General features: G+C 42.2%; 2 protein-coding genes and 1 long non-coding RNA gene across 10 annotated transcripts; all 3 read right to left on the reverse strand.

Annotated features, from left to right (window-relative positions):
• Positions 1 to 2204: 2204 nt before the first annotated feature.
• On the reverse strand, positions 2205 to 44913 carry LOC121071014. The gene is made up of 6 exons (XR_005820336.1): positions 44334 to 44913; positions 31586 to 31660; positions 29178 to 29250; positions 23210 to 23299; positions 3703 to 3770; positions 2205 to 2368 (listed from the first exon to the last, which is right to left on the reverse strand). It is a non-coding gene; the product is annotated as an uncharacterized LOC121071014 (long non-coding RNA).
• An 11781-nt stretch (positions 44914 to 56694) lies between these two features.
• FAM83F (family with sequence similarity 83 member F) lies at positions 56695 to 78860 on the reverse strand. The gene is made up of 5 exons (XM_040558938.1): positions 78265 to 78860; positions 74336 to 74503; positions 66731 to 66852; positions 65473 to 66185; positions 56695 to 60593 (listed from the first exon to the last, which is right to left on the reverse strand). The coding sequence occupies exons 1-5, from the start codon at positions 78718 to 78720 to the stop codon at positions 60529 to 60531; spliced, it is 1524 nt and encodes a 507-aa protein (XP_040414872.1). The 5' UTR covers positions 78721 to 78860; the 3' UTR covers positions 56695 to 60528.
• A 20762-nt stretch (positions 78861 to 99622) lies between these two features.
• Positions 99623 to 203879, reverse strand: GRAP2 (GRB2 related adaptor protein 2). Of its 8 annotated transcripts, none has more exons than XM_040558960.1 (10): positions 203606 to 203879; positions 203109 to 203172; positions 129842 to 129935; positions 112180 to 112282; positions 108897 to 108988; positions 106499 to 106618; positions 105173 to 105338; positions 103420 to 103551; positions 101262 to 101381; positions 99623 to 100880 (listed from the first exon to the last, which is right to left on the reverse strand). In XM_040558960.1, the coding sequence occupies exons 4-10, from the start codon at positions 112255 to 112257 to the stop codon at positions 100701 to 100703; spliced, it is 888 nt and encodes a 295-aa protein (XP_040414894.1). In that variant the 5' UTR covers positions 112258 to 112282; positions 129842 to 129935; positions 203109 to 203172; positions 203606 to 203879; the 3' UTR covers positions 99623 to 100700. The 8 variants fall into 8 exon arrangements, with proteins under 8 accessions (XP_040414894.1, XP_040414913.1, XP_040414904.1 ...); XM_040558979.1 differs by having other exon boundaries at positions 129804 to 129935; XM_040558970.1 differs by lacking the exon at positions 129842 to 129935.
• Between the last annotated feature and the right edge of the window lie 3909 nt (positions 203880 to 207788).

The raw sequence follows: 207788 nt of genomic DNA on the forward strand, positions 1-207788 counted from the left end.
CAGTGGTAATAGCTTGGCCTACCCTGCAAATAAATGTATAAACTTGGCTCCCTTTTTTGTCTGAATAGCTGTTGCCTCCAGCAGCCCTCTCCCATGTGTCAGTCAAACATTTATTTTTTTTGTTACAAAATGAGTTTGTTTGTTACTTCCCTTTCACTAATAGATCCAGGTGTGATCTATTACTTCAAATCTGCAAACTAACAATTTCTCAAATGCACTGCACAGTCCATGGTGGCCATCATCAGCCTCAGGCCTCTGCACGAGTCCATGCAGAGGTTTCAGAGTAAGGTGCAGCCCTCACTGCTGCACAACATGCCAGTCATATGACACTGGCACCGTGCATGAACTGCGAATCTTTCACAGGACTTGAGACAAGAATGCCCATTCCATATTTCATTTGTACAAAGGATTTTGAATGGGTAACTTCATAAATAGCTTCAAGTGAAATTACTTATATTTATGTTGTAAATGACCAGCTTGAAGACCTCATGTACCATCTAAAAGAAGAATTCCTCCTCACAAAGCTGACAGATACTAGCAGACAAGAGTTCAGTTATTATCCACATTTTAACCAAAAAATCTTGAAATGCTACAAGCCTACAATAGGTTTGCTTGAGAGAACCATTCCATACAGCAAAAGTTTTTGCAATTAAACCACTTTTTAAATACCAGAAGGTACACTTAAAATACCAAGTTTTTACCCAAGTCATACTGAGCTGAAATACTCTGTTGCATTTCAGAAACACAGTGCCAGAAGTTGTCAGTGGGTGCTGGCTCTTAGTAATCCATTATGCAGCTGTACTTTTGCAGATGACATTTCACATGAGACCAAGGCTAGGCAAGAGCTACTACTTCCACTGGAAGTCTCTCAGAAGTATTTATTTTTTTTTCATTGCACATTCAAACCTTATTTGAGTCCCCTGGAACGCAGTTACATATCAAGAAATTGCTGGGTTTGCCTAAGGTTAACACTTGCTGACTGCTCCAGCACTCTGGTGCAAGTTAGCTCCCTCACAGGTCAGTTGGTGAAACCTTATCTTCCAAATGCCATGGCAGTACACTTATCCAGATCAAGGTATGTATGAAAGGCAATTAAATTAACAAGGGCAACTTTTCAGAAAAGCAAATTAGAAGTACTCAAAAAAACAAAAAAAATCTGCATAGCTGCAGAGGGAGTAAACTCTAGGAAGTGCAATGAACAGCTGGAAAGGGAAGGACACATCTTCTGTATCGAACATCTGATTCTGCATGCAAACTTACTATCTTTTCATTAACAAGCTCTAATTTTAATTCAAATCAAACAGGAAGACAACAGTAAACACACACATACACCGAATCACAGAAATGTTGAGGATGGAAGGGATCTCTGGAGATCATTAATCCCACCCCCTTGCTCAAAGCAGGGTTAACTACAGCAGGTTGCTCAGGGTTGTGTCCAGGTGGGTTTTGAGTATCTTACAGCATGAAGAAGGCACAACCTCTTTGGGCAAACTGTTCCATTGCTTGACCACCCCCAACAGTTTAAAAAAAAGTTTTTTATTTTCCCTCTTACGTTTGAGTGGAATTTTCTGTATTTCAGTTTGTGCCGTTGCCCCGCTGACACTGCTTTGAAGAGTTTGGCTCAAGTCTTCCTTCCACCCCTCATCAGGTACCTACACGCATGGGTAAGTTTGCCCAGCCCCAACCCTTCTCATCTCTAAATTGAGCGCTCCCAGCTCTCTCAAATTCTCCTCATTTGCCAGATGTTCCAGCCAGTCTGTGGCCCTCTTCACTAGGCTTGCTCCACAATGCCCAGATAACGCCCAATGGAAGTAATACTACGAAGAGGCAATTTCAGATTTTTGTTTTCCTTTTGAGGTCTGTACAAAAAAAGATGTGAAGACAATGCAGCCTTTTTGAAATAAATTAAGGTTATAAGTTACTGGTCCTTTTTGTGATTATCATCTGTTTATCCTCGATGCCAGAACAATGTCACTTAAAACTTTTAAGCTCTACATAAGCAGACAATTTTGTTAGGTAGATGAAAATTTGAGATTATGCATAGTAAAAGATTCAAGTGACCAACTAAAACTGAAGAGCAATACCCACAATGGAATATTCCTGGCATTACACTACAATTGCACAAAATAATTATCTTAATCTCTTAGTTGCATTACTGAAATTGCACTTTCAGCTTTTTATCAAATTATTGTTTGATACACAAACCACAAATTTATTAGCTTTAAAAATAAAATAACTCCTGCCTATTGCTGATCTCATTCTCTTTCCAGTAACCATAGTTTTGGAGAAGAGGGAGATTGTAAGGCACTTGAAAAGCTCTAATTAGAAATCAGGTCAACTATAAACTAGCTGTAGCTTCCACTTGCACCTAAAATAAGACAGCAAACAAAAGGCCAGGATAAATCCAAGACGACATCCCCCATATATTCACTCTAATAACGTGTTTCATTATACTACTATAAACCAAAATAAGCAATTCAGAAGAACAGAAATCTAACTCCTATGTTTTATTTGGACTCTGATTTCCTTCTGGAACTTTCTGAAAGTTTCTACTTCAACAAGCTTTGTACCTCTTGGTACCACAGTAAGTTGGGCAGTCTGAATAGAAAGAAATAGCAGCAATTACTTTGAGAAGTTTGGCTCACTTCCATGATGGAAAAAATGTGCATGCTCAGCACTAGAACTTCCCTGAACTCATCTTGGCTACCTCAGAAACATTTTCTCACTGTCGCAGAGGCAGCGAACGTACAGTTGTTAGCTTATCTGAAAGGTAAGGAAGGCCACCACCTCAAGCTGAATCCCAACCTTTCTGCACCAAGTATACTGCTGATCGAAGAGACAACAGAATTCCTTTTCATGAAGAGGCATCCAGTTAGGCACAGGGGAGAAAAAAAAAACATTTGTGCTGTGGATTTCCCAAAGACCACTTTCTTGCTTGCTCCGTAAGGTAGGTCAGGTAAATCATTTAGCTGTGATACCATTGTATTACCATTGCATTAGCTCAAGAGAAGAATACAGAAGACAGCCATCGCTGCTACACACCTTTAGGACAGAGCTCTGCTCTTCTGCTACTGGATTTCAGTCTGAAGTCCTATTAGCAAAAGCTGTTTCCTCCATGCCTCTTACTGATGGAAATGTCTTTTTTTTTTTTCCTCTGATCAAGCTTTTCCCCCTAAAGCACTAAGTACTAGCATCTTAAATTGTTCATCCTTGAAAGACCATTTTGTTTACAATTTCAGTTCCTTTATTAAAACACATTTTAAAGAAGGCTCATATTTCAAAGAGGACTAATCTACCATATGCACACCAAGAAGGTGACCCTGGTTCTATCATATTTCAGATTACTTCACCGAAGAAGAAACGTATGAAAGTTTCACGTACAAATTTTCACTTTACAAATAAAAAATGGAACTCACTGCCTCAGCGCTAAGCTTCCAGAACGATTATCCCGTTCACAACAAATTCTGATTTATCTTCTGAAATCGCAAAGCGTACTTCTATGCTTTTAAATTTAAGGCAAGTCAACATCCTGATTTATTTCTATTTATTTTTAACAGCCACCATCCACTATTAAATAGGGATATTTAATGAACCAAAAGGGCGAGCACCAAACGAACAACCAATGTTTCCAGCACATTAAAACAAGAGTGCTTCACACCATTTACTATGGTAAGGCCCTTTTCAAATAAACGTGTGACTCACTGTTTGTTTTCTTCACCAGGAGGTGGAGTCTTGCCATGCCCCTCCATTACAAAATCCTCATGTTCCATCTGCAAAGGCAAGCATTGCAGGTCAGAAATTGGTGGAGCAAAACGCACATCACCTAAAGTGGCCCTTTTCCATATGCAACAACTTAAGGCAGCCACTTTATCAGAGCGACTGGTCCAGAACAGACCATGTAGTTTCTTAGCAACATATGTACATCTCCATCCCCATTGCTATGGTATCATTTTATAGCACAGTTCTCAGAAAATCTTAGAAGGGAAGAAGAATGATCTAATGGCTATTGCAGGAGACTTATCAGTCAGGGTATCTGTGTTCTAAATCTTGCTCTGTTATGGACTTCCTTCATTATTCTGAATAAGTATGACTTCTACCGCGCCTCCTCCTTATGTAGGTATAAAATAGGAATTTTAAAAAAAGTTGTATTTGTCTATGAAGATATCTCTCTCTCAAAAAAAAGATTTTTAAAAACTTTATTAACTAGAGATAGAAACTGCTGTAAAAGCTGTGTATTATTTGTGAAAAACAACTTTATTTGAAGGACTTTCACTGCACACGCACAGCTTAGTAGGGTTAAAAAAAAAAAAGAGGCCTAAGGGAACCTCAAATAAATGCTGTTCCAATGACAACATAAGGTAGGCATTTCCTTTGGCTCACATGATAAAAGATTCCAAGGGCACTAAGGAAGCTTTCTGCTTAATTGTTTGCTTTTTAAATACAGTTTTAGCATACATTTTCAGTAATTTCGTTGGCCAGAAAGGGGAATTATATTATATTTGATCATTAATTATGCACGCTTCATTTAATTACTTCATTCAGCCAGAAGTTTTTGCAAAGGTAGCAGAATATTCTCTTTCTACAAAAATTCAACACATGCACTTAGTATTTTACACGAACACCCAGGCATACAGTTAGCAATGCTCTACTTTGCATGAAGTCAGCAATCAGGCCACACTGCGATGTTCAACAAGCCATACAACAAATAGAGCAAATAAATCATCATCACACACAAATCCATTTAACCCATACATTTGGGAATGGAAAGTAGAGTACACTATTCTATCAGAAAAGATAACATTCTAGTTATTCATTTAAGGAGGGAAACAAAACCAAACAAAACCTACACAACAACACAAACCAACCAACCACTTCCTCAGCCTTTCCCTTGTGCCCCTTCCCAAAGAAGAGGCAACTTGACTCATTTCTACCTTGATCCCGTTGACAGGTCAAAAATACTGACAAAAAACGTTATGTGCACACTGACATCTAACAGGGCTAACAGAAATAATGTTATTTGCCTGTGCGGACACAGCCCTAAGCAAAATCACAAACATACTGAGAGGCTATAAGCTGGTAATGAGATCCAGAAGACAGAGTCAATCAAGTAAGTATATGAGGTAATTTCACATTTGTGAGCATGTACCCAATGTGATCCAGAGTCAAAACAGTATTTTATTTAAAAGCAAAAGTTTGAAAGCAAAAGAATTTTGCATTTCCATTCCCTGAGCAACTCGCACTTTTACGCATTTAGTCTCACCATATCAAACACATTAAAATCTGCTTGTACTTCAGTCTATGTCTGCTTCTCAGGAGCTCTAACATCTGCACTCAAACTGCCAGGTGGAAGGGAAAGGTATTCCACTAATTGTATTGTTGTAGATGATTAAAAAAAAAAAAGTAGGACAACTGGTAAAATAGCTACAGATTTGTGGCCACATCATAAAACAACATGGTTCTATTGAGTGAGAGTAAATGTTTAAGGGTTACTCCTATACAACCTAAATTTTAGCTTGTTTACTCTGTATTCAGGTGGGTTGAGGAAAGCCTCTTGCTGGTATGAGACGAGCACAATTCACATGAATGGTAAGCAAAGGAACAGTTTGTGGCTAGTACAAGGAAGAAAATATGAAATATAATGTTTGCGAGTAAAGAAGAATTGCATACAGCATGTATAATGCTAAACTAACAAGATTCCCATATAAAATAGAAATTCAGTTTAATGAAGCTGTAGAAGAGGAGAGATTGTAAAAGATCAAGTATAAAACTAGAAAGACTTTAAAACCAACAAAGATTTGGAAAGGAATGGGAATTTATTTTATTAGATCATAAACAAGAAATCTGGATGAGAACTGGAACATCTAGTAGGTCACCAAGACAAGGCAATTGCCAAGGTGTTGTCAATAAAACTGTTGCTTTACTATGAATTTTAAATGCTAGTGGCATAGCTCTTCAGGCACACTGTTATCTAGTATGCATATCTATCAAAATTACCATTATAAAGAGGAAAAGTAAGCAAACAAGAACTACAAATACCCTGGGTTAAAAATAACATTCTCGTAGGTCTAGACACAATCTGTTTCAAAGCAACTTTAAAAACATTAATCTACCATCTACCAAAATGTTAATCAGTTTAATTCACTTCAGACAGCAGGTAAAACTATCTGAAATGACTAAAGCCTACATTATTAAAAAAGAAAAGGAAGAAAAAGAAGAAAAAAGAGCTTAGCTTGTAACTTAGAGAAAGGCAATGGCAAAGTTTCTCAAGAAGTTCACAAAGAAAATTAGTCACAGAGCAAGAAAAAAAATCATGAATGTGGAAACCGTTGAATTCACAAAATAAAGATTAATTTGCAGGTTTTCACTGCGAAAAAAAACACAATGGAATGCCTCAAGACATGGTCACTTTAAGAACTGAGTGTCAGGGAACTAGAATGAACAACTGGGCTGGTAAGAAAACAGCTGGGTGGTCAGTCTCGGGGTAATAGTTAATGGTTGCACGCTACCTGGATGCTGTTAAAACGTGGGATGCTGCATGGGTCTGTCCTAGAACTTGTCCATTGAACATCTTCATCAATGGCTTGAAGGACCAATACGGTGTACTCTGCTTGAGTTTTTAAGATAATGCCAACTAGCGTGGACAGGTCCAGTCAACATTCCCAAGGGCAGGGCTGCCATTCAGAGGGACCTAGACAGGCTAGAGGAACGGACCTAGAGGACCTATGAATTCAGAAAGGACAACTGCAAAGCCCCAGACCTGAGAGGCCCTGCCAATGACACAGGCTGGGGAATGACTGGCTAGGAAGCAGCTCTGTGGAAAAGGCCTTGGCAGATGGCAACTGGATCACGAGCCGGCAGCATGCCCTGACAGGAGAAGCCAACAGTATCCCAGGCTTTACTGGTAAGAGCCTTGCCAGTAGATGAAGGAACTGATTATTCCCTCTACTCAGTGCTCAGTAGACCATATCTGGAATAATGCACCTAGTTTTGGGCCCCCCAAGAAAACACAAGAAACACATCCATGAAGTGGACCAGCGTCTGCAGCAGAGACCAGCAAGATGCTCAGGGGCTGCAGCATTTGCCCCGTGAGGAGAAGCTGAGGGACCTGGGCTTGCTCAGCTCAAGTACAGCTTCGGGGAGACCTAACAGCAACCTGCCTGCACCTACAAGGACGTCAGCAAGGAGCCAGGCTCACTGCAGTGGGCCTGGAGGAACAAGCAAAAGTTGGAACAAGAGAAGTCCAGACTGGATATGAGAAGACTTGTCTTCACCATAAAGACAGTCAAGAAGTGGAACAGGTTCTCCTGAGAAGTTCTGCAGTCTCCATGCTTCAAGGTTTTCAAGGACAGATTACATAAAATCCCTTGTAAACTGGTCTGACCTCACAGCTGACCCTGCTTTGATCAGGAGGTTAAACTAGAGCCCTCCTGAAGTCCCTTCCAATCTGAATTTCCTGGTGGATCTTACAAACACAAGAACAGTTTAATGTTGAGAGGTAACAGAGAGAAGAAAATACTACTAAGTTACCAACCCAGAAGGAGCTGGCACTCCAGTATGGAAAGGTCTAAGAAAAGTCTTAGGAAGTAGTTAAGTAATCAAAAAAAATCCAAAAACAAAACCACCAAAAAAGAGAAAAACTAAACTATTCCATATTTCTTCCCACATTACTCTTCAGCAATGACTGTAGCAGGTCCATAGTATGTCCTTTTTTAGATTACTGCTTACGGGTAGCAAGCAGCTACTGCAGGCTTAGAAACCTTCTACCACGCTGTAAGACTGAGAGCTCAGAATAAAGAAAGGTCTGAGGCAGAGAATAGATTTTACATGAATAAAGCTCAACATTTGGGCTTCAGATCTCCCGTAACACAAGACAACATATGACTGATGCATACACAAGAAAATAGTCTGACAATGTTGTAACATGTCCCTCCTTCACTACCACAACATAAATAAAACCTAACCTACTCAAAGAGCAACGTAAGACACACAATTAATTGTAAAATATACTAATTAATAAACTGACAAATGATTTGTTGTTGTACAAACATGGCTCGCAACACTGAATTTTGCAAGTCCTCGTAGAATGTATGCTTTTATATGTCTATCTATATAAAGATAATTATTTATTTGTGTACTAGAGCATTACAAAACATGAGCAACACAAGCTTTTCTGTTTCTGACAAGATCATTTTTACAAACTCAAAGGGACAGGGCTTTGAGCAACTGGATCTAGTGAAAGATGTCCCTGCCCACGGCAAAGGGGTTGGACTAGGTGATCTTTAAAGGCCCCTTCCAACCCAAACCATTCGATGATTCTCTATACAAGGCTATTCCATAGGTCTGATCCTGCACAGCCTCTTTTTGCAGAACCCTGCCTCTAATTTTCTCACTTATCTGCATATAGTAAATATTATTTCATGATCAGTGATATGCGGTTTTCACTTTCAAATTCTGATTATTTTTTTTGTCAGAAAAGGCTACATGATTTAGCATTCTAAAAATCCTAGAATAAGTTTAGAAAGTCAGATTATACATTTTCAGCTTTCCCTGACATTTGAGAGTGTAAAGTGCTTTACCAAGTAGTTCATCTTAATTTAAAGAGACGCCTCTGACAAACTGCCTTCTGAAAACAAAATTAATGAACAAACTGACCAAAGAACATTCCATGGACATTATTTACATATTTTTTAAATTACTTCTTAGGGCCTAGCTAATTTATTCACTAGATTTATTTTTGAAATTAAAAAGCATATAAAAATTTTTAGGTCTTATTTTCCCAATGACAACAGTAGCACCCCCTTGCAGAAAGGATGAGAATATGGTATTTAAAGTTTTGATTAAGTGACTACCTGTGGATGAACTGAAAAGAGGAACAGCGCTTAACAGCCAAAATTAGCTTGAAATATTTTTTTCTCCCCAACCACAGTTCTTAAAAAAATATCTATGGACATTTCTTCCCCCAAGAAGTCTCTCAGCTTCTCTTCAATCTATCATCATGAGATCATGTCCAGCAGTCTTTTCGCCTTCTTTTTAAGGAAACAGGAGTCCAGACTCCCCACTATGTTTCAGCAATACACAGCAACCACATCAGATCGAGTAAACCACAAGCATTCTGAAAAGGAGTATTCAAAGTCTTCAGTCTCTTGACTTACACAATAGACAGGAGATGAAGTTATCCTGAATATGTAGAAATAGCGTGGAAGGTTCAAGGTAAGACAAAACTCTTGTACCTAGTGCATTTCTCCCAAGGAAAGGAGAAAAGCTGGAATGGCTGAGGGTCTTAGGCACGTTAGTTTCTCTTAGAAGACTGCAGGGGGAGCCATGGGTTCCAAGAATCAGAGAAAGCACACTCCACACCTGTTTCTCCTGGCAAGAGGTGGTAAAGGCTTCAAGATTCTGGCAGCTGGAAGCAGGAACCAGAAATAGACCCTTAAACAGCAGAGGGGAAATCAACAGAAAACCTGCATCTATTAAAAAAGGAACCACAAGTTGTCAAATTCTTTTTTTTTTTTTTAATTTTTATTTCAAAGCTTTTTTTTCCCCCCTTTAAAATCCAAGCATCTGTATTTCCACATTTTGACAAAATATATTGACTGTTCTAAATACATAAAACAATTTGTATTTTTGTAAGTTTCAAAAGCTATTCACGATTAAATACCTCAACACTTAGTTTCTGAAGAATGCTAGAATACTAGAAGGATCTCAGACATAACAAAATTAGTACTCACACCCCCCCTCCAAGCAGTGCAGCAGCTGTTATCAGTTTTATATACAATTCTTTCTAAAAAGATCTTCAGTGAAACCCTAATGGATTTGATTAATGAGTGTACCTAATCTGGAGTTCCTAGATAAAGTCAAGCTTGACATATTTTGAAGGGTCATAAAGTTTCTACACCAAAACTTTCATCTTTTCTGAATGCTGATTTCAGAAAGCACACTTTCCTAACAAGATGCAACAACTTCATTAAATATCCTAGCCCACCAAAACTGAACTGAGCATAAGAGAAACCAAATACCTTCCCAAGAAATACGGAAGATTTCTTTGTAAGAAATCCTAGACTTGTTATGAAAAGCTACACATTTTAAACAGTATTTTGTCTTTTTCCTTCACCAGCCATAAAAACATACTAACGCAGCTTGATGCGACAGCTATTATCACTATCTTTTTCCACTCATTCAATAGGTCATTCTCATGACTTTTTTTTTTAATTATTATTAATAAAAAGACTAGTCAGCCACCTGAACGAACAGGAGATGAAGTCTCATAAGAATGTTCACTTATTAGCATCTCCAGCGGATGAACAGAAAACCTTATCCAGCATATAACTAGACTTCCTTCACTGAGGAACAGCCAAGGTCAAAAGCTGCTGTCTGCAGATTGTGGCATTTTACTTCCCATGCTTAAATTTAACTGTTAATTTCAACACAGCCTAGGGCAGGTCCAGTTTAAGAATGATACATTTGGTGCTTCATCACAACTACTTACTTTTAGACCAGTGCACCTTCCCACTCATCAGCTGCAACAGAGCAACCATAAGTAGGCCATCAGCTTTTCTTTTGTCTCGCTAATACTTCGTTAAAATCCAAGCAATTAGTCACCAGTCACTGCAGCTAGCAATTGAGGAAGCTCTACAAATGCTGAGCAGTTAGAACTTGTCGGAAATATCAAACAGAGACAATCCCAGGTGTAACAGAAATGTAATCACTACTACAAGTGAAAGCAGAGCTGACTCACCTCTCTGCCTAGCTTCATGTAAGCATTTCGGACAAACTCAATGAAGGTTAAATTTACTCGTTACCAACAGATAAAAATGTGTTTAATTAACCTTTAAATTTACCTTCCTTTATTAAAATCCGTGCAATTTAGCTGCAGACACTTTAATATTTTCCTTTAAGAATGAATTGCTGTTGAGCTAGCTAGCATCTCAAAACGTGCACAGAATAGCAACAATTAGTCCCAAAATTTACTTTTGAGATTAAACCTTAATTTCAGCACACAGATGTAAACATTCAAAAAAGTTTGAATCACTATATACAAGTTAAAAAAAAAAAATACACAGTCCCTAACCTTCCTTTTCCTGAAGTGAGAAAGCAAAGCATTTTCCTGAACTATGTACAGGAAAATCTTAGGGACAAGATACACAGGAAAAGTTACCTGAATTTTTGGACCCTCTGAGGTTTTTGCAGTATTGCACAGCATTGCAATGTCACTCAATTTTTACTCGAACCTATTTCTACCCCCACACTTCTTTTGTGGCAAAACACAGCCCCATTATTCAACGAAATACTGACACGATGTCAACTATCTCCTAGCCTACTCACTATTTTCTCGAAGTTTCTCATCAGCATCTAGATTGAGCCTTTCAATGTTATTACCATCACGCAGCCTTAACTGGTTTTCCTGTTAGTAAAAAGAGAAGTGAAAACTTAATAATGTCATTTTACTGATAAATAACAATCACATTCAGCACTCCTGCAAGGCACAGGCTATTCTTTTGAACACTAACACACTTAACACTCGTATAATTACTTTTTAAAAATCACTAATCTAACACCTATGTTTGGTATCTGCAGCCTAATGGTACTTTAATTCCTGACTCAGGGAAGTTTTACAATAACTATAAATGCCAGCATGGTAACATATACCAAGCATGTATCACCCTTACAGAGCAACGGGACAGATTATCAACAGCAGCTCAATAAATCATTAAGAATAGCAAAGTTATGTAACTCAGAATATGTAATTTATGTTTCACTTAAGCACCAAATCTGCAGTAGTGGTTAAAAGACTAGGAATGTTTCTTCTACCACCAACTCCAACTAATCATCTGTACTTCCAGAAATAAACTATGTCCTATTTTCTAAGTTAACTTTTGAGATGCTTTTATTATCTAATATCCTATGAAATACCCAGCAGCTTAACAAGAACTCCCTGCTAAGCTTAAAACAAACATTTATGACAAACATTTAAAACAAAAATTTATGAATATAATGACAAGAGACACACACATTGGAAAGGCTAAAAAGGTTGGAAGCCCAGCAACATTTCCTACTGTATAGACAAGATCAAATCATTATTTTTAATTAAATGAAGGTATTACTTAGCTGCAAAGTATTTGAAAAACAACAACTCCTCAATATATACAGTTATTCACTTGAATCTTGGTCTGGAGGCATTCTGAGCTACCCAACTGTTTGCAGCAAGAGATACTGTTCTGGTAATACTTTCAGCCCCCAAAGAGGTTCCTTTATGTCACCCAAGTTGTGGTATGACAGAATGACTTTTGAAATCTTCAACTTTGAAGCTTAGACAGCTTTGAATGATAGTTCAGTGATCTCAGGCTCAAAATGCATAGTTTTCTGAATATAAGCAGAAGTGCTCTCCGTGTCCTGTGCCACAGCTGACAATGGACTCCATCCCTTTACGTTTCTGTACATATGTAATATGGATCCCAGAAAAATCTGGATTTAATAAGACACAAGTAATTCATGTATTTTATTTAACTATCTGTATTATTCCTCAGATAAAGACTACTTGCATTTCACAAGACATGAATTCTAGCTAACTGCTGCAACTCTGGAAAAAATCTTTCATACTTCGCAAAGATTTAGGGGAAAGTCTGACTTCAAAGCCCTTGACCAATTCACTCTCCCCCACTACTTTGAACAGCCACTTGTAGGCTGCCTGATGACTGTATTTAGGCGACTCAGTTTATAGTTAATTTACTATTTATGGTGCGGACACACATGAACAAGTTATAGCAGTTTAAAGTGACATCTGTAAGTGGCTGATATTTTAATATACACATTGTTAACCGCCCTGACAGAGAAGAAAGAAAACAAGTTAACTGCTTTCTTCCCCTTAGATTTGGAAAGTTAGATGGCACCTTACCACAAAAGGACAATTGGCACAAAGGATTTTTAATGGATTGAGAAAGCAGGTGATAATCACAATTACTGGGAACTAAATTACACTTTTGCACCACGCATTAAGTCACCTTCCCCGTGGCACAAACACTGCTTTCTGCTGTTTGTTAGGACTGACCGAAAGTGACATAACCCAGGCAAAGAGGTGCTGAAGTCAGTCAGCCCCAAGAGATCTGATCTGACAGGAAAGAAAAGAAAGAACTGACTTTCTTTTCTGTATTCACAGGAGGCGAAGTCATTGTGTGGATTGTAAACACACAAACCGCTACTGGCCCAGAAAGTCCCTGAGTAACCAACAGGAGGCTGGGAGCCTTCTCTCAGTATACGCTCACCCTGCTTTCAGCCTCTTCACAGACGTTCACTTTTGACCACTGTCCAGAAAAAAAGGAAAAAAAATAAACAACCTCTAATAAAAACTCAAATGTTAATGGAGTTATTTGTGTAGGAATCACACATTGAAGCTCTGTATCTGCTGAAACCTACTGATATGATTTTATCGATATGAGTACTTCTATAAAATTTCTTAAAATGTAATTCCACATAGGCTTACTGCATCTGTAGACAGCTATCACATTCTCCCTTCTTCATAATACACTGTCTTGTCTACCATCCAAACGTCTGAGTGAGTTGACTTAAAACCAGTGACAGGAAATGTTGACATGCTTTTAATGTTGCTTTTACCCTCAGGGGAACTGACATTGCACAACGCCTTTGCAGAGTACACGTGTCTTTAGCTGTCCACACACTCTTCAGTCTACTGTAATGATGAAGACCATCACAACTATTTTTAGCTGCAAGAAGAAAAGAAAGGTCTTCTCCACAAACCACATCTCCATTTCTTCCACAGGCAATGAGAGGGGAAAAAAAAGTTCTAGGAACTGAAATAAATTTACACCATACAGTTCACCCAGTGAAAATGAAATTACCCATTTAGGATCTTGCAAATAGATGAGGTCAGCAAGACCACTCAGTTTTTACACTCTCTAATGAATCAACCCAAGACCAACCCAGGAGTTGGACTTGATGATCCTTATGGGTCCCTTCCAACTCGGGATATTCTATGATTCTAAGACTACCAACGATACAGATATTCCAAGGGTCAGCAAAAGCTTTTACTGTCCATGGCTCAAATTTCTCCTCAAACACCTGTTCCCCTCAGCTTGCCAGAACACAGTAGGATTGAAAACATTTATCAGTGCAAGACAAAGAGGTGATCTGGGACAGCCAACATGGATTCATCAAGCGTTAATCGTGCCTGACCAACCTGGTGGCTTTCTATGATGGAGTGACTGCATCAGTTGACAGAGGAAGACCAACCAATGTCAAATGTCATCTACTGGACTTCTGCAAGGCCTTTGACATGGTCCCACATGACATCCTGGTCTCCAAATTGGAGACATATGGATTTGATGGGTGGACCATTCAGTGGATAAGGAGTTGGCTAGAAGGTTGTACCCAGAGAGTGGTGGTCAATGGCTCCATGTCCAAGTGGAAGCCAGTGACGAGTGGTGTACCTCAGGGGTCTGTCCTGGGACCGGTACTGTTGAATATCTTTATAAATGACATAGACAGTGGGATTGAGTGCACCCTCAGCAAGTTTGCAGATGACTCCAAGCCGAGTGGTACAGTCGATACCCAGAAGGAAGGGATGCCATCCAAAGGAACCTGGAGAACCTTGAGGAGTGGGCCCACAGAAACCTAATGAGGTTTAACAAGTCCAACTGCAAGGTGCTGCACCTGGGCCAGATCAATACTGGACATGAGTACAGACTGGGTAAAGAACTCACTGAGAGCAGCCCTACAGAGAAGGACTCGGGGCTTCTGGTGGATGAAATGCTCAACATGAGCCAGCAGTGTAAGCTTGCAGCCCAGAAGGCCAACTGCATCCTGGGCTGCATCAAAAGAGGACTGACCAGCAGGTGGAGGGAGGTGATTGTCCCCCTCTCCTCTGCCCTTGTGAGGCCCTACCTGGAGCACTGCATCCAGGTATGGGGCCTCCAGCAAAAGAACAATGTGGAACTGTCAGAGCGAGTCCAAAGGAGGGCCACAAAGATGATCAGAGGGCTGGAGCACCTCTCCTAAGAAGAAATGCTGAGAGCTGGGGCTGTTCAGCCTACAGAAGAGAAAGCTTGAGGGGGAACTCATTGCAACCTTTCAGAACTTGAAGGGGACTTACAAAAAGGACGGGGAACAACTCTTTGCTCAATCAGATATTGACAGGATGAGGGGAATGATTTTAAACTAAAAGAGAGGGGATTTAGATTAGAAATTATGAGGAAATTCTTTGCTCAGAGGGTGGTGAGGCACCGGCACAGGTTGCCCAGAGAGGCTGTGGATGCCCTATCCCTGGAGGTGTTCAAGGCCAGGTTAGATGAGGCCCTGGGCAACCTGATCTGATGGGAGGTGTCCCTGCCCACGGCAGTGGGTTGGGATTAGATGATCTTTAAGGTCCCTTCCAACCCAAGCCATTCTACGATTCTATGATTTTGAAGTGGCTGATTATAAAGGATCTCTAACATGTCATATTGATAGGGACTGCAACCACTGCCAACGCCTTTGTAAAGCCAATACTGAAGGGAAAGAGATCAAAGGTCAGTATTCTGAAAAGGTGGTGGTCAGCCCTCAAATTGGGTGCCAATAGCGTACCTGCATGAAAAGAGACACTTTCCAAGCAAAGTTACAAAGCAATGACCCTGACCATCTCTGTCCCAAAAATCATAGAGGGACTATACCATGATAGCTCTCAAATGCAGAGCTGCCTTTTTTTCTTTCCTTTTTAAAGCATTTTTTTAAAGCTTTTTTGTCTGTTTTGCAAAGTATTACGTTCTGCTGTATTCATCTGAAGAGATGCTATTAGCCAAGCAAACTTTATTGAAAAAACATTTACGAAAAAGAAAGAACCTTTAGGATAAAGGAAATGGTGAGTTTAAACTGAATTTTATTTGAGACTGAAGTATCTTTTCGTCTAGAAATCAGATTTGCACCTGTTCGCTGCAATGACATTCCAGGCCATTACATATCCTCCACATGAACCTACATATGAAAAGGCTGCATCAAAGGACCGTCTAGCAGCAGTCCTTACGGATCGCAAAGTCAATTTGGCAGATGACGGTATTTGCCAAGAGAAAGGAAATATCTCGTCATATTAACCTTCCCTTTTGTACCTTGAAAAGGCTTCAGGGTATACAGAGGAAAGAAAATAGATGGAGTCATCTTTCAGTCTTGATATCTGTATTTTAGCAATCTTACTCTTCACTATGGGTAAATAGGTTTCAAACGAGTAATCCGTCTTGCCCTTGTAGAAAACAATAGAGCCAACTGACAAAATCTTGCACTTCATACTGAATTCCTTTAAGAATGCCCAAGCATTCAAGCTCTGAACAGCATTCCTAAAATAGTTCAAGTAGCGCTGTCTAATTACATGTTCTTTTTTGTAAATTCCTCAACAACTTTACCTTGTTTATAATTGCTGTTCTGTAATGCCAGTGGACCCTGATAATGCATTGTGATTGATAGTTCTTTGCTACAATGCCTTGAAATTTCAACAATCAAAATTATAAACTGACAAGCAGGTTTCCCCCCCCGCTGTAGAAAGGTCCACCTATGTAGTGTTTCCTATAAAAGCGTTATTAGGTTCATTTGTTGGCCACAGCGTTAAAGTTCAAGAGAAAAAGTGAAAAACAAATTTATACTCCCCTTAACAGATTATGTTAATTTCTCTTTAAAATAAGAGGAATCTGTTGTAACATTTTTACAAGTTTTAGGAATACATCACTAAATGAAAGGACAACTTTATTAACTTGAGATTTAAACCAACACCACTCTTCATTCAGAGATTAATAAAATTTTATTTTTAAGTCCACAATATGCAAAGATTTTGGTTTTGAAATTGCTCTACTAAGAAGTTTTACCATTTTCAGGCTAGAAAGATGAAGCTAGCAGAGCATGAAGAAGAGAACATTAGTTTATTTTGTGAAAAACTATCTTTGTGCTTAGAACTGTTCTTAAACTGCTGCCCTTCTGGAGAAGCTTAAGGTATGTGCTTGCTAGGCAGAACACCTCTCTACTTCCAAAAGACTTTAGAAGATATTTTATACAAAGACTTTAGACTCCTACAGCTCCAGAGTACACCTCCTGTAGGTTGAAAGTACAAAAAATAATAATGTAATAAAAATAATAATGTAATAAAAAATGTAATGTAATGTAAAAAAAAAAAAAAAAATAATGTAATAAAAGCCAAAATTTTCAAGAGTAGCAGGGATTCGTTCTGCAAGAGAAACCATCACGCCTTAAAGCAACATATATCACAGGGCAGTACTACACTGGAAAACAGAAACAGCCTTTTTTAATTACAATGACAAAGCATTTTGTTCGTTTCATCACTGTATAGGCCTTCAGCTTGAACGTTTTAAATTATTTAGTGCCATCTGAATAGAAACTCATTACTGTATCACTGAACAGTAGTACTATAAGGCCCAGAGATACAGGCATCGAGGTTTTGGACACAGTGTTAAGTTTAACTACCCAAATATGATTTTCTTCTTACTATGTTAACTGTAAATCCCAAGCAAAGACACCAGCCTAACTTTTGCACTACTGTCTACATCAAGTAGCATCGACTATCAAAAACTGAGCATAGGCTACTCATAAACACAGCTAGTGAAACATCTCTTTTTTTTTTTGAACTAACGGGTACCTCCTCCCAACTGGCATTTCTTCCTCCTAGCAACACTTCCATCTGAATTTTAAGCTTCTGCTTATAAATACCAAAACACGTAATTTATCAGATCAAATACAAACGCTATTCTGGCAGGCTTAAATTTCCTTAGTCTCAACAGCTTAAATCCTTGAGTAAGCGTTGTGTACTTTTTAACCTTTTCATCACCTCTGTGTGATTGCCTCTGGATAAAACAAGCAGAGCCACCCCCACCAGGGTACTGAAGTGATTTAAACAGAAGGAAAATGCTGGCTCACAATTAGAAACCAAGAGGCAAGGAAAATGAGAACAGGCAGGCCATAACGCAAGGGGAAGATTCACACTGACAGATACAAACAGGTGGGCACCTTGAAATAAAACAATGATTAACAGCCACCACAGAGTATTGAAATGTAGCCTAATTTCTAGACTAATGTTCAGTTCAACAATTGCTTCTATGCTTTTTTTTTTTATAAATACTGATGAAAATTTCAAATAAAAATGTACATACCGCATACAGTGCAAAATGTTTCTTTCCCCTTTCCCTGCACCTATCAGGACTAAAGCACATTATTATGGACACTGTTGAGTCGCATTTTTCAGCGAAGCTTTGAGTACCTAGATTTTCATCATATATAGGATCAGGTGGGCAGAATTAACTATTTTTTTCCTCTCTCGTACACAACACTGAATAAAAACCTCATAAATGAATTTATAAATACCTTTTTATCTATTATGTAGGTCAACGTCCTTTCTTCCCTGCAAATTCATAGGCTTTTGGTTTGCAAGATGAGGAACATCAAGGGTGGGAGGGGAGAAATTTTACGCCATTTGACATGAAAATTTCAATCCCATTTTTTGAGAAAGACATTTGCAACATATGCTCAAAACCTTGACCAATATTGAAAGAAATCTAGAAATATTCCCAAACAGGCATAAACTTTTAGCTGTCTCCTACAATATTTTACAGTAAAGGAACAACTAAGAAACGAAGTTGAAGTGTTGTCTGTGCAATAATCCTTAACAGAGGGATGAAAGCAGCTGGAAAGAAGTCAGCCACAAACAAGAAGCTCAGAGCTTGTTGACATCTTCAGAGTACCAATGCTGTTAATGGAAAAAGCTGAATAATAGAATATGGCAAATCAACTACCATAAAACATAATTAGAAAAAAATCATAACCCAAAGAGCATTAGAGGTTGTTGGGTTCTATATAAAAACTTTGTATTAAAAAAGTGAAAGGGGAGATAGGGGGGGAAGATCCTGAAAAGACGAAAACCAGACCCCCCCACACCACTTGTTATAAAGATAGATTGCTGTATGATATTTACCTGCAGATCACATAGATAAAACAGACCCAATATTCCCTGTCAAATGTGGCTTCTACATCTGCCAAAAATAACTACCTTTTTAAAAACTAAGCACATTAGAAAAAGCTTACATTTGTACACGTTCTTCTCCCTCTCTGTGGCACCAATATTATCTGATTATTGGGATCAGATGGGTGTTATTGACAGCTGCCTGCTGTCTTCACCATGTTGATGTCATGCTAACAGAAAGTGTGTTTTCTGACAGTCTGACAACAAGGAAGAAACTGTGAGATCAAACAATGGAGCCAGTTTAGACAAAAAAAAAAGGCAACAAAGCTACCAACACAGTAGGGTTCTCCAAAACAGGCCTACAGTGGTACAGTGGGGGTGGTGTGGAGGGAACCCACTCTTTGCTGGAAAGCAACTCTGGAAGGAATGAATGACAAAAGGATACACCCCAAAAAAAGGTGCAGAAACTTCCCAAGTATGCAAAATTGAAAAGGGAAACAGCACAACTCAACCAATTCAGTATCAATCACTGTACCACTAGAAACAACATGAGTAGTATAAATAGTAATATTTATATATATATAAATATATAGTATAAATATATAAATATATATAAATATATAGTATATATATAAATATATATAAATAAGTATATAAATATATAGTATAAATAGCAAAAAATTTAAAATGCATACACTAATACAGTGTGGAAAACAAACATTCAGAAAAAGTTTGGACTTAGCCCACCAACGACCTTCTTTATGCTTAACTGCTAATAAGTTGCTACTGGATTTCTGTCATTTATTTCAAGAAGAGCAAAGGCAAGTGTGAAGTTCAGCTCCTTCAGCAATACTGCCAGGCCAACTGGAATCAAGCAAGACCACCACTCCTCATGATGCCTGACAGCAGGGACTACATTTTCTAATCATATTTCATGTAATGTTAGCTTGAAGCACATATGTATTTAATCTTTAAAGTGACCTGCCCAGCTCTACACAAAGCACGTTCTTTTCTTTTTCAAAAGCAGAAGTAAATCTTCTCAGCTCAAGGCTTGATCTTGTTATCTCAGAGTACAACCAAACCAGTACACAAGGAATAAAGAGTAGGTTATCTTTCTGTCCCCGCTGTATGACACTGAGTCGCCACATAAAACGTTTAAAACTATTTTAAGACTGGCACCATAATTCTTGCAGTACACAGACCCCTGTGATGTTCATCTTACCTTAGTGAAGGAGAATTTTGTCAAGATGACCCTGACACCCCTGAATACTTCATTCAGGCTTACCTCTAATGACAATAGGACAGAAATTCTGAATAGTGGGGAAATACCTACCAGACCCCTGAGCATCTTGCATTCTGAAAAGAAAAGAGTGTCAAGCATAATCACAGCAAGACCATTTCTTACTTGAGAGAAACACTTTAAGCGTAGCTGACAGCAAGGCATTCCAACATGTAGGCCTTTGCCTTTTGAACACGAAGTGGCTTTTCATTTCGACCTTATGTAAAAATATAAGATCTTATGTGACAAGATATAAACAAAAAGGTGTAAAAACAAGTTCTATAGTCTTTTCTTCCATCTTTTGCAACAATAGCTTTACTACTGTTGCTGAAGCCCCCAAAAAAACGGAAGAAATAATTTCAAGAGAGAAATCTTGCCTGCTTTTTCATTATAATTATTCTGGTGGAGCCAATAAAAGATGCTATGAATCACCACAAACAGTAATTTCATTCTTTGTATCACTTGCGCAAATCTGTTTTTGGCTAGAAATGAATTATCCAGAACAAAGGCTAAGAATGGTGCCTTAACCTGACCTCATATATGATATCATCAAACGTATTGTCACTGAGGTAGCTTGAATGTGCTTAATCAGCAGCAAATAATCTCATAATACGACCTGTGAGCTGCAGGTTCAAATTCTACAATGTTTAAGAGAAAGCTTCAAAGGAGCTGCTAATACACTCAATGTTCCAAGTCCTCCTTGAATGCTCATAGGAAATAAAATGGTAGAAGATGATGACTTTTGTAGGTATCTTTTACAGGCTCAAAAAATGATTTTCTTGTGAAGGCAAAAGAATAGGTAAGTTAGGAGATTTTGAGAACAGAATGTAAGGATCCAAAAGGATCCCTACTACTTAAATACGGGTATAAACACCTGGAAAAAAACACAGAAGATCCACTGATCTGAACAATGAACGTAACAAAATAATCATATACTTGGGCTTTATTTGCAGCTTAATGTTTTGCAATGGATAAAAGAGGAAAAATGAAAGATCCAAATAAAATATGAATGATAGGTAATTATTGTCTTTGAAGCACAAAACTAATTCCTCCCAAAAATTCATGTCATCTGTCTGAAGAAGAGAAGAAAATAGTCCTAACACAAAGAAAGAAACTCAAATGCATTACTGAAGTTTTTAAAAATCTCTTAGAAAACTATCTTTATGAAAATGGCTCGTTAGATCATGTAAACATTTCTAAATGAAGTATATAATTTAATGATACAAGACAATATAGTGAAATAGACACTGCCTAAGTTTTTCTGGGACAAACCTTTCAACTGTTATAGCTATAGCACTCTCTCGAGACCAAGAAAGAGAAGATAATCATTTACAGACTAAAGAAACACTGGGCGATACACTTTGGTGAGTAGTCCTGTACATCACAGGATGAGGAGAAGAACTAGATGTAGTCATCAGAACGTTTTGCTTAAAATATACTGATTCTACATAGCTCTGATTCCAAGTCTCCTACCTTCTCTAAATGATCATCATTTCATGCAATACTACATATGCACTTAGTTTAAAAGATTTGGTTTGGAATTTAAGCTCTGTACATTTTTGGAACACCTGATGGTGGGATAAATATTATAAACTTTGCCATTACACCCAGAATTAAGCATGCCAGAGAAAAGCATGTTTTTAATTGAAGGAAAAGAGTAATTTTCACAAGAGAGTTACTTCAATCTATTTCCTGCCACACAAGAAGAAAAAAAAAGCTACGTATCCATATATACACACACAGACCTGGGTGTCTATACACGAATACATATGCCCACACACACACTAGTTCTGTTTGATGAAAAGCAAGCACCATTGTCCACGCTATTAATAGTGGTAATTAATTACACTATGATGTTTCCTCTCATCAATATCCTCCACTGATCTGTGTAATCACATCCTTGTTGAGAGAAGCATTCAATCATCTGGGTGGATGCAGGTACATCTACTGATATGTTTTCCTTTGTCAGTTCCTGATCTATTGAGCCCTCCTTCAAAGCCATTTAAAATTAACACAGTTCCTAAAGTACATATAGGACAACCACCAAATTGTTTCCATAATTAATTACCTCCTAGGATGATGACTAGAGCTCAAACAATCTTCCGTTCTATTAGAGCATAAAGCCATGAGAGCATCTCTCAGAAAACTACAGCCCAATAATGACAAATGTTAAGTCCTCCAGTTATTTCCTTTTTCAGCTGCTCAGTAGGTTAACAGAAAACTACAAGCAAGCTAACAATGATTTGGACCTTCATGAAATTTAGGAGCTGGATTTTACAACAGATTAGTGGCAAAGTTAACACTCACTTGTTGAGATAGGACCATAAAATACATTTATAAACCCATTGAAGAATAAGATAATCACTATGACATTATGCAAACCAAAGTAATTCATGATTCAATACCTGCATCTTCAGGAAGTAGCAAAAAGCAGAACACAACCAACACGATATTCAACAGCACACTTAACAGCCTCTTGTCTCTACAAGGTATGTCTAGTATCACAGATACCTTTACAAGCAACACCCTATCCAGTCTCACAACAAAACACATGCTGTCACGTGCAAGGAAATGAGAAGCAATCAGTCAGTAATCCACAAACACTGATACCTGCACCTAAGGGCTCACATGCCTAATTCTTTAAGTTAGTTGAAAGAGCAGGTGGGAAGGACAAAATCCTTGACAAGCTCTTCCAGTTCTAACAAACAGAACACAATCAAAGTTACTTTTCAAGAGTTTCCTCTTTTCTTCCTGGTAGTGCCCTAACTCAGACACACTTTTCAATCCTTATCAGGCTACAAAAAAGCCCATGTTCCTAAAAGCCTTTAAAATGTTATTTTTAAATGTCTCCAGGGTCATACAAATTATTTATTTGCATGCAGGTATTTATTAAAAATACCACCAGTAGTCAGTGTTCACTCCATGTATTCCCCGTTTCAGCCAAGCAAGCTCTCGTTCCTTCAAAATACAGCAGTGTTTACCTCACTGACCTTGGGACTGCCTTCCTCCAGTATTTCTCCCTCATCAGTTTGCATGGGAACAGGATCTGTGCAAAGCTCTGCAGAAATGCAAAATACTGCCTAAAAGATAAAAAGAAAGATATATTTTAAAAGAATGATTTTGCTGCCTTTAACAGTGTTATGCAAGATTGCAGTGCACATAAATAATGACTCTAGGCTATGACCTTTAATGTTCACGTTCTGCATGTATTCGCTGAATTTATGTTTTGCACAAACAAGTATGGCATCTGCTACTCAGGATAAAATATAATTCTACTTAATGAAGAGAAAAAAGCACCTAGCAGGAAACTGCTTTCTTTTTAATGTTCAAATATGTCATTGCTGAGTATTTTATGTACTCATCGTGTTTACTGAATAAAGCTATGGTCAGCAAGGAATAATCACAGAGACTAGAGCTGAGCAAATCTTTCTTACTAGAAAATAGCTTTTGTGCTAATATAAGCATCGCAGATTCAGCTTACAGATAATCTAAAGGTTATTAGTCTGAAAAACTGTTATGACTGCCAGCCATCCTCTGACTTCTTATTTTGGGAAATTTTTCTTTGACTTCATTTTAGAAACAAATATATTCTAGACTCTAAATGGTTCAGGGAACAGATAAAGCCATTCATCTTTAGCTCACTACTTCCAATTTAACCCAGGCCAACAGCTCCCAGAGTTTCTAGTATTCAGTACTACGTAGTAACTTTTTAAATTTGGTAGACACAGTGTGTGCAGTTCCAACTGAACAAAGTCAACATCGCAAATTCCAATCTTAAAAATTTAACTTATGGACACATGCAATACAGTTAGGGAGTCTACAAAGATTAGAATGTCTTTGACACCAGAGAATAAGCCATCTTTCAGGTATAAGAGAGCATAAATTCAGCAAGGAATCTCTGAGTCAAGAAGGCAAAACTTCTGCTATCAGCAGATCCATCATATTCCAGTTCTGTGCAAGGAAAGGGCTCACACCAAGTTTAAAACTATGAAGCAAATTGCCGTTGGCCTTTAACAACTGTCCCTCTCAAGATGCTCATCTCCCCAGCTGCGCCAGCATTTAAATGCCATTTGAAGTCTCTCCACATCATATCTGCACCTCAGACACAGAGCGACTGACTCTTCTGTCATCCTTTACTGCAGCAATTCCAAGCCTGGAAACTTTGGGAGTGCAAACTGAAATGAGGTCAAAAAGAGAAGGCTTGGAAATTTGTCATCTTCATTTGTACCTCTTCTGTTTCAAAGTTAGAGCCTGTTCATAAGGTAAGGCTGCCAATGCACTGCCAATGCCTTCTGTTACGTCATGCATAGGTAGACAACATCTTTCATGGCTATTAAGTTGCCACAAGGAATGAAGAATATTCTACAAACAAAGGGCCTGAAGCCACAAAATGTTGCATACAGCTTATCATGCCTTATAACCAACAAACTGCTGGTTATGTTCAGTAATATCAGACAGTCTCATGCAAAGCAGCAGCATTTTTCAGTCTTAACAGCAATTTCCTTCTCTGGGTTAAGAGGAAAGAGGATAAAGCAGAACTCTCACCCAATTCTCTGTGTGAGGTGTGGGTGTGAGGAACCTCAGAAAAACTTTACTACTACTACTACTATCATAGCTTTAGTCACAAAAACTTTATTTCCCTTTTCAGCGAATGTTGAACCTCTGAACTATTAAGCAAGAATATTCAGTATCTACAAAGAACCTAGCTCTTTTGTAGATGTAACCAAAAGGTTCAGACTTCTCTATAAAGAACGTTACCACTCAATAGCATAGTGTCACAGATTTTACCAGTGCAGACTTCATAGATACAAATGGGCATTACCTCACATGAAATTCCATTTTAGTAGCATTGTCACTGCATATGCAGTGCTCCATCTCATCCTTCATCTTCACATGCTAGCACAGGACATAATAGATATAATACTCACAATTAAGAAAACACTTGCTGAAGAGTTCATAAACTAGAGATTAACAGGCCATAGAATCAATACCATGACTTCGAGTGAATATACTGATCTTTCTCAAACCCAAGATTTGACCTAACAAATCAAATACATCATGTTTGTCAAAAACCACCTCAAATATTCAGACAAGACTTTCTGAAGTGTATGAAAGAAGCTGATTGAGACCTGACAGATGCTGAAAGAGTTATACTAGCTAGCAATATACGAAGATGTATTATTTTGTCTCTTTCACGTCCTACTCCATTGCATGGAAGTTAACTCCACAAACAGTGCGACAAAACAATTATTTCTAGCATAACACAAAATGATGCCCTTGAAACATGTTCAGCTTTCACCTCCTTTCTGGAATTTTGCTGTAAAATCGGAAAGGCCGCATGATCAATTCATACAGGATTAATTGGAGATGAACCTAAACTTCAACCCTGTCCCTACAGCATGGCACTTAAGAAGATTAACACACAAGACTGGAGTTTATCACGTTAACACAGAGACTAAGTAAACAAAAGGAGAAGCACCGCAAGTGAAATGCCATACGAAACACTCCTAAAGGAATTTGGGGTTACGCTCTATTAGTGGTGAACACCCTAAGCACAAAGTATGTATGTGATGAGCAAATTCCCTTCTAACATGAAACAAATGAAACTGATGAGGACACAATGTGGGGATGTTACAGTCGTGGGGGTGACAGAGGCAGGCTAACATACTCTGCTTGTTGCATATAAGCAAAATTCTTAAGTACCAAGAGGTAAGTGAGACGTGTATCAGGCACGGACACCAAGAGCTTCGTGCCCCAAAGGAGCGTCTCCCCGCAGGCGAGCTGCCTGTCCCGCCGCAGGGGCTCGGGCAGAGGCGCCGAGCAGGCCCTGTCCATGGTACTCGACCACGCTCTGCATCCAACCCAACCTCAGCGCCGCAGGGGCAGGGACTTTCTTAGCGTGACTTTGCAATGTCGGATTCGAGTAACTGGGAAGTGCCACAGGCCGGTAGGCAGACACGCTGTGGTCCAACAGCCAAAATGGTTTTGGTTTCTTTCATCCAGAAGCACAACAGAAAAGTTTGTAAAATCAAGCAAGGTCAGGTCAAAACAAGACCACTGTGAGGACTGGTCGCTGCATTAAGAGTGCTAGAAGAACTTAAATATGAACCTCTGAAAAAACTGCTGTGTTTATCTTCTGAGATCTCCCAAGAAATCAGCAGAACTAGGACATAAAGAATAAACAGAAAGTGCACAAGAACAAAGATAAGCAAACTCTCCCACTGAGGACAGACTAAATACACTAGAACAATTCGAAGCTCAGAGAATGGAGTGAGAAACAGAAAGGAGTGCAATGGAGAAGAAAGAGATGATTCACCCACTCTTCACTTGCCCCACAATTCACGTTTTACCAGCTTTGATGTTCAAAACAGACTGTATTATTTCATACCATGCTCAGTAAGTGTGAACTCACTCACATGGAATGGCAAGAAGCTGGAAGTTTAAAAAGGCCCCAATTTACTAGAAAAATTCACAAGGGGGGAAAAAAGTAAATCCACTTAAAAAAAAATAAACCCTCACAGCTGGTATAAGAAGACCTTAAGCCACAGACAGCAGGAGTTATTGCAAGAGGAAGCTTTTGCTAAGCACTATCCTTTTGTTGTAGTTTTAGTTTTCCCCATGACGCTTGCTTTTGGCTTTTTTCAGGAGACAAAGTATCAGGCAACAAACTCTGAGTCCAATTCAATACATTTTTACATACTTTCTTCAATTCCCTATGAAAGGAAGGATTCATATAGCCACTGGCACAAGAACGCTGCATTTCCATCTTTCTTATTGCCCAAAGCAGGCATTTGGGGATTCCTGAATCCATGAAAAAACATCTCTGACAGACTTTTGTAATAGTCATTAAACTAAGGATGACTCCTCAGCCAAGAAAGTGACTGCCTACTGCCAGCATATGAAGAACCAACGTAATTATTCCATGTTGTTGGCAGTGACAAGCCTCTTAAGCTTCCGAGCAGAGGGCTAAAGATCACGCACTGGGTAGCTTATTTTGTACAAAGAGGATAGACAGGCAATCAGAATTTGTACTAGGGTCCTACAGGATTGGAAAGGAGCCCAACTAAATGAGCCCAACAGCTTCCAAAGTCCCATGCATTAAATTAGTTATTTCCAACATTAGATGGACCACCCTCCCTGGAGATAAAATGACAAAGTTTATAGACAGTCTGTTCAGACTTTCAGATCTGACAACTATTAACAAAGTCAGTCTTGGAAAAGGTCAGAGTATGATAATCCTCTTCTTCCACTCTTGCATACATCCACCAAAACTACCTCAAATAGGACTGAGGCCCCCCCAGCTTCATCTGAGGTCTTCTGGTAAAATTAACCAACTGCAGCCTGAGTGAAAAGGACTCCAGGGGAAGTCTGACAAATGGTACAGGTACGCCAACATACAACCTAGCAGACGCACATCTGAAGTTAATTAGTTTTTACTTAACTCTTTAAAATTTAATCTAATATTCTCGAAGATAAAAATACTCACTAATAGAAGAACTGTAATTCTTATGAAATTTAATGCCTAAGACAGTATTTTCCTACCGTAATGTAATATGGCCAAATCAGTCTCATGTTTCATCCTGTTCGTGTTTCATCTCTCTCTGCAGCAAAGATGTGCAGAAATTTTTCAGTGGTATCAAGATGATGGATGCAGCCACCAGTCATAAATTCGGTGTAACCACAACAAAGTGCAGAGCACCTAGCTCCTCACTACTGCATTCTAGCATATTCCAGCGAATAAAACCTCAGCCAAACTTCCATATCCTCAAAAAGCCCTGACGAGTAATACCAGTGAACAAGGTACTTCTACTTCCTAAGGCTGATTGTTCCCCAAATAGAAATGTCTGCCATTCAGTAGCATAAAACCCTTATTAGCAGGAGAGCGCTGGAATCCATGCGTCTTCAAATTTGCTGGTCACCAAAAAGGCATTACTGGAAGTAAGCACTCTATCTAATAAATGGGTCTTTCAACACTTTTTCTTCCGATTGCCAGCAGACATCAAATACGGACTGAAGAGGAAAACAGTGCCCTTCATTTGATATAGAGGAAAGAATAATTTCAAGCTTCTGAAGGCAGCAGCTGCAAAAGAAGCACTTTTTGATGTAAAACCAATTGTGGTTCCTATGAATTGCTAAGTCTGAATCAGATATGGCCAACAGGAAAACCCTCAAAGAAGAGCAAAGCTGTGCAAACTGTCACCACTACAGAAAGTAAGCAGAAACTGAGGGTAGATCCTAAACTCTCTCAAGAGCACAAAGCAAAACAGACACACAAGTGCTCTTCAAAACATGGTGATCTTGTATACATGCCATACCTGAAAAAAGACAGTTCAAACAAGGCAGTACTGGAATGAATTATATCTTAAACGAGACTAACACCATCACCTTGATACATCATTGCAACCATTAGTCTTTACCTAGGTATGCAGACACAGAAGTGTTAATTTTTAATAGATGATCTAACCATATTAGATCAAACTGCTAGTTTCACACGTTACATGGGGTTTGTTATGACTGTACAAAAGCAATACAAAATTTAACATATGGAAAAAGAACAGAACAGTTTTTGTCATTTTAAATGAGAATTGAGAGGTACTGAGATGAAAGCAAGAGCAACCAGAAGAAAAACAAAGCTTCAATCTAACTTCATTGCTTATAGGAACTGATTACTTACAGAATCCAGTGACTTTAAAATCTCATCAGAAATTAATTCATTTTCAAAGAAAACCACCACACACATCAAATGTAGCTGACGAACACAAATCCCATCAGGCAGTTACAGAAAAACCTTCACATGCAAAGCCACAGGAAATAACACACTAGAAAATACACGACAATAGCAATATACTGTAAAAGTGGTTAAAAACTAGTATAGGAGAGTGTTCTTCTCACCTCCAACTTTCAAGGATGCAATATTGAACTTTGGATTTTTATTATTATTATTATTTCTTTTTTTACCTTTGACAGTTTCCAAGGGCTGCCAAAGCCCACAAGGATCCGTCCTGGCTACATTCAGTGCAAAAACGAAACCCTAGAAGTAGACAAAAATAAATAAATAAATACATTAGCCAACGGTGGTCATTACCAGATAAAAACATGTAGAAACGGAAGACAGTTAATTGCCTCTGAAGCTCAGCAACCCTTACTCACAAAGCATTTAGAAAACAAACTGTAAGATCACATAGGGTAAATAAAGAATTCTTACTGCAAAAGAAGCAACACAGGCTCCTCCTCTTCCCCAAAGTAACATATGCAGTACTGGGGAGATGGGGGAGAGGAGGAAGAGCTATGGCCAGGGTTAGAGTAAGAGGGAAATGTACTTTTCTCCTCACTATTCTTCCACCTCAACTGCCACTCTCATCAAGGCAATTCTTCTTCGAAGGCAAGGATTTTACATTTTGCAAAACCCATGTATTTGCTAAGTCTTAGGATCAAATTTAGGCTTAAGTTTTAGCAAATTTAGATTTCTACAGAATGAAATCGCACCACTGCTGAAAATGTATTTTAAAAATAGCTACCCTCCGAGAAAATGTCAAAACCACCATAATACTGTTTATTGCTTCCATGTAATTATTACTCACACGCCACCACACAATCCAACACCAACAATCACCAACAATCAGTTGTGAGAGAAAAAAACCTCTCATCCTGCGACCCAACAAACCGTTTAAGAGGTCAGACTGTTTAATGAAGATTGATGGCAAGCTAATCAGCCAGCAGAATAAATACTATATACTACAGCATGACATTGAAGTCTGATGAACAATACATCCCGCATACTGCTGCATGACAGAAACATCAAACTGGTATTGAACAGGAAATTCCTCTTCCAAGGATTTACTGGGGTTACCAGTTTGTAGAAACCTTGCCACTGGAACCACTGGGGGAATAGAGTGGAGAAGAGAATAATAAAAAAAAAAAGAAACAAAAAGCTAATGCTTTCTCATCATAATATAATGGTAATATAATGGAAATACCTCCTAATACAAATGTTATCATTTAAACTAAGCACTACAATTTTATAGCTGCTGAAAATGTTATTTTTGGCAGCACATTATAATTTTCTCATTATTATCATTTTATCCTTTTCCCAACAGTTTTGAACTGTTAGCTATCTGTAGGTACAGAACTGAAATGTTAGCTTTCCATCCAGAAATGTACATGCAAAGCACTATCGAAACACAAGCGCAACATGCTGTCTTCTCAACCACTCTGAAATGTACATTTTCACTTGGAAAACTATTAAGTACATTATCACCTTAATATCATGATGTCCAAAGCAGCCTCATGCCTAAAATAAGGATGTTTTTACCAGGCAAGGCATTTTAAATTATTCTTACAAAGTAAGGCTCTGGAGACAAGTCTAACAAAACTCAAACTCTTGATTAAGTTTGCAGTAAGTGATTGCATACCCTGGAATAAGTAAGAACCCATAACATTTACCTCTTCTTAACGTTTCCTTCAGTGAACAAACACTGCTTTCACCCCAGTTTGCTAAGTAAAGCAAGTTACATTTACCTGGCTTCACTGGACAGTAGGAGATCAAGGAAATACTCTTACTACTGACATACACTGAAAATAATACGCAGAGGTGAGAGCAGCCCACTCTGTTGCCTTTGAGTTTTCAGCTTTCCCTATTCATTTCCAAGAGCTATAGAAAAGAAGGGAAAACTGAATTCCTTGACTGAATGGGAAATTACCACCCATCTCTCTGAAACATCTCAGAAATATCCAGCAATGCCATGTAAAACACTGTTATTTATCCATGCAGTCAAGTACAAAATACCTTATAGGTGTAGCCAAAGGCTGCTTGCTGTTGACCTAGCAGTTTTATGAAATGTATCTGACATCCCCAACTGCTCAAGGGAAGCAAGAGGGGAGGGGAACCAAAAATGAAAGCAAACAAGAAACCCCACCTACAATTTAGGCACTGCTGACAGAATAAAGTGGGAAAGGGAACTCCCCCTGCCCTCCAAAAACTGGGCCAGGTCCTAACCAAGTCCTAACCACTTAACTACAACACTTGGTGATTCAATATCCATGTGCACTGAAAAATCTGATTCGGTATGTATTACCTCGCAATAACAGAAACAAATCATTCAACCTACCTGCTGATAACTTACATAAAGTAAGCCCTGCCCTGGCAGACCACAACTGCATCCACGCAGTGTAACCCCCAAACTGTTCTGTACGTAGTTCTGGTTCTAATCTAGCGTAGAGCAGCACTTTGCTTAGCCGGGTTAGGAAATCTATGAAGCAGCCGAATATCCTGCACAGTGTCAGGACTCCCAGGCTAGCCTTTTTCTCAAGTGTTTGTTTAGGGTGTTGCATTTTTCCCATGTTTGCATGCCAAGTACATTACCTACAGCAAGTACCTCCTTTCTGGTCACCTCACATAAGCTGCCTCTGTAGGAACACCGCAGTATTCCAGGTGCACAGAACTGAAAGGAGCAAGGTTACAATCAGAAATATGTTTTCTTCAAACTTTTCCCACAACCTCCCATCCAAATCCGGAGAACGCCGGTGACACGTGATAGAAGTTCCTACTGACTGAGAGATACCACAGAACGGGGAAATTCTAAAAATGGAATTTCTATTCACAACTGAGTAAAGGGAAGGGGTGAAACTGGTTTCTTGTGTAAGAACTGAGATAACGCACACAGGCGCACTCAAGGAAAGTGGTTATGTAATTCTACGAGGACTCCTGGGTAGCAATTACGTATAAAAATGAATCCCATTAGCAATTGTTGGGTATGTAATCCTATTTGGAAAGAATAATGACACACGAGCATCACTGAACTGGCTAACACTCAACGCATTCAAATCATTCAGAACCCACTATCCTGTGTTGACCACAGCTAGAAAAGCCTTCAATTTTGGTTTCGCAAAATATAACTGACTTCCAGGACTACGAAAGGGTCCAGAACTGCTGGTTTACCACTATCCATCCAAGTTAACAATAGGAAAATCTGAATTCCAGTTGCTATTACTTAGGCACCATTAAAAAAAAAGTTAATTGTGAAGATAACCAACAGGTGGCATGTTTCTGAATTCACTGCGTCATGTTGTTGGCGACCGCTCGTGTCTAATGTGCAGCGCTATGTAGTGACAAACTGTTCCCATCATTGGTCTAGCTGCCATACACTGAGGCATTTTTTCTGAGCTTCTGGCATTAACTAAGAACTTTCTGGGCAAGATTTACATTCACTCCATTTCTGACTGGCAACAACAGTACACTTGGAGACAAAAAGGGGGGCTTTGCTGCCACTGCAATTTAACTATCCCATTGCTAAATGGCTAGATGTTTGACAGCACTAAATTTTAGTTTAAAACTCGGTTCCAATTTACATAGTGCAACGATTCTGATAAAGCAACCAAAAGCACACTTTCTGCTCAAAAGGCCTCAAGCTGTCTAAAATCACCTCACAAAAGCGAGCTGACGTAAATGCCCCAAACCATCACATAGCCAAGCAGGTAATCGGCAAGTTGGCCTGAAGTCATTCACAACTTCAAAACAACAGAAAATATACTTTATTTTTCTCCCCCATGTACAGAATACTGTCATAATTTACTGTAAAAATTATTCAGGACAACCCACGTTTTGCTGTGATAGTCCTTTCTCCACTTTATAGGACTTTCCAAGACTGAACAGGGAAATGTCATCAGTGAGAAACAGCAAGGGAGAAGGAGAGAGATCACTGGTGCCTGAGAGACAGTTCACCACTGCACTGTTTCACGGTGTTTAGAACCGTCTCTCTGCCACAGGTGTAAGGAAACCCAAAAGACATACTTCAAGGAAAAAAGAACTAAAAACATGACTCTAAACAAAGCAGCCAGGAAGAAAGGGAAAAGGCAGAAATCCTCTGCTTCTTGTTAAGAAATCCAAAGAACAGTGTTCAGCAAGGGCAGTTGGGTGCTCCACAGAATCACCACGGTGTTCTACAGCAGAACAGGACGTGTTGCAAAATGTCCATTACTTTTAATTCAGTGTTGGCTGTACAACTTCGTATTTTGTTCATTATTAACTTACTTGTACTGAAGTTTTCTATACTGCATGGAAAATAGCTCACCTGTTCACATAGTTATCTTGTTGGAAGTGGCTGTGCATATCGAACTGCAACTTAGAATAGATATCATGTATATACTGCTCTACTAAGGGAACGTTAGAAAAACTATACAAAAATTGTCACTAACCTATACGTACAAAACACAAGCCTCAAATCATAGCATTTAAGTCCTTTTATATCAATAGCACAAACAAACTAGCAAAACCACTTCATAAAGCAGAACGCTGTTGATTTTTTTTTTTTGGTGAACGGACAACTACATAACATGAGTTGCTCAGGAAACCCTTTCTTTTCCAACTAAAGAACGCCTTCCTTTTTGAATCAACGTTAAGGAGGAGATGGGAAACAAGTGCAAAAGGATACTTCTTTCAAATCCTAGTTATTGGGCTTTTTCTGAGAAACTAGTAATATTTCTTAAACCGCACCTATGTAATTTAAAAAACAAACAAACAAAACTTTTGTTCACTCCATCACATGGATACCAGATCATCCACATCCATTTCAAAAGCACGATGATTGTAAAGAAAGGCAGACCCGGACTACACAAAAACGTTCTTAGGTCAGACTTCCTATTTAGAAATCCCGTTTCTAGTTCTCTAATCTGAAAACAACCTTGAAAAATGAACTGAAGACAGAACATTGCACTGCCACCTCCCCAGTGTCCCAAAACATTACACGTTGTTTATGTGAAGGTGTCAAATATTCCTCCTCCCACTAAGGGGAAAAAAAAATAAAAGTGAATTTTTAAAATTTTTTTTTTTTTTTACCTTTTTGCCACTTACTAATCCACAAGAAGCACAGAAGTTCACTTTTTTCCTGCTCATACTGATTTTGCTTGAGAATCCATAAAAAAGTTTTACAGCGAACGTGAGAGTTATTTGTTTCTAGTCTGCCTCAGCACCTATCTTACGCTACACATCACTTCTCAATTGTAACCCAGGTTAAATCCCAACTCTAAGCATCCTGAGGCTGCCCACTGGTTAAGTCATCCAAACTCCTCTGCTTTGTCCCACTGCCTCTTCAGTGTGGCTGAAGCACATGTACACACATTTTATGCATAACATATATACGTGCACATGTGTGACCACCCCAAAACTATTTCTAGTTTTTCCTCTTTGAGTCCTTCAACACTCTAACACAGCGCTTATGGAAAGTTATCAAAACTGAAGTTGTTGGGAGCACTCTTTGAGCATCTCAGCATCTTCTGGAATCACACCCCATGTTTATTTCTTTCTTGTCTTTGTAAGCTCTCTGGAGCAGGGAAACTCCCCTTTTCCCTATCCCCTTTGCAACACGCACTCGATAGTCAGCAGCACTGTAAATTTCAACGATGACTGAGGCACCTAGGAAATAAAAGGTGATGAGCTTTGAATACTGGCTGCTTTTTCTGCTCTACACCAAAGTTTTACTCAGCTAACACAATGAAAGAAAATTTTGAGTAAAGTCAGAAACAAACCATCACTATAAAAACTCATTCCTTTCAATTGTTCATCTTCTGTTCTCTTAGGTATTGCAAACTAATGCTTTACAGACACAAAAGACAGCTGTTTTACACTGCTAATACTGCTTTCTGCTTGATAATGGGAGCAATGCTCGGAATCCTAATGGCACACAAGCAGCCATTACCATGAGTATTACAACTATCATGTAATTTAATGGTGCTCTGGTGGCAAAAACGGGGATGCCATCAACGTGCTCCAAGTGCCAGCAATCCATTTACACCAGCATTCCCAAAGCTGCAGCGCCGTTGAAGCAAAACCAGTACAGCAGCAGCAAGGCTTTACTTCAGGATAGTTGCAAAATGAGTCTTCAGAATACAGAGGAATTCAATGTCAGACCAGGGAGGTGAAGGGAACGAGACGTGACATGCTAGACCAGGGACTTTAAACCCTTTTGTCCATCTTAAAGGAAATGTTATTATGAGAAACCTACTTCCTGAGAGCTCAACTTTAAACCTGAAAGCTATTAATAACTTCTTTACTGCTGATATTCCCAACAGAATCATTCCATCAGGTTATTTATACCATGAGAGACAGACAACACAGGATCGAAGGTTTCCTTTTCATCCAGAAGTAACAGCCATCAAGACCTACGCACCAGTATGTTTATCAAAAACAGCAGCAGAAACAACATTAAAACTGATAAGGCAGTAAGCAGGCACGCGCCCTGGGAAGAAGGGTGGCTTATCTATCCATTGGCACATTGAAATGGGAACTTCAGCGGTTACAGGGGTTATTTAAAGACAGAACTACTGAAATCATTCAAACACATCATGGGACTGGAAGATACTGCACCTAACTCTTTAGTTCTTACCATCTTCCTGTAATACCATTAGGAGAGTATTACAGTTTCCTCTGTTAATTTTTTTATATATATATTTTCACACTAAGAATCTGACACTAACACAGCTCTGGTGCTAACTCCAACAGCAGTCAGGATACACAAACACACAGAAAATGTATCTTTGCATATACTGTTGCGCACAGAAGGCGCTAGAGCTTAACACTCCACCCCGCAGCGCTGCTTTGGGCAGACGTTTATCACCACGTTGGGCTGAGGCAGGGCCAGGAGGAGGGCTGGGCTGTGTGCATGTGTTGAGAATGAATACTAACTCACAATTTGCTTTTATTTTACATTTATTTTAGTCTTTGCTTGTTTACACCTTGAAATTTTCCAAACGAACATGCCATACTTAAACACATTTCTAATCATTAGTAACTGAGATTTTGGTTTTACACAAAGGCATTTTGTTTGACTTCCTACTAACATGATTATTACATATGCAGAAAAGTTTCAGATCTTAACACTACTATTGACAAAGAAAAAAATAAATACTAAGTTGTAAAGCAAATAATTCTAAACTACAATTGTAAACACCAACTTGCAATGTAACCAGCTGCCAAGTTCAGCTTCATCAGTATTTACAGCTTGACATCAGCCTGAATTGTACTTTTCAGCTATTTAGGCACCTAAGAAAGGGACAGGAAGCTAATTTTCAAAAAATCTGCTGTATATTTAACAATGTTATTTCAAACTTCTTCAAAGAAATGAGGCAAAACTTCATTTTTTGTTTTTATTTTTATTACTGTTTTAAAAGAATATAATGTTATTAGTGATACAATCCTAGTCTTCCACAACGCAAGCTCAAATAAACGTGCTCAGTTAGAATTACTGAATGTGGAACTATTTGTACAAAGAGTTTTGGTCCTCCCGAGGCATGCGCAAGAGTACTAAATCTCCAGTCTTCTGGGGGTGGCACAAAGTAGTTCTTCAACATTCACATCTAATTTCCTCTAAAAGTGGCATTTAAAAGACAAGTAGCCAGTGTTCATTATTACTGTCAGAAAGATTCAAGCCTACTTTTGGCTACCTACTTGCAATACATGACAATTGATCTGCACAGTAGAGCTGCCCCATCGTATCTAAAAATGTAACTCTTTAAAAATTTGCTTCTAGGTTTGAATGCTTTTCACTTTTAGATACTGTTCTGTGTTCACCATTTATTTAATCTGAAAATGTAGTAATATGAATTCCCAGGTGGTTTTTTTTTGTTTGTTTGTTTGTTTTTGAGTTAAAGCTTTGTAAAACAGAAATAATGTTTAGTTTACACAGCTAGTCCCCTTCACACAGATGAGGCAGGGGCAAGTCAAGTTGACATACAGTATTCATGCACAAGACACTACCAGTTTGCCTCATCACCCAAACTGGTACAAGTAACACTACCCAGCACTGGGTAAGCATAGGGTTAGACCTGTGACAGAACAGACCAATTATGTTATCGTATTCTTGTCCCAAGGCCACCGTTACCTTATGCAGTCAGGAGCATTTTCCATTGTTTATTAGCCAACGGAAAAGTATTTGATATAATGGGACTTGCATCTTTTGTTTAAGACTTTTCTCCATGAGCTAAATTACCTTTTTCATCCAAGTAAGACTCTCTCAACTTGAACGTATTTTCTGCAATACATGAATTGCCAAGGATGGGGAAAAGAAAGAAGTCTGGCCTTGGGTTATTAAAGAACCAAAGGAGTTAGCTTCCAACAAGAGAGAAGGTTATTTGGTCACTTTGGCTTGTTTCTCTGGGTACTCCAAAAGTTAAAAAAGGTTGAACAAAGAAAGTTATGGAATGTTAATTTACTGGAACTACATAGTTTTAAAAGCAAGTGAAAAAGCTGAGCTGTGCAGTAAAGAATGTTTTTCCCCTTTCAAGTCTCACTCAGCAAAGTGGGTGCTATCAGAAATCTAAGTACCATTCTTCTAACCTTTTACTAAATATAATAAAACCTCCGACAAAGTGTAACTAAAATCTGTATGTGTTCTTCATGCTGTCACACCAGCCACATAAAGTAGATGAACAGCTCCCAAAGCAGCCAAACATTCATCCAAGCAAAAAACACGGCTGTATAAAAGCAAAACAACCCCACCAAAAGAAACCCCAACACCTCAAGATACGTTTCAGTATCCCACTTTGGTTTTAAGTGCTCAGGAAACACAGAGCATATAACTTCTGGTATTGTTATTGCAGGTAACAGCAACTGTGCTTATTTTAAACCACTACAATAAAGATGCTTCATCTGATGGGTGGTGCAATACTAATACAAAGACAGCATTCATCTTGAAAAAATTCTAATCTAAGAAAGTTTTCAGAAATGAAAAATGGTCTGTGACAAATGGATAAGCTAGTGCTGTGGCTTGATTCCCTTTCATTCTTATTCTCCTCACCAAAAGACTCATCTACGCTTTTAATTTCAAGTGTTCACATCTAGTACAATGCAATAAAAATCTCCTAAAGCAGAACCTTAGCCATTTAACATAAAAAGATAGAAAACTAGTTAGAAAACAAAGTTCTTCTGAGACCCCGATTACACACAGAAAGAATGTGAATTTGAATTACAATGACTGTAAAACTTACTGTGTGGACACACATTTGTGCAAAAGTTCTCTCTATTTAGCTTCTTTCTTAGGAGCAGCTTAAGTTCAACTTAAAAAATGAAACAAGAAACCCTAATACAAATTTCAGAATTTTCCATCTTCTAACCACAGTTAAACTGCTACATTCAGAGCAGTGCAACAATACCGTTACAATCACACACATATCCCAGAAAAACCTCAATGCTGAATAATCCTGGAGAGCGTCTCAAAAAGAGGTACTCAAGTCTGTAAAGTAGCTGACAATGTCCTAAAGCAACCGTTTCATGCAACTCTACGGGCTTACTTTCTTACAGTAATTTTCAGCTGCCTCAGGTTATGGATGGATCACAATTTGGAGTGAATTGTGTGTCTTTACCTGTAAGAAACTGGGGCAAACGGACACATAACATTCCTCTATCTCAGAAACAAAAATTTATCAACTACTTTATACCCTAAGTTTGTATTAAAGACACCAGTTCTCAAGCTAGCTTTTGCATCTACTAACATTAACTTAGAGTATTTTAAGACACTGCAAACAACAGAAACCTGTGACGTTTGACATAGCGTGTCCTCGTATTAGTAAAGGAAATGAATGCATAAGTGATTCAATCTCCCACATAACCTAACTTCTGGAAAAACTTCTAAGTTATGGTACTGCTGTGTGAAAAAGCAGATTCTACTGTCAGCTGCAGCAAGAAAATGAAATGTACTCTGTGGCATTTTAATTACCTCCAGAAAAAGTAAATCAGATTATTTTTAAGGATCTAAAAAAAGGAAGTAAAAGGTTTTCGAACAAACAGCAAAAAGCTGGATGACCCGTGTCTCCTCAGCCGCACACAGCTCCTAAGCGTGTGAGCAGCGCGTGCTGACACGGGGTTGCTGGGTAATTTACGTCCCTCAGCTGCAAGCAGCAGCAAGCGAAGACGGACTGCTGCTAACACTGGTGGATCGCCCAGGGCCAGAGCACGTTGCACGCACAGTGGGCCGGCAGGCCCCAGGAGGGTTAGGTCCCTCTCCTCAAGGTGAACCCAATTCCTACCATGAACGCACAAGAGCCGCCAGGCTTTTGCAGAGGTCACAGGGCCAGGGAGGTCGGTGAGGACTGCTGTAGAGCATCCCGGGGATCGTCTGTTCTGATAACGCACAGACTTCATAAACCAGTCTTAAAACAAGAATGCTGGCATAGGACTTTGCAAAACATTTAGCTTCTTGATTTAGAAATCGTACGTATAATTTCACTTGTGAAACCTGTCTATTTCTGCTACGTGACAAACGCAGCAAAGAACAGCAAGGCACAATCAATGTTTCCTGTAAGAAAAGAGAGACTTGAATAGGACAAAAATACTATGCCAGGATACAAGACGATGAGAGAAACAGGAAAAACCATTTTCAACTAGCATAAGAGAATCTGAAAACCTCCAAACCCACAGAAGTTATCAGTAGATGCAAAAACAATGTTCTTTGTAGACCGCTACCAAATCCAACAGCACAAAAGAAGCCATTTCTCCTACAGCAGGATGGTCTTGCTGCCAAAAAACTGAAGCTGACTGAAAAAAATGCTGTCAGGTAGTTTTTCACGATGGTATTTTTCATTGCACTGTCAAGAACTAAGATGACATTTTAGAAATTAAATGCAAGTAAAAAGATGTACTGGGTTATTTCTTTTGCCACTCATTTAATAGTTTAGAGGGTTTCCCCTCATGCAAAACAATATTATTGTATCACCTTTTGCCTAATCCTCTGACAGGCTATTTTAAATTATCAACCCCTTGGTTCTGCAACTTTGCTTCTTATCCTTTCATCCGCTAATTAGCTTTTCAGCCTTCAATGTTCTGTCTAGAGGGTCAAAACACCTTGACTATGAGTTTATACTTTACCCATGTATTTTGACCAGTGCCCTACAGCATGCAGCATGAACACTGCATTACCATACCTCCCATTTCTCTCGTCAAACGGTGTTCTCAGAAAACACGAAAGCTAAACTAAGAGCTACTTTTAGACCCATGTCAGCCTTTTAAACATATATATTTTTAATTAAACGCTGACAGTCCCAGATGAAACATTTTTCTTTTTGGATTTTTCATGGAACCGTTGTGCTTTTTTTCTAATCCACACACATTAAATCAGGAAATAGACGGAAGATATCTGATTTCAGAAGCTGGCAAGGCCCAGAAACGCAATCCGTACTGCCTAGCTGAAACTGGGAAAGGTCATCTCCATAGCTCACTACATGGTAAACACGGAGAACATCCAAACTCCAACCACAATCCTTACACCGATGAAAACTTGAAAACCTCAGAACGTTCCCCTACAACATGCAAACCGTAAATGCAAAAACACCCTCTCCTTCTTACCGCTACCTGAAGGACAAGGGAAAATTTATTCAATATACTTATTGCCTACTGCTCCACAGGAGTAAAAGAAATGTCAACTCTTTATAGTAAAACATACTTTTTCTTCAGAGAAGTAAGCAAGTAGAAGCTTTCGCTATTTTGTGCAAAGTGAAGAACTCATGAAGAGTAAAGCAAAGCAACCTGAGGAAGTGTAAGAGTTTTACTGTCCGCTGAAAGTGACAGGGAAGAGGAACCAGAATACCCTGATTACTATTACCCTGGTCAACTCAAGCAGAAATACCAACTGGCAGCTCCTTGTCTGACAGTGACAGCTGGCTCAAGGACCAAACAGCGCCCCTATTTTTACAAGCAGGCGGTAGCAGAAAGTTTACTTTGCATTAACAAGAAATTAGGAGCGATTCTTCAGTCCCTATTCCACACACTATGATCTGAAAGAACAAACAAATGTATTGTACATATTTTATTTGAAAAGGGAGAAAAGACAGTAAACGTTAAGCTAAGCAAGATTATCAGCAAGAATCCAGAAATCTTGTTCTACCACATCTGCTTAAACAGTCAGAAATATATGCTACTAATTGCTCCACATATCTGTGGTTAAGTTCTTACTAACAGAACACAAGACTGACATCTTCTTCCTATTCTTTCCCCAAGATAGACATAATACTTGTAAAATGTTGCACTAAAACAAAACAAACAACAACACGAAGATAATTAAAAGCATTTCCAAAGATAATTCAAGCACACGTATTATAAGCACTGAGGTGACAAAGTTCTTACGTTAAACAAAAATCAAGGTAAATATTTCCTAGTATCAGGTATTTCCTCTTTTATCTATGCACTAAATGCACTTAAATTTAGCATATGAAGACACAAAATGCCAGCTCCTCACAGTGACAGATTTACTGATCCCAAACTTACACGTAAAAAAAAGGCTGAGTGAAAAAATAACAACTAATAGCAATTTTGGTAACGGCAAGATGTAAGGTACATTCTAAGTAGAAGTACTGCAGAATTTGTAAATCTTTGGGACAGACAGAATTTGTGAACCTAACACTAGCATTAGAGCAATTACTGAGGAACATCACTGCAAAGAAGCGGGAGAATGACCGTTGATCGTTCCTAATGCACAAGCTAGACGATATCGATGCATAAAAAGACATTCTGAGGGAAATTAAGAAAGATAATGGCAATAAGTGACTAGGACAAAAGATTTTGCATCCAAGCATTCTGCAGAAAATGGTGTATAAAGTAACTGAACCATTAGGTATTAATAACTATTAATAAACTTTTTCAAATCAATAACTAAGCTCCAAATACTTTTTCTATGCTCCTCAGTTCATAAAGCTTAATTGTAAATCCAATCTCTTCTGTAAGCAGAAACACACAAGTCTTGCCGAAAAAATAAAATCAAAAGCCAGGAGAAGAAAACCCATTTGAACTTATTTTCAAATGACTTTTTCTACAGCAGTACTCTAATTCATTCCATCGTTCTGGATGCAGCTATCTCTATATATGATACATGTTATGCATTATTTCTACAAAACAATTTATTTCTATTTTCTAGTACCTGTAAGAGAAGGCAAATCTAAGGCACAATATAGTATTTTGTAACTCTGCAAAATTCTCTCCTGAAGATCCCTCCTCGTCAAGTTATTCCGCAACATGAATCAGCTCTATACTCTATCAAGTTTTAAATGATCAAACGCTCATCACCAAGAGAAGCCATGACACGCATTCTAACTCAAGTGTTTTATTGGAATATTCAGTCACATAATCTCTGGCAGACGACGCTTTTTTGATTCACGCTTTCAAGATTCTTCTTTCCTAATATTTTTGAGCTAGTAAAACCTTATTTTTTTTTAAGATGAAGGCTCAGATTTTCAGCTTAATTTGCAGCTACACAAAAGCTGCAGTAACACATCAATTCATACGCCCACCTAACCAGGAGATGCAGGCAGTTTTGTAAACTATAGTTACAGTTTTCCCCAGTACTTCCACACTACCGGAATGAAGAGAGTCCCTTTAGTAAGCAGCCTGATAACAACATTATAAGGAAACAAACCTTCAAGATCAAGTTGACAAGAGAAGCATGCATGTTAGAATCTTACCAATTAGCAATTCTGCGCTAATTGGTTATATACACACAGTTTTACGTAAACACTGTCAATATACAATTCCACGTGCAATATAGCTAGCCCAGATGAAAGTACAAGATATGACACCAACCTCACCTAGTTTCTACAGCATAAGATCTGCTTGCACCTTGCTGCCACTAGAACTTCAGAGCAGAAAAGCTAACGCGCACTTGCTTCTGCACAGGGTCCCACGCTCCCTTCTGCAGCCTCAGCTTTTCGCGAGGCGATTTATTTCGTCACTGCAGAATTGGCTAACTTTACCCATAACTGAGTTAGCTGCGAGCAGGTGAAAAGTCACCTTAAAGCACTCCCGAGGTACATCTACATGGCAGCCCCAACGATAATCATGGATCACGCACAGAAACCTTGACCTAACCGTTAAGTTCAAGACCTCAGATGCTGCAGCAGATCAGGACATTGACTTAGCTTCTCAACAACATGCATGCTCCAAGGAACCTGAGCCATTAGAGCCACGACAAGAGAGGTGAAATTGCTGAATAACTCCGGTACAGACGAGCTTTATACAAAGCTGTTTGAATTTGTTTAAGTGTTTAAAGACTCTGAGAATCAAAGCTGTTACACATACTATGCTTGTACCAAAAAACTAAACTCCGACTCATCTGACTAGCAGTATTACAGGAAACTAGTGAGTAAAACGTGTCTTTTAAATATGGAGCTATACAAACTGCAAAGGTCTACCTGCTACTTCTCACTAAGATTCATGGGTTTTACGGAGAATGAAACACTGAAACCTAACAAGTCGTGGTTAAAATAATAATAATGATGGAGTGTAAAAGAAAAGTATGAAACAAGTGAACTGTAAAGGCGCCCTGCAGGCTCTCTGAAGGGTTATCAAAACAAATATAAAGGTTAGTCTAACATGGAAAAAAACACGGGAAAAAACGAACTACGGCTTACAGTATTAGCCTTATCTACTTTAGGTAAGAAAACACTTTGTTGGAGCTGGGTTTTATCCCAAAACTTCCCGCTACATCCCGCAGCAGCAGCAACTCCTACACGCCTTTTCATAAAGCAGATTTCGCCTCGCAAGATACCAGGCTGCAAGCGGCGTTACCCACAGCCGGCGAGACACAACCATTCGCTTATTTTGCCACCAACAGCTCGGCGAAGTATTTTATTTTTTAACCTCCCTGCGCGTCTGGGACACACCTCTGAGCACAGCCCCTCCTCCCACCCCCCAAGCAGCAGCATCACGTCCCGCACAGCCACCGCCGGCCCCACGTCCCCCAGACCCTCGCTTCCCCCCGGCCCCAAAGAGCCCGCTGGGGGCTCACGGAGCCGTTTGCACGCCCCGCTCGCCCTCGGGAGCTCCCGCAAGCCCCGGGGGGGGGCGAGGCTGAGAAGGAAGGGGGGGAGGAGGCAGGCGGGGGGGCACCGCTGGCCGCGGCGGGGCGCAGCCGAGGCGGTTCTGCCCCGGGCCGGGCGCTGCGAAGGGATCGGGCCGTCCCCCCCCCCCCGCTCCCCGCCTCCCTCTGAGGGGCCCTGAGGGGAGATGGGGGGGGGGGGGGGGGGGGGAAGGGGCGCGCGCGCCGTTGGCGCCAACGGCCCCTCACGGGCGGGAAGGGCCCTGAGGGGAGGGGGGGAGGGGGTGGGGGAGGGGAGGGCCGGGTCCCGTCCCGCACTCACCGCTGAGGCGCGGAGCTGCGCGGAGCCCCCCCTTCTCCGCGGGGCCTCGGGGCGGGGGGGGAGGCGGCTCCGCCCGGGGAGCGCCGCCAAGCCGTGAGGGGGGGGGGATGGGGGGGGCGCGGAGGGGGAGAAGAGAAAGAGGAGAGCGAGCTGCGGAGAGCGGGCCGCCCCCTCCCCCCCGCCGCCGGGACACGGAAAAAAAAAAAAGGGAAAAAAAAAGAAAAAAAAAAAACTTTCCTCGCCGCCGTCTCCCTCCCCCGAGGAGCACGAACCCAAACACACCGGGACACGCCCCCGCGCCGCCCCTCGCGCCGCCCATTGGACGGCGCCCCGCCGACCCCCGCGCTGATTGGCCGCCCCGCCTGCCCGTCTTCCCCCTCCGCTCCCCTTTCCGCAATCGCACGCTCTCCATTGGGGAGAGCCCCGAGGATCTCCCCGCCCATTAGCCGCGGCACACGTCCATCAAGATGAACGCCCGCCCCCCTCCTCCTCTCATTGGCTAGCCTCATCACTACCACCTCCCTGATTGGCTGCCCTCGGTGCCTGTCACATATTGACATTGCGGGCTCCCGCCCCCTCTCGCACCTCGCCAGTTGGCCGCGAGATCGGCCCCTTAAACGGGGCTCCCGCCCGCCCGCCCCTGCTTGCCCCGCCCTCCCGCGCTTCCGATTGGCTCGCGGCCTGCGCCCTCGCACGCCATTGGCCGAGGGAGGTGCCCGTCACGCCGCAGCGGTGCGGAGGCCCGCCCACCGAGCTGCGGCCCGCGGTGGCGGTGCTGGGGCCTGCCCCAGCCGAGGCGGGGGGGAGAGGCCGCGCCAGCCTGCCCCCTCCCCTCGCCCGCGGTCGGAGGGGGTGGCCGTGATGGGCATATGCGATAACGAGCGCGTCCGCGGCAACAACGCCACACTGCGCGGTCCGCAAACGACGTTTACCCAATGCCCCGCCCCTCCCTGCGCGGGCACGCCCTCCCGGCCGCAGCTATTGGTCGGGGAAAGTGTCAATCGTGCGGCTCGCCACGCTATTGGTGGAAGGCCTACGCCCCCGCAGCCAACTGGCGACCGCCCCCACTGTCACCCGCCGGATGACACAGCAGCCGCGTGCGGGAGGGGGGCGGGGAGACCGCCTAGCCGCCCGCTGATTGGCCGATCCAGCTGTCAATCCGCTCCTGGCCGCGCAGCGGGCGGGGCCGGGCCGCGTGAGGGTGCGCGGGCGGCGGGAGGGGCCCCACGTGGCCCGGGCGGTCGCGCACGTGACGGAGCCGCGAGGCGTCGGTGGTGGCCGTTGGGAGGGGCGGGGGAGGGGAGCGCGAGGCGCTGCGTCAGGGCGCGACATGGCGGCGCCTCCCGGGGGCTGCGGTCGCCGAATAAAGAGAATCACAGAGCCATCAGGGTTGGAAAAGACTTCCAGGATCACCTGCTCCAACCATCCCCCTACCACCAATGTCACCTGTTAAACCATGTCCCCAAGCATCACGTCCAACCTGTCCTTGAACACCCCCCCCAGGGACGGTGACTCCGCCACCTCCCTGGGCAACCCGTTCCAGTGCCTGACTGCTCTTTCTGAGCAGAAATGTCTCCTCATTTCCAACCTGAACCTCCCCTGGAGCAACCTGAGGCCGTTCCCTCTAGTCCTATCTCTAGTTATCTATGAGAAGAGGCCGATCCCCAGCTCCCCACACCTTCCTTTCAGGTGGTTGTAGAGAACAATGAGGTTTCCCCTGAGCCTCCCCTTCTCCAGACTAAACACCCCCAGTTCCCTCAGCTGCTCCTCACAGGACTTGTGTTCCAGGCCCTTCACCAGCTGTGCAGCCCTTACACAAACGAGTGGCATCCTTCCCTGGACCAACGTCCGTGCCGATCGGCATGTCTCAGTCTCCGGTAGTTCTGCAGACTGCTGTTACCTTAATGGCTGTCACGTCCTGACCTCATCCAGGGCTGCGTGCCAGTGCAGTGTTTTCACTTGGTCCCCTCTGAGAATCCTGTTCAACAATCTGGTCAACAGAATATCGGAGCAGCCGAAAATACAGTTTTGGTGCTGAGCCGCCAACTAGAGAGAAGTGGTGAGCCCGTCATGTTACCGAACTGCTCTACGGATGTTGAGTGGAGAACACAGCCTGCCTTGGAAAACACGTAGAGCCCTTCACAGCCCAGTTAGTCCTCGCAGGAGGGACAGCGGCGAGCAAGCAAAGCAATGCGTACTGCTGGCATGGAGAGCAGACCAGGTCCACGTGAACTCTGGCCACGCAAGTCAGTAAACAGCGATGAATCTTTTGATGGCTTCCCCAGTCAGTAACGGCAGTTGGTTTTTTACATTGATGGATGGGGAAAAGAGACCCTTTTATACAAAGAAGCCTTTATACTGGCATCTTCTGTATGTTTATACTGTATATATAACTATGCTATATAACTGTGGTGCTTTAAGGAATGCAAAAGTCACTATATAAATCAATATGAAATAATGGTATAAATTGGGGGTGCAGATCTTGTCTGTTCCTCAGTGTTTAGTCACAGAGCAGGAACTGTCCGTATCCTGTGTTCCCACATTCATTTTTTTGGTGTGAGCAGAAGGCACTAAAACACCAAGGCTACAGGTTGCAGGTGTTGGAGAGGAGGATATGTCCAAGGTACTGACCTTGTTTTTGCCATAAGTGAAATATCATTTTACTGTTTAGATTCCCTTTCCTCTTATAGGTTTTCTTTTGCAGTTTTTTTTTTTTTTTTTTCCTATCACATGTTTTGCTCAGGGCTTTGTAGCGTGCACAGCAGGACGTGGAAAGCAACGTGAAGCGATGTGATTTATTTTGCACAAACCTAGGAAACCAGAAACTTTCATTTCAGTGGAGGAAAAGATACCCCGTTGCATTGCCCCTGTTGTTTCACATTACAGAACACATGTGAACTGTAGAAAGCAAGCAGATTTTGTTGGTTTCTCTGAGCATATAGTGGATGGCTCAGAAGGTCCCACCTAGGTTCACCTGTGGATTTGGGGGAATCACAGCTCCTGGGCTAGTTTCTGGCTCTCATAAAGTCCTAACACATAATCAACAAAATAGTTCTTGCTATTTTTTTCTCATCTACCCAATCACCACTTCTGTCCAAAAATGGGACCGAGTTGGCTAGTGAAACTGCATTTTTTCATCCACTGGATGTCAGTATTACACTACCACTGTGGTGCATTGCCAGGTGCTGGGAAAGCTTGGGCTGCTTTGGGGTGAGGACTTCTGGAAGAGCTTTCCTCTGTGGGGGGTGAGTGATGTGAAAGACCATGGAAGCACAGGGGAATGTGCTCACTGCAGTACGTGGACACGCTTCCTTCGGCTTCTGCAGAAGCAGGCTGGGACCCTGCCTGCAAACCTCGTAAGGTGTAAAACCTCATAGTGAGCGTGCCCCGAGGCAGATGTTGGGGTCAATTCCACAACATTTTGACTATTAAGACCTCTCCTCCTTATGCTGTGAAAAGGCCTTTTCTTTTTTTAAATTAAATTTACTTGTGATATCAGAGACAAATAATACTGCATCTGACAGAGATCCCCTATGGGAACAGGCTCTATGAAGGGATTCTCCAAACAAACAAGAACAAGAGTGCTGCCTGCTTGGGACAATTCTGAGTGCACGAAAGGGGACAAAACACTAAAAGTAACCTCGATATTTTGAGTTGGAAGTCTTTTTTTTTTTTTTTTTTTTTTTTTATCTGTCACTGATTTATTATTTCCAACCTCTTTTTTATAGGATTGCTAGCGTTTTTTAAATTAATGCACCGGAATGAACTCTGGCTAGTCAGTCTCTAAAAGCTATTGATACTGAAAAATACTCTTTGCTAACTGTGTTTTTCTTTTTCTGCTTCAGGTCTTTTAAGCAGCAGGTATTTAGTGGTCACAGAAAGTATCTGTTCAGTTACCTGTGTTGCGAGTAGAGGCAGGTTACCTTTAGGGAAGCCACAGTAAACCATATGCTGCTGCTCTTTATTGTACGTTACATTTAAGTGTTTTTGAATGAAATGCAGCATTTAACATACGATATAATGCTGTACTTTAGCCATGACTGAAATGCAGCCAGCACTGGAAAAGAAGATGGCTGTTGTTAAAAAGATGATTCGTGAAAAAGTAATAAAAGAATTTATGTTCTCTTGTTATATATGAAGACAGGCTGATTAGGTTATTCTCTTGCTTATTTTTTTCCTTGGAAGCTGCATTTTTCTCTATCCTTTTCCTAGAAGACTTTAGTGAAGATTCAGCAGGCATATGACATCAAAGTACCAAAGGAATAAAACAAATATTTGGAAACATTTGGATGCTGTTTAAAACACCGATTATCCTTATTTAAAAGTATTTATCCTAATAATTACTTTCAGAAGAGATATTTGCTAAGGATTCAGCATTTCCTTTTACTTCAACTGGATAGCGAGAGTATTTCTCAACCATTCTTGTGCATCCTTCACATAGATTTTCAGGGAGCAAGCAAGAGAGGGAGGAAGTAAGGCTTCGTATGCCTGGGAGCTATAAAAATGGGGATAGGAAAAAAGGATTTGTATTTAAAACAGAGAAGATTTCAACCCAATTATTTTTTTTTTCCTTTCTAGGTCAGCTATAAAAGCAAAGAACAAACATAAAGGAGCAATGTAAGGAAAAAGAGAAGTAATGAATACTAGAATTAAATGAAATAGTAGGAGGAAATTAGGGAGATAACGTCAAATATAATTTTCAAATTTGTACATTGGTCAGGTGATTACCACTAACATTCCTGCTTTGCAAAAATAGATTAAAAACGTATCTTTAATGACTGCTAGCATTCAAGATCTGAGCTTCAAGTCTCAGTCAGACATGTCTACATCTGTAACTGTTCTCAGCATAATAAGCTTATTTTGACATGACTTATTTTTACGTGCCATACCCACGAAAGAAACGCAGTTGCAATAGTAATGAGCAATTTATGTATGTCTTGGGCAAAACGCTTAGCAGAAGTTTTGACTTGTGCTGCTGTGCTCACATAACACTGTTGGAAGGAAAAAGGGAAAAGAGAAGGTCGTCAGCCCACAGCTAAAGGGAAAATGTTACCAATATGATGGCAGCTGTTCTTAAATGGAGAACAATTTATAATAGTATTTTGTTTTGTTTTTTCCTGGAGGCAAAATTAAAACAATGCTTCATTAACATTATTTGAAGCTATTTTAAATATTGCAATTTTTGGCAAGACAATGTTAACATGTGGGATTTTTTTAATGGAAAAAAGGCAATTAGGAAAATGTTTTGAATGATATTGTATTATTTTACCCCCCCTTTTTTTTTTACCCACTTTTTTACTGTGTTGGCAGAGGAAGATGCCTGCTTTGTGCTTTCAGTGCTGAAAACAAACCAGCGTGCATATATGAATTATTGGCTAGGACTGGAGCAGTTATGCTGAGGCTAGAGGTCAAGCAGCTCTTCAGGCGAGGTTTTATTTACCTTTTAACCTCCCCATTCCAGCAACTTGGTCAGAGGCACGATTCTCAACACCAGTAGAAGCCTGCGCACAACAGTTTTGAGTCACCTTTCACTGAACCTAAATAAAAACTAAAGCATAGGTATGCAAAAGCAATTACAGTATTTTATTGTCTCAGCTCCACCTTCATCATGAGGACAGCGTTAGAATTTTACATCGAGACACAGGGTAACTGCTACGGGCACTCTCTCCTTCCGTTTGCCAAGGTTGAAGTGTACACTGGAGTTTTCATTGCTCCCAGGGTAGCCACACTTTCATGTGCAATGTTCATTTATGTACGAATTTGTCACCCAGCCCCATCACAACAGAAGAATCGGGCTTGGAAGAAAGAAAAGGGCTGGGGCACAAACCTGCCAGCTTCTTCCCTATTGCACGAGAACTGTGGGTACGTGTGTACCCATGCACGAGGGGAATAAGGAAGCTGTGCACATCTGGTAACACCACACATGTAGGACCAATATTGATGCTGGGGAAAGCTCCTATCTGTCTTTCGATTTCAAGCTCTTACTAGGACAGCAGGAACACATGGTTGTTTTTTTGTTTGTTTGGTTTTGTTTTGTTTATTAATTATTATTTTTTGCTGGAAGTTTTGGCTCTATAGTAATTTAATACGGTTGGTTTCTACAGCTTTGCTGTGGTTCTAATTAATTGGGTACGCTGTTTAATTTTTTATTTTAGCTCAAGCTTTTCCCCTCATATTCAAAAGGGCTCCCTTTGTGCTTTATTACTAATGAGATCAAAGCAAGCAGAATGGCTGCCATTTCTCCTTAGTCTGGGGAAGTGAGGCTGTCCTTAGTAAAAAGGCACGCCACTGTCCGCACTTGTCAGCGGGACTGAAAGCAGTCCCACAGGCAAAGCAGCTGCTCTTCTTTGGTCTGGTGAGCTGGACACAGGCAGCGAGCAGGAAGAATGCTCTGCGAGAAGAACATGTGAGAAAACAAGGAGTGGGGTCTGGCAAACGGGGTGAAGAGTGACTGGTGGATGGAGACGGGAGCGGGCAGACTGAAGGGCAGAAAATCTGGGCTGGGGGGGGGGAAATCCAGTTTCCTTTTCTGATATGGAAAATCCCCCAGCCCAAGAGAAAAAGGAAGAAAAACAAACAACAGTTGCCATCAGTTTTGATCAGGGAGTTAGAGCTATGGTTTGACTGTTTAAACTCTCCACGCTTTGGATGGTGGCTGTATTATTCTCCCTTCACAGACTTCCTTTCCTCCCCAGTGTTTCCAAAACTGGTGTTTGATGGGGAAAGCATAACACATTTTTATTTAAAACCAACCGACTTGAGTGTATAACAGGACTGCTAACTGCCCCTTGCAAAGAGGCCAAAGTCAATCATGGCAGAACCTGAGGACAAAGTGAAAATTATTCAGGAAGGGAGTGCTCTAAGTAAGAAAGCTGGAGTAGGAAAACAGCTGAAAGACAGTATAAAACTGGGATCAATAATAATAAAGGTTACTGAAAATCTCCGTACAAGGAAGGAGGATGATGGTGAGAAAAACGTGGGGAAGATGTTATGTGCCAAGGAGTGGGAAGCTACATGGGAGGTTTCTTGGATCCAGGGCTGCACGCAGAGGGGTGTAATTTGTCCCTCACATGCAAGTGCACGTGTGCACACAAGCACACGCAGCCTTATTCCTTGGCTCTCATCAGCCACAGTCTCCTCCTCGCTCTTGCATCACCCCTGATCAGCTGCAGGGAGTCCCTAGCAAAGCTCCTGCAGAGAGCTGTGGAGCGGGGCTGGACGGTGACAATGGGCTGAGAGTACCAGCAGGAAGAGCTGCGAGGGAAGACGGACCAGCAGCAGCCGTTCCCATGACTTTGCCTCCAGCAGTTGCTGGAACAAAGAGCAGTGAAGCTGGGTGGGCCAAGCTGTTTCTTCTTTACTGCTCGAATCTGAATGCTTGCAAACCCCATGACTCACTCGCTGTCCCAGCTCGTCTTCTGCAATGGTTGGCAGCAAAGTCAAACCCAGGTTCACGAGCATAGCTTTGTGTGTCACCTTCCCAAGGCAAACCTGCCAGAAGCTTCCCTGTGGCTGATCTGCTGCTGGGAGCTCAGGGTGGGGCTGTGTGGGCAAAGCCCTCAGGCCAGCTCCTGGGAACAATTATAAGACCTCTTGGTAGCAGAGAAGATCTCTTCGGAGCCACCGATTAATCTCATGCAGGCAGAAACGGAGGAAGACTCATTTGCTCAGGGCTCAAGAAGCATTTGAGCTACTACTTTTTGCATGGGGAAGGAAGGATGGTCAGGATTCTAGTGGATTTCATCACGTACAGACAGCCCTTCTCAAAACGTCAGGTTCTTTCCCTCTCACTTGGGAAAAAGCAAGCAAAAACCCCAGAGCTTTCCCACTAATCCTGCACTAAAGCTACTCCCAGATAGCTAGGAGAAAGTCAACAGTTTGATGGGGTTTTCTTTTTCCCCCTGAAAGAAGAGAGCAAGATGTTCTTCCATTATTGTTGTTCTGGATTCAAGGACCTTGCTAAAGGAAATGTGTTCCCTCTGAAAAGCCCTCAGCAGCTCAGTTCTGGTCTGTTTGCTTCCACTGCTTGGACCGCACTGGCTTGCTGCTGGGTTGCTTATTGTCACTCAGACCCTTACAGAGTCCGAACCAGCCCTGGCAGCTCTCCTAACTTATGGTCCTGCTTCCACCAGCTATCCAGAGCACAAAGAGCAAAGAAAATACATATTTAAGCTGCTCTTCCAAGACATTCCAGACCAGGGCTGTGTTCAGGAAGAAAGCTGTGTTTATCAAGAGAGCCCAACTCCTCCAGAGGACCTTCTGTCGCGGCAAGAGCTTTTGCAGCAACATTCAATGCCAAGATGCTGCGGCGTTTGCAAGGGTTTCCTCAAGTTAGCAGCACTGCTGTGCAGGGGTGAATTCCCCCTTACTTATACCAAGCGCTACTTACACGGAAAGTTTTGAAACAAGATGGAGCCTGCCTGAAACAACGCCCTCCTTTTGGCTGCAGGGTACAGCATCTGTAGCTGGCGCCTGTGCTCGTCTGTCTCTGCCTTTGTTCTCGTGAGCCTGTCTCCTTGGATGCAAAAAGGAAGCTGTTGGTCATACTGTGCTGTCAGTAACTCCAGCGTAAATCCAGCATAACCCCACTGGGCGAAGTAAAATTAATCTGGATTTGCAAAGTATAACTTTGGCTCTGTAGCTGAATTTAACATGCTTAAAAGTGGTTTGGAAATTGGTGAGAAACCAGTAGAGACTGCCCCAACTTTTCCTTCCAGAAAAGTTTTGATTTATTGAAATGCTGTAGTCATAAATACAGAACAAAGGAAGTGAATATATTACAGTGTCCTCATTGTGAAAGGGCAATGGCAGATGCTTTGATAAACCAGCAGGCAGGTCATTATTTCAGCGCAGTGCCTGTCAGGACTTTTTACCTATCGTACCTCTCCAAAAAGTTATTTTTCTTTAAAAAACTTCCTTCCTCTGAGATTTATTAGACTGTGAAGGAGAACCTCAAACAAGTAGTAGAATAATTTACCAAGGAAAGGTATGCTGGTGAGCTGCTCATTGTGCTGGGGCAATGGCCCAGACGACCTAATGGCCTTTTCCATTTCTAATGTCTATGATTACCACAGTTATACCTCAGGATACTAAACAGAGCCATTTTCTTCCTTTCAGTGGCAGCAAAATGTCACTAATGGCCATGCTAAATCAGAGCAACTGATCCTTCTGCAGATGTGTTGTGCACTTAGCGAGACAGCTATAAATGATCCCACTTTGTTTAGATTTGCTATTTTCCGTTTCTGTAGTGCAAGTGCTCTGCACAAGAAGACTGCCAGCCAAGGGAAAGAATTTCTGGTAGGAGATTAAGGATAACTAAGGAAATGGTTGCGTGACCTATAAAGAGAGGATCATAAATATTGCAACAATAAAACCAATAGCTCTTTCAAAGTTTAAATAGCTTTTCTTTTCAAACACTTGAAGTAAATGCCCTTTTCCCAAGGTTGTGTAGCATCTGCACCTTGGGATTTCACATGGTTTCACCAAATATATTGTAATTTCTCAGGGAGCTAGCTTTTCCTTTTAATTATTTTTCTTTGTACAAGCGTCCTCTCCAGAGAAGTTGGAGCCCAGCTACCTGGAAGCGCCTTACTGCTTTCTTTACTGCTGAAGTTTCAGAGAAGCCAGAGCATAATAAGATAAAATAGCCCCTGCATTTCTTAGGCACAACACCCACCAAACAATGCAAGAAGAGGCAAGTACAAGTATGGTTCTGCCTTTTATCACCAAGCAGCAGCGCTTACGCTTTTTCTTATGTCCTAGGAGAAACCTCAGAAACAAGGAGAAACAGAAACAAGAAAAGGGTCTGCCCACATAAATACTCAGGTTAAAAAAAAAAAAAAGTATTCTTCACAGTCCCAACTGTGCAAAACCCCAGACCTGGGCTGCTGCCACTCTGCAGATAAAGACAACCGACATTCCTATCCCACGCGCCCTGTTGACATGGCCTTTGTTTTCCCTGTGTGGTGTAGGATCCAGCTCTGAAGCAAACAATCTGCTCTTGCACACAGTTTTTTCTCCATACTCCATCCTACCCTTAGTCTGTAGCCAGTTGAGAGGAAGCACAGACTGATGTGTTCCACAAGGACGCACATCTTGCAGAAGCGTTCCTGCTCCTTTGTCACCCCATGATCTTTTGTTCATTTAACTGTTATGTTTAGACCTTGGTTTGGGAGTACTCCTTTGGCACAATGCCTTCCACAGGACAAAGGGTAGAGAGCCTTGATGTTAGTGCTCCATCCCGAGTATTGGTCCGATTGCAGAAAGCAATATCCTTTCTGGGACAGCCACTCCAGTTTGGCAGTCAAATAGCCAGTGTTCATTCAGCCCACAGCGGGCATGTGCCAAAACCACCCCAAAACCCATACAAAATGCTACTTAGTCCACACTCTACTGGTGCAACATACTTCTCTCACTTGCACAATTGGAATAAAGCTCACTATTCAGTAGAAGCTTTTTTACTTTAAAAAAAGTAAAAATGCAAAAACTCCTGGAATACTTTTCTCTCTGTGAGTACTGACTGCATCCTTGACCTGCTGTCCCTGACCCTTCCCCATGCTACTATATGCATTTGCATTAAAATCAGCTCTCATTTTTATGTTCTAGGCTTCAGGCCCACTGCAAAGGCTACATTCCTCACTATTCAAACATTTTAGTTTGCTTTCGTGCTCCACCAGCTTTCCTGCACAAATTCTGTTGTTTGTGTTTTCCTGGTTATGTGCAATTTCACACATCCACTGTCTATAAAATCATGTCTTTCAGCATCTAGAAGTTGCCTGTCTCTGTTTCGGGTAGAAAGCAGCAGAAGGGCTGTTTTATGCTTACAGCTCTCCTACAAGGTGACACGTCTAATATTTTAGAAAAAGAAAACAAAACCTGACAAGTCGGATGAAAAGGCAGGAGCTGATATCGCAACCATGCAGACAGAAAAGGGAGAGAGAATCAGGATTAGAAACATCTCCAAAACCTGAGACATTGGCAAATTATGTAATAAATTTAGGAAACAACAGCAACTCTGCCCTACGTTCCTGTGCAGATGCTTCTCAGCTACTCTCCCTTACTTCCCTATCTTGCTGAAAAAGCACAGCAAAATTGCCCACATCATGAGTGAGACTGGAGTAGCTGAAATGCTGCATGTTACTTCGTGGTTTTCTGCACCCTCACTCCCCAAGTACTCATGCCCAGGCTTGCAGCAAAGATCAGAAATAGGTGTTGTGCGAAGAGGTAGCTAAACATCTCCCAGGCTTGCTACATCTATGGAAGTCTGACAGTTTCATCTACATCCATAGGTTTCTCTTCTGAGAGGGTTCCTCTAGTTATCAATTGTGCTTTTCCTAAGCCTTTTTTGGTAATGAGAATTCCCAAATCTGCATTCTTTCAGCAGGCTGAGGACAGGGGACATAAGGTCTAGGGACACAAAGAGGTCGTTTATTCCTGGGCTATTCCTGATTTTAAAAGAGCATAGACAAAACAGTCAAGAAACGAGGAAAGTGTGATATCAAAGTAGCAGTGAAGCAAGGAGAACACATTTATCTTACTGTCTTGGAGAACCTCCCTAAAATAAGCACCGAGAAAGAAAAGACACAAAGTGATGGCAGTGCTAATGCTCTAAAGAAGAAGATCAGATTCCATGGAGCCCTGACATAGCTTGTGAAATGAGTGTGGATTAGACAGGCTTCTCTTAAACAGTAAGAATGCAATTGCTATGTGGACTTTAAACACAGAAAGAAAGGCAAAGATTATGTTTACTGCAAATACATTTTCATGTACCTTAATGCCCAAAAGTGAAATAGAGACTGGATTTATTCTGAAACATGGTCAGGAATTTTAAAAAAGGCTTTTGTATACACAAAGGGAGCACGGGAATCAAGCTGGGGAGTTACTTAAATGTCAAGGATTGCACTGTACCAGGTAGAACTGAAATGTAGCAGAGGGACTCAGTTTCATAAATGAAATGTCATTACTGATGGGTACAAATTATATAGGAAAGATGGAAAGGGAAACAGAGATGGCACTTTGTCACATGCATTTACAGCTGCAGCAAGGCACAGTTCAGCTGCTGAGAGAGTGGTAGTGAAAAATAAAACCAAAGAGAAACTGAAATGGACATCTGCTGCAGCCTGCTCCACTGAATTCGAGTTTGTCTCAAAGTGCTCAGAGCCACAGGATGCTGTACTTGTGAGGGATTTAGCTGCCCACACATCTGTTAACGAGCACAGCCAAACATAGACCAAAGATGTTCAAGTGTTACATGGAAACCTGCTCTAATCCAGACGTACAGGTTCTTGACAAATAATCAGAAAAATCCCAACAATCCAGGAGCTGCTGTTGAGAAGTTATAAAAGCGACACCAATGAACAAACTACCTGAACATAACATAGCAAAGAGTTTATTTGTTTGACTTAGAAAAGGTCTCTGGCATAAATCACTGGACACATGTACATTAAATATATAATTGCATACTAAAAGAAACTTCGAAGGCACACATTCAGCCAAGAAGCTCTTTCAGAACCATTCCCCATTTCATGCCAGAAAGAGCGAGTTGTGAGCCCCAGCTTCATTACTCTTTTTTCAAAAACCAAGAACTGGCCAGCACAGGTCCTGTGGTTTGCCACACAGATCAGCAAGTCTGGGCTGACATGCCCAAGAGTAAAAATTGTCCAGGCTCAGGAAACAGACTCCAAAGAGAGCTAATCTTGGTCTCCAAAACAGCAACAATTATCTCCCATCTTTCCCACCCCCTTGGAAGGTTACTGACTTGGTTACATTAGTTCCAAGGGATGGCTTCTTGGACGAGATGAAATAATAGCTTATTTTTGCCTGCTATAGGTGCTGCTATACCTTCAGCCTCCATTAACAGACTTCCAATAAAATTCATAACCACTGCTCCTTGCCTGTCCGTCCCCCAGCTCCATCACCCACGTTTTATTTGGAGAGCGATAGAGATTCATTTTACAGGTCACAGCCTCAGGTTTCTGGCACTCATAAAGAACCACAATTAGCAAAACCAGCCAAAATAAATGCAGTCACCTCACCCGGACTCAGAGCTGTTGCCATAGGAGCAGCCAGATGGTCCAAGTTCAGCTGATGTTGTCTGCAGGGAAGAACAAGTTCCACCAGAGTCTGAAACATCCACTCTGGAGCAGCAAGGTTGCACACGTCCCCAAAGAGTAACGCTGAGTTTAAGAAGCTGATTCACATCATGAAAGAAAGCAAGTTTGCTCTCTTAAATTAAGTAAATTAACAATGCGTAATAAGCATAAGGAATTCTACGAGGCTCTGGAGTCAAGGCATGAGATTTGACTTCTGTGACTTCCAAATTAAAAAAAAAAAAAGGAAGGGAATTAAAAACAACTAATGAACGCTACCTTTTAGAAACTGGTGTGGCAACAATACAGAAGATAAACTGATGAGTGACTCTCACTGGAAAGGAGACCCTGCTAGTTGACAAGGTTAAAGAAAAGCGCTTTCACATCTGTTATAGGAAAGAGAAAGTAAAGCACGTTACATCAGCAAGCACAGAATGAAAGGAAGGGCAAGTGAAATCAGCCTCTCGGACTATTTAAGGCACTCCACCCAAGATGAAGCAACAAAGACCTAAAACCAAAGAGATAGAGGTCTTCCTGGAAAACCTGACCATATACATCAGCACAGTACTAATTAGTTAATTAACGTATTGCACAATTTAAAAAAATAAATAAATAACCTGAAAGTTTGGGAGACCAAGGAAGCAGCAGATGACAATACTCCTATGAGAACAAAAAGCGGAACAACATTGGCCTGATAAATTTATCTCTGGTCTCTGCTAACAAAATGAAATAAATACTGGGAGAGATAAAAATCTCCTAAACATCTGGAGAATAACAGGAGCACGGCAAAAATCAAGCCATTTTAGGCAATCCTACACGCATACAGTGAATAGCTTTTGGCACAGGTACTGTGCTCCTGAAGCCAACAGGATATCTCATGTATTAACTTACTTCTATGTCCAAGCGATGGTGTCATTTCCAACACCTCTTCTCTCCCATTACCAGGAACAATTTTATAAAACACTGCTGATAATAGGAGCTGACAGACCTAGCTGTAAAACTACATTCTGTTCCCAGAAGGCTATGTAGAAGTTATATAGAGTAGCAAGCATTTAACCCACTGAGAGAGGGGGAGTGCGTTTAACAGAGGGCGTAATACCTTTGGATTTTTGAGGTCTTGAAGACATTCCACAGGATAAAATCAGAGTAAAACAAACCTGTTTGCCATTCAAGTTAAATACACTTCCAGGAAAAGAAGGAAAATCAATCAATCAATCAATCAATGACGTTTTATCATCAACTACAGGCAGCTGCTTCAGTATAACAACCCAGCACCTGGAGGAGTCTTGGGAACAGGTTATTCTTTGTTGGTAGTGCAGCAGTTGGTTTTTCTTGTCTTTGCACACTGAAACAGACTAAATGGTGTCTCTTAAACAAAAAAGAAAGAAAACCAAACTGGTGTTTTTCTGCTATCTGTATAGTTGTGGCAAGTAGGTATGTTAGGTTTCAGGTGCATACTTATGATTGGGATTTATTTTTCTTAGGGCTTATTTATGACAGGAGAGTATGTAATTTAGATGGCAATAAAGCAGGGTGAAACATCAATCCACATACTAAAGAAACAAAAACAACCTGCTTCTCCACTTCGTTAGTGGGTAGAACTGGAAAAGAGCCAGTGAACAAGAGGACAGAGGTGTCAAACAGGTCCCATATAATGAATAGCTACATACACCATGAACCTGTAGCTTGAAAAAAATGATGGCTGAGGACATATATGATACAGGTCTGTAAAAAGTGGCAAGGAGGCAAGGAATAGGGGTGGTCATCACTGAATCTGACAGCGGAAGAATTAGGGTCACTCGATGAAATCATCAAACAAACCATTAAAACAGCCTGAAGACAGTTCTTTGTCATAACACACAATGAACTCAGGGTTCACTGCCACAGAACGCAGTGGAGGCCAAAAGTACAAAAGGACTTTTAAAAGGGGACTAAGTGTATTCATTAAGACCAGGTCTAGAAGGAACTGCCAGTTCAGAAAGTCCATAGACTGCTGGAATGGTGTCAGAGAAAGACCTCTGTATCTAAGCTTTATTTTTTATGCTTCCGTGATCACCTGTTACTGGCTGTCCTCAGAGACAGGATAGCAGATTAGATGGCCTTTGGTCTGATTGCATGCAGCTCTTCTTATGGATCAAAGCCCTGGATTTTGGCATGTTTTAGAGTCTGGAAAGGTTAACTTCAAAAAAAAAGAAAAAAAGGAAAGAAAAGAGAAAAAGGAGCATTTGAAAAGCTTGTATGCTTGCCCTGCTTCTTCTTTTCAGCCTCGAAGATGTGCTCCTTAATCATACAGTTTCCATGAAGCATTGCTGACTTAGCAACAAACAGGATTTTATAACAGCCGTGGAAGGCTGCGTACCTACTCCCTGATCTGCTCGCTCTGCTGTGTAAGGCATTTCTCTGACCCAGTCTCAGCTGCAGGTTAAACATCCCCCTATATCCCAGTAGATTATTGCCAAATCACTTTGTTCGGCTGCTATATTTATGATACGAAACAAACAGTTAAGATACTAATCTGTTGGCCTCTTCTAGCTAAACCCTTCTCCCCTAACCACTCATTTCCCTGTGGATAAATGACAGCAGGAATCCACAGGAAGACTCCTTGAGGACAGAGGATTGCTCTGCTGTCTGTAAACATCACTGTTTCACCCAGAATTTGCCACTTTGATTGGACTTTGCCTTCCAGCCTGTCAGACCAACACATTTCTGCAATGCAGTAGAGTAAACAATGCAACACAGTGATCCTGAGTCTGTAGCTAGACAGACTAAAGTAGCAGCACAAGTAACTCAGAAAATCTCTTCCATTTATCTGGACACAGAGCGAGCTCTGAGACCCAGTCATCACAGTTGTTTTTATATATAAAATCTGTATGCACACACACATATGGACTAATACATTCATCGCTAACCCTCATTTAAGGGACTGACCATTCAAAGTCTATGCTTCACCCGGTAAATGTGCTTTAACTGGAGGTGCCAGGTGCATCCAGGACCATGCAGTGGCTTGATGGACCACTGCGTGAGGACATGGCTGGAGGTTCAAAATCAATCAACAGGTTACTGTTCCAGATTGTTCAGTCTTCAGTTCTCCAGACAATCCTTCCCAATCAAGATAACACACAGGTAGATTGTTTGTTTTTATCGCTCATAGTGGAGTTTGGACCTGGGTTACCTGGAATGAAAAGAAGTTAAAAAAAAATGTTAATGTTAAGTAAATAAGATCTGGATAAAGTTTGGACTCACGCTTCAGTCCTTTCTTGTTATTTATTATACGTCTTGTGTAAGACCTACATTGCTCTGCACTCTCTTGGGATTTTATTTCCTACTTCTGTGAAATGAAGAGACACTAAAATAAGAGCAAATTCAGAGTATACTGTAGAGAAAACCACTGGAGAAGTATTTCCAGGCTTTGGCCTGTACTCAGGCCAGCGTCAGTGGTATTCTTAGGTCCCAGTTGGCACTGAAAAGCAGGCTGGCCATGACTTAGGTGGGAGGTTTTCCAAGCAGCAAGGGATGAAAACAAAAAAGAAAAGTCAGGCCATCTCATCCATCTGATCTCAACCCACACTCTCAATAGAGCTTTTCTTGTGTTTAGTTCTAAGCATCTCAAGTGGCAGTATTTCCACCATTTCCTTTGCAAGAGAAATCCGGAGGCCTCAGGGTCTTTTGGTTAAGTAGCCTAGTGCGTTGTCCAATTTTTTTTTTTTATTATTTATTTCATTGCTCACTCTGTAGATTACTTCTGCTCTCAGTATCTGTACTTTTGAATCCTTGCACTGCTGTGTGATCCCTTTCATGACAGCCAGATCCTGATCTGGATGCCTCAGCATACTTTTTTCAAGGCCTGTACTACAAGGTGTCTGCTGTACTCCGGGCTCAGCAAGGCTCACACGACATATAACCCAAGGCAGTACGTACTGAGAGGGGCTGCCACATGGCTTGCGGCCACTCTGAACAAGGGCAGACCCCACTCGTGTTTCTACAGAAGGAAACGATGTGTACAACCTCATGCCAGTGGTCAGTATAGAGTGAAAACAGACAGAAAACTGCCACCGGTCATGGTGACATGATGCTCAGCCTTGCTGAGATGAGGTAAAGTTCAGTCCAGGCACTGCCTCTGAACTGGGCTTCAGGCGAATTATTTTGCATGTCACTCTCTTGCTTGTGGGTATTTGACCAACATTTTCCTCACCTGTAGCTGATGGTGAAGAGAAGAGTTCTTTCTCCCATTCCTCCTCTTGACCTTCCTCACCACTGCAACTTCTCCATATCCACGTGGGAGGCTGCACTGCAGCCCACCCTCACTGTTGTGGCTGCTCGGTATGCTACAGCCTCCTCCCCACGTCTCCCCATGGCATTTCATTCTGCCTGCTGTCCTCACTTTGACCTATTCTGTATGTTACTACTAAGCTTGTCGTTATCCCTATCTCCTCGCCACCCCTCCCTGTCCGTATCACGTTCAAGACCTTCATGTTTACCTTCCAAAGCATCAACGCTCCTCCTCTGCTTAGTCTTATCTTCCAACACCTTTGTTCTTCTCACTCTTTCTACTCCTGTCTTCTGGTCTTTTTCTACAGATCCTGCTACAGTTAGAGCAAACACTGTCCGCAGCAACACTTTCCTCCTTCTTTTTAAATAAAAATTCCAGTTACCACCAGTCCACGACCCTACTTGGGCTGAAAAGCACTGCTGATAGCTAAGCAGCTACTTCTGCAGTACTGCAGTGTAAATCCCCTTTCTTGTTGCAAGAAGCACCCAGAAATGAGACACAAAATCTTGCTATTCTGCAACTATTCTGCAAACACCACTCTGAGGAGTGAAGGCTGATGTACAGAGAAACTCAGGACAGCAAACCCTCCTGAACGAGTCCACTTTGACTGCTGCTTGTGGGGGAGAAAACAAAACAAAAAGGCAGTGCCTTCCAAAGGCATACAGCTTTCAAACCCTTGCAGTATTTCCCAGAAACTGCACACAGACATCAGTGTCTTTTCCGATCGCAGTCTGCCCAGCAGCAGCATAAAATTAACAACATTCTGGTCAGGTTCAGAGCTGCTGCTGCGTTCCAAAGCCCGCGACAGTGAAATCCAAGAATTGTGTCAGTTTCATGATGTGGTTTAAGCAAGCCTTGTAAGACAAAATGCAACATCCATGCAGCATGGTAGGACAACACCCCAGGATGTTCATTTGGACACTTGGTTTGAGACGTTACTATCTGGAGCCCTTGGATTTTCCAGGTTTCCCATCCTAACTTGTAGGTATCATTTCCTAGCATGTAGATACCCAGTCAGATTTTCAGAGACTGTTGCAAAACACACTTCCCTCCCCAGTTCGTATTCTCTTCGTCACCATTTGCTCTTACAAGATTGAACCTGACCTTTAGCCTGCTTGAATAATGTCTTTCAATTACTCTGCAAGCTACTCGGGGTGTAGATCTGGTCTTTCTCAGCATTTGTGAGATGGGCTGTGTCTCTGTGGTACTACAGAATTACAGAATTAATAGTGACTTTGGAGGATGTGTGCACAGGCAGGCCCACAGGGCTTAAGTGTGCTGTTTAATCTTTATAAAAGGTAAGGGCAGCTATTTCAAACTGTGAAGCTCTGAATAATTGCATCCCAACCTGACTGCATACCAAGCACCTTCTCCCTCCTTCATTTCCACTTCCCACCTCCCTTCTGTCACTCAGAGTATCACAGCCATCAGTTTTTACTAGGCCTGCTCAAAGGCAACTTAAACTTTTAAGACTAAGTCAGTCCTACAGTTTCCCCAAGAACAAAGGGCCTCCTATTTTTGTCTTAAAGCTGGAACTCTATTCCATACCCTTGTTCAAGAGGTTTTTTATTAAATCCTAACAAAACATGTGCTGCTGATCAAGTAACTGCAGGATCCAATGTGTTGAGTCCTTTCTTCCTCTTTCTCATGAGTCTCGTCTCTTTAATGTGCCCTCTGCCATCTCTGTTTCCATGCTGCTTTGGGACCACTAGCCTAGAGAAGCTTTCTTTCAAGAGCAGTGATTCAACTCAAAAGTAACACACAAGCAGTGATCTTCCTCCAGCCTTTTGTACCGGATGACCTCAGCCTGCTTACACCATACTTCAAAAGCTGCAGAGTCTCCCGCTGTCACCATGAACTTTATGCTCAACTAGCATAAAGCAAAACAAAAAATATTTGCATGGACTCCTCGGAAAGACTTATCAGGTCAGGACAAGCACAGCGGGAAGGCTGGTGTGCTGGATCTGCACCTGGCCCTCTGCTGCTTCCCTGCACTGCCAGTTGTGAGCCTGGCTTGCCTGGAACCAGAACGGGTATCCCAAATCCTCGGGTCTACGTTCCCCTTCATTGAAGGAGGCCCGGCTCTCAGGAAGTAGCAGTGACAATACATAAAACCTGAACATAACAGCGTGATAGTGTCTTTATGGAAACGGTCCAGACCGAGCATCAGACCAGCTGGCATTGATCCACCGTGCTAAAAGGAGTAGGGCCATCTCTGCTGCCCTGACCTGTGCAATGCCCAGGGGGGCTCAGTGCCCCACTGTCAGAGACATTAATCTCTTTTATGCCTTAATCTGGGTCGAATTTCGCCATGGCATTGTGGGAATGGCAGGCTGTCTGCTTTAGAGCAGCGAGAAACACAGGGAATCTCTGACGCTGAAGTGCTGACAAATCAGACTTTACAGAGTTCTCCACTTCTGTCACTAGAGGGTAGTGCAAGCCCTCAGCTCCATTCTTCCGAGAGGAAGTGCCCATACATCTCCCTATAGGTCTTTATGGATTTTGTTTTTTTCCTGGCTCTGAAGAACGGGGCCCAACAGCACATATTGTCTGTGCTCAGAAAATTAACGTCATTTGATGAGAGAATGAAGACCAAGATTTACTTCTGTCTCCCCAGATGTCAAACATCCTAAAATGGGTCTACTGTATTCTCAAATAAACCATCCAAGCCTTCTCACAGTTCTCGTCTCTCATGTTCATTTGGCATTTTTGAGTCTATTCTTCATTTAGCCTGAAATATTTCTAAGAATCTAATCAATCGCTGTTTTTGACCTTCCTAACACCTTGCTTTTCTATTTTGGTCTCAGGAGAATGTCTTTTGACTTCATATCGTGACTGAAATCCTTTGGGACTGCCTTTCTACTCCAGCATTTCGCATTCATCAAAACACAGAATAGTCACTGGCCAGATAAGTTGAGAAGAAATTTTCCTCCCCTGAACTAGTTTATTTTCCTGCTGGTGCAGGATGTATTAACACCCAGCAGAGTTCACTGAGAGAGGAAGACAACCAGGCTGAACAGTCAATAGATTTACTTCAATCTGACAAAACATCTGAAATGTTGGGATGTTAGCTACGAACACATAAAATTGGGAGAAATCTTTATCATGTGTCTTCAACCAAATGAAACCTTGGAAGGACTTTTAGTGAAAATACCAACCGTACCTTAGCAAAGAAAGGAAGGTTCAGATGTAGTGCTTCCCCACAGCTTCCATTTTCATGACCCTCTCTTCCATTTCAAATGGAGTTAGAGGAGCAAATTGAAAAGCCTTCCGCCCTCTCCTTCCCTCTTTGCTCCCTCACCTCAACATAAACATTTTCTCCCTTCTCCATGGGTAACCTTGTCACAGTAAACACAGTTGGCTAAACCCAAATGATGAAAGGAGAGGTTACACTGGAAATTTGCCTGCATACTGCTAACCACAACACTGAAAATACTGCTTATCAGGGCAGTGCACTTCAAGAACTGTACAAGCAACTTGTTTTATATAGAGAGGCATTCACCTTTCTCTCTGTCCCATGCCCGCTTGCTGGGAAGTATCAGAAAACATGAGAAGTACCAATCTTACAATAAGACTGCCATTAAATTGTGGTTGGAATTATGGTTCATTTGATACAACTTCTACTCTTCTTTGATCCTGCTCATTTTACTGCAGGGGAAATAGCAGGATCTACCTACTTGCAGGTGCCTACGTCAAATACGTTTGCACCAATTGACCAAGCTCAGAACAAGGGACAGCCTAAGACCACAGAAGCAGAACGTGATGGTAGGAGAGGTTTTACCTGAGATGCCGTCAGCGCTCTGAACACTGGCGTGGCTAATGCTGAGCTGCTCATATTCCAGTTTCATGTTCCCAAGGTCTTCTCCTGAATGTCCTTCACTGGCAAAAGAATTTGCCTCAATGCTTGAGCCTGGAGATCGTTTGGCCCTGCGACTGAAAAGCCCACTGGAAAACCGTTTTCCTTGCTTTGAATTGGCCTGTGCATCTTCTTTCTTCACATCACGAATAGACTCTCTGGATTTTGATTTATTTTTCAGGTCCATGTGGAGTCGGGAGAACAGTTTCTGAGGGCTCCGATTCAGCTTGTTCAAGTTCTCCAGAGGTGGCTCAATTTCTGGGAGCTCTTGATCCAATGTGACTAAGTCATTCAGAAATTGATTTAATCGTTTCTTTGACTCACTTGTTTCTTCCTTTTCCATATTCCCCTGATTATCCTGCTTGTGTCGTGAAGCCCAGAGCATCATATCACCACGGGCTGCCCCTGCCACTAAGCCATACTTGGGGTTAATGATCTTCCGAGCCACAGTGGAGGAATGAAAGCCTGGCTTCCCAGTTCCCAGAAGGTGTGGATTAGCAATACCCAATTCCTTGTATAAATTAACTTCCTCGGAGATGGCATAGAGCTCACGAAACTCAACGTCAAACATCTCCACATGCTGTCCTGTCAGGACTAGCAGGATATTTCTGTCAATATGAGATGAACTCCACGTGAAGCTAAAAATAGGAAACAGAACAGAAATTAGATATTTGGATGCATGCTTGACCCAGCCCACCCAACAATATCTGAAACACTGTGTAGGAATATGTAGCATTGTGCCATTTGCCAAGATGGATCAGGATAGGTAGGTGAAGTTCATTACTATTGTTCTTCATTAGGCATGCAGTAAAGATCTGGAAGAAAAGGCACGAAAACTCTGAAGGACAACTTACCGTTTTAAAAAAGCAACACGACATCAACAGGAGGAATCTACAGACTGGAAACCTCTCCAAGGAGAACAAACTACAGTGGTTAGTGCCATGCTGTGTTATCTCTAGCCCACTGAAACAGTCCACTAGCATGGACATGTTCTGTTCTCCTGGGAGCAGCTTGTGCTCTACACTACCTTCTCTCTTATCCCACCTCATTTTCTACAGGTGCCAAACAGATTACAGAGACTGGGATAAGAAAAGGAATGACATGAGAAGGAGACTCCCAAGCAAAGCCGTAAGCCATTCTTTACGTGAAGAATGTATATTTGCCTTAAGCAAGAGCAACACACCTGTATGATCCGGTGGCCACCTTTTCACCATCCACCATCAGGAATCGGGATGCCAGTGTGCCTCTGATCTTCCCTGCTGGCATGTAGAACCCAACTCCTGTCACAGAACGTATGCGGATGTTCTAACAGGGAGGTTAAAAGACAAAATGTCACAATAAATAGGGCAGAGAATTAGATAATTGCCAGCTCCAAGTCTTAACGCATCCCTCACATTATCTCACTATTGCTGGGGCTACAGCTCATCATTAGCCACCAGAAATCAGAAAGGCTGCAGAGAGGAAAGCACAGTGCTGAAAGCCCTGTTGTTATCGCCTGTCAATACAAGTCACTCCCATGCATCATTTTATAGCCTTGTCCGATAGGTCAGCATCTTTGAACCCTGTCTGCTGTCTTCAGCTATTCATCTGAGCCCACTGGCAAGACAATGCTCCCAAAATCAAATAATCCTCCATCTCCAGCCCTGTGCTGTAGCTCAGAAGGCCCAGCCCAGTTCGGGCGAATGAATCAGATGAAGCTCTGAGTCATATCTGCACTCTCTGAATCCCAATCCGTACTCCATGACACTTGTGAGCTCTTTTCCAGGCTATGTCAGCAGGACCAGAAAACAAAGGAACTTTGCAACACCTGTGCAGCCCAAAGGGCACAGTTACTTGGAGAGTAGTGCATGACATAGGACTAAATTAGGCTCTTTTTGTGCTTGTGTTCTGAGCCCAACAACATAGAGCTTGACAAAACTGGGCAAATTATAAGACTAGACAAGTTAATTATTACAGAAGAGGTAATGAAACAGTCGAACTATTCAAAACATAGATGTTTCCTGTGTGTTATAACAAAAGAACCCTGATCTATATCATTTTGCTAAGAATCCCAAGCAGTTACAATGGATGAAAACCACAGAACTTTATTTTGAAAAAAAGGTGTATGGTAAGAGTCTCTGCTGATGTCTCAAATAGTTGAGCAAAGAAGAATTCTGGAGAAGAGGAAGGCAAAACTTTTGACGAAATTAATTGAAACAGTTGGAAGAAGGTATTAACTCTCCCTGGATCTCCTGTCCCACTTAAAACCTTTGGGCATCAAACCTGCAAATAATGAAACAAAGTACTACTAGGGATAGAGAAAAACTACAGATTTAAGGTTACCTCATTTTCTACAACAGACTCAGATGTGCACATAATGAGAGAACATATCTGCATGTTGGACTGAGCGTTATTCCGCTCAGACCAATGCTGTACTCCATGGGTCCTGGCTGCTTGAGGCTGAATTGCCGAACAGGTATATATATATACACTAACATGAAAAAAGCCAATAAAACCCAAAAGCATTTATTGTCAGTATAAGTTTGGAGCAAATTATCTTGTCACTCTGACACACAAATTTAGATCATTTTCTTCATTCCACCATCTGTTTCTGTAAGAATTCTTTAACAATGAAAAGCTAAAAGGTATTGTGTTCTGGAGTAATAAATCCAGGGTTAGGAGTCAGACAGTCCCAGGTGTAATCACAGTTCTGACACTATTCCCTGTGATGTTCTGGGAAAGTCAATTCACCTTTGCTTCTTTCTTCCCCCATCTGCAGAACAGGAGAATCAGGAGGATTTGGCTAGCACTAGCACAGCCTCAGATCCCACTAAGAGCTAAGTACTATTATTATGAATCTCACTGACAGCTTAAATATCGATAGGCTATAGAAATCAGCATGCAGGAATGAGTGATTAGAAGAATGTGGATTTCTTTCAAAAAACAGGTTTCTGAATATAAATCTTACCTTTTGAATCTGTTCCTATTTTCCTCAGTAAAATACAGCAGTGGCAGTACAAATTCTGACTAACAGTAACTGATGATACTACTATTTTGCATTCGTCTACTGCTTGATCTGTCTGCAGTCCTGTGTGGGCATTAGCTAATTAATCCTCCCAACACCACTGACAGTATTATCACCCTGTTTTAAAGACGAGGAACCTGAGAGACAAAAAAGATGAAGTGACTTGCCCAAGGCCTAGCTAGCAGTGAGTCATATGTGTGGGATGCTGAATGCAGGTTGGGTAGAACACGGGAGGAAGGGTACCCTTTCCAGTATTTAGAATAACATTTGTAGATGGCTGGCTGGTCACCTAAAGTCATTTTTTCTTCCCTTGCTGAATGAAGTTGTATTCGGGATTTGCCAAATCATGGAATATTGACTGAAAGTGTCAAGAAGTATGCCTGTCCTTCAAATCAGCCAACAGCTCTGACACGTAATAATCCTTTCTGAATCAAGAACTATCAGCCTGAGTGAGCAGAAAGTTTCTTAGCGTGTAACAAGTGCAGATTTTACTGTGTTTGTATGTTGCATCACCTTCTTTTGGTGGAAAGAAAATAAATTTGAATTTCTGCAGTAACTGAGCTACATGTAACACTTAGAAGGGCACAGAGGGGATAGAACCAAACAGCTGAACGCATAAACCTCCTTGAACAAAGTAGGCATAGGAGTGCATAAATGCATCTTGTAATGCAGAAAACAAGCACAAAGTCATATAAACATCGAGTCACTTAACAGGTTATTTGTATAATGTTTTCTGCCTTGAAGGATCTTGGAGCATTTGAAGACTAATATATCAAGCTGTACAGAGAAGGAACAAGCCTGGGTTCATGTACTGAAGATTATACAACAACAAAAGCAGAGAGACAAATATAAATGAGGTGAGATTTCAGCCATTTTCTTTGGGCACTAACATTACTGTAGTAACAAATATTTTGGCTAAAAGACCAGTTAGTTCTCCAGGTAGAAGAGACCCCTCCAAATCTGTATTCTTGCAGCAACCTGCCTAGGGTTAGTCATATCCTGGCTCATGGAGGCTGCAGCCTGTGTTAGATTTCCACGTTGCCTTTACACAGACTTACACCACTCCTCATTGCAAGCAGTGACTAACATCTCCCTGACAGCAACTTAATACAGACCGGTAACGCTCAAGCCTGACAGAGCATCCTAATACACTCAGCAAAGGAATCGGTCTTTCTTGCTTTATTGTGACATGCTTTTAAAGCCTCACCCCGAACCCACAGAAAGTTAAATTAGACTCAGTTGAGAAAGTCAGTAATACATTTGTGTTGTGACTGACCTTAGTTGTCCCTTGACAGACCTGAGCAGCAGTGCCCAGAAGTGGGGATTGAATAAGGTGAGATACACAAGACGGACCCTAAAGGCAGGTGATGCAAGTATTTTTACCAGGGAATCCTGGTGTCCCTTCCCTCTTAGAACAACAACTGATATATATGTTGCAAAGCAGCAGAGGTCTTTATTTCCAGTTGGGATGAATGGCATGAGCGAGCTCTATAAACTGAAAGATTTAAATCAGACGAAGGACAGGCAACAAACCAAAGCAGTAGATGATACATGATGGTGGCATAACAGTCCCTTGCATTAACTGTTTTTTTTCAAAATATAGAGATATCCTTTCTGCTGTCCCTGGAAAAATCAGATCCTTAAGTCAATAGCATCTGTTGGGGTGGCTCCTGTCCTCTGTTTTCCTGTACTACTGCTTCATCTGAGTGCAGGGCTGAGGGGGAGGCACAGATGCCCATTTTTTCCCACTCAAAAGTCCTAGATGGAGGTTCTACAGAAGGCAGTAAAAGGAAGCGAGATATAGGATTCACATGGACAGGACCACAGTGACAAGAGACAAGGAATCTTTCTTTTTTATGGTCTGCAAGCTTCTCGTTTCATGTCATCAGACCTCTAGGTCAGAGAGATGGGTAGTAGCTGCTCATGTTAGACAGGGACAAAAAATCAGCCACAATCTGGAAGCCAACATCAGGCAATGTTGGGAGGGACTGGGCTTATCCTATGTGGTTGCCCTGAACAGTTTTGGAAAAGGTGATGAAATAGTAAAACTTGCAGGTAGTCAAGTAGAATAGGATGGAATTCAGCTAGCTAGACCTGGCCCAGTAGTGTCATTACTGGGTATTAAAAACAACAACACTGCCTCACATCACATTCAGATTCTTCTTTACTTGAGTTTGTATTGAATAAAGAAAGCTGGAAGGCAAAGACTTGAAAAACTGAAACAAAATTCCAAAGATTTCTTAGGCAGAAGCTTATACGAATACCTGGAGTGAGAAAAGGAACTCCTTGTATGCTGGGGAAATGAATATAGAAATTAATATGAAGGTGAACTTCCTGCAGACACCACATTCCCTAGATTTCCTTGGAGCTCTAGGTGAACTTGAATTCCCTGTCTTGGAGCAAAAGTGTCTGTCACTGACGTCTTGGTTAGCAGAAGCATGGGGAAGAGAATGCCTCTAAAAACCAGTGACAACACTCACCCTCAGGTCAACAAGAGGAGGACTTTTTGTGGGGCTATGAATTTTATATCTGTGAGAACTTTGATTCATTCTGATCTCAGAAGAATACCCTTGTGTCAAACATAACAAAAGTCTGGCAAACCATGTCCTGCAGGCTCAAGAAGCAATATGACTCATACAAACAAGACATGCTCATACTGACATCCCAGGATGAATGTGCAGATGGTTGAATTTAAATGCGTTTTTACTGATCTCTGGCCTTCAGACAAAAAATGAATTTTTCTCATTTCACATTTGGAGTCAGTGAAGAGCTTCTTGTCTTTGTGAAGTACAGTCTTGCTACAGCAGTTTCGCTCCTGTGAGACTGTGGGTGGATCATGATACCTTGCCATCTCAAAAAGATACAATAGCCAGGAATTTTGTGAAAACACCCATCACTTTATGTAGACAAAGGGCAAAATCCACCGTTAAAACAGTAAACCTCCCTGTATTAGGACTGTTGAGGTATTCACTCTGCACTGGATGAGAGAGTGATGCAAACAAAAGGGCAGGAATCATAAAGCAATCTGAGCATCTGGTGATGACAGAAGACAGAATAAGCATCCTGACCCTGCAGCAATGCCAGCCCATGGGAGTGTGTCATCTCTTTTTCTCTGGGATGAGAAGTTGCCTCTAAACCTTAAAGTTACCTCCCATATTGCTGCAACTTTCTGTGGAAAGGCCAGCCTGTAAATCTTATGGAAGCATTCCAAAGAAAAGATGGGAAGAAGGGCAGGAAGGAAGAGTAGAGCACGTAATTCCCTTTTCTGACAAACTGGGGCCCAATGGTCAAAATATTTCATAAGAAAGCAAAGAGGTTACGCAAAAAGAAAGTGGAAGGGGAGAATGTTCTCCTTGAAGCTGAAAATCTGTAGAAGAAACTCAGGCATCAAAGCAGATGTCAAGAGGAAGACATTGTAAAAAATAAATGGGTGAATGGTAAGAGTTACGTGCACGTGAGTTTCTGTTTCTTCCTCAGCAATTCCAGTGGGAATTCAGTGTGGGACATAATGATTCTGCCAGAACAAGACCAGAAGCCCAGCTTGATTTCTTGCTTTAAAGCTGGGTCTTCAGTGCTAAAAGTGCAGAGCCCCCCAGACACATTAGATAATGAGGTGGATGAAGTCCTCAAGGGAAAGACCATATCCCACTTGTGATTCCTTTCATATCCAAAGCCTGGTGTCAGGCTATATGGTGATTTCTGCTATACTGACCCAAACTGCAGCACAGATACATCCAAGATAGCCTTGCAGAAAAACTTGACCAACCAGCTGCTCCTGGTCTTCTTGATGCTGACAGTCACGTTGACCCAGGATGGAAAACAACAGGAACTTGGGCAGGATACTAAGAGGCCATCTTCCTTGAGAGACGAGTGACCTGCTTTTCCCAACAGGAAGACTCTTCCCAGTCCTTCCATAGGACCACAGAAAGGAATAAACTGTACTCACCTTAACAACATTAAAGCCTCCTTAGGTGTACTGGAAAAGGAACATAACAATCCTAAGAGGAGAATTTACAAAACAGTACAAGATAGGTGGGAAAACGGGAAAAAGTGGAAGGACAACACTCTGTTGGTTGGAAATCTGCAGAAGGGTGAAGAATTAGATTAAAGGGGGATGATAAAAAGTTCTTTCTCAGTGGAACTTCTTCAGCTCAGTCTGAGTCTTAAAGAAAAACACAGCAAGTGCTGGTGTGAGAGAAGGGAAGCACAGAAGGGACACGAGTTTTCTACTGCTTTTGATGGCATCAGTTTGAACTCTGCCTCTTTGGAAAGGGTGACCTTGTAATGCAACGAGGCTGCTGCAGGACCTAGTCATTGCTGCAGCATGTCATTTTTATAATTGGTTTTGGAGTGTAAAGCGTGTGTAGATACTTATGGAGAAAGAGGAGTGGGGAAAAGCAGAAAGAGACCAAACACTTTTTAAACAGAAAAGGCAAACAAACAGGAACGCACCTCTCCAATAGCACTGCAAGTTTTTCTAAAATGCCAGGGCACTCTAACCAGGGATGAAAATATGCAGTACTGAAGTCACCATTCCTTCACATGATGACACAGTGAGAAAAGAAATGGAAAACAGGTACCAGAGCAAATGGAACTACTGCTGTGGTTTTACAGCTTTGTACCAAAGAGACTTGAGCCCAGGCCACAGAACACCCCTGAAGCTTGAAACAGGTCTGTTATAATGATGTCTGTGTCTTGCTTTCAGAGACACCAGAGGGAAGAAACTTCCATCTCTGTTTTGGAGAAAGATAAGAAAGCTGCTCAGCTGGATGTATTTTTTTAATGAAGAAGTCCACAAACTCAGAGCAGAGCAGTAGTTCACAGGAGCACTGTTCAGACGTATGCGCGTCATTTTCATCCACATTTAAGACAGCTCTGCTTGAATGGTTAATATTAGCCTCTCTAACCTTCAGAGCTTTTTGATTTTTTTTTTTAAATATTAATTGAGTGTTTATAGAAGATCTGCCCTTCCTCCAGGCGCTTTTTTTTTTTTTTTAAACTGCTCAGCAGAACAGTTGGATCACAAGAGGGGCGAGTCTTGCACCCTGTAGGTTGTTTCCAACCTAGCAACTTTTCCAGTATTTGGAACAAGTCTGTAGTAGCGACAGTGGCTAAAAGCCATTAAAACAGTAGGAAAAACAAAAGTAACTATAAACACACAAAGAATTTCAGTTTGTATGTAATAGGAGGAGATCCTACTGAAGTTGCTTCTGCCAGCCAAGCTAGGCTGACTACTCTGCTGTGGTGCAGGCACTATTTGAAAACACACTCTGATATGGAACTGGGGAGCAGCTGTGCTCCCCAGTCCCTTATGTTCTCAGGCAAAGGTGGTCTACAAGCTCATTCAGTCCCAGATGATCACTGATGGATAGGAAAGTCTTGATTTCACAAAGTGTTAAGTGTACTATTACCGTTTGTGTGAATCCCAGTTTACTCAAAGACCTGCTTTGAACACCAGAACTTGCACAGGAGACCAACAGGTATTTCCTCGGACAAGTTTTCTCCCAAACAGGAATATTTAGTTGATAAGAGCCAAAAAAACTACATAGACTCCTGTCTCAGGTGAAAGGCAAATAATCCAAATCTCCCCTTTCGCTTTCCTTCTGTTTCAACAGGCCACTCTCTTATCCCTCTATATTTCATCAACCCCTGTCTAAGTTCTGTGATGTCACTTGTAGGGAGGAAAAGATTTTTTTTGTCTGTCCAAGTGAGTTCCAAGATTCATTACAACTCAGGAAGGCCACCGACCTACAGAAAATAATGGTTCAGTATTGAATGTCTTACCCGGATCTGCAAGTCACTGAGGTCAAGGCATCTGCACATTTCCAGGAAGAGCTTCACACCGTCCTCATCTAGAATTACATAGACTGGGATCCATCGCTTATATGCTGCATCAACAATATCGCGGAAGATGTCCCGGTCTGTAAATACATCCATGGCCACTGCAATAATCTGGAAACAAGAAGACAGTAGACAGGCAACCAAATAAAATATTAGGAACGGATAGGGAAGCCCATCACACTGGTACAAAATAAAGGAGAGCACTGATTGCAGAATATGGAGGAGGATATAAGGGAGATAAAAGTACAGGAATGTACATGCCCAAGCACTTCCAATGATCTTGTAATTTTCCATCATGGTTCCTGCTGCATTTTGGAAGGAAATTTGAGAGTTCACCTTCTTCTAGGGGGAAATGGCTTATTTCAGCAGCCTGAAGAACACCAAAGCCAAATACCCAGTTTTATCTCTGTATTGTGAAACCCTCTTTGCATCTGTAAAGATCCACTTAAACATGAAAAAAGACTGAAAAAGAAGAGCAAAAAACACAGCACTAACACTTTTCAGAAGGTGAGTAATGGAAGAATGAATGTGCAGAGGAATCAGGGCATGACTCCTCAGCCATGGGGTGCACAGTGCAGACAAGAAGAATTTTATTTTCCTTTTTCACAAATTCCCTGTGAGAACTCTGCTCTCAGGGCTGGCTTCATGAAGAATGTCTCATGGAGCTCAAACATAAATATCTCATACTTGTCAAGAAGTGACTGAAGTGCACATTCAAGATTTGGAGGCAAAATGACCATTCCCCTCTCTTCACATGTATATTTTTCTGGTATAAAACTAATCCCTCTTTCCAGACACAGATTTTATATAAAAGCAAAAGGTTGCACTGACATCACTGACAAGCCTGAACATTCATAGAATGAGTAACAACAAAAACAAGACTTTTGTGGGCAACTTTTATGCTGATCTTACGTGTTTTGTCTCTCTCCCTTTCTGTAGCCTTTACACCATTTGAAGTATCAATTAATTTTTCTTCCTGAAGGAGTTATTCTCCCCAACATTTCAGAGGCTATGAATGAAGGAAGCTGTGGTTCTCCCAGTTCCACTAGGAACCATCAACTTGGCAGGTCAGAGCTCTCATGCTGACAGTAAATTGGGAATAGAGTTGCCTAAATTCTAGCTCCCCAGGTGCTGCGGTCACAGCGACAAGCCAGGCTGTGCTGGGGACAGCATGTACAGGTGTGAATGGAGCTGAGGACTGGATCAAACAGTAGAATTTTCTTCAGTTGATGTTTGGAGGAGGTGCAGGTCTAGGTGCTGCAGCACTCTGTGGAAACGGGGATAATACTTGCCAGACGCCTCTTTCCTTTGAAAATGCCCTTGAGCAAAACGGCTATGGGAAAATGATGCCACAGTAAATGTCCCCTTGTTTTTGTTGAGTCTGCTTGTACGGCCAACAACAACCAACACCTCTGCTCTCTCAGGCTTCTTCTGTCAGCAGTGCTTACACGAGCTGTTCTTGATTAGAAAAGAAAAAAAATGAGCTGACATTGTGTTTATGCCCATCATTAACATGTACATTCCTGATAAAGGTGAGCTATGGTGGAGGTCCATTATAAGCTAATTGTAAGTCCCTCAACAACTTCTGTTAGGCAGAAGAACTGGATTTCAGGTCCCACGTTGGTTGTCACTTTCTAACTCAAAGCAGTGAGATGCAGGAAATGTCAGCCCTGAAAAACAGCGAACTTGTGCCACTTTATTCCTGAACAACTTCATATGCAGACACATTATTAAAGGCATGAAGTTTTCATGCATTAATTGAGGCATGCTATGCTTTCTTTCCCCTCCACACACTCTGGTATGGATGTTGTTACTAAGCAGCAAGAATGCTAGATAATATTCATTTGAAGTAAGAACATCCACGTAGGGAACTGATGAAGAATAGATAGAAGTGTGAATGTGTTTTCTTTCCATCCCCTCCATTTGCAAGGAGTCCAAATTGAAATTGCAAGAAAGCCCAAGAAATTGCAGCACAGGCTTGACTGACCATTAATTGGTACTAGGTCAGTTCAGGCTTCTTTGCAAGACAATGGACTAAATCGATGAAAACTGCAGCCCTGTATGAAAAGCTGATGAGCTGCCTTGCAGATGGCACTTCCAAGATAGAAAACTGTAAGAGGGGCAACACCAGTGTTGATGTTAGTCTTCCCAAACCCCTGTCACTGCTGGTGTTCTGTCAAGATAACCTAGGAGCATTTCCAAATGCAACAAGTCAGAGCATGAGTATCTAACCCCTCTGCAAGAGTTTTTTTTTTACCATTCCTCTTTCTAGCCTATGGATAATAACACTACTTATCTATAGGACCCATAGGTGTGCCTTGCTCTTCATAGGTATTTACAGATTGGCAAGTTAATGCTTGTCAATCTCATTGCGGCAAGGTAGCTTAATTACTGTATGTTTGTAAAACACTGATGATAAGCCACCCACAGACGTGTCAGATATTAACAGTATCTATTTAGGACCACCACCACCACTACTCACCCCCCCCCAAAAAAAAAAAAAAAACAACACCCAAAACATAAAAAAAAAAACGATAACCCAACCCCAAACCAACAACCCCACCCTTATCTGCTGAATGAAAAGCTGCTACCTGGAGATTTTATTCTCCAGGGCCAGCTCAACTGAACACAATAGGCAGTTATCTAAGAAAAAGAGCATTAAAACGTAAATGGCTGTTAAACATGAAACCACCTTTGGGCTGGGAGGGGCACAGTTCCGTCCAGTCAGTGAAAAAAATCTACAAAGAAATTAATTACTTCTAGTTGCCAGGCCCAGCTATCAAAAAGAGCAAAGTTTCCCAGTCATCTGCCTCTACACAATCTGTAGAGGCATTTGCAGCAGTGCAAAGAGGATATGAAGTTGCAGCAAATCAGAGCGTGAGCATTTTACAGCTTCAGCTTCTTCTATATGACTGATCACGCCAGTTGTTGAACAAGATCACAGGGTGTGCACCTATTTCTGCAAAGTTTTCTGTGTTTCCCAGCAGATTTGGTTTTAACAAGTCTCTGCAAAGGCTGTGCGTGTGTGCAATGTGCACTTGGGGGGGGGGGGGGGGGGGGGGAGGAGAGACCGCTGAATTAGCAAGCAGAAAAAACAGAAAGCAGCAAAACTAAGAGCAGGAATAAGTGGCTTATGATGAATATCCCAAGCTGGAAGGGACCCACATGGATCACCGAGTCCAACTCCTGGCTCCACACAGGACCACCCAAACCTCAGACCATGTGTCTGAGAGTGTTGTCCAAACACTTCTTGAACTCCGTCAGGCTCGGTGCCCTGACCACTGCCCTGGGGAGCCTGTTCCAGCACTCTTGGAGCATCACAGCTGGTTTGTTTTCTTGCCAGAGGTGCACTGTCACCACTAACAGTCCTTTCCAGCCCAAGATAAATAAGAGGAGCAGCCACATATTGTCTGGACTCTGGCTGCCTCGCACTCAAGGTTGGATTGGCTGGAGACCGCAAAAAAGTAAATAACCCCAAACAAACTGGCTGCCCTGTGTTTAACTGGGGTTACCTGCACGTACAGGAGGGGTGGCTGGAGCAGCACTGTGACCTGCCTTCCCCCTGCCCCGAGCCAGCTCATCAGGCTGGGGCACGTAAACCAACCACGGCTACAAAGCCCCAGTGCAGGATGGGGGGGAGGGTTAACCCCATCCCGGATATCAGCTTTGGCAAACTGCAACGTGACCGGCAAGGAACCACACGGAAAGTCCTGCCTGGTGGACACCACCAGGACGGGGGGCCACCATGCTTGGAGAGGGCCATCGAGCAACGCTTCATGGTGGTGGTGGTGGGCTCTCACCACTCCAGGCACCCCCCAGCCCAGGTGTGAAGGCGGGGCGGCCGCCGGCGTGCTGGGGCGGCCGGTCCCTACCTTCTGCGCCTGCTGGATCATCTCCCGCACCACCTCCTTCACGTGGGGTGCGTTCTCCTCCTTGCGGGGATGCGTGAAGAGAGCCACCCGGCTGATGCCCCGGTAGAAGGTTTTGTCGGTCCAGCCCAGGTCCAGCGGGGGCACCTCCGTGTCCGAGCACTCGGGCCAGTAGGCCAGCGAGAGGGCTTCGCCGCCGGGGCCCCGCAACACCTTGCCGCTGTCCCGGGGGTCGTCGTAGCCCCGCCAGCTGCCCCGCAGCGCCTGCAGCTCCCGGCTGGAGAGGAAGTCGCGGAGCTGCTCCTTCCTCAGGTTTTCCCTGTAGGCTGCCTCGCCTCGGGTCACCAGCACCTCCAGGGCCCGGCGTTGCTCCTCGCTGTAGTAGAAGCGGGCCTGGGCCTCCGTCACCTTCTCGTTGACGTGTGAATCGTCCAGCAGGACCACCTGGGACTCCGCCATGCTGCCGGCACCCGCAGCGGCGGCCGGCCGGGAGGCTGTGGAAGGAGCGAAAGGCAGGCCCAGCACCGCCTCACCTGGCCTGCCCGAGCCCGCCCCGACAGGTGGAGCAGCCGCACCGCCCCGCGCCAGCCCCTCACGCTCCCCGGGCTCGCTGGGGACATGGCTGTCCCCTCCATCCTGGGCCCAGGCCCCAGGGGGACAGAGGTGGTCGTACCCCGGTACAGTGGGGCCAGGGGGCCCTGACTGCCTCAAGCGAGGAGAGTCAGGCTGCTGGTGTAGCCCTACAGTGTGGAGGCACGCAAATGCAAAAATCTGTTTAAAAGATTTGTATTTTTTTTTCCCCTCTTTCCTTATGAAGGTGGTGACTCCATTCATGGGGAACGAGGGGACGCAGGCAGAGCGTGACGGTGGCCGCAAATCAGGGTCTGTCTGCCTCAGCTGGCTGCTAGCCGGCTCTTTTCAAACCCACCAAAAGAGCAGCAATAGCAGCTCGGCGACTCCCGAAAAAAGCCAAAAAGCAGGAGGTGGGTGCCCTGTTTACAGACAGGAGGATGACAGAGCCATTCGCCGGAGGCTGCCCAGCAGGCTGGTGTCAGAGCTGGAAATAAAACTGCACTGCTGTGGCTGGGAGCGTGAATAAATACCCCCAGCTTCACACACGCACGTGTCCCAGCTGAGAGACGGGGGCTGTTATGTTAAATGATGATTTTTGCGTGGTATGTGATAGTTGCTAGGGGCCCTCATCAAGATTCAGGCCCCATTGTAGTTGCAGTGCATACACAAGGGATAAAAAGCAGTTCTTCCCCCTTGCAGCCCTGGGACAGAGCTGGCAGAGATGAGCGAGGAAATGGGGATAAAGGCAAGGCAATGGTGAAATACAAACATTCAGAGGCATTTGCAGTGCTTTTCATATGTGATTAGCCCTAATTGCTCACATATGCAAAATGCACAAACTGTAGGAACAGAGCTGTTGGAGCTGCTCTTTGTATCCTCTCTGTAAGCAATCACCTGCGCTCAGGGTGAGTTAGTTTAAAGAAAAAATCCATGCATGAGGTGGGGCACTGTAGCTCTTCCCTGCTGTTCCTCTCCTTTAGATGGAAGAGAGAATTTTAGTATTCTAGACTGCCATCAATAGCTCTTCCTGGCATGAAATTCACTTAAAATTTGAAATTGCGCTTTGCAGAAATCTTCTCCTCTGCCTATCATATCGCCTTTAAAAAATAATTTCAATGTATGTCCTTTTAGCTTGATTTCCTATGGAAAAGAGGCTTGCATGGCCATGGTGTCTCCATCTGTCTCTTGTCTGGCCATCTCTAATAACTTTTGAACCCACTGGCTGATTTCAAACAAGTTTGGCTGAAGCATAATTACATCCCTACAGGTTTTGTGAAAATAAATAGCCTGATAGCAAAAAGAGACCCTATCACAGTCCCCTGGCAGGGAAAGTTGCAACAAGGGTTCATGCCTTATTAGACTTCAAAGATTCCATAAAAGTGGAAAGACTAATAAGTTCCTGAACTGTATGAAAAGCTTCAAATGCAGTTTATGCCATCTTAGACACCCTAGTCAATCAGCCACGATACATGAATACACAGGGGATGCAGCTCTGTTAGCACCAGTGCTCACTGAACTACTTGGCTTTGTTTTCTTTCCTTCTGTACCAGAGGCTGCCATCAGTTCTGCTATTTCATGTGTGGCTAAATAAAATCTCTTTAATCCTATATGCTCTATTCAATTGTAGCTGCACAATGTAATCTTTTGTGTTCAGCTAAGGCTCCCACATGAAAGTGACAGTAAGTTCACAAATGTATGTTTAGTTTTATATTTAAAAGCGAGTGAATGTTTCCCACATCCAAGTGAAAGCAGCAGATTTTCATTTTGCTGTGATGAGATGTCTAGCCCCCTTCTCTCACATTAAAAGACAAAGTGTTGCCTGTGTGTTGATATGAGAAATAGGGGCATGAAGCTGTACAAAAGCTGAGAGAGACCCTTTCCCAATGCATGCATGCTCCCCCACCCTCCCACCTCCCCACCCCAGCCCACCTATTCTCCCAGCTATATGTTCCAACCAGGCGTATTTTGTATATGGAATTTTTACAAAGTCTGACGATCCAGTCTCTTTTGATATTCCCCGACCCCCTGGCTGACAGCCTCACCTAAAAGACTGGCAAAAAGAGCTGTGCAAACAAACTGCCCTCTCCATCCCACAGGTAACCCAACCCTTCAGGACTGCAGAAGCAGAAACACAGAAAGGAGGGTGTGTGGAAATTCCTGTGCCTGGCTGGGGCCGAGGAGTGAATTCCGGTTTCCACTCTAGATGAAGTTCGTTACTGTTTCAGCTCAGGTTTTCCTCTCTGACCTTAGCACTGGCTCGAGAGAAAAAAGAAAGGGGAAGCCTGCTTTTGAATTGAGCTGAGGCAGCTGCAAATCCAAGGAGAACTACCATATTAGACCTTTGATTTATTTATTTTTCCTGGGGATTACTTTCCGGAGGGGCTGCATGTGCACGGGCAGGGTTGGGTCTCATCTCTTTTGACCTTTGTTTGGGTGTCGTCCCAGCCAAATCACGGTTAAGGTCTAGCTGAATTTTCTGGTCTGGTTCCAAGACGTTTTCCAAAGGATATAAACTAACCTATCAGGAAATATTACCTCTCGCTGTAACCCTCCCCAACCCCATTACAGTGTTTTAAATCTTCTGCTTTCAAACACCTCCCACGTATATTCTGCTTACTTGGGCCTAATTGCTTCACTTTCCTTTGCAAGGCAGTGCAGGTTGTGCATTAGATAAAGATATGACACTTATATTTAGCATTAATTGTAACTGTGCTTGTCCCATACATCTCTCTTGCCTATCCTTCCTGTGTAATTTCAGTCCCTAAATAGCCCATCTCATGCAATAGTTTTTGATAAACCTCCCAGTGGTGTTTTGCTTGTGACAAACTGCAACAGGCTCTTGTTATGCAACTTTGGGTGCTCAGGTCTTGGGGAATAAAATTCTGATGCCTTCCCCTTACCTTCTCTTTACATCTTGTTTCTTCCATGGGACCATATTATAAAAAAAGGATCATTTTTGCTATGAAACGGTTGAAAGCCTTTTTTTTTTTTTTTGGGGGGGGGTGGTGGGAAAAGGGAAGTATTCTCTAAAACAAACCAACCTGATTTACAAAAAGCTCCCTGGTCAACCAAACTACCTTTCAGCTGTTTTGATAAGAAGCGGGAACTGGTTGAAAATGAGTTTTGCAAAGAAAAGAGGGTAGCTTAAGGGATAGAAGATAGAAGAGAGTGTTTTCCATTTCTCAGTCCCAGCTACGGTTCAGCCTGAGGCGATGGGGCTTTGCCGTCTGGAGATGGAAGAGTAAATAAATGCCTGCGCTGTGGTCGTTATTAAATACTACTCCTTCCCTGTGCCGGCTGGCACCAAAGCAAGACTTGCAAAGGCTTGGTGCAGATTGCATCTCCCCATCTCTGTTCTCTTGGAGGTGGCATCCAAGCGACTGTGGGAAGAACATGACACACGGGGCTAGCCACACTCGGCTCGTCCTGGATCTGAAATTCCAGGGCTGCCAACGCAGCGTGGCACTGGGTGCATTAGTCACGTCCTGGTGTTGGCAGACTTAAAAAGTCTGAAACGAGGTGATTTCAGGGCGGAGAGGAAGAAGCGCTGGCATTCACCATTCTCCCTCCAGCGACCCAGAGAGCCGCAAGTGGCAGAGGGGAGGTGTGTCACCTCTGCAGCAGTGACAGGCTGCAATCTGGATGATGATGAAGAAATGCTTTCAGATGCTTCCTTTCTATCATATTACAGTGCCTCAGGGAGAAAACCTAGCTGCTGAATTGGAGAATTGCCGCAACTGAGTCAAGTGCTTCTGGCCTCCCACTCAGTCTTTCAGCTGTTGCTTCCATGGGAGAGTAAATAGGTAAAGAGTCCTCTGAACAGAGCAGAAAGGAGCAACTGTGTTTGTGGGCTTATTTCTTGCAGCAAGGTATTTGCTCACTGAGCACACAGAGAAAGGCCCGTAGCTGTTTTCCCTGGCTGCTCCCATTTACAGGGCAACCCTTTGAGGCAGTTTCCTGTAAGAAATAATGCTGACCCAGCCCTCTTGCTTAATCTTTCAACTTCCATAGACACAAGGGCTCAAAACTGGTTTCATTTCTGAACACAGCTGAGCTACGCTGAGGCGCCACGGACAGGTCATCTGTTGTGCCTCAGTTCCCTATCTGTAAAATGAGGGAAATACTGCTCTACTTCACAGGACTGCTACAAGGAAGATCTTAAAAAACAAAGCAAAAAATCCCACAACCAACCAAAACAAACCAAAAAACAACATCACCTACATTTCCTTTGGCCTGTCCTGCAAAGAGGGGAAATAGCCAGACAGCTATAAAGTCTAAGTGAGACAAACCCTGCCTGGAAGATTTCACAAAAGAAAATAGTGGGGAAGAAGCAAAGCAGTCCCTGAATAGGATGCTTAATTGCAGCTATAACGATGCAGCTCTCAAAACAGTGTGCTTTATAGACAAAGGAACACTGGCCATGGTGGCACGGGGACAGTAAGGCAGCAACAAGGCTGCAGCATCTTGTCCTTGCCCATGTCCTGGCTGCACATCAGTGTGCATTGTGACTGACTTTTTGGGAAGAAAACGCTCAGGTGAGAGCTGGAAGGGGAGAGGCAATGAGTACACCAAGGGGTGGCCAGGATGGGTGTCATGGTGCAGAGACAGGAGGGATGGCCATCCGCCAGCACAGCAAGGTGAGGTGGAAGATGAAGGCTAGATGGAGTTACACGCTGAAGGCAAGATGTTCAAAGGCTACGTGGTGGATAAGAAGGAGCTGGTGGAGGGAATATAAGAGACAAATGACATGTCCAAGAGTGAACAAATTAAATGAAAAGCTGCATAGACAGTGGAGGAAGGGAGAGCAGCAGGAAGCTGAGATGAGGCTCTGGAGTCCACAAAGTTTTAGCCATCCTGGGAGCTTAAAGAGCAAAAAAATGGAAAACAAACAAACAAACAAAAACCCTCCTGGTTTTTATAAGGAGGAGGAAAGAATAAAACTGTGAAGCTTATTGGATGCAGGGAGAATATTAGGCTAATTAATATTCATTAGAATATTAATGTATTATGCTATTAATAATTATTAGACCAATTTGAATTTGAAGTGGTCTCTTAACTACAAAAATAAACAAGCAGGAAGCAGACTGGTCCCCACAATAAAAGCAAAACTGCTTGAAGGGAACAGCACAGGAAAGAGAAGTGACTGCTCTGAAAGCAGGCGCAGAAGTGTGGGCTTAGACCTGTCAGTGGAACGAGCAGATTTGTGATTCATGAGCACAAAGAGAGATGCAGCTAAGTTTTAAGATGTGGCAGAATTGTGCTTATTGGGTTTGGAAGGTGCCCTTTATTGGTCAGCACATGTTGACCTCTGAGGCCTATTTAGCTTTAAAGTCTCCAGAGAGGGAATGCAAAGGAGATGAGCTGCTCTATCAGCAGCACCGGTAGCTCCAGGGGATGCCTCCCTCCTATTCACCTGCCAGGGTTTCCGTCCAGCAGACAAAAGGAGCCAACCAGACCTCCCTCATGAAGGGCTGTTTCCAGAGAGGTGCATCAAGAGTTGCAAAAGCAAAACGTTACAGGAAGTTGCATTTGGAATCTACCATTTAATTATTTTGCCTTATAAATCCAGAACTAATGGCATTAAAAAAAGGTACCAGGTGACATCCCCTGCCTCTGTTCTGGCTTGCTGTTACTGTGGACAAAGCACCCTTCATCAGCTCTGACCCTGCACAGCAGCACATAGCCCAGGCTAAAATGATGCCCCAGGTAGCACCGCATCCTCGCAGCCCCAAAAGGAGTGACTGGCACAGCCCCTACTCATGATGCAGGAGATGCTCCTACCTTGGACATCAGCAGGGACAAGTTTCTAAGCCAGCCAGCCTGAGGCTTGGTCCTGACACAGGGACAGTGACCCAGGCTGTCCCTCCTGGGTCTGCAGGCACCTGAATTCACATAGAGAATTTTGTATTTTCAGATCAGCAGTGGCAGAAATATCTGGTTTTGAATTCTCCCCAAGTAAAACCTAAATGCATAATGCACTTATGTTCCTCCAGTGACAGTTTTTAGATCCATTTATTTTGCAACTCAATTAATCAAGGTTTTGCTGCTCATTCTAAAATACGTGGCATCTCTCTTAGGAAGGTTTACAGATTTCAGTCTTAAAGGTTTAAAAATAATCAAATGGATTCTGAGCTAATCCAGATTCGTAAAGCATTCTTATTGTTAATATCTTAACACTTAGGTCATCATATTTAAATTTCTTTCTTCAAAGGGATACCTTTCAGACAGATGTCCCCCACACCCCAGTCTTTTCTGAGGCTGCAGAAGGTTATCATGCTGGCACCCTCATGCAAAATGCATAGGAGGAAGGGAGGGAGGAGCTTTAGCAGAAATAAGCCACAGCTCTGAGCTTATCCATAGTGTTTTTTTTCCCCCCACTTTTCTCCTGAGGATGGAGAACCCCCAGACCTGTTTTTTGGTGTTTGTTTAACCTATCCCCCTTACCTACTCTTTTCTATTTGCCATGTCATCCTTTAGCGGGATCTTTCAAAAACCTTCCCCCAGGAAGGACTATGGGGCATTTTTCCTTTAACTCTTCCAGCCAGGCTGGCTAAGCAGCATGTTTCTGCTTGTCAGACCCCCCCCCCCCACCTTCTCCCTCCCCACCTTCCTGTCTTTATTTCCTTCTGCTGGAGAGGCAGCTGCAGCCCCTGGGGAAGTGCGCAGCCTGTGGCAGATCCCCATCCCTCCAGGAGCACCTCTGCTCTGACAGGCAGGATGACAGAGTCCAGTCTTCATGGCCCTACGTCCACTCTGCTGAGGCTGCCAATTAGTAGAGGAAGCACTGATTGGATTTCCACCCCCCACCCCACGTTTGCCCCATGCTGACAATTGACCTAAGCCACAGCGAGGCAGGAAACGCAATTAGACAGCGGATGATCTTGGGAAGGGCTGCAACTAATGGCTTAGCATTTTGCATTTTTTTTTCCACAAATATTTAATTTATCCTTCTACTATTCCTGCAAAAAGCATACGGGATGTAGCATATGGGATGTAGGGGGGGCAGCCTGACATTTTGGATGGGAAATGGATATGCTCCTGCTCTGCATGCTCAGCGCGTGAATGCCTTCTGGGCTGATGTGGCCATATACTGCCGTGGGACTCCACAGCAGTGCAGGTAAGCTACTTTTATGAACACTGACCTGCCAAATTAGTTAGGTCAGGAGATTCCCCGCCTTCATCTGCTCAATGGCCTGCCAGTCCCTTTTGTTCTGAGCTCATCTGTATTTGGAAGGTAAATACAAGTTACGCCCATGGTGACCTTTAGAACTAGAAGCCTTTACAGTTTGCATAACACTGCAGATGTATATGCCATGATAATAAATAAGCTAGGGCAATTATGGAGTAAATCCTTGCCCCAGAGAGATGCCCAGATACGGATGAATGGTGGAGCACACTGCCAAACGTAAAGCACGGCTCAGCCAGAGAGGAGCGTCCTGGAAGCAGACAGGGTTTTTGCAAGAGGAGGGAAGAAAGCCTAGCCAACACGAACAGGCTGCAAGGGCAAGCTGAAAGAGATCAGAAAGTCAGAGGAGGTGAGAAAGACAGTAAAGGAGGTGATTAAAACATGCATGAGGGTAATGGCCCAAAGGCTGGGGTTGTAGGAGATGATAAGAAACGCTGTGTTGGCAGAAATGTAATCATGGAAGAGGAAGGGGAGCTTGAAGTTTAACATACACGGCTCTGCAGTCATCCTGCTGTGCTACCTTTGGCACATCACTGCAGCCTTCACCTACCTTCCCTCCTCCACTTTTTAAGTCTCAGCTCATTGACTTACATTTTTTTATTATTATTTTGGCGTAGGACTGTCATTACTACAGGCATGTGAAGTGCCCACTGCAACCAGGCTCTGAACTCAGCTGGTGCCTCCCTAACATGAAAGTCAGCGAAATCCAATGGCAGATGAAAAGCTGTTGGACTCGCAAGAAGGCTTGGGCGCAGGCGAGGCACCTCTGTTAACAGAGACCGACAGCCTCTGATGTGGGGATGAAGAAAAAACAGATGCTGAAGAGGAGAGGGCAACACCAGTCACCAGGAGCACAACCTGTTCTTCGCAGGGGCATAGGAGAAAGAGCAATGAAGAGAGAGAAAGAAATACTAAAGCCATGGTGCGTGGGTGGAGGTGGGGAAGAGAGGAGCAATGGTTCAGTGGAGAAGGCAGGTGCTATTTTAGTCAGACTGGGCTAATTTCAGCTCTGATGTAACTCCATTTACGTCAATTTTAGTCAGTTGAATTACACAAAAGATTAATTTGGGTCAGAATACTGAGGTGAGGGTGAGTCAGCTAAAAATAAATTTTGGGGTGCGAGGAAGAGATGTGAAACGAGGACTAGGTGAAGAAGAGGAGCCATCCAGGATCTGGAGAGAGATTTCTGAAGAGACGAGAGGGGGAGAGAAAGAAGGAGCAAAGGGAAACCAGCTGCAGGACCCCGCAGAGATGTTGGCCGATGGTTTTCATTCCAACCCAGCCCGGTTTGCAAAAAAAGGCTGTCCTGAGGTCTGCAGTGTGGTGGCTATTTACCCTGTTGTCCTTCTCATGGCCCACCTGCCCTTGCCACTCCTCCGGGCAGCCTACACACCCACGTGCCACACTCACTGAGAGATTGAGCTTTGGTTTTATTTTCTGTGTTTAATCAGAAAACATTCTGGGTTAGACCTGAAATAGACTTTGGATCAGGGTTTCACAGGGCTGCGGTGGCAGCTGCATTTAGCAGGGCAAATGGGTCTGATTCACTCCCTGTACAGCTTCACTGGAGTCGGTGGAAATTAATTTGTTCCATTAATTCTCCAGGGACGGCATGAAAGCCAAATGAAACCAGACAGGGCCATTCTCAGCCTGACAAAAGCATCCCTACCTTAGCTCTCACCAGCCTACCCCTGTAATGCATGGAAAAAGTGTCTAAAGTACTTGACACCATCTTAAGGTTTGCAAAGAAGTGCCTCTTGACAAAGCATAGGAAATAAGAGAATGATGCCATTACACTTAATGATATGAAAACAAAAAAATAATTAAGTGCATCTCTTCCGTCCCTCCTTTCCACTCCACTCTTTTTCTTTCCCTGCATATGCTTTCCATCAATTGTTTGTGATGCCTCTTAAACTGGTGTTTACTTTCCATAACTCTGTGTACTGAGATAATTTAACATCATGAACTCTTGAAGTTTCTTTTCTCTCCCCTGTCCTCATTTCCCCTAGCTTTTATTTTCCCATTCAGTTTGTGCATTGTTGTTCTTTGAGATCATGATCTTTAATTGTATTTTATTTTCGTTCCCTTCCTCTGTAGCTTGGCCCTATTTTTATTCCTCTGTTTTGTTCTCCCCTATTCAGCATCAGCTTTAGTTAGGAGGAGAAGGGGGCTGGTAGCATATAAAGATTAACCATCTCTTTGACACCTACCCAGGCTCAGCTCCCCCAGCTTCCCACCTTCCACAAATACTTGGTACTGCACAAGAAATAAATACGCAAAGCACTCTCGTCTCATGTTCAATCACCATAATAAACACAAACTCTCTTCTACAACATTCAATCATTATATTTAGTCTTAATATCACGCTTTTCATCTGCAAACACCCACACATGCATTGGTTAATTTGTCCTTACAACAGCCTTGCAAGGTAGGTAATTACGTGTTATTATCTCCATTTTACACATAAGGAAACTCCAGGAGAAATTATGAAACTCCTAACAAGCGCACATACCCACAGATCTAAACAGGTACTAACTACAACTTCTACAAACACACACATACACACAGTAGTCTACCTACACATTAGCCTACACTGAAAACAAGGGACCAGCGAGCTCGCTGTATGATGGGAGAGAGGCACCAAACATATTGCATCCACCAGAAGGGAAATGAGATTGTCCTGGGCAGAGGAGAGGTGCAGGAACCAACTCTGAGCTCTCTGCAGCATGCTCTGTAGTTTCTGGGCAACACTCATGGACTTCCCTTCCCTGCAGATGAGCAAACGCACGAGGTGAACTCCTCCTTGTCCCCACGTACTTCTTCTGAAGCACCATCGAGGCTCGATTTCATACTTGCAGTTTCACCGCTGGTGACTGCCCTCACTCTATCAACACTTGTTTCTGACAAGAAGTTGGGAAAACCCAGTCATGCACAACCCCCAAGCGAGCTCCTGACCTATTTGAATGCTAATTACCTCCTAGCGCTCTACCCTACTAGTTCTGCTGCCTATCAAGATGTCACCACGGGAAGAAAGCAGACCTTCTGGACCAGAGGCGGCCACGGATGCTAAACCGTAGCAATACGGAAGGAACATCAGTGGGAAAGCCAGGGAGCTAAAATGAAGACATGAGCAATTAACTTTGCTCCAGGATGTCAGCAGGCTGTGCCGGAGTGCCCTGCGTGCCGCAGCAGCCCCGTGCCGCAGGGCCTGGATGCTCCGTTCTGGCCCCAAGCGCTGCTCCCCTGCAGCAGCCCTGGTGCAGAAGAGGCTCCAGCATCACTGCAGTGCTCAGAGGGTCCTTTTCGGAGGTTCAGATCCTCAAGCAAGGATTCCCACATACACAAGGGAGGCCCACTGTAACTAATGGGCATTAGAGGCCATTAATATAAGTAATTTTGTGGGTAAATAAAGAGCTCTGTAAGGATTCACCTCAAGGTCTGTGTGCAGTTTGGGACACGACAATATAAGAGGGACATAAAACTACTAGAGAGTGTCCAAAGGGAGGCTACAAAGATGGCGAAGGGTCTGGAGGGCAAGACGTATGAGGAGCGGCTGAGGTCCCTTGGTTTGTGCAGCCTGGAGCAGAGCAGGCTGAGGGGAGGCCTCATGGCGGCCTGCAGCTCCCTCACGAGGGGAGCAGAGGGGCAGGCGCTGAGCTCTGCTCTCTGGGGACAGCGACAGGACCCAAGGGAATGGCATGGGGCTAGAACAGAGGAGGGTCAGGCTGGGTGTTAGGAACAGCTTCTCCACCCAGAACATGGTCGGGCAGTGGTCACAGTACCGAGCCTGCTGGAGTTCAAGAATAGGGGTGTTTAAGGAAAGGTTGGACATGGTGCTTAGCAACATGGTTTAGTAGGTGATACTGGTGGTAGGGGGACAGTTGGACAAGATCATCTTGGAGGTCTTTTCCAACCTTAATGATTCTATGATTCGGGACTTTGTGACTCCCCATTTCATTGTCATCTATTCAGAGTGGCGCTCAGACTCGTGGGCTTGGGAGTCATGGTTCAACAGACACCGTCCTCTTCCCCCTTTGTTGGTCCAGCTGTCTTATTTCCTGAACCAGCCACATCATCTCTCAGCATAGCTACGTCCAGGCAATGATTTGAAAGCCATCTTCCTTTCACCCCTTGTGTTTTGGGGGGGAATGGGGACAAAGCTGTAGGATAAAGATTGCCAAGTTCAACGTAAAGTGCTTGTTCCATAAAAACTAACACAAGGCCCCATGTCTTCCCTATATCAATAAACACGTTAACTATTTTTTCTGTACCAGATTTTCTTAAAATCTCTTACCATTTTTAGCTTTTCCAGCCAGGGTTGTGTCCCTGATGTATTCATTTTTTCCTGTCAGTTTTCTTTATTTTGTAATTTCTGCTTTAGAACAACTGCAGTCTCTCCCTCTTTTTTTTTTTTCTTTCCCCTAGCTGGCATATGTTACTTTTTTATTTCTAATTGCTGCCTGAGCTCTGCCACTGATCCAGCACAGGCTGCTGCTTCCTAAAATACAGACATTGATGCCAAAGCTGAAACCTCACAGCGTTCTGCCAGACTTGCTGACTTTGGATCCCCTCATCACAGGGGGCCTCTCAGCTCCATCCCTTATTAATTGCAATCAATCTTCCATACCACAGCAACGACCCAAACTTTTGGACCAGTTCCTGACCCGACTGTCCATGTGCTGTGCCAACAGGGAGGGAAGGTCTGCCCTGTCTTATAAACTACAAGTTGACAAGGTGAGGCAAAATATTAATTCCAGATTAAAAAATAAAAAATGTGGTCCCACATAGATTGGTGACCTCTGCTTTGAGGACTCTCCTTTCCTCAGTGTTCTTTATCCCTGGGTAAAGGATCTGACTACTAGCAGAGCATGGTAAGGCCATGCCAGACTCACCACACCTGGACTGGCTGGCCATGCCTCTGCATGGCTGGAGGGGTCCAGCCACCATCTGTGTCCACTGGGCTTGGGGAAGCCACACTACTTTGCATGAACAACTCTCAAAACAGACTTCAAGTCAGGGAGGGAAATAATTTACAGGTGTAGCGTGTGCTGAGATGTTCAGATGAGACAAAAACACCTGCTGCTTTGGCCCATCACAGTAACTGATCCTGCCTCAATGCTTCCTTGTGCTGCTCCTGTCTACTTGCCTGTATCCACCTCTTATCATGAGCTGGAAGCTGCAGGAACTCTGCGACCAGGACACAGTGCCAGCCCCAGGGGCTCTTGGTTGGATTTAGCGTCCCCAAGTGCTTATGGCAACTTGTGAATAATACTAACAAATACTATAACAATACAAACAACATTTAAAAAAATAAATACAGAATCATAAAGGTTGGAAAAGACCTCCAAGGTCATCTGGTCAAACCATCCAACTGTAATGGAAAGCAGATGTACACACTGGTGTGGGAGAAGGTGATGGCAAAGTGTAGGAACAATGCCGAATGAATTTCAGGATCGTAATGAAGCATTTGAGCTGGGAATGCAGGACAAAGGAATTAGAAGCTGTGATGATGAAGGCAAGTGCTTCCAGCTAATGTGGGAGTGCAAAGGGAGACAGTGGCAGGATGCAAATAGGAGGCTGTTGTGATCGCAGTGCTGAGCCAGCCAAGCCTTGTTTATACCAGCAGCACACATCCTACAAGAAAGAGCTTTGCACCCACGCTCGAAGTAACAGGATGCTCAACATAAATTTGAATTTTGCATGAACAAAAGACAGCTGCATTAAAAATGGGTTAGTCAGTCTTGGTTAATGGTTTTTGAACACGTGTCTTCTATATGCTAGGCTTCAACCTCATTGGGCACTGTATTCCTCAACATGATAGCTCTTCTTTATGTGAGACAGTCGTTTATCTGCATTTAGAACACAGTCATTCTTCACTGACTCTGCTGTGAGGTTTGTCACTCTGCACGAGGTGGGCAAACTCCAGAGTCCTCAACTTCCACTGCACGGACTGCATGCACCCATGCAGGATGCTTGGCTTGACCGCTTACTGCGAAACAGTCATGCCACAGTCACCAGCTTGGGTTATTTACTGAGCTGCTCTAGCTCTAAGCTAGCCAGCTGTTTTTCCAAAATGACGCGTTTTCCCTATGCAGGCAAGGTGGGGAAAAAGAAACCACCATTGCAGCAGCTTTGTCAATAAGCTGGAGGCTGCAAAAATAAGGAAGGTAGAAACAATAAAGCGTAATGTTATGAGTACGTTGAGGAGAGTTTTGGAGCTGTGGTCAGCTTTGTCTGAGTCATGAGAAAAGAAAACCATGTGGCTTTGACCATATTAGACTGCCTTACCCAGGTAAATATAAAGATTCTTTAAATAGACGAAAGATTATAATTACAATTTCAAAGAGGAGTAAATCACTACCCACACCCTTTGCCTCCCTACCTGAAGATCTTATCAAATTAAATTACAATCTCTTTCTAGAATAACGAGGTAGAAACTTAACCATTAAAAATCAAAATAGCTCCATGGGCTTAAAATGTACAACAGTGACTTACTCAGCCAAAGCTCAGTGCCACAAACTGTTTGGATATCCTCCTCCTCCTCTTCCTCCTCCCAGTCACACTCAAACCTGCGTGTGCCACAGCCACACGCTCACACTAAAACAGACTGCTGTTCAGTAGCAACTTCCTCTAGACCTAGGGAAGCCAGCTTCTCAGAAAAACAGGCTTCATATTTAAACATTTGTTGTAAGGACAATAAACAACACCAACCTTTTGTTAGCAATGGTATCTCTCATCAGAGTTGTTGGCTTTCAATTCCCTAACAGAGCCAGAGGCTTCAGAAGACGGAAGAGACAGGCATGGCCATGTTGTCCAGCTTCCTATAACCATAACTGTTCAAGTGGTCATGTATGTTCTCTGTTAAATAGGCATGCTTTATTTTCAGTCAGAATTTGTCTAAAGTACAAATCACCCATCTCTGTATCTTGAAGCCTTACCTGTTATTTTTGGACTCCTAAATTCAAGATGTTTACCACTGCTGTTCCAGCACACATTCTGCTGTGTAAGTGCTTGTGAAACGCCTGCCCTCTTCGAGTCATGCACATTTTAAATGAGAACCAGCAGCTATCATTTGGGTCAGCTGATGCTGAAGATTTAAGCTTGTAAGCACTGGTGTGCTCTCCAACCTGATAAACACGACTGATAGCTGCACCCCACCCAGAGAGAGAGGAGCATCAGCAACAAGTGGCACTAATTTAGCTGGTTCACAGGGCAGCGAGATGCCTCTTTCTATTATTCTTTTTTTTTCTTCTGAAAACTGTTGTGCACATTCCTTTCCCCACCAGAGCTCGCACTGATAATAACTTGAATGATTGAGAGCTTTACTAGTGTGAACATGTTAGGATTTTTTTTTTCCTACTTTAATTTGCAGTCCAAGAAATAGCAAACTCACAGCTTTGCTGTTTGAATGAAAAGCTTTTACATGAGCTTCCACAGAGGAGGCGTAGGACATACTATTTGCAGCAGATCCAAGATCTTTCCCCCTTTCCCACTCCCCCCGTGTCTCCTAACCAAGCTTTAAAGAGAGGATTCCCTGTTCATGCAAAGGCATCGTGCCAACCTCAGAGCCATGTCAGTTTTCGTTTTGCTGAGCCTGCAGCCTAGGATGAGGTGATTTAATCGCACCTGCTGCCAGCAGCGGGAGGCTTTGCCTTCCCCTTTCCTCTCCTGGCTGCATGTTCCCACCGTGCTCCTTGCGCTGGCTCTGGGCCTCGCTGGCTGAGCTGACTTCACTCGGTCACCCAGCAGAAAACAAGTGGTTCCTTCTGTGCAGGGTGGCTGTTAGGTTGACTCACCGGGGCTGACAAAATCACAGCCATTGTTTTTACCAGACCATCTCCATCTGATAACAGGCAAACAGCTGCCATCACAATGGCAAGCTCAGATAAACAGATACGGGAGGACAGAGAGCTGGCTTGCTGCTGCCACACGCCTTGTATTCGCACCTCTGCCAAGCGAGGCAAAAAGCTGCTAGTTCAGAACGAGCTGTCGGCAATGCACATACAGTCCCCTCAGATGAATATAACCCTATAAGGGGGCAGAGCATGGGGCAGGTCCCCCACCTCTTGGTGGTGGTAACAAACCTGCAAGAAATATTACTTTTTCCTACAAATTTAGAACAGATCAACTGATGTGACTGCAAATGACCTCTAGATCCATAGAGATGGTGCCTCTTTTCTTTTACTTTTACTTTCCTTTTCTTTATCCACGGTTGGACATCACAGGATGGTTTCCTAGGGGCGCCTCTTAAACAGCGACTGGAGCTGCTGCCATGCTCTCAGGACGCTGTCACAGTTTTATAGCTTTAAGTGCATGATGGTAGACTCAAGTCCTAAACTGCCTTTTTTTTTTTTTTTTTTTCCTCCACAGATTTGTGCTCATTTTTATTTGAACAGACTTGCCATGGCAATATCTTTCATAACTCTTGGTGGAAATGAGCCTGGTTGGACTAGCAGGGAGAAGCTGCAAGATATCTAGACATCTTTTAATTTGTTTGTTTCTTCTTCCTCCCTTTGTTACCTCTGCTAATTTTCTTTTGGCATGTCTACAAGGATCCCTGCATACCTGCCATTTGTAAAATTTTGCATTTTCATGTTAGCAGACTGGACACCCGCCAAGCATCCCTCTCTCTTGCACAGTGACAGCAGACAATGTGCTTTGAATTTTCCCTCTGCGCAAAGGTCGGTGAACTTTTCATACTCACTCGCCTGTTTCCCCGCTGTCCTGCACCTCACAGATAAGTCCTCGGCTGTTTTTGACTGTCAGTTCTGCTTATGTAAGGAACATCTTCTGTGTCTGATGCAAATTAAGGCTCCTGAATTCTGTCACAGAAAATCTGCCTCTAAAAATTGGAGAAATTGGTGATGCTCTGCCCTCTTCCTCAGGGCCATTAAAGGCTTTATCACACACTCACTTCACGCTTCCCCACTGAAATGCAAAGCTTTCAGCAGCAAAGAGTGGCTGGGTGTCAGGAGTTCTTCAGTCCACGTGTACATTTAAACCAGTAGATCTTACTGCCTGGATCATCTAGGGAACGCTAACGGTTTCAACTGATCTCTGTAGGGTTTCATTTAAAAGCAGCTAAGCCAATTGCTTTGAACAGGTATTTTAAATGAGGCATCTGGTGGACTTTCTGGTGCATCGAGGGACAGCGGGGTGACGGGCTGCAGCTGCAGAGAGGTGCAGGGAGGCTTCCTGGCCATGTTAGGCAGGGACAGGCAGCAGCCCTGGGCAGCCTTGGAGGGAACAGCATTACCAAATACTTCTCACACCTACTCTGGTGCAACCCAGGCTCCTTGGCAGAGAGCTGTGGAAGTGGAGCAAGAGTCTGAGCACAATCCTAGGCCAGATGGCCGCATCTCTGTCTTGTCAGACATCCTTATTGTCCCTGTGATGTGGCATGGATACAACTGCAGATCTGCTGCTTCCCACTCAGGGTAGAGCTCGCCCCTCACCTTGGCACTGGACTACAGCTGCTGGGGCACTGCTGTCCCAGTTGATACCACATTGCTGTTCCAGGCTGATTTCTCCCAGCCACATGGTTTTGGCTGCTGGATCTGCTGCTGCTGCATTCTTTGGTTGCTCTTCATGAGGGCTGAAGGCAAAATGGCTTTCCCAGAGCCTGCAGCATCAGCGTCCCATTTGGGAGGAAGGATGAGAGGTGCTGCTGCACAGAAATGGTGACAAACAGGTGTCTGTGGTGAAAAGCTCCGAATTTCCTGCACAGCCCGTTGAAATTGAGAACTTTTCATTAAAAAGACAGACAAAAAACAAAACAAAAAACAACAACAAACAAACAAAAAACACACAAAGCAAAGCCAACAATCGAGGAACTTGTTGTATTAATGCCTTTGCATGCCTGGTGCAGGGGAACTGGCCTAGTAGGCCCACCCCGGGCAGATTTGTGTTGGTGCTGAGGATCCTCTCCCTGGTGCTCTTACGTTGTCAGCAGCCATATGGGAACCAGGCACGTGCCCGTTCAGCGCTCCAGTGAGCGCAGCCACTGGGATAAGCAGGTACACCAGGACAGAGACATCTCTGTTCTGTGATACAGAAAAGCGTCTGGACAGCTTTCTCATGAAAAGAGATTTCCATTTACTGTTTTTCGCTCAGCCGTATTAATCACAGAGACTTTTATAAACAAAATATGGATCTGTGGCAGAATGTAGGCGAAAAGTTCATTCTGACAGGAGAAAGCACAGCTCAGCTGTGCTCATGAAACTGTTATTTTTCCATGTGCAGTCCAGCTTCCTCTGTTTCATTTGGTATAATAATGTTTGCCTTCCCACATATGATTCCTACTTTTATCTCTGTTTACCATCTCTTTTCTCATGAAATATCTTTCTTGCCTAAGAGAAATACCAGCAAAACACTTCTCTGGGTTCCTCTTTAATCCTTCCCTTTTTTTTCGGTTTCCCAGTGGGGTCTCAGGCTGTGTTCTGGAGGGTTAGTTCTTTGCCAAACATTGACAAATGCCTGGAAAGCTCAGTGCACCACACCATCATCTTAAGGCCTACCATCTTCAGTTGCTGACACGTTTGTTGTGCAGAATCTGAAGCTTTCATAGCATAGCTGTGAGCGAAGCACCACAATGTTAACAAGGACTGTGTTATTAAAACCAGCTGGAAGAAGAAACAGGAAGGTTGGAGTGATACAGGGGTGGAGGAGAGGAATGTGTCTCTCTTGTTAATTGACCTGACCTATGGGAGATTTCATTTTGTGGGAAGACTCCAGCAGAAGATGGGGCATGGAGAACTCCTCCACCCTGTGGGTACAGCGTCTTCCACCTCAGCAAAATTGTCCCCTTTCCCAACACCTCTCCTTGTCACCAGGGGCTCCGTTGACTTGGGAAGGGCCACAGTTCTCTGTGCTGTTGTTTTGCTGTGAGGAAAACAACTTATGCTGTGGGAGGGTACAAAAATGCAGCCTGACTCCTGTGCCTTCCAGCTGCTGGCACGCACCGTACCTGCAGGTAGCACTGCCTCTGCTCCCCAGGACAAAAGTGACACTGGGACTCACAGACCAAGGCTTGGCCGCAGCTGTGCAAGGTAGCGCAGGACATGGCACCAGTCTTGTTATCACAAATGCCATGAAACCTATGCTGCCTAGTAATTTTGGTGTCATCAGGTGCTGCCTGTAATGGGAAACCATGATTTAGCTGTGGTCCTGATGTGCTGTCTATAATTAGCATGCAGCCCTTTAATGCTAGTTACCTTAAGTATTAATTCCTTAAACATCAATTAAAAAAAATCACGTGGAAATTTACCTCTTCCTCAGAAGAATCATGACTTAACTTGGGGGTACTTACAATGAACTACTTAGGCTTGCTTAATTAGTCAATCTCTGTAAAGGGGTTTCAAATGTGTGAAAAAGCTATCAGACTGCTAAGTGCATTATCTTCAATTAATTTTGTGCAACTACATCTTCACTACCAAGAGGGTCTTTAGAGTGCCGAGGAAATGAAAAGGAGGCATTACTTCCAATTTAAAAAGTAACTAGTAAAAAAAAAAAAAGAATTAATTGAAAGATGATTTGACATAGTGGGAATAATGGTGAACGCACCATTTTTTTTTCTGTTTCAGCCAGACACCTCCCACCAGACCAGGTTGTTCATAGCCCCATCTAACCTGGCCTTGAACACCTCCAGGGATGGGGCATCCACATTTTCTCTGGGCAACCTGTGCCAGAGCCTCTCCACCCTCAGAGTAAAGATTTTCATCCTCATATCTAATCTAAAACTACCCTCTTTTAGTTTAAAGCCATTACCCCTTGTCCCATCGCCACACTCCCTGACAAAGAGTCCCTCCCCAGCTTTCCTGTCGGCCCCTTTAGGCACTGGATGGCCGCTCCCTGTGGCCTTCTCTTCTCCAGGCTGAACAACCCCAACTCCCTCAGCCTGTCTTTGTAGGAGAGGTGCTCCAGACACCTGATCATCCTCATGGCCCTCCTCTGGACCCACTACAATAGGTCTATGTCTTTCCTATGCTGGGGGCCCCAGAGCTGAACGTAGCACTCCAGGCGGGGTCTCACAAGAGCAGAAGGGGACACTCACCTCCCTTGCCCTGCTGGCCACGCTTCTGTTTATGCAACTCAGGATACGGTTGGCTTTTGGGCTCTAGGCGCACACTGCAAGCTCACGTTGAGCTTCTCATCAACCAACACCCCCAAGATCCTTCTCCTCAGGGCTGCTTTCAATCCATTCTCCCCCCAGCCTGTATTTTGCTTGGGATTGCCCAGCTGCAGGACCTTGCACTTGGCCTTGTAGAACCTCAAGAGGTTCGCACAGGCCCACCTCTCAGGCCTGTCCAGGTCCCTCTGGATGGCGTCTCTTCTCTCCAGCGTGTCAACTGCTTCACACAGCTTGGTGTCATGAGCAAACTTGCTGAGGGTGCACCCAATCCCACTGTCCATGTCATCGATGAAGATGTTAAATAGTGCAGGTCCCAATACTGACCCTTAAGGAATGCCAGTTGTCACTGAGCTACATTTGGACATCAAGCCACTGACTGCAACTCTTTGAGTGCAACCATCCAGCCAATTCCTTACCCACCGAGTGGTCCATCTGTCAAATCCATGTCTCACTGGTCTAGAGACAAGGATGTCATGCGGGAAAACAAGGATATTGTGCGGGAATGAAAGAATCATCATTCATATCCCTCCTCTGCTTTGACTGCTTTCTTTTTTTCTTTCCTTCCACCTTTCCTGTGGACTTACTCCTCTCCCTCATTGAATATTAGACCTCTCTCTTCCAAATTTGACATTAGCTTAGTAAAAAAAAAAAAAAGGAAAAAGTTAAAAAAGAATGAATCAAAACAAAACACTTCAAAATTGTGGAGTCACAGAGGTTACACCCCCACATCAACCCACTATATAATGTAGCTTGTTCCAAACAAAGCCACATGGAGTTTACTCCTCTTTAAAGGTGAGATGCTAAAGGCCCAGAACAGAGCCTCTGCAAGAGTAACAGGGCCAAGTCCAGCTCAGGAAGTCTTATGGTGTCTCCCCATTTCCTGAGCCACCCGTGTAGCCAATGGAGATTAGCTCTTAATGTGTTTTTCAAAGTTTTCTATTCTATTTAGGGGCTTATATGCCTTGTTAATTATTCTCATTTTACTTCAACCGTTAATAATCTGCTTTTGGTGGAGTTCTCTCAAATCCTTGACAATGGGTCCTTTCTGCTAATACTCTCTCTAGCTGGCAGCTTTATTTAGGCCAGCTACATTGAATTGGACTGCACCAAGAACCTATTTCCTGGATTTTTTTCTCCCACTAGGACTAACAAAAGATAAGAACATTTTTCTTGCTGAGTCTGATTTGGTTTTAGAGTCTTTTCACTCACCTTTACTTTCTTTCCCAAGAATGATAATTCATCACTTCCTTGCTGACTGCTGAGGTTCCACATGTTGTGAAAAATTCGGGCAGCTTGTTTAATATAAACTTGCATGAGCGGTGGCTAGGCAGCAGTATCTCTTTCTCGGGGTTTGGATCATTTTAATGTGCATTTGCTGTATATTTGTATCACATCTTGGCATTCACTCAGCAATGATTTGAAATCCTATTCATTTACCTTATTTCATCTAAAAGAAACTGGAACAGAGAATAGACTGTTCAATGGCCACAACTTTATTGTCTGCACACTGTAAAGTCACAGCTCAACAAGTCGCATGATGCATTCCACTGGCAAGTCAGAGTTGTATACCCAGTGATCCTGAACACCCCACCTTCTCAGGGAAAGAACTTCTGGCACGAAACAGAAAAACCTCTTATCCTCAACCCCTCCCCAACTCAGTTTTAGAAAGGTATCAGTAAGGGATATCCACTGTTGTTATTCAATCCAGGGGATATTCAGTTAGTTGAAGGACCTGACCTGCTCTAACTAGGATGTCAAATAGGATGTTTAGGTACCTTGGAAAGCAGATTGAAAACAGGACAAGTTGCTGTTATAGGGCGCAGACAGAAGTGCAGGAGAGCAGGACTATCTGAAGAAGCTATGAAATTAGCTTCTCACCCTCCTGTATCTTCACCACTTGGTTGTTTGTACAAAAGCTTACAGGACCCCGTCCCTTCATCTGGTATATCCACACATTCCATGCCCACAGGAAGTACTACAGGTGCAAGCCAAAAACTATTTAGAAAAGTCAAGGTTGCCTTGCACCTCAGCCTAAGGACCCCTTACTTTCCATCCCTACCTGAAGGATTAATGTAATTACCCATCATCATTTAACTCACCTGGGCATTAGTCCTGCCTCTGAAAGAAAGGTGAAACAGAGCCTGAAGGTACTATGAGTGCAACCAGATCTAAAAGAAAGGGGTAGTACTACCTAAAGATTGAAGCCTGACTTGTCTGAGGTGCACTTCCACAAAACAAACCTAATTGCAGGAAGTTATCAATACTTAGCCAAAGTAATAACAGGTCAGGAAGGATCCAGCAAGGTCTCAGTAAACAGTCCAGGATTCTTACTCCCTTCCCCTTTATGGATGTAAAAAACAGGGGAAAAAATTCCCACCCTCTTCAAAGGGTTCTGTTTCTTACCAATATTTCAGAAGATCAATTCCCAATAAATTAAGACAAAACCAAAAACACCATATGTCCTGGGGGCAAGGGAAGGTTCACTCCCTCTCTGTCCCTGTCATGTCAGAAGAGCAGCTCTGATACGGCCCTCTGGGGCATACCATGCCCTCACAGGAGCACCGGTGTGACATAGTTGGCAGGGAAGAGACCTAGTTCCCCACGCAGACGTCCTTTCCACCATGATGGGTTGGAGCTGTCTAGAACCTCTACGATATCTCCACTGCGGAAGCCCAGCTCGTCGTGTTCCACAGCATCAAAGTCGTACAAGGCACGGACCCATAGCGTTCGCTGGGAAGGAGATAGAAACAGGCAGGGAAAAAGGAATCACATGCTTGATCCAGACCCACTGGTGAGCTCAGGCTCACTCACAAAGTCCCAGATGGCTATTGCATTGAGCTCATGCTAAGTTCCCTCTTCTAATAATTCTGCATGTTAACTAAGACTGATCTTGAGAACAGTCTTGGAACTACGCTCATGTAGATTCAAGCAGATTCAACCACATTCAAGCAGCTGTGATAGAGTCTTGAGACTCAGAAACATCTTCTAAGATGTATCTCAACAGGCGAAACACACTATTCCTCGTGCAACCTCTGTGCAGGTAGCATTGCCTAGACTGCTTGCCATTGACAAGGGACCCACTGAGTTGGGCCTTGCAAGTACATCACTCACAGGTGTCTGCTGGTGCAGGGGGTCTGTGTGTCTCCGTTGCATAGCTGCTGCACTTCCTTGGCCATGATTCCTTAGTCCATGCAGCCCTTCTTTCCTGTCCAGGCTCCCTCCATATCTATCCTAGAAAGACAACAGCAAGAGAAAATTCATGAATATACTGAGGTGTAAGAATGAGGGGCTTTAAGAGTCATTGGTGGTCAGGGTCCAAGCCTCATACAAATCATCTTAAAAGTCAGCTTCCAGTACAGTCCCTGTGCTGCAGTCCTGGAAGCAATGTCTGTCATGGAAGAGGTCACTTTAGACTGTTCTATTTTGGATTTTTCTTCTTAGAAGTTGGAAGTTGACTGTTCTCAGCTGTGTTCCACATCTGCTGAGGGGCCAGTGGCTTTTTTGGCTTCTGGGAGTTTTGGAGAAAACCTGAGACTATTATGTCACAGGTGAAAAGCCAGCTCAACAAGGGGAGTTTTGCCTTTCTGGAGTTATTATGACCCAGTCTCCCTACTTTACTTTTTCTTTGGGCTGCCCCACACTGTAAAGAGCAGGGAACAGGCCTTCAAATCCAGTAGCTCAATTAACGAATGAGGAAAGAGAAAAAAAATTTCATAGAAAAAATTGCATATGACTGCACATCTGAAGTCATATCAATACAAATCATCCAGGGAGCAAGTTCTCTTTTGTCTGCACAACCAAGGAGTGCTGAGCGTCTTCAGCTCTTCAGGCCTTTACATGTACCGAAGTTGTTTATACTTTTTTTTTTTTTTTTTTACAATAACAGTCTGACAGAATCTGTTATCATGTTAGCTCAGGTTGCAGCAGTACTTCAATGACACAAGATCTGATCAGTTGTATCAACAGAGGGGAGGAAGAACAGCTTGTGTTTGCTGTGAGCAGCTATTGTTTTCTCCCTCTTGCTGCTGATTTTCTTGCACCTACTCCTCTACACGCTCCCTTGGTGTCACTTACACCTTTGTCTGTCTGAAAGGTCCCTGAGACTGGGGCACAATTTGCACCTCAGCTGTCCCTGCCTAGATGTGACTGAACTCAATTTGGCTTTGCAACTGCAAGATTTACTGCATGGACACTTCACACCTCTGAGTCTTTCTGCTCTGTAACGAATGTGACTCAGGCATAGACAGTGCTCCAAAGAGTGCAGGTCCTCAGCTTTGTCAGAGGTTGTGTTATTCCGCCATCAGTCCCCTGACAGGCAATGCTACTTGTCTGATGAGAGAACAGCCATTCCATGATTGTCCCTGGCCATGTGATACAGGAGTTCCGACATCTTAAGGAATGTGGCTTTGGATTTCTTCCCTTCATCAAGACAAGTCCTCTCCTTGGCTGATGCTACACTGCCTCTGCCAAGAGACATGAGACAACCCCAGTGTCATGGATTTGGCTGAGATAATTTTCTTTGTAGATGCTCACATGATGCTGTGTTTGGGATTTTTGGGAAAATTATTTCCCCCCTAATTAATCAGGAAGAACTTTGAAGACATCACCAAGGACTGCTGTTGTCCTCTCCATTCCTATGCCAGCAAGAGAGCAAAGAAACATCATACATCAGGGGTGCAACGTGATGAAAGGGAATACAAAGGGCCCAGAACAGGAGGAGGAATGTTTTGGAGGAAGCCAGGGTTTGCTAGGGTTACCATAGTCATTTCTAATCCCTGATGTGTTTTGTGGTTCAGACTGTCAGTGGAATAAGACAGAGAAGAAACAGGCAGCAAGGTTTGACTTGTTCTACAGACTCGAGAGGAGTTCCTGAAACTACCTATTTGTGTGTGCAAGATCTGGGAGTGTTTTTCCGAACTGTCACAAGACACTACCCTTGCTTTCCATTTTTTGGGGTGGAGCTCAGTACTCTTAGGTTCCCAGTGAAAGGGTTACAGTGTGCTGATTTCTTTTTTTTTTTTGCTGGTTTGTCATTAAGTCCCAAAGATTACAGAACTAAATAAAAACTGTCATTTGTTTCAGCCCAAAAGATCTGCCCAGGCGAATGCCATCATTGCTGCTACTTCCATATGAAGATATAACTGACTCTGCCTCCTAAAGCAGACTCAGAGTGGCAGATTTTGATAAAGTGACTGTTCACTTGCTACCAAGCAATCAAAGCCAATGTTTCATGTGCCCAGGCTTCATGTGACCTCTTTCCTGGTAATACCTGTTGCTGGTGCAGTACAGGGACTGGATGATCCACGTATCTCCTGGATATAGAAGAATGAGCTTCTGCAGATGCTCCACCCAGATGGAGTGCTTCCCATCCCATCCGTTCCAGACTCCCACCACGCCTTTCCTGATGGAAGAAAGATCCCAAAAGTGAGGTCAGGTTTTGCTTCCCACCACAACCCTGACTGAAGCTTAGCAATCATTACCTACTGATCATTATCATGATCCTTCACCTTGGAGGCTCTTCCAAAAGTATGCTCCTGCCCCTCTGAACAGAAGGACAAATAAAGAATCCCATATTTTAGATCTTCTCCATCCCCGATTCGAAAAGTGGGTAGTAAAAGGTGATGCTGGGCTGGAAATGTGATCACTGATGTCAGGACCAGCATAGGAGGCAAAATCTTTTTGGAAATACTGCCCTTATCCTTCATTTGTCTCTGCACTAAAATCCGTATATTACTATCATTTTATCATATGGTTGTAGCATCTAGAAATTCTAATTGTGAACTGAAACCCCACTGTGATGAGCGCTAAACATACCCTGCTGAGCCTATCACCATAACAAATATACAGAGCATTTGCCAAAGCAAACTTGACTCCTGTTCTTTCATTTGCCTGTCTGCATCTTGGAGCAAATGCTGTTCCCTTTCTCTCCCTGCTCAGAGTCAGCCCAAACAGGTTGTCTTACTGATAGATATACATGCATTCAGTCTTTCTTTCTCCTTCCCCAAACTATTATTTGCTGTGATCTGTTTCTCATAGGTCCCATAGTGTCTATTTTACATCCCACTAATGCATTTTTCAAGTGCTGAACAAGCGGTCTAGAAAGAGACAACAACACAAGCCCTTCCTTCAGACTGAAAAAGAAATCCTCTCTTTATTGGAGCCAGTAAGAATGACCCACATGTAGCTTGTAGCACTCTCCTGCTTCAGTGAGCAAGTTGTGCACTTTCTGCCTTGCCTCTACCTGTACATCCTGGTAATTTAATACCAGAATCCGTTTCCCAGTAAAGCAGGACTTTGGTTACTGCAGTGACCAGGTGCGTTCACTCCCACTATTGTGTGCGCAATGCATAGCAGGCTTTACTATGTCATTTGCTTGTTCTCCTGGCACAAAACCAGGCATTCATTGGACTGGGATTTCCCTGCCTTCTTAAACATCTACTACGTCCTTCCTGAATGCACAGCTTGTTCCCAGATCTGCTATGTTCCCAGATCTGCCCCCTACCAGCCACTGCGCCAGGTTCTGCCTTGGGTTCCTCCACATCCCTTACTACACTCACTAAGTAACAGGAGACAGATGATTCTTCTCAGCACAGAAACTTTCCACTGAAATAACAGCTGCACTCTGTGTACATTCAAGGACGCTAGGAAAACCAGACTCAAATTCTTCTCAGACACAGCCTAACAGCAAACTTTGTACCAGACCTTATGAAATCTAGGCGTTTCATAAGGCATGACCTGCTTCCCTCGGTTGTGCAAGGCATCTTAGGATTTCAGCTCTGAGGCCTCAGCACAGCTTTAGCAAAGCACCTCTGTGCAGATTTGCAGCATTTTCTATCACAATCCAAAACAAAATCAGAAAATTCTGCTCAAATTAACTAGAAATCTATGTTGCAGGGCCCACCAGCACAGTGATATGATTGGGTTTCCAAGGACAGATCTCCCTCCTAGATATTCTTGTAAGCTAAATTCCTTCAGAAAAAGGGTTTCTCCCTGAGGAACTCCTAAGGATAGTTTGTGTTTACCTTCTCTTCTCGTTCGTCCCTCAGGAAGATCTGCTTCTGCCTGGAGATGGAAGTTGTCTTGTAGTAGTCTACCAGCTTGTTTAGCGAGTAGAATTTCTCTGTCCACAAGTAGTAGTTACCCTTTGAATCCCTCATCACTTTGAAGTGTTGCACATCATCTTCATGCCTGAATCCAGTTGAAAAAGTAAGAGATCACCAACTGGCTTGCACCTTCGTCTTCTTAGAAGAAGTCTTTTCCCGAAGGGAACCCTGACAGTTCTTTCTGACACTTGGCCAAATCTAGACTTCTGGAAAGTAAACCAGTGGTAGCCCTTATGTGTACTGGACCTAGATGTGGCTCTGTATTTCAAATGACACATCAATTTACAAACGTGGAATGTCGAAGGGCTGGCCAGTCACAGGTGCTATCAGAACAAAGCATAGGGTTTTAAAGCCTCTCATTTGAAATAAAGGCCAGAGGAGCTTTGAGGTCCGCAAATATCTAATAGCTTTATTCTGTACTATGTATGAGACACAAAGGTACAGTTGTAGTCTACCCTGAACTGGAAGGGATGACTTAAACAAGCATCTGATACACAGAAATAGGTGGCCACAGCAGAGTTAGTGTTCCTGGCAAAATGTTTTCCTGCATTCCCCCCAGATAATTTTTGAACTCTCTGAATCAGAAACTTCACAATGCTTAGAAAAGGCATTGCCAATCACTACTTTAATTTAAAACCAATTATTGATTGAACATTGATTAACTGAAAATCAGAAAACCAACCATCGTTTAACAGCTCTGCTTTGAAGCTCTGAGAATACACTAAGATAGGCTGAGATACACTAAGTGGCTGAAATGAAGGTGGGCTGCTAGTAAAAAGAAAAAAAAAAGGCTATTCTAATCCAATGGCTGTTTTATTGATCTGTGGGAAATAAGCTAATAATGTAATTCTGGTGCTAGTGGAATTCTTGGCTATAGCAAATGGCACTGTCAAGAAAATAAAACAAATGGAAGGCACACTTTTTGCACTGTGGAAGATGTCCTGTGAACCACCTTGCTTTGCTGCAGCTCCTTCAGAGAAGCAAGTCGCCAGGGGATGCAGCTTTGAAATGGGGAATTCACTGTGTCACTTGAAAGACAGAAACATTTGGGAATCAGATGCCTAATTCATTCTCATTCATGTGACACAGCAGCACTGCCAGTGACTGGCAGCATGCAAACTTCCTGAGAGGCAATGTCACATTAAGACTCCTGTCATTAGGAAGCCAGACCATTAGAAGAGACCACTTATGGAAGAGACCATTAACCAGGAAAAGGGACAGGAAAACAGTGTGCCGAGCAGATACCTGACAGAGATGGAGAAGTCACCATGAGAGTTCTGACTGGCCCGGACAATGAAGGAACCAACTCCTTTGCTCATGAGGATGCTCTCGGCTTCGTGGCGGGATATCCTCTCATCAAACCATCTGTCAAGTGGGAAAAATCATGGAGACAAGAATAAAGAAGGTGAATTAAATTAAGGAATAGAAAAACTGAAGATAAGGAGAACATGAATAAGCAGGATGGAAGAAAGACAAAACAAAATAATCAGAGGATCCCACATGTCTACTCCTACTGGCCATGTGGAGGCAGACCATTTTCTCTGAGCTGTAAAAGCATGTGCATGCAAAGAGAACCACGTAAGCTTTGGCCTGCTAAGTAACACTCAGCTGAAAGTGTAATTACAGGCACAGTAGAGTAAGGTGTTAGTCAAGGAAATTTAAAATTACAAATGTGTATATATATATGTACATATACGCACAATTCTCAGACATACATCAAATTGCTCTTGGTAAACTGATTGAAAATTACTGGACTGTGATGGATATATTGCAAGGGACAAATATAAATTTTAACAGAAGCAAGGCATGAAAGTTTCAGTACTAATAAATTAGCTTTTGCAAGAGTTATACTACCACAAAATCTCAGAAACACAGAATACATAAGTACACTTATATAAATTTAACCGAACATAACAAACGGATTGTATAAGGCACTGGACAAATAATGAGAAAAGTCACCTTAAACAGTAAAATAATGTAGTGTCAATAGGAAATTTTAAGTAGAGAGAAAAAACATCATGTACACTCGTATATGTCTGTGGCTAATAAGATCTACAATCTGCAGTCTTCTGCCTTTATGTAATGCTTAATTACCTGTATTGCATTACAATTAAGGACTGATAATTTCGGACTGTCATTTCGTCTTTTGAGTTTTGTTATTCTTCTCCATCACAGCTTACCTATGTATCATTAACAATCAAAAGGGAAATCAGACTTTAATCACCATTGATAACTGCTCTTGATGATTATTGACAATACATAGATAGGAAAAATGGTTCATCAAAAACAGGAGACAACTTTCTTCCCTACATCTGGTTCTAGCATCTGGCCTTCAAAGTGCAGACATGCTACTCATAGAAAAGTGTCAAAGTGGAAATGTTTCTTCACAGTTCTCACACAGAGAAAACATCATGAGGAAAATGTGTGTGAAAAAAAGAAGCTGCTAGTGTCCCTGCATGATGCCACAGCCCTGAGAAAGAGTGAACAAGCACAATTAGCTAGGAGATTCTGTCCCCATGAGGCCCAAAAGCAACAGCCCATATTTGTAGAGCAAATTAAAAACGTCCTTCAGCTCAGCCAGGCAGGCTGGCTCATGTCCAAACAGACTATCCAGTAAGTGCCACCTCCAAAGGGGACAGTGGCACTTCTTTGTAGGCCAAAAAATCCCTGCACGCTCCCAGTTCGCCTGCCCAGGGCACCAGTGTGTTAGAGCTAGCAGGACTGGGCTTGGTGCATGCTCTGTCTCCTTCTTCTGAAATGCTGCATCACTTCTACAAAAGAAGGCAATTAGAGGGGCTTCAGGGAGGATTTCTGCCAACTGAAAGGAAAAAGGTTATAAAAATGCCACCCGTTGGCATATTTATGGCACGGGGCTGGACAGCACATTTAGCAAGCGTTTAAACACCTATCAGTCCTTGCTGTCGTGTCATCTACACGGCGGGGAGGGAGGAAGGGGGGTATGCCTGTCCTCTGACAGATCTGTGTTTGGGTGTGCAGTCACGAAGCGTGGAGAGGGGTGTGTGTGTGTGTGTCTGCATGTGTGTGGGAGCAGGGTGGCATGTCTGGTCTATCGTCTTTGTCAATCCATTAGCAACATCAGCTGTCACATTTCGTGCAGCATTGCACTGACCTCTAGTGCATCGAGAGAAACTCGCACACGCTTCGTGGGGGGAGGGAACGTGGATGGCAGGGTAGGAAAAAGGGAGTTAATGTAGTTAAGAGTCGGGGGGGAGGCGGATTACATTTTTTTATAATTCATTTATGGAGAGTTCTCGCTCTTCCTTTTGTGCTCAGACTGTCTCTGTTGCCAAGACTTCACATCATGCCTATTCTTCTGTCCAAGGAGAGCTAAATGCAGTTCCTGCCACATCCCGGTGACATCCCTCTGAGCAGCAGTGACAAAGGAGTCACTTGAGAGTGATGCAGAGCATTGAGAACCATTCAGTTCAGAAAGAACACGGGATGCTTCAGGGTAGGAATAAGGTGCGCTGGCAGAACTGTGTATAGCATTATGGCAGTCTTTGCCAGCCTTAAATTGCAGTATGTTATAACCAGTGCTTCCTCTGTCACACCTGCCTACCTGCACGCACACACAGACACACTCTCTGTGGCACTGTGTAATGGTGGTGCACGCAACACTTACGGTGGAACGTGAAAATCAATGAAGTTCTTAGGAACGTAGCCCTCTTGACCCCTGAGTTCAGCCTTATACCACTCTTCCTGGGAGCTCAAAACCTGCAATGGAGAGACAGATGAAATAAACGCATCTCCTGAGAAAGGCAAAAGGAACTAAGATTCTGATAGAAAACTCAAATTTTGTGTAAAAGAAAAAAAGAAAAAAAAAAAGAAAGAACTCCTCAATACGCTCTACTTCCCACCCACCTTGCAGCAAGGTTAGTGGCTGATGACCACTTCACTGCAAACAAAGCAGCATTAAAGAATGCTGGGTGGAATTAGACACATAGCTTGTTAACTTTATCCCTTCATCTGAATGCCGTTTCAGGTGGCTGGGGATGCAGCCTGAATATCTCTGATGTCTGTGAGATGGAGGAAATCAGCTCGGAAGGACTTAATAGGGGTTTAAGGAGTTCTCTGTGCTGCTTTTAATAGTTAGTACTGGATCATGTCAGCTTCACAAGGGAGGAAAAATCCATGAAAACTCCTCTGACATGTATGTGTATGAGGGGTATACAGCTATACCTCTGTGTGTGTGTGTTATGGCTGCATGGATATCACCATGCGCTCTCGCATGTCATTTTGCAAGAGAGTATTTTAGTGGGTTAAGTCCTCAGCAGCCCTGAGCTTGCCAGGGCAGATAAAAGTAGGAGGCAAAAAAGTATTTTAAAGCCACTATTAGCCACTTCCAAGATTGTTGGACAGCAGGAAGCCAGCCCACAGTGCACACTGGCGCAGCTTCTCGAGTGTTGACATTAATGTTGACTGTAATGGCCCTTAGGGACAGCACTGCTGATCAGGGACTGCCCAAATTCACTGCTCCCTGGCTGATGGCCTCTGATACAGCTCTAAGTTAGAGTCGAGAGGACGGATACAACCATTTTGTGATTTTGCCGCAAATGGTGTGGTGTTTGGTTTGATGTTCCAGTTCCTGGGATGGAATTCCTTTTTATAAAGTAGAACATGTTTCTGTTCCTTCTGGGTTTGGAGAGGAGCCTGAAAGTGTGAGCCCTGACAGTTTTTGAAGAAAAAAAGCAAGTGGAAAAGACTTCATTTGAAATCTATTGTTAACAATAATAATACTCGTTCTGTAAGCCAATCTCATGTGTTTGGGAGCTTAACACACATTCTAACTGCTTGGTGCTGGCAACAGGATGTTACTGTCTCTGGGGCTGATTCTCCATTGCCTTGCCTGCCACACAGGCTTTTTCTGCGCATCTGGGTAATGAAAGTTGAGGAGTAGAAAGCTGTGGAGATCCCTGCTTGTCCAGTCACTGCTTCACCCACCCCAGGTGCTGGATTAAGGTTCCTTTTTGCTGCTGTGGCAAACCGAAGGGGATGATAGCTACACCCTGCTCTGGCTCATGGCCTGCTCTGTTGGCAGCAGGGTTTCCAGAAGGACCTACCTGATGGTCCTCGGTGAAAAGCTGGAAGGTTTCACTCAGTGTGTCATCCTCTCAAAGAAGGATGTGGGGTGTGTGTGTGTGTGTGAGAGAGAGAGAGAGAGAGAGGGTGGATTTCCTCCTGTCACTGGTGGTTGTGGGCCTTGTGTTTCCTGTTTTCTAATCTCTACATCAATACTGTTCATCTTATCTCCCTCACAGATCAGAAAAGACAGCCAGGAGGTTGCTCAGGCAGCAGAAGGGGGCTCGGGACAGGGTATGAATGTGTGTGTGCGTACGCCAGAAGGAGAGATGTTACTCGGGCGAATTTACCGTTACTATGGCTTGGGCGGTGTTATTTTGTTCACCTCAAGGACGTTAAAACAGGAGGCAGCCTGACTTTTGCGATAGTGAAGTTTCAGTGACAACTAATATTAATACTGGTATGTAGCATTATTTGACACTTTTCATCAGTAGCTTTTAATGTAATTTGAAAGGAAGCTTTAGCTTATGATGATTTTACAGGGAGGGAAATGGAGTAACAGAAGGAAAAGTGATCTTGCCAACACTGTCACCCAAGACAGGGGCTTAACGAAACCGCAGTCTCCTTAGAAAGCAGATATCAGGTAAATACCAGGGATATGAGGACTACTCTTGAACTATGGAAGAATCAGGAATGAGAGTTTTCATCAACCCTTAAGAGAACAAGTGATTTCTCCAGAACACTTCTCATAGCTCTCTGGAAAAAAAAAATGGTCTTTGATCTCAATGAGTTCTGGATGCCATCAGCTTTGTCTAAGCTTCAAAGATTAAAAGGGCAATAAAATAAAAAATGGTGATGGAAGAGGCAAGGCCGAGATGTAATATCTGGCCATTAAATGGAACAGCTGGGAATGTACAGAGAGGTAGTAAAGGCTTCGTGGCAGAACGAGGGTTTAGACCTGATTGTTGTACAACATCCCTTCGGCCAGTGAAGGAGTCAAGGCCTTAGAGAGGTGTTTTACTCAGTCACTTCACACTAAAACAGAATAGCTATGCTGTGGACTGAGAAGTGAATAAGTAATGAGGGTATAGGGTTAACAAGTAGTCCCCTATGGGACTTCAGTAGGGTTAGAACTGTTCTACCATAACATAAGCCAAACAACTTTAAAGAGACTCTCACACTTTCACATGCGCTGTATTGCATATGATCATCTCTACTTCTGCCAGCCTGTCGTTCTTTCACTACTAAATTCCTGCAGGGTGTATATAACAGTATTAGCTGAGGACCATTTAAACTCTTCCATTATGTGTATAACAGACTGTTTTGTGGATATTTCGTCTTCCACTTGCAATTGCCTAAAACCCCTGTGGCAACTAACAGTGATTACTTACAGTGAAAAGTTACATATAAGTTCTACAATGCATGACACCTATCATTTCTAACAGTTTAATAGTTGGAAATAAGGAAAACAGCAATCTGTCTGGCCCACACTCATCCTGCGTACCTTTAGGCATAGTCTTCCTAAACACAGTCACCCTAGACTACCTATATAGTCAATGAAAACAGAGTGAATCTTCAAAATCTGTTCTGCCAAAGACCTGGCTCTCTTCCCCTGCAAAGATACTTCCTTGCTGACTACTGGAGGACTGTAGGACAACTACATTTGTAGTTTAGGGACCTAAAATCAAGTGGAGTGGACACAGACTCAAGTGACCTGGGAGTTGCTGGTTGACATGTAGCAAGCCATATGGGTGTCTAGTGTCCTGCATTTCTATCCCAGTTTATGGACATCTGTGTTTGTCTGTTTTGTTAAGGCAAACTGGAGCACAGAAAGACCTGGCAGAATCTCTGCACTGAGCTGTCGTCATGCCTGGAGCTGCACTTACCTTCAGTATGTCCCCAGCCTGGAAACTCAACTCATCCTCTCCAGAAGCAGTGAAGTCAAACTTGGCGATGGCTTCCATACTGTGTCTTGGTGGCAGGGCAGAGCTGGAAGAAGTATATGCTTGTCAGCATCAATGAGCTGCTGGGACTGCTGAGTTTAGCTTATAGAAAGCTTATAGGCAATGCTGTGATTTGCACATTGTTGAGAATGCACCTACCATTAGAAGAAAGTAGTTACTAGACAGTGAAAGACATTAGCAGGCAGAAGAGATGGCATGGCCAAGAAGACATAACTTGCTCAAGTAATTCAAAGAATCGAACGTGTAAGCTCATTCCAACAGCTGCAGAAATTCCTCTGCAGCAATTTCATGGAAAAGTTTGCACACATCACCCAAATAACCTGGTAGCAGGGAAAAGCTTCTTCTGCGTAGACCAAGGACCACTCTGACTCAGTTCCCAATAAAGCAAGTGATTCTGTCATGCAATAGAAGAATGCACTTGCCCTCTGCAATGACTAACTCTTTATCTCAAGAGAGAGACAAATTGTGGACAAAATGAACAGCTTGCAATAAATATAATTTTTTCTTGGATGGAGTCCACGATTCTGAAGGTTGAAAGAGACTTTTTTCTGTGATGGCTTAGCATGTCTAACCACAACTTTCAGCCAGGAAAAACTGTTTGCAGAAAGAATCCAGTCCCTGTTTTGAAGTGGACAGAGTGTGAAACTGTAGCACTGACAAATTTAAGGCATGCACCTACCCTTCCTCAGCGTTCATAACTTAGGAGCCTGAAACGTACCAGACAGCCTGCAAACCAGAGCCTGCTTTTCATCAGCAGAGCACATGTGGCAGGGGAAGTAGCAACACGAGCTTTGCTTCTTCACCACTTCCTGCTCATGTAACTCGGGACCACTTCTACGATCAAGAGAGTTACTTGGTTCCCATGGCTGGCTTGTGGACCCTGCAGCCCGGCAGTGAGGCTGCCAGTGACAAGGTAAGAAAAGCTGGGCAGTGCCACATTCATCAAAGGTGCTGCTGGGGGCTGTTCTCACAGTCCAGCTTGTGAAGACCATCCAACAGCTTTAACACAGAAGTAACTTTAATGGTTACTAAGCTAGGTTCATCTGGGAGCAATGATCCTGAAGCCAAAGGCTCCATTACCTACCTTCACCTCCCACAAAAAAATACAGGAAATACATAGAGAGGTTAGAAGGATGAAAACTACAGACAGAGGTAGTGCTGTTGAGATGGCACCAGGATTCAAGAGGAAAAATGCCGGCATGGAAAGATAAAACATTTCAGAGGGGAAAAAAAAAAAACAAAAAAAAAAAAAAACCAGGAGATCTAGTCAGGATAGCCAGTCTAGCTGGCAACTAGTCACAAACCATTGGGGTGACTGACTTGTCACTGCCACCAGTGCTGACCGAGCTGGTGGCAGATGGCAATACAGCAACACCAAGGTTTGATCCACAGAGGCCGACTGTTCCCTCCTGCCTGATGCCTGCCTCACCAGCAAGGACTCTTTGGGTGTCTTTACGCAGACAGTGAGCGTGCTAATGCTTAGCCTGATATTTCAGTAAATCCTAGCTGGCTTCTGTGCATGTTAACTGTATAAAAACAGTTATTTATTGGCTAAGTTGTGTATTTCCTGCTCGCAGAGTCCCTTTGCACTTGACAAAAGATGCCTGGATAAAGCAATCCACAAGAGGGGCCACAGCGTCACTGGAGATTAGTACCGAGATTCGTTACATCTCATTTCTAACTACAAAAAAAAAAAAAAAAATCTTCACTTGCTTTCTCTTGGATTCCATTAGCACCCTCTTTTTTTGCTGCTTATTGCAGGTGAATTTGTATTCATGTGACTGACGCGAGCTACGCAGCAAATTGGTGGGCAGTCACAGGCAGCTCTGCCCATTAAGCGCGAACCCTTCATAGAGCAGCCGGGCTTGTTTCAGTGCTGGGGCCTCCCAGCCGGCTTGGCACACACGCGGCTGTCGTGACCTGCCAAACGCCTGCAGCTCCAGCCCAGTGCCTCAGAGTTTTGTCAAACGCTTCAATACTGAATCGCAGCACCTTACCAATGTGATTTATTCACATTATTGAGCTTCCCAGTTGTTCCCCCGACCTTTTCACCTCCTTTTCTCACCATCCACTTATTGATGCTCTTTAATTCTTACTTATTTGCACTGTATGTATCAGATCTGCAAATATGGATTAAGCTTGGCCTCCGATTGCCCCTCTCTTATTCAAGGCACTGGTGTAACTCTGTAGGTGCAGATCAGACCTGATCTGGGGACTGCCCTCTATTCTTACACTGACATGCTTGGGGCTCCAGTCTGCAACACCCCACAGCCTGTGTGAGCCACCTGTGCACTAATAGAGCGTAAGGGTATTAAGCGGGGGTGGAATTAACCATTGAGGGAACTAGATAGACAATGATACCCTTTCATGGAAGAGAACTGAAGAAAAAGACCGAGGAAAATTATTTTAATAAGGGACGTATTTCAGCATTATATCTTGCAGCAGAGGGCTGCTGCAGAGAGATCAGAGCCAGGAGTGCAAAAGATTCCTGGAACTCCTAAGTGCAGAGCATTAATCTCAGCTTGAGAGAACAAAACAAAACAAACAAAACAAAAGCAAGCAGTTAAAAACAATAAACTGCTTAAATACAAATCCCGTACTTGATTTTTGCTCCTTAGTGACAGGAGAGACAGCGGGGGCTCTCTCTGCAGGAGGCATGAGAGGAGATAGCCTTTCGTTTTTCAACATCCCAAGCGATAAAGATGCTATTGGAGACGTGAGTCCCTCAAAGGGAGAAGGGCTTGGGAAATGGTTAAAGTCTCCTCTCTCACCTCATTTTCGATTTCAGCAATCACAACCATGGGGAGAGACCAGGAGACAGATACCTCTTCAAACAATCTAACACATGGATTAAATGTGCTTTTCATTGCCAGCGGCTGGATTTAGAAGCGACTCTAATACCATACAGTGTTGGCTGTGTTGATAAATCAGCAATGCAGTAACACTGTGGCCTTAAGCTCTTCCCCCACTAACTACTAAAGCAACACTAGCCAATAATCCTGTCTTTGAACTCCAGCCTACCACTTTTCATCACCTGAACTTCAAACCAGTTCTGTTTTTCTGATCCTGTTCCTCCCTCCATCTGTACCTCGAGGATCCTCACTCCGTGCGGGTCAGTGCTGGGCCCTCATGAAAACTCCCCTGCCAGGGGCTCTTTCTGTCCCTCTCTGCATGTGTGTGACCTCGGCACCATCCCACGACACACTGAGATGGGATTTTTTTTGTAATTGTCATAACTTACATTTCATTTCTCAAGCACCTTTCATCCCAAAGGACAGCACTGCTGTTTGCAAACAGCCGGATTCCGCTTTTAACTGCCTGGTGCAACTCCTTTGAGCTTTCGAGTAACCAAGGACAATTTTAGACCGTGCATAATGTTCTGTGCGAAAATCACCTTTGTACAGGATTTAGCATGCAGCCTATGCAACGTTTAAAGGAGGATTTTTCAGTTCTGAGTGTGGGTCGACCGGTACCTCCATTTTGTGCTGACTCCCTGCATGGAGGTGAATTTTCCCTGTGGTTCCCCACCGTAACGAGGCGGATCCAAGGGGCATGGGGCTACTGCCATTCTGTGGGACCAACACAGCGGAAGACTCATGAAAGAAGAAGCGAAAAGCAGCTCGACTTTGAGAGCACTAGGTAGGTATTTCAGCTTGGCAAAATGCCATTCCCTGAGCAAGAACATCAGCATCTCTCTGTTGATCAAAAGCGTCAAGGCCTAAATCATGTCAGCAAGCAACACGGTCTGACAGCAGCATCCCAAAGAGTTTAACGCCGTTCCCCTACTGGGAATCAAATGGATCAAAATCAAATGGATCAATCAGCTGGATCAAAATTCCATAACAGCAATGCCAGGGAAGGTCACCACCTACGAAGAGTTTACCACTCCGAGACAGCCCAGGCTCAGCCCCACTCAATCTCACGTATTAACATCACAGAAGAGGGCACAGTGGCAACGATGTGCCTGCTTAAAGGAGCGACATGAACAAAAGTTTGATTTTCATGCGTGCAGCATGCACACCTCCAGCGGGCAGCTCCATCCAGCGAGGTTTTGCACTGATGGATGCCGTGTGAGCTGCTGTGTCTTTGTTCAGTTCTGCAAGAACAACCTATTGGACTGATGAGCAACCAGGGACAGAATTCAACCCCGAACATCTGTACAGAAACTCCAGATGACATTTCAGCAGAAACAATGGTGAAGGGACCCGTTATCTAGAAGAGCTGTGATAGATAAAAGCTTTGTTGTCACCAGCTAAGCCACATACAAGTGGCATGGGAATATTTCGTTCCAAAAACACAAACCTCTTGCTACCGAGTTAACGGTGCAGCTCTGCTGACTGTCAGTGATAAGAGGGTAAAATTTATAAGGGAGAACAAGTCACTAAAATGCTCAGCACTCCCACATTTAAGTCTTGGCTGTCCTGCCATCCAAAGGAATTCAGAGCTCTGGGCTGAGCCCCTGCACAACGCCCAGACAAAATAAATCTCCTAGGAACAGGATTCACAGAACGAACAAACTTCCAGGGCTCTATAACCAACAGCAGTTGGTAAGAAGTGCCCCAGGCAATGATGGCACCTCATCTCCCTGAGGAAAACCTGGGCCTTCTGCGCTGCTTCCAGTCACGCCAGAGCAGAGCTGGGCAGCACCACGGGAAGCCTGTACACCGGCAGCACCAAAAGAGAGTATCACAGCACTGCAGATTATTGTGAGAGTATACAATCATGAATCTTTGCTGTGCTAGGGTTGGTGTGGAGTACTAGGGTGGGGGAAAACACCTCCTGTTTGCCCACCTCCTCCTTCGGTTTCCAGCAGGTCAGATTTGGCTGAGGGGCAGGGATTTGTCCTGCAGAAGCACTGCCCTGCTGGGGAAGCTGCTGAACAAGACGGCACTGGGATCCCATGCTCTTCCCCTGCCTTGCATTTCTTTACTTCTCCCTCCAAAAGCCCACCATCCTCCCTGGTACCTTTCCCACACAGCTCAGCCCCCCCAGGTCCCTGAGCCATGCTCGCCCCATACCTTGTGGCAGCTCTCCTCTCCTCTGGCACTTTGCTAGAAAGCAGGAGGCACGTTACCATCTAGGGGACGGAAGAGAAGGAGAGCTCAGCCCATAGCAGGCTCCTCCCTGCAGTAATAATGTGCCACATCGGTAGCGGGTCCACGTGTGTGGACGATGACAGTCGGGAGTGGGCACAGGGGACAGATGTGGGGGCACAGCACAGTGGCAGGCGTGGACCATTATCAGTCTCTAACGTTGGAAACATTTGGTACGATGCATGTTTATAATGGTGCTGGCAGTTGAAAAGGACCTGCCCTTTGCTGCTGCCCCAGCCCAGCCTGGTTTAACAGACAAATAAAGGAGGGTACGCTCCCTTAAAAAGTGTAAGTTGTACCCAAATAAGGAAAACAGAAAAGAGCACAGATCTGGCGAGTTAAATGAGAAACCATATAAAGTCCGTTGAAAAGCGTATCTTGAGGAACAAGTAGCTGCAGACATAAAAACATGTAATATAATTATTTTCAAAGACAACAGAAGCAGGAAGCCTGCCAGAGTGTCTGTAGGGCTCACAGATGATTGAGATGTAAAAAGAGTGCTCAAAGAAGATAAAGACAAGGCATAAATGCTAAATGAATTCTCTGCATCCATGCATCTTCCAAAGGAATGTAAGTTGGTCTCTGCACTGGGGTTTTCTCTGCCGAGAAGAGCCAGGGGAACCAGCTCCAGCTGAAGAAATGGAAGAAGAGGTTTTAGGACAAAACAGTAAATGAACAGGAGTAAATATGAGGATTTGATATTTTAGAAATCTTGACGGAAACCTAAACTTAGCATGAAATAGTAACAGTTGAGCAATTAAGCTGTGGTATACAATGTAGTACCTAACCTGGCCTCAATACTAAGCCAAAAAGCAGCAAACACCACAATTTTTAAAAGTGCTTTGAGGGGATGCAAAGGGCAGGTCCAACTTCTGTATGTCTGAACTGATAGAAACAACTATGAAGAAAAGAATTACTGGACACAAGAGAGAAACAACATAGCAATTGCCCTTCACACAGCTTTTGCAGAAGGAAGTCATACTGCCCAAATCTGATGCAGTTCTTTGAAGGAGCTGATGAACACGTGGATATGGGTGATCATTTGATATGATACTTGCATTTCTAAATCCTTTCAGATGAAGACTCTCACCGAAGACTCTTAAAAAAACCTCCTAAGCTCTCCAAGAGGAAGAGGAAAGTTCCTTTAGAGGATTAACAGCTTATTAAAAGTTATTAAATGAATGAATAGTTCAACATACTCATAAATAATCTGGAAAAAATAAAGTGACAAAGCTTACTGATGAGAAAAAAAAAATCAGGGTAATACAAATTAAACCTGATCACGAAGACTTGCAGATGGGTTTCAAAATACTGTTAAAATGAAAGACAAATCTCACTGCTAATGACTGCAAAATAATGGATGTGGGAATAAACAACCTTAACTATATGAACACAGTGATGAACTTCAAATTAGCAACTATCACTCAGGAAAGATATATTTGAGCCCCTGCAGATAACTCTATCAAAGCATCAGCTCAGTGGAAGTCAAAAAGGTGGATTAGGATATGTCAGGAAAGCAACAGAGAATAAAACCTGAAGCAACGTCGTGTCACCATACAAATCCATGGGGCACCTGTTTGAATATTTATAACTTGAATATGGCAGCTAGTTCTCACCCCTCCATTTCAACAATGGAGGCAGTAGTATTTGGAAATAATACAGAGAAATCACTAAGAATGACCAAAGGAATGGAAAGTTTCTGAACAAGAGAGGTCCACATAAAACAGACTAAGATCCTTCATCCTAGGAAAAAAGTTGTCAGAAGAGTAAAGGCAAAAGCAATGTAGAAAATAGTGAGAATCGTGGAAAAGGCAAAGAGGAAATTTTTATGCATTGTTTCTCATATGTACTAGCAGCTCATTGTAAAGAGAGCCGGGATCTGGCAGGCCCAAGTGAAAGAAACTTCACTGTCTATTTGCCTTTTCTTCCCCTCCTTCCCCAAACCGTGGCTGGGCACAGCCTCATGGGCGGCATGGAGCTGTAGCCTGACGCGATTCACCCTTTCCTATGAGCCCCAGGGCTTCACAAAAACCACCACTTTGTGCTAGTCTAAGACAACCAGTCCAGCAGCAAACTGTGGCCATTCCCACATGCACCACCCTTTCAGGAGGGAATGATGTCCCTGGAATAGCTGCTAGTGAAAACAGAGGTAGGCTGTACGTTATGGAGCACTCAAACCAGGAAGGGGTAGAAGGAATGAGATTTCCCTCTGCAGAGGATAATCCCCTATATATTTTTCTGGAAAAAAAAAAAAAAAAAAAAAAATATATATATATATATATATAGATGAGGATAGCAGGGGACCATAAGAAGTTTATAGCAGTCAGCTCTCATTGTGGAAAGTTATACACGTGGCTATCACTGCACACATCAGGAATACAAACTTCTGTACAGCCAGGTGTGACACTGATCCTCACAGTCCTCTTGTTTTTCAGCTATGTTCATTTTCATGCTCTGTGGATGGCCTGACAGATTACATTACATTACGCATTGTAATGACCTATTTTCTCTGTTTTTACCATGATGTGATCTAACGAGCCCCCCAGCAAGAGAGTTGCTGTGAGCTGTCACTCATGCCTGCTGCCTGGCACTGTCAGAAAGCACTGGCTGCCTTCCCGATAGATATCCAGAACTATTCCATGATAATATTGAATATATTTAATGTCAAACCCTAAAATACATGGCTTTCTCTGCCGCAAATAAAAGACTCAACAATGGCAGGCTCCTAACAATGAGAAAGGATTGGGAATAGGACAGGATAAGAACAAACACTCTTTTCTTTCTTTTTTTAACATCTATATACTTCCCCCCTGACACTGTTATGGTAGTGTGTTAACCTTTTCACCACACATCACAGCTGTGTCAAAAATATTCAAAGAAACACCCAGATAATCCTGCCAGAATTAATGGTAACTCTACAGAAAGGGCTGTAGACTCCACGTTTTGGCCAACCTCTGTTAGACAGCCAACCTCTGTTAGACAACCACATGAACCCCAAGCCAAGCAGACAGATTATTCCACAACTACCTGCTGCAGACTTCTTACATCATCCTCAGGAGCATCTGCTACTGGCACTAACAGAGAGGGTATGGATGAACATGGCTATGGTATGGTCTGGGAAGACCTGAATTTAAAAAATTTGATTCAGATAAGCTTACACCTGGTTTTATGCTAAAGTGAACAATCCAAAATAAATGCGTCTGCAAAGATGTCTGAAAACTGCGTAAGAATAAACTCACAAAAAAAAAAAAAAACTTTATTCATTTCTTCTTGAGCTGGAGATTTCAAGAGAAAAAACTTCTCCAAAGGCATTTTATCCACTTCAATTTCTATCTGGGAGGCAGGGGAGCTGACAGAAATAAAATCAAACAGAAGGTAAAAAAAAAAAAAAAAAAAAAAGAGAAGGAAAAAAAGGGGAAAAAATGTTATTTCCAGTAAAACATAAGAATCAAACATTTTGCCTACTCCAAATTGTTCAGGTTGCTAATATATGAAAGATTAAGTGGCTATGGTTTGTTTGTCCTCAGTGTAAACTACTTCTCCATGTTCTTAATTAGTTTTCCTCCAAAAGTAACATTGCCAGCAAGGAAAACAGAAGTTGGAGTGTGGAAACAAGGGAGATTTCAATTGCTATATTTTGTTGTAAGTAATAACTCAGCATCTGTGGATTCAGGAGCATCAGGGCTGTAAATCCACGTAAAGCTGAATGTTATGAATGGAAGCTGTCTGCTCCTGCCTGATCTCCCATCTATTCCTGTCCCACACTCAGATGTGCTCCACGCACAGCAATTCATCCTCTCTCACCGTTTTGCTTTCTGCAAGCAGCTGCTCGGGCTGTCCGTAGCGACAGGTCATTAGCGGGCAGTTATTTTTTTCAGGACTGAGTGCACAGGAGTGGCAGCGTTGTAAAAGCTTCTCTGCAGAGCTCCATGAACTGACCTGGGCAGAGCTGTGTCCCAGCTTGCTGTGCCTCCTGTTAATAAAGATTGTCTTGAAATCTCTGCACCGTGTTGGTCACCTGCAGTGGTCCTGCCTGTTCGCACCACGGGATTTTCAAACAGCTCAGCCAACTCTGCATCACTTGTTGACACACTCACCTATTGCTATTCTAGCGCTGGACTTGTCACCCTCATAAACCACATTCAGTTAACGTGCAGTGACTAAAGCCTACTGTGCTTGCACATTTCATACACCTATTTCAAGCAAGGGTGTAAAGCCAGTTTTCTTACAGGAATAAGCTCTAACTGTAAGAGTACTGTCCTAATTCTACAGTTGCGTGTGCGTCGGGAGAACGTACAACTTTAACTGCCTGGTGTCATTACTGTAGCACCGCTTACTGCAAGGAGATGTGGCTTTAATCCTGAACAGCAGTGCTATTTTGCTATATGATTCAAGCAACCCTTCCCATCACACTGCTAATTCATCTCCAAAGATACCCCCTACCATTCTGGCTGATGAGCATCTCTGTGCTTCTGAAAGATTTTTCTTTGGGAATATATTGCTGTGATCTTCTAGCTTCATATTCTAAAGACGCACTGTCAAACTTGATGAGATTAAATATTTTCTTCAAATCCCTCCAAACCTGCCAACTCCCTCTTACACGTTCCCCACCCCATAACTCCTGATTACTGCATTACTAGAGTCTCACTAGGACTTTTTGTATATAATCAGTTAAGTTCTCCACCTTCTGTCTTTGTAGAGTGATTACACTGAGCCATGCTCATGACATCCCAAATCATCATCTTGACGGCAATTACAACATCACAGGAACTGAACTGCCACAGAAGTGAATGGATTAGCAGAGGAGGAGGCAGCAGATTACGATGGAGAAAGGGAAGTTTTGACCTCTTTTCTTTACTGCCAAACAATTCCCCTGGGTTTCCATAGATTTCCTTTAACTGCTTCATGGTTGCCCAAGAGTCCAGACAGAAGAAACTGCTTTACAGCTTCTGTGTTGACGGCTGCTTTGAGGACACAGAGCCAAAGCATGCCTGCTGGGCAGTGTACTGTTCTGCCTCAGACGTTTTTAACATGGGTACCATGAACTACTTTTTAAGGTTCTGCAGATCCACCACTGTCAAGGAGGCCTCTGTTCACCAAAGAGCAGCTTGTGCCTTCATTGGGAAATCTAGATGAATATGCAAGACCAAAGAAGTTTGGAGTCCACAGGAAAAGATGAACAGAATATGCTCATCATAACAGCACTTTTTCCAAGCCTGCTCTACATTTATCTCATGTAGGAGCTTAAGATGGCCAGTGACTCAGGGCAAGAACCCATGGATCCTGCAGCCTGACTGCTGCTCTGGAGCCTTTCCCTGGCAGGACCAGTCTCTGATCACTGTCAGCACCAAGACAGACCTAAGAAACCTTTCTCCTTACTGCTCTCTTGGGAGCCAACACCACCTCTTTGAGCTTTATCAGTTGGTCTCCACCATCATCTGTGAACTGTACCAAGCTATACCAGCCACAAATTTGGCATGTCTGATTTTATAATGAATAGGGCTAACTCTTTTCACAGAGTTCAAATAAAAATAAATATAAATATAATAATAATAGTAATAAAAACAACAGCCAAGTGAAGGCAGAGAAGCTGTGCTAGCCTTAGAAAAAAAGAGCCTCTTCCCAGTCTACAATTTGCTCATCATCATCCCTTCTGAACGCTAACAATTAGCAAAGTCCTCCAGGCTGTTGCAGCGGTTCCCTGTGCTTCCCTGAAAGATAAACATGACAAAACTAGGGGAGCCATTCGTCTAGGTCTTTATGACGATAGTTAATTTTGTCATCATGTTACGAGAGTTTGAACTACTGGTAAGCTAAGCAGGGGCTGTGTGGCTATCAAGCCAAAATCAACATGGGCTGCACGAGCTGCTGATTTGCTTATTCGCTGCATGCAAGCAGTACAGGGAGAAAAGAAACGAGAGAAAGAAAGAGAGAAATAACTCTTCTTCAGTTATTTGAATTCAGTGCTAGAGTGTTCAACAAAACATTCCTTTTCAGGATTTAATTCTCCCTTTGATGAGCACCTAGTGACTCAGTGGGATTTGCTAAGCTTCCATTTGAAGTTAGAGAACAGTATTCTCCCTCTATTTCACCCCCCTCCCTGCGCTACACCCCTTTAATCATGATAAATATACCTAAACATGCTTGATTAAGCCAGACAGAAAATGTGCCCCTAATCTGAACTGATCAGGGCTCTGGAGCTGCCGAAGTGAACCTGCTGTCTCTCTATCAGGCAGAGCGATAAGGGGTCGGTAATGCAGCTCCATTAACTGCTTCCCACAGAATGAATTTTCCCTGACTGCTCCTAAAGAGCCGACACTTGAGGAATGCCGCCTGATGGGAAGTTGCTTCGAACGGTCTCTTTCGGCACAATTGTCGAGCAGCTCCTTCTCGAGCCCTCCAGACGAATACCTAAAGTATGAAAAAATGTAGCCACTTCCTTCAATGCTTTTTATTTAAAAAAAAATCCCCTCATACTTTATCTAACTAACGGCCTCTCAATTTTTCTCATCTTTTCTTGGTAAGCTTCAGTGCTGGCTGATATGTATTTTACTGCAAGTGTGTGGTTATCAGAATAAGAATCACGCTCCCATTGTGCATGTGCGTATGTATGCGAGGGATCTGCCTTGGTATACAGGTGGAGCTTGTACTTTGTGGTCTCACAGAACATAAGGCTGCAACAGGCTACTAAATCAATAGTTTCACCCCGTGCATTTAGTGTATTTGCACTAATACTGGAGGTGCATTAGAGGATAAATGGATGTAGATCAGAACAAGCACAAGGATGCACACCCCTGAATTTGATCTGCAATCCATATATGTGTATGTACATCTGCTTTTTGCAGGTGTAGCCTGCTATGATCTTTATCTTCTGTGAGGATCTAAGCTTATTAAAAGACTGCAGTAGAGAGGGATCAAGGGGGCATCAGACCATGCTTGGGCTCTGTGAAATTCTGGGAGTACTCATCCTAAAACTGGTCTGTGGTGTAATTACAAGTACTGTCAAAGCTTCTCTGAATCACACCAGCTGTGAACAGCTGCAGGGAACCATCCTGCTGGCAGCAACAAGTCGGCTGGAGACTTGTTGCTTCTCATACCTCCTGCTGTCCTACTTCAGTTGGTGTCAGAGGTCTGCAAAGCACTATGTGCCAACTATCAGACTTCTCAAATTGATCATACAAGAGACTAGGATGAGGAATGATGCTGTATTTCAGGAACATTTCCTATCAGGAAGGGCTTTCCAAAAGTTGCTTCCAGTGCAAAAGAGTCAGAACAAAATCAAGAATCCGTCAAAATGAGACTAGATTAAAAACAACCAGCCTCCACAGACAGTAAAACCCACCTACAATTAGATCCAGATGTTCAAAGGTACTTTCCTTCTATTCGGGTATCAAATATGAGTAAAGTATACTCAAGATTCATTAGCTCCAGCTTTGGCAGTCAGAGAGAGATTTCCAAAACATACGGAGCATCCAATGCACTGTTCTGTAAATCTGAGCTCTTGCACTACAGCTAAGAGCTGAGCTCTGCTGGTGTCCATACTCATATGGTCTGCGTGTGAGTACACACTAGGTGTGCACGCGAATGCTAAATTCCCTTTATCCACGCAGGACCATACATTTCACAATGTGAAACAGAAATACAGAAAAAGAGTGTAAATGCTAAGATAGGAGTAAGTTTGCTCCATGCCTTTGGTTCATTTCCAAAACTGTTCAGAAACTCCTCTCTTTATATATAAATGATGAAGGATACAACAGAAGGCTATCATTTCTTTACATCTGAGCACAACACAACCTAGAGATTTCGTTACATTAAGGCATTAATCCAGTCTGGTAAAAATACCTTTTACTCTTTTATTGGACCCTACTATAGAGCAATACATTCGAGTGGGATATGTGAACAAAATGGTATGAAAATCTGCTAGCAAATACAGCTGGGTACATAGTGTTACATTTCAAATCAGCTACTGCATGTTTCTTTGATCGTGCCAGCTGATGGAATTTTATGTAAAACGGGAAGAAGAGTGAGATCAGTGAGGAAGCTGCTATTTTCTTTTGTTTTGTTTTGTTCATTTTTGGTTTTGGTAAGATTCATCCTGGCAACACAAACAATCGTGCAAAACTTGCAACTCTACTACTAAAACTGCACTGTGTGCCAATAGTATTTTGCACAAAAGTAGGATTACAGTTAAGTCAGTAAGAAAAAGTAGCATTTCTTTGTCCTTTTAACCATAGAGCTATTTCATTCAAAATTGCACCTGTCTGTACAAGTTGCGTTTTTCTACTGAAAGGTTTTTTCACCATTTTCTTTATATATTTTTCCTCTCCTCTTGTGCTTTTACAAAATGAAGAAATATAAATGTCGACTTCAATGTACATTTAGCTACGATAATCTAAACACAAACATAGGAAATCTGATAATTAGGTTCCAAGAGTCCTCTTATCTTGGCCGTGTTATGTATAATTTCAGCTCACAGCCACATCTGTTCCGAGAAGAACATCTGATAGACTTTTATATAAAGTTTCGTGTTTAAGTAACGACAGAGAAATTGAAACCCTGCTAGAGGTATCTGCCATGTGGCACAGTTAGCACTCCTATGGTACCTTCGTTGCATAATGTCACTACTTGCATATTTACATTCTGAGCCTCAGTGCTGCATTAGCTGTTTTTTTTTTTTTTTCTGCTTAATGGATCTTTATGGCCCAACTTCCATTTAAACACAGCACCCCTTTTACAAGGCTTAAGTGCTACAAAACAGCCTTTCCATAAATTAAAGTCAGCCTGCATGCATCTGCACTTGGGAATGCTTTTGAAAGGGTTTTAAAAGCAATCAATTACAATAATTCATATGTTTAAAGATGCAACTCCAACAGTCAATCCAATTTTTCCTCTGATTGTAAGGTAAATGTGAGCACCAGCTTGTTACTATTCCTGGGGTTTGTCTCTGCATGGAAATCGTAGCATTTTAAGTAGAAGTGAGGAACGTATTTCATGCTTGTCTATGCATTTTTTAGTTCACTTGGATTACGATACCTTTGAAATTAAAGTGCAGCAGCAGTTCTTGAATGATTTAATGTGTAGACACTCTTACTCTCAAGTAGAAACAACTTGTTCTTGTTTATCTTAATCCAAAAATAAGTTTTATCAAATTGGAATAGGTTTTCAGCATCTGGAGTAGAAATACCCAGACCACATCCTGATGTAGGAATATCGGTTTCTGAACTGATGTGCAGGTTAAGATGTCATTAAACACACAAAGTTCCTACAGGCAGAGACGAGACCCGACATCCCACGCTTCCCACTCCTGCAGCATGGGAACTTTCCCAGCAGTGAGACTGATGGGAACCTCACCGGGTAACCCCTGCACACCCTGCACAGCTAATCACGGCCCCGCTCCTCCAGCGAGCGAGCAAGCGATCGATTGCAGCTCTGCAGCAGGGAACCGCGCAGCCGCCAGACTGCTCAATAGATTGCATGTGGCAAAAAGGGAACACTGCGCAAAGGGTGTGAATGAGTCATTCGACATTTGAGGTTGACTGAAGTCATTCTGCTACGTTTACTTCTAATCTCAATGTGCTATCCACATTTGCATGTTAGGCAGGATGGGAAGAAAGAGATTTACATTTTTTTCTCTATAATACACATGTGGAAAACAGCAGGCTGCATGCATGTGAGAAAGTGGGATTACATGCATGTCTGGGTGAACGCAGCAGCCAGCGAACTGCCTCTTCTGCCCTTGTACGAGAGCATGCATTCTGCATGCAAGCCTGAACACATCTGAGCAAAAGTATGTTTGAACGTTTGTATCTCTAGGGATCTGATTATAAATGAAAGATGTTCATTTGCAGTATGCCTGAACGGAGGAACAGAGGTCCCGCGAGCACACTTCAGGTGATGTGTGTCGTGTTTTCCTTAGCAAACACAAATCTGAGCAACTGTGAATAAGTTGGTCTGCATATACTTGGAGGGAAGGTGCATGTGGGTGACAGGGAGCACCCAGGAGCAGGTATCAGCTGAATCTGGAATTTAGATATTAGTCAAAAATCAGCAGCAATGAACCACCAATTTAAACTTCAGTGGAAATAATATATGGAAAATTCTTAGTGTGAGCTGACCTAACATTATGCTCCTTCACTCTTGGTTGTACTTCCAGCTGGAAGCACAAGTTTGCAGAGTCTGTCTGCTTATAGCTCCCACTGAAGTCTAAGCCATGCAGATTTAGCAACTGGAAGTATTACACCATTTTAAAACACATGCTCACCTATGAGGCTTAGGATCCTCAGTTCAAGCCCTTGGGTTTGAAATTCTGGACAAAGACAACGATTTAGCCCTTACTTAAGAAAAAAAAAGAAAGCTATCACTATGAAGATCCTGGTGAAATACTGCAGAGAAAATATTTTCAGAAGGTGAAGGAGGCGAACCTAAAAGATGCTTCATGAGACTACTCAAGGTTATGTCAGAAAGGAGGATGAAGATGGAGAATCTGGCTGTGATATGGAAGCAGGGGGCCACACTTGAACTAATTCTGGAGGAGATGTAACATCAGTTGAGTGGGGCAAGCAGGGCACTAGTATTTCACCTCCAACTAAGAGCAGTCAGGTTTGGTTTTGCACAGAGCTAACAATGTATTTGCATCCAAAGCAAGACTTGCAGCATGTCACGTAGGTAAAGGGTATTGCCAAGATCTGTGTTATTATAATTAAATTTTTTATTGGTAGTGTCCAAGTTATTGTATTCTTTAAATTAAGATTTCCTTACTGCTTAATGCACTGCAGATCCTCCCTACCCCGGCACCTGCACCTCTATTCTGCAAGTTATTGACACCGCACTCAATTAACCTTGTGAATATGTGCTGGACATCGCCTCTCTCAGATTCAGTCATTCTTGCTCAAAGCCACTGTTTGCATACAAACCACTGAATTGCAGTACTTAAATCTCCAAGTAAAATTGCTTTAATGGAAACAAAAATGTATATTCATGACATTTGTATTCATATTAAGTCTCATGTGTTTCTTTATCTGAAAACCTACACATTGGGCATAGCCTACACAGATTCTGCCCTATTAAATAAAGAAGTGTATGCAATTTTGATTAAAAAAAGTTTACAAAAATATACTTTTCTATTTATTTGGGTTACAACTGCAGGCATATTATTTCAGTTTCAACCTATCCACTATGCTTGTATTGGTTTTGTACATCAGATAAAATAGAATGAGCTGGAAACCCAATCTTAATTACTGAGTCCACTCCAAGGCACACTTATTGAGGTACAAAAAGGTGCAATAGCCATTGGAAGTGGTGGTGAAATGGGGAGAGAATCTACACAAAAGGACTCAGGTAATCAGGACAGCAACACAGCATGATCTACGGCAGCTACAAACCAGTTCACAGACCCTCTGAAAATCAGCTCTGGTCCCACCAGCTCGTGCAATTGTGGGAGCGCAATTGTCTTACCTCAGCTTTGCTCTCACGCTCAGACATAGGTGTGCAGACTTCTAAAAAAGCCAGCTGTTGCATTCAACGTTTCACTATGGTTTATGAGGAGAGGACAACATGCTATTTCTTCCATAACACAATAAAACATCATAGTCAGTTGTTCCTATAATTATTCTTGCAAATACACTGTGCTGATGGGAGCATTGTCATCTAAGAATTACCTCATGAAAGAGTTGAAAAGAAATTATGATAATAATATCGCCGGTCTATTGCATCGAATGTGGTGTTTCGATGTTATACCTCTTTTCCTTATTCTTTGGACTGTCTTCCCTATACATAATGCAAACTACTTGGAGCAGCAGGCGGTCACAGATGGTATTCTTCCATATGGTGCAACTTAACAAAAACCAGTGGGTTGGGACTCTTTATGGAATCATACAATAATTAGATTAAAAGGGACTTGTGGAGTTCACCCAGTTCAAGGCCCTGCTCATGGCAGGGATAACTTTGAAATTATATGAGATGAGGATGCAACCCAATTTTTCTACAGTGACTACTCTAATGCAACACCGGTCTCAATCAGGCAATAAGAAGTTATGTACCTGTGTAGATCAAAGACATACTGAAAATCATGTAGGTACAAAATGTTCATTAAATGATTCAAGTTTTCCTTTCACTATGTACCATAAAAGATAAAAAAAAAAAAATAAAAAAAATATCATATTGACTTCAGTGCTAGACTCCAATTATCCAGTTGCATATTATCAAAACACACATTAAAATAATCATTACAATTATTATTTCCTGAATTTTGTACGCCTTCCACTTTTACTACATAACTTTAAACTACATAACTTTAAAAAAATCACTGTTTGTAGATAGAATTCTGAAAAAAAAAAAAAAAAGGCAAAAGAGGAAATAAGGAAATTCCACAATGAAAAAATTAAAATTTCTAGATTAGACACAGCAGATAAAAATTACCAGGCTAGACACTGCAAGACGATCTATGTCATGTACCTTATACAGCTTTCAAGAGGTGCTCCTCTTCTACATACCTTAGAAAACCTGCAGAAGATAGTTTTGAGAGCTGTGAAGTAGGAACCGTGCAGCTCTCACCCTTCAAGACGCATCATGAATGTGGTAAGGGCTCTGCAGTGGGAAACCAGCCAATGGTAAGAATTACTCATCACAAGACTTAAGCAAGGTCCATGCACTTCTCCAAGACTTATCCCCTCAAAATAGGGATTAGTGTGATTACTTCACTGGTGAACTAGATGAATTTTATTGAAACTGAATAAATTAAGAAAATTTTCAATACTAAACTTCCGCTTCCATATAAAAAAAAATAAAAAAAAATACCCAAACCCCTCTGCTGACTGCACTTCCATTTTCTGTTCTGTTTTCTACCAGTTTCTTCTACTCATATCTATTTTACTTGCTATCAGATTTAAGAAACTGTAATATTCAGTTTCATTACTATTGCATATCTTGTGATATTTGATTACAGTACGTTGTCTCTTTAGTCTTGAAGATGAGCTTTGCAGTTTAGCTTGCAGCTTTTCAAAAATTAAGCTATATTTAATAAAATGATTACCTTTGGAACAGAAGCTAATCCCCAAATATCCTGAAAAAGCATTCACTAAATTTTGGCATACTCTTTCTAGGTTGCCCAGCCTGAAAATGGTTGGGCTTCGCAGCCGGTCAAAGAAAGAGGTAGGTGCTCAGCCCTTCCCAAGCTGAAGCCAATTAGGTGTTTGAAATTGTATAGCAAAAGTTGATGCATTTTTCACCACCCCCTTTAGAAAACGTCACGCCAGGCTTGTTTAGAGTGAACAGAAGAACATTTCAAAAAGAACATCCTGCTCGAAAGCTAAAAACATTTCATACAAAAAAGTAAAACTAACCATACCAAACAGAAACAGTTCCAAACAGCAGTAATTCATTAAGAAAATAACTGCTGTTCACCCTGAGAGACTTCCACGATGTTTCACAAACCAGGAATTAAATTCAGCCTCACTTTGTATTTCTTTCATCCTGATTGGCTTCATCAGAGGGAGATGCAGCAATGCTGGGCAGGGTGCAGGGGCCACACACTGCTGTAGTTTCTCCCTGGTGTGTTTTAAAGGATTACAGCTGCTCCTTTGGCTTCTCTTGCTAGAACTACCCAGCAGTTTAATTAAGAAACCCTATTATGAGCTCTTTTCTTGCCGCAGCCTCATTGAGAATGTGCTTCTCTGGACACTTCTGGTATGCAGTAGCTGAGCCAGTAAGCCTGAATATTAGAACATGACAACTGTGTCCTTCGACCTCACATTTGCCCCGGAGGCTACCTCCAGTTTGGCTGCCACTTTCTCTGCCTCTGTATCTATCCCTTCACCTAACAATGAAATCCATCCTCTAGTGCTTTTCAGCAGTGCACAGCAGGTTAGGAGCAGAAGCAACAACTGCCCAATTAAAATCAAAATGTCAGATGTGCAGAAGGCAAACTGAAATCTGCCTGGGCTATCAGGGCAAACACCTTCAGACTTATGCAATTAGCCGAAGGACAATTGATGACCACAGGTAATCAAGCTGTAGTGGAGGGTCTCACTTGCACAAAGTGCGTTAGGACAAATCAGTTAGCACTGAGGCAGAGGGAAGGGCTCGATTCTCTCTGAGTCACTAACACCATCTCCTGAAGTGCAGAGTTTCCTTTGAAATCCCCCCTAAATTACCAGATGAAACCAGAAGGTGCTTAAAAGACTCAAAGCAGTGGTTACAAGTGTGCTACCATTCTCAGTGCCTCTGGAGGCTGTAGCATACAAAGAAAGGCAAAAGCCGTAAAAGCTCTTTAGCTGACTATGGAGAGGAAAGGAATCCTTCAGCTGAGTGGCACCCCTGTTGATTTACTACAGTGATTCAGTGATAATATAGGTAAAAGCAGGTGTGGGGAGCTTTGAGGTTCTACCAAAGAGATGGAAAGCAAGCCAGAAAAAGGAACTCTTATTCAGGAGTTCTAGTGGCCACCAAAGAACTGTCCCCAAGCCGCTACCCTGGCAGGACAACACTGAGGGAGCTCCTCACTCAAACAAGCCCTTCATCTTTCCTCCCCTCTACTTTCCGCACTTCATTTACCTTTCTCTTTAGACTGAGAGCTTGCTGAAGCCTAGGTCATCTTCTGCTATGACTTTTATGACTTTACCTTCATTGCAAGAACTGTTATTTATTTATTTATCATCAAGACAGCTATTGGATAAATAAATTATTGGGATTATTACCTTGATGTAGCTGTTGGAGGTACCTTCCAGGCAGGTGTATTGTATTGACCAAAGCTACCCACCCTGCCACCAAATCACCTGTGCTTTCTGTTCCCTGATACTCCACACTGAGGAATAGTCCTTGAGTAAACCACTTGAATATTAAGGAATTGCCTATTTTTCACAACGGAGAAATAACCTCTGTCAGTGCAAAGGATATGGTGTCAACAGTGTCTGAAAGTCAGCTAAAGCCGTCCTGTGAAGGAACTAATTAATAATAGAGCTCAGGGTGCTTAAGGAGCTGACCCTCAGAAGCTCTGGAGATTTAAGAAAGTATTCCTAAACCCATTCTGAAGCTACAGTTATTAATGAACAATTAATGTCTACAGACATCATCCTGTGTTTGCTTCAACCCTGCTTCCCACAGTGACCTTAACAGCCAAGGGTACCAAATCAGAACAGTATTGAAAAATCAGAACAGTATTGAAAAATCAAAATAAAACCAAAATAAAACTATGGAGGTATTTGCCATGTCTGTGTACTTACAGCTGAGTTGAGTCTTATATTCAAAATTAAAAGCCAGTGTTTTCTTTAATGTATGAGAAGCATCACATTCACTGAGAATTACAACACTAACTGTAAGACCACATAATGAATTTTCTGAGAATTTACAAGTAAATCTACTAACTAATTTAAGAACTAAAATTAATTTAAAATATAGATTCTTGAAGAATCTTGACACTTTGGGTTTGATCTTTTATTTATTTCTCTAAACTTGATAATGGATTAATCCAGATCTTCATTCTACTCAAAGATCACAAAAATCTTGCATTGAAAACATTTGAAGGTTTTCCCAAAATTGGTAGCCTTTTTACCTCTATCTTACTTCTTTATCAAAAAATTCCCCTTCAAAAAACCCTGGTGTTTAATTTTTTCCTTCAGGGGATGCTACAGAGGGACTTTTCAAGATACCCGAGCTGCCCACAGCTAGCATGGCCCTTTCGAATTGTTCATCGCTTCATGCAGGGATTGTCTGCAGACAGCGGAGACTCCATCGTCTTTCGTCAGGGACACTTGGCTTCACTTCTGTTGGAGACAGAGGGAAGCAGCTGCTGCTCTTAATGATGAAACTCCAACTGTGCACAGCGGTATCAGCCCCACTGAGAACTGCCTCGTCGTGATGTCGTGGGAAAGAAAAAATATTTTCTGGAACATCATTTAAAGCTGCTCTGACATCACAAACATTCAGAGGCTTTGATTATTGCATGGGCTCATTACAGCAAAAGGAGAAGACAGCATTAAGCCATTTAGGCATGTATTACAGCTGTAATTACTTGGAATACAGGAGATGGAAACATACACTATACCAAATCACTAGGCAAAGGGTGCCACTGCAGTACATCACTCCTGCTGAAGGTAATGATATGATTATGACAACACCTATATAATCTTCAGCAATGTAATATTGCAATTCTATTCATTCCCTTCTCAAAGTATTTAATGACTTCAATGAATTAAGATTCTCCTTCTGTTCAAGACAGGAAAATACGCTGAGACCAGATTCAGTTCTCCTGTACTGTAGAGAATCAGGAGAATGTTTTAGTTTGATGGATTTAATCTCAGAGATCTGGTACACTGTCAGGATTACCAAAAAAGGAGGAGCCAAACACATTAGGGTTCAACAAAGGCATTATTAATCTGTTAGCATAATGATAACGCAACTTGAAACTTCACATTGTAAACTAATCGCCCTGTTAGAAAGTATTTGTTCCATCCATGCGAGAGCTCTGCATACCCGGCTGACAGAGGGCCGGGTCACCTTTCTCCGAATCATTATGTTTAAACCACTATTTGGGTAGCATACGGGACGTGATAGATGGGTAGTCTGATCTGGTACAGCAAATCCCATGTACAAACAGTCAGACAGAATGCCTCCAGTATCTTATCTTTAGACGCTATACACTTCTGCATGAAAAACAATTATCAGAGCACATTCATGCACCAAGATAATTTTAGAAGTTTGTCCGCATCCTAAGATAATCCCTGTTTAGTTTGCAGGGTTAGGGAGTGTGTCTCCTGTGCCAGAACTCAGCTGTAGCTTGGAGGGGCTACGACCTAGAAACATGATGTTGTTATTTATGTAGCTAGATTTTAAAAATAAAAGAGAGATGCCAGAGCTCTGAGGGTTGAAGTTTTTACTCTAAGGGTTACTGGCAAATTTGTCACGATGAGATAATAAAAAATAAATAAATTGGGGAACTAGAAAGAAACGTCTAGAGAACACAAGGCATACAGTGCCTCAGGGAAAAGAATGGCATGCAATTATAACCATACACTGCTCGGAAAAGATAAAGCTGCATGTAAAAAAGGTTATAGACTTGGGGAAAGGGAGGAAGGATGGATGTTGGAGCTCCGAGAGGGAGGAAAAAAGGATTTCATCATGTATTGGTGCATACTGCTCATTTAGGCATTCCAGTCATTTTCTTTCATCTCATAATATTTCACAGTATTAACCTATGAACTCAGTGCCAGCATAATGTGGCCCTTCTTAGCAAGCTTATTCCTCAAAGGTTAGTCTCCCCTGCTTAGATGTTATTTAAATGGTACTTTAGTGTGGTTCTCTAATCAGCAAAACAATTTAAAAAAATTAAGGCTACAGGAAGAACTCAGACCCTTCCAAGATCACTTTTTTCATTCTCATCTATTTGAAGCTAGCAACAGTATTTACTATATTTCAGAGACAGTATTCTGGGCTAAAGCCAGAAGAAGAAAAGATGCCTTTCCTCTCACCCAGATTACGCAGCTAGGTAAGCCTGATATCCCTGGCACAAGAGGGACCAGAGATCAGAAACATCTGAGTAAAGCATCAACCCACTCAAATGGCTATATCATGGGAATCAGTCTGTACCTCGAAACATGAAGGTGATAGTACCTACTACACTTGTTAGCCTAGCTAGTATCACTACCAATTCCACTCATGTTTGCACAAGCCACTCCCTTTTCCACTCTCTTTTTAAACAGCGCTTATTTGAAAACACATTTAAAATGAGACTGTCAATATAAAACACAGAAAAAAGGCAGCCTTGTCTACTGATTAAGAAACAAGACCAAGAATCCAGTTTCCAAGCCCAGTTCAGGTAAAGCTTTGCTGTGCACCTCCAGACAAGTTACTTGACCTCTCTGAACTGTAGGACACATCTATAAAGCACAGCGTAGTCATACACGGAGGTACTGACATGGGCTGCGGTTATGGCTTTTGAGCCATAAAGCTTGATTCTCAGAAGGCCTGTTCATTTTTGCAGATTGTCAAGTTAGTTAAGCTAGTACGGCTTTAGTACTTCTGATATCTCAACGACTTTACATTCATTTACATAGGTCTGATTATAACTATATAGTAAGAGCATTCATACTGAGCCGTCGTAAGGGCAAACAGGCAAAATTCCCATCAATAGCCAAAAATCTGTGCAGACATTAAGAAGAAAGGTTTATACAGGAAAACTAAAGTTGCTGCTGTATAACTCCCGATGGCAATACACTTCATTTGGTGCTGCCCAAAAGTACGAAGAATGGTGGAAAACTTAGCTGAGAAAACTAGGAAGTCTCCTTCAAGGGAGCTGCAAAATACAGATTTTTGAAATATGTCAAGGGATTTATGGATGCCATTTGTGCTGACTGGAACATGGCTTGCAGCCAGCCGTGAGCCCCAGATCAAGTGTGTGACGAGCATCATATTCCATGTAGCATTTTAAGGAACTGAAAGAAGACAGGATAGTTACATTTCTCTTACACTAAAACCAGACTCTGGAGGGAAAGGAGAAAGGTAGAGGAAGATAGGGCCTTATTATATCGTAAAAACGAAAGAAACTAAAATGAGCCCCAAACACATAGGGATACCAAGTGGTGGTAGAAGTGCTTCGTTACTGGTAAAACATAAGGCATTTCTCCAGCCACAGTGGTTGGGCCCTTCTGACTACTTATATCAGAGACTAAACTTGGCAGCGAGTGTATATCTTACAGCTCCACTAAAAGGAGAATTTCAAGTGAAAATACTGTTAGGGGAAGAAACATAGTGAAGGGGATAAAGATCATTTTCATTATGTCAGGCAGTAAAAATAAACTAAAAGAGACTGCCTACAGCAGTAGTTCCAGACCTGTGGCTTAATAGCAACCTCTTGCCTGCCAAACTTTCAGATATTGCTTGTGGCCACAGAGAGCTGCTGTCAAGCTGCAAACTGATGGGGAGGGCAAAGTGTAACATTGTATGGAGGGCATTACTTCCTCATGCTGCTGCCCTTGAATCAGCGAAAATGGAGGGCACTGGCATATGGTTGCAAGAGTAGAAGGTAAGAAGTGTGGAAAAACATATTCTGTATGACTAGGTAAGGGAAGACAAGGTTTGAAGAGAGAAGTGATGTCTTTTATTATAGAGTAATGGCTATAACTTACGAAAACCAGACAGGCTTCCAGACATACTGTACCTTCTGCAAACTAATGTAAAAAGGTATATGAGATCAGGACAGACAGCTAAGTTGAGCAGCAGAGCCCTGGTACTCTAGGAACTGTAAAAATTCTGTCTTGTGAAAAGCCAATTTTTGTTTTGCCCTGGAAGATACCTCAGTCGTAACAATTTTAGAAGCTGTTTATGGAGAGGAATAGTAGAGACAAAGCTAACTTCCAAATCCAGACAACAAAATTAAGCCAAGTTTATATGGGTACGTTTCACATCGCCTATCCGTCCATCTCCAGGTCACTCTGTTTCCTGCACACAAATGGGAATGACATACAGGGCTACTTTGTGTTTAATCTCTTATCTGGGGAATTACCAAATTTGGATGCAAGAAAGAAACAGAGGTAAATATCACTTGACAGGAAAGGCTGAGGAATTGACTCTGTGGGATACAAACAGGTTTTTTTTTTTTTTTCCCTTCACATGTTTTCTTCATGTCTTTTCCCCAATTCATTTCACCGTCACATCATAGACAGGGTTCATGTCATATTCACAGACCTGGGAGCAGAGGCTAAAGTATGGGCCATGCCAAAACACAAACAGCGGGCAACTCTTCAGGGTTTCTCACCCCAAAGCCTAGCTCTTCCTGCCATACCCATTTACTAGAAACTCAGTTAATACAAAACCTTTCTTCTCCAGACAAGTATGCGACAGCTTCTCCCACTGATGCTGAAAAGAGTTTACATTATTATTTCTTCTAGAAAAATTTTGTGCTAATATGCACTACTAAATAATGTCCTGGAGACTGATATCCTTTTGCTCCGAAGTGTACTGCAAGACAGGTCAAGCGGTACAAGCATTCTCCATACACACAAACATACGTGAAATATACATAGACCGTGCCACACAGCTCTCTAACGTGCCATCCTAACAAAATGTCTCATACCAGTGTTGCATATTGCGCTTACAATCCACCAAAAAGCTTTATAGGAATGTTAACGAAGCAATTAAGGAGAAATTACATTCAGACCTAGTCCCTTGAGACCCCAGCACATTTCACAGGAGACATCAAAAAGAGGGTCAGTGATGCCAGATCCGCAGTTGCCAGAAGCATTTTTTCTTTCTAGGCATCTTGCCCCAGTCAGTATGATCACACTGGGTGTCTCAGAGACACAATATAGCCTGATCTCTCTCAGGGCAACCTTAAAGTTTCTGGGAAATCTGGATCTCCCTTTGCTTTGTCCTTCTGACTATAAAACAATACAAAAGAAAACATTATTTTCTCCTTCCAAGCACATTCCTGATTCCCCATTGACAAACAGAAAAGCTTGATGCAGCTGTGGTGGAAGTGAAAACGCACTGAATTCTCAGCCTTGCATGTAAGACCTTCCTTGTTAAACTCTGCAGAGAATGTCATGCTAGTTTAGCCAACACTACTCTTAAAACTTCATAGCGAAAGAAGCAAGGAGTCAAGCAGATCTGTACCTTTGAGGGCTGGTGGTTGCACTCTGCTGTTTCAGGATCTGTGCTGAGACAAAGTGGTGGGGAGCAGCAGGAGTTTCATAACAAGATAACCAACTTGCCTCCTGCCTTCAGTGCCAGTGCTCAGCACGGGTTGAAGCCTGCAGAGCCATTCAGGACACACAGGTCTTCACTGAGGCATCTTCACCTCTCCCTCGCCAAGCACAGCCAATCAAGCCGGCAGGGTGCAAACCGCAAACCACGCAGGAACTCGCAGGCACGGCAGCTTACAGAGCCGGGTGTGGGGCTCAGCTTAGTGCGGTTTTATTCTACTGCCAGAGTAACAGCTGCTTGAGAGCAGTTTCTGTGAACGCTACAGCTGTTCGCCACTCCAGCTGCATCTCAAGTGTTGGGGCACCCCATAACTTGCTCAACGCTTGGGTATTTGATGCATCTGTCTGGAAAATACCGGACGCTATTGGACACAAACAGTGATTCACAGGAGCAAGCTATCAAGTGTGTCCTGAAAGATACCCTCCTCTCTAATATAGGGTGATGTGTGGTCATAAACTACCAGCATTTGAACTTGTGAGGCACCTCTCCTGCCATACATCCCCTGATGTGACAGAGTCCGCAGGTCACACAGTGCACCTACACGTGAGAAGATGCATCTCTGTAAGAAAATACAAGCAAACAAAAGGATCATCTTGAGCAGCACAGACATGGGCCAAGAGGGAGATAATTTAAGAAAGCAACCAGGATTTCAGCAGGCTCCAGGATTATCATCAATAGGGGAGCTGTCTTTGAGCTGTGAGAAAAAGGCATGAATATCTGACTCTTATTAAAAAAAAAAAAAAAAAAAGGCACATCTGTTTATTTATTTGTTGCACCAGTTTAGTCACTAGCAGGGGTGCACTGCAGGAGGCTGACGGCCTGAAGAGAGCAACTGCCATCTACGTAGAGCGCTAAAGATTTGCCTGGCCAACATCTGTGCTACATCTCTCTCAGATGGCAAAGTATTTATGGACCATGTAAATGCAAGGGGAAAAAAATGTGTAATTAAGGTTTCTCCCCAGGTGATTAAAGGCTGAAAGTACACTGTGGGGCCACTGAATAGGCTGTGCCACCTCACAACTCTGCCATGGGCTCCATCCACCATCCCCACATAAAATGGCGGCAGTCTCCCCTGCCCCAGAGCAGAGGGAGGTGATGGCCCTGCCCGGTGCTTGTCCTGTCCCCATCAGGGCTCAGCCTCACAGAAGTCTTTTATTTTCTTTCATTTTCTTCCCACAGGGCTCCAGTCCCTCCTCCAGCCTGAGGGCTGCCAGCGGCCTGTGGAAGAAGGGACATTGGCAGGAGAAGTTGTTACTGGAGGGCAGGAGCTCCCTTAGGAAACACAGCCCTTTCCCTGGCCCACAGCCATCCGGTGCTGTGCCTGCAGCAGTTAGCACCGGACATTTCAGAGAAGAGTAAAAAAGACTTGACATCAAGTGAAATTTCTCCCTGCAGCCATCACTCAGAGACCGCTTGAAATCATAGCCTAAAAACATCATCTAAATTCTGCCTGGTTGACTGTAAGCAAGGAAAGGACTGTTTGCTGACGCTGAAATAGATTTATAAGTTATCGAGTTCTTGAGTTAGTGATATCCACAGTCCCTGATTTCTTGAGGCCACTTTTCTTGTCCTTGTACCTGTTTGAGGACCTGGATGGGATTCTGTTTCCTTGAGCTAGGTTCAGAGCTTGGCCAAATGTCTGTGCTTTTTCCAGCCTACTGGTCAAAAGCAGAGATACGAAATGTTTTAAACTTCTAATTATTGTTGACTGAAAAACAAGAAGCCAGATTTCTTAGGTTGTATCTGTATCTCTCAATAGACCACAGATGTTACAAATACAAATGAACAAAAAGTTATGATTGATAATAATGAAATATCTAATGTTGGAAAAAAATGTTCTTAATAGTATCTTTCGCCCCCAAAAATTACAGAGAAGGATTAAGGTGTTTTGTGAATTTTTACTAAATTGCTCTCTTGCTCTTTTAATGTCTTAAGCACTTCTGATATGAAATGTTCTGATTTTTCAATTTAAAACTGCTCTTTATCTCAACATTTTCTTTGATTTGAATAAAAGGAAGTAAAACATTAAACCCTTAAGCAAACTTTTTTATATATTTTTTTTGGGTGGGCAAAACATAACTTTCCATTTGGCCTAAGATAAAATACTCTGAACTATTCAGCCAAAAAAAAAAAAAGTATTTTTCATTTTGCATTAGAAACTTTAGTCTTGTAAGCATTTCAATACGTAAATAATTTTCAATATGACTAAAAATCAGTTATACATACAGCACTGTAGGACTAATCACACAGAGTTGGCTCAGGGAGGGAAGCACAGAATGCAAGAATCAGATGTTGATTTCTTGTCTACTAATGCTAATACCTAAACTGTGTTCAACTTCATTTATATAACATGATCTATATGATATTAAAAGACAGGAAAATAATTCATGGGTATACCGAGGCTTTAAGCCTTTATAGTCTCAATGACTTGATTTGAATATTATTTAAATAAGAACACCTATAAAATTTTATATTTCTTCTTTTTGTTTTAAATCTTTTTTTTTTTTTTTTGGTCAGAGGAGGATCTTTTAAGCTTATGACTTGGTTTTGTTATGATTCAACTGTACTAACATATTTTTATCTCTAGAACATCCTACCCCTTTAATATCTTGGAGTAGCAGAAAAATAAATACCTCTGTGCATTAAGAGTATATGATCTGTCAATGTAGAAGTCCTGTGAGGTATCACCCCCCACAAATACTTGTAATGTCATGTCAATGTAGTATACTCTTTTTTACATCTGAAATATTCCTGAGATCCTGAAAGGACATGGAAGTGTATGCCGACATTGTTCATGTTGTTCTTTTTGTATCCATACAGAACTTCAAGCTGTCACTCTCAAACTTTTCACCATTTACTAAAAACAAAGAAACAGGAAGAAGCATGACATGCCCTGTATGATGACAGCACATCTCATCAAAATCCTGGATGTATCAAAATCAAACTGAATGGGGACCTAGATATGAAAAACCTAGATACTAAGTTTTCTGTTCAAGCAAGTTATGATTGCAGCAGGATTATATAATCATTTTGTAAAATAATAATAACAGTAATAATAAAAACAAAAACTAAGTTATGCTGACACATAACTATTGTCAGAGTGCAACTCTGACAGAGGGAGTGAGTAACAAACATACAAAAGCAAAAAAGGAATCTCATGATTGGAGTTTTTAATAGCTTCATTGAAACACATGATAAATTCAGTTTCTCTCAGCAGGAGAGACAGATAAAAATGGACTCCATTTGAAGTGCAAACAACAAAGAGACACAGGGAGTTGTAAAACATACAGCACCCTCCTCATAAACATCCCACTTTCTCTCAGTTCCAAGTGTTTGCAACTGTCTCGCCCTGTGAAATCTTAATTAAACCAATATATTTCCCATCTAAGTCTTTTTGAAGATGTGTGTAGTTTGATAAAAAGTTTAATTAGCTCTATTCTTTAAAAAATTAAAAAGGTACCATTTTTATCTTTTGCTTGAGATTCATGCCTGTCCTTGCATTAAAAATATCCCTCAATCTGGACTGTAGTAGCTAGCAGTCAGGAGAAGCATGCTGGTTAACAGGGCTGGGGGGATGGGGCTGTGATGGAAAGCAAACATTTATTATGAATTTTAATATTTTTACCTTTTGTTCTCATAAAGTTCATTACAGATTGCCTCCCTTCTTGAGACTGGGTGTTTGTCGGGGCTTGAAATCAAATTGATACATGATGAAGGCGGACCCTTCTCTGGTGACTCAGCTGGGAATCGCACAGAAATCTACCCAGCCTGATGCTAACTAATAAAAGGAAGGGAGGGGAACAGGAACATCTCATAAAGCTGTGAAATGACAATTCACAAGCATCATTTAAATCATTTGGAGGCTGCATTCCCTTTTTATGCTATTACTGCATTGACTAAAATGCACCTCCTATTGAGTATACCAGCTGTGAAAGCTGACAGATCCAAGCAGATCAGTCTAGAAACACTGTTGTTACAGTTTAGCAGAGCAATTCACAGACAAATGGAAGCTCTTGTTTTAATTCTGTCACCTCTCTGCTCCTGTTTAGAGCCCATCAGCAATTCCTTAGACAGAATGGTTGCTATAGATTGACATAAGGCATTTCCTTCCCTTCTCCCTAGCTGCAGATATTGTCCTTTTGGTGTAATGTAACTTTCACTGGATCTGACATTTGCATTTGGATCCTGTTATAGGTGTGATCAAAATGCTAACTACGGTAACACCATAAAAGTCAAGTGAAGCCGTGGTTTAATAGTAGAAGGTGTTATGCTGCATTTAAACAAGCTTACTGGAAAATAAAATGATCCATTTCTTCTTTCACTTGCTAGTGCTTGCTGCATTCTTGGTAGACTTTTAATAGTAAAGCACCTGAATATGGTGTTTTCAACATATAAATGTCAAAGCAGTTCATTGTTATGGAATACATTATTGAGAAGGACCAAGCCACTTTCCTTCTAGTTTGGTGTCAAACTGTATTCTCTCCGAAACAAGAGGGGGATAGGCATATTCTCTGTATTTTCTCCTCGGGTCTATCATGGTTGCTGTATTTTTGGTTAAGGGCAGACGAATGTGTTATTGCAGAAAGCAATCTCTTTTCTACCTTCCTCTTTAATTTTCCTACAGTGGAATCCTAGTGTTTGCTGTCCTACACATATGAGAAATAGAGAATGAACCTATTTCTGTCTGTGTGTCTTTCTGCAAAATGTTAAGTGAATCTTTGAACAGTTATATTTGCAGAATTGTGTTAGTTTACAGATTTGGAGAAAATTAACACCACAAGATATGTTTGGCATCACTTAGTGACCGTATTTATGCAAAATAACTTGTTACCTATGGCACTCAGGAGGTACATGAAGAGCTTTATGAAAAATTATTCTGAGGCCAAAGTGAAGGTCAGGGAAGCAACCTCTACTAATCCCTGGGGCCCCCAAGTTCACTAGTGTGAGGGATCAGTGAACTAACACATAGTACAGTTTCTCTTTCAGAGATTATGGACGTGATATATCGATTATGGACGTGATATATCACAGGATGAATGACTGTGGAAAGAACTGGAGGCAGTTCTTTAAGTGCCTCATGCTGTTGGACTGTTTTATCAATAGTGGATCAGAGCTAGTCACACCATTGTCAAGAGGGCTTCTTCAACGTTGAGACACTGAAGAATTACAATTTTCATTTTATGGATAACACTGGAAGGGATCGAGGTAAGGAGGACTTGAGAAGGCCTGTCAATTAAAATTAGGAAGTGTATGGGTGGGTATTTAAACTAATTGCTCAAGGAAAAATAGCAAGTATTTATAGCTGCATGAAGAAATCAGAAAGAGAGTAGGGAAACAAACATTTCCATATTATTTTGGGAGAAAACACAAAAATACCACCACATTTACAGACAATAACTTAGGAAAAAATACATCACCAATGACTTTAGGTTTACATATCAGTGGAAATGTTTTTGATTATAAAGACAGATGAGCTGAAATGCTGAAAACTGAAAAGAAATTAGCATCCAGTTGGCATTTCTGAAAATTACTGGCTTGAAAATAAACAGGAAGAACTAATATTTCCTAGCTATAAAATACATACTAAAATAGATTGGGATTTATATTGAGCTTTCATAGATGTATTTTCCTAGATTAATGAAGGGAATTGCACTGGAGAAGACAGTAAGAGAGAATCTGTGTATAAAAATTCTTTGTTACACAAGCACTAATATGAGAATAGGGTAATTGATGTGGGTGCTTGGTGCTATAATAGCCCGGACAACTTAAGTTACTAAAGAGCATCCCAGGTGTATGTCATTTAGGAAGCAAGTGCTGAAGCTGTTTCACCCAGTAGGTTTGCTCAGTCTGCAGTTCTGACAAATATCACCGGTCAAAACAAGTTGGCTTTGAAACAAATGTGATTTTGTTGAGAAATCATACTAAAGGTACAGGGTCAGGCAAAAAGCCCATCTGGCCTAGTGTCCTCTAGCTAATAGTGCCAGTAAGGTCTATTTACTGAAAGTGGGCAGGAAGAAAAGAAATAGCGAGCCTTCTCTTGACATTCTCGATGGGATTGTTACCTCCAACAATCTAGGGTCTTGTTGAAACAGAGGTTATATATAATAAATTATAGTGAAGAGGTACTTTTTCACTGTAAATTCACTTCTTTATGTTTTTGCCTTTCGTTACACTCTTTGGCAATAAATTTCACAGTTTACTTAATGCACAGTATGGAAAAATACTTCCTTCTTTTTGTTCAAAACCTACTGTCTGGTAATTTCAGTAATGTAAGCTTGTTACTCTTGGAGAAAGTAGGCCATGCTAACTCAATCAACTTCAAATCAGTAGTTCAGAAGTTTACATTTAAAGTAAAGGCACAACATTGACCACTAAAGCATCTTTACCACTGAAATGTAAGTAATGTTTTCTATTTCAAAATCAATCAGATCAGTTAAGAAACTTTGTAATTTAGGAAAGCTGTAACAGCATATGAAAGCTGTTATCTTTATTTTCGATATCATCTCTAGACATTGGTTTTAGTTCTTAACCTGCAAGAAGTTCTTGATAATTACTAACATCTTGACAGTGAAAAGAAAAAGAAATGCCAATCAATTCACAGTAGAAAAGTATCCATGCTACAATTACCCAGTTCATATCAATTATTCCACCTGCCAGCAATCCCTACAGAGAATCTGAATGTCAGAGTGGCTGTGGAAAATGAACTTCCTATTGTCCAGCCTATTGTAGAGTATTTCTTCTTGCACATTACTGACAAGCTTATGGAAGAACAAGAGCATGTTCTATCCTTGCTCTCACGATAACTGGTATCTACTAGATAAATGACTTCTGTATTGTACATATTGTCATCTGACATATTATACGAGAATCCAAATTCTGCAAACTACATTTTCTAGGGAAAAGAAAAAATGAAAGAAATACAATCTGAGCACCAGAGTTTTTATTCATAAATAAATTATGGTAACTGTTACCTGTATTATCTATATGATGGACTTTTCTCATTGTTATTTAAGTTAAAGATCCTGGCAAAATTATCAGAAAGTCAAAGCCAGAGAAACAATCTTCCTTTCCCTCCCCCTTTGTCAGTTATTTACACAGGACACAGAATTGCTCATCAAGTCAATTTACATTCTGGGGAACAAATAGATGGATTACAGAATTATGTATAAAACTTATTCCCACTGTACTGAACCATGAAATTGCAGTTAATTTTGCTGAAATGGACCATTATATTTTTAAGTAGAAGTGAAAGAAAATGAGAAAAAGGAGGCAAACTGTTAGGAACCAAACTTCAAATACAAGATTAAATTATTAGTAGGAACGTAGCACTGCTGGGAACGGCATGAGCTGTTAGATGAAGCCACTGACCTGCTGGCTTTCAGACACAACCATGTATCCACCTTGCCATAGTAAATTAGATGAATTATTGGTAGTGATGGGCCTGTCACGTTGCGCATTCATGTCCCCCAGTGATCTATGTGAAAGCAAATTCCAGCTGATACAAGCTCCATACAGCTCTTCCTGGCTCTGAGATGCCAACAGCATGCATCTGTTCTGTGCAACAAAATAATTGCATCGTGACACGGCTATAGTACAGCTGTGCATAATGATTTTGCTTGATTTTATACTGATAGATGAGATAAATTCAAGTCTGTTTAATGATTGTACAAAAATCTGGAGGCTATGAGATTAGACTAAGTAAAACTGGAACAGTACCATGAGAATTTGCATTTCAATGCCCTTTTTTCCTACTTCAGCAAAAGATGGCATGCGCTTCCACCATCTCACTGTTTAACTTGAAAGGAGTATGTGGTTTAATGCTAGGTTTAGTACAAGCCAGGGAAAACAACTCAGACTTGGTCACTCAGTTCTAAGAGGTGTTTCACTGTCTTAATTAGCTATTGCCTTTCACCAGAGTTCTGGGAACTGACATTATCTTACTCTACCCCGTTTATGAAGTGAAATGTCTTAACCTAAAAAGCCCTTGGGAAAGCAGTCTGGAAGCCCAACACTCCTCAATTACTAGAAGTAACCACTTGAACTACCAGCTGCCAATCCAATTAATTTGTCCAGCAGGCCAGGCAAGGCCAAAATTCTTCGATGTGACACTACAGTGAGATCAAGTGCATTATTGCATTCAGTGCTTGAAAAAATTGTCAACAACAGAAAGAAGGAAATAAAGAGAAAAGGTAACACTATACACTACTGAATTTTCAGGTTTATAAATCTAAGAGAGGAGGAAGCCAGAGGTCTTTCACTGTCTGCAGTCTGTCTCTTGAGGCATTATGTAACATATGCAAAAGACTCTGTTCAGCATGCCAAAACCAGGAAAAATCTGCCTTAACTTCCCTTTCTTGTGGCTCCTGACAGCATCAGAAGTTATATGACAGCAAGGTAGCTAAAACAAATCTAGATATTGTACTTTCTATGTGATGTTGTCCCCTAAGAGGGCTACTATCAAAGGCTGCTCACAAACATCATACCCTCTTCAGCTCCTAACAGAATTTCCTGGTTCAGACAAACTTCAACCTAGACATCTCTACCTTAAATTTTAAGAATAGGTATGCCAAAACTCTAAGTGAATCAAAAAGAAAATGCTTTCTATTCCAAACAAAAGTGCTATCCATTAAATAAATAATTAAATTTATAGGTCAATGGTTTTAGAAAAAGGGGAAAATGAAACATTTAGTAATAAATAACAGGTCTTTTTATAGACTACACTCTCTCATGTAGTCTCAGATAGAGTCATATTGTGGGTGTTTAAATTGGGCAAACATTTCTCTCAATCTGTTCACTGTTTGATACAATTTGGTTTGACCAAAAAATTCACTCGGGACTGGAATAGCAGGGTGTATTAACGGTTAGTCTTAAATAGTCTTAAAAATGGTTATTCTTAAAATAGTCTGACAAAAAACATGTTGGGGTTCCATAACCAGGAAAATGAAGAATTGCTTTGGGTCAAGACTGAGGTTTCTGTGCAGAACTAGGAAGAAAGCATCAGCAGGGGAATAACAAGTGATCAGTTTAATGGACTCTTGTTAGAACTGTGCAATAATATTCGGACTGAGAAATGCAGAGACGAACACTAGAAGAATGGGGATGCTGTAGGAGATGAAATGCTCCAAAGAGATGGGTAGAGATCAACATTGTTTACAGTATTTTTGTAACTTTATGCTTCATCTCACTACAGATGTCTTGCATAATTTAGAGGACACTGATATTCACACAAACCATATAGGATATGTAGGTAACAGAGGAAATTAATTCTTTTTTATGTGGTGTTCAAAAAAAAAAGTCTTCCAATTTCCAGGCAGATCACTACTTTCAGAATAAATTGTCAGATGATATTCACTGTGAAATAACATGGGAATAAGATGACTGTACCCTAGTGCTAACTAAATCAGTATGGCTCTATGCCACAAAACAAAGAAAAATTGCCCCCTGCAAGCATTATTTTCAGTTATTTTTGTACAGCTTTTACATATATCAGTTATTGCTGAGGTCTAGAAAACAGCAAGGCTATTTATTCATGAGTAAATAATTCTACATAACATTTAAACTATAAAATAAAAGGAGAGGAGACTAGTGAATAATTAATATTGCCAGGAGTTAATTTTGTGCAGATAATTTAAAATGCTGTAAATTTCATTTGAGTTGAAGTTGCACTAGGAAGCTTAACTAAAGAAGCCCATGTTTAATACCAGAAAGAATCTACTCAGAATTTTTGGCTTGTTTTTCAAAGACTTAAATGCCAGATATTGAATGCAAAGTTACTGGACATGACTATTCAAGTTGACATATAGTCCAAACCAACCAAAGTCACCGTGTACAGCGTTTAGTCTGTTGCTGCATCTTTCACCCTGACCCATCATTCTTAAATATTTCTGCAGTTTAGATGCAGTCAGCATAAGATAAAGGTTATCATATTGTCTAGTTTCACCAAGAGAAAAACAGAAGTGCTGCAATTTTTGGACACGGTGGCAAAAAATGTCTGATATGACAAAGTAATTTCAAACAGACAGAAGATTACATCTGTTTTTATTGGTTGGGATGTACGGTCTATTTGCTGCAGCTACAATGGAGAGAAAGTATATGAAATCCTTTGCGAGGCCTTCCTCTGCAATAACATCTATGATTTATACGCGTAGCAATTCCGGTGCAGCATAGCAGGAGGCAACTGCATGTTTATGGCAGCTATAGCGTATGGTCACCAGTTGGCTGGCATGCTGTGTTTAGGCGTTGTGAGGTCATCAAACACAGCTTAATGTTTCCATACCATATGTACTGTAATATCTGATCACCATGGGAGTAGAGTCTAGAATTTCAGCTCAGTTTATTTGTTGGCTGATAACAAATCAACTAACACTTGAAATGCTACCCTTTTCTAGTCACCCTATTTATTTATCTATTTATTTAATATTTATTGTAACCAAGGCAGAGAAAAGCACTATAATCTGCAGCTTGTCCACTTTCCATCTCCCAAGCTTGCTTTCTCCTTCTCACCAGACAGGAGCCTTAGCCTCCTCCATCTTCCAGAAAAGTCAAACTTTTTCAGGCAAATAGTTTCACCTCTTCTATTTATCAAATCTTTGGAACACTGGGTAGCTCCTAACAGAAGAAACTTCAAAAACAAATTTTCTAAAGGTCATTAAATCATCCTTGATATGAATTCCTAACAGCTTAGGTACCTTTTCTTCGCATTTCACCAGTTCCATAATGCAATGTTAGCTACAAACAGGCTTGCATGGCAATCATCAGAATCCTTGAAATGACATTTTTTTCCACACTAAATTATGTTTACAGTTAACTGGGGAGAAATAATAATCATATCAAAACTAAAAAACTGAAAAATCAAGGTGTCTCCAGTGTGTGCTCTGCAGTACCTTGAAGAATATGTATCACTCAGTCATAGCACCATAACTTTTCCTTTTAAAATCAAAACAATGCTGAAAAGCACAGCTATGTAAGCCCTTCACAACACCTCAGAGATTTATTTTTTCATTATGATTCGTATGACTATGTGCAAGACCATATTCAAATTTCCAAAGGAATATTGAATTCTAAAGCAATGTCCAAATTCCAAAGGATATCATCCTATTCCTTCCTCTCAGTTCTAGCTCCAGATATGCACTTGTGCAGAAAGCTGTACCCATCTAACCCTAGTAGAGAACCTAATAACTTTTTGAGAGATTATTTTTTTTCAGTGTAGCTGCCTTAATCTCATGGTTGAAGTTCTGGCGGAAAGTGGGCTGGGCAAGAGAGGAGGAGAAGGGGAGGTGTGAGGCTGCCCACCTCAACGACTGCCAGCCATTGGTTGGATTTAGCTGTATTTCAAAATCACACCCTTTTACACAACTCTAGCAATGATGAGAAACTTTAAAGTGCATGTAAATAGTACTGCATTTGCATCCACTCTGAGAACATTTTACACATTGCCAGAACTATGTGGAAAACCGTAGTGCAAATAAAAAGTAGATCAAATATATGCACTGTTGAATTCAGTTACCGGTAGCTCCCTTTTGATCATCTGTCTCTGTGGAAAATGTACTGGATAAGGCAATTTTATTCTATTTACTGGGAAGTCCTAGAAGGCAGTGAATTTGAGCCTTTTTGATCAGTGGAGCCCTAAAGATTGTACAGTTAAGTTGCAGACTTCTGAACAGAGAAAGTAGGCATAATGATGGTAGTCTTATTTTTCTGAGCTCTCAGATCCCTTAGAAGCACTTCATGGAATTGGTGGATATACCTTGAAAATTTGGATGAAAGCCTGAGAATCCTTTATTACAAATAAGTTAATATAGCTAATAAAAGTTGCATCAGCTTTCTTAAATATTCTATAGCAGTTACAATATAGATGTGCAAGTCCTAACATCCACATACAGAAAAAAGCTCACTTAACCAGATTGAATATGGTTGCAAAGACATCCTTACTCGCAGTAATATAAATAATGAAATAAGCTTAGCTAATACTGTACGACTGTCCCTTTAGGAGCTATGAAAAAATATGGCCAGTTCACCCAGCAATCCCAATGAGTACAAGTTTTAACAGACGTAATTCTTTTAGTTATACAATCCTAGATATGTATGGTCAAAACCTGAAGGAAAACACAAAGTGTAAAAATTTTATTTAACATTATTTTTCTCTTTTCTTTTTTCTTTTATATTGGAAATTCCAGTTTAAACTACCCTTGGAGCAATAAAGAGATTTTTTTTCCTTTTATAGGCCAGCTATACTTACCTTTTATCAATTTAAAATGACGTAACTGCCACTAACATAGGTATTATTGTCTTCAGTGGCATACAAATCCTCTTGCTTTTCATAAAAATAGGCATTGTGTGGACAAAGCTCAAAATACAGTCTTTGCTTTATTACACCTAAAGGGGCCTGTCTCTTTTCAACATTTTCGACCTACTATCAAAGATGCCCACCAAAGGTTTTTTTGCCTGAAAATACATTTACATCATTCTGCCTTTAACCAAATGCCAAAACTAAGGGTAAATTTTCTCCACCATAAACAGAACAATATAGCACTCTCCAACTGTTGTGGGTGTCTCTCATCAGCATTTCTCCTGTGGCTATGGTTTATACCAAGAGCCCTCTGTTATTGCCTTCCTACCCTAACAGAACGGTTTTATGTTTGAGTCACTGTACTTGATACAGGCCTACATTATTACTTCTGTCGCTGATTTCCTGTGTAGTCTTGGACAAATAATCTCTTTATGCCTCTGATGGTAAAATGAGGCTAATGCATCTCAAACTTATAAGGATATTCTGAAGATCAGTTGATTAGTCTTTGTGAGAGACTCTGATATTAGAGAACAGATGCTTCAAAAAAGCCAGTAAATATACAGCGATCTTTGATTTCTGGTCTTCCACAGCTTTTTTTAAAAAAAGCCTTCCACTTAATAAATCGCAGCTGGATGACTGTTCTTTTTTACTCAGCAGCTCTCACATTAGTTTTCTAAGGTGGAGTCAATTTTCTTGCCTTCTTCCTTTGGAGCTCTTTACCCTTTGCAGATTTAGTACAACATATCCTTTCCAAACATTTATTTTTTGCTTTTTATCCTCACATTCCCAAGTACCTTATAAATGCATGTATACAGAAACCTTCAAATAACAAAGAAATAAGACTGCTGCAGGGATACCACATGTCAGATAGATAAAAATGCTATTAAATAGTTAGCTGTGTTGTTCCTTCATCGAATCATATCGGAACACCCACAATGGGAGGTATAAAAGAAATACCATATATTCTATAGAAACTGCTGAGAGGAGCTTTTAATTGTATATAATGTAAATCATCAGGACGCTAAAATTAACCTCCTAATCTTTTAAGTGTAATTTGGGATAATTAACCACTCCAGCTAATAAGAACGTTGGATTTTGTGTCTCATTCATAGCTGATTGCAAAGTCAGCATATTTTATGGGTGTTGGTGTAATACAAACTCAGAGGAGTGTTCTGCAGACTAAATTGTTGTGGCCCCCATTCCAGCAAAGTTTTGCTTGAAGACTCCTGGCTGAGAACTAAAATGCATGAGCCTCATAGCCCAAGTGAAATATGGAGGTAAGAATCCAAAGTGTATGGCCACATAACCCATGTACATTTTAGGAATGCTCTACACCTTTCTGCTGAACTGGATTCTTCAGTGAAGAATTCTATGAGGGATTGGCGCTTTCTGTAGGAAAGACCTTATGATTCAGGACATTGATCATTAATACAGAAAAAAAATAAATGCTTTCATACCACACAGTGTGAAACAGCCAACAAAAGTACACATATACACCAAATAATGACAATATCTTTTCACTTTCCTTCTATGTTTTTTTCTACATTTATCTTAAGTATATAAATTTATCTCAGGAAATTGCAATCTTAAAAATTTGTCGTTAGTTTTTCAACTGTTCCCTACTCTCCTGTTATGCTCCGTGTGTTATGGAGCGCATGTCAGACATAATGAAGCAATAATGTTCCTTTTAAAGTAATAAGTAGATGAGGGGGAAGGGATGCCGATCCTGGTTTGCAGGGTGTTCACTCATCTGTATAATTTTCATATAAATGAGCAAAACAACCCTGCTTCTCATATTCATGTCTCCCCTGTTAAAAAAAAGGGAGCATATTTCAGACACCAGGGATATGAACACAGAAGGCAGCAGGTAAGAACAGGAGGGCTATGTTGAACCGTGAATCTGTCTGGCTTTGTCAATTAGCATAAAGAGTTATAAACTCTGTTAGTATTCAACTCCAGCCATTGGCAGTTGGCATTGCAGTTAATGGACTGAATGATGCCTCAGAGGCATTTTTCTACCCGATTAACCCCAGGAAATTTAGCACCTGTGTAAAAAGACACCACCCCAAATAATTAAAAAAAAATATCTCAGCAGAACATTTTTTTCCAAGGCAGCATCCTTCCCACATCGAAACCAGCTTTTCCTGACACCCATGCGAGCAGCTGTGACTCAAGACAATTTCTGGACATCACTGCTATGAAATTATCAGAGTCAAATTTTATGGGTAACAGTGCTGCATTTAGAGGAAAAGTTGATGGATACCTAGCAGATTTATTTTTATCATCATTCTATTCTCCCACCTTCAGAGTAACTAAGAAATAACAAGCAGCTGGTGTTAGCAGTGAAATACTCCAAATGAGGATGTGCTCTCAGGGGCAGATTTTTGGACACCAATAACTGAAATGAATGTAGCAATTTTGTCTGCCATCTTTTCCTTCTGGTATAAATGCTGTAAGAGTGTGGACTTAACCATGCTTTGCCAAGTCTCTATCACATTCCCAGATACAAAGAAGGGGACCGTGATGGTTTCTTATCTGGCATGCACTGACAGGAATCAAAATTCTATCAAAACAAATGCACAAACTGCAATTAAAACTACATTAGAGATAAAACTGCACAGTTTGAACATTATAAAGCTTTCTCTAGGTCCTCTGAGAGATCTGTAAAGAGTACGCAGCTCAGACTACTTCAGAATAGTTTTTACTGGGACATTGTGATATCTTAGGATGGAGTTTATTTTATCTCATGTTGTAAAACTGCACTGATCCCAGCAAGACACCCTTTCTGAATTTTGCCAGGTACTCACATTAAATACTCTCTTAGATCATCAGTAATCCCGTTTAAATCAATCAGGTGCTACCTAACAGGAGTAAAAAATATCACTATTTGACTCAGCAATTTAGATAGAGGCTTAGGCTTCTTGGCTAAATCAGTTCTGGCATATGATTACCAGTCAGTAGAAATGAAGCCCCCCAAATGTGTTTTGGAAGATCTTTTGTAAAATGCAGTGTAATTTGCAGAATTTTGTATATCAATAGTGAATAAATGCATAATATATCTACAAAATTATGTGGGTATTCCAGGGTAAAACTCCTTAGTTCATTAAAGTTGCATTGGATGCCTGGCTCTGCACAAAATAGACTATTTTAAAACTAGTTAATTAGTACATGAATCATCAATGTTTTACATCTGTCAAGTGTATGAAATATTTCACCTAACTAGTTAAAATGTTTAATTTGGAAGCTGCTTTATGAATAAATATACCATCCATACTTCTCTAGGTATGTTTTTAATGACTGCGTGCTGAAAGATTCCAGAGCACTAAGGAGGCAATCCCCTTTAAGGTTACGTGAACATATCTATGCTCTCCCTTTAATGTTAGGACATAGGGAAGGGCACTGGTGTGACCTATACTGAAACTGGCAAACAAAAAAATAAAAAACAATCTCTGAAATTATCAAGCAACAACTCATTCCTTACAGTAGAGAATACAGACCACGGCTGGATCTGAATTCAGCTGTTGGGTAAATGAGGTCTTCAGCAACTGAATTGCAGAGCAGCAGGAGAAGAGAGGAATAAGAAAGAAAATTTGAACCTAAAATATTGCATCTGTCCTCAGAGAAGCACTTTGTAAACAAATTGTAATCAGTTATAACTCCACACTGTATGATTCTGAGGACATATTCTTCAGCCAAGGCAACTAATTCTTTGTGCACCCAGAAGGGGAGGTACATGCCCCCAGATTTTTATGACATCTTAGTAGGAAATGGAGGGCAGTCTCATCTCTTATTCCTACCTGCCCATGATGGTTATTTCAGTAGGCTCTGTGAAGACCTGCTATAACTGGTTTGCCTCCTTCTTGAATCCATATAATCTCCTATAAATTGTGCCCCTGCATTTCAAAGAGGTTTGGAAGTGATATATATATTTTTGTTTTAAAAACATTATTAAATGATGGCAATATTCCACCACATTCTTGCAAAATTTCTTCTCTTATTAGTATCAGCAGCGTCCACTACGACCCAACTCTTCCCTCTGCTCAGCAAGCTGCTCTCTCAGTGGATGATGAAACTTGGCATGGATAAACAGAAAATCGTATTAGTGATGCCCACACGTGCTGTGCAAGGGCTTGTACGTGATCTATGGCACTGAAGGAAGACACGCAATCTGATTACAAATGTGGATTTAGTAAAGAGTTCATCTCTATGGTTGCTAAATCAGCACAGGCAAAGCTTGCACATCTCTTTTTTTAAATGGTTTGAGATAAAATCTGCTTCATTCTATTCTGATTTCCATGCATAGCCCACAGAAATTTAGGAAAGCAGGGCTTTCCAACTCATAGCTATGCCTTCCTACTTTTCATGCTTTGTAATATTAATATTTAGCATTTAGAAAACACTTTACTGTTTCAACTCACTGTCTATTAAATATCACTGTAAGATACTAACTCCTCAAAAAAGGCAATAGATACTCAGGCGCAGTACTGCACAATGTTATCTGATATTTTGTACTTCTGTTCTAAAAATAGTGAACTGCTGTGCTTCCTCACAATATTATAGCAGCAGGGGAACACTGACTTTTTAATGGTCTTAATGGTTAATAACATTAGGCGGTACTCTCCCTGAAGTTAGGGACCGGATTCTTGTTGGTTGTAGCACTATATTAAGGCAACATAAAGAGGTTTTTCAAGAATTTGAACACTAGCAGGTTGTTTCATTCCCAGTTTTGCATCCTGTCCAGTGTTGTCTTGTTGTACAACCTGTGCTCCAGCTGGAAGCAAACCCACAAGAAGATCCTCCTGTAGGAAATACTTAAAAACTGCTCAGAAAACCTGAACACACTTCAAATGTGGTTGCAGACCATGTCTAGAGCAACCTATTCTAATGTGTCCTGACATTCTTTCGTGGTATGGCCCAGAGTATGTATGAAGTACTAGCAGCAACAAAATATAAATACACAACTCCGGCAAACTGAATATTGGCCTTAATATTATATGGCCATGTAGCTTTGTTAAAAATGTAAAGTGCTGTGTAATAGCCAAGCACCTCACAGCTCGATTCACAGGCAAATGCCTGTATATGAGCACCTTCACACAAAACTGATTCTGACTGGCACTGGGATGCCCCCATGACACACAGACATCTCCTCCCCTGACTCAGAAAAGATGGCATGGCCTTACTTAAAAACAGTGCCAAACATTTCAGACAGCAAGCTTCCTCCCAACTTTGTTCTTAATGATAGCAACTATAGATGAAAGGATATCAGATGTTTGCGTTTCCATGACATCCTTATGGTGAAACAGTGGCCTTGATACCTCTCCACTCGTTCACTCTTCTTTTCACCTTGTCCTATTCAAGCCACATTTTTACTAATGCCTATCTCCCCTGTTGTGTAGTTCTAGAAATACCTCCTCCACAGCCTAGCCACATCCTGGAGCTCCCCAGACCACAGAGTTTTGGACCTTGGCAGACTCATTGCATAGTTGCACTACAGCAGAGGAAACATGTTCACCCATCCTTTGTGTCATCAGAGTGAGAAAGCACGCTGCTTACTCCCACACACTTGGCAAACCCCAGATACTGAGGCAAAAGCTGAGCAGTTCAATGTAGATAGGGAGGTGTGAGCCTCTTCTAGGAGGGGACTTCAGGCTTGTTTACAATACCTGCTCCAACATTTTCCACAACGGACTTGTGAGGAGGCACAGGTCACCAGGGTCAACCCTAGGACCCTATCATCTTTCACAGGCTTAAGTTTACCAAATAACTTGGGCCATCCCTGGCCACTACAACTTCTCTCCAGTCTCGTCTTCAGTTATCGCCTGCTAACGTGTGATGTCAGCTGAGATACCTGGATAAGATCCAGGAAGAAGACCAAAAGCAGGAGGTGGAGAAATAGAAACTCTTTGGGCACCTTTCTTCATTTGAATTTGTGTCCACAGAAGCATCCCTATACCAGCAGGAGCCAGCATAATCTCTGGCAGTAGCTTTCCACACTCAGATCTGCTGGAACAGCCAAAAGCTAATCCAGTTGCCTTACCTCTTGCATCACAGCAGATCCTCCCATTACTGAGGATTTTTGCATAGGAATACAGTTTTGATAGGAAGCTCCCTTGGCAATCAGTAGTACAAGAATCATGACACTAACTGTGGGGTTAACTGAACGTTATCTTACAACATATTCTACATTTTCATTCTGATTCTCTCTGACATATAATATCACCACAGGAACATGCTCCTACCTTGCTCAAGACGAACGTGTCTGGTCTGGTGCATCAAGGGAGATGAAATCCCAATCTACACGAGATAAATCATTCACTACATTTCAATATATGGACAGATATCTGAGTTTACTGTCAAAATTACATAATTCAGAGAATATAAAAATAATTCTGCAAAATTGGACTAAAGGTCCTAGTTCAGTATCTTCAGTAATAGAAGAACCTAAGTACTACCTTGGCAAAACCTGCGAGAACTGAGGTAAGTTCTGGGTGATCTTTTATTGAAGCAAACTTCTAGCTTCAAGTCATGTAATAGTTTCAAGAACCTGACATAGAGGATGTAGGTAGACCACATTCAGCAGCCACACATTTGAAATTTCAGCCACACACTGAAATTGATCAATCTGATTTTGAACCCCTTTCTGTTCCTGGCCTCCTCAAAATTCTGTGGCGCTGAGTTCCACGATTATATGCAGTGGGGAAATGTGTTGCTTTCGGTTTGTATTAAAGCTAATTTATTACAGCTTATAAATTCACTGGGTGACCTTTAGTTTTTGTGTTGTGAGAAATAACAAGTAGTCATTTCCTATTCACTTTCTGTGCTCCGCATGTCTTTTATAGATCTGCGTAATATCTCCTGTTTTTTTCCAAGCTAATGAAACCATTTAGTACTTCCCCCTGTATGAGCCACTCTTTACCTTAAATCACACTTGCTGTCCTTCTCTGTAATCTTTCTAGTTCTTTGTGACAGTCAAGGTGAAAATGCACCAGGAATTCATACAGTAATACAATGGTGTTTTCTGATTTATTCTATTTTCAGTAACTCTTAATGTTCTCTTTGTCTTTTTCACCTCTGTGCAGCTATGAACAGATATTTTCATAGATCCATATGAGACAAACATAAGGTGTCTTTTGCAAGCACTAACAACTAATTTAAAACCCATCACAAAATGCCAAAGAACACTAAGAAGATGAAAATACTTAAGGTCTGAAAGAAGGAGGACTGTGTCAATGCTAGTAGGTTAATTCACAATAGCAATGTACGGCTTTCCCGGTAAACTGAATTAATTTCGTCACCCTTCTACGTAGCCTTAGTTGCTATGAGTAACATGGAGATTTCCTGTGTTGTGATACAGTGGTAAGGGGATAGGTGAGCACTGGACCAGAATCAGGTGGAGCAGGCAAACGTGGATCTGGCTAAGTCATTTTGATTATGTCTCTATGAATGCAGGGTCTAGGGTTAGAGAGGGAAACCACAGTCTTGTCAGCTTTTAAAGGAAAGAACTTACAAATTTGGGTGTAAACAACCCGTATTACTGGTAAGTATACAGTTTTGTACTGTAACACAAGCCATCAGAGGCTGACATTCCAGACTATTTGTGATTAGACTGAAAAATATGAACAAAGGAAGAGGTGAAAGATTAGAGAAGAAACAGAAATCATGGTAGAAGAGTTTTCAGGAGAGGAGATTATTATGGCAGGACATGACATTGAGGACCTGTTGGACAAATTGTTAATATGACATTGTATTTTTAACTATATGCACAGGTAGGGTGCCTAATTAGCTCTTCTTACTTCTATAACCAGGTTTAAATTTTTCTTGATGTTTAATACATGAACAGAAGTCTGGAGCATATTTTACTGGAAAAGTGATGTACAAACAATGCAGAGCATGAGTGAGCAAAATCATAATGCTGCCTAAACTGCCAACAGCAAGCTATGAAATACATATTTTTAACTATGTTGGAGATGCTTGTTGATTTAGCATATAATCCCCCACTTCACTCCACACAATGCAGGTCTCAAGTCTCAGAAGACAGATTTGGAGGAAAAAAAAAAAAAAGCTTACATGGAACAATTCTTCCAGCTTAAACATTAAGCTTTGAAACAATACATTTCAACCACTCAGTGCTGGACCTCCAATATCACCCCCATGGATGCTATATTTTGAGGCAGATCAGCCCTTTTTCTTACTCTCTTGAAAATTCATTTGCTCTCTTGCTGGAACCTTCAAAAGAAAATGTTTTGGGAACTGCTCCATTGATCAGAGCTAGCCCTCAACTTATTTTTTTTGTGAACCTAGTATCCTCATTCACCCTTATGGTTTCGTATAAATTCTAATATATCTCCCTAGTAACTCTGACTGAAGATATCCTCCAGGTTGAACTAGAATACTGGACTAGAAGAGAAGGTTATTGTACCACATATGGTGAAATCATGGAACCATAGGATATTCTGAGTTGGAAGGGACGCACAATGATCATTGAGTCCAACTCCTCGTTCCTCACAGGACCACCCCAAAGACAAACCATCTATCTGAAGGCACTATCCAAATGATTCTTGAACTCTGGCAGGCTTGCTGCCCTAACCCCTTCCTTGGGCAGCCTGTTCCAGTGCCCAGACACCTCTTCCTAACATCCAGCCTGAACCTCCCCTGTCGCAGCTCCATGCTGTTTCCTCAGGCCCTATCACTGGTTACCAGAGAAAAAAGATCAGTGAGAAATACCAAGGGAGAGATGAGACATCATTATAATTAACTACAGGGTAATAATTTTTTTATTAGTGATTGAGGACTTCTCAAAACAGAAGTGTGCCTACTAGATTTAAAATGGAGGGACAACTTAGTAGTCAAAGAAAAGGAAGAAAGGTAAAGGGAACACAGCTATGTGCAGAATCACAAGCTTGTACTTAGTTTGTTTCCTCAAACCTGAAAAGGATGAGACAAGCCATCGTGGGCAAACAGGAAAGCTTCAGGAAGGAGATCAGAAATAATACAAGGAAAGTTTTGGAACAAGAGAGAAATGCAAACACTGACCAGACAGTTCTGAAAAGTGACTTTCAGTAGACGCATACAAGTTTAAGCAAAATAAACTACAATATTAAGCTCTAACGGTTCAACTGCTGCCAAATACATCAGTCTAAATGAAGGCAATGCTACTTAATGGACTGCAGTGTACTCCGCAGCACTTGACAACCATTCCACTCCTTGACAAGATCTTGGAAAGGAGAACTGAAATTGCAGCAAGATGTCCTGAACGTGGGAGATAGCATTGCTATTGATCTTCATTGTTTACTTTTGCAGCTGGCTTTGCAGCTTTATTTCTGCATCCTTAAAAAGCTCTGAGAATGCTTTTGCTGGCCCCTAAGAAATCAAAGGGAAAAGTAAGAGGTTTTGGATTTAAAATCTAGAGTGCCGAGCAACTACAAACATGCGGCAGAGGAAAAATGTAGACATTGGGCAAAATAGCAATTAAAAATTTCAACCGTTCATTGTTTTGTTACTACATCGGTTCTTTTGATTGGCTACATACAACAGTTTTGCACTAAGACAGACCTTAAATACTATTTAGAATTTTATTTATTATTTATTTATTTATATTTAGAAATAAATACTATTTAGATCCCAAACATTAATTTACCCTCTTTAGCCTTTCATAAAAACTGCACTCTCCTTCAGCTTTTCTTCTTCCAGCTAATCCTGACATAACATGGCATGGCTATTAGAATAACACGTATATCAACTAAAGCCTGATTCGTATTTAGAAACAAAACAAAAAAGCAAGCCTCTCTTTCAATTTGGAGTTGAACCTAAACAAATAGAGACTTGAGAATGGCCTGTCAGTTTTTCCAGTCATTTTTCATTTCAAAGCTCTGTGTTTTCTTTACCATGTGAAACAAAACAGAGAAATGCTGAAAGGATTCCCTCCCACCCTGGTAATTCTGGTCTAGTTTTTCAAATTTGAGAGGAAGAGGGAAAACAAACATCAGCCAAACTTTTGGATGCTTAAGTGAATTAAACTACCAAGACTTTAATGTTGGGCCAGCTCTGAACAGCCTAAAAGGAATTGGACTTCTGTGGTACTCTTTCTTTGTTGTGAGAAAAAGGAACATAGATGTGGGTTATTCTTTTGTGTGTCTGTGCATGTGTGTGTCTAGTTTTCTTATTGTTGTCATAATTGTCTTGAAGAAAGATAAACTTAGACAAGAGAAATATGAATTTCAGGGCATTTCCTGAAGATCTGTGTTCAAACTTTCATCCTGTTCATCATCAAGTAACTGTTTTCAACTTCTACATGGCTGTTGCTGTTAACCCACCCACATTGCAATCCTATAAGATCATACACATTTATGTCACCCACAGTTACTGCTACCAGTCATATGTCAATCACAGTTCCTCCTTGTCTACCCTGGGTGGCTGTCAATCTGTTATCAGGGCAGAATCACTTTAACCTGTTCTAAGAATTTATGCCTTTCATCATGACTGTAGCACAGAAATATCCTTTGCTAATAACGGGTGTTAGCAGTAGATGCAGTTAAACTTGTCCTGACATGCTTGAATATTATTCAGCATTGTTTCAACTTCATTTCTTCCCATCATCCTCCTTCAAGAAAATTACTTTTATTCTAGTGTAGAAAAAAAGCCTTAGTTCCCTGTTCAACTGCTTTTAGCAGTTCAGCGATAAACTATTTAAACAACCGGCATCCTGCTGTAATTTTTAAGACTTTTCTGCAAAGGAAGATAAGCATCTCAAATACTACATGGTTGGATTCTAGCTTTGTGTGTCATCAACCAGTACACAAGCAGAGAAGCCATTTATCAGTTTCTGGTTTCCCCTTGAAAATCAAACCAACTTCAAGGGGAAGTTGGCTACAATTTCACCTTATGAAAACCAATATGTAGTGACTTATGGTGCTGGGGCAGTAACAACTCATTTCATGCAAAGACCTGGCTATCATTTCAACAGAGTCAAGAGATACAAGGAGTTTCCATGCCTGCAAAGGCACATTTAATATGAATTTCCCAGTAAGGGCTGTACCGAAACAGGCTGTATTCTCCCTCCTTAGGCCCTTGGGATGTTCTGTGTGTGGTTGCACAGTGCCTCCGCTCCAGTCAAGATATGCCCAAACCTTTGGTACACTATTTCACAAGAGTGCCATGTAGTTCATTTAATTTTACCCTTAAGTACTTTAATACAAAAGATATGATAAAGTACAAGCATTAGAAACACTATCAACAGAACTAAAAATGTTAACTGGATAAAAGACAGCCCTTCTTAGAACATGTTTTCAGTAACAGCTATGGAAATACAGTGCAAGGACTTTTTATTTTAAGAGCAAAGTTTGGTCTAAGTGTGAAAGATGTTCTTTAGTAGACCAGGTCTACCAAATAGGTCCATTACTTTAACAGCGATCAGAGAAGCCTGTGAGAGCTCATTATAGGGTTCTATGCTCTTGTTGTAACAACACAGAGCAGCAGCACCTCTAGCTGCAGTGGAATTAGTGGTATTACTGCTTGCAGCAGGGGAAATATTTTAATCTCCCTTAAACCCTTTTACAGAGGAGGGAAACAAGCATTCAATTATTTTTGTTGTTAAATACCTGCTTCTAATCACCTCAATTTCTCATGGTTACACATACAATTACCTGTAATCTTAAGCATTTTTTAAAACTATTGGTACTTGGGCAAACAGATTCATTATGCACCAATACCAATCAAATAGTTTGCATTTGTAACCACCTGGCTCTTCTTCCTCCTCCTCCAACTTAAATTGAATGGAAAAAAAAAAGTCATAATGATCAGAGCAGCTCATATATGAATATTCATCCCTCCATTTATCATTTCTCTTTTTCTTTTCTATCAGGACTTGACAGTGTTCAGTGAAGATGAGCTGATCCCCTCCACCACTACTTTACCATCATCCTGTTTTGCCATAACAGCACATGACGAATGGCACCTGTGGCTAAGAATGCTGTCAGCAGTGCCTGGAGTTGAAGTATGATGTTTAAAATATTCACAGCTTGATCAGAGCTTATATCCTGGTTAACACAGGACTTTCATCTTCCTGAAGTTTATCAAAATAAATCTATTTTGAAAGTTATTGCATAATGAAGTATTAGTACAGAAAGCAAAACAGGCCCTACCCCATATATTATGACATACATTTAAAAGTGAAGTCCAGTCCACCAGGAAGAAATAGCGTAAGCAGGGATTTCAGAAGAGGCTTGGTTTGATTCAGGCAACTATGCACCAATACAGATGCAATATGCATCTGTAGATATTAAATCTTTTTCTTGAACCCCCTTTTTCTTCTACCTTATGGTGCTAAAGTCCCACAACAGCCCTCTTGCATACAGATTATTATCCTCTTTTCATCCTCGTTCGTAGATATCCTTTATCTTAGCATATAATTACTTATAAAAATACAGAAAATACAGTGGATTACCAAACTCAGTCTCTAGAAACGTTCAGTACTACAGGGAGAGAAGCACATTTTCATAAGATACTGAGAGTGAATTGGGAAGGGTATGCAGCAGGGGAACATTTTGGGCAGCAGACGAGAGTAGGAAGGGAGGAAGACGGGGCAGAAAAACAGAAACGAGGATTGGATCTAAGCAACATGAGAGAGGAATTCGGGCCAGGAAGCCTAAATAGAAAACTCTTAGTATTTTTCAGATACATTTTGCATAATACTAGTGTAATGGAAGCAGTCCTTGAAACTGAACTTTCTATATGTTAATTTTTAACAGCTGACATGAGCTTAAAATATCTTTTTATGTAGGAGCAGTTCAGCTTCCCCCCAATATGTTCTGTGCTTTCCTTTCTTCTATTTCATTGGGACTAAAATCAGCTTCGTTGAAGACAGTCCACCTCTTCCTCCTGCTGCCTTGTCTCCTACACCTCCAGTGAGAGTCTTCTATAACGTCACTGTTGATGTCACTAGCAGAGGGCTAAGACTGTAAATAAAAGGCACAAGGTGACAGAAGAATTAGTGGTAGGGACAACTGAACTACCAAGAAACCAGGAGGCTGTTTTCATGACACTGCTCGTCTCCTTAGAGATGAAAAGTGAAGAGGACTCAGATGAAGGAAATCTCAGTGATTAAAAAGTGAAATGGTTTTCTTTTTTTTTTTTTCCTCATGCATTCAGTGAGATTTCAGCAACTCCTTACATTCATAATGAAGACATGAAACAGAAGACAGTCTAGCTGTAAAACTGTATTTAGGTATGCACACAAGAAATACATGCAGCAGAAAAATCCTGTTGAATTTTATTCCTGGCCTTTGACTGTGAAAACATAGGAGAACGTGTTACTATTAATTGTGCATATAAAACAGGCCATACATTTCTTTCTAAATGTCTCTGAAAGAACTGGGTGTGGTGGCAGTAATGCAACGACAAGAAGGTTCATTTTTACTCCTATTAATGCAATAGGCCACCACAAAAGTGGCTGCAGTAAAAGTCAATTAGAGGGCCAAAAGAATGAAAAGGCTTAAGCATACTTAAGGCTGCAATTCCCTTGCGTTTATCCTGAAGAGAGAAATAATCATTATATCATATTCAAAAGCCTCAGGTAAGTTTGAGACTCGCATGCCTGTGATTACAGGGTCTGTCCCACGAACCTTGGGGTAACGCAAATCTTCTAACATGCCCTTAGCAAAAACCTATCTTAAAATACAGTGAATTTAATGCAGTAAATTGCTACTCTGTTTTCTAGATTGTTGTCTCAGTTATTGTCAAATTGGCTGTATCACATGCACGTTCTTGCTCTCACAACACATACAAAAAGCATAGAATAAAATCTAGCCAGAGGAAGGAATTCAACATAAAAAATCTAACAAAATATTAATTAAAAAAAAAGCGGTAACAGAGGATCTGAATTAATTATACTTCTCCTTATACCTTCCATATCCCAAATTCTCCATGTTGTCATCACTTGGTATTAACTGAACAACATACTATCGGTCTCGTATATTACCAGTCATATTATCAGCATCTGGAGAGCAAATGGCTCTGTATCTAGCTGCTAAGTAACATTCACTTGACAATAATCTGGAATCATTTGAGATGTTACTGTCTCTTAAATGCTTACTACTGCCTTTTAGGTAGAGATGAGCACCTGTATATTTGAACCTTGTAAAATATACGGATGCTCTTCATGTGCCTCAATGTGAAGCCAGCTCCTTAGCTTAAGTAGATGATGGAAGTGTTCTGAGGCAACTTAGTTGACATATAAATGTCCATGCTTGTAATGTAAATATAAAAGTGGTATTGGTATGCAAACTTGTAAATGTAGAAGTGGAAAGTAAAATGGTATTTTTGAGTTCCTGTCAGGAAGGAAACATTCCTTAATGTAAAAACTTGCATTTTAAAATATTGTTATAAAACTAGGTTATTGTTCTTCACTTTCCATCCTGAGCTTCCGTAAATCTTTTTTACATATGTTGTTTGTGTTTACCATTACATTAGGAGAACAAGAACTGTAGGAAAAGGGCCAGTGATGAAGAATGTATTTTTAAAAATAATTACTTGTACTGTGGTAGCACTTAGAGCCTCCTATGAGGTCTTCATTTAGCTACGAGCTGTGACTTAAAAGCAGTCCTTTGAAGAGCTTTATTTTGTTTTGTGAGAAGACAACAGGTAAATCATACGTGGGGGAAGGGAGCAAGTGATACAACTCTGATTAGCTTAATAAGCAGCAAAATTGTCTGCGGCTGCCTGAGCTGCACTTGCCTAAATTGCAGCTTACTAGCAAGTACTTCATTTCAGTTTTAGTAGCAAGAACACTACCAACGATACTCTTCTTTTTCAGTCAGGTTTTTCCTGCTGACAAAATGGTGGAACACTAGCAGTGCTCTCAGTTAAAGTCATCCTAGCTTTGCAAAAGCAGTACTCCCCACCCCAGACTTACTTGTGCAGTCTAGCAAACGCCATGTGTTTCCTACTTACAAACTCAATTTCAGAGCTGCTCAGCACCTCACCTATATCCCCTAAGAACAGAGAAAAGGTACACTCCAATTTTTAATAAGCAGCAGCAACCTGAAATTGGTGCAAGCTGCTTAGCTCTAGATAAAGCAACGGCAGTTAAACCACAGTTAAAACCCCAAAGAGAGAATGACTGAGAATCAGGAGTGCATCCAAAAAACCTGCAGCATTTAATTGACTCTGGTGATGTACTGTAAGTGAGGTATGACTACAATCATATGAAACTTAAGAAATTTTCATCCTGTTTCCTCGCTCTTCCCTTTCTTTGAAAACACAGCTAATTTCGTTGTTCATATTCTCCATGCTAAAGACTTGGCTACCTGCAGCGCCTTGCAGTAAAATTTGAGGGCAGCCTCTTGAACTGAAGTGAAGACGGTTTTTAACAGAGGCCATTAAGTTCCTCATGGTAACTTTTGAAACAGCTGAAGTGACTTACTCCTACCTTTCTCTGGCACCAGCTGCAGCCAAAAAGTGCTCCAGCATGCATTTTCCCCTGCCTTAACACCAGAAGAGCCATAGCAGAGCACTTGAACATTACTGCCTTTTAAACTGCCCTGCTACTTAGAAAAGGGCTGTGGGCACTGGAGTCAGCCCACAGGTACAGGGATGGTATTTTTTGATTGGTTATGGCTAAAGAGGAAATTTCTCTGCTTCTATTTATTTTTTTCAGCCTCTTCAGTGACTGCTCTGTAAAAATAGCCCTGAGTTTGCCAGTAGGCATCTCTGAAGGGATGAATGGCCTTAAAGCATGGGCCTTGGAACAGAGAGGTACAGAGCTGCAGTGGGAAGTCATTTTCTCAGCTGCATTTACAGATCTGTTTTTCTTCATGCACTGGTACACCAAATAAGCAATTCTGTGTTTGAGCATTGTATTTCTAGCCATTGCAAGTGGGAGCAAATCTGACCTGCAGCCTTTCCTGCAATACTCGGACTAGCATGGATGAATTACGGTAGTCAGACCATTCGTCTGGTCTTCCAAGCTTTCTCCAGCAGCAAAGTTTGATGCTTAAGTGCCCTCCTGTTCAAGGTAAGCAGTGACATGCCTGAGAGACTGCATGCCAACATGCATAAATCAAACAAATACATAGGTCAGTAGCTGTACATGGTAAACACAGGGCTTGGAGTTTTGTGGCGTTGCTACATGCTCCCCTAGGAGTTCGCTAAAGTGAAACAAAATTATTTTTGTAGGATTGTAAATCCTACAAAACACTGTCCTGAACAACCTGATTTTTTTCATCTCTGTGTTACATCTAGTGCAACCTGACTTCTCCCTGGTTCAAGCCATTCTGCTACTTTCTCCTCTATATATTTGGCCACAGAACCTAGTAGTCTAAATGCACCTGTTGTACGACCATGTTCTTTGACCTGGTCATACTCTTTTATTTTAACAGAAGTCTCTAGGAATTTGTTAAAAGCTTGGCTTTATCAGGACAATCTGTGAGACCTGAGTACATCCCCTGTAGTTTTTTCTTAATTCTTTTTCCTCACTCGTCAGACATTAAGGATCACGAAATCTCTTAAGATGGTATCAAGTTCATTGCCCCTTGTCTAAGATGTACCAAAGTTGCTTATAGCTTTAGCAGCAAGAAAAAAGTATGAGATACTCAGGATGTAGCTAGCATACTGTACTGCAGTAGCACAGCAATAACAAGAGTTGCATGAAGCAAGATTATATTGCTTTTAGCTTTCCTATATTCTCTCACAGGCATCCAGCCCATCTCTAAGCTATATCAGAACAATTTTTTTGGGTTACTTTTCCTTGATGTCAGAGCCGCATCTTAGCAATTAATTCTTTTTTTACTTCATTTGGGAAATAAAAAAAGGCAAGTAACAAAACCTTCAGCTACATTACAGGCAGTTTTTGCAAGCAAAGTAGTCAAATGTAATTCTGTTTAGATAAAACAGAATGCATTTCTTCTGAGGTACAGCAATGAAAACAGAAAATAAGTGTTTTTTTAAACATTAACTGCCTGACAGCATAAGCACAATGAGCTGCTCTGCAACTTGCACTATGAGGCATTTAGAGCAATTTCCAGGTGCCTTCTGAGAGACAGCACTGAGAGAGGCTTGTCTAAACAGCCAAGCATCCCATCCTCAGTGCTGGGGCCAAAGATACATTTTCAGATCACAGCCACAGTATTGTGCTTCTCCACGAAAGATTGTCCTCAGATACTCTTTTGGTAACCCTTTTGACTTTTTTTTTTTTTTTTAATTTTTATTTGTTTAAAAAGGCTGCACCACAGAAAATGAGTGCTGGGAAATACTTCACAGAAGACTGAGCCAAGCATTCATTTAGTGTTAACAGGCTTACCAGCTCTGTTGAGCACACAGATCTGGTCTGCAGAAAACATGCATTTGGCCTGCTGACTTCCTGTGAACATTTGGGTGGCTGCAGCAGGGAGCGACATGGGGAGCCCCGAGCTGGTGTCAGGTCGGGGCGAGGGCACAGGGCGTAACACCGCGCCATGCGGGTGGGATGCTCAGCATCCAGAAGAGGCACCACTGCATCCACAGAAAGCTGCTCCAGGGCTACGGCCCAGCTTTTTTGGCACAGTGTCCTATGCATGGCTCTACCCCTTCGGGGTCTGAAGAAGCAATCAGAGCAGCAAACAAAACCAAAATGTAAATACCATTGAGAGTTGCCTCTAATCTCTGTCCCCGTTTCAGTGAATTTTTGCTACACCGAAAACAGGCCATCAGAACAGGCCTGGCTCCTAAAACATGTTTGACACCACGGATCATGCCAAGTCACCACTAGCCAAGGAACTTTTGGTCACAGAGGCTTTAAACTATTCAATGTGGTTAAATCCCATTCTCAACTCCTTTTTTCCCCTAAAATGGGTTGGCATTAGGGTTGTGTGAACAATTTCCCCTGGTTGTTTCAGTAAGCATAACAAAAGCACTTTCCTTTGTCTGATCCAAACCAAGTTTTTTCAATTTAAAACATGTGCGTTCAGTTCAATGTATTTTTCCCCCTCTTGTTTCAGGGATCCTTTACCAAAAGTAAAACGACGGAAGTGAAAGACTATGAACCTCACCAAACACAAATGAAGCAGCAGCTGGCCAAAAATGTGGGATGGAGTAGTTTTTAAATATGTCATCTGAAGATGCCTACTCCTTAAGAGAATGCTCAAACAATGAGCTTAGAGAAAAAACAGGACAACTGTATCAATATTAACACTGCTCACTTTGAATTAAATGCTTAAGTGTTCATGACAAAACAGATATTCTACTTTCCAGATGAGTGCCAAGCCATAAGTCCCCATCTTTGGCTCAATAAATATTTTAATTGTCCCATGCCAATGCAGAAAAGCTACAACAGGAAGTTTGGAAACATGTCAGTGCGCCAACCTCATAGTACCTCTCCCTTGTCCCTAGGATTTCCTTACGGACCTTGTAGTTAAGCAAGGTAGGTAGATTTAGGTTTTCACAAGTGGAAAAAGCATTTTTCAAATCTTGAATGGTTCTGAAACAGATTCCTTCAGATTCCTTCCCCAGCAGCTATGGTGTTAATTCTCAAGTTGCATAGGAAAGACTAAAACTATTGAAGAGTTCATCAAACTTTTATCTCTGCACCAATTAGACACCAAGAGAAATCACCAAAGAACAAAACTATCCAGGAACTAACATCTGTGATGTATGCCATTGGTAAGATTCATTTCATTTCCCATTGTAACAAAGCCGAAAATTAACGTCAGCAGACATTCAGTTTTGAATTTAAATAGTGAGTATTATTATTCCTGGTTTTGGACAGGTAAGCAGCAGCAGGTCTTGTCACAATACCAGCCCCAGTTTCTAATTGGTTTCAGCTACTACAGATCTCAGAAAAACAAAACAAAAAACCCTACCTTTCTTATTCTTACTGCATATATTATGGTCAATGGCTTCTGCTTTATTTGAACGTATTGACATTTAAGTTTTGTTAGCATCTGATGTACATGCTGTTGACCCCCACCATCAACCATGCTGTTAAAGAATCTGGGCTTGCCCCCGCCTCCCCCCAGCCTTTGGCTTGAAGAGGTGCAATCAAACTGATTTTGTACCTATTACCATGGTACCTGAGAACTAGAGCCTCTTTGCAGTGGTTTCCATCCCTGTGCCCATTAGACAGCTTTGTACAATCAGGGTGCTGAATCAGGTAATTCGGGGAGGAAGCTTCTCAGTTTGCATTACCTTGCATTCCCTCCCTGTTCATCAACAGAGACAAATTGACAATTACTTTTATTGCTGAAGAACTTCTTGAGCTATATTCCAACACAGAATTCACATTTTTGCTTGTTGATGCCAAGGCAGGCAGCTCTGGATGCCTGAGGAGTTGCTAAGGATCTCTGCTGGAGCCCTGTCAGAGTTTGGTACCTGCACCAGGCACAGGGGCCTAGCATAGTGCCAGCCATCAGGACTGCGCTGGGAGTACCTCTAGAGAAGGTGACAGCAGCGTCACCGCTGGAGGGAAGGAGGCAACACTGCTGAGGTCCTTGCCCAGGGAGGTGAGGGCCCCATGTGGGTGAGAGCTCAGAGTGCTTTTTACAAGTACTTTCACACTCCCGGCTTGCAATAAACGAATGTTTCTCACAAGCGGGGCACATGTGAACGTACTTGAAAATACTGTCTGAGGTTTTACATGCAGCTGGGAGCTACGGTGACCATGCCGCATGCAGCCCACCGCCAGCACTCGGTAAGGCTCTGGCAGCAGCCGCCCTGCTTGCACTCCTGGCTGCTGCACACCTCAAAGCAGCAAGCCTACCTCGTTCCTCCTCAGCTTGAGAGAAGACCTTTCTTAAGGGAGTGGCAGAAGATACCCTGCTCTGGGCTTAGTGAGAGCTCTTGAAGACCTTCAAAACAACTTCACATTCTCCCTCAGTTTTCTTCTTGTGTCTGGGAAGGAATGCTGCTTAGAGGACCTGAATATCTTTGGATTGTTAGATATTTTTCCTGAAACTACAAAAAACCACCTCTTCTACAGAAAACACAACTTGTATACACCCCACATTCTGTTACAAAGGGTATGCTCACCTCTCTATTTTTCTCCTTTTACTATGGTTGTTTTTAAATGCTCTGTGTTACTGGTTGTGCACCTACATCTAACTGAAACCAGATACACTCTAGTCTGACAGTCTACTAATCACTGCAGCACTATCCAGTGAGTCCCAAGGAGATAATGATATTTCTTCCATTTTTATGTTTACGCTGAGTATACCTTGCCAATATTAAACCCTTACAAAACCATGGAATTTGTAAGATTTACAAGAAACATGGTCATTCTTTTAAGTGCAAAGGATTGCCTCAGATTCCCCCCCCCACCCCCAACATAAATAACTGTTTCATGCAGATTCTACCTGCTACGTTTTTCTGTTTGATATCTTTTCTTAGAATTGAGTTTTCTAGAAGAGGAATGCCCAACCTTTTCTTAGCAATGAGACGTTAACTTCAAGACTACCTACTGCATATATAAAGAGTGTAACAGAGCAGTTGCTGCTCCAGTGCTCCATAGATGTATATCTAAGCCTGTCTAGGCTGCTCTCTCAAACCACAAAATTACAACATTAGCATATTGCCATAAGCTGTTCTATGGGCTGCAAAACTTCTGCTTGGCAAGTTCTTTTCTTTCTAACCATGAGTTTTGGCTTCTCTAGTGGCCATCTTTCTCTTGGTCTTGAAGCTTTGTTACTGCCTGATTTTTCAATAGGGACATAAGCAGACAGCAAGAAGTAAAAACACATCTTTCCTCTTCAAACCATTTGCAATCTATTCTAGGGTCTCTCTGACGTCCCATCTTTGTATAATGTAATACTTTTCAAATTTCTGTTGCATGGTTTCATAACTGAGTTTTACTGTTTGAGTTAACTGAAAACTATTTAACATCTAGTGCTTCATACCCAGCCACTGTCAGAAAATAAAGGTCTATTCCAATTGCCTTCCTTTTTCTGGCATCCATTCCTTGCAGCAATAAAGTTCTGTTTAAATCTTTTCCAACTCTCTTCCATAATTCCAGAAAAAAAAAAAAACAGCTCTCAAGAGGCTTTTATCTTTTTTTTTTCCCCTTGTGGGCTATTTTAAAATTTAATCTGACTCTAGTACTATTGTCACTCAGCAATCACTTAGAGGCTACTTGTCTGATACAGGTCTGCTTCATTCGGTCTCTGATTAGAGCTACATACGCTGAGCTGCAGCACAAGAAAAGCAATCTAATTGTTTCCGGTGGTTAGGTCAGAGCTTCTTAACTCGCTACAAAATTATGGTCAAAATGCATGAGCAAGAGTGACAGAGTACCCTGCCATTCCCCCCAGCTCTCACCTCAAATTTAAATCACCTGAGTCAAACACATCAAGCCCTAGTACCTCCAGCTTCATGCACTGATTAGAACACAGCTTGTTCTTTCTGCAAAGACTTACAGGAAAACAAAGTGAGTAGTTAAAATCCTCCTTCCCCAAAGCCTGGAATCCTAAAACCAGATGCGTATCTTTATAAAACCAGGCAGAAATAGTCCCTAATTTTTCAAGAGTGCTCTGTGCCCAGCTGCTCACCCTGGCAAGGTGTGCATGCCATGGAGATCTCTGCAAGCGCAGGTCTCAGAGACCAAGGTCAGGCCATGTCCCAGTGCTGGTGTGGTCTGTAGTGCCCTGCACAGTCTGGGGCTTCAGATGTTGAGATCAGAGCCCATTCTGGCTCCCTCACAGCAGATTTGCTTGCCTGTGTGTAGGAAGTATGGTGCAAACCCCCCACCCTTCTAGGCACCAAAGTTCACGATGGTAGTGAAAGTCCTGTAGGGAAACTACAGTCAGACCTTCATACACAGTTCTGCTTTCAGGAGGTTTATAGAGCTTCTTGGAATGACAGAAGTTTGGCTGATATCATACTTGCCCGCTTGTTTCTTGTGTTCTCTGATATCAAAAGAAACGAGCATTTGGGGGAGGGAGGAGGAAGATGGAGGTAGAGAGAGGAAGGAGATGAGTTAAGTGAAAGTGAACGATAAGAGCAACATTTCTTGGTATCACGTCTGTGGGAGAGTTTTGGATGAGTAGGGCAGTGATAAAATACTAGCTTAAGACCTGGAATCGAGTGAAGAATGAGAGCCACCCAAACCACAAGAAGGGGAATGGGATCTGCACCTGTGACATTTGTCAGAGGGAGCTCTGCTGTACAGGAGCCACACTCAGCTTCACAGCAGGTTCCAATGTGAGAAAGCCAGAGGATACCACCTAGGTTATCCATAGTTATCTAATTGGATGACCTTTACTTAATTGGATGACAGGTTTTCTGCCAAAGCTGTAGCATGAGGGTCCTGAGGGAAAATGCTTCCCCACGCTTAAGATGCTTAAAGGTTTTTGATAATCTGTAGATTTGTACAGACATTTCATCTTTCCATTACTGGTAGGATATTATTGCTTCTTCATTGTATAGGAGGTAGAAGAAAGAGGAAAAGAGAAGAATTAAAAATCTCTCTCTCAAATGGGATATGTGGAAGAACATACACAGTCATTGTCAAAGGACACAATGTATCTGCCTTTACATCAGTTCATTAAGCAATTCAAATCTCCCCGCTGTATCAACTGTTTAGTACTACAAGCAATTACTACACTGGACTTTCTATTATCTCCGAGCTCTATTTCTTTGAGCAACATAATTACTGAAGGGAAAATTTTTTTCATTTGCACATTCTCAAATCAAGAGATAAGTTTAAACTTTTTTTTTTAAATCCCTTGTCATGCTCACTGACTCTGCTTTGTAATCTTTAATGGGATATGGCATATCAGCCTACCGAAGAAATTGCTTATACAGACAATTTTGAAAAAAATAATAATCTAGCTTTCTCTAAGAAAGCGCCAGTTAGCAGCACACGAAGAGCAACACAGTATATGCCTACAATGAGAAGCTAAAGCAAATCAGCAGTCAAAAAGGAAACAGCAGTACAGATCTATCTAAACCACAGTTGCAGGGGCTCACATGGCACCAGCCTGTGACAGTAGTATTAGAGGTATTACAGCTATTAGAAGAAACTGCACTTCTGGATCACCCGAAGGGATCTCTCACATGAGAAACGAGGCTATATGCCCATACAAAGCTGCTTCTTGTACTACCAAAACACCCTTAATTTAAATGTAGCCATAAGTCATGTGCAAATCTGCACGTTGTGCTTCAGCAACATGAGTGCCCCATGCACACAACCAAGTTGTGCTACAGAAGATGCTGTTTGCTGTTGCAGTTATATACGCTGACACAGTACATCCCAGGCTTGGGGCTGCCAGTGGAAGATCCAAGACGCTCCATACAATGGGGTCTTCTGCACATCAACCATGACTGGCAACCTGTATGTGTTTGGATAGCTGCATTGTCAGAAATCTGCCGTGGAAAAGTGACCGAGAGGGAAAGTGGAAAGGGAGGGAAGCCACATTAACAGACTTTCACTATGACTTAAATAAAAGAAGGAAAAATATTACCATATGCTATACGGTTCTTGCATTTCTGCAGATGGTACTTACCTTCTGTTATGTAGTTGAGGGAAAATGGATTTTACTCAATTCTTACATGTGTCTTACAAATTTGCACACTTCCCTTGTAAGCCAAGCAGGCATGCTTACTATTTTTAATTCACCATACTTCCTCTGCATATCTACCTGCTGCACATTGGGTTTCACACACTACCACACAGAGAGCAGGATGCTGTGGGGAAGCTTCTGGAGATACGCACAACTCTTTTTATGCAAGCTGTTTCCAACAACTCCTATTTCAGGAGTTTTCCATGCAGGCTGGAAACCTCCCTCTACCTTTCCTTCTCCACATGGCTCTGAATTTGCTAACGATCATGTTTAAGACCATTTGGTGCCAGCAGATAACTTTTAGGGCTGCTCAGTGAATATGCTGTATCGATGCGGGATGAGTGGGTGGAATGTTTTCTACTGTTTTACTTTTTTATGAGGAAATAGAACTAATCTGGTGGTATTAACAGTTGTGCTGTCATGGGTATGGCCACAGTGATAAAGAATAAATTGTTCAGTCTTGACAAGATCTTCATCAGCAACAGCAAGACTGCTCATTAGATTTCATAGCATACGCGCTTCAACTACATTCTGTGCATCTGTGGTACTGTCAACAGTCTAGGATTAGATATACACATACACACACTCCCTCTCTTTGACTTCAAGCTTTGATGGTTGTGGTTCAGTTTATAAACAAACAGGATCTTGAATCTTGACATTTCACCTCATTGATAATGCATAATTGTCAATACTCTTACTGGGACCTAGCATGTTGATTAGAGTTGCTCCATTTAGACCCACAATATCATTGTCAGAATTACTTCTTTGCAAGAGGCTGTGTAAAATCAATTTTGCTGGTTGATTTTAGTTCATTATTTTCAAACTAAGATAGGCATTTGTTTTCATGCCAAATGCTTCTGTAAATCACCTGTATTATGATGCATTAAAGCATTTCAATTTGATAGCCAGTGGTAAAAGCAGACAGATAACCAACAAAACGTTTCCATGTTACTCCACAGTGCCATTAATCAGCACAAAGCTTGTGGTGGTCCTACACTGACAATATTTTAGTAATATTGGAATAGTTAAGCCTATAAGAAAGATTCCATATTAATTCTGGATGTTGCCCTTCCAGTACTCAAGGCTGACTGTGGAGAGAGAAAGAAGTGTGCCATTTTACAAGTACTGTCAGTGAGGACCTTGCAATTATCTTCTCAAAGGACAAAACAAACATGAGAGGTATGAAATCTTCCTCTCATGTCATGTGTCACTGAAATGTTTTCCTCACAAAAAGTTTCAAGGCTATTGTCTAAATGGGCAGCAGAAAATATTTTCTACTGGGAATAATATAAAGCACATTCTATCATCCCATGGACACAACAATTAATATGAACATAATCAGGGAAAAAAAAGCAGCTCTTGGTGGCTGACCTTCTCATGGAATTCTGATGACCTACTGTCATTAAGCCAGGTACCAACAGATACCATAGATCCCCCTAAGATTTATCATAAACTTACATTTCCTAAAGTTCCTGAGCAGGTTCATTGCTCTGTTTTTCCTGATATAAAATAGAATTGAATTGTCTGTCTTCTGTTGCCTGACCAGGACTCGCTCGTTTGTTTCACAAGATCACAGGATGACGACTCACAATGAGATATGAGGCCTGTGCATAGAAACTGCAGATTAATTTCCAATAATTTTGTCACTTGAGCTCACTCCCTGAGGCATTGATGAAAAATCCCAAACCAACATCATGCAAGTCTTATTAGCTGATTAGACCCCCTTTGGAGATGCATAAGGAAATCCTTTTCCAGCAAATCAGGCACTATATTAGAATACTGTAATGACAGCATTAGCTTAACAGATAATGAAAAATCAGGCAACATGATTCATAAAAGGCTTTTATCGTATGGATACTTGATTGTTAGTCCTATGGAAAGCATCTATCCTCCTGCTGAAATGGGTTAAAGCTTCATTTTTTGCCAGCTACCACTGTAAGTAAACTTTTTCCATTGTTTTATTGTTTAGCAACTTTTGTCATAAAGCCATTTACAGATTCTATCAAAAAGATTGCCTGAGAGCACCTTAATCCATCATAAATGGTTAAAGAGTTTTCCTTGTATTGACAGTGGCATGCTGATACTGGTTTATAAAGATCGACTTCAATATTTATGAAGTATTAAAAAACAGCAGTCAAAATATAAAACTTGTTTTTCAGAAGTGTTCTACCACTCATATTTTATAGTTGTTTGATTGATTTATTACTGTTCTTACTGAGCTACTGAGAGTGAGACAGGAATCCCTTAGCAATCTCTTCTTCTAGGCTGTATTTACAACTTGGTCATGACACCAACCCTCATTGTCATCCTGGACATAAGCTTTGCATGCTGCTATCCTGTCTCAGATGTAATGAAGCCTTTTTAGGGTCTTTCTCTGTGTAACTCAGTTACCAGAAAAGTCTCCATTCTCTGTAAATAGTCTATTTAGCAGTAGAATAAGACATTCTAATCAACGAGAATTTCATTATCTTAAATATTTTTTTTATCCAGTAATAAAAAAACAACTCAGAGTGCTAAGTCATTCTCAACTTCATCAGAATTCACAGAAAATATTCTCTTTTGCTGTAGTGCCTTGTTTCAGATTGAACCGAGCGGGCTGGCATGATAAACTGCTCCTATTGTGTTGGTGTCACCAGCACTTAATTTTGCCACATTGATTTATCTTGAGAAACTGTAACAATTACCTGAACACAACGTTTCCCATGTTGTTATGGATTGCTATGGCAGGTTTGAAAGTGGTGTGCTCCCCACTGCACTATTTCCTATTTTTTAGTTTACTCTTTCATCAATATTACTACCTGTAGGTAACTTTCTGGAAACAGAGCTCTTCTTTAGACCACGCATGAATACATTTCCACCCTAACTTTGCTGAATTGTTCCACAACTAACAAGACTTAGATGATTTCACTTCATTAGGCAAGATGACCTTCAAGTAATTTATCTAGCCAAGCCAGAAGATGCAATGACCTAAATTACTAAATGTGTGGAATTTTATTACAATGCCCTGTTCTAATGTCAGACAATAATACCCATTCTCCTGCTTATTTTTGACAAAATTGCATAAAATTTTCTACTCATAACATTGGCATTGGTACAAATCAGGATTAAAGCAGTAGTGTACAGGGGGATAATTTTTGGTTTTCATCTTGTTCGCTGATTCCCCCATGGGGTCAGTGTCTGGGGCTGGCGGTCTGTTTTGCAGTTTCATTCCAGTCACCTGTTTCACACCACATAAATACCTAACTGTTCTTAGCATGCTTCAGCGGAGAATCCCAAGGAGGCGGCTTGGGTCACTCACAATGCCACCTGGGTTCACTTAGTTTTAAGAAATGAATGCTTAACAGCTCCTGTGTGCATAGGGGGCAGGGAGTGACACCGTTATAATATAATAGCACCATATGGTTTATCAGCAGGTCAAGCTTCATGCTCTGGTGCTGTTCATAATTCCACTTCTTAGGTTACCAAGTGGCCTTATTAACAAGGAGACGAGACTCCTTGTTATTTCAGATCTTAGAAGGCAGAACCCATTCTGAATGCATAAAACAAACTCATTAAGATTATAGCCATGATTATATTTCTGATTAAAGTAGCTCAACAGTTAATGTTTACAGACAAGCAGCCCCTTTTCCCATTTATGTAGATCAGAATGACTGCCCTATGCATTTAAGATCACTTTCCTTGGCTGATCCAGTACCAGAGAACAAGACTGTAACTTTCTTATTGTTGATGTTCTATTAATAGAAAAGAAACTTAGATTTAGCAACTTATGCTTATGTGCAATTTGCTATAGTGATTGCAATTTGCTATTCATCACAGTTTCCTTTAAATTACTCTGAAGAACTATTTGATAGCAGTCAGTTCACCCCAGTTGTGGCAAAGCACAGCTGAAGCAGTCACTCTGAGAACCTCAACCCTTCCTTCTCTATAAAGGCAAAGGAATTTAACAAGATCATTACCTGAGATTCTTAAAGAAAATAACCTGCCATGGGATAAAAGTGCTCAAGTGATTGTGTTATAGGTGAAAGATAAGAATAGAAGGGCTTTTTTAGTAGAAGGTCACCAATAACATCCCTTAGGAATCTGTGTTGGGACACGTCTGTTCAACATATTCAGAAAAGGTCTAGAAAAATATTACACCCTGTGATGACAAACTTTGCTGAGGTGCCTAAATTAATCGGATTGATAAGATAAAGAATGACCACACAGTCCTGCTGAAAAACTGAAAAATGTGTTATAATGAGGCAGTAAAGTGTAGGAAAAGCAACACCCATGTGAAAAAACAGCAACTTTACTCAAGTTATTAGCTTTGAGATGGCAATCACCACTTTGGAACACAGCCTTGTAAAAGACCTGAGAAAGTGTCAGCTTGGTGCTCATCACTGGTCAAAAAGCAAGTGGAATGACATTCCAACTACGAGAAGGAACAGAGACCAAAGCAGGTCGTTATGCAACAGTATGCATTTATGGTGTGCTAACACTTCAAATACCGCATCATATCCTGGTACATGTATGCCTCCCACCCATCCCCAGAACCATATAACAGAACAAGTTAGAGAGGCATCAGACCTACCCCAAAATCACACGCAAAGTGGTAAGAGTGGATATAGAATGACTTGAATACAAGAACAAAGAAAGAGGTGGACTGGCAGATAAAATAAAAGAAGTTAATTACACAAATTAATAGTTGAACTGTGGAGCTCCTTGACAGAGGATGTTATGAACACCAGAGGTTTACCCAGGTGCAAAAAGTGACTGACCTCATTCATAAAAGAAGAATATATATAGCATCATCATATGTAAAAGCATCACCTCCATCTGAGGAAGCCTCTGAGCAGGAGTCAGGCTGGCCAGTCGGGTTTGTCAGTTCAGATGTCCTTGTGGCACATTCCCACTTAGTAAAGTACACTGAAATGCATGATCACATTTATGCTAAGCAATTTACGCACCAACTAGCATGATTACAACATACTTCCCCAACCCCATCTGTGATGCATCCCTTTTCTAAGACATCTTTATTTGCTGCCTTGCAGGTGCTGCTTCCTGCCTTTCAGAGACAAACCAAACTACTTCACAGAGGGCTTTCAACAGGAAGGGGGATGATGCTGCCTCAGACCTTGCTTCCTGCATAACCCTGAAGCTTCCTTCCACAAAAGCACCAGGTGCAAGCACTTCAAAACCCACAAGTCGCCCTGCTTGATCCTTGGTTACCAGCCCCATGAGCTGATGTCACCAGTAGCCATGAAACTTCAGAGTCAGACCTTTTTCCACCCAGTCACAAAGCTTCTGTGCAGACCATCCGCCTTGCTACTACATTCAGTGCCTTTCAACCTTTGGGAAAAACACCTAAGCAATGAAATTTTGAAGAAATTTTGAAATTTTGAAGCTCTTCAACTTGTGATAGTGTGCAGGCAGCTAGCAGGTCTGTATCCTACTCCAAGGTCAAGTGAATTCATAGTCACTGGTACGTGTACTCATATTTCTTCATTCTCTCACTCCCAGTGGGTTTCCTAGTGTTTGCTGACTGAGTTTTGTGGTAGCTCAGGTAGGCACATCAGTCCTCCAGTTTAAAGTGCGTTATCAGCATCACCTTTGTGCTGTTGACAATTCTTACTGTCAGCCCCAGGTGAGTACAATGTGAATATGCCCAGATGCTTCAGTGTTCAAATTGTCCAGAGTTTAACTGTTATAATTTAAGTTATCACATTAAACAGTAAGTGTTGACAACAAAGGCTAAAATTCTAATAATGAAAGCCAGTAACTGTTAACACATTTGCATGTATCCACTTTTTAGACCTGGGCAAGGACTCTGGCTTACCAACTACAAAACCAAAAACTCTCCAGTTACCTGTAAAATAACAATTTCATCAGGGACACAGCAAGCTTTTCCCAGACACAGTCCCCTCTGTTAGTCCCCTGAATTCAAACCTAAAGCCATTTCTAGACATTAAGTAAGTCTAGACTTAAGCTGCCATTTGCAACTCTTTTAGGTAGGTCCACAGTCAGAGAGAGGTACTTAGACCCAGATGAAAAAAATCATTTGTTTTGGTAGATGAGATAAAGAAGCAACTCTCGCTTTCACCTTGCCACATCATTGCATCATTCACTACTAAGGAATGGTGGTGGCATTCAGGGCACTCACTCCACTGAAAGACATGTCACTGCCAGACAGATTTTTGCATTCTGCTCGTATCTTTTCTGCAGAGCCTAGAAAACTGTTTCAGAGCATCCTGGAGTGAGTGAATACTCTGAAGATGCTGGAAGATGCACTTTATTTTAACAGAGCCAACTACTGCCAAAGAGAAAATACTAAGCATTTCAGAATAAACAAAAAGGCACTACTGTGGAAGTACAAAACAGAAACCATTGTATCAGACAAACTATTACATTAAAAAGCACATACTGCATGGTCAGCAGTGCTTGGAGGTAGACAGTCAGAAGACCAATACTGATTGTTGCAAAAAACAACAGTCCAAATCTGCATATCAGAACAATATCTTTTAAATTAAGAAATTGTTAAACTTGTGTTATTATGAGAATATAAAAATATTTAATATAACAAAAATTACATCTCTACTGCATTTTCATAGGAGCTGGAACAGTGCCTGCTATACACTATCTCACATCAGCACATTACCATGTGACATGTACACAGCAGATCACTGCTCACAAGGGCTCTTGTGTCTGCTAGCAAAGAGGAGCCATAAAGCTTCTCTAAAGAAGACATCAGCTCATTCCTCCACAGACAGGGAATTATGCCAGTTCCAGGCACACTCCTGCATTCCAAAGAAGGAATATATCGAACTGTAATAAATAGCTGCAGGGTTATTTCAAACCAGCATAATGAATTAGCTCGGAGGCTGAACAATCCCCACCTGGCCCTAGGAAGCAGAGGAAGAATACAAAGGTGGCATTCCCACTTGTGTAGGTAGTCCTCGGTGTGATCTTGTCATCATGTTGTGAGGCAGTGCTCACAGGAGTGGTGTAGAAGACAAAATTCACAGGTGGAGAGGGAGCAAAAAGCACACCTGAATTTTGAAGCTGGTAGCTGCTCTGCCTGTAAGTCTGTACCTTGGTAAGTCACTGTTTAGGTTGCTGTTGTTGGGTGAGTGCTTTCTGGTACATAGAGCATCAAGCCTGGGACTGTGCCAAGAGCAGCATGGCACTGTGTGACGAGTAAGGCTGCGCTGCACTTCAGCTTTCTGGGGATGCTTTTATCTGCACACAAATGGCTTGTTTCGTGAAACAGAACCCAAACCCTTGGTAAATCCATAGGGAGCTTTGCTGACAGCGTCTCCCGTTTAACTCTCATCCCTCCTTCCCTGCTCTGATACCCCCCCAGCCTCCCTCCTCAAGGATGCAGGTTTCATTGCTCTCCAGTGACAGCCACTCAGCCCCACAGCTATTGCCAGCTGGGGAGCAGCTCTGCCTCTCTCAAATCACATACTCCACCCTACATCCATGCTATCAGGTTGCTACAGTCAGTTTGGATCTTTAAACTTTTTGCAGGAGCCTGTGAAGTGCAGAACTAGGTCAGGCTTTGTCTTTCCAGTGGAGGTACTACGTTGCTGGTTGCTCTTTGTTGCAGACCATCATTTTTCCCCCTTCCCCCACCCTTGGGCTCTGGCCTGAGTGGTGCAGTAGTTTTAACTGCTGTTAACAGTTTTTGCTGTATGAAATGATTGATTTTAAGCAAAAGGCCAACTCCTTAAATTTATTCTTCATGTCAAAACCTCAGCATTAGTTTAGACAAGCTTCTAGCACACGGTTTAATTTAAACACATTTTCCCCTTGGAGAAGGGGAAAGCTTACAAACAGACATCAACAGCTACAACAGCAGACGCAACAAACTGAATTAAAGAAGTGTCTTTCCATAGTTGTAATATTTTAAGCTTCAATTTTATTTTTAAGTATTCTTGTGAAGCAATGTTCCGTAATATTTTCTCTTGCAGAACTAAATATTATTTTCCTCCTCTCCCTTTTGAATTCTCATTTGGCGGGCTAAGCCTTGCCACAGCTTCCCTCCATATGCTTTGATAAAGTTGGATGAGGGAGTACATGGATTTTTCTATCGTTGCTCGTAGAATTGAATGACCCCACAACAAAGCTACAGATAAGTGAGCAGCACTTGCAGAAGAAAGCTTATGGTGTTTAAAAGATCTGAATCTAAATTAACTAGTGATGATCAATCCCATACTGACCAGAACACAACACATCTTCATATAATAGGACTACCTAGAAATTTGAGGCTTGGTACCCAGCCCAGCATACAGGGGGTACGATTCCTTGCTCATTTTAAGTTTTTACACTTACCTTTGCTAGAGTACACAAAAACCTCCCAGAAAAGCATCATGCAGCCTCATTATTTCCTTTATTTTGTTCCCGTATCCCCTCTCCCTGCTATTGCCTATTTAAACTGGTCAAACTTCTTAAATTCACTTATTTTAAGCAGGAATCAGGTCAACAAGTATTTGCATCAGATACCTGTTACCATACCCATTAGCAAATACCTGCTGTAAATAATTGCTTTCTCATTTCAGAATGACTATTTCTAGCAGAGTTTTTGGTGGTGAAAACATGTGCAGTTTTAGACATACACTTTTGGATAAAGATTTTTTATATTTATTTTTATGCCATTTTCTACTACTTATTTATCAGTTCTTTGATCACACCTGTACGGAAAGGGTTCAGAATGCTTTTCCAGCTACCTGTTCTTCTGCAAAATACAGCTGCATTCAAAAATAGGAACTTGAGCAATTTTATTGTGGCTAATTTGTTCTACTGTCATTGCTAACGAGGACTCACAAATTAAACTTGCATTTTATGAAAACCTGGTATAATGTTGATTTGTATTTCTCTCATGCATATTTTAGTTTCAGCCATTCCCATGGCATCGGCTTCTCTTTACATCTGTCTCAACTCCTAATTCAGTTACTCCAGCAGACAAATCATCCTTCCCTTACTGTTGCCAGAAGATCTTTTGTGTTCACCTCAGGGGTTCTCATCTTCCATTTCATTCAAAGAACTCAAAAGTCAGCGTCATAACCTCTAATTCTTCTGCTGCTGAATGCCATTGCATTACTGAACACAGTGGTCTTGGAGATGAAAAGTGAAATTTTGGGGTTTCAAGGCAATATATAAGTATTATGGTCCAGGAGCTGCAAATTATTAGGATGGAGGTTACAATCATGGTATAAACCATTCAGTATCTGATCAGATTCTGGACAATGCCATTCAAGCATCAAGGATGTCTAGTCACTTGTAGGTCTCAGGATGCAGGATGACTATGCCAGCCTTGCTTACAAGTTTGTGCTATTATTCTCTCATAATTTATGTCGCAGGGCATCAGATTTCATTTAAGATGTTAAAATAATTATAATCAAACACCAAATTGTTCAGTTCTTTTCTTGAAGATAGACTTCTTGCACTTTATCCTTCGTTTTGTTACTGCTTAAACTTTTAGCATGCCCCCATTGTTCAGGAGTTTAATCCTCAAGAACTGACTGTGTATAAAAGATAAAACATTTATGCAGTACCATCTGCCTGTGTATTTCTTAGCTATCTGCACATTCATCTGTATTTGTATTTGCGGGTTGTCCCTGTATTTCCTAATCTTGTGATCTGCTCATAAGTAGAAAAATAAAGATGTCTTACCAACAAAGCATAAGGATAATTGTGGGGAAATACCTGAAGGAATGGTATGAAGGATGTCTACGGGCAGCTATAGGAAGTATCAGGCAAGAAGCAGAAGATTTAGGATCAAAACCTAAAAATGAACTGAAAGAAATCTATCAAGTAGTTTATTTCATCAAGAGGGAAAACACTGCCCTAAACTAGGAAGTATTCTATGCAATACAAAACCTGATTTATTACAACCCTATGCAAGCTAAACAAGTCCCTAATTTTCTAAGTGATGGACTTCTTAAAACATTATCTTACCATTTGTTTCTCATACAACAGACTAAACAGACTCTGAAGTAGTGTTTTACAATCCACAGCCTCACCGTCCTTCTCCAGCAATTAGAAATTTTCCTCTTGGCAGCATGCCAGTATATGTTCTGCATACCTCTATAAAATAGCTGGCAGCTTCTTCCCTGGCTACAAGACCAAAACAGACTAGACAAGTTTTGTTTTCCATTATCCTCAGAATTGGCCCATTGTGTGGACAAAGCATGGATGCAGGAACGATTGACATGCACTCTTAGGAACTGTACAGTACCCAGAGAACCCCGCAACTCACCCAACCCTACATTGATACCCTGTCACAGCAATGATGAATTAGAACTCATTGGTAACTAAAATATGTGGTTTAACTTAACCCTGCTAGTAAAGTCCAGATACATGTGCACACGTATAAATTTCACAATTTAAGACTTCTCCCCAGGCAGGTTCCTAAATACAAGCAACCTGACCTTCAGTAAAGCAAAATGCATCCATGCATGTCAGACCACCCAAACCCATCTCTTTCCCATCACAGGGCATTTGAAAAACTGAGTTGAGTAGGAAGCAGCAGGGAAAGAAATTGAGTCCTTCCAGCAAAGGGTGTAACCAGTATGAATCTGTCAAGCTGGACTGAGCTGGAAGGTTGACGCAGAGACCTCTAAAAATACTCACGTACTGAAGAAAACAGGCTGCAATTCATACATGACACCCTTCCTTTTAAGCTAATATTTAGCTGATGAAGAAAACACAGAGGAACCAAGGGCTTCTGTACTCTGCCTACCAGAGACAGCACAAGAGATTCTGGAGGCTTGACTTCTTGTGTACCCTTGTTTGTAGCAAGTCTTTACAAGTAAAAATCCCTCCTGCATTTTAACCACAACTCCAGTACATTTCACTTAGCTTAAGTGTCCTCCTTGCAGTTCTACTGAAAGTATATTTTATACCCTGTCATGAACTATCACACAATATTGCTGAGAGCTAACTAAATTTAACCTTAGAAATAGCTAACTTTGAGCTGTAGCTCAAGAATAGTGTGTATAGCTGTTTAAGCAGTTTAGGATCTATTAGGAGAAGAGATATCTGTGCATAACAAAACTTAACAGAACCTTCACAGAGAAGACTCTGCCTCCCGTCCCCTCAAAACTTAGTAGCAATTTCAACCCCAAAGTGTCCTTTTCAGATAAGCTTTTAATATTAAAGGTGCCAGTTACACTTAATAGGAAATAACGACACATCGTTTTGTATTATCAGTGGACCTATTATATCTTATGTCATACTGAATGTCTGACATTCCTTGCAAAGTGTTCAATATGCCAGGAATGGAAAACAAGAGGTTAATAGATTCAGGTGCCAAGACAGAAGGAATAAGCAGAAGGTTTTGAACGCACTGAAGACTATGTAATGATAACACAAGTTCATCGACTGGAGAAGCTGAGAACTGGAAATAGAAGTGGATAAGCCAATAATAGACTCGAGGTGGCTGATTTCAAGTGGCGGTTTAAACACTGTCTGATAAAGGACTAATGGGAGAATAAGTGACCGGTGAGGTTTGTTTGGAAGGCAGCACACAGAGAGAGAGAGAGGATGGATGGTCCCTGATCGTCATGCTTCAGTGAAAGAGACAACTGCTGTTAATCAGAATCTGTCTGGCACTGATGAATATATTAAAATCCGCTGTGGGCACATTGCCTTCCTCCCTCTGTCCACCCAGAGAAGCAGCTAGGTTTCCACTGTGGCTGCTGCTAGCAAGTTGTCTGCAGCTTTTTGCATTTATAAGATGTGACCCCTGTGGAAGGCTTGTCTGCAGAGAATCTGGTCTTGCATCCCCTAACCACAAAGATATCTGAAATCAGTCCAAGTATCCCCCCATCAAAAGAGCAGGACATGGGGATCTGATGATGTATGAAAGCTGAACAGCAAACAAGCACAAAGAAAATTAGCCTGACTCCAGCCCTCTCCGTTCTCAGTTAAGATAATGAACCAGTAGTGGTTGTGTAAAAGCACAGGCAGCCTATTCTTCTACAGTGCACTGTTTTCACTTTCTCATCTTAAACTGCTGGCAAATATTTTTGTTCAATGTTAATCTTTCTCCGTGACCCAATTTCCACCTCCCCCACAATTTAGGATATTTTGGCAGATACCTGTAATTTTTATGAATTAAAGTAAATGTCAAAAAGGAAAGCTGCTCCTCCCATTACTCTCACAGAGCTGGAAATAAAACCTCATGTCTAAGGTTATAAAGCTCAGGGCTCCACTTTGGAACATTGCTAGAACAAGTTCACTTAGTAGCTCCACATTAAAAATGTTTCCAGAAGAGTTACTTAATTCCCTCAAACCAAATCAAGGAACAACACAAGCTATATCCCCAAATCATTGCTTCTTTTTTTCCCCCAAAATGCTTTTCCTGTAACAGCTTCAGCCTGCACATTCATTTTAGCACCAGTCCCTTAATATTTTATACTTTTTCAGATAGATTTGTAACTGTAGAAGTCTTAAAACAGAATTTCTAAAGGCAAACTGGTTGCAGTACAGTTCAGACTGCATCGATATCAAACCTCAAGACTGGGAAAGGAAAAAAAGATTTAGTAGTCGGGGTTGCACAGCTACAGAAACAGGTGCAACTTCATACATATTCTTAGGAATCTGATATGGCAGAGATGAACTCTCTCATCAGCCCCATTTTCTTTTTCTAGTTTCTCCTCTCAGCTGTAGCAAGCATCTCTGTAAGCCTCTCACTGCTCCACAAAATGCAAGGAAAACTGTTTTCCCCAACAAGAGCCTTGTATTCCTTGACTGCTTGTTCCTTTGAACCTATGTACCTTATAGCCCTTGATTTGAAGCTCCCAGAGGAGCTTTGGGATCCCTCAAGACACTGTAGAGGTAAATTATTAAAGCAATAAGACATCTTTCTTCCACATGCCTTCAAAGAACAGAGATCAAGTTTTTTGAATGTGTATTAGGAAGGTTTTTTTTTTTTTTTAAGTAGCATTGGACTACACCTTCTTAAAAATCCAGCAAGTCTGCAATATTGAATGCACATTTCTAGCCTCAGATTAATTATGTTAATGGTCTAAGTAAGCTAATCTCCTCTAACTCAGACAAATTAGTGTTTCCATGTGGTTCATTAATCCCTGCCTCTTCATCTGAAGAGGCCATGCTTCATAGGATCAATGTACGTAAAGGAACAATATGCTAGGAATATCTCAGGCTAGAAGGGCTGAAAACAGCAGAAAAATTGCCAGAATTCTATCTAGACATCTACTGCAGCGTTCTGAGTTCTCTCCACCTTTTATTTACTCCCTCCTTTTAAAGAAGCCCACAGTTACCACTAAATGCCATGATCTGCAGCATTCCCACTGGGACTAGGATTCAAAAATAATGGAACAGCCACGTATGGAACATTTTGTCAAAGAAAGCTTCTGCCACCCAGAAGAAAGAGGAAGAAACTAAAGCATCTGCAAATCTGATAACCTTACTGCTGACATTAATTCACTGATAATAGTCAAAACACACCTTGCCGACCAGCCTCCGCACATGGTTTCAGGGAAAGGGGACAAGTGAACAACTTACTACTCAAACCCTCTGTCTCTTCAGAGGATGGGCTGTCCTGTCCCTGCCAGCTGACCCAGGTATGATGCCCTGAGAAAGGAGCAGCCCAGCACCAAGCTCAGGTTCACCTTGAAAAAAAAATTGCTTATGTTTTACTTGTTCACACTGAGGACATTCTTTTGTTACAATCCTCAGTAGTCAGTACCAGCACAAACAATAAGCATGGAGCAGTCAAGGTGCTGCTTTGGACAGTGCAAAATTTACAGCATAAATAAGTTACACTTGTAATAATTTTAAGTACTTGTATATGATCACACACAAAGTCTCTGACGAAGCAAGGAATTGATTTCTTCATTGTACTAGGCTTCATGATCAAGCCTGGGGATCACCTCCCTTTTCTAATAATCCCTCCTGATTTAAAATGATTTTAATGCTCTCTTCAGGTATTTGATCCCTGAGGCCTGAAATCCTCAACGTAGGTGTCACTGCTCACAAATCAATTGCAACTGTCACATATGATATTGATTCCTGCAGTGCAGTGCCTTGAAGCATCAGACTAAAAAATGCCAATTTCAGTTACTAAACAAAACACAAGATTTATTTGTGATTATATGACAAGAGGAAGATTACTACCAGCGACATTCTGGAGAAAGAAAAAAAATCAAATGCCCTCGCTTGGCAAAGGATACAGAAGTCTATACAGATACTAGACAAACTACATCTTTTTCTTTTCCCACTCTGGGGTTATTGATTTTTGTGTTTATTCATATATACATTAATTATCTCTACAGATATGTAAATAAGTGTGCACATGCACATATTTGCACAACAGCCAAATATCCCTCAATGCAATTCAGACTAGTGAGAGAAGCATTACACAGTGATTTTTTCAGTGCATTCTCTTACAGCTGTACACAAATTTTGATGAATTTTACCTGGATCCTTTTAATGTCCTCTCTCACTGCTGTGTCCGAGTGCCTCGTCGGCGTTATTGAATTTAGTCTGACAAAACACTCCCCTGTGGGAAGTACATCTCATTGTAGACAGAGGTGAGCAGAGCTGAAGAGATGAGTACAAGAACTGCAGGGGGGGCCCTCAGCAAAGTCAAGAGCAAAGCCCAGATCTCCCAAGTCCCTGACATCACCATCCCTGGAAGGGCAACCCACGCTTGGAGAACCACATCATCTGCTATCAAAGACCTGAGGAGCAATCTTTTTTCCCCTGTTTTGGCCAGTGCTACCCCTCACATTTATTCTGTCTTAGGAATGCCAGCAACATGCACCTTCCTTCAGAGTCCTGCTTCCTGATGATCAAAGGACAGCATTACACCGCATGTCACCCTCACTGAGTAATCAGTGATCAGCCAGCCTGTGGTTTCATTGCCATCCCAGCAAGGGCAGCAGCACAGAGAAGGAGAGCAAAGCCATGCTGCCTTTGGTCCAGTCAAAGCTCCTTTCACCAACACCACCACAGGCAGCAAGAGCACAACATCTACTGCAAACGTGGTGCAGGGCTGTTCACCTTGCTGCTCCTCCAGGTCCCCTGCCGTGCAGCAGCAGACATGACCGCAACCTGCACAGCCACACGCAGGCAAGCTTCAGCCTCGCTGGCGGAGAAAACCATCACAGGCCATCGGGTTGCACAAGCAGCAGAGCATGTGGCCAGCTGATGGTGTGATGCCCCCGGAGATGACTGCCTTCGTGTGCTCAACACAGATGCTTCCTATCTGTGGTTTAATCTACCTATGGTATGTCTGCACAGCCTACAGCTTCACTTCTTCACACCCTGCAGAGAAATCAGTCACGTTACAGTGAGCAAACTGCATGCGTTAGGTAGCAGCATGTGGTGGTTTTACCTTGCTGGGCAGCTGGACTCCACCACAACTGCTTCTCACTCCCCATCCTTAGAAGAAAAGGGGAAGAAGAAATTATGCTGGAAAGTGAAAAGAAGTATGCCAGGAAAGGAAAAAACTCACAGGTTGAGATAAGGATAATTTAATTAAAGGGAAAAGGAAGAGGAGAAAAAAAACAAAGGCCACATGGAAGCACAGAGAGAAAATAAGTTACTACTTCCCATCAAAGAACAATGTTTGGCTATGTCCCAGCAAGCAGGGCCTTCTGAGATATGTTTTCCCTATCTCCCCTTCCAGCAGAAGAGAAAAGAAGAGGAAAGAGCAAGCTAGATATGCTCCGGCTCTCCTTAAAAGAGGATACTCCAGACAGCTTTGACACAGCTTCTGGTTCAGTTCAGAGTAGCCCAGAAAGGCTGCAGGGGATGCAATGCTGTGAAGGGCAACATCTGAGGCACAGGAGATACAGAACACTTTCTGCACACCCTCATACTTTCCCTTCCTCTGCTTTCCCCTGACATCTGCCTCCAGCTTAGCCAATATATTTCTGTCTATCAGCTGACAGACAGGAGAAAAGAAAGAGGGTCTTCCTACAGTATGGCTTCCTTTTTTAAAGATAAAGTTGCCTTTTTTTTTTTTTTTTGACTTCAACAAGATACAACTATCAGTATCACTTAGGAAAAATGTTTTCATGCCATTTCAGATCACATGCCCTCCTTGTGCTGGCCCTTGAACTGCAAGATGAATTCAAATTCTTATCTGAGCCTGTTAAAGCCCAAGGAATGCTTTCCTGAACCAATTTCACTGGAAAGTTATATTCAGGACATTACTTTAGAAATATAAAAAAGGACTGGATTTAGTCTTTCATTTCTCTTTTTAGGATATCAATTATATTAATTAAAACTGAACCTTATCTGAGGATGTAAGTTGCAATTGGAATAGGCCAGATACCATTCCCAGTGGAACCACCAGTGTGATTACAATAACAACCTTGGGGCAGAGGACAGAGCAAGCCCTTGGCTGTTTTGTAGTCAAAACCCCAGATCCAACATTACAATGGGTAACTGATCTTGCTTTTAGAAGAATAGTTCCCACCTTTCTGAAGCTTGGAGTGACGTCGTTAAAAAAAAAAAAGCTAAATTGCACTTGTTTAGCTGTGTGTTTTGTTTGGGTTTATTGTACTATGAGGTTTTCATGTTGACTTATATCACATCAGGTGACTGAGATGAACAGAACAGAATAAAAAAAGGGGTCATAGAGTACTCCAGCCACAGGGTCACTGATCCATAGTTCATGGGGACATACAAGACAATGAGGACATCAGGTGTCCTTGGCTCAGATCATCTGCATTAGGTATGCCACAGGTGCAAGGTGGCTCTATCAAGCTGACCAAGTTCTCAGCAACATCCCTGGTGGGACCTCATGTCTTCCTCATACTCTTCCTCTGCATCCCTTTCCTTCAAAAAGGAAAAAAAAGCTGTTTGTAACCAGCTTCAATCTGCAGAAAGGGTAAGATCAGTTTGCTCCTAGAATTACACATAACTCAGATCACAAAGAACACTTCACACCACCCTCCATTGGCTTCATATCAGAACAATTAAACCAAGTAGGCTAACAGAAGAGAGTAGACTCTTCGGTTTTGCAGGAATCAGCGAAAGAAGCGCCAGCTGTTGCCTGAGCAAGAAGTCCTCATCTCTGCTAGGTGATAGGTGAATCCTACAAAGTTAATCTAAAATGCATCAAAAGTTTAAGAAATTCCATAGCAAAAGCTCCTTAAATAAGCACCTCAATCTTGCCAGGACTGTTTTGGCATGCTGCAATCGGCAAGAGTGCAGACCAGACCAAGAGACTATTTCTTGAATGTAAATTCAAACAGCTGGGCTAATGGAGTTTACAAACTCCACTGGCTTCTTGGGCAGAAGCTATCATACCCCCATCAAAAGAGAAGGGCTCAGCCAGATCTTCCAAAATTCATAGGTTGTGCACATAACTAATCTGGACCCAAGCAGTACAACTAGCAGAATTTAACACTTAACCATCTGCAACAAGACAGTCCAAAGTTGCTTGTGCAGACTGGAAACTTCAGACCCTTCTCCATAGCCCAGCATCACCAGCCTAATCTAGGCTCTTTGGATAGAATCTTGAAGCAGGCTTCACTCTGTGGAAATCCAAGGAGGCTTGGACCAGAAGAGTTAAGTAAGCACAAAATGCTCTGGAAAAGTCTGTCTATACAATCCACAGCCAGCAAATATTGCAAAAATTCAAAAAGACCTTGCCAGCTGCTTAAAAATATTTCCCAGTTTGATCCAAAGTCACGCTATTTCAGCATATCATCAAGGATTCTTGCAGAAACCGAGTGTCTAGGCCAAGTCACTCTTGAGATAGAGCATGAGAAAGAAACATTTGCAGAAAAGCAAACAGTATAGTTGATATTGGAATTTCATTTCAACAAAACAGCTTTAAATTGCCAGAAATATGGTTTATTGGCCCCACATCACACAAACAATCAAGAGAATGGACTTTGTTACTGAGGGGATTTAGAAGGCTTCAAAATTGGATGCAAAGCTAGCTAAAATCATTACTGCATAGACATTGCCAATTCTCCATGCTATGTGCACATGTATAGAAGTTGGGTAGTCACAGGGGCTAAGAAAATATTCCAGTTTAGCAGAAATGTTTACTTCAGAGGCACAATATGTTATCCTGACAAGGGGAGATTCTATACATGATTAGGAGCCTCATTATACCAAAATCCAGATACTGTAGTTCTTATAGAAATTGGTCTCTGACAACACCATAGTTATTTAGTAGCTCGTCATATCAGTAGCGTACACAGTATTAGCAAGAGTTTGACAGTCATTGCTAAATAATCTGTGTATTTTCACCAATGAGCAAACATTGCAGTACTCAGCAGCAAAATCTTCTTCATGCTCCCATATGAAGCATGCTGTAAAAAGTTTTCCAAACCCTCTCTCTCAGCTATGTAATCTCCTTGTAAGATAGACCTGCCTAATACCGGGAGAAAAACCCTGTAGCTGAGGGGAGAGACTGCTTTTCCTGTTAGCTTTGCTTTTAACAGGGAGAGCAGTTCTCATTCATAACACACTATGCTTGTCCCCATCTGCACAAGTTTAACCATTAGACAGAAATTAAGCAGTAGGGTTTAAAGATCTCCCTCTTGCAAGGTCATATGGCTTCAAGCAAAGTCCATTAGGGAGCCATCTGCAAGGCTCGTGGAATTGGGGCTCTCGCCCAAAGACCTGCACATTACCTGACATATATGCCTTGGTAGGTTCAATACATACATGATATAGAAGCATAATAGTCTTCTCCTTTCTAAGATTACTGGGAAACGCTTCATTTAACAGGGCTTGAAACTATTTCCTTTAGCCTAAGGACAGCTTGAAGGCCGCATCTACTGTAGAAGACAAAATTAAGTGTTATTTCCTGGGACAGCAAACCAAATATCCTCAGTTCATAGTCTCCCCAGTGACAGCCAGACTTACTGTAGACTACTGCACTCCACATTGACAAAACTGAAGTCTGCGCTGGGAGCCTTGAAGAATCACTAAGCACCAAACCCACAGCTAGCCACAAATTAAGAAAGGTGACAGGACATTGAGAGCCAGTGAAAAATACAGCTTTTCAACAAAACAGCTCACTTCTTGATAACACCACTTCTGGGCAAGTGTCATGGGTTGGGGTTCAGATGGGATGAAGATGATACATTTGGAATAATTTTTATTTTTTGACTGAAGAAGTTACTGCAAAGACTGAGTACACAGGCAAGGGTTAAGAGATGCCCTGGTCTGACCCTCACAACCTGCCAATTGACTAAACTGCATCAATAATGAATTATAATATTTTCAAATGGAAGCTCGGTAGCTGTCTTGCAGCCCCAGTCATCTGACAGTGAGCTGCCCTTGGATCATTACAGTAGATACATTGGCCTATTGTTGGCTTGAACTGCAGTACCTCATGGTACACCAGAGATTTATATCATCTCTACTCAGTCATGTCATCCAGTGTCTTTACGTAGAGCATCAGTCCTTGGAAATACTACTTCACACATAGGAAGACACAGATACTGTCACATGCAGCCAGCTGAGCTTAATCAGGGCTGAAACAAGGCAGGAGCTCCTCACCATGATGGTGTTGTGTGCATCTGAGCCCAGCCCCACCAAGCCAGACCAGGAGTCCGAGCACTGCACTCGCTGGTGCTACCCAGGTGGGGAAGCCCTTCCTGCCCAGATCCACAGCCACAGGAAAAGATGGTTCCTGCCTGAGTCCAGAAAGTTAAATGTTTCTCTATCATGGGAAGGTTTACCCACAGGAGAAGTAATCTGCTCATCAGATGACAGAACTGCCTGTGCAGTAGGGCAGGAGCAAGCACAATAGTGCATAACCCTCCATGTGCACCAGATGAACAGCACCATAGCCCTCACATTCAGGAGCTCTAGTCCCAGCAGAGCAGGGTGTGGTGTGGAATCGAAGTCTAGTCCTTTAAGCAAAATTAAAAAAAAAAAAATCAGCAAAATTTGCTTTGCCCTGCTGGCCTCCTCACCCCTCCCTTCCTAATGCGGCAGGGCACTCTTTGAAGGCCAGGTGCTCCCTGACAACCAGTGACATGATTTACATTTCCATGGCACATTTCACACTAATGGATGCCAAAGGACACTTCAAACTGTCCTTTGCAGAGAAATTCTTATACCTGGGTTGTGATAAAACACTGCAGCACATTAAGTATTACACAGTAGCCTTATGACAAGCAACAAAGATGAGTATCAAAGGTAGTTGTAAGGGGACTTTTGGTGGGGTGAATACAATTTCTCACTTTGGCTCTGTCTGGAACACAAGCACCAGCATCTACCCCATTCTTACAAACACTGGCATGGAGGTCTTAACAGTTACAAGTGTTTTTTTTTTTTTTTTTTTTTTTATCTCAGAAGATATGTCCTGGAGCCAAAATCATACTGAGAAACTAGAATTAGTAATAAATCAAAAAGAAATGAGTTCCACTTATGGGGTCAGTCCTCACCACGACCTATCATAACCCATGTCTTCCCTTCAGCACTCTCTCATCAGGCTCATAATGACTTATGATGAGATCCCAACCCAGCTCAAGGCAACATGTCTGGATGCAGAGGGCTAATCTTCTGCCAACAGCAACTGACAAGATGCTGCTGAAGTTGATGAAGCACTATCAATTTACAACAGCTGAGGATATGTCACATAAGGTAATCAGACTTTAAAAGAAATATGATGGCAGGAGTCCTAAACATTTTCCAAACACTGTGCTGTCAGAATACATCTCAGAGTACAAAACCCTACTTTGAGAAGTCATCAGAGACCCAGATGGGCTGCTGATTTTATCCTGCCTGGAACACTGCGCACCCACCTCTCCCCCCTTCCCAGTTATTCTTCCTGTACCCAAGACCCTTAAAAGAATTCTGATATCATGTCATCCCCAAAGCTTATCTTAGTATAGGCCAAATATTTTGCTGAGCTTTTTTCCCTCCTCTCTTCTAACCTGATTGCTAGAACTCTAGCTTGAAATGTTTCTTTATCATTAAAGAAAACATGGAGTAAAACGTGGAGTTTCAAAAGAGAAGAACAACCTATAAAAGGCAATTAATAAAATATGCCAGCACTCCCAAAACTGTGCAGAACACTTCATTCAACAAAGCATTGAGACAGAACAACAGCAGAGTTGCTAAATAGCATGCCACAAAGCAAGACCCCCAGAAAGACAAAATAATAACCTGTATTTCTTAGGATCTTTTATCCAAAGCACTTTGCAGACATATGCATATTATATAGGGATCGTTCATCTAACTCAGAGACATAGCTGCCTTCACATCAGAACTAAGTTATATAACAGCACGTAATAAAACTATATAGCAGCGTCAGAGAGGAAAATGAAGAGTAACTGTTCTGGTTGAATTACAAATCAAACGCTACGTCAGCAGAATACTACTTTCTCTAGGTGAAATTTTGTGGAACATTGAACATTGCATTCAAACTCACGTGGAAGATGTTACAGCCTCACTAATGATTGAGCCTTGGGGTTTACCACTGAATGAAAATCCAGTAAACACCTCTGCCAGTGTAAGAGAGGGCCCAAGTGTTACCTAGTGAGTCATCAACATTAATTTTTGAGTCACCTGTGCTCAAAGGTCCCCCAGCTGAGTATCAATCAGTGAAGCCCAGTGAAGTTTAAAATTGCTCAAGAGCCAGTGTGACCATAGCCCAAGCACAAAACTCATTCTTACATTCCTGTGAGGCCAGGAAATCTCAGGATAGTTTCTGAGAGAGGTCAGTCAGGCAACAGGAGGCTCTCTTGCTTGCTCTAAGAACTGATGGAAGTGAAGCCCCTCATATGCCAGTGGGATTGCATGGAGTAGGGAGGGATTGTGTTTTGGACAGTGAACCACACTACCTGTTTGAGGCACATAATCCACACCAGCTATTGAAGCATGGAGACTTGCACAGAGGCAGCTGGCAGGCCACCATTTGCATCCAGGAACTACAGTTTTAGTTACCTGTTTTTTGGATATTCACCTACAGCTGCTTCCTGCACTTCAAAATGGATGCTGGAGACAGGAGGCTTGCTGCTAGCAGTACCTTCATTTTGCTTATTGCCTGTAACTACCCAGCTCTCATTGTTTGCATCATAACAAGCTTCATATATTCAAGTGGCCAGCATTTTATTCAGAAGCTTCTGGTGATGGATTACTAGGGGAAGTCAGCCCCGCTCAAAAGCCTTAGTTCCGGATGTTTGCTGTTTCAAGCTTTGAAGTGCGTGAAGTTGTAATTGGTTCATGCTTGGAAATCTTCCTTTGCAAACAAAGGCTAGAAACATTAGGATAAACACCATCCTGGATACTGCAGAGAGTAGAACTATCCTCAAACCCGAGGGCAATACCCCAGCAACAGGAATTTCCTTTGTTAGCCTTATAATACACAGCACTTCAATAGTTCTTCGCAGCACTGGAACTGCCAGAGCTTCTCTCACAGGTAGCCCCATGCTCCTTTACACCTTCAGGAGGATTGGAAGGTGGCAGAAACAAAGCCAACAAATCAAACCCTCCTCCACCCAGTATCAGATGCTCTGACCAGCTACTACCCACTGCTTTACTTGGCAACAGCTTTCTTTGGGAGAAGAGGTACTGATGCAGAAGAGATCTCAGATAAGTAGCAATCTCAGATAGCCTCTTACCAACTTTCCTCATCTAATATGGTAACAGACACAGAGTTGCCTCTCTCTGCTGTGGCCAGCCATGGATCAGAAGGCAGCCTAGCCTCCAAAGGGAAGGTCTGTGACCTGGCATTGGAAGAAAAAAAAAAAGGGAGGGTGCATCTTCCACTAATGTTTTTTGAAGGACTGTAGGAATGCAAAGCATAATTCACCTTTCCTCCCAGCCAGAGGATGACCAGGCACAACAGTGCGTCCTGTTCCCAGAGAAAGCAGCACAAAAGCCTGTAATGGTGACAAGCAAAAGGGATACCTGTGCTGGTGTTTCATCCAGACCAGGATCACCACACTCACAGCTGATAAGGAACTGCTGCTAGCTTAGATGGAGGTGCATCCCCTGCTGAAACAGTATCACCTTATGTCACCTTTGGTCATCTCTTTGCCTCCTCCAACCCCACAGCAGCTACAAGAAGACTGCAGACAGACTTACCCTCTCCTTCACAGTCTGTTTCTCTTCCTCATTCATACATATATCAACAGTGTGACTATTTTCTGTGGTTAAAATGATATCCCCAGATATTTTAGACCTGTAGCCAAAGCAGATTGAACTAGTCTGAATTCACTTTTGAAGAATAAATAGGAACATGGAAAGGTGTTGGAATCAAAGGCACTGCAATCAAAGACTAGAAATCTCCAGCTATGTCTTGAGAGACTTGATCTGGAGATAAGAGAGCCCTTCCAATTTAAGGAAAGAAAAGGGATAGTATTAGGCAACTACTGTGTAACTCTAACCTCCCATTCCCCCTAATTTCTCATCTCCATGTGGCTTTTGTGTTCCTAAAAGCCATCTCTTTCTAGGCTTTTTACTGTGGCGTACCAGCCTGAACACAGAAAATACCTCCCTACCCTGGAGCTTACTGGGACAGACCCTAGGCAGTCAGTCAGCACCAGCTGATAAGGAATAATTCAATACAGCCTATTCTGCAGTCTCTGGCCCTTGGACACTAATCCAGAGGCTAATAAAGCAGTAATCCCCCGCTGATCTGCAGGCTCTGTTTCCCCCGCTCGGCCCCACATCATTGCTCCTGGCTATATCAGCTCTCACCACCCTCAATCTCCCTTCCTTCCCTGCTCCCTCCCACTGTCCTCACTGGTGTGAGATTGTAGCTGCCTTTTAGGCCTCTCCTCATCTGTTTATATTTGGTTATTTCAGCCTTGCCTCCTGAATTGTTGCTATCCCTAAGCACAGGCTATTTCTCTGGATTTTTGAGTTAGAGTCTAAAAAGCTCCTGGTGCCCCAGCAGCAGGTTTCCCCCCTTCCTGGGTGCCCAGACGGGCCCCAGGAGGGGATATGTACAAACGAGCTGATGGGAGGTCCTGGTAACAACATGACAGCCTCCATTTGCCCTGCCAGCAGCTCAATCATGTGGAACAGAAAGCTGTAAGTCATGCCATCATTGTCTGACCCTCCGGTTCAGTTAATCTTCCCGTAAGCGCTGCTGACAGGCGCAGGAAGGGATGAAACAAGGGAAGGAGACCTGCAGTTCCCTGACGGAGCACAGGGCTGCAGGCCCAGGCCAAGCCTCTCCCCAGTCTGGTCTCCCTGTGGCCACCACCAGGCCTCACACAGAAGGTGAAAGATGCAGCAGCATTGATCTTCTGCATTAGTCATGAAGAAATTATTCATTCTTATCAACGAATAGAAATTCACTGAGGAACTGAAGCATAAGGTTTAGCTTACTACCAATACATATTTATTCTGAGCCCTCTGGATATTCTGTCACCCCTCACATCCCAACCCAAACGAATCTTGCAGAGATCCTGCTTTTGGTGCTGATCTGACACAGGGAATTAGTTTTACAGCATGCTCCCATTTAGTAATGATTTGGAGCTTAGTTCCAAAGCTTGCTGTCTATTAATTTCATCTGTTGTCCTCTGAATAAGGTGCTGTATATTAGGCATCCCAAAGAGGCTGGTATGAGGACAGCTGAAATGCTTTTTTACCCACCTTGGAAACACACCCCCATGGCCCACCGCTGGAGTTTGCCACAAGAGTCACACGGCGAAGAATACAGGGGCCTTAAGAGGATATAGGAATAGAAATATCAAATGCTCCCAAGAGCCAGCTTGTAAGCACAGATTACTTGCTTTCAGCAGGTGTCTCAGGATGTCAAAGAGCACTTTTGCCAGCAATGAGCAGAAGGGTTGCGGAATACTTGACTGTGCAGGCTGCCAAACAGCCATGAGCTCTCCCCTTTGATTTAAGGGACACAAAAGGCTCCTCATTCTATGTGAATTTAACTTCTATACTCCAGTTTTTAAGACAAGGCACTTAGAGATATGTGCTCCAAATTACATGCAGATTAATGGAATACAGTAGAGCCACAGCGGTCTCCCTGACTGTGGAATTACTATTTAAAGATTAAGAATCTGACTGCAGTCCTCATTTTTAGTCTGTCCCCTCCTGGATTCCTTTCATCCTCCTCACTGTCTGGATGCCAAGGAAAATGGTTGCACTATGAAGGTCTACAGGTTGGGTTGTTTCAGCTGCTTCTTTTCCACTGGCGAACGAGGAATAAAAATGCAAGAGCACACAAGTCATAAGCAACAGGACTGCCTTAAAGATGCATGAGCTGGGGGTCGGTCTCTTCTCACAGGTAACTCGCGACAGGACTAGAAAGAATGGCCTCAAGTTGCACCAGGGGAGGTTCAGGTTGGAAATGAGGAGACATTTCTTCTCAGAGAGAGTGATTAGGCATTGGGACGGGTTGCCCAGGGAGGTGGTGGAGTCACTGTCCCTGGGGGTGTCTAAGGAAAGGTTGGACGTGGTGCTTAGGGACATGATTTAGTGGGTGACATTGGTGGTAGGGTGATGGTTGGACCAGATGATCTTGGAGGTCTTTTCCGACCTTAATGATTCTGTGAGATCGCTAAAGCCACATCCACTGTACCTACGTATAAAAGCGACTAACAATATAGTCCCATCCAAAAGCCTCCATCTCTCGGTGAGGCTTTTCATTGCTGTCCATTAGAGGTCACTAGCACCCAGTCACAGCAGGAGCCCAGCCACTGCAGCTGAAATCCCCAGCACCAGACCTCCAGCCAAAAAAAAAATCTTTACTCCCAACTTAAGAGGCAAACCAGACAACTCTTCCTTCTTCACGCTATTCTATGTGAGAGAGGAAAACTTTCAGGTGAGAAAGATCTCAGGAAGACACAGCAGTGTCTGCCCATCCTCACTGAGGACCCACTATAGCTCCCAATCAACTCCCGTCCTCCTCCCATCAGGATCTCACTGTCCCACCAGGGTGAGGACATGACACATCCCTGCTGGTCCTGAGCTGGTACAGGAGCAAGCTTAGTGACCTGGATCAACCTGAGAGCATAGGCAAATGATGTAAAGAGGCATCACAACATCCTGTGGGTCTTGCTAAAAAAGACAAAAATGTTAAAATGCTTCCCCCCCAAGCTATTGCTGTTAATCTGCCTGATAACCCCTGCAATTACAAAGCATCCCAAAGCAGTCAGTGACAAATCACCCACCTGTATCCCTTCCATACACCACCATTTCCTTCTGTCCTCCAACCAGGAGGATGTGACACCTCCCTGTTTTCCCTGCAAAGCAAGGGAAAACTTGCTGAGGAAAACTGCTCCAACTGCATTGCTCCTGGGTACCTGTTGGCCCTGGACAGGACATGTCTGTACCTGACAGCACTGCTGTCGACAGGACGTGAGGGGTCGATGGAGCCACGTTGCTGCATCAACATCTGAAGATGCAAAAGCAAGGCTGTGACCTCTTCTGACCCCATCACTCACTCCCCTCCAGGGACTCCAAACCCATGACAGCAGTCACTCCCCATGGCCACCTTGCAGCTAACTGCTCCTCCCCTGGAAATAGCCTCTGTCCTTAAGCACCTCACTAGCTCATTTGGGATTACAGTCACAGCATATGCTTGCTGCATCCGTGCCTCTATATGCTCCTTACGAAGCCCTTGCAGCATGAGGATGCAGCGCACGGAGACAGTAAGGGGGACAGAGAAGGGAAGGATATTTGAGTGCTGACTGGGCTGTCCTCCTGATGAAGGACAATGACAAGCCAGGATTCATCGTCCACAGCTGCTGCTTCCATTTAACTGCTTATGATGAATATTTACAGAAGGGGAGGGGGAATCATGAAATTATCTGATGTTTTTCTTTTCCAAATAGGCTTTCTTCCAGAGAAGAGGCCATTCAGACAGCCACCCAGGGTGCCTCCCAGCCCTCCGTACCCAGCTGCCAGAGGCACCGAGTTTGTATGTACACACACACTTCTCATCTGCCTCAGCACTGACCTGCAGAAGGCTGAGGGAGGAAATCAGAGAAGTCAAAGACTGATGAAGATGCAGCTCAATGCTGCATTGATTTTGGTGACCTGTCACTGGCAGATCCAACCCGAAGCCCAGTGCTGTTAGGCAGCCTGCTCCCAAAACTCCACTGGTGTTTATGACTCAGCGTGCTGCTGACCTGGGCTGGACCTGCAGTATAACTGAGCCCCAGAGGCTCAGGGTCTTCCCTCTAAAGACAGCTGCTATCTGACACTTCACCAGCACCAGGCAATCCGCTGCATTAACTGAACTCCCCAGGGGCTGTGCAATAAATCTGCCTTTACTTCATGCTCACCCTCACCCCAGGCACTGGCTGTAAGAAGGACCACAGCTTGGCCAGGCTCATCTCATTGAAAAGATGCAGTACAGCTGCATCAGGGCTTTACCAGATGGGTTTCTCAGGAGAAAGCCATTTCTTTCCCCACCTTGCTGTTTTCTGCACTTCAAGAAGGGGAGTCAAAAAGTGTGGGATTTCATTTTGCTCCCTCTTCCTATACGTGCATCCCCTTGTACAGCTCTTTATTCCTCCTTGTTTGCTCAGGTTTTGCACACAGCATACCCTGTTCTCCAGTACACACTTGCAAGTGCTTTGAAACAGTCCTCAAGGGGAAGGTTGGGCAGCCTGCGCTTTTGAGCACTGTTTTTTTGGAGAAATCACGGGCAAGTTTACTTTGTTGTGCATTCCCATGGGAACTGCAGCAGCAACCTGCAGGTTTGCCCTATCCTTGGTGCCTGCCATGATATTTGGGTTTTGGGAAGACGACAGACTCCTGCTGGAGGAGCAGGTGAAGCAGTGCTCTGTTTTTTCAGTATTTCACCAACTTCTGGATTGGAAGAGCCTTAGCCCCAAGGCTATCTTCTCTCCCATCAGAGGGTGTCAACAACTTTCCAACAGGCTCAGAGAAATACAGCATCTTCAAGCTCCCACCTATACGGCCAACAGTCAACCCCACTCTGCTCTCTAGTCAGCCCTGGGCATCACCCATCAGGTTTTTACAGCTTCTCCCCCCAGCTGTGGAGGAAGGGAGCACATTGTGAGCACAGGCATTTTGTGCAGACACTGATGGTTGCAGGTGGGAGGGTGTCCAAGCATGAAGATGACCCCCTCTCAGAGGCTCAGCAGCTTGGAAGAGTTTTCCTTGAGGGGAGAGAGCAGTACAAGCACAGGATTGTCCCTGTCAGCCAGCTCATTTGCCTTACCCCCATCCAAGTGAGTGGGAGAGCTGTCTGCTTGCATTGAAGCGGCTGCGCTGCTGATGAGCTGCAAGCCAGCAAAGGGTTCACTTGGGGAAAAACCATGAAGCGCGGCAGGGCAGCAGAGACCTTTTTTAAACATGTTTGTCTTTTGATAATCACGGTAATAAGATCTCTGGTGGAAAAATTATACTTAATAAAAAGTTCAAGAATTCCAAGGAGAGATTCAAAATTAGACTGAGACCAATTGGTAAAAGCCTGAGACTTACTCACTGGCCATCAATATGTTAAATCATGATGTACTTGAAAGAAGAACATAACCTCAAAACTCCAGAGTTACAAAAGCATTACTGCTAGGAGGATCAGGTGAAAACAGTGGTGGTTACAGCCACCCATCTTTTGTGAGGGGGAGGAAGGAGCAGCTGGTTTGAAATAGACAATTGCAAGAAACTGCCTCAAGTCTTGCAACCATTAAAGCTGGTCAGCCTGGGTTTCAATGGAAAGCATTTTCACCAGGAGATCCAAGCAAACGGAGAGGACCGTTTTGATGGAGGAGCGCACAGTCAAGCACAAGCAGAAACACAGGGGAGATGGGCAGCATGCCAAGAAAGCACTTCCCCAACAACTCAGGGCAAGCTCAGACAGCTTTGACTGCAGAGTACAGGCCAGGAGAGATGCACAGACTTCTAAGCAGCTACATTTAGGTGAGTAGGACCACGCATATATTCCTCATCTGTAAAGACACCAAGGACAGGTTTTCTTTCACTATCAATTACATGTTGAAATAACCCTGCACTCCAGCTGCTCTGGTTAGGTGGTGGCAAAGGCTGCTGAAGAGGTTTTGGGGCATGCTGCCTCCCTTCCTGCCACGAGGCCAACCCCAGCAAGCAGGAAGAGCTCTCAGCATCGCTTTGGGTATGGGGGGACAGAGCTGCTACTGGTGCTCAGCACCACCACCTCCAAGTCCAGGGCCCATAAAATCACAAATATCAATCAATGAACACATGAGCGCAGTCATAAGATTTGACTGTGGGCCTCTAGCCCAGGCATCCCCAACCCTAAATCCCTCTAAGACCATCAGTACAGAGAAACCAAGACACAGCATCGGGCAGTGAGACTGCCAGCCCCCCCATCCTCCCAGCACACAGGCAGATGAACAAACTTACCTTTCACTCCTTCCTTCACTAACTGTCTCATCGCCATAGCAACTGTAATCCTAGGTCATGCAAGCTAGGAAAAAATAAATAAATAAACATGCAGCGCAAATGAAGATGTACGCTATCGCCAAACACAGCCTCGGTGGTAGAATCTAATTTTCATTAGAGACATAACAGTGGTTCTGCATAATTATACATATATTAATGCCCAACATGCCCATCTTCAGTTAAAATTCATGAATTCAGTTCTAAATAAAAAGCATTGCTCATTGCAGACTTTTTTTTTCCTTTAAAAAAGTAGAAATCACTTCTAAAAGCTCCAGCCACACTTGCACGGCAGTTTCTTAATCCTGAGATTAACAGGGAGAGCAAAATGCAAAGATTAAGTCAGCTCTCGAGTAGAAACATCACATAAAACACAACAGGGGAGTTTGCTGCTTTTACAAAACGAGGGCAGAAAGGGAGCAGTAATAAAAATAAATGAGTCAGTAGACTCTGGAGCATACCTGGAACTGAGACCCAAAGGAAGGTGTCTCGTGGCCTCTCCTTTTGGTGCTTGAAGGGAAAGCAATGCCACAGCATCACACTGAGGAGCAACACGTCCCCGCGAGTGACTGAGCACAGGTTTGGCTGACACCAGCATTTACTACATTGCTGGAGGTCAGCATTTACAAGAGGAGGTTTATTTACTCTGGTAAAAACACAGAGACCAGACAACAGTGCTAAGGAAGAGCCCCAGTCAAGGAAGCCCTGGAGAGCAAATAAACCCTTCCCTTCCCTCTTTCTTCATTCTAATCTGCTTCTACTACCTCCAGGTTCCTTCATTACTCACGAATTGCAAATGACCTTAGGCTGGTTGCCAATTTCCCTCTTTATTACTGAGTTTCTAGGTGGGCCTTGTTTGAGGGAGGGGGAAGCCTTGGTGCTGGTGAGATCCCACCTTCCCTATCCCTACGTGCCTGGAGAGGGCTTATTGCCGCCAGATGTGGCAGAGACCCATGTACCTAGAGGACTTGGGACTTGACAGTAAGCTCTCATGTTGCAAGCATACACACAGCTCAGACAATGCTCTCAAAGCCTTGATTTGGTAGTGTTGATATTAAAATAAATGCAACTTCCTTGGTCACTGCTTCTTCTTTAATTGTACTGATATCCTAGCCAGGGAGTAAAGGGAGAAGCTACTACACGGATTTGTCTCCACAAAGGCTTGTTTAATTCATTGCTTACTGAAAAGGCAAGGACTAAGATACAAGGGAGAGAAGAGCTGGGCTCAAGGGCAGGGTTTTGGGCTGTAAAATGGTTCGGGGAAGGAAAAAAAAAAAGGGGGAAATGGCAGCAACGAATGGAAAGACAAGAGACGGAAAGAGGTCTGTCCAAAATGACAACCAAAATCCCTCATGGTTGTGAGTGCCCAGCTCCTCATCTTTTCTTGCTGTTATTCACACACAGAGGAAGGAGAAGAGGTTGGGTATAAAATATGTGGGGAAACACTCCCTTCTCACCTGGGTTTCTGGGGGAAGGAGAGAGAAACCTCTGTGTCCAAGCCCATGTCCACCCTGGCCAGGTTCTTGCTCATCCTCACTTCTGGGGTCTGATAGAAAGTCCCACTGGGCAGGAGCTGGGAGCTTGGTGGAGGGGAGAAACCACATCCTCTCTAAATGCTTCAACCCCCTCATCCTGCAGGCTGGCCCCTGGCTGGGAAGCAGGTCAAAAACACATGTACATGTGTCTAGTGGCCCATGCTCAGCAAAAATAGCTCTTCCATAACTGTGCTCTATACCCAACCTGCATATGCTAAGCGAGAGAGCCTCAGCTCAAGCACCTGGCCCTTTAATTGCTGCCACGAAGGGTACGGATGTAGGCAATCCTGAGGCCAGCAAAGCAGAAAATTAGCATTTAGCGTGAAATGATACTGCTGCATCATCACCAGCGCAAAGCAAACACCACAACCAGCCGGGCTGCCTCCTTGCCACCCTACCTGCACGCTCGGAGCCGCTGGGTGCTGCCGAGGCCCCACAGCCTCCCGCACCCATGGGTGCTGTCTTTGCAGGGCTGCTACCAGGGACTCGGCAAGCCGGCATCCGCTTTCCGCCTCTGGACTTGTGATGAATCAGATTTTATACACTCACTTCTGAGATAATCCTCCCTCAAATGTCAGAAGTGCCACATTAGCCGCTGCATTGATTCCTGCAGGGTTTTCAGAGCAAGAAAAATGCAGTGGCAGCTAGTGGGAGGCTGGAGGGAAGAAACCTGCACCTGCAGGGTGTCCCTCAGGGTGAATCAGCCCAGTCTCAAGCCGGGATTCAGATCTTCACCTCCTCCAGACCCTTAACTAGCTTTCTCTGTCATTATTGCAAATTCCCCTCGGGCCTTTTCACCTCTTTGTTACGCAGGCTGTATTTTTGCCTGGTTGGACACAAATAAACGTCACAAGCACAAAAGGGAAGGCTGTTTACTGCCCAGGCTGGGATGGAGCCAGCAGCCCTGGCCCCGGGGTCCCAGCAGCTTGGGGGCTGGAGGCAAGGGCTTTGCAGGGGCAGTGGGCAGTGATCAGGAGCAGGGGGGGGCTGTGGGTGAGCCATGGAGGGATTTGGGGCTGTTCAGCCTTACCCATGGCAGAAGTGCCTGGGACTGGAAGCAAAATGCTGCGTTATGGGTCAGACTGTGAGCAGGCCCCAGGGTGTCGGGGTCTGGGGCAGAGGCTCCCGCTGGCTGCCTCCGTTCTCCGTTTCGCATGCAGACCCCTGTGGGTGCTCAGGTGGATGATAACTGCCCCTCTGAATCTGTGAGATCTGTAATTAAGATCCTAAGTAATTGCAGTAAATAACAGTTTGGGCTCTTTATTGCCTCAATATGCACTTTTAAAAACAGAAACAGTGGCAGATCTGCTTATAAACCACAGCCACCGTGCAACTGATACATGCCTGTGCCTACAAACGTACACACACACGCACAAAGCAACAGTAGCTATGAGACCCTAAGGAATAAAAACACACCAATGTATTTTCAAAATAGCCTCTCTCTCTCCCTCTCTCTCTAGTTCAATTAAATGTTGTTTGTTACTTTTTCTTTTTAATATATGTATATATATAATTTTCCAATTTATTTCCTACACCTGGGCTTACTATAACATCAGAAACTAATCAGTGGCCAACTGATTAACAGTCTTTCCCATGTTATTAACTTTCTGTTTGATAGAAAGTCATTTTTAAAGACTGTGGCAAGAAAGATAAGTGTACCTGTATGTGTGAGTGTGTGGGGAATATGTAAGTAGAGGGAATACACACCCCAATGCAGAACTTTTATCCAGGCCACCCCTTCACATTGCTCTTGACTCTTTCTTAGAAATACCTATTATTATCCAGCATGTATGTAGCATTTCTGTGCGCAGATTGTGTCTTGAAACAAAACCCTCACAAGGCTCAGATAAGGACGTGGGTGAAGAAGTGTGTAAATGGGAACATAAATTAACTGTGACGTCTTAATTGAGAGGAGAAATGGGGTCATCTGCTTTCATTGCTATCATCCCAGCAAAGATTAGAAGCAGCTAAAGGTGACAGCAGTTATTTTAGAGGAAAGCCCACCTGGTACTTCATATCCAAAGCTGTGATAGCTCGAGGGCAAGGCTTTTCCCAAGGACTGGCAGGGTAATAAAGATGCCTGCCTGTGCACATACCATGTACCTTGGGTTCTTGGGTAATGTCTCCCCTCATGCGCAGGTTGGCAGCTTTCTCCTAAGAAGGCACTTCACAATTTAAGAACAAAAGCTTGGATTAAAGTTGTTTCACTGAAAAATGTTTTCTCTCTGGCTTGCCATCCATCACTGATGGTTTGTTTTGAGGTGACATCTGCACCCATATGGGTGTTTGTGCCCGAAGGAGGTGCAGCCGCCCTGCTTGCTCGTGCTGGTGGTTGCTTGCCCCTCTCTTGGAAATGCTCTGCTAGCTTCTGCAAAGGGACAGCACTACTCCCTTAGCATCACTCATGGGAAGGAAGAGAAAGGAAGTGATGGCAGCAGGGCAGTGACAGGTGGCAAATCCCACTGCACCATGGTCAGCACAGAAACCTAATTTACAGCACAAAGATTCCCACCAGCGTAAATGTGCTGGAGGAAAGGGAGAAGAATAGCTGCAGGAGGGGCTGCTGGTGTTTTGCGTGGTGCAATGCAAACCAGAAGCAAAACAACAACAAGAAGCCACAGCATCTTCTGAAGTTTTCAGAAACAATACATCTGACTGAAACAGTGGGGGCTGATGTGCGCTGGCCTCCAGGGAAGCATCCTTGGAAATACAGCAACATGGGGGATGTACCCTGCCATCTGTGCGATCCCGTCACAGGCACAAGTGAAAGGGCAGAACCCTTATTGCTGTGACGGCTGCCGGAGCAGAAGAGGCATGCTGCAAAGCGGTGGCTGGGCTGCTGGTTTTGGTGGGGGTGAGAGCTCTTCACTTGTAAATTGAGCACATCTGCTCTGGAAGTGGCCGGGAGGCATAAATATTGAATATCACATTGCCAGCTCTTGTTCAAAGTGTGTCAGGATCTTAGCAGAAATAAACACGGGGCTTGGAAATATGCAGAAGAAGGGAAAAGTGCTAGAGAAGAAATATATATATCTAAATGAGAGGGAAGAAATGAATGATAATTCAAAGATACCGACATACTGAGCTCCTACTGGAAGCCAGTGCTTAG

Source organism: Cygnus olor, chromosome 1 (assembly GCF_009769625.2).
Source record: "Cygnus olor isolate bCygOlo1 chromosome 1, bCygOlo1.pri.v2, whole genome shotgun sequence".
Taxonomy (NCBI): Eukaryota; Metazoa; Chordata; class Aves; order Anseriformes; family Anatidae; genus Cygnus; species Cygnus olor.

Bases quoted from the DNA above. Each gene is read 5' to 3' on its own strand.
- FAM83F (XM_040558938.1), bottom strand. From the start codon at position 78,720: ATGGCGGAGTCCCAGGTGGTCCTGCTGGACGATTCACACGTCAACGAG. The intron at 74,504-78,264 runs GTAGGGACCGGC...TCTTGTTTCCAG, and splicing joins TGATCCAGCAGGCGCAGAAG to ATTATTGCAGTGGCCATGGA. The intron at 66,853-74,335 runs GTAAGACATTCA...CCTCCCTGTTAG, and splicing joins TCAGTGACTTGCAGATCCGG to AACATCCGCATACGTTCTGT.
- GRAP2 (XM_040558951.1), bottom strand. From the start codon at position 117,334: ATGGTAACGTGCCTCCTGCTTTCTAGCAAAGTGCCAGAGGAGAGGAGA. The intron at 105,339-106,498 runs GTATCTGCTCGG...AACTGGATTCAG, and splicing joins GACTTCTCCATCTCTGTCAG to GCATGAAGATGATGTGCAAC. The intron at 103,552-105,172 runs GTAAACACAAAC...TTCTTCCATCAG, and splicing joins GGGACGAACGAGAAGAGAAG to GAAAGGCGTGGTGGGAGTCT.